Genomic DNA, 243,793 nt, shown 5'->3' with positions numbered 1-243,793 from the left:
CGCAAGCAACAAGTTCCGCCTTCTGCAAAACCCACCAATCAGCATTCATCCTTCAGCATACCTCATCTGCATAACAACTGCCGTCCCCCGGACCTGAGTGAGGACTATGGGCGGAGAACGTTCATCCCTGCCCCTCTCTCTTTCAGACACGCCCCTTTCACGTTCAGTATACCCACCAATCAAAACTTACCTCTCAGTACCCCTCATTTGCATAAGAACCCACCAATCAGCTCCCACCCAAGGAGAGAAATAACCAAGCCGCTGGAAGGTTCTGGAACTCCAGTGTAAGTGCAGGCTTCGTCTCGCCGTTTTTCCGAAGATTGTCACGTCTTTGTGGTTGAGCTGTCTCATTTTTTTCTCTTTGACTCTGACACTTCTACGTCCAGGCTGTGGAAAATGAAGGCGGGATAAAGGGAAAGAGTAAAATCAAGGCGCGTGACCTGCTTCTTAAAGTTCACGACTAACATCACAATAAGCAAGAAGAGATTGCGCCGGCGCACCAGAGATGAAGAAGGGAAAGTGCATTTCTGCAGAGGACGTCGGGAGTGATATTGCCGCTTGCTCCCAACCCCTGTGCCCAGCTCCAAACCGGAGCCCGCACCACCGGTCCCACTCCGGAAGGGCTTGCTGCAAGTTCTGTGCGTAAGCCGCTCTGTGGTTAGCCTGTTGCACACTGGTTTATTCCCAAGGCCTCAGCGCCTCGTCATAAGGTTTTTGTGTTTGCCCCTTACGGTCTTGGCTGGAGAACGCGTCAAGGAATCCAGGGAGGAGACCACCAGTAACAAACTGACACAAAGTGCTTTTAGATAATTTTGCTGAGTTAGGGCGGTGCTAAGAATTCGGCTTTGAAATGCAGTTACGTGGCGGTACACATGCACTGAGAGAGAAACTGCAGTATGATCTGGAACTGAGGTTTAGGTAAGTAGGTTTTCAGGATGTTGATACGAAAATCTTTCCACATGGGATACTCTGCCTTATCCCCTATCACTCTGTCGCAGTTATGTTTATTCCTTTCACATTGCTGATTTCATGCTTTTCAACATTCCTCCAAAAATCTCCTTATAGACTTTTTCTCTGCCTAGTTAAAGAGGTAAACAGTTGGAAAAGGCTGGAGGTTCCCAGCAGGAAGTGCTGGGGCCCCACTTTGCTGATGTGGTTTCCGCTTCTCTTAGGACGGTAGCTCTTTGCTGCCCCCTGTGGGTATAAGTGTGGTTTCCTTCAAGGTCCTTGAGTTCCGGACTCACCAGAGGGTGCCTGGCTCATGGGGTAGGAAAGAGTCAACCAGTTTAAAGTCGTAAAACACATCCCTTGGTTGCTAATTTTCTTAGTTTTCTTGTGTGGTTTTCTTCCAGATTGAGCCCAAGCTGATTGGCTTCAGCTTCCTGTTCCCTGCTTCCCTCGCACTGTATCTCCGGGTTTTACCTTCTTCCTCACTTAATCATCTGTTATGTTGCTAAGTACGAGGCTTCCTGCTAGGACCCCGGAAGAGGAAAGTGAATAAAACGTGGCTCCCTGAACTTCAGCGCACAGTGAGCTGGGGGAGACAGAAATGTAACTCATGGTGAGTGACTCTTGTCTTGTCTTCGTCGTCTTTTTTTTTCCATTTAGTGCGACGGCATCAGTTTCCTGGCTGGGGCATGTTCCTGAACTGGTTTTAGTCGATGTATAGATTATCTAGAAATGTTAGTCATCATCATTATTAGTTAGTATGCCCCGTGTCTGAAGCTTTTGAATGCCTCTAATTCGTAGAGCCCTTGGTTACCAGTGAAATGTGTGTGGGAAACAGTAACCTTAAGGACCATTAGAAAATTATTTTTAGATCATTCTGATTTTGAGTATGTGTAATTTTTGTGTTATTCTTAAAAAACCCTCCCATCTCAGATACTATACATATTTCACATGTGTATATGTATTTATAAATATCTATAAACAAACATGTAAGTATGTCACTATATATTTCTAAAAGATAAGGACTCTTTAAAAAGTAACCATAGTACCATTATCACACCTAAAAATTGACCAGTAATTCCTTAATATTATCACATATCCAGTCAAGTTTCACTGATTTTTATCATAAGCTTTTAATTTTACAGCTGATGTGTTTGAATTAGGATCTTTTGGTAAGTCCATATGTCAAGGTGCCTCTTAAATCTTCTTTTTAATCGACAGTTTTCACCTCATGTTCTTTATTTTTCCTTGCAATTTATTTGTTGAAGAAACTGAGTAATTTATCCAAGAGGGTTTTTCATAGCCTGGGTTTTGCCGATTGCTTCCCCTTGATATTTGATCTGTTCCTCGGTCTTCTCTGTATTTCCATAAAACTAGTAGAGTAAAGGTCTGGACTTGAGTTTAAGGTAGAAATACCTCCTGAGTGATGGCATGTACACTGTGATCAGGAGACGCAAAATGCTTGCTTCTCTGTTACGTGAGCAGCCCTGGATGGTCATTACCTTGACCCACTGGCTCGTAAGAGGTTGCTAATGGTAATATTTAATTCTATCATAACTTCTTATGGCTTAGATAGAATACTAAAGAGAAACTTTTCTCATTAACGTTTGGTTACCATGAAATGCAGTTTGTCCTGGAAAGGCAAAGTAAAGGCTTGATTCTTTTATTTTATAAATAGTTTTTAAAGGATGTAAACACTGAAGATTTCAGAGGCTGTAGGCCCCCTCACCCATCTAGTTTTCTCTTCCTTCCTTTGGTTCCTCTGAGATCTGGAATTTCACTCATTCATATTCTCTCTCTTTCATCCAACTTTGTGGGCTTTGGAGAAAGAATTGTAAACTCACTCACACTAAAGTGCAAATGACTAATAACAATTTACAGCATGACTTTTCCAGAGAGATTTTCTGTTGAACTTGCATCAACGTCTTAAATTAGAGAAATGAAATGAAGCTTCTTGGAGAAGACTAGCATTTGTATGCACTTACTATTCTGTGTCGGCTGCCATAGTAAATGATTTACATGTGTTGTCTCGTTTAGCGCCCACAGCGGCCCTATGAGTAAGGTATTCGTTTTACCCCCATTTTACAGATGTGAAGAACAGGGCTCAGCTAAAAAGTGACAGAGGTGAACCTAAAGCCTGGGTTGTCTGGCTTCAAAGCCAGAGCTTTGAGCCTGCCTTTAGATGTAATGTCAGGCATCTTGAATAGGAGAAGAGGGGTGGGGGGAGAGGAGGGCTTCCCAAGCTTGAAATCATCAGCCTGACAGATCTGTTACTTTACTGGGTCCGTGTGTAAGGCAGAGCCTGGCAATCACCCACAAAACCAAAGATGTGCCTCCAGGGGTGTTAACTGTGGAACTGTTCCCAGCAGCAGTGATGTGTCTGCCCGTTGGGATCCTGGTTACTTTCCCGGCTTCTCTTCCCTCTCGTTCATGTGGTCCAGCCACACTGGCCTTTTTCCTGCTTCTCAAACATGCCAAGCTCCATTCATCGCCTGTTCTTTCCCTGGGTTTTTATAGCCTGGCTTCTTCTCGACATTTCGGTCTTAGCTTAAATGTCAGCCCCCCAGAGACATTTCCTCGACCATCCTGTCTAAAGTAGCTACTCCCTACCTCCCAGTCACTCTCTTTCCCAGTTCTCAGTGTCTTTTCTCTTATTACCACTTGAAACTATCTTCTCTCTTTCCCTATCAGAACATGGGGAGAACGTGGCCAGTTTTGTCCCTAGCTGGAACCTTCTAGCCTGGCACATGATAGGCACTCAGAAAGCCTTTGTTAAATGAGTGAGTTGGTTCAGGCAGCCTGTGCTCGTGGCATCCTATGTGGCGTCCTGTCTCCCCACCCCAAATCCATCATCATTGGTTCCAGTTAACCACAGGAACTGCCATAGCTGTTACAGTCTGCTCTTCCATCTAGAAAGTCAAAGGTTTCTGCCTTTTGTATTTATAACCAACGCTTAACAAAAATGGCCAGACTTAGTTCCAGTTATAAATTCGGCTGAGGTCCAAGATGATTCATATTTTAACAAAAACCTGTTTGCTTAAGCTTTGTCTGTTTCCCCTGACACAGATTGTGCTGGGAAAAGGAAAGACGTGGGGGAACCTGTTTTTTGGCCACTTTTTTCTTTTTTTCTTTTTTTTTTTTTTAGCAGAGAAAGGTTTATTGCAGGGCCAAGCAAGGAGAGTGTGTTGGCCACTTTTCATAGCAGATCCCCAACTCTTCAGTTTTGAAATGGGGCATCTGTCTTAGCTTGTGCTGCTATAACAAAACACCTAGACTGGTGGCTTACATTATAGACATTGATTGCTCACAGTTCTGGAGGCTGGCAAGTCCAAGATCAAGGTTCTGGCAGATTCAGTTTCCGGTGAGGGCTGTCTTGGCTTGCAGATGGCTGCCATCTTGCTGTGTCCTCACAGGGCAGAGAGACAGGGAAAGAGCTTTGGATGCCCTTTCTCTTCTCAGAAGGTAAGTAATTCTATCACGGGGGTCCTGCTTTCTTGATCTCATCTAAACCTAGTTACTTCTCAAAGACCTCACCTGCAAAGACTATCATGTTGAGGGGTTAGGACTTCAATGTTTGAATTTGGGGGTATACAAACATTCAGTTCATAATAGCATCTCTCACATTCTTCTTTCTTGATGTGAACATTGAATACCTCTAGGTGAAGATTACAACAGAAGTGGAAGCAGCTCAGGCATTATTTTTTGTTCGTTTTTTGCATTCTTTTTTTAATTGGAGTACAGTTTACAATGTTGTGTCCATTTCTGCAGTACAGCATAATGTTTCAGTCGTACAGATACATACACTCCTTTTCATAGTCTTTTTCATTACAGGTTATTACAAGATATTGAATATAGTCCCCTGTGCTCTACAGTATAAACTTGTTTATCTATTTTATATATAGTAGTTAGTATTGTATATAGTAGTTAGTATCTGCAAATTTTGAACTTCCGATTTATCCCTTCCCACCCCCTTTACCTAATAAGTTTTGTTCTCTATGTCTGTGAGTGTTTTTGTTTTGTAAATAAGCTCATTTGTGTCAGACATTGTTCCAAAGCTGGATGCCAGAAGCGCCCGCTGTCCTACCGAACTAAACCCGAAACTTGTGGATTTGCATCGGAGTTCACTGACGGTTTGGGAGGCAGTTTACAGGGTGCTACAGCGGGTGGTCCTAGCATCCCCTGCATCAGAACCACCTGCCTGGGGGTGGTGGTGTTTAAAATGCAGATTGTTAACCCCACCCCATCCCCTAGTCAGGTCGCCTGAATCAGCGTCTTGAGGGGTGGGGGTGGGGCCTGCGACCGCATTTTGGAGAGTACTCAGGTATACCTTATATTCCCTAAAGTTTGAGAACCACTACCACTAAGAAGTGAGATTATCCTGTACCACAGCCTGCTTATCTCAGGGAGCCCGAGGTGAGTCGCCTGTCACTTCACCAGTTCTCCCTGGGGTTTTTGCCTCTGGCTTGCTTACTTTCTGTTTCACAGGAGTGTGAAAAGTGAGACTTCCTGACAAAAAGTGAGACTTCCTAACAAAAGATATCTCCAAACATTGCTAGAAGCCTCCCCTGTCACAAGAACTTCCTTTGCTCTTTAAAAACAAAAAATTTTTTTTAAATGTAGGTACTGGGGATTGAACCCAGGACCTTGTCTTTTGCTCTGTTAGATGTTGCTTTTAATTTTTTTTTTTTTTAAACCTGAGGAAAGGCATAGTTTATCTTCACCTTGATGTAAACATGGTTTAATATTCAAAGTTTGGGCCTCAAACATCTCTCTCCTGTGTTTTTGTTTTTGTCTCTATGGGTCTTTCTCTGAAAGATTTCCCCCACACCACTCATTTCTCTTTTTTCCTTTTCCTTTTCCTCATCTGAATCCTCTCCATCCTTCAAGAACAAATTCAAGTCTGTTTTCATCCGCTAAACTCCATCTACCCCAGGCTTTTTTCCCTTGAATTCTCAAAGTAGTTGTACCACATTGTTGATTATGTAATTGTGTTCTCTCTGTATTATAAATTTAAGGACAGAGTCTGAAAGGCACTTTTTTTTTAAGTTGAAGTATAGTTGATTTACAATATTGTGTTAGTTTCAGGCCTGAATTGTACTTTTGTTGAATATCTGGTAAGCACCTAATAAGGCCAGGTTGATTGATTGGATCTGTAAGTGAGCATTGCAGAAGCATTGGAAGGGATACAGCTAGATTGAATATAATCACTACAGCTCATGAAGGAGGGAAATTTAAAAGGAAACATCACAAAGTTTCTGGTGTATATTTATACTATTGATGGGAGGATGGATTTTTGGTAGGTATAGACTTGCTAGTCTACCCAATATATTTAAAAACAGGTCTTGTCCTAGAAACACAAATCTTTATGCCTTTGTTTATTAAAGTTTTTTTGGAGTGAGAAATGCCAATTTGTATTGATCAAATTGTTTTTCAGATGGAAATGAGGCAAGACTTTTTAGAAAACTTGAGGAAGGAGACAAAAATGAATCCCTGTGTTGTAGAAAAGGTTACGTACATTTTCTTGTTCCATACTAAAAAGTTTTAAACAGTTTTCTGCGGAATTCTTTTCAGATAAATTCCTTTGGATCTAATAAAGATGAAATCTAATTTTCACCTTATGTTTGATGTGGCTAGGGGCTGGTTAAAGAATTTACTAGTAACTGCTTTGAAGGTAAAAGCCTTTTTTATCTGGCTACTTCTCATGACTGCCTTCACTCAGGGAGGGAGGAGAGGAGAAAACTGAGGCAAAGTATCTTAAAAGTGCCTCTTTTTTCTCTTCAACGATTGCAAACTGCAGCCTTCTAGTCAGTACTTAAGGGATCCAAAGAGATGATGCCGTGGTACCATTCTAGCCCCCTCTAAAAATGTGAGCTGCTCTGTTCCTTTTTTATGTTTCTACTGGGATCACTAGGTAAGTACTCTGTTCAGAGGTCTGAGAGTGTTTCCTCCCCATGTCTTAACCACCTCCCCCACTCCCAGGAATCTGGCTTGTTGTGTGTGCATCCGTCATTCTGGAAAAACCCCGCTAGGTTTTGCCAGCTCTGAGCACACAGACGTTTCCTTCGGGAGCCAGCAGGGGTCAGCTGGAACGCCGGCTGCCCGGCCACGTCTCTTGCCAGGACCAGGACGGCACGAGGAGCCATTTGTTGGCTTCTTGAGCTGAGACAAAGTCTTCGGAGGCATCTTACATGCCTTCCCTATGATTACGTACCCGCTCCTGCTTCGCACCAGGTACCCGTAAGCATCTGCTCTTTCCTGGGCTCGGTACCCTTTCTCCCCTCCCATCAGCCTCTAAGCTGACACCACAAACAATCTCCTTTCCCCCCTGGAGTGGAGCTCTTCTGTTTGTTTTAAATATAAGCTCTGCAGGAGTTGCTTTTATGATTTTATCTGTGTGAACACGCTCTGGCCTCTCTTGCCAGTTGCTGACACTGACCCCGGTGGTGGGGAATTCCAGCTTGTGGCCTGGTGGGAGAGGGATCTGGGGGTGAGGAAGGTGCTGAGGAGAGAACTGCTGGGAACAGTCCCATGACTCACCGAAGGGTTTAGTTGTCCTTGTCTGAAGAGAGCGAAGATCCCGTATGTCTCAGGGACCAAGCTGATGGAAGAGCTGGTGGCCATTACCTGCCGGAAGGGTCCTGCATTGTGAGAACTGTCCACCTTTCAGTGGCTGGTCTACGTGTGCTATTTTCCTGAGACATCTCTTACCCCAGATCCTCAAAACAGGGCTGGCTACATAGTTTTGTGAGGTCCAGTGCAAGAAGAAAATGTAGGTCTCCTTGTTCAATAACTATTAGGAACTTCACGTTGGCAACCACAGAGCGTTAAACCAAGCACAGGGCCCTCTGAGCGCAGAGCCCAGCGTGAAGCCTGGCAGGACTGCGCGAGTTCTATGCACATGACCCCAGCCCTAACCCCCAGACATACGGAGGGAAAGCTCTTCCTTGTCCCGGTCCTGAGGGTCAGTGTGAGGGCATCCCAGGCATCCCACATTTGGCGCGTTCCCCATCCTCAGGAACCGGGGTCCTGGAGAGAGAGACCCAGGAGAAGAGGGCTTTTATTCAGCAAATGTAGGACATACGCTGTTTCAGGCGCTGGAGACTCTGCAGTAAACAAAGCAAGGGCCCTGCCCTCTTGGAGCTCAGAGTCTAGTTGAGGGAGACAACAGCAAACGGGCAAATACTTGCATGTAGGGAGGGTGTCAGACGGTGACAGGTACTTCAGAGGAAGGTAAAACGGGGCAGGGAGGATGAGGGCTGCCAACCAGGAAGGGTGGGGTCTTGTAGTTTCATGAGACATGGTCGAGAGGGGCTATTTGAGTTAAGGCATTGAGGGAGTGAGTCATGTAAGTGCCTGAGGGAAGAGCATTCAGGCAGTGGGACTAGCAAGTGCAGAGGCCCTGAGGCCTCAAGTTTGAGAATGAACAGAGAGGATGGTGTGGCTGGTGTGGCTGACGGGTTTGGAGAGGTTAGAGATGGAGAGAGGCGATGCTGGATCTCATGCAGTAATGACTCTGGATTTTACACTGGATGAGATGGAAGCTTTGGGCGTTAAGACCAAAGCAGGCTCCTCATCTGACTCAGGTTCAGGGCTCCCTCTATACTCTGTTGTGAAGAGACGTGGGGGCAGAAGAGAGAAGGTAGGGTGACCAGGGAGGAGGCTTTTGGAATAATCCAGGTGGTTTTGACCAAGCTGCTTATGGTGGAGGTAATGAGAAACGGTCAGGTTCTAAAAATATTATAATCTTAAGAGGACAAGGAACCAGGTCGGTCTTGTTTATCACGTAATGGTAACACATGTCGGTGCCCAATAAACAGGTATTTAATGAACCAGTGAGTGAATGTAAATATTTCACAAAATTTCTTACAGTAGAGGTGATAAGAAAGAACATTACAAGAATGAAATGAGGCAAAATACCTTGCCAGTGTTTTATAATTTTTTATCCCCCTTTTTGCTTCAGTAAAATCTGGAAAAATGTTAAAGGTCAATTCGTATGAAATAAATTATAACGCCTTAATGCCATACAGCTTGTCAGCCTGAATACGCTAAAATGGACAGTAAGACTGTATTTTTAGTGTGTGGTCAGTAGGTGGCGCTGTATCTTGTTAGGGCTTCCTCCGCTACGTCACGTGTGCTGAGGCCACTGGAGTGTTAAACGCAGTTTTAACTGGAGTTCATACTTGGTTTATTGAAAAGTAGATTTGACTTCTCCAATAATTTGGTAGGACCCTCTTGGAATTACAGGTACAAAACTAACATTTGAAAATGTCATTCTTCCTTAAGGTATAACATTTAGGTGTTACTCAAATGATAGAAAATTTCGTCTCAATGTTGGAAACATAGCAGGGCCCACTTGCTGCAGAGGCCTTCACTGCTTGATGGCAATTTAATTTTATTTTCTTCTCCATGTGATTCTATTATATGTGTGTATTTCATATATATGTGTGTATATATATATGTATATGTATGGGGGGGTTGCTACTCTTTGTAAAAAGACCATATACAGTCATTAGATTTATTTTCCTTCTTGAATTTGTGCAGGGAGGAGCCATGCAGGGATGGGTGGTGGAGGGAGGGAGGATCCAGGGGGAAAAAAAGCTGCAGTAAAATTAGGAGGCTGTGAGGTTTTGTGCGAAATTCTATGGACACGTTTCAGGTGGCAAGTTTCTTCCAGCCGTGGGCCTTCTCCAGCTGCTGGGCCGTCTTTCTCCACCCAGAAAGCTCGCTGAAGCAGCCCCACCTCACACGATGGCTTCCCCTGGAAGTGTGAAGCTGGCTCGTCCTTTCTTGTCCGATGCCCACTTTCCTGCCTTTGGAGTTGGTCATCACAGACAAAACCGACCCCTAGTCAGGTATTCTGAGACTCCTGTCTTGTCAGGCTTGAAAGATCAGATGATCAAAGATCCTGATGGGTCCATGGCTTTCCTCTGAGTCAGGCTGAGTAGACATCCCCTTGCAAGATGACTTTTGTCCCCTAAAGAGTCCTGGGTGGTTTTAGAGCTGTGGGTCTCTGAAAGCGAGACTGTCCTTCACAGCGTTAGGGGTGTAGAGCTCCTGAGTCGGAAGGCCTTCAGAGCTGCTCCTGCCAGCGGACCTGGAAAAAGTGCTCAGGCCAATAGAGTGGCTCCGATTGTTTTCTCTCCAAGCAATAGATTCAGCAAATGTGTGGTGTGTGCCCACTGTGTACCAGGCGTTGTGCTGGGGAAACAGCAGGGAACCATTTCTATCCTCAACCTTTCCTTAGAATGCATGTCCCTCTTCTTGGCCTCATCTGTAGCCTCGTTCCCATCTCATGATACTGCTTGTTCTTGGTTCTTGCCTAAAAGTTTTCTAAGAGTCCAGGGCTGGACAGTGTTCTGTCTTTTCACCTCCCCATCATTCATGTATTGGCTTTTTGTCATCCCATGGGTGACAGGCTGGCTCCAAGAACCTCTAGGCATCACGTCCTTGCTCAAGGCAGACAAGGGGATGCACCAAGCACTTCTGTTTCTTTGATCAGAGGAGCGGGTTTTCCCAGAGGCTCCCAGCAGAGTGCCCGTATTGCTGCACTGCTACCTCCAAAAGAGACACTGGGAAAATGAAGACCTGACTTTAGGAAGAAGAAGATTGGGAGTGGCGCCTGTGTTAGCCAACTGCAGATGCCTGCATCTGAGATCCACACTATCCAGTAGGATTAAGCTCTTCCATACAAGTAGCTGTAATATATCAACATCCAGATCATTCTGTCACATCCATTTGCTTTGGGGCCACTGTCTCTCTCTTGTCTCTATCACGTGTTTTCAGACTGGCTGACCTTAACCAGAATCACTGACACCTGGCCTTAGCGTTGCCTGACCCCCACCACCTGTTCAGCCCTGCCTCCTCCCCGACCCACCATGCTTAGGCAGCCCGCTGAACAGCCAGTGCTGAGCAGACATCCTCCCCAAAACGTGCTCCTCCTCCTGCTTTCCCACTGTTGGGTCATCTGTTGATGTCTGTCTCATCTGTCACTGTCATTGGGATCACTGGATTCATCCGTGCTCCCTTCCCTCCTTCATCTCTGACACCCAGAGGTCCCTGAGTCCTGCCCGTCTTATCTCGGGAATACCTCTTGCCTCCTCTCTCTTTGCACGTCCCCAGGTCCACTTCAGGTCCTGATTTCCTCACCCCATTTCAATGCATCCTCCAAACTACCATGATTATCTTTAGGTAACTTGATTGATTGTTCTTTCTTGACCCAAGAGCATTCATGGTTCCTTGTTGTTTCTGTATAAAATAGAAGCAAGGCATTAAGACCCTGTCCTGCCCAGCCTGTCATTCCAGCCCCATCTCCTCCAGGCTCTCTCCCTTGTTCTAGGTCATTGCTTCCCCAAAGAGGTCTCAGGGCTTTGCTGTGTCGGGAACACTCACTCTGCCCTCCTTCGTCAGCCACCACCTCCTCATCCTTATGAACCCAGCTCAGATATCATCTCTCCAGTGTGGTTTCTCTCCAACCGGATCGTGCCACCTTCTTTTTCTCCTGTTGCACTGTTGGTATCACACTCGTGACATTTTTTCACATTTACATCCACCTCCTTTAAGGGAGAACGGGTCTCTGATTTAGCTTCCCATGGTTAGTAGCTGCCGCAGGGCCTGGGACACAGCAGGTGCTCAAGAGATGTTTGTTGAACAAATGGTTTTGGACTGTTGTGGATAGCAGCGGGGGAAATTTCCTGAATGTTGTGCATTTGGTACACTCTTCACATGTGGTCAGTCTGAGTCCTGAAAGTTTAGTAAAGAAAACTTCAGAGAACAAATGTTTACTGCAGTGTAGAGCTCTTCAGTTTCCAGGATTGGAGGTGGTGAGTGTGTGGTTGGTGTTTTTAGAACCAGGCAATGGCTCAGCCCCGTGGGAGCAGATTGCATGAGACAAGCACCCAGAATTGGGGAAATCATGCCAGCCAATCTGTCAGATTTCATCATCTGCTGGTCTTGGGCTGATGACATTCCTAACACACGCCTCTCAGACTTACATCTTGTGAAGGACTGCCTTCAGTTTTCATCTTTTGCCGCTTGCTTATACAACCCATCTAAAAATAATATTTTAAGAAAGCGTCTTATTTATTTTAAGTTTAGTAGATGAATCTTGATGTATTAAGCACAGAATCTGATCCTTTCTGCTCTGTGATGAAATCTTCAGGCATGGAGAAAAGGCAGATCTCTTTTATAGGTTATTTCTTAGCCAAGAAATAACATTTTTTTTCCTTTTAATTTTACACTCCTAAAATTGCAGTTATATAATTGTGAAAAAGCAGTTTGGGGAGAAGTCCATTTAAGACTCAGGGATAGAGGGAGCTGTTACTGTGGACAAAAAAAAAGTTCGGTTATTTAATTTTATCTGGGAAACCTACTTGCTGGCGGGGTGTGGGCATTGGCAGATAAAATGTGTGGGTTGGTAAGTTGTTTGTATATACTTGCGTGGTTGCAGGGGTGTGTGCGCGCGCGCACACCCGTGTGCTTATGTGCATCAGTAATTATGATAAAACCTTAAGTTGACAGAAACGGTGGGAATGATGTAGTTAACTCATGACCACATATCCATCATATGTAAGTGTATGTACTGCCTTTCTTGTACCAATAGTGTACAGATAGGTCTCCTCTAACAGTTAGATAATATTTGACACACATTATGTCTTAAGCAGGTTAGATATCTTTCCTGAACACTGTTTATGTTATTAATTTTCTTTGCACTGTTCCCTTTTCAAATTGCTACAAAAGTAATCTTCAATCAAGTTTTAATTACTGTTATTTTCAAAGCAGTTGGATCTGAAATAATGAGGTTTCACTGAAATTTTCTTACTTTTTAGTCCTAGAAGTTAATGATAGTTCTTTCCATCAAGTTGAAACTAAGCAGAGGATAATGTTAATGTCTGAGGTACTTTCCTAGAAAAATATTGCATCTTCTGGTTCAACTGGTGAAGTAAGCATTTGGTCATTGCTGATGAGTTGGAATTTTTGAGGCGATCTCCCATTTTTGAATCAACAAGACATTGTTCTGATAGGTTGAAGTATAACGTCGCTTCTCCCTTCCCCATATGGGTTTGTATGAGGAGGAAAAAGACACTTCTGAATGGGTGCCTTGGCAGGAATACAGGGATCGGGGATGATTGTACGGGAGACGGAGTGTGTGATCGTGATGAGCCAGTTTGGCCTTGAACGCAGAACTCTGGCCTCTTTGGACTGAATGTTGAGAAAGAACAGCGTGGGTTTCCCAATATTGTTCCAAAGGTGCGGCAGCAATAGTGAAAGCAAAAATCCATTGTTGGAACAATGACTCTCAAGTGGGAGGAGAATGTGGCAAGCCTCCCTTTCTTGTAATGAATTAAGTCCAGGTTTCATGTGAGCGATGGCTTAATTGCTGGTAGGTGACCTTTGATTTTTTTTCTCTTCCACTTAAAAGATTAAGCTTTATTCAGGACCAAGTTGAAGGGAGAACAAAGAGTCAGTAAGTTAGCAGCATAATCTGTTGAGTCATGAGAAAATAAAGGCTTATGCACACACAGAACAGCTCTACGTTGGCTGACACACGAGTCGGTCCCTTCAATGCCAAAGGTTCTTACTTCTTCCTCTTTCCCTCCCTGAAGGCTTCGTGCCAGGCACTGAGCCCCTTTCCTTTTCTTATCATTGAGGATTTCCTATCCTTTTGGTAGATAAAGAGATTCCTCTCCTCACTCCCCTGAAACTGCTCGCAAAGGTTGCCCGTGGCCTCCACTTTGCTAAATTTAAAGCTCAGCCTCCGCCTGCATCTTACTTGACCTTTCTGCAGCGTTGACCCCCTTCATTCTTCTCTCTTCTAGCAAACACTTTCTTCTCTTGACTTCCAGGATGTCACAGTTGCCTGGTTTTCCTCCTGTGTCCCTGGCCACTTCTTCCCAGACGCTTGCTGCCTCCTCCTTTCTCCGTGGACACATGCAGGCTGGGACCTCAGAACCCCTGTTCTTCTCGACTTGACTCACTCCTCAACTTGACTCACTCCCTTGGAAGCCTCATCTGGGCTCCTGGCTTTCTACACTGACAGCTCCCACCTGGACGTCTCCGGTCCTCATCTGTCCCTGAATTCCAGCCTCACACAGCCAGCCACCTCTTCCGTGTCTCTACGTCTTCACATGTCTGAATCCGTGGATCTTTCCTTCAAGTTCATGTCTCTCAGAGTCTTCTGCGTATCAGTTAAGGACAGCTTCATCCTTCGAAGTGCAGGAAACATCCCTGACTCCTCTCTTCCCCTCCCCTTCTACATCTCACTCTTGGGGAAATCATGAGATCCAGAATTTATTACCACTTCTCACGACCTCACTGTTACCACTTTAGTCTGATCCACCACCAGCCCCTTTGCGTGGGGTAGTGTGGTGGCCTGGTAACTGGTCTCCAGGCTTCTGTCCCCGTTCTCTGCAATCATCCCTCCCGAGAGCAGCCAGCTCAGTTCTTCAGTACATCATCAGATCATGTCACTTCTCTGCTCCAAACCCTCAGTGACTCCCCATTTCCCTCCAAGTCAAGGCAGAAGTTCTTACCAAGGCCTACAGGGCACTGTAAGGCCTGCCCTTTCCCCTACCCATGACCTCTCTGACGTCCTCTCCTACTACTCCTTCACTGCAGTTCCGTGGCCTCTGATTTTCCTCAGACATTCCAGGTGGGATCTGTTTCCACCTGGGTCTTTGTACCTGATGTTTCATCTGCCTGGAACGTTCTTCCCTGGACTTGTGTGTACTTAACGGGCTTCATTTCAAGCCCTTTCTCCAGTATCGCTTCTTCCTGATGACCCTAGTTACTCCTGCAGTCTGCTGCCCCCAGCACTCCCGAGCTCCGTTTTTCCTCTGTAACACTTCTCATCTATTAACATGCTGTATATAATACGCTTATTTATTATGCTTATTTTTTTATTGTCAGCCTCTCCTACTAGAATGTAATCTTGAGGGCAGGGGCTTTTGTGTTTCATGTCCTAACACCTAGTATGGTATGAGGCACAAGTTCTCAGTAGATATGTGTTGAATGACTAAAAGAAAGTTGTGGATGCCAGGAGCCACAGGCTGGCTTCCTCCCACGTACTGTGACTTGTTCTCTCTGAAGCCTCTTTTCCCTCAAGGCCCCACTTTCTCTAGTGCTTCTTGGGGATTCGGGGCAAGAGTGAAGTCTCCCTTGAGATGGTTTTTGGGAGAGGGAAGCAAAAGAGAAGGGAAGACCTTTCCTGCTCTTGCATGAATGAGTTGGCTTGTACTTACTTGAATGATGGGGCCAGGTAATCAGAGGGCCTGGCCTAGGCTGATATATTTTGTATTCTGATATTTTTACTTAATGTTTTATCATGAGCACTTCCATCACTTTTTCTCTCCTAGTTTTTGTGATTATTATTTTAATGGCTACATATTTAAAATACAGTCCTAGGGAACTATATTGAATATCTTGTAATAACCTTTAATGAAATGAATATGAAAATGAATATATGTATATATATGCATGACTAAGACATTATGCTGCACACTAGAAATTGACACATTGTAACTGACTATACTTCAATTAAAAAATAATAAAGTAAAATAAAATACAGTCCTAATGACTCAGCCCTCAAGGTCAACCTGTATAAGCCCGGGGATGATCTTGGGTTGCTTTTGAGAACCTCAGGGTGAGGGAGTAGTTAAGGGCACAGGCTAGAGTTTGGCCCTCTGGGTGCAGATCCTGGCTGTGGCCCTTCCCCACCATCTGACTCAAGGCAAGTCATTTAACTGCGTCTTAGTTTCCTCCTCTGTCGAATCGCAGTGGTAGCAGTACCTGTACGGTACCTGGACCTGTGACAGTAACGGGCTTATTTTGGGAAATGAGAGTTCATGTTTACAGAGCACTTGGAACCTTGCTGCTCTGTGTCATATTCAGACCAGCATGATCAGCAGGGCCTGGGGGGCTGGTCAGTAATGCAGGCCCCAGCCCAGACCTGCCGAATCCGATTCTGCATTCTGACAAGCCCCCCAGGTGCTTCCTGTGCCCCCTCAGTGTGCAACAGTGACTTCAAACAATGGCTGGGACATACCCCACACTATGTGATGTTGGCTAAGTTTTTTTTTTATTATTATTACTTTTTAATTTAAATAATTAATTTGTGTATTTTTTTTTTAAATAGGGTACTGGGAATTGAACCCAGGACCTTGGGCATGCTAAATAAGCATGTGCTCTACCACTGAGCTACACCCCTCTTGCACCCCTCCGGCTAAATTTTAGAGTAGTTTCAATTTTCACAGGTCGGACCTCTGAAACTTGTGTCTTGTCTGTGTCAAGTAGCATCTCAAATAAGTGCCTCTGGGAGCTCAGGCCCCTCACTGCACATCTCAGGGCTTTAGTGTCCTTGTCTGTGATGTGAAAGAGTCAAAAATGAGTGATTTTAGAAGCACCTTGCCAGCTCCGGCCCTATGGAATTCAGTGTTCCTCATCAGTTCATGTTTTACTGAGCAGGGAGTTTAAAAAGACCACGATTTCTTTTGGAAACTAGATAAGAGTAAGGCCTTGGAAAAATGTTCCCAGATATTCTTGTGGTGCAAGCCAACCATACCAGAGTTATTGGTCGTCTTTTTTTATCTCCCAGGTACGTCTTACTCTGTCTTAATGTCTGATTGACATTAAGAACTAGCAGGATCTTGGAGCTCTTGGTGGAAGCTACTCAATCATTAACCTTTTAAGAATAGAAAACAGTGGTCCTTAAAATTATCTATTTTTTGGTGACATAATTGCTTCATAGGCCATATATGAGAGAGAGCAAGACATTCTAAGAGACTAATCTTCTAAAATGCAGTCAGTAATCACGGTCTATTAGTCTGGAAGGGCTCCTAGAAAATAGCTCTTAGTTTATGGACCAGGAAAATGAAAAAGGATGGTGCCTCTCTTGAAAACGTTTTCCATAACCACTTTCAAGATACAGCGTCTTCCTACCATCGTCGGCACAGAGGTCAAACCCCTTGGGCTTGTTAGTAGTCCTGATTCATCTTGATTTGGCCTCAGATCATCTGTTGTGGGCTGAATTGTGTTCCCCTAGATTCATATGTTAAAGCCTTAACCCTCAGTGTATTTGTCTTTGGTTGACAGGGCCTTTAGGGGGATAATTAAGGTTAAGTGAGGTCATACAGATGGGGCCCTAATCCAAGAGAACTCTTGTCCTTATAAGAAGAGGAAGAGACACCAGAGAGCTCTGTGCACACACAGAAGAGAGGCCATGTGAGGATACCTCGAGAGGGTGGCTGTCTGCGAGCCAGGAAGAGCAGTCTCACCAGAAGCCAACCCTGATGGCCCCTTAATCTTGGATGTCTAGATTACAGAACTCTGAGAAAATAAATGTCCCTTGTTGAAGTCACTAGTCTGGCATTTTATTAGGGCAGCCTGAGCAGACCAACACAGCATCCTTCCAACTTCCTTACAGCTCCACTTGGGTGTCTCTCTCCTCTTGGATACCCAGGACTTGCCTTCTTCCATATCTTTGATCCTGAATCCTCTTAGGATATCTTTCCTCTCTGTTGTAGATGTCAAAATCTTAACAGGGGGTCTTTGCATATGTAATTTAGTTAAATAGAGTCTTTGCAGATATATTAGTTAAGGTTTGTTTTTTAAATTGAAGCGTATTCAGCTTACAATGTGTCAATTTCTGGTGTACAACATAATGTTTCAATCATACATGTACATATGTATATTCCTTTTCATATTCTTTTTCATTGTAAGCTATTGCAAGATACTGAATATAGTTTCCTGTATACACTGGAAACTTGTCGTTTATCTATTTTGTATATGGTAGTTAGTATCTGCAAATCTTAAACAGTTAAGGGTCTTGAAATGAAATCATGCAGGAGAAAAGGCCATGTGAAGATAGAGGCGGAGATTGGAGTTGTGCTGCCATGAACCAAGGAGAGCCCGGAGCCACCAGGAGAGGGAACAGGCAAGGAAGTCGTCTTCTCTGGAACCTTCAGAGGGAGCACAGCCCTGCTGACACCAATTTTAGCCTTTGGCCTTCAAAACTGAGCGGGGAAGTTTTTGTTATTTGAAACCCCCGAGTCTGTGGAATTTTGTTCCGGCACCCCCGGGAAGCTAATACGCCTTTTCTGATACTCCCAGGGAGGAGTTCCCAGCGGCCCTGTACTTCTTTTCTAGACCCTCTACCTTCTGGTATCAGCTATTTAAGTGCATCCCTTGGTTTCACAAAGACTGGCTTCTGGAGCCTTTGAGCAAGAAAATGCTCATGACAGAGCCTCGGATATTGCAGCCTTTGTAGTCCACAAAAATGTCAGTACTGGACTGTCAGCTTTCCTAAGGGAAATAATGTTAACTTTCCAGGACACAAATCTCAGAATGATGACACCTGCATGTGATACTATCCAGATTAGTTTATAGAGAAGTGTATAGTAGAGAATGAGAATTTCTTAACAATTAATTTAGTGGCAGTTTATAGAAACTTTATGAGGAACATTACTGTGTAGTAGAAAGGGCACCAGACTGGGACTTTAAAACTAGGGTTTTTTTTTTTTTTTTTTTTTAAATTGAAGTATAGTCAGTTACAGTGTGACAATTTCTGGTGTACAGCACAATGTCCCAGTCATACATATACGTACATATATTCATTTTCACGTTCTTTTCCATTAAAGGTTATTATAAGATATTGAATATAGTTCCCTGTGCTATATAGAAGAATTTTTAAATCCATTTTTATATATAGTGGCTACCGTTTGCAAATATACTCCCAAATTTATTCCTTCCTACCCCATTTCCCCCTCTAGGTTGGTTTTTGAGTCAAGGTCTTGCTTATTCATGGCTGTGATGCCTTGGGCAAGTCACTCTCTGAGGCTCAGGGCCAATATTAGCAAAGTGAGGATAAAATTGCCAGTGCTGCCTGCCTCATGGAGGTGTTATGAAGCTTCTATGAGGTAGGTTGTAAGAGAAGGCTCTGGAAGCTGCGGAGCCTCTAAGATCATGAGCTGGGTTGATGATTATCAAGGTGTCCTTTTGGAGTCATGGTCACAATCACAGAGATGCAGGATTTAGACCCATGAAGGAAGTAAGGGACCGTGTAGTGAACTCCCTCATTTGCCACGAGGAAATTGATGCCTGAGAAACTGACTTTTCTGTCTGGTTTGAATCAAGGGGATACACAGTGGGAACCTGTGCCCCTCCTCACTAAGCTGAGAAGCTGTGTGTACAGAACCAACGGCCACAGTGAGAGGAAACCTGCAAAACTTTTGCCTTTGCAGAAACTAACCCAGCTGAGCTCACCTGACAGAATGGTTAGTGAGAACAAGTACACAGTTCCCAGAAACACAATGAAAACTTTGTAGATAATGTTCAACTTGTTTCACAAAATGATTCTTTGAAAGTCATTTTGAAGAATGTGATAAAAATTTTAGCAGTCACCATCTGGTAAGGGCACGCTTTACAATGGCATTTATTCAGGGCCTAGGTTGTAGGGTAATGTTGTGTACTAGATTATTTGACAGACAAGGGTGTGGATTTCTAAAGCAAGTGGATTAGATGGAGATGCCCAAAGAAGACACTGTCAAGTCAGCAGCTCTCAACAAAAGAGGAAAATGAATGATTGTGTCAAAGATGTGACGTAGAGATTGACAGTCTAATTCTTGGACCTGACACTTAAAATGCTAATTCTGGTAATCCTACATGCTTGCCGAGGAAGGATAGAAACATGCTATAAGGCACTGTAGTTGCAAGTGATCTGTTAACTTTAAAATATCTTTTACTGTGGGAAGGAAATAACAAAGATCAGAGCATAAATAAATGAAACAGAGATGAAAAGATGAATGAAACTAAGAGCTGGTCTTTTGAAAAGGTAAACAAAATTGGCAGACCTTTAGTTAGAATCACCAAGAAAAAAAGGACACAAATAAAACAAATGAAAGAGGAAATAATACAACAGATACTACAGAAATATAAACAATAATAAGAGAATACTGCAGACAGTCATACACCAACAAATTTGACAACCTAGAAGAAATGGATAAATTTCTAGAAACATACAACCTACCAAGACTGAATCATAAAGAAGTAGAAAATCAGAACAGACGGGTTACTAGTAAGAAGATAGTCAGTAGTCAAAATCTCTGAACAAGCAAAAGTCCAGTACCAGGTGGCTTCACTGGTGAATTCTCCCAAACATTCAAAATATATAAAGTAAAAAAGAGGAAGGAACACTTCAAAACCCATTTTATGAGGCCAGTATTACCTTGACACCAAGATCAGTCAAGGATGCCATAAGAAAATAATAATATAGGCCAATATTCTGATGAACATAGCTGCAAAAATCCTCAACACAATATTAGCAAACTGAATTCAACAATACATTTAAAGGTACCATGCACCACCAAGTGGGCTTTATCCCGGGGAGGTAAGGATGGCTCAACATCTGCAAATCGATCAATGTGATACACATTAACAAAGTGAAAGATTAAAATCATACCATTTCAATAGATGCGGAGAAAGCTTTTGACAAAATTCGCTATCCATTTATGATAAAAACCCTCAGCAAAGTGGGTATAGAGGGAACATATCTGAGCACAATGAGGACCATACAGGTTAAGCCACAGCTAACTTCATATTCAATGGTGAGAAACAAACTTTTTCCTCTAAGGAACAAGACAGGGATGTCCACGCTTTTATTCAATATAATATTGGAAGCCCTAGCTGAGCAGTAAGGCAAGAAAAAGAAATAAAAGGCATCCACATTGGAAAGGGAAAAGTAAAACTGTCACTATTTGCAGATGATGTGATATTATATATAGAAAACCCTAAAGATGCCATCAAAAAACTTAGGACTAATAAATAAGTATATTTTCAGGATACAAAACCAACATGCAAAAATCTGTGGGTTTCTATATACTAATAACAGACTATCAGAAATTAAGAACACAATGCCATTTACAGTTGTATCAAAAAGAATAAGATATCCAGGAATAACTTCAACCACTGAAAATTAAAAGACTGATGAAAGAAATTGAAGAAGATATGCATCAATGGAAAAGAAATTCCATGCTCATGGATTGGAAGAATTAATGTTGTTAAAATATCCATACTACCCAAAGCAATCTACAGATTCAATGCAATCCCTATAAAATCTGTATTTTGCAGAAATAGAACAAACAGTTGTAAAATTTGTATGGAAACACAAAAGATCCTAAATAGCCAAAGCAATTTTGAGAAAGAACAAAGCTGGCGACATGCTTCGTGATTTCAAACTATATTGCAAAGCTCTAGTAAAACAACATGGTATTGGCATAAAAAGAGGTACATGGATCAATGGAACAGAATAGAGAACTCAGAAATAAATGCATATATAGTCAATTAATTTGAGACAAAGCAGCCAAGAATACAGAATGAGGAAAGAACAGTTTTTTCAATAAATGGTGTTGGGAGAACTGACAGCCACATGTAAATGCCTGAAATTGGACCACTGTCTTACATCGTACACAAAAATTAACTCAAAATGGGTTAAAGACCTGAACTTAAAACCTTAAACCATAGAACTCCTAGAAGAAAACATAGGTGGTAATCTCCTTGACATTGATTTTTTGTAATGAATTTTTGGATTTCACACCAAAACCAAAGTCAGCAAAAGCAAAAACAAATGGGGCTACATCAAACTAAAAAGCTTTTGCACAGCACAGGAAACCGTCAGTAAAAGAAAAGGCAACCTACAGAGTGGGAGAAAATATTTACAAATCTTATCAGGTAGGGGGCTAATAATCAACATATGTAACTCATACAACTTAATAGCAAAACCAGACAATTTGATTAAAAAATGAGCAGAGGATATAAATATTTTTCCAAAAAAGACATACAGATGACCAACAAGTACATGAAAAGATGTTCTACATTACTGATCATCGGGGAAATGCACATCAAAATCACAATGAGATATCATCTCACATCTGTTAGAATGTTGGTTGTTACCCAAATGACAAATAATGAGTGTGAGAATGTGGAGAAGAGGCAACCTTTATGTCCTCACTGCTGGTAGGAATGCAAATTGATACAGCCATTATGGGAAATATTGGAAGTTCATAAAAAAAAGTGGAACTACTGTATGGCTCAGCAATACTATATCTGGTTATTTCTCTGAAGAAAATGAAAACACTTGAAAAGATAAGTGCATCCCTGTGTTCATTGTAACATTTACAATTGCTAAGATATGGAAATAGCCCTCATCATGAATGAATATATATATCTCTACACACACTTATACATACATAGGCACGTAATAGAATATTCAGTCATTAAAAAAAGTGAAATCCCGCTATTTGCATAGACATGAATGGACCCTGAGGGCATTATGCTGAGTGACAGTGAAGACAGAAAAAGATAATACCTTATGATCTCACGTGTGGAATCTGAAAAAACAATAAAACAAACAAACAAAAGAACAAAAATCAGCTCATGGATATAGAGAACAAGTTGGTGATTGCCTGAGGCAGGGAGTGAGGTGGTGTGCGGGTGGGGGTCAAAAAGGTACAAACTTCCAGTTATAAAATGAATAAGTTGTGGGGATGTGACGTAGAGCATGAGAACTATAGTTAGTACTATATTGCATGTTTGAGAGTAGCTAGGGAGTGAAGCTTGAAAGTTCTCATCACAAGAAAAAATATTTTGTAACTACGTATGATGGTGGATGTTAACTGGATTTATTGTGATCCTTCTATAATCTGTAGGAGTATTGAATCATGTTGTACATTTGAAACTATATAATGTTATGTCAATTATTAAAAAAAAAACAACCCTTTACTGTTGCAGAAGATTCCATGGCTCATGAGGTGAAAGAATGCTTTATTTGTTAAGGAAATAAATATGAAGGTGAAACATGGGTGATGAGAACATACTCAGAGGGGAGCTTATTTTATTTTTTAAAGAAAACATTCTGTGCAGAGGTTCTGTGACTGTGGCAAGGCATAGGTCCCAAATTAAGGTTATGCTTTGCTAGATGTATGAAGAGCTACGTCTTTAAATGACTTAACAGGACATTTTCAAGCAACTCAGCACTTGGCAGATTGAATTTTGACGAGCAGGAGCAGATGGGTGGCTCAGGCTTCTCAACTTTGAAGAGATGACCCCAAATGACTTTGTTTTTTTTCCTGATAGTTGCAAGGGAAAATAAGATTTAATTAAGGAATCAGGGAAAGGTGCCTCCATTGTTAAGGTTAAAGGGAGAGGGAGGTGTGACAAACTGAAGGAAGCAGGTGTAAGGAAGGCACAAAATGACGTAAGACCCGGGGAGCATGCTGGTGGGGAGTCCCTGGGGTTGGTGGTAACTTATGAGAGCAGTTTCTGCTTAGACGAAGAAATGAAACCCAGCCAGCAACAGGGCTCACGCAAGCACGTGTACTTTTATAACTTCTGAGTTTGAAATCCCTTTATTGTTTTTCTGGGGCTGGGTGAGGAGCCTCAAGGCTGGGGGAAAACCCCTCCCTGTAGGCTTGTGCCTTTTCTGAGGTCTGAGGGGCTTTAAATGCTGTGAAAAATATGTTATTTTTCTAAAATGGTTTTAAATCGTAACCATTTTGACTCCATCTTTCATTTTTTCTGATGATTCTATTTTCTTCGTTCGCCCCCCTCCCTCTTCTGCTTCCTCTCATCTCTTTGCCTCTCCATCTGGGTAAAGTTTCTGGCACCTGGCTCGTTTGCCAGGAAAAAAGACAACTGCTTGCGAAGGAGAAAACCCTTTCCTGCGTGCTCCGTGCTTGGAACCGACACCCCTCGCTGGGATGGACAGCTGGGCCATGCAGTGGTTCCGGGCTCTTGCCAAGGGAAATGCCCCAGCTCGTATCCCTCTTTTCCAGAATGTGGGCAAGTCCAGGGGGCTCGTGAAAGTCTTTGAAATTTGTGAAGTCATTAGTCTCCCTGCCTGTCTTTCCAAATAAATGCTTTGGTGGGTTAATCATTAACTTGATGTCTTGTACTTGGGAGCTTGCGATTATGGGGATGGAACATGCTCAGTTTCTTCTCAGAGAAAACTCTGCACTGCAGTTTAGGGACGTACACAGAGCTGCGGTCAGGAACCTGGGAGAATCCCCACGTAGGACTGAACAGGGTTAGAGGGAGGTGTTTGGTTTGGTTTTGTTTATTTGGTATTAAAAAAACCTTTTTCTTATATTCATATCTCCCACTGAATTCATAAAAGTTTTGTAAACCAGGATAAAAGGCATATATTAATATTTGTCCACACTCACATTTGGTTTTAAAAATTATGACTCTTATTCAATTTGTACTGTTCTTTCTTCTTTCACATCACTTTCTGCCATTGAGAAGATACTTCTTCTTAGATATTTCCATGAGTCTGTCTACACCTATGAAATAGAGAATTAACACTAATTACTTGTATAACAGGAATCCCCCAAAGACTTACACATGAAAGATGATTTTTAAATTGTTACTTCAATTCTTACCTTTTATTTCATCTTTATTTTGCTTTCTCCCCTCCTCCTCTTCTTACTGCTCCCCCTCGTTCTTTCTCTTGATATATCTATAAATCTATATCCACACACATATAAATATTATATATAATATTCTTCTAAACCTTGGTCATTGATTTAAGGGGGTGTTTGCTAGGCTTCTCCACTGTAAAGTACTATTTTTCCCTCTTTGCACTGACACAGCTTGTGAGGCGATACTTCATGACTCCATAAAGATCCTGTTTCCTGTGACATTTTCACCCACTCGTGTTAGTGTCCACTGATAATTTCCTGCCTCCATCATGCCAAGTAATACATGTAGAAGAAATGATGGAGATGGAAAATCAAAACTGTTTTTGTAAAAGATAATCTGCAATACTCATTTTACCATTCTGCAATGTGTTTTGTAGATGACAGGACCTATGGACACCTAACTTCCACTGTAATATGCAGGAGAAGTTAAAGGACAATGATTTGTAGTAAAAATTAGTATGTATTTCAGTAGGTGACGGTGTGGGCACTTCTGCAAGAGAGGACATGTTGAAGGAGTCGGATGTGAGAAATTGTGGTGATGGGGCAGCTACACATGCAGAGGTGGCTCACCGATGCTTACGTTCAATCCGTGGCATTTGGTTAGGAACATGGTTTTTGAGAATAGTGAACAACTTTGATGAAATTTGGAAGAAAATAGGGCAAAATGTTCCCTCAATTTATGCCGAAGTAGTAATCCCCCCAAATCCCCAAAACACATTAAAATAGTGCAAAAGTTGAGTTTATATCTAAAACATATGCTGAGGATTTAGACCCAAAGAAATAGGGTTTTCCCCTACATGGGTGCTGGGAAAGAGTTCAGTACACTGGGGCACCAGCCCGCCCACCTCAGGACATCTGCCATCTCCGGCCTGCACCCACTGGCTGTCTCTGGCATCTCTCACCATTGAGACAATCAAATAACCCCCACAGACAATCAAAATGTCCCCTGGAAGTGGTAACATTGCTTGAGAAGGACTGTTTTAAGGTTTCTCATAAGCACAAATTGCTGCCCACCCCCGCTTCAAAAAAAAAAGAAGAATGAAAAGAATCAGCACATAGATTAATTCTTCTCTTAGCATTCTGTAGCACTTTCTCATCCCTCACCTGTTTGCTCTAGACTTCTCCATTGCATCTTCTAGGTCTTGGAAACACAAGACTGTTTCTGCAGATGCATAATGAGTTGATACGAGATTTTGGAGAAGAATATCAAATAGCACCATCTATGCAACTGACCACTTTGGGGGGATGAATACACAGATTAACATCCCCTTCAGTTAAGACCAGAGAGACAAGAGACACTTCGAGAACTCAAACCAAGTCTCCAAACATTCCACACATTTCTCCCTCTCACATTCTGTGGGTATCTTTAACTTCACTAGAGAAGTTATTGCCCCTCAGTGTTCCTGATTGTAGATTAACATCTGGAACAGAACAGTGATTAGATAACAGGAGGGTCTGGTTTTAGAAGACTCTTGCCATGTTGGAACAAGCAGCGTTACAAACAAGTGCTTGAGTGACCAGCAGTCCAATCATGGGGAACCAGCCTGTCCCTAATCTTCTAAGTAATTGAGAATGTTCTGACCAAGGAGAGCCTGAACCACCTGATTAATGACTGTTATAAACAGCAGTAGTGTAAACTAGTGAAAGGAATCTTACAGAGAATTCTGTTTGATCCGAGGGGTTTTTGTTGACCAAGTTTGGACGGACATATTAACAAGAATGTACCATGTCATTATTTGTCATCACTGGAGTAGCACATGAGTCCGTTTGCACTCTCTCTCCATCTTTCTATCTCTTTTGCTTTCTCAGACCTCCCATGATTTGCTTTCTTTAACGCTTTCATGTTTCAGCTTTTCAGGCTTGAGTCTGATGTCTAACTGAGGTGACCAAATGGTTTCATGACCTTCACGCTCTGAAATCACATGGACACGTTTTCATAGGTCAGAGAGAAGCTGGAAGTGCCTACCAAGTGGCGATGGGTTTTTAAACTTTGTGGCTTTCTCTTTGTTCTTGCTGATTGTCTTATGCAACCTTCCCTATTGAGAATCTTCTTCCCTGGGGGTGTTCCGGGTGTGTTGGTCCGGGTGGTTACTTCTTTGGCTTGTGGCAGCATGACAAAGTGACATGACAGGACAAAAGGGAGTCGATTATTTCAGCTGTATTTGCTGGGAGCTTCATTCATGATACAAGAGAGGCAGAATGTGTAGAAAACTGGAACACGTAGCTCCTCATTTATCCCTTTGTTGTACCAGCCATTCAGCAATTGTTTACAGAATTCCCTGTATGCTTCGTCATGGGAGATCACGAGGGAGAGTGGCTGGGTTCCCATAGCTACAATAGGAGGCAGGGAGGTGGTGCAAAGAATTCGGGATGAGGAGTTAGATGGCTTAGCTTCTCCTTCTGGTGCTGCCTCTTACCAGCTAATGTGTCTGAACCTTAGACTCCTTAAAAAATAGCCATATTGCCCACGTCCTGTGTGATTGTGATGGTCAAGTGAAATGAGAAAATTCCAAGTAAGATTTAAAGCATTTAAAAAAATTATTTATTTTTATTTTTTTTAAGTGGAGGTACTGGGGACTGAACCACTGAGCTATATCCCCACCCCTAAACTTTTTTTTTGTACCAAGACCCAAGGCAGCTTTTTTGAGACCACATAGATGGGAATTACATTTTGGGGAGTGTGGGGTCCAAGTCTAACAGGCACCCAGATGGTAGCTCTGCTCTGCACTTCCCAGGGCTGCTGAGAGGACTGCGTGTTACAGAGCGAACCCTTTGAACGAGGGTGGAGGGGCCAGGGAGCAAGCTCGCTGGCCTGTTGTCTCTTCAACCTCAAAATGTCAGCATTGAACTCATCACATCTTTACCTTGGCTTGAGGCCACCCCTTGCCCTTCCCGGTCTTCTCTGGTCCTAATACCCCAGCCTTTTGAAGTTGATGGCACAGAAGACAGCCATGTCCTCCCCCGGTTTGATCCTTGGCTGCACCAGCAGGGACAGACCCAGGGCCAGAGTGGACGCGGCTCTGACAGCTCACGCCTCTCCCCATTGTAGGCTCACAGTTCTGTTTACCGAGCCTGCCAAGGATGGAGACTACTGAGAGTAGGTTCACTAAATAATTCACAGCTTGTTGAGTAAAATCAACTGGCAAGTGATAAACTTAGAGGAAAAGAACCGGGTTTAGGGTGAGGAGATCCAGCTTCTAGTGTGGGCTCTCTACTTAAGTCTTGTAAAGGTTTTGGGAAAGTTCCTTCATCTTTTTGCACCTTAGGTCCCCAACCTGCAGAGAGAGGTGGTCATGTTCCAGAGTCAGGTGGGCGTGTCCTGCCGCCGACTGCGCTGTCTCCTGTGGCAGAAGGAACCCAAAGCAGACTGGGTGGTTTTGCTGTGAAAGCAAGGAAATCAATTGGGAGGAAACTAAACTTTACTGAACATTTATTATGAACATGACAATGTTAGGCATTTTACACATACAATCACATTTAATCTTTGTAACAATCCTGTGACATAGGTATTATTAGCTCCATTTTTGTCAGAGGTTAAGTAACTTGCCCAAGATCACACACTGCCAAGTGGACTTACTGGAATTCAGAGCCAGGTTAGGCTGACTTCAAAGGGATTGTTCTTCGTGTGACACCTGCTACCTCAGTAGCAGAACAAATGTATATTTTGACCCTGGGCAGTACTTGATGGTTTCTGTGCTTGGATATACAGAGGTAAAAAACCAATCAGAAGAATCCAGTGTTTGTATCTTAATCCTACTAGGACTTTTGTATTTGAGAAAGGAAAGGCCAGGCTAACTGCATGTATTAGAGAGATTAAAAGCTGAGGGTTCTTCAAACACCACACCTAAGTGGGCGTTTAATCTGGGCGTATTCGGAGGAGAAGGCCGATTGAAGGGACTGTCATGAGATCCCACAGGGAGAGTGTGTATCCATTGTGATTTCCTGAAGCCAAAACACATGCTGTCTGCAGGTGGTTGAATTGACAAATCCAACTGAATGTGACTGCTGGCAAGCGTTTCCCATCATGCTTGCTGGCCAGAGCTAAAAATCGCCAGATTTAAATGAAAACCACGGACAGGACATGCAGAGATTTTGTGGAGGAATGTGTGAAGAGGAAACTCAAGTGTAAACCTCTGAATGTTTTGTTTCTGGGGATCTCTGAGGAGGTTTACGAAGCTGGGTGTTTTTGATTTGTGGCCTTAACGTTTAAAGTCACATTTTAAAACTGGGCCCCTGGATTGCAGGAAGGCAGGAAAACAATATAGCCATTTGGTATGACTTGTTATAAAATGTAGCTAGTGCTTTTTAAAAATAGTTTCAAACCAAATTAGCTCTGGGCACCTGCTGGAGCTTAGTGTGTTTTCAGATAGACTTGTTTGCTGTCAGCCAGAAAAAAAAAAATCAGCCCAACAAAACCCTCCACCCACATGGTTTGTTATAAAACCTGACACTCCTAATGCTTTTCCAAGCCGCTTCTCTTGGATCAAATCATTCAAATAAGGAAAAAAGACATTTAACATCTTGAAAGAATGGGGCAAACTATGTGTTGTTAGTCTCAGAAGGGGTCAGGGAAAGAAGAAAGGTGGATATTAAGTAATGTGATGTATTAATCACACTGTAAAAGTTTTTCTAATGTGAAAAATTTCAACACTGATAGAATACGGCTGGAATTTTGGGATTTACAGTTCTACTGAATAGGCCCCTTAAACCATGTCTGTTTTCATTCTGTTTATACAAGATATATACATGGTTGGCTGTTTCCAGCGATGTGGACATTTTGTTTGTTTATTAGACAGAGGAGATACAGATGATGTCATGATGTCTAAATGAACAATGGCAACAATTATAGCAATAAAAATGGCAAAAATCACTTTGTGGAGATTTTGCATTTTAGGAGATAGCAAAATCTGTCGATTGCTCAGAGGATGCTGAAATCCCGACTAACACTGACAAAAGAAGAACTCATTTCTGAGTTCTGAGTGCTCTGGGAGGGACTTAGGCTTTGCAGACCTCACCTCAGTTTTCACCTGCACTGGTTCTCTGACTGCAGTTGAAAAAAGATTCTGTTTGATTATACGTATGTTTTCTATAGTAGAAAGGCTGGGAGAAGCCTGTCTTACCATCACTAGGTACATATCATTGACTACAATGCAGCTGACTTCCTACTGACTCACCCTGCTTTCCTGAATGATCTTTTGTATCATTTCTCCCCTGAGCACTGCAGGTTCTTGAAGTCGAATTGGTATCTTAGAAGTCCTGATGGGGTAATTATAATAACAACATGGATAATGATGACTGCTCTGCTGCTCCCATTTATTCAATGCCTGATACTGAAATGGATACTTTTGAAAAATTCTTATTTTTTTACTGAAGAGTAGTCGATTTACAATGTTGATTTCATATGTACAGCAAAGCAGTTCAGTTATACATGCATATATATATATTTTTTTTCAGATTCTTTTCCATTACAACTCATTACAAAAAATTGAATATAGTTCCCTGTGCTCTACAGTAGGTCCTGATTGTTTATCTATTTTATGTATAGTAATGTGTATCTATTAATCCCAAACTCCTGATCTATCCCTCCCCTTTCTTCCTGCCAGTAACCACAGTCTGTTTTCTATGTCTGTGACTTTAAGAAATGGATACTTTTATATGCATTTTTAATATACTTGATAACAACCCTATAAAACAGTTATTAGCACAATTTTAGAAATAGGGAAACTGAGCATCTTAGAGTCCACACAGTATTAAAAAAATGGGTATATTAGAATTTGAATTGAAGTCAGCATGACTTAAAACAATATTATTTCCATTATATGGGGGAAGGAGAAGGTCAAAGGAGATAATTGCTCCAGGAAGTGGCCCACAAAATAGCAAACTTATTTTACTCCTCTTGATAGGGTTCTGAAACCTGAGACATAAACTATCATGATATAGAAACACACTCCCGTTAACTGTAAATGAGATGCAGGTCTAAACTTGCAGAAGTTCTGTAGATGCCCTTCTAAACAGGTGTGGTTTAAATTAACCCAGTGTAGCAGAGTAACAAAAGCTGCCTAATTTGTTTGCTAAAAGGACTGGTCAGATATACCCACTTAAATATGTGAGTTCTCTACTGAGTAATGCACTTTTGCCATGGAAATCTTAAAATAAATTATTTTTTTTTAATGAATGGGAAGGCTCACCAATTCTCCTTTCACTAATCCCCACGCCCCATAATTTTTACTAAGTGCCTAGTCTCACAAATGCTAACACTGGAACATTTTAGTCTTTCACATAGATTTTATGTAAATTATCACCATAAAATCAGATTTGGTATTTCCTACAACTATTTGAAATGAATCTAGATACGCCAAATAAAGAAAAGTATTTTAGTGAAGTTAGTCTCTCATCTGTCTTACTGATAGCAATTGAGTTGAACCTTTGGCATTGTTAATCTGCACTGTTGTTAAAGGTTAAACGATGGTGCCGAAGCATAGCATTGTTACTTACGTATTTCAATTATTTATCTCACAGTATTTAGATACTGGTTTAGCAACCTGAAAAAAAGTGTTTGGTCTTGGACTTTTTTCTTTTCTTTTTACAGAGAGAACTCAAGTTTTGTGTAAATCCTTGTCTGTACACCTGTGGCCAAATCAGAACACGTGAGAGGCGTGGTGGCTCCATTTGCCAGCACTTACTCACAGGGCTGAGTCGTGTGTTAAGTGTTTGGAAGCGTCTCCCACTACTAACTAGCTCTCAACTAATTGGACCAGAGTTAAAAAAAAATCCTATTATGATTTGTCTGAGGTTACGTAGCCTTGGCTAAAAATACTCCGTTTCACCCTTATTAAAACATTGTAAGTATCATATAGGTAAATAACTGAATGGCAATGCATTTATCTCACGGTACATGTAATCATGAGACATCCCCTAGCTGAAGTCTTTCCTTACTGTCCCCTTTCTTTACTGATACAAACTTTTTCTCTTACTGTCCAGATTGCTTAGGTCATAATCTTTTTCTTACTCAAGACTACCTGCTGGGACATAGCATTTCTTCATGCACATTACCAAAAGTTACCACGTTGGTTGGACTAATTCCATAAAGGTATCACTTGCTCTGGATCAGGCTGAGGCAGCTCAGTGCCGACTCTGTGTAGACTAGATCTCAGCCCCACTTGTCTTCCCTTGTGTATGGTGGCCTATTCTTAGGCAATGTAAAGTCTGTCCTGTATTAGATACTTACATTTTATCATTCACTCAATCAACAAATGTTTAATGGGCATCTATTATGAACCAGGCAATTGTTAAGCTCTGGAGAATATGACAGTGAATAAGACTCTGCCCCTAAGGAACTCATATTTTAGTGGGAGAGAAAGATGCTTGTGTCAGTGTGACAGCAGCAAGCAGGTGGCATATCCACTGGATAAACTCAAGAGGATCTAGTAATGAGATATTCACAGGTCAGGGGGGTGTAGGGCACTTATTAGAGACAGTGTAGGATCTAGAATTTCATCATGCAGGGCTTCAGAAGGGTTGATGGGAGGAAGCAGTTCCTGGAACCTAGAGATAGACAGACAAGACAGAGACAGAGAAAGAGCCAGGGTCCCGGCTGGAGCTGAAATCTTGGAGGGACTGGGGGCTCTACAGTGGGAAACAGGTCAAGAGAATAAATACCCCATCTCACTCTACTTCTGTCCTCTGATCTTCTGAGGTTCCTCAACCAGAGGTCCGGAGGCAAGGGAGTTCACTGATACAGTCCTTAAAGATCGGCTTTCTGAGGGCAGAGAATGGAGTGAAGAAGAGGGAAGAATAGACCTGGAGGAACAGAAGATGGTCAGCACGGTCCATTCCTCTCCCCTCCCTCGATCCACTCTTGTCCTTCACTCTGGTGAATGTGTCCCAGCGCAGGGAATGTAATCCCATTGGCACCATCAGTTCGTCATTGATACTAATGTCATCAACCTGGTCATACTCCCAGCTGAAAACTAAAATGTTAGCAATCACCAGAGTTCTTTACATAAAGTCATGAAGATGTGGGGAGGAAGAGGGGAAATAAAGTATAGCTGCTATGTTTTCTGCTTCTACAGCTCATCACAAGACTTAGCTGGTAATCACTGTTGCCTTGTTCAGCAGCCATTCCGTGTTTCCTCTGCTGACATCTCACCTGTATGGCATTAGGATGACCTAGTGAGGTGATCCAAACCTTCATTCCTGTGAGATCTACATCCTTGGATGTCTGCCTTCATTAGTTGCCACAATTTTCCATTGACCAGGGCAACTGGGCAAAGAGTACCAAGAGATCCTCTAGTGGGTCTCTGTGTTTCAAACATAATACTTCTTACCTCCGTTACGAAGCAACAATCCAATTTCTTCCTGGTAGTTGGGATCAGTCACCCTGGCCAGTAGAGCAACCGTCTTCCTCTCTCTGTTGACTCAGAGGCATGCGAATTTTGAAAAGATGAGAGGACAGCCTCAGAATTCCTCAGAAGAGTACATGTGTTTCTTAGTAAAAGCATGCTTTCCTTAGGCTCTGAGACATCTAAATCCACTGAGCTCAAAGTCACGTGAACAGGACACAAAATTTCTTTGAGACTCAGGGACAGGATGAAAAGATTCACTAGATATAGTAGTGAGAGGAAGTACTTTTACCTCCTCCCTCTGGTTCCTGGACCCATGAATTCTCATTCTGGAAGACATAGAACCACCTAGTGGAAACTGGCTTAAGGCATATACTGCCTCCTGTAGGATGGCGCCCTAGCCTCACAGTGTTTCCCAGTGGTCTCCCAGCTGGTGCAGCAGATGACCTTTAAGCAGCCCATTCTACCATCTGTCAAGCCAGTCACCTTTGGATAGAAAGACCAATCAATGATACATATGCAAAATCATTGCTCTTTTTCCTTTGCCTTAAAATATTTCCTCTGGATGGAGCGTGTGTGTGGAACACCAATGGCAGTGATTAAAGCATTCTGATAGTCCATGTATGGAGGTGCTGGAAAAAGCACTTCAAGCAGGGAAGACAAATCAGTACCCAGAATATGAGTCTAACATGTGAGAGCAAATTTTCACTCCTTCCATCGTGGAGGAAGACCAGTGTAACTTCCGGTGATGGCTGGACCCTGGGAAATCAATTTATATCAGGGGTTCAGTGTTGGCTCCTGCTGTTGGTCAGTTGGGCACTCAGCAGATGTGGTAGCTGGATGAACTTTGGTGAGTCCACATGGCCTTTATCCCTGTTACCATGGCTACTTTTTACATGAGCAAGCACTGAGGATGCCAAGGAAGGAGGCTGCCTGTCAGAAACTGAACAGGCCCTTTTATTCATCTGATTGAGAGCCTCCCTCAGAGTGATCCTTTTGGTGAATATCTTCATACTTCATGCCCATCCTGAGAGTCCATTTGCATATCTCTTCCCAGTTCACCCTTGCCACCAATTTCCCAATTTATTTTCTAGTCTCTGACCAGTCAGCCAACACTGTTACCCCTGCCCCTGAGTCATTGTAGAGCTAGACCTCAACGGCTTTTCCCTTCTCATGAAGCAGACAACCAGATGTACTTCCCAAAGTTCTGCCTGCTATCTTTACACTAACCACTATCTTTCAGGGATGGCCTGAAAGACATACAGTGTAGACTCCTCTGTTACCAGGACCAAACATTTTCTTACTCTCTTACCTGATCACAGGAAACTCCCGATGACCCCACAGGTGGGTCGGGGGAGAGATGTCCCTTCCAAACATGCTGAGGCTGATCAATACTGTAGCATTTCTAATGTGTAATGAAACACTGCTGTGCATAATTTTATGATTTGGTGGATCAGATAAATACCCAGTCCATGATAGATAATTCAGATTATCATACCACTTGATGCCCCATGGTCTGGCCTTTCACTCTCTACCAGGGCTTGGGAATAAGCTAGAAGCTGCATTTCAGATGGAAAATCATTGCTGGCAAAAAAAGACATAGCTTGATGAAGGCACATTTGTGGCACCAACTAGAGAACCACCTGCAAATTCTTTTACAGAAGAGGAGGTACCTGAGTCAAGTTGTGAAGGATGACTAATACTGGGTGGGTAGAAAAGCTATTGAACAGCATATACGAAGATATGAAAGAGTGAAATAACAGAATACCAATGCAGCTCGGTATTCCGGGGTCATGGGGTATAAGGAGGCATGCTCAGGGTCCTGGTCATGGAGGCTCATTGAATTCTGCAGAGAAAGTTACTGAACTCTTTTAAGCAGAGGAGTTATCTCTTTAAGAAAATGGACTATCCTTTGTACCTATTCTGGTGCCTTGTACAGTCCCTTACAATCATTGATCATACAGATTGTTTTGAATTTTAATTGGAAATATAGTTAGTTATGTATTATATCAATTATTACAGTTAAGTTCACAACTTTTTTTCTACTAGGCCTCTAAATCGCTACCCCCAAACTAAAATTTTTTCTTAATCCTGGCATCCTCTTAAATCAGTTAATTTCACATGTGACTTAGCACGTGCTCGCTCTCTATCTCCTCCCTCTTGCTCTCCATGTAAATGAGACAGCATGGAGGCACTTAAATGAGAATTGGCTCCTATTCTGCTGTTGGAGTCTCATTACAATTTCTAATTTTTTTAGGTTCTTTACCAAGTAACTTCCTAAGAAAAAAGGTTTCACCTCCTCACTTCTGTGAGTAAGATGCTCATGCAGATATATCCCATCTGTTAACCTTTTTGTATTCCCTTCCTGCATGTAAAAGTATTTTGCCTAAGCTACATGAAATATTCTATGGATAATGAGCCTTGTGTTTTCCTAAGTGCATAGTGTTTAAAACATGAGTGAATCCATTGCTAAAATATTTATAGTTTAGTGAACATACACAAACTTGAAGAATGATCAGTTGTAACAGACATCCAAATCTTGGAAATATTTTGAGAAGTATATTACCTTACATAGAGGAATACCATCAATTGTGAAACATTGCTTCCATATTTGGAAATTAAAACCTTTGTTGTTCTCTGACGGCAGTGGGGCATGGCACCAATGAAAAGTGCCATTTGGACCAGGATCCCAGGAGAGAGGGAAGAGAGAACAAATGGCAGATCCAAAGTTTGGATGAGAAACTCATGCAGCAATTAGAGTCGGTCTGGGCATGATGTGCCTTTGATTTCAAAGGCAATTCCGTGCCTGGATAAGTTTTGTGGACTGTGGAACATGATGATAACTGGCCCTAAGGGAACACACGGAACACTGGGTAATAAAAGAGAAGACAGAGATCAGGTCTGCAAAGGAAGAATAAAGTAAGCATTAACTGGTATACCAGGATTTGAACTCCCTTCAGCAAGCATTCTGAAAACGCACAGATGACATTCAGTCATTGAGCAGGGCTTCTAATTTTGTGGCATTGGAGTTGAGTCTCTGGAGAGCTGGGGGTTGATAATATTGTCTCTAAAGAAGAAGAAGGTGAAAATTGAATTCTTTTCACCTTTATTTTATCCCTTCACCCTTTAGAGAATGGCATGGCTCTAAAATGACTCTCAGCCCCACTGAGGTTGTCCAAATGTTGGTATCATTCCTGAAAATATCAACGTAATGACCGCACTTTTATGTTTAAAACAAGATGTTAATTAAGAAATTTTAGTATCCCACAAGGGACATACATTAGAATTTCTGTTTTGAAAACTAAATGGGGTCGTGATAGTGATCAAACATGCGTCATTTTCTTCAAGTATCATCTAGAAATAATTTAGCAAGCCTAAAATTACAAAGTCTCTTAAATAGGTGGTATGCAAAGAAATCGCCACAGAATAAGCCCCTCCCTTCTAGTATCTTACACCACTAGTTTGCTGTGAATACTTAGTTACAGAATAAAGAGGGAAAGAAAATAATAATCTTGAATTAAAGATATAGCTGTCTTGGTCAAGACCGTCAGGACGGCTATCCCTGATGGAATAACAGAATTCATCATTGTCATTCATCCCGCTACAATACTTTTATTTTTACTGTACCCAATAGAAATGTGGTTTTTGTTACTGTATCAATTTATTATCTAGCTATAGATTTTTAAAGTTTTAAACTGTTTTTCAAGGGTTACATTTGGAGATTACAAAGCTGCATATAGCTATAACTAAATAAAAACTTGATTTTACATTAAGGTGCTTACATGTCTGGACTAAGAGTGCTTTTAGGATGAAAAGAAAGATGAAGTCCCAGAGAAGAAATTGTGAGACCCCTGTGTAGGAATGAGCAAAAGGCATCTTACTGTCATTTATAGCTTCCAGACACTGCACATTATTCGATATATAGTTTTTAACTTCTTGAATGACTCCAGGTGCCTATAACAATTAGTGGAATAAACAGCTAGAATGTTTCTTTTTTTAAATTTTAAAATTTAATTTAATTTTTTTAACTTTTTTTATTGATTTATAATCATTTTACAATGTTCTGTGAAATTCCAGTGTAGAGCACAATTTTTCAGTTATACATGAACATACATATATTCATTGTCACATTTTTTTCTCTGTGAGCTACCATAAGATCTTGTATATATTTCCCTGTGCTTTACAGTATAATCTTGTTTATCTGTTCTACATTTTGAAATTCCAGTCTGTCCCTTCCCACCCCTCCTGCCCCTTAACAGCAGGAATGTTTCTATGTATGGTTTGTAGCAAGATTTGCTCAAGACTGTTTTTCTGTGCTTTTATCCAATAACTACAATGTACACTAGAAAACTCAGGTGTCTGGGAGAGTAAATTTTAGTTTGTCACGTGAATTGAAGAAAATGTGTTGAGCCTACTCCACCTTTCCAACAATTTAGATGCTAAATATTTAATATCTGAGCCATAAGTAATTAAGAAACCAAAATTTAAATCTCTGAAGACTCTATTGACTTTTTCACAGGTAAAGAATAATACATTTATCTTTGAGTCAATTCAGCTAATGAATCTAGCGCTTATAAGTACTTAAAATTAAATCTATAGGTAACAATACAATTTATTTTAGATCATTTACTCCTGGCATTTATGAAATAACGCTATATGCTTGAACTGGGAAAAGATTGTTGAGGCCCATGCGTGTAGACGGGGAGACGGGGCTCTGAACAGGGCATTGCATGATTGGTGCTAAAACTGTTGAAATTTTTTAAATTTTAATTTTTTGATTTGTAATGTGTTAGTTTCTGGTGTAGAGCATAGTGATTCAGTTTTACGTATACATAAACACACTCTTTTTCATATTCTTTTCCATTACAGGTTACTACAAGCCATTGTATATAGTTCCCTGTGCTATACAGTAAGATCTTTTTTTTTTTAAATTTTGTTTTATTGAGTTATAGTCAGTTTACCATGTTATGAGGACCTTCTTTAAAACTGGTGAAATTTTTGTTTCTTAGTTACTTTTTTTTTTTTTTTTACAGCAATAAATGCAACTTGAAAGTTTTTAGTTGAATGCTTTGTGTGCACATCGACAGTAGACCACTGTCAATTAAGTACCACTGGAAGTTACTAGGGGCCCTGAGAAGTGAAAAATGTGAAACAATTCACAACTTAAAAAAAAAAAAATATATATATATATATACACACACACATACTTACTTTTAAAATTTTAATTATTTATTTATATACTTATCTTACAATATCATATTTTTAAAATTATAGTTGATGTACAATATTATGTTATAGGTATATAATATAGTGATGCACAATTTCTTTTACTTTTTTTATTGAGTAATAGTCATTTTACAGTGTTGTGTCAAATTCTAGTGTAGAGCACAATTTTTCAGTTATACATGAAAATATATATATTCATTGTCACATTTTTTATTCTCTATGAGCTACCACAAGATCTTGTATATATTTCCCTGTGCTATACAGTATAATCTTGTTTATCTGTTCTACGTTTTGAAATCCCAGCCTGTCCCTTCCCACCCCCTGCCCCCTTGGCAACCACAAGTTTGTATTCTACGTCTATGAGTCTGTTTCTGTTTTGTATTTATTTATTTACTTATTTTAGATTCTGCATATGAGCAATCTCATATGGTATTTTTCTTTCTCTTTCTGGCTTACTTCACTTAGAATGACATTCTCCAGAGACATCCATGTTGCTGCAAATGGCGTTATGTTGTCGGTTTTTATGGCTGAATAGTATTCCATTGTATAAATACACCACATCTTCTTTATCCAGTCATCTGTTGATGGACATTTAGGCTGTTTCCATGTCTTGGCTATTGTAAATAGTGCTGCTATATGAACATTGGGGTGCAGGTGTCATTTTGAAGTAGGGTTCCTTCTGGATATATGCTCAGGAGTGGGATTCCTGGGTCATGTGGTAAGTCTATTCCTAGTCTTTTGAGGAATCTCCATACTGTTTTCCACAGTGGCTTTCCTTGCTTCCCTCTCCCACTCTTAATGATCTAGATGTCTTCTTTTACGATTTTGTGTTTATTCTTTTTGTAATTCATGGCAGTTATCTCCTTTCCAGTTACGAGTTTCTCATTTTTGTAGCATCCTGCTTCTTTTCTATTTAGAGTAGACCTGTCAATATTTCTTTTAGCATGGGTTTAGTGTTGCTAAACTCTTTTTAGTTTTTGCTTGTCTGTGAAGTTCTTCTCTCTCCTCCTAGTCTAAAGGATAGCCTTGCTGGATAGAGTATCCTAGGCTGCATCTTTTTTTATTCAGGACTTTGAATATATCTTGCCAACTCCCTTCTGGCCTGTAGTGTTTGTGTAGAGAAATCAGCTGAGAGCCTTATGGGGGTTCCCTTGTAACTCACTCTTTGTTGTTCTCTTGCTGCCTTTAGGATCATTTCTTTATCCTTGACTCTGGCCATCTTGATTATGATGTGTCTTGGTATGGGTCTGTTTGGGTTCTTCCTGTCTGAGACCCTCTGAGCCTCTTGTACTTGGATATCTGATTCCTTCTTTAGGTTTGGGAAGTTTTCAGTCATGATTTCTTCAAATACCTTTTCAATCCCCTTTATTCTTTCTTCCCCTTCTGGAACCCCTATTATGTGTAGCTTGGCACACTTTATATTATCCCATAGGTCCCTTATATTGTTTTCATTGATTTTTATTTGTTTTTCTCTCAGCTGTTCTGATTGGGTGCTTTCTGTTGTCCTGTCTTCTAGGTCACTTATTCGTTCCTCTGCATGATCTAGCTGCTTTGTACAGCCTTTAGGTCAGCTCTCATCTCAGCAAATGAGTTTACTAATTCTACTTGGTTCTTCTTTATAGCTTCTATTTCATTTTTGACATATTTTATATCTAAACACTATTTCTTTTAGTTCCTTCAGTACTTTGATCACTCCTTTTTTGAAATCTTGATCTAGTAGGCCATCAGTGTCTATTTCCTTGATCGTGCTTTCAGGGGATTTCTCTTGATCTTTTAATTGCGAGTGGTTCCTCTGCTTCTTCATGTTGCTGATATCTCTCTGGCACTGTGGCTTAAGGAGTATCAGTTACCTAGTTCTCCTGGAGACGGTGTGCTCTTAATGATTTTATTGAGAGGTCTTTGTGTCTTCGCCCTGTTTTGCAAACTCAGCTTGCTGTTTCCAGAGGCCCTCTGTTGGTACCCTTGTCTGTGTTGCTCCCAGTGGCTGTTGGCTAGCAGATCGTGCTCCCTCCCACCACTGGGTCAGGTGCTGAGTTCTTACCTGGTGGGTGGGCCAGCGGGTCACTCCCCCTCCCGATGCCGCAGTTGGATGCTGCAAGCTTGGACGAAGCAGGTGGGCATATCGTGCCCCCTCCCAGCACTGTGGTCAGGTGCTGCATTCCTGCCAGGAAGGCGGGTGGCTGCCTGCCCTCTCCTGGTACCGGCACCGGCCACTCAGCTGCTCTGTGCCTCTGCCCGCTCCGCCTCGGATCGGCGCTCCAATGGCAGGCTCGGAGAAGACCACGGAACTCCCCACCCCTGCTCTGTGCCAAATCTCAGCTCCTTGTTTTTCTTGATGGCACAAGTTCTTTGAGGTGCCAGGGCAGAAAGATCCTATCTGCCTCGGGCTATAAACAAGTCTCAGTCCTGCCTAGGAGGTTGCGGAGCCCGCAGATTCAGGAGGAGATGGCAGCTGTGGCTGCGTCCTGCCCCTCTTCTCATGAGAAGTGCTAGTAATGACGCCGCGTGTCTGTGGAGACAAAAGCTATGGCGCCCCTCTCCCCCAGGGCACACCAGCTGTGTTGCTTTGCTTTTTTCGCAATTTATGGGGGACAGAGGTGGTTCTATTCCATATCCCCTCCCAGCCACGGCCCACAGCACCCTGCAGTCCCCTGGGGCTGCCTCAGTGCAGCCACCCCAGTCCTCTTTCTGGCTTGGCTGGCCTGTCCCGGCCCCCAGCTGCCGGCTCATGTCTTGGGGCTGGGTGTCGTGGGACCCTTTGTGCCTGTTTAACTCAGTTCTGTCGGTCAGGGGGTGCTTGGGGCCAATCTGAGCCTCGGAGGCTCCCCCTCCGTCCTGTTGGCCTCTCCATTGGAGTGGGGAGACCCAGCAAACAAGTGCCAGTCATCCTTTGCCGCTCCCTCCCGGCGGGATCGGTCCTGCACTGTTTTGCTTTTTCTTGTTTCTTTTTTCCTTTTCTCCTACCAGATTTTTGGCGTCTTTGTCTTTCGGAGTTCGGCAGGTGCTCTGGTTGGCTGAGTAGGTCTGTAGACGTGAGTTTTGGTGTATTTGTGGGAGAGGGTGAGCTACCAGTGTCCTTCTACTCTGCCATCTTGCTTCTCTCTATGATTCACAATTTTTAAAGATTATACTCCATTTTAGTTATTATAAAACATTGGCTACATTCCCCATGCTGTACAATACATCTTTATAGCTTGTTTTATATCTGGTAGTTTGTACCTCTTAATCCTCCCCCTACATCTTGCCCCTCCCTCTTCCCTCTCCCCACTGATAACCACTAGCTCCTTCTCTACATCTGCCTGTTTCTTTTCTGTGATATTCATTAGTTTGTTCTTTTTTTTTAGACTCCACATGTGATATCTTACAGTATTTGTCTTTCTCTGTGTGACTTATTTCACTTAGCATAATGCCCTCCAAGTCCATCCATGACGTACACCAAATTCACAGTTTTCTATTAGACTTTCCCTTTTGTATCTGATCATGTATGGGGTAGGCTTCTTGGTCTCAAAATTTACTACAAAATAGTAATGAAATTATTCTGTGCGATTCTGTCTCTAGAGGAATAAGAAACCTCTCTAGGTACGTCATCAAGTCCTGTTTTATTTTTTCACCTAAAAATCTATCTCCATGCTGTAAAGAAATCAGTTTCCTATCACATGAGAGACTCACTCCATTAAGCGTGGCAAGTAAATCATAAGCTGATATTATTTCTGGATTTTCATTGAGTACTCAGCAGTGTCTTATGCATATTGATCGATGAACTGATGCTATTTAAACATTTCTCTAAAACCAATTAATTAATGATTAATCCATAATACTGATTAATGATGGATTAATTAAGAATTTCTGGAATTGCATTTTTTAAATAAATTATCATTCAGCATAAGATGGGATGCAATGCAGCCATTGAAAACTGCATTCTAGAGCATTTTTAAGGATATGGGATTAATAAACATGTTATATTACTAAATGAAAATGCTATATTACTGTATGGTACAAGCTGTCTATTCTCAGTTTTGGAAAAAAAGAAATGAATGCATATGTATCAGACTAAAAGGATATATTACAACTTGTTGACAGTATTTCCTCTCGTTTCCAAATATTATATGATGTATCTTTTTACTCTTTTCTCCCCTACTTTAACTCTTAAAAAGCTTTTTGGTTATAGAAGTTTTATATCAAGAGTAGAGAAAACATAATGAATCACCATGTATCCATTTGTTGGCTTTAACAATTACCAATGTTTTGCCAATTTCTTTCAACTATCCCCTGGGTTTTTTGGGAATGTTTTAAAACAAATTTCTGACACTATGTTTTTTTCATGCAAAAATATCTTCCTTTCTTTTCTTTTTTTTTTTTTTTTAAACAACATTCTTGCTGACTATAGACATCTGGGCCAACAGTTTCACTTTTCGTTTTTTTAAAATGTCACTTTATTTCCTTCTGGCTTGTATCATTTCTGATGAGAAGTCTGTTGTGATTTTGGGGTTTTTTTTTTGTTTGTGTTTGTCTTTTATCTTTGTTTCACTATTAGTGTCATTTCTTTTCTCTGGCTGATTTCAAGTTTTCCCCTTTATCTTAAAAAAATTTTTTTTTTTCTTACGGAGGTACTGGAGACTGAACCCAGGAACCCCTGGCGTGCGCTTTACCGCTGAGTTATACCCACTCCTCCTCTTTATCTTTTGCTGTGAGAAGTTTGCGGCTTGTCTAGCTGTGGGTGCACGTGCATTTGTGGATGAATGGTTGGGTCTTTGTGCTTGACGTCCATGCAGCTGCTGCCGGTCCTCTCACACCTGCAGGGAGACTCATCTCCTGCCCCGCCCCTAATCTTTCTGTGAGCCCTTGGTGGGACCCGTGGAGAAGAACTTGAGAGTTAAGTGCAAACTCCCTTTTAGTGTGGTGGGCCCCAGCTATTGCAAACTGCCACACTAGCCCACATTTGGCCTTTAGGAGTTCATTAAAGTCTACCTGATTTTTCTCACCTATCGGCATGATGGTCACCTCTTCCTCCTACACTTTGCCAGAGGTGAGACAGTTCATGAAACCGTTTTTCCTCGGACGGGATTGTTTCTCTTTCGCGTTTGGTTTACTTGCTTGTCTTGTGTTCTCAGCTTGTGATGAACTCAAGAAACGGGTTTTGTAGGTTTCTTGGCCTTTTCTCCTTGTTAGAGGAGGAGGAGTAATGTCCTTTGCAGCTTTCTACGTCCTAAGCAACACAAAGGAAGCAAAAGAAGGCTGCTTCAGCCAGAGTCACCTTTAAAATATGTAAATTCAACTGTCCTCTGCTTAAAATCTTCTGATTACTTCCTGTCTCGCTGAGAATATAATCCAAACCCCTTACTTCTGCTTACAAAACCCTGGAGGATGCGGCTCATACCGACCTTGTTGACCTCACCCTCCACTCTCCCTTTTCCCTACTGTGCGCCGGCCTATTTTCAGTTCCTGAAACACACCAAGTTACCCCTGCTTTAGGGAGTTTAGCTTAGTATCAGTCTTCTCTTTGGATGTTTTTCTTTCTGATTTAAATGTCCAGCTTTCTTCTTTTTTAAGTCAGGCAGTGGCTTAAATGACTGTCCCTTCCCAGAGAAACCTTTTCTGACTATCTCCTCAAAGAAGCTGCCCAGTCAGTTGTTTTTCTATTGAGTTATTTTCAATCTTTGCTTTGCATTTAACACAGATTTTCACCTTTATTGATTTATTGTTTTTTTTAAACAGCAATAATGCTTTAAACCTGGGTAAGCAATTAAATTAAGATTGTTATCATTTATATATAAGCATATTTTGGAATCGACATCTGTAATTAGTTAATATCTGCATCCTTTCCCTAAACCAGCCCACTTTTACGTCCACCATCCTTTCCCAAACATTCCTGTCACAGTCCCACTTTCCTCCACTTCCCTAGCCACTGTTTTCCACGTCAACATCATCTGGAATTGTCACTTAGCAGTAAAGTTTTTTAGCTTTTCTTCACCATTTTAGATGTATTACTTCTTTCTCTTGGGTTAGATTTGTTTATTTGGTTTTGCTCGGGGCTGATTTTCCTGTATTCTTTCAGATCATAAAATGTGGATGGAAAACTTCCTGAATCCTTGCATGTTTGCAAGTTTGTTGTTTCTTAATGATACTGTGACCAGATGTAGAATTTCAAAATCATGATTATTTTATCACATAAAACTGAAAATACTTCATTAGTTTTGCATTCATTATTGTCTATGAGAAAACTATAATCTGATTTTTTTTGCTCAATAAGAATATTTTAATGTAGTTTTTTCTCCATCTTGATAATTAAAAAACAACTTGAGTATATTCTGCATAATACAGCATTTGAGTATGTGAAATTGCTAAACAGTCCGCTTGTAGTAGTAAATTCGAATTCTATTGACTTTTTTTAAAATCTATTTTTATGACAATCTGATTGTTATTTCTTTGTAGATACTCTCCACCTCCAGGCATTGAACTTGGTGTATTTGTATACTTTCATTCATCCCTGACATTTGTTCTTTATTTTTATTTTATTTTTTAGTGTCTGTTGTTGTTGTTGTTGTTGTTGTTGAAGTATAGTTGCTGTACAAAATAAGTTACAGGTGTACAATATAGTGGTTCACAATTTTTAAAGGTTATACTCCATTTATAGTTATTATAAAGCATTGACTATATTCCCTGTGTTGTACAGTATGTCCTTGTAGCTTATTTTATACTGAATAGTTTATACCTCTTAATCCCCTGGCCCTGTCCTGCCTCACCCCCTCCTCTCTCCCTACTGGTAACCACTGGTTTCTTTGTATCTGTGAGCTGCTGGACATTTGTTGAACCTGTTTACTCTGAAGATATTTTTATCTTTTCTGGGAATCTTTTTATTTCTATGAGTATTTCTTCTCTCTGTTTTCTCTTTTTGGAATTCCTATAGGCAGATGTTGGAACTCTTGAATCTTTTTTTTTTTTTTTCATATTCACCTTTTGTTTGTCCTCTTTGAGCTGTGTTCTGGGAGGATCCTCAGTTGTATCTTCTAGCTAAGTAATCATCCTTCAGTTACATCTTTTCTGCTATTCAGCACATTTATTGAGTTTTTAAAAATTTTTCAGTAATTGCAATCTTCCTTTCCAAGGCCCCTCATCTTTGTTTATAATAATGTGCTTTTGTTAAAAGGAGACATCACCTTCTTGCTCCTCCGAGGATGTTAACTGCAGGTACCCCACATACTTCTTTTACAGTCTCATTTGTTATCTTTGTTTCTTTGGATATTAGTTTATCTGTATGGTGACCATGGTCCTTTTCATTCAGAGGATTATTTTTCCTTAAATATTTGCCAGGTTTTCATGCTCATTGGAATCTGAGCTCCTAGGTTTGTCTGTCTCTGCCTTATCTGATTACCTGGCCTGTTTCCAGGATTCCAGGCAGAGATGTGGCCGTGGCCTCCTTGGTGATGGAGAATTCCCATTCCTTCTGGGTGGCAGTGAATACTGTCCCAAGTCCTGACTATCAGGAGTGACATCTTCCTGGTTGTACATTGCTCCTGTCTTGGGACAGAAGCCTCTCCTGAACCTACCTGGTACAAGCAGATGGACAAAGGGTTCAGAGTACCTCAGCCAGTCACCCTTCTGGTTGACCCTGGATCCTCTCTTGTTCTTTTCATCTATTGTCTCTCAACTTGGAGCCCAAAGATACTCTCATCAGTTCTCATTCCATCAGTTCTCTCTTTTGTCTCTTTTGGCTATTACTTCTTCCTTCAATATAAACTCATCTGCCTTTAATTTTTTAGGAATTTTAATAATTTCTGTTCTGTTGAGGGCACCACATCTTATTTTCCAGTACTGTTTTCAATTAAATATTTTTTTCTTGTCATTTATGGGGATTTGAGATGAGAAAAAGGTTTTAGGGTGCTCTTAGTTTGCAGTCTTGATCTGATCTCCTCCTGGTCTATTGTAAAGCATGTTAACCCAGTTTAAAGGAAATACACCCGTGTATCTGGCAAGTGATGTTCATTTCTGTTACCAAACCAATCTTGGATCCGCTTGCCCGTGGGCACAGTAAAGCTGATGTACTGACACTGGGTTGTGGTGAAGGAAAATGAAGCATTTATCATAAAGGCGCCAATACAAAGAGAAGGGGTGGCCCGTGCTCAAAACCTTGACCTCCTTGAAGGGTTTCAGCAAAGCAATTTTAGAAGCCAGAGGACGGACTGGTGTCTCAGGGTATGTGGATCAGCTTGTGCACAGTTCTCTGATGGGTTGATGGTGAGGTAACAGGGCAGTGTCACAGGAGTTAACATTATCAATCCTTAGGTGCCAGTAGTTTTTGGGGCTCGTGGTCATCAAATAGTTAATTTCTTCCATTTGGTGGGTGTTTTAGCATCTGCAGAACAACTCAGGAAGTGTCCATCAGATATCTAGGTATTTCACAGACTCACAGACATAGAAAATAAACTTGTTGTTACAGGGCGGGGGAAGTGGGTGGGAAGGGATGAATTGGGAGTTCGAGATTTGCAGATACTGACTACTATATATAAAATAAACAAGTTTATACTGTACAGCACAGGGAGTGATATTCAATATCTTGTAGTAACCTATAATGAAAAAGCATATGAAAATGAATATATGTATGACTGAGGCATTGTGCTGTACACCAGAGATTGACACATTGTAAACTGACTATACTTCAATTAAAAAAAAAAAGATATCTAGGTATTTCAGAGAGGAGCAGGGGATATGGTGGAGTGGTCTTTCCTAGGAGGGCCCCATACAGTCCTGCTCAGTTACATTTCTACCTCTGAATACTAGTGGAAATTATGCTGTGAGTTTATGTAAAGTATATTAACATTAATTTCCTGCTTGTTAATACCTTTAGTATGGCCCTCTAAAAAAAATCCTGAGAAATACCAGTTCTAAGATAGGAAAATGGAGGCTCAGAGAGGTGAAATAACTTACCCAGAGTCTGCCAGATAGCAAGAGACAGAGGCAGGATTCATACCTGTGTCTTGTCATGATGACAGCTTCCTTCCATTAAAGACAAAAGGTAAGAATAATGAAGGATGTCCTCACTGGGGGGGATGCCAACGAAACGTAATTAGCACTCATTAGAGTGGGTTCTGTTAGAAATCCTGAAATCAAGAATTATTGATTATCATGGATAACTTGAACAGATCACTGAGCTGACAGCATTTTTCCATTCCATTTTGTTGCCTTGTCAATAAGATTTAATCTTAGAGGAATTTGTGAACTGCTGGCGCTATTTCAGTGGGCAGCGCACATAAACGGGGTGCACATATCGGTAAACATCTCCACAGTGTTGGCAAGTTAGAGGTGCTATTTCGTATTGATATTTCTCGTAGCTTTCAGCTGAGGTTTATTTTCATATAAGCAGTAATTACAAAGAATGAGTGCCTGCGAGGGTAAATGTAGTTATGCTGGTTAAAGAGCATTATATGTATTGTGTGGCAGGCTGTAATTATTTATTTCACAGGAAGCAAGAAGTCTTTCTCAGCAGTTGTGATACACAGGGTTCAGGTCAATAAAGGCAGAGACTGTAGACGATTTAAGCTTTTTTAAGTCTATGTTGTATTGTTCAAGAGGCATTTTTGGAGAATCTACGATAATAAACATTTGGGAAATTAAAAGATAGATACAGAAATAAAAAATACTTAGTATTTTAGATTTTAGTTTTGTGTGGGACAGGGGAAGTAATTAGGTTTTTAAATTAATTAATTAATTAATTATTTTTTTAAAAAATGGAGGCACTAGGCGTTGAACCTTGTGCATGCCAAACATGTCCTCTACCACTGAGCTATACCCTCCCCACAAAACCTTGTATTTTAGCTGAGAAGTTTTAAAGACATAAGTGCCAGAAGACTGAAAAATAAAAATGTTGTCGGAGTGCAGTGAGGTCCATCAGGAGCTGGGTGGACAGTGGTATTGAGACCCAGTGGAACAACTTTCTTTGCTGTTTGGTTTCCTTGATGTGGAGTGTAGTAAAATGTGACCTACCTCCCAAGGCTGTGAGTTAAAGATGCAAATTCTTTAGCATTCACCTTCAACCAATTGTTTGAGACAAGTTTCTTTTTTTGTTTGTTTTGTTTTGTTTGTGGGGGGTGGTGGTGGTGGTGTAATTAGGTTTATTTTTAGAGGAGGTACTGGGGATTGAATCCAGGACCTTGTGCATGCTAAACATGTGCTCTACCACTTGAGCTATACCCTCCCCGCTGAGACAAGTTTCTTAAATCAAACACACACACTCTTCTCACTCCGCTTTCTGGTTTCCTCCCTGCCCCAAGACCAGCCTCTGTGGCCGATGTCAGGGCAGACCAAAGGAGAAGAGCCGGAAGAGCCATCTCTGAGGGACATCAGAGTCAGTTGTTGCCTTCTTCGGGGCTTTGGTCCAGATGGGACAGGACTCATGTAGATGATGCTGTGCCTAAAATTTGAAGTTCCAAAGTAGTGAGCGTGTGTCACCTTCATGACTGTTCATGCTCTTTTGCGTGGCCTTTCTCTGTTTAGGGAAACCTCTCTTATAATGACTTTTTACCTCCCCAAAATAGAAGATGCAAATTTCAAATCTTTTTGCAGGGAGGATGAAAGTACAGGACCCAGACTCTGCAGTCAGATGCATCTGCATGAGTCTGCAGTTCATATGTGAAAAACATGAGAAAACATGCTGGGAGTGGAGCCTTGATTTTTGGTGGCCCTGGTGGTTGTGGCAGCATTTCCTGCCAGTGCTTAGCGCATGCTGATTTCCTCATTTGGCCTGGTCTGTGGTTTGAAGTTGGGCTTTGTTTTTAAAAGGTGAGCCTTGCATCTCATTCTCCAGACCTCCTAGAAATTTATGTGCTACCCAGTAACTCACGAATATTTCAGAGTCGTCATAGAAAGTGAACCCAGGTGGTTGAGGACAAAGGAAAGCTCGTGTTAAACAGGATATCTCTCTACAGAAGGCACAGTATAAGCTGCTCAACAAAACACCACTATTATGTACCATCTGCAGAATGTGGAGATACTTGTCGGGCAGAGTGATTTACTGTAATGATACCTGGCATTGTGAAATTTCACAATGTTACTCTGTTACTCCGCTGCTTCACTTCGGTGTATCTTCTGTAAAGTTTCCTATTTAGAATCCTCCAAGTAAACGTAGATGATCTAAGGGTTTGACTGAAGAGAGGGTAACATTGTATTGGGCACAGACATGAATCCCTATGGGATGAATCTCATAAACACATTTGGATCGAGTGGTTAAACGTTTCTATCCTGACATTCTTCCCTCCAAAATCATGTGACAGTCTCTTGTCCTCTCTTGTGCTAAGACTTCATTCTTCTTCCTGATTTTTAGGACCCCTAGCAATCCACTCCTCCCTTACTTATTGGTCATCATGCCCCTGCTCTTTATCTCAGCTTCTAAGTTTCCACATGGTCATTTTACTCTTTAACCCAGAGTGAGTCCTGTTGGGATTGATTTGAGAGGAAGCCAATGGGCAGTTAGGAATGCAAAGCAAATTTAAGTGCTGATCTAATCTGTCAGAATTCTGAGTAGCCCAAGAATTTCTTCAGTCACCTCCCAGCTCTTATTTGGTTAAGGTTTTTTCTTGATACCAAATGCCAACAGCCTTCACACTACTGCTCAGCTGGCCTAGAGGCCCACCCCCAGGCGTCCCCTACTTTTCTCTTTCTGACCTCAGTCCCATCCAGAATATCCCCAGTGCATCACTGACTTGATCACTTTGCTCCTGCTTCGGGGTTGCCCAGCTCCGGGGGCACTGCTCACACTGGAGTCCCTGGGAGTGGTGCTGGTCTGTGCACCCGGGGGGGGGGGTGCCGGGGCCCCTGGGCCCTAGGGGTTGCTTTCCTCTCTTACTTGCACGTTCACTTAGGCCTTTTCCACGGAATTGGTCCCACAGAAGGGGTTTTAGGTTTCCTGGCTGATTGTGAAGGAAGTATTTTTTGAACAGGGCCAGTCTTCTCAGAAGCAGCAGGATTCTGCAGTTCGGAAGTATATGGGCTTAGGAGCAAACCTGTGAGTTTAAATCCTGACCACCACTTAAAACTGTGTAACAGGGACAAACGGCCTGCTCTTTGTGTCTCTGTTTCCTTTTCTGGAAAGTGGGGATAGTAATAGTACTTAGCTCACTGGGTTGCTGTGAGGATTAAGTGGTTTAATGTGACAAAGCTTTGAAAACAGTGTCTGTTTATATAGTAAGCACTCAGAAACCTTAGCTGGTATTATTTACTTGGTCCTTTTTATACCACGTGCAGCCTCCTTTCTACACCACGTGTAATTTCCTGCTTTCCAGGAGTTGCTGGCTGTTTCTTGTCCAGGTATTACTATTAATTTGGCTACAAAGAGGAGAATAACTTAGTAGCAACCTTTGGTTTAATTGTGTTCCTGAATTACACACAACTTTGGTAGTAATTCTTTGCTTTGCTCTGTTCTGTTTGGCAGACCCTGAGGAGGTTCACAGGAGGATGAAAATTAATTTCATGGAATCTGTTCCCTTTTGTTATCAGCGTTCTTTGGAACATATTCACTTAGAGGTTATAAAATGATGTTCCTAAAGTCAGTCTAGAATATTGGTGGAAAGACAAGCATCAAACCTTCCCTCTGCCCTGAAACTGGGACCCTAGACTCTAGATTGACATTGTGGGTGACCTTTTATTTTACGGTAAATGCTTTCGTTTAGGCTTGTCCTGATTGATACCTTGCCCGAGCTTAACAGTGCTTCCTTATGCGCTGATGTAAGCAGCATGGATTTGAAGAAGAAATCAGGAGCTTCCTGCACCAGATTAAACCTTAAAACCAATCAGAAGCAGACCTAGTCAGGTCTCTGCAGACTGCATCTTATTGACAGTTTGTTGCCAAGAGATCTGGCTCTGATTTTTAAGCTTATGTTAATTATGGAATGCTGTCTGATGTCAGAGGGCGCAGACCGAATATTTAACCCATTTTTAAAAAGCAGGTCAAATTCAGTATCTGGAGGATAACTTGCAATTTGGTTGAACTTAATTGAACAAGTTTAATGTGAAATTCAATAAAAGGGGTCAGGAATATTCTAAGTTCAAAATTCTGAGATAAATGGCCCAGGGCTCTTGTCAGTTGTCTATTAATGCCACGTCTGAGAAGGTTCCTGGGTTTCCTTTTTTTTTTCCCCCAGAGTGTATCTCTCTTGTTAAAAGAAGATTGTGCCGAATCACTCTTCTTGGTACTTCTTTAGAAAAACATTAAAAAAACAAAAAAACAACCCAGTGGTCTCTCCACTATAAGAAATGAAATTTGCTGAACTGCAGTAGAAAGAATGTAGATTATAGAAGGGGTTCGAATTCACCCCTTCCAGGAAAAGAAAGAAGAGAGGCAGAGGGAGAGTGACTTAAGTCATGTACCCAGAAGCGGACCTGGAGAGAAAGTTAACGTGCAAGTGATGTAGTGAAGTTAGCAGCCAGGGAGACGGGCGAGGAGGTGGGGCATCAGTACATGGAGGGAGCCCGGAGAATAGCCTCCCCCCACCCCCTGACCTAGAGGGAGCTCTAGGGTACAGGTTGCGTTCCAGAGTTCTCCCAACCCAGAGCAAGGCTGCTGAGGCTTTCATGCTCCAGCCCTATTAGCTATTGATAAGGACCACGAGGGGGAGGGGGCTGGGCGTGGGGGACAGAAATTCTCGGACACTTCCACTTTCCAGGTATGCGAGCAAAGCGGGCTCTGGTAGCACTTTCAGAAAAGACCCTTCGTTGCTGGCTGTTGAAAGGAAAAGCCAGGGACCTGGCTTACGCACAAAATGATAGAAAGGGACCCAAGGGGACCTGGGCACAAGCGCTGACCTTGTCCCCTCTGGAGAAGGAAAGGAAAGGTACTGGGGCGCCTGTACTTTCTCCCTGCTTCCTCCCTCCCTGGGCCACGCTTCAGTGGGAGGCGGGGGCTCTAGTAACATCTGGAGATGAGAGAGACCTGCAGGGCAGAGTCAGTGCTAGGGTTCAGTCCTGAGCCTTCTTTGTCTTCTATAGAGCGGGAGAGATGTCTGCACATCCCCACGTGCAGGTGGACTGCAGTGGGTCAGGGCCGACTGGGGGGGCAGCAGACCCCATGGTGCAGCATGGTTCCTGGGGGAGCCATGCTGAAGCAAAGGAGCCAGCCAGGTCATCAGGCCAGGGGCGTGAGATGCCGGTGAAGTTGGTCTTGGGTGGAAGGCATCAGCGGAGTATAGACAAGGCCAGCTGGAGGGGTCCCTTTCCTGTTCTCCTGCTGTTCTTGTTTGGGCTGCTGTTTGAAAGACTCCTCTCTTCCCTGGGCGGTGACAAGCTCCAGGGCAGGGCCTGGAGGAGGTGAGACAGGGAATCAAGTGCTAGTTCTAGACTTGAAATTCAAGGTGAGAGGTGAATGGGGCTTCAGAAATCGTCAGAGGAGGAGGGGCAGGCAGATGCCCAGCTGCGCACAAAGGGTGAAAGAGCTGTAGGCTGCGTCTCCTGCACGCCTTGGGGGCTGGCGGCCAGGGCGGTGAGGAATGAGGTTAGTGCATTGCCTCTCGTGTCCATTTTTGCAAAGCCTTCCTCCTCCTGTTGACCTTGGATGCCTTGATTGTAAAACTCTGGCTCCTTGACCATGGCCCGCTTCACCTGATTTTAGAACCCTTCCCACATCTCCTTTCCATGGGGCTCCGAGGTCTGCTGGCTGGCTTTCTAGCTAATTAACAATAGAGTATTAATCCCTTCGTCTCGCGCCCATAGCTTAGTGGGCTCCCTTTCCTGAGGTTATTTGTGGAGGAGATGGGTACAGGTCCTTTATCTCTGAAAAATCATTTAAACATTTTCTTGCTTGTTATAAAAACACCTCAGGCTTATTTTAGAAAATACGTACGTAGGAAAAGAAAGAAAAGAAACACCAACAATTCTACAACCCAGAGAAAACCACTGTTCACATTTTGGTGTGAGTTCTCATCTTTTTAATCAATAGGTAAATATTGAAGATATATATATCCCAAGATGTATACCAGTTTACTTGCATTTTAACAGAGGATGCTGAGGGAGCAGGCAAAGTTCTCAGCCAAAGGACTGAATGAGTGCCAGTGAGATCTGTGTTAACCCCTCTGCTTCCATCGACTCTGTCACTGAGTGGAGCCGGAGTGAGCCGGGCAACAGTGACTGTACCCCCTAGGCCTCAGCCTTAGACAGGTTAGGTTTTTGGCTCCGAGCCTCAGAAAGCAGGCATTGCAAAATAAAGATGTAGGGAAGGCAGGTGGGAGCTAAGGTTGGAGCAACTCCAGCCTGGGCTCCCAGTAGGTTTTCTTGCCTGGAAAGGAACCCGAGTTAACTTCTGTTCAGCTGGCAACTGAGGCCCTCCGAATTTGCTTTTGTTTGTATACTAAGGTGTCTAAGTCTTAAAGATCCAGAAACCCTTAAGACAATGCTTGAGCCTTTTGTAGACGTCACAATTCACTGTGTTCAAGGAACAGGCAGGTTATGTAGCACAGGCTGGGTCCTCCAGGAAGCAGACTCGGGGTTGGAGTTTAGTGAGCAAAACATTGATTGGGAAGCCCTCCAGACAGTCACACCCGTGGAAGGGAGGGAAGGAAGCAGGATTGGGAAGAAGGTGGTGAGTTGTGATGCGTGCTGACTGCCTCATTGATGCTCACTAGGGCTCTGAGGTTGGGATGGCCCCTTAGTTATCCTGTGTTGGGCCAAGATGGCCTGTCCCCTTCTTACTCCCTGAGTCACTGAATGTGAGCAGCCCCGGAAGAGGTGTGATCTTGGGGGAGGCAGCTCTCTGCAGCTGAGGCAAACCCTGAAGGAGCTGTCCTTTGGGAGCTGGACAGTTCATCTCAGTGTCCATCACCTTATGTAGGTGGAATTAAGACAAAATGGTGTGCCAGGGGAGGGTGGTGAACTTGTGGAGTGGGGTCTGGATTATGGCCAAAGCCATTCAAATTTAATTTATGAAAGTATCATGCTGGTTAAGCAAAACACATTTTTCGGGTAGATTGTAGACTTGTCCTCTTGTTTAGAACCTCTCTGCTCCAGAGACAGGCAGTGTCCCAGCTCCAGCACTTGCTGGTTGCAGGACCTAGGACAAGACAATCTCCATATTGTGCCAGTTGACTCATCTGAAAAAATGAGGATAAAAATTACACCTACTTCAAAGATTTGTTATGAGAATTACATGGAATCCATATAAAACACTATGCAGTGCCAGGCATATTGCTAGCAATAACAAGACATGTTATTTGCTTTTATAGTAGTTATGATACTGGTTGTTACTTTCAGATTATCCCAAAGTTCCTGGTGTTGATGACTCTGTGACCCTCAAGTTTTAATCTTATCGGCCACCCCTCCTGGCCTCACAACTTGTTCTCTTTGCCTAGTGGGTTTTCCCATCTGATTCCAGCTAGTCTGAAAGTCAGTGTCCCCAAACAGAACTCATGACCTGTGTCTCTTTCCTAACCCCTGGCTTTCCACACTCACCGTCTCTCAAATCAGACTCTCCATGTCTTTCCGAGTCACTCAGCTTGGAATCTCTAGAGCTATCCTTCGTGTCTTCCTTCCTCTCCCTTTCTTCCCAGATTCCATTAGTCACCAAGGCCTCCCTGCCAATTCCATCTTTTCTCCAAGAGTTTCTGAAACCCTCCTCTTTTCCGTGCCTGATTTTGGGTCTCATCCTTGTAGCCATTCTTGATGGACTCAGTTCCTTTTTCCAGATGGAGCTAAGGAGATGATTTCAATGTACGACTACAACGACCCCCTCATGGCTTCTAGCAGAAGTGCTAACCTCAGGCTGCTTCTCGGGATCTGGATTTGACCTACACTCCAAGCCTTGTCTTTTGCCACCTCCCATTGCGAGTCCCAGCTGCAGTGCTGATCTGTCTGCAGTTCCATGACTGTGCCTTTGCCTCCATCCTTGTCCATCCTCCTGGGGAATTTTAATGTATCCATGAGTTCTTAGTTCATATATCACCTCCTCTGTGATGTCTCCCCTGACCCAGTTCGGACTTAGGCATTCTCTTTTTTACAACTCTTTATCATTCATCTATTTAAATTTTACTTAAAAAAAATACTGAGTTTCCATCAAATGCCAAGCAAACTGATCAGTTCAGCTTTTATATTGAGTTATTTGTTTCATGTGTAGCTAGTAAACCTTTGAGGGCTGGGCACTGGCTTTCTTGATGTGGTTTTCCTAGGATCTAGGTTAGCCCCCTGCATGTAGTACGTGCTCAATAAATGCTGACTGTATAAATCAGGATAAAATGGTAGTATTTCCTAAACAGAAAATCAGGACAGATGGTCTGGCAAAGCATTCTTTTCTTATGAGTGGATGTATTTATATAGATTCTTATTTAAAAATTACTTTTTCCCCCTTTTGGTTATGTTGAAAACAACGAAAGGACATAGAAGAGGACAATTCCCCCAAAGAGGTGTACTCTCATCATGGAGTCGCTTTCTTTAGGCGGAACTGGGGCTCCCCTGGGACCTTGGGTTTCCACAGTTCATGAGAATTAGGCTTCTTCCTCACTAGCGCCCTGTTCCTTTAAGGTCTGAAGTTCTGTCCTGGTCTGGAAGGAGTAGAGATGCTTTCTCCTGTGGCTTTCCGAGAATCCGCCTTTATGTTACAGCATTTTATCGCAAGCCAGTTCTGTAACAAGAAAGCATGTCTCTATCCTACTTCACCCTTTAATCCTTCTGTCCTTGAACTTGTTTTTTGACATGAAGGCTATTTCCAGATATGCTTTCATCCAAGGTTTGGGTTTGCTGTGGCACACGTACACTGGGCAGCCCTTTGAGGCAGAATGGCTGGAAATGAGCAGTGATGAGCTCTATTTATATTCTGAACCTCTCCGGCCCCAGCCTCAGGACACAGAGCTAGAGCTAAATGGATCCTACCTGTGATCACTTTCAAGACACTATCTCATTCTTCCCTGTGGTCAAAGTCCCAGACTGAGGCCTGGGGGTGGTTTATTTCAACTGTGAGCTCTTGTGTTTCTGGAATGGAGGTGTGGCTGAAGCCGTCCCGCGGGGTAGAGAGTGGTATGCAAGGACCCAGAACTTTTTTTTTTCCCCAACAGAACTATCAGTATGGAAAGATACAGAACTTGGAAGTTGCTATTAATGTGGCATAACTAATTAGTGATTTAAAGAACTTTGAAAGCACAGGGAGTTCCATAACAAGATGATGTTTATAGTAAAAATGATCTTGGGCTGCGGAAATGTACTAGACATGCAGTTTATATAAGGAAAGAACGTCCTTCCCTCCCTGATACAGGCCTCTGCTGCTTTTAGAAAGTAGTTGGGCTTTCTTTGATGGGCAGGTGACCAGTTCATACACTATCCGTGATGCTGTAATCAAGACCCAAAGTCTCTCCTTAACTGATTGCATCGAATCATAGTGTGCACTCATCAGGGAGCTCACACCTCACAGACTAATGCGTTGACAGCTCAGTTGTTCCGGCTGAAAATGAGTAGCTGCGTCACGTGGTGACCTCATCTTTTCCATAGACAGTCACCACCGTCAGTTCATTTCAGACCAAGGTCTACTGACTTTGTCTCTGAGTTTAAAAGTGTCCCCATTTGGAAATTTTATTTCTATGCCATGATTACTATATCTTTATAAATTAAAAAATGTAAGTCATATGTAAATATATACAAATATATAAATATATACATACAATTTTTAAAAGTCTCTTCTGGGCTCACACATTCCTTCTGGGAAACTTACATCCTTTTATTCACGGGGTGGCAAACTCAGATAAATGTCTTATATTGCCCTTTATTTATGGGAGCTGGAAAACTGCCCCGTGTGCCCTGCTGGTGGGGGTCTCTGTTGTGACACTGAGATCCTCCAACTCTTTTGAGAGGGTTGGGAGTCAGAGGTGGAGTTTTGCCAAGTTCTTTCAGCCGCCTCCGACCTGAAATTTGAAGTGTTCTCTCTGAGCTACCACCTTGGGGCCAAGAGAGACGTTTCTACCGTGCAGCATGGATTCCCAGCAGAGAGACCTCTGGGCAGGAGCTGCTGGGTCAATCAAAACTTGCAACTGCTTCTTAGCCTTACAACCGCAAAGTCCACGTTACATGCACACATTTCCTAGCATTTTCAAATGCCTTTCAGCTTTCCACTAAACCTCGAGTTGAAAGCAGCTGCTTAGTTTAATATGCAGATGCATTTATTAAAAAGTTAATTCTATTTGGTCTCTATTAAGTGTGAGATTTGTGATTCACTGCAGAGTCCTGTTCTGCAGGACTACACGAACTGGAAGGCATATTCTTCCTCCAGCGGTGGCATGGCGTCTTCAGTCACAGCATGAGAGGAAGCAAAAATAAGCCCCTACTGTGAGAGCAAGAATGCTGCCTGTAGTACAGCTGAACCACCCTGCCCGGGGAAATGCAGCTACAACTTAATTGAACAGTTGTTTCAGCAACTGGTGTTTTACATTTTCGGAACAAGACCATCAATTACCATAAAAACAGAACATCCTGTGTTTCTCACATTTGAAGCAATATATAGCAATTAGGGGATGGGCTCCATTGTGTGCAGAGCTCAAAGAAAGTGTGAAACCTGAATTCTGATGGACTCTATGGGAACTCAGCTCATTTCCTTGCAAGGATCCTCTTTGAGGAAATTGATCACTGCTTACAGGGCTGCTTTTCTGTGCCTTCAGAGAATTTGAGGAGATGCCTTTGAATTTATGCCCTCTTACCCAGTCCCCTTTATTCTACTTGCCGCTTTTATTTCTGGCTAGCCTCTGTGCTGTCCCACACGGAGACTGCTACCCAAAGCTACGGGCTCGAGATGTTGCGTGCAGAGCCGGTGTGATGTGGATGTGAATGAGTAGATTATGGAGCAGGCGATTCTCTGAGACCAACAGCGATGGAAATCTCAATGGCTTCTAAGTTATCTGGGAATGTCAGTGCTGTCACACTTGTAGCTGGCAGCTCAAATAACATTTAGCTCGCAATTCACCAGTTAATTAAAGTATAAGTTACATGTACATAATTATTTAAGATGAAAGGCGCTGAGTGCATAACTAACCTCAAAAAGAGCTCTGTTGAACTGTCATGATGGATGGAGTTACGTTGGGCTGTTATAAGACAGCCAGATGTTTTGCTCTGTTACCATCATGGATGCCAAAATTGAATCTCACGCAATGTTTCTGTTTCCATGTGTACCATCACCTTCATGCTCAAATGATAGCCAACATGTACTGACTGTTTACTATACACTTGGCACTGGCTAAGTGTTTTACAAGTGTTCGTTTAGTCCTATACCAAATCTGAGAGAGAGATACTGTTACTAACCTCATTTCACAGAAGCTGGGGCAGAGTGCTAAATAACATTCCTGAAGCCAGGCAACCGATCAGTAAGCAGGGAAGCTGGGATCTGAACGCAAGCTGCCAGCTCCAAGGGTTTCCATACTCCTCCACCACGAGAGCACAGCCACCCTCTAGCTGACAAGCATCCCTTTTGCTGACTTTGCCTGAAACTCTTTGCTCATGTTGTTCTGGCACTGAGCTAAAGATGCCGAGGTCATGGGGATAATCCTCCTGTGTGTCTGTCCTGCTTTTCCATAGCCGTTGAGTGCATTGTTAATGCTGGATGTCTTCTCACCCCGAGAGCCCGAGTGAGAGGGTGCGGATGGTTTGAATGACTCCATCTCCATTACTGGAAAAGCAGCTCACATGATTTGCTCAATGAGAGGAGGGAGGGTTGACTTTATCTTTGTGTGGATCTCCTAATTCCCAAATTGAGCAGTCAAGTGAGACCCCCTTAAGCTCAATTCCTTCTGCGTCACAGGAAGAGGATGAACTCACAAAGGTACAATGTGAGATGAGACAGGCATGTGAGACAAATGGGTTTGGATGGAGAACACAGTGAGAGTGGATGCGGGGGCTAATAAAATTCCAGGAATTCGAGTTTTAAGACATTACAATTTAAGACTCTTTTTCACCCCCTGTGCCAGTTCCAAATTGAGTGAAGGATGGAACTAAGAGAAAGGCAGATCCCAAGAGCCACCCTTGAATTAGACAGGCACCTTCACCAGCCACTGGACCAGCAGGACAGGGCTGGCCTCACCTGCTACTTAGGCTCCTTGCCATGCCCCCAAGAGAGCAGCTTCAAGCACACCTGTCTGCGGCCAGGCTGGCTCCGAATGAGAACCCAAAGTGGGTTGAGTGGAGCATGCCCAGTTCATTTCTCCAAACTCACCAGACACACTTCACTTCTTCTCCAGGGTATGGGCTGGGTGGGGTGGGTGAAGAGAACTGTTAGTGCAGTTGACGTCCTTCTCAGGGGGGGCTAAAAGGAGGTGAGCTGTGGGAAACAAGGTCTTTGCTAACCCCAAGCCAAGTTTTATATAAATGTGGACATGTACAATCAAATAGGGATGTGATTACAGATACAATAAAATGCACATGAATGAATGACTGAGGAACAAACACTGGGAGGCTCAGGGCAGCAAGGCTTTTTGATGTCTTCCCCGAGGAGGTCCAGAAGTGACCCTCAGTGTTACATAAAAAGTTATGACAATAGATAGGAAGGTGCAATGGCCCAAAACTATTGCTTTGCTAGAGAAAAGTCGTATCACTTTTTTTCCCTCCTTTCCAATTATTGAAAACTGTGGAGGTACAAGCGAAAGTTTTAAAAGTAAGACCACGTACCAAATGTCCAGTGGAGGACAGGCCGTTAACAAAAAGATCCTGTGGTCCTAGATGGCCTGGCCTGGAGATGATGATCCAACTTAGATCCCGAGGAAGATGCCCCAAGAAGATGTTTGAATTCTTCTGCCTTGCGCGTGAGGTAGAGGACAGATACAGATTCGTTACCTGGGGAATTTGGGGTTCCCTTTGAAAATACTGAGTTTTTAACTGTAATTTCTAAATTCTTATTGCATTTATTTCCCAAAACTATGTAGTAAGGTTGTAGATATTTTAGCTATTCCCAGGGACACTGCAGAAGAGTGAGTGTTGAGAACTGACACATCCCCCAAAGCCAACCGTCTGGAGAATGCAGGTAAACTGAAATCGACACAGCTCTTTACAGCTATGCTGTTCACATGCCATTTTGTTGATCACACCGAGACGGTATAATCTTGTTTATCTATTCTGCATTTTAAAGTCCCAGCCTGTCCCTTCCCACCCCCTGCCCCCTTGGCAACCACAAGTTTGTATTCTACGTCTATGAGTCTGTTTCTGTTTTGTATTTATTTATTTACTTATTTTAGATTCTGCATATGAGCAATCTCATATGGTATTTTTCTTTCTCTTTCTGGCTTACTTCACTTAGAATGACATTCTCCAGAGACATCCATGTTGCTGCAAATGGCGTTATGTTGTCGGTTTTTATGGCTGAATAGTATTCCATTGTATAAATATACCACATCTTCTTTATCCAGTCATCTGTTGATGGACATTTAGGCTGTTTCCATGTCTTGGCTATTGTAAATAGTGCTGCTATATGAACATTGGGGTGCAGGTGTCATTTTGAAGTAGGGTTCCTTCTGGATATATGCTCAGGAGTGGGATTCCTGGGTCATGTGGTAAGTCTATTCCTAGTCTTTTGAGGAATCTCCATACTGTTTTCCACAGTGGCTTTCCTTGCTTCCCTCTCCCACTCTTAATGATCTAGATGTCTTCTTTTACGATTTTGTGTTTATTCTTTTTGTAATTCATGGCAGTTATCTCCTTTCCAGTTACGAGTTTCTCATTTTTGTAGCATCCTGCTTCTTTTCTATTTAGAGTAGACCTGTCAATATTTCTTTTAGCATGGGTTTAGTGTTGCTAAACTCTTTTTAGTTTTTGCTTGTCTGTGAAGTTCTTCTCTCTCCTCCTAGTCTAAAGGATAGCCTTGCTGGATAGAGTATCCTAGGCTGCATCTTTTTTTATTCAGGACTTTGAATATATCTTGCCAACTCCCTTCTGGCCTGTAGTGTTTGTGTAGAGAAATCAGCTGAGAGCCTTATGGGGGTTCCCTTGTAACTCACTCTTTGTTGTTCTCTTGCTGCCTTTAGGATCATTTCTTTATCCTTGACTCTGGCCATCTTGATTATGATGTGTCTTGGTATGGGTCTGTTTGGGTTCTTCCTGTCTGAGACCCTCTGAGCCTCTTGTACTTGGATATCTGATTCCTTCTTTAGGTTTGGGAAGTTTTCAGTCATGATTTCTTCAAATACCTTTTCAATCCCCTTTATTCTTTCTTCCCCTTCTGGAACCCCTATTATGTGTAGCTTGGCACACTTTATATTATCCCATAGGTCCCTTATATTGTTTTCATTGATTTTTATTTGTTTTTCTCTCAGCTGTTCTGATTGGGTGCTTTCTGTTGTCCTGTCTTCTAGGTCACTTATTCGTTCCTCTGCATGATCTAGCTGCTTTGTACAGCCTTTAGGTCAGCTCTCATCTCAGCAAATGAGTTTACTAATTCTACTTGGTTCTTCTTTATAGCTTCTATTTCATTTTTGACATATTTTATATCTAAACACTATTTCTTTTAGTTCCTTCAGTACTTTGATCACTCCTTTTTTGAAATCTTGATCTAGTAGGCCATCAGTGTCTATTTCCTTGATCGTGCTTTCAGGGGATTTCTCTTGATCTTTTAATTGCGAGTGGTTCCTCTGCTTCTTCATGTTGCTGATATCTCTCTGGCACTGTGGCTTAAGGAGTATCAGTTACCTAGTTCTCCTGGAGACGGTGTGCTCTTAATGATTTTATTGAGAGGTCTTTGTGTCTTCGCCCTGTTTTGCAAACTCAGCTTGCTGTTTCCAGAGGCCCTCTGTTGGTACCCTTGTCTGTGTTGCTCCCAGTGGCTGTTGGCTAGCAGATCGTGCTCCCTCCCACCACTGGGTCAGATGCTGAGCTCTTACCCAGTGGGCAGGCAGGTCACTCCCCCTCCCGATGCTGCAGTCAGATGTTGCACTCGGGTGAGGCAGGTGGGCATATCGTGCTCCCTCCCAGCACTGTGGTCAGGTGCTGCATTCCTGCCAGGAAGGTGGGTGGCCACCGCCCTCTCTTGGCACAGGTCGCTCCGCTGCTCTGGGCTGCTGCCTGCTCCTCCTTGGGTCGGTGCTCCAAAGGCGGGCTCGGGGAAAACCGTGGAATGGCCCCGCCCCTGCTCTGTGCCAAATCTCAGCTCCTTGTTTGTGTTGGTGGCAGTTCTCTGAGGTGCCAGGGCAGAAAGATCCTATCTGCCTCGGGCTGTAAACAAGTCTCAGTCCTGCCTAGGAGGTTGTGGAACCCTCAGTGCGGATTCAGGTCTTGGCCCCACCCCCACCTGGGCGCTGCACACGGAAGGAGATGGCAGCTGTGGCTTCGCCCTGCCTCTCTTCTCACGAGAAGCGCCAGTAATGGCGGCTTTGCGTCTGAGGAGCAGAGGCTACGGTGCCCCTCCCCCTAGGGCAACACCAGCCATGTTGCTTTGTTTTTTTTGCAATTTATGGGGGACCGAGGTGGTTCTACTCCGTATCCCCTTCCAGCCACAGCATGCAGCCCCCTGCAGTCCCCAGGGCTGCCTCAGTGCAGCTGCCCCAGTCCTCCTCCCGGCTTGGGCAGCCCATCCCGGCCCCCAGCTGCTGGCTCGCGTCTCAGGCTGGGTGTCGTGGGCACCCTTTGTGCCCATTTAACTCAGTTCTGTTGGTCAAGGGGTGCTCAGGGAAGATCTGAGCCTCGGAGGCTCCCTCTCCATCCCACTGGCCTCTCTGTTGGAGGGGGGAGACCCAGCGAATGAGTGCCAGTCCTCCTTTGCTGCTCCCTCCCGGCGAGACCAGTCCCACACTGTTTTGCTTTTTCTTGTTTCTTTTTTCCTTTACTCCTACCAGATTTTTGGTGTTTTTGTCTTTTGAAGAGGGCGATGTTCTGTCAGAGTTCAGCAGGTGCTCTGGTTGGCTGAGTAGGTCCGTAGATGTGAATTTTGGTGTATTTGTGGGAGAGGGTGAGCTACAAGTGTCTTTCTACTCTGCCATCTTGCTTGTCTCTCCTCTTAGTCTCATTTTGATGATTAATAATAATAGTAATAAAAATATTTGTTGGGTTTATGAACCTTTTTTCTTACGTTATTTCATCAGATCCTCTCAATGACTCTAGGAGATATTTATAATTTTGGGGGTGCGTTGGAGAAAATAATTGAGATTTAAAGAAATTAAACATCCTAAACCATATAAGCTGGTGAGTAAAGAAACCAGGACTGGAATTCAGGTTTTCTGATTCCAAATCCTTCCTTCTTTCTATGAAAATCACCCTCTCCCTTGCCAGGATAATTTGAAGTAATCGAAAGTTTTAGGTCATGTTCAGTTTCTGGGAATGGATAATGGATATGTTTTGAGCACATACCATGTGCCTGGCAGTGTGTGCTTGACCTGGATTATTTTGTGGAGTCCCCACACCCACTCTGTGAGTTATGCACCATCACCATCCCCGTCTTTCAGATGAGGAGGTAAATAACTTGGCCATAGTCACAAGGCTTATAAATGCAGAGTGGGGATTTGGACCTGGGTCTTGAGCGCCAAAGACAAGCTCTTAACTCCAGCATTATGTTGCCTCCCTGAGATCTGGTTTAATCTTGATGACATTGAGAGTGGCCTCTGAAGCCAGTAAGTGAGAAATTGGAGGGCCGAGTCCCATAGGTGCCTGGAAAACACAGTAATGGATCCTTGAAGGACGGGCAGGGCTCTCTCGCACCACGTGTAACCTGATCTGCTGATGCAGGAAAGTGTGCGATGTGCTGTCCTGGGGTGAAGCCCAGGGGTTTGGAAAGACTTGGCTTTTACTGTTGGTCCCTTTAAAGGCAATTAGAAGACAGAAGGACTGCTTAGGAAATTATAAACTCATGCACTGAGTTTAAAATGTCCAAGGTCGAACTGCTATGTCTGAAAGGAGACATAATGTAATTTAGCCTCTCTGGTCAGCTCCTTCTTCTCATGCAGTTGTCATGCTAGAAAAAAATGACACAGTATTTTTTCTTTTTTCTAGGATTCAAAAACTTACAGTATTATCATGGGTTATGTCTTGTGTATGTGTGATTTTTCAAAAGTGAAGTGGCTTCTTCTCCAAATTTAGTCTCATTATGATAGCAACCAAGAGCTCTAGCAGTAAGATATTTTCTTTCTGTCTCTTCCCAGGGACATTGCTTTGGGAAAATTCCTAGGGAGCCCTGATTACAGTGCACCTGGGGAAAGATGATTTGCTGTTTTGTTCACCAACTTGAAAATACTGAGAAAGTGCAAATTCCACTGGTAGTCTGGCCTCTGCCCTTGTGAGTTCCTGACATTAGTGTATCGTGATGCACCTGTTTGATCAAAATTGCTGCTGCAGTGAGGTGTTGGGGTGTCATAGAATGTGGGAGAAGCACTTGGTTTAGAATATTATGTGTACAAATTTCTGTATGGAGGGTAACTATATGATTTATTGTGCAAGCCAGGATGCATTTGAGAGTAAAAGAGGGCACCATGCCTAGTTGTACCAGGACAACAGCCTAGATTACGACTGTCCCAGAGAAATGGGACATATGTTCACCCAGCTTTTCTGAGTCATGCTTTGCAAGGAAGAGGTTTCTATAAGCCGCATGCCATGTGTTGTCAGTGATTCTCCTCCCACCCGCTTTCTTTTTCCCCAGATGAGCCACACAGTTACCCAGGGACCATCTAGACACAGAAATACCACTCACTGTTTTACTAACTTGACATCCTCGCAAAGCTGTCCTGGCTTTTACTTCTTTGACACACAATACGGTGCTACCTTCGGAGTCAGAGCCCCTGGGCAGCAGGCAGCGCTGGCTCTGGGAAGTCAGAAGTCACAGGCTCACCCCTGACACTGTGCCTTTCCAGATGTGCTAGGTTAGAGAATTTACTTTTCTTCTCTGAACCTCAGTGTTCCATTCTGTGGTATGGGAATAATAATACCTATTCCAGTTTATCTTTTGGGTTTGTTACAAGGGTCAAGGAGCAGAAGGGCAAGATAAACAGTTTCACGTTATACAAATGTTGGTTATTCATTAAGTATTGCTTTGACTATTAACTAGCTGGGGAATTGGGCAAGTTATTTCACCTCTCTGAACCTGTCCCCCCCTTTAATCTGTAGAAAGAGAAAGAGGGAAATTGTATCTGCTCCTCCAAGGATGAGTGCAATATATAGAACACCTAAATAAGCATGAATTAGTATCTCTTTAAATTGGGCTGTTCCTGGAACTTTGTAACTAGGTGATAAATGAATTCTTTTCTCAGCATGGTTGTCAAGGCGCTGAGCTCTTGCTGTCTTAAATATCCCCACATCAGGCAAAGGAACCCCAGTAAGCCGTGAGGACCCCTTCATCGGTTCCAAGGCAGGGGTGCAGATGATGACTGGTGCAGGAGATGGAGTGACAGGAGGATTCAGGGGACAGGCTCGGGAGTGGCAGACTGTGAGCCTGCCAAGAAGCAGCACAGGGAGCGCCTTCCCTCACACTGCTAAAAATACTGCCGGGAAAGTAATTTCTCTGGTCCTATTTTAGAAATCAGAGACAGATCTACCATATTCATGTTTGGATCCTGGTCAGACTTCTGGTTTGAGTTTTAAATTTCAAGATTTTTTTTTCTGGGGAGAATTAAAACTGTAGTCTGAGAATTAAAATTTGAAAATCCTGTTAAAGAAGGTACATGTTGGGCATTATTTATGTAATTACTAGCGATTTTTAAGAGGGGCTTTGTTGCAAATAATCAAGATGTCTTAGTGACAAAACCCTTTCAGGTGTGACTTGCCCACGTACTGTCAGTGAGTATATAGATATATAATTTCTTTTACTTAAGATAGATTTATGAAAGGATATTTTCCTCTTTCTCTTCCTTTGCTTCTTAATTTTCCCTTCTTGTTTTCTTTCCTTCCTCTTCTGAAAGCTTCCTTCCACCTCCTTCCTTCCTTCCTCCCTTCCTTCCTTTCTCAGTGACTGTATCACCAGGAGAGAGAAACCCTGACTGTCTCTGTATAACAGTATATTCCTGATGGATTCAGTCTGTCTTTGCTTCAGTGTTTCATTGTATCTTTTTTTTTCATTCCACTTTCTTTCACAAACATTTACTGAGTAGCTGTTTGTGCAAAACACTGTGTTGGGCCCTGGCAGAGGGCTGGGGAAAACGCAAAGATGAGAAAGAAGCATGTGATTCTTCCCGGTAGATGATCCTACACTGTAGTGGGACAGACATTCAATTCAAACCAAAACAGCAAGGAAATGCGCATGGGAGGGGGAGTACTGAGGGTGGAAGATCACTTTACCAAAAACCAACTTGCCAAAATTATTGTAGCAAATGACCAATATGCTGAAAGGCCGATTGATTGAAAATCAATTTGCCATTGGCCGCAAGCTGTGGAGTATTGCTTCGCAGAAATAATTCACCCTAAGGTTCTGCAAGTACAACCTCGGTATTAGGAGAGGGGCCCCTTTTATGTTCAGGCCTAGGGATAGAGTCACGGCGGAGATGGTGGGGAGCACCTGTCCGTGGGAGCGTGTTCTGTGTACAGCGTTGCAGTGAGCGAAAGCTTGGTTTGCTTAAATAACAGAGACTTTGTTTTAGTCTTACTCCTGTTCTATCAGTCATGGTTCCAGCAGGAAACAGATGGCAGCTGTGAACTTGGAAATGTGAAGATAGTCTAGAAAAGGGGCATTTTTCAAGGCCTGGGCAGGATTAGGGAGACCACCAAAGACTAGTGCAGTGCCCTGGGGGTAGCAAGAGCAGCTAGAAGCTGGGAAGGGGCCAGGGAGGGCCCAGCCAGCTGGAGAAGGGGTCTGTGGAGGTCAACACTTGCCTCTCACCTCTCTCAGGTGTGTCTCATTGGCCAAATCCCACTGTGAACTGAGAAAGAGGATTTCCAAGCACAAAACAAAGGGGGAGAGTGGGTCTAGGTGGCATTCGGCAGATCAGGTGACAACCCAACAATATGGCACCAAATTACCATTTTGTTCGGTTCAGGAAGAATGTGATTGTCATTGCAGACTTAAAGCTCAGCGCCCTTCCAGAAGGTCCTTAGCGGTACCAAATTTATTAATCTTAAGAGTTGAAATGCAAAACAGGGTGTTTGATACAATTATTTTTAGCAAGAGAAATCCTCAGTAATTCACTCTGTAGGTGGATGTGGCAAACAACCGTGGAATAGATCTTTGTTCAGAAAAGAGTCATTTGAGTGAAACTGTCTAGTATGCTTAATGCAAGTTCTTTTTGAAGGGTGGAACAGAACCTTTTGTTTGGCTTAACAAGGCAGCCTTGTCAGGGAAGCTCACGGAGTCTGGTGGGCCAGTTTGCATTAGGCACTCTGGACTCATCACAGAGGCTCACAGGGAGAAGTTGGAGCACAATGCGTGGCTGAGGCTGGACGCCCACTGGCTTGATTCTGGCTCTGGAGAACTGTGCCTTAATGTGTGAGTCTGAAGCAAGGGGGCTGGTTATAAAGCAGGGTTATAGGGGACCAGTTGAGTCAGAGCAACTCTGCAGTGGCAAACTGTTGTGTGCACCGCACTGCGTGGAGCCAGCATTCAGCAGAGACACCGTGTGGCGGGCGGGGACCACACTTCTCACTTTCCGCCTGGACTCACTCCCTTGGGATGACGTAAATCCTTGGATTCTTGGGAATCTCAGTGAAGAGGGAAATCTTAGAGTTCCCGGGGGGTGGGAAGGGGGAGATAAATGGGGCTTTGAGGAGTTAGAGTAATAAACAAGTGTGATTACATTTGTATCTTAAGTTGATCAAGCAGATCGTACTTGCTGCAGGAGAATATTTCAATGAACAGAGAGAGGTCTGTTCACTGCTGACTAGATGTTCCAAGTGTCTTTTTTAGGCAGAGGCAGGAGCAGTGGTTCAAGTGGGAGGAGGAAGGAATAATTTGGACTATTTATATTTTCTCCATATTCATGGTTTTTATCCCAGCACAGTCACAGCTTCAACTTAGAAGGTACAGAGATGAAGACAAAGGCAAAGTACCACTTCGGGGGTAATTTGTGGATATAAAAGGTGGCCAAATCAATTTGGGACTTTTAAAGAAATTTCTTATTAAAGTGTTACTGTATTTCCTTCTAATCTTAGCCTTGTACAGCAACTTGAAGCCCTGGAAAGGAGTTCTGAAGAAAGGGGTTAAGTCTGAGGTGTGTTTAAGGGAGAGTATCGCAAATGTAGCTTACTTCTTCATCACTGTGAACTGGGTGGGGAGCAGTTTTCTTCCCCTCCAGTCACTGCCCCACCGTGCAGTCTCTGCTTCTGCCTGGTCCGGAACCCATAGAAACATCTTGGGCAGATTAGATGTCTTCCCAGTCATTTTCGGTTATTTAAACTCAGGGCAGCCTAATCTAATTTAAAGCTACATCTTACAGTCAATTTAAATCTCTGCCTGCCCCATCCAGGGTTTGGTTCAGGACTTGGAGAGGGTGAGGGGTGGGTCATTTTCCATTCTTCCTCTGAATCCTGTACTTTGGAGGGGTGTGTGTGTGTGTGTGTGTGTGTGTGTGTGTGTGTGTGTGTATGAGCCATGGGTCTGGTTCTAGTGCCTCCCCCTCTCCCTGCTCTGTTCTAGGGTCTGCCTACTCCCTTGTATTGGGGAGGAGGAATGGAGTGATGGCTGGGCTCAGCTTCCACAGCAGGAGCCCATGTGAGGAGGGAGGCTGCCCTGATCTTGTCTGCTCAGTTGCCTTCCTGTGCTGCTGGTGGCTTCAGTCAACTAGGGTGGTGTGTGCCACGGTCAGTTGCATCCCACTCCCCTCCAATGCTAGGGGGCCAGCTGTGTCTCTCTTTGGTCCCTGACAGTGGTCCACACTCGTAAGCATATTTCCAGGTGGGACATCCCTTCATCCACGTCCTTGGGCACATTCTGTGGCTTGTGCTCTCTCTTCCTCTTTATTTGAAGGCTGCAGGGATCTGGGATGGGGTGTAGGGCCCCTCTTCTTTTTTGCAGGCTCACTAACTCACTACAATTCCACGTCATCCTCTTGTAGGTAACACCTCCAAACCTCTCATCTCCAGAAGTCTCTGGATGAAAGCAGACTTTGTGAAGTTTGGGTGTGTTTTGAAATGCTAAAGACCTCATGTGATGCTCTTCTCCAAATTTATGGTGCTCTGTTTCCCTTTGATGGAAGCAGTAAGTGGTCCTGCTGATTGTTCAGGTCAGCTGATGCTCACCCAGAGAATGAAAAACCACTTTCCCCTTCTTGCAGGCACCCACGACTTTATGGGTGATTTCCCTGGATCCCCTTCCCTTGTCTCGGGGGTGAAGGGGCTTGGGAGGCACAGAGAGCAGCTTGAGATGAGGAGGACCTTTCCTCAGAATTCAGAAATGTCGGGGCACATTGGAAGGTGTCTGTCAGACTGAGGAGCTGAGCCCCTTTGGAAATACATCATCTGAGGGAGGAGAGAATCGTTCAGGCCCAGGCTGTGGTCTGCTGACTGTGCCTCAGGTGCCGAAAAGAAGGGGAGGCTTCAAGCTGGGTTTCTACCCCTCAGAGTCTCCTCATTCAGCCCCCAAAGGACTTGTGCCTTAATTCCAGGGTGGGGGTGGGGGTGGGGGTGGGGGTGGGGAGATCGATTTAAATAACAAAAGAAGAGCTGTTTCTGCACAAACTCTCTTTGAAACATTGGGAGTACAAGGCAGCATTGTTTTGAGAGCCAGGCAACAGAGTAACAAAGTGGGAGAGGCATCCGCACCTGGGCACCACGAGCACCTGCAGAGTGACCTGGGGGTCGGAGCTGTGGTACTTTGGGGGATCCGGCACACCAGCAGGGCCTCCAGCTCTGAGGGTGGCCCCCAGTGCCACTGACTTCTTCCACAGTAGCAGGAGGAGTAGGGAGAGGAGGGGAAAACCTCACCAGTGTCGAGGAAGGGCATCGAAAGCTTTGGAAGCAATGGGAGATGGTACCCTTGGCCCAGGCACCAGCGACTTTGCCCTCAGGTAGGGGCAGAAGTAGCATCCAACGTCAGCTATGTTGGTGACCTGACCCAGTTCCATGGCTTTGGTCCATAGAGGAGGAAAGCTCATTTCTCCTGTATCCTTCGGAGTGCTTAGCTGATACCCCTGTAATAAAAGAGAGATTAACCAGAGAAAACCAAACGGAAGTTTATTGGCATGGATACCTCCTGTATACATGGCAGATACTCAGGGGAAGATGAGTAACTTGTGAGGTGGATTAGAATTCAGGATTCAACGCCATCTTTAAATTTTTTTTTTATTTTATGTTTTAGTTGTGATTTCTTCTTCCAAAGGATTTCTTGAGAGGTAATTGACATACAACCCTGTCTCAGTTGAAGGGGGCAGCATGATGGTTGGATGTGCACATACTGTGAAATGATGACCACAGAATCAGCACCATGTTAACAGGGGAAGGCGGCAGGGGTGTAGGCCTCTTCCGGGAGAGACAGTGATTTTTAGGAAAGATGAAAGGGCCCTGAAAAGAATAGGTGGCAGGCATGACAGTTTGTGATAGAGTTTGCCTGGGTGTGGTGTCAATTTCTGGTCTCCTCCCCCGTGATAGAGATCAGTCTCCCCTGGTTGATGAAACTCCTGTGGAGGGGCTTTATGACACCTGAGTTTCTCTTAGAGGCTCTGTCTTTGGGCAGATAAAGGGAATTCAGAGAAAGCCTTTCTCTGCATCTGCTGGTTTTCAAGTGTCTATAGTCCAAAATAATCAGTATACGAGAGCACTGTATTTTGGGGTGGTGTGTCCTGATCTCCTCTGCTCATGCTTTTGGTGGCATATTCTGCTGTCCTTCGGGTCCATCCCATCAGCACTGATGCCTGGCCAGCTGGTGTCCACTCTCTTGGCTAAGTGGGACACACACCTCAAAAGCGGAGGGGTCATGTTGCCTGAGCAGGGAAAGGGGAAATGGCTGTGAGTTGTTCTTGAAAACTCCAAGACACAGAAATAACTACAGGGAAGAAGAGCTTTGCAGGAAACTGGAGTTCCCAGTTTTTCTTGACTGGGGTTAAGGGGGTCTCATCTACAGAGAACGATGATTAACAGTGGAGTTACCTGTGCACGTGAAGAGAGTAGGTATTTATCTACACATCCGTATGTCTGTGCTTGTGATTTATCAGGAGAAGAGGAGAGAAGAGAAGATAGATAAGGATTTTTTGAAAGGAGAAGTCCTGGAGATTTATCACCAATAAATATCCCAATGGGCAATAAAGGAATGGGGTGACAACTCTTGGTAGAAATTTGACGTCTAAGACACTTTCTAAGGTTATGACGCAGATGAAACCATGAGCAATGTGCCAGTGAGGCTTGTTCCCTTAAGGCAGGAACTCCGTAAGCAAACCATTTTCACCTGCCTTTGTGCGTTGGCTTGGCAAACGTTAACAACCAAAACAAAGCAACAAATCCAGAATTCACAGCTTCTCTCTCTTTTTTCAATTGAAGTATAGTTGATCTATAATGTTGTGTTAGTTTCTGGTGTACAGCACAGTGATTCAGTTACACATATATTTATCTATTCTTTTTTGTAATAGGTTATTATAAGCTATTGAATATAGTTCCCTGTGCTGTACAGTGGGACCTTGTTGTTTTTCTGTTTTTCTTATAGTAGTGTATATCTGCAAATCCCAAACTCCCAATTTATCCCTCCCCCTCCCTTTTTCCCTTTGGACACCGTAAGTTTGTTTTATATGTCTCTGAGTCTTTTTCTGTTTTGTAAATAAATTCATTTGTGTTATTTTTTAGATGCCCACATACAAGTGATATCATATGATATTTGTCTTTCTCTGACTTACTTCGTATGATAATCTCTAGGTCTGTCTGTGTTGCTGCAAATGGCATTATTTCATTCTTTTTTATTGCTGAGTAGTCAGAGTTCATAGCTTTTCTTAATTGCTATAGAAATACTGGCTACTGGAGTTCTTAGCCTGGAGTTTCTTTGGGCCCACAGTGATCCAAATCAGTGGGAAAAAATAGGATTGATCTGCAAGAAAAAAAGAAAAAGAGGTTTTGTAGATGCTTGTAAATACTGTTGTACAGTATCTGAGGAGTTTGGGAGAAATACTGTGAGGCCAGTGAGGAGGAAGAAGGCACTAACCCGGGGAATGAAAAACATGCATATTTCAAGTAGCTTAGAAGGCTGTGGGAGGAGCAATAGACACTTAGAGATGATGGAGACTCCCCTCCCACTTACATTTTCTCTAGAAATATGGGAAAACATGGTGGATATTTTTAAAATAAAGATTAAACAGGAATAAGTGAAATAAGAAAGAAACACTCGTTTCCTGCTGTTGATTGAAAAAGATAAAAAGAAAAAAAAAGACCTAAAAGTTGAGAATTACGTTTTATTCAGTGGACATACTGAGGACTTAAGCCTGGAAGACAGCCTCTCAGAGAGCCCTGAGGGACTGTCCCTAAGGGGTAAGGGAGGAGCCAGGATACATAGGAGTTTCTGCAACATAAACCAGGTAGTTGGAACGTTGAAATGTTACTGTTAGTTAAAGAAAGCCAGACATCTCAGGTTAAGGAATTCAGTGCTTTTCTCTGTATGGGAAGATGCCAGCGTCTAGGCTCATTGAAACCATTCCTTTGATGTGCACCTTAGCTGTCTAGGGCCAGTATCTTGTTCTTTCCCATCCGGATTCCCTCAGGATGCACAGTCAGGGAGGCTGCAGTGGCTGATGGCTTGATGACCACAACATCCTTTGTTTACTGACATGGCAGGTGACTTTCTTCATCCACAGCATTGTGCTGAAAACACATGGGAGTTGTCCATTAGTCTGGGCTGAGAGAATGATAGGGAAAAAGCAGGTTTGAGGACTAATTTCAAATTTGAAGTCCCTCTAAGTCAACAAAAATAATCAGAAAGGATGCTCAAAAACAAACTAGAAGCATACTTAGGAGATCAGATTTGGATTAAGGAAAAAATATTTGATTAAAAAATGTTTTATTTATCTTTCCCTGGTTGTGAGGGTCTTAGAAATATTTTAGAAAAATGCAGCACTAACACTGTTCACTGTACTCCCTTGAAGTCATTTTTCTGCTTGTCTCAATACAGTATCTGCTCTTCTGCAGGTCAAAATATCTTTGATGTTAACTCATACTCTGATATCTCTAGCCATCTGGCTTTTCTAGACTCAATAAAATTGTAATGAAACATAAAGGATGAGAAGTAGTGGTCTCTGGAGATAGTCAAAATTGTCTTATTTGGGTGAAAGTTTGAGACATAAAATGCTGAAAATATTTAAGTTTCCAAACGAACAGGCACCCATCTCTGCATATTGCAAGTTAAACCTGGAACATTTGCTTTCTTCTGGCCAGAAAAAGATCCACGAATGACTATTTATAGATGTAATAGTCTGGTGTGACGGCCATCCACCACGAGATACTCATTCTCCAGCAAGAATGTTCAAGGCGTCCAGTTGCTTCCCAAAATTAGAAAGGTTCTTTGAATTTAGAATGACTGCTACTTACGAAGGAGTCATAAAATCTATAAAAAGCTATCATTCATGTATCTTAATCAACAAACCAGGAAGCCACAGCCGCAGCCTGAGTTCTAAACTTGGAAGCCCTGAGGGTTTGCAGTGTGACTGGCCAGGCTGCCTTCTCAGCATCCCACCATTTCTCTCTGAAATAACTATACTCAGAGGATCATCCAGCTCCGAGGAACATCCAGAACCCAGAGGTGATGAGACAAAGAAGTGTTCTAATTATCAGTGAGCCTAATTCTGACATACCGAAAAGGGACCATGAATGTTTAACCACACGAAAGAATTTGCAGACGCCTGTCCTTTAGGAGCTAAGCATCCCAGCAGCGGATTGTCTGTCCTACAGTTTCACTGTGCTGCCTGTTTTTTTTTTGTCTGTTTCCCTCAGTGCAGTTTAGAACATGGCCTTCACCTGAGGCACATTTCTTTCTCCTGGCGATGGCTTTCAGGCACCTTTCCCCCTAGTCCGTCTCTGACTGTGACCCCCCACTGATTTCACTCTCTTGCCTCTCCCTGGCTCTTCTTCCTCCTCCCCACAGCCCCCAGGTGAGTGATCCCAAGGGGAAAAGGATCCTCTAGTTACTTGTGCCGGGCTCCCTCCCCATCAGCCCTCACTGACTGCCCCATCATTCTGGCTCAGCTGGTCCTTCCTGGGGTCTCCCTGGAGCCATGCAGCTTTGCTGATCTCTCAGGGAGCCTCATGTTGGTAGCGACACTGGTCTAGACCCCTTTTGGTGCAGTTGAAAAAGTGCAGTAATTCAGAGGGCGTTTTTACTTTAAAAATGATAAAGAGGAAAAGGTTTTAAGAAATCACTGAGTTTCTACATTCTAGATTTTCATCCCGACTTAACCACAGAATTGCTTGGTTGGCAGAATTTCTGGGCACTTCTTCCTGGATCCTTTTCCTTTGTCCATCCCGGCCTGGGGTGGATGCTAGTCTTTGATACCTGACTTTTTAGCCCTTATGGATTCCAGGTGACCCTGCGGCTGGGTCCAGAGATTTAACTATTCTTGATTTTGTTTTTTTGTTTGTTTCATCCCTCAGCTTGATTTTGGTCTGTGTTTCTCAAGAGCTCTATGAGTTTTCTTATTCAAAACAAAACAAACACAACAACTCAACACTTTTCTTGATTACCTACTTTAACCCAGGCGCTGTGCTGCATGGCGTAGGGCATACAAAGAAAAGCAAGATAATTGCTAGAGTAGCTCACAGCTTAGTGAGAAAGAGGGACAAAACCCCACATAGTTGCAAAGGAGTGGGGCAAAAGTTTTGGCAGACATTTGACTCTTTTTTTTTTTTTTTGATACCCAACATCCAGACCTCCTCCCTATTCTTGAGAATCTGCCAAAGATGCATCTTCATGCCCATATGAATTCTTTCATGTCCCCTAGAATAAAGATGCACGCATGTGACTGTAGACTGAAAAAAAAAGGTACAACCTACAAGTTGAGAGGTGTGTTTTATTCAGTAGACTTTCCGAGGACTCGAGCCCGGGAGGCGGCCTCTCAGATCGCTTTAAGAGGCTGCTCGAAAGAGGCAAGGGAGGAGCCGGGATATATAGGAGTTTTTGCAACAAAGACCAGGCAGTTGGAACATCAGAGATTACTGTTAATTAAAGAAAATCAGATATCTCAAGTTAAGGAATTTAGTGCTTTTCTGTTTGGGGAGGTGCAAAAGTCTGGGCTCATTGAAATCATTCCTTTGATATGTACCTTAGCTGTCTAGGGCCAGTATCTTGTTCTTTCCCATCCTGAGTTCCTTCTGGGTGCACCGTTGGGGGTGGCTGCAGAGCCCGGGCTGCCTGCTTGTCTCCATCCTGAGTTCCCTCTCTCCTTTCGGGGCGGCAGTAAGGGCTGATGACCTGATGGCTGCAGCGTCCTTTGTTTACTGATACAGCTGGCAATATTTTTCATTCACATGACTGTGCTCAGCCAATCCAATGCTCCTGCCTAGGATTTTGAATTCTAATGAAAAGAGATAAAGACACAGAGACTATTGAGAAATGTTTTTCAAGTGGTAACCTTGGCGTGGAATCCAGAAACTGCATTTGGTTTCAGCCTATTTACCAATGTCCTCTAGCGTGGCAGGCACCAAGTATTTTCTAATATTTATTTATTTTTGTGTTAAGTCATCCAGAGTTTTGTTTCTTCGTGGGTTTTTTTTTTTGCGTTTTTTTTGTTTTGTTTTATTTTCATTTTTCCTTGAAATCAATTGATAGAGAAACTAGTAGTGAGGAGTGCGATGCAGACATCAGATGGTCAGAGAGATGGGAAGAACTCATGTTGCGGAGCTAGGATGATGTCCCAGGGCAGTTTGGCTCCAGACTCCCTGCTATAGTCCATCGCTTGGAGGCCAGCTATGCCCAGAGGTGGATTTGCCCTGAAGCTATTGAAGCTTAACCCTCAAGGACCCTCTTCTGCATGCCCCCCTCCGCCCCCAGGCCCTGGGAGGGCCGGAGGGATGTGCTCACATGGTCGTATGTTGTAAAATTTGCAAGAGTAACTGCAGTTTGTTACGGCTGCTGTCTTTTTACTCTGACTTCTGGATCTCGCATCCCCAGCTGTCAGGTGACTTTGGAGGGGCTGTGTGCATTTTTGAGATCCAGCTAAGGGAAAGTAGAGTTGGGGATTCATGCAGGTAAGTTTACTGGGACATGTTTCTGTGGTTTACAGATGCTTTGCTGACTACCTGGTATAGTGAAACTGACACCACTGTCCTGGTTGTAAGCCTTAGGGCCAGATGCTCTGAACCTATGAATGTGCACTGCAGACCCCAAAACAGGAAGCATATGCGCTGTAGAGGTATGCGGTCAGGCCACTCTGGGTGGCTGTTCTCCCGCTCTCTGTACATCCCCTGCTGGACCAGTGCCTGCTTCCCCTATACTCTCCTCACAGGCTCTTCCTATGTACTTGCCCCCGGCCCCAGCTAGTGACTGCTGTCAAAAGGGCAGTGAGGGGCGTGCCCCCTCTGCTGGTTTTCCTGGTAACTGTGAGCCAGCCTGAAGTAATTCCCCCCTTAAGTGGCAACGTTCTCTTCCCCCAGGGAGCGAAGACTGCTGCTATCCTGCCTGCCTTCCACCGCCCATGGTAGGGAGTCGCCCAGGACCTTACTTCAGACATGGAAGCCCCTCCATTTGTTAAACCACTGAGGTCTCTGTCACTGACTCTGGGGCTCTTTCTTCGGTCCTGAAGGTGAGTGGGGACAGGCCTCCTGGGCCTGTGGGGTGCAGCCCAGCAAGAGGGAAACAAAGTTTAAGGTGGGGCCAGAGCTCCACAGGGAGTCAAGAGCTAGTCTATGGAAAATTCTTCAATCACCAGATGCATATAATTAGAAGTGGGGACTTCAGTTTTCATAGATGTTTGGTCAAAAATGAAAGTTCACTTTTGTTCAGGCATGTATTTGATGATACAACAGATAGAATTATAAACACACCACTTACCTTTTTCTTTTTGAAGAAAAGAAACAACAAATAGATTATCAGAATTCCCATGCCATTAGGGCACAACTTGAGAAGTGTGTGTGAAGACATTATGTTTAACGCAGGATCCTCTGCCTGAGACAAGCAAGTGGAGAGGATTGATTTACCAGCCTTCGTCCCGCATCCTCATTTGGTCGAGGGTTGCCGCACAGGCGGTCCCTTCCTCAAAGTTTTAGGGTTTGGTGTGAGGCAGAGAAGTCCAGGCAGAGAGCCCACCCGGTATTCCACATACTGGCCCACAAACTTCAAAGATTATACAAGATTAATCTGTGTGATACAGGAAAAATGGGTGAGAGGATGGCTGTGTCCCACATCTCGGTCAAGTCCCTGTCATGCACCCCACCAAGTGAGGGTCCTTGGCTTCAGGCAGGAAAGAATTCAAGAGTGAGTCATAGTAGAGGGCTCTGGCTGAACTAGTTATGTTTAACTGGAAGATTTGTCAGACAAATAACCACACTCACCTATGAAGCACCTCCTTTCTTATATTTTATGGGGATTAAAATTTCATCTTTTGAAATTAGTAGAGTATGTCATTTGTAAAGGGCCCATTTCTACAGTGTAAGGGAAGTATCTTTTGGCTGCAGTGTGAAAAGAATTAAATATATGTGGTTCAGTTAACAAGTGTGTTTTTAGATGTTTAATAATATGTTTCATTTTTTCAAGGCATTTCTTAAATAGAGATGTAACTGATGTGCATTTGTCATCACTGGAAACCTCTTACAGTCCAGCTCCTTTCTGAATTGCTCCTGTCAGCAATGAGAGGAGCCCTGTGGGTTCAGATGCCCTTTTGGGAGGGTTAGTGTGATGAACTCTGTGTAGATTTAACTTTTTCTATAATAGGATAGTCTGTATGATGTAGATCTGGAATTGGCACAGTTTTTCTATGAAGGGCTAGATCGTAAATATTTTAGGCTTTTCGGGCCTCCTATGGTCTCTTTTTCTCCCCTTTCCCCCCACTTCCACATACACCCCACCTTTTTCCAATTAAAAATGTACAAATCTTTCTTAGCAACAAGATCATACAAAAATAGTCTGCAGAGTGAATTCGACCAATGGGTCATTGTTTACAACCCCTGGTATAGATTATTACATTTAGTGAGGGTGGGTTGGGCTGTGCTACAGTAACAACTCAAACTCAAAAATCTCAGTGGCTTAACACATTTAATATTTATTTCACCCTTACCTAGGGCAGCTGACCCTCCTCCATTTTATATCATCAGCCATCCTCAGAGTTCCCTCAGAACAGGGCTGGCACTGGGATGAGGCAGGTAAGGTCCCTGGGGGACAGATGTTAAGAGGCCGTCACTCTCAGGTTCGTATGGGTCTGTCTTGGAAGGAAAAAGGAGAGCTGGGGGAATCATGAAAAAAATTTTAAAAAGATGTTATTTTTTGGAACAGTTTTAGATTTGCAGAAAAATTGAGATGCTACATAGTTCCCATAAACCCTGCACCCAGTTTTCCCTGTTACCGGTATCTTACATGAGTATGGTACGTTTATTACAATTAATGAATGAATAGTGATAGTTCGTCAACTGAAGTCTATAGTCAGATTTCCTTAGTTTTTAACCTAATATCCTTTTACCAAAGAATTTCAGGATCCCACGTTATATTTAGTTTTCATGTCTCTTTAGGCTCCTCTGGGGTTGTAACAATTTCTCAGGCTTTTCCTTTTTCTGATGACCTTGATAGTTTTGAGGAGTACTGGTCACGTATTTTGTACAGTGCCCGTATATTGGATTTGTCTGGTGTTTTTCTTACGGTTAGACTGGGCTTATGTGTGTTGGGGAGGAAAAACCACAGTGGTCAAGGGTCATTGTCATCACATCATATCACACTCCACATGACTTACCACTGTTGATGTGACTTTGATCACTTAGCTGAGGTGTGTTTGTCAGGTGTCTCGACTATGAAGTTACTCTCCCCCCCCCCCCTTTTTTCATGCTGCACTTTGGAGTCACAACGTACAGCTCACACCTAAGGGTGGGGTCTGCTCCTCCTCCCTGGGGGCGGAGCATCTACATAAATGATTTGGAGTTCTGCAGGGGAGGCATCTCTTCTCTCCTGTTTGTTAATTTATTCACTAATTCATTTATGTAAGTATGGACTCTCACATGTTTATTTTATATGATCAATTCTGCCTTACTTATTTTGTGGCTCGAATTGATCCAGCTTTGGCCATTGGGACTCTCTCAGTTGGCTCTTGTGTCCCTGTGACATATGTAAGAACTTCCTTCATTTCTGGTACAACAGTGCCCTTCAGGCTCATATTTTCTGCCCCAGTCTTAGAATCAGCCATTTCCCCAAGGAGCCAGGGTTCCTTTTATTGAAGAAACCAAGATTTGGGTGTTAGGTTTGCTCATGGCTACTGGGGTGTCATTGCTTTTACATGCACAGGTTTTAAAGGGTTGATACTGAAGAGACTTCATAGGTGGGTCCAGAGACTAGAAGCATTATCCTCATTTGAGAGCTTGTTAGAAATACACAATTGCAGGCCCTAGACCTACTGAATTCACATCTGCAGCTTAACAAGAATGCCAGGTGATTTGAAGGGACATTCAAGTTTGAGAAGCACTGGCTAGAGCTCAGTCCAACACCCGCAACTGCAAGAGAAGCTGGAAATGTGAGCTCGGGGAGAGGACATAACGTTGTCAACATATTGCACTCATCTAGGACAACCACGCACTCATCTATTTACTCAGAATTGGTGATTTGTTTGGATAATTTATGCTTAAAGCACCTATTTTATTTTCGTTTTTGCTCTTCCATTGTATTTTTTATGTAAAACATTTGTTTGTTTATTCAAATACTTATTTGTCAAGTACCTACTACTTTTCTGGCACTGTTCTGAGTACTAGGGTTGCAATGTGAACAAAAAGGTAAATATTCCTACCTTCATGCAGCTTACAATTCATGTGAAGGTGAAGGGCACAGAAAAAATATGTGTATGTTAGATGTGGTAACTGTTATAAAGGGAAATAAGGCAAATTAAGGGGTGGGGAGTAATGGAGGGGATGGGGAAGGTTGCTGGTTTAGATAGGATGGCCAGGTCTTCTAAGTGGAGATTGGAGTGATGTGAAAAAGTGAGACTGGCTGTTGGGACTAGGCAGTGGTTCTCTTAAAAGCCAAAGGACACATTTAGATTAAAATGTTAAATCTCAGCTCCAGAGTCAGGTATCTAAATATTCAGATGTTGAAAATTATTGGACCATAGACTGATTTTTATTTATTTGTTTATTTTTCCATCAATATTTTTGACAACACACAGATCCTGCTATGTCGTCATCACCTCTTCTGTCATCAGTGTACGTGATGATTTTTTTTAAATGTATGTGATCTGTGGATGCTTATTTTATATGACGTGAAAGATGGTGCTTCAGTTGCTCTTAAGCTTTTTGATCTGAGGACTCTTATACATTCTTACAAATTGTTGGGGACCCCATAGTGCTTTTGTATATATGGGCTACAGCTAGAGGTATTTACTACATTACAAATTAAATTCAAGAAGATATAAACATATTTATTAATTCATTTAAAAATAAGAATAATAAACCCATTAAATATTAACATAAACAATGTAATTTTTTTTGTGAAAATAATTCTGTTTTTCAAAACAAACCCAAAAGTTAGTGAGAAGAGTGGTGCTGCTGCATTTTTGCATACCTCTTGAATGTCTGGCTTGGTAGAAGCTGGCATGTCCACATGTCCGGATGCAGTCTGTTGCAATATCATGCATCATGTAGCATCTGGAAGACTCTGCTGTATGCCTCTGAGAGGGTGAGAGAGAAAAAGGCAAATAGTAGTTTAGCTTTATTACAAAAGAGTTTTTACCTCTTGGACCTCTGCAAAGGGTCACAATTACCTCCAAGGGTCCCCAAATCACAGTTTGAGAACTTTCCCCTTATATTTCCAACCTCCTCACTTCACCTTGGACGAGTCCTTTAACTTTTTTTGCCTGAATTTCTTCATCTTGAAAATGGAATAACAGTGCATATCTCCCTGGGGATCCAGTGACAATTCCTGTGACGCACTCAGAGTCCATGCCTGTGCCGAGAAAGCTCAGTAGTCAGTAGTATGATTGTTAAATACAGTTAATTATGACTGTTTCTGATCTGTGATGTTGTTCATATATAGGATTGCATTTTATGCTACTTCCTTGGTCAGAAACCCACCCCCTACTTAAAATCTTCTTGTTATGGAAAAATAAGGCACAGGGGTGAGATGTATTAAAAACTCACACATGGCTGTTTTCTTTTTTGAAAAGGATTTCTCTCTCCCTACATTCTAAGTTCCATTAAATAGTTTTTCATATTAATAATCCCTTTGTGAGCATGTCCCCCACTCCCCAAGATGAAATATGTCCCTATATGACAATTCCACAGATCTAGATCTCATTTGCTATTTACTAGCATCATTGAATTGAATTCCTGAAAAATCCAAGAAGACTGCTTTCAACCACTGTAATCATTCCTTAGGGACCATCAACCTTCAGCACTTCTTACATTTGTAACCATTTTGCATGTTGATCTACTTGTCATAGTAGTGTGAATTAAAACAGCCAATCAAGAACTTGGAATGTTGACTTTGCCCCCCATGTTCAAATTGCATGATTCTCTCTTAATTCAGGATGCATGGCATTCATATTCTGTTGCATTTCACCCCATGAGTTAAAGTAACTTCCCATCACTTAAGCAACAGATGTACTCTGAGTGCAAAGTCGGGCAGTCTGGCAGTAACTCTCTTAAATGTAAAAGAACTTCAAACGACAATAATGCTAGGTTAATCCAAGAAGCATTAGCAGTCTCCTCCTCACCCACCCTTGAAAAGGGAAGCATTTATGCAGCTAATTAGTTTACCATAGTAAATAATCCCCTGACATTTAAAAGAAGCATTCCTATTGGAGCCTGGAGTAAATATTATGTTGCACGTTAAGCTATAAATAGGGTGAATAATGGTGCCAGGCCCAGTTTTTAAATGCTATGGAAAATAAGTGAGCTCCATCTGGGTAGAAAGGGTGTTACCCTGCCCTCTATACACAAGTGTCCAGTTGCCTGGCTCGGGTTCCCTATAGCTGCCCTGGAAACTTGATGAATCATCTCACTTTCCAGCATGACTCTAGCAGGTAGCTAAAAAAGTGAGCCAATGTTTCTCTTGGAAAAGCAAACGTAGAAGGGAAAGGAAACAAAATTTGTAACTGCTTTAGGGAGGTGCCATCTCGCTTTAAGGAGGCTTTCTACATAATGGAATTTTGCAGTTCCTTGTGGCTTAGATGATTTGAGGAGTTTAGAGGAGAAAATCTTCGGATGCTCCAGATCATTGTATTATGGACGATCTTTGCCTCCAGGTCAGTGTGTTGAGTGTTGCCTCCAAACTGCACATCAGGGCTAGCAAGCGTGAAGTCCAGAATAGAATGGTGAATGGTGAAACAGAATCGTGACATGTACAAAACATCTCAAGCGCACGGATTTGGAGGGAACAGAAACCAGGGGCTCAGTTTAAGGCCTCATTAAGGTGGGTACGAGGGGAGAACCATGATTTTTAGGGCTCATCCAGGCAAAGCCAAAGAAGCAGCTGCCTTTCCAGAATATAAAAGGAGCCCCGAGATTCTCACTTGCCCCATTCCTGAAATTCCACCAACAAGAGCCACACAGTCAAATTAAGTCTCTCTCTGGGGAAGGACCCCATCCTGGGTGTGACAACAGATTCATCCATTCAGTGCATGGATTCAATATTTCCTATGACTGATGGATTGTTCTAGAAATGTGAAGGTGCTGAAACATAAAGAAAAAAGTTACATTTCCTGTCTTGAGAAGTTTATAGTCCGGTGGAGTAGAGAGAGAGAGAACAACAAATGAAGACTGTCATAGTTTGGGCTGCTGTCATAAAATGCCACAGACTGGGTGACTCCAATAGCAGACATTTATTTCTCACAGTTCTGGAGGCTGGAAGACCCGGATCAGCGTGCCAGCCGGTTCAGTTCCCGGCGAGGCTTCTCCTCCTGGCTGGCAAATGGTCTCCTTCATTCTATGTTCTCACCTGGCAGAGAGAGAGCGAGCTTTGATGTCTCCTCCTCTTCTCATAAGGACGCTGATCCCATCCTGAGGGTGCTCAGGAATTAAGGGAAAAAAATCAGATGTTCAATTCAGGACATAATTAAAGGGGGAAAGAGGGCCATGTCAGTGGATGCTAATAGCCAGGGTGCTATGGTCTGCTTGTGTCTCCCCCAGAGTCATGATATCCAAACCTCCAAAGATGATGGTATTAGGAGGTGAGGCCTTTGGGAGTTGCTTAGGTCATGAGGGTGGAGACTTCATGAAAGGGGTTTGTGCCGTTATCACAGAGGCTCCTGAGAGTTCCCTCACCCCTCCCTCATGTCAGGACACGTGGGAAGGCTATGAACCAGGAAGAGGACCCTCACCAGAATGTGACTATGCCTTGATTGTGGACTTCCAGCCCCCAGAACTGTGAGAGATACATTTCAGTGTTTATAAGCCATCCAGTCTGTTGCATTTTGTGACAGCAGACTGAGACACAGGGACACAACAGTTATGAGGCCCTCAGTGGGTGCCAAAGCCCTTCTCCTAAAGCTGGTCAGTGAAATCCCCTGGAGTGAGCAGCTTCCTTTGCCATCTGGCCTCTGTTATCCCTAAAGAGATGGCAGGGAGACTACACCCAATACTGTTGGCCTCAGTTGACATTCCTATCCTATCAAATGGGCTTAGAAGAAGATAAAGAGTGATAAATGCTCTCCTGCTGGAAGACTAGCTCCAAAACTCTTCCCTAGGGCTAACATGCCTCCTGGGCTAAGGCCGCCCCCTGTCTGTTTCTTCCCTCACATGAACCCTCCTGGGGTGTGGAGCCGGCTGAGTGTGGTCAGCGTCGGGACCCCGTTGCGGGATGCCCTTGGCAAGCCCTGCACTGGGCCGTGTGTGTCATCTGCACAGCTGTGATTCACTCCCTGCATTAGGAGCTGATGGGGCGGGGCTGGGCTGGAACTCACTGACCAGAGCATCAGCTTTAATTCTCTGAAGGTGCTTTTGGATGTCACATCTCTCTGAGGTTGTTCAAGGTGGTGGATGTTTAAAAGTTCCATTTCTGTTTTGGTTTCTGTGTTAGGAGGAGTTCTGGGTGGTGGGGGTGGGCGGAGATACAGACTTCCATCAGGAATACACAGGGTACCCAGGGTTATTCTACATCTGGCGGTTTTGATGAATGTCACACACTACCAATGCCAGGGCCCTTGATGACTGAAGCTGGGGCTGGGAAGCCCTCTTAGTGTCCTGCTCCGGGCCTGCCTCTGGTCCTCCAGCCGTTCTGCTCATCACTGCTGGGCCACCACACCAGCCAGGAAGGCGGTGAGGATAGGAGCCCCATTTTCCAGGGAGCCCTGACCCAGTAACCTATGCCTTTGGGATGGATGTTGCAGGACAGCACCTCTTCCCTCCAGAGGTTCCCATCTGGGAATAAAACCCAGATTTCTTGCCGTGGCCTCCGGGGTCCTATGCGCTGCAGCCCCTGTGGGTCTCCCTTCTGTCACTCCCTCCGCTGCTTAAATCATGGCAGCCCAGCTGGCTTCTTTGTCAGTTGTGGATCCTGGATGGAGGCAGGAGTAATCCCACCTCTAGGCATGTGCTTTTGTTCTTCCTCTCCCTTGGATTGTTGGCCAGTCTCCCTCGTTCAAGTGCTTTATTCAAGTGTCTGCTCAAAGTCTTCTCTGAGACCACCTTGCTCGCCAGACGACCTTCCCTCCTCCTGCTTTGCCTCTTACTCGCTGCCACCTCCCAGCTTCATCTCTTTTCCTTGCACTTTCTGCTGTCTGACATATGCTGTGTGTTTGATGTGATGTGCTAAGTAACTTTCTCCCATTGCCTGAACACAAGCTCCCTGAGAACAGTTGCTCGTGACCCCCAGCGCCTAGAACAGTGTGTGGCACATTATAGGGACAGTCAAAAATATTTTGGAGTGTTTGTTGAATGGCAGAGGGCAGTTTTCTCAAAAAAGCTACTGTCCCTTCCCTGTGTCTGCGTTCTCACCCCACCTTCTATTCACGGCACCTCACCACAGGGAAGCCGCACCCTTAGCTGAGTGATGACTGACATTCATTCAGCCCTTTTCAGCCCTATTTGACTTTCTGAAGCAATTTATGCTATAAAAAGAGTCTTACGGACTTTGGAGCCAGATAGGTTTGGCTTTAACCCTGTTTCCCTACTTGGTAGCAGTGTAATCCTGGGCAAGTTACTGCACTTCTCTGGGCCACAATTTCCATTTTAGTTAAATTAGGATACTAATACCTCACTCGTGGGCTGTTTCCAGGAGCGGTAAGTGAGAGAACATGTGTGAGACTCCTGGGCTAGGGCTGGGGGCATCATCAGAGCTCAAGCAGTGTGAGCTCCATTGCTGTCTTCCCTCCCCTTCACACTTCTGTGACTCCACTTTCTTCCTTATTCTCATCTCTAGTCACTTCTCTGTGTCCCTTACACACGTGTCTTCATCCTTCTCTCCATCCCTGGAACTACTGTTGCTCCCCAAGGCTGTCCTGAGCCTCGTTCTGTTTTTCTGATACTGTGTGTCCCCTGGGTAATCACAGCCACATCCATGACCCCAGCTGCCATCGGTATATTGATGATTTCAAAGACTTCAGACCCGTTCCAGTCCTTGTTCCTGGGCCCAAACTCATATTTCCCACTGCCTGCTGACCTCTCCCCTCACCTGGCCTGCTGGCATCTCTAACTCAACATTTATCAGCTCAACCAATGAACTTCTCTGCTCCCCCAGCCTCTCCTCCTCTGTCTTAGACAATGGTACCTTCTTCCCAGCTGCTCACGGGAAATTTGTGAGTCAGTTTTTACTTTTCTCTCTCCTATGTCCTGAATCATTAAGCTCTATCATTTCTAATTCTGAAATATCCTTTACACATTTTTGTGCCCCCTGCGGCCTCTGAAATTCCAACTCTCATCATCTCTCACCTGCTTTGGACTGTCATGTTTTCGACTGTCCCCTCCCCGCCCCCTTCAGAGTCCTCTATTTTCTAAATAATCTTCCAGTGGGAACTTTCCTAAAATAGGAATGTGATCGCATTATGTCCAATGAAAAACAAAATCCTTGGTCGGTTACCTGTTACCTTCAGGTTCAAGTTCAAAGTCTTTGGCACGAGAGCAGAGACTTGTCATGCACTGGCCCATTCTCAGCTACACTTGCAGTGTCCCCACAATGCTGTGTTACTACAAGCCCCCCCGCCTTTGCTCAAGCTCTTCCCTTTGCTAGGAACACCCTCATCTTCCCCTTGTCCATCGGGTAAACCCTGCTTAGCTTTGCAGTATTCAGTTGAACACCACCTCCCCTTTGAAGCTTTGTTGACCTTTCTGAGTTGGGAGAAGTACCAGCCTCTGGAGTCCCTTACGCTGCACAGATACCGTTCTTGTAAGATGTACCACTCTTCACGGTAACTCATTGATTTTCCTGTTTCTCGTGCCATCCTACAGACTGGAATGTGGTGGAGGCTTTCATGTCTGATTCCCTGGCATTTAGTACAGTGCCCCGTCCTCAGTAAATAATAGTTGGGTTAGTACAGTACACTGGTTCATCCTTTATCTATTTAAACTTATTATATATTTATTTATTTTAAACATTGAAATATGGTTGATGTGCACTGTTACGTTAGTTTCAGGCGTGCTACGTAATGACCTGACGTTTGTGGGCGCTGGCTCACCCTGTACAGTATTAAAGCTGCTGATGAGTTTGGCTTTGCCTTATTTCATCATTGTCTCCCTACTTCCTGCTGCATGTGAACCGTTTCTACTTACTTTAGGCTTCAGTTTTTGTTTCTGGTTTAAAAAAAAATCTTTTTTTAGAACTAGCTCGATTTTTCTCCTGAATCAAATTTGAAGGAGTACACTGGACTAGTTCATCTGTAAGTTTCTCTCCAATCCTGATGTCACAGTCACCTCCAGTGCAAATAGAAGCTAGGAGTCCCCGAGCCGTGTCCCAGCTCGTCACTAAGAAGCTTGTCCAAGTCACTGAGCTTCCTTCAGCCCCCGTCTGCTCTCCTGTAAAATGGAAGGAGAGTCTTCTAAATATTTGTGACAGTGAAAGGTACCGCAGTCATCCAGCTCAAGGCACTTGCTTTAGGGGGCTGTGCTGCACATTTCTACATTTTATACCAGCTTGAAATAAAGGGGGACACGTGCTATGTGGATGCCTGGTCTTGCTATTTTGAATCAGGAGAGGCTGAATCAAAAATTGTGGGTGAAGTCGTGAGGAAATAATGTGGAGTCCTTAAATAACCCAGAGAGAGCATTCAGAACATACCAGAAGACTCTCTCAGAGAAGTGGTCTAAGAATCCCGCTTTTGAAACCTGGACAAGCTGAGATGGAATTCCTGGGGCGGGGTGTGTCCGCCTTGCTGGGTCTCTGAGAGTCCTGTGCTGGCTGAGTTCAGGGCATCGCCCTGGAACATTCTGCTGATGTCCTCTTCTGAGACCACTGACAGTCACAGATGAAGGTGTCTCTGCTGTGATTTAGAAATCCTGGAAGCCCCCAAAGAATTTTCCAAACATAGGGCCCCAGAAGCTGTCTGGTGTAACAGCTCCAGAAGTGGACAGGTGGGCAGGGGACCAGAGTAGGGATGGAGCCTGTCTGTGGATAAACCAGTCTGTTTGAAAAGACTTAGTGAGCACCTGGTATGTGTCAGGCTCTGGGAATACAAAGAGGAATAGGAAATGGCTTGTGCCTGTAGTGGAGGAGGCGGGTGAAGGGGTTTGGCAGGGTCTGTAGGAGAGGAACGCCCCAAGGAGGTATGGTCCTTTCCTTAGTAGCTGAACAGCACTGAGCTCTGCAGAGATCAGGGATGAAGTCTGCCCTGGGTTAGGATGTGTGAGGAAGCCAGGCTTGACACCTGCTCCAGCAGCCCCTTCCCAATAACTGTGAGGGTGACAGGACATCATTCTCCCATCTCTACACCAGAGTGGTCTGGCTGCTGCCTAGAGGCTCGAAGGCAGAGCCACGAGTGTGGTTGGAGCTTCAGGCAGCCCAAGAGAATTACTGCCCACACAGATGGTTCAATCTGATAGACGCCGAAGGCCCTCCCACTTACAGATAACTTCCCCCGAAGCCCGTATCATTGGACTTTTCACCATTACAGATTCATTCCTTCAGACAATTGAGGAGCATTTGAAAAGTGAATAATTCTGCAAATACTATTGATAGCTCACACCTACTGACATTTCCTCCATGAGACTCTGGTTTAAGTGCTTTACAACTATTAATGTAGGTAATTCTCACCACAACCTAATGAGGTAGGTATTTTTATTTTCCCTGTTTTACATCTGAGGGAATGGACGCACAGAGCTATTAGGTAACTTGTCCAAAGCAGGTCCCATAACTAGAAAGTGGTAGAGGTGAGTTTTGAATCCAGATAGACTGGCTCCAAATTCATGCTATGAATCACTATGTTACTCTAGAAAGAGCAGCACTGAACCTTATTAGCAGTTAATTCTTTAATTTAATGACATTGGCTTATATTCAGTAAGTATTTATGGTGTTCCGGGCACCAAGCTAAGTGATTTTTGTTTATTATTCTTTTATTGTTAAGAAAACCCAATAGGGTAGGTACCATTATTATGACCATTTACTGGTAAGGAAAATAAAGACTCAACTTGAGGTCACGTAAACAGTATGGAACCAGGAAATACGGAGCCCGGACTTAAAATCAGTCAGTTGAAATCCAAAACCCATGTGTCCAACAGCACACCAGACTATGAAGTACAGCTGTGTGGGAGCAGACACCTAGCAAGAAGAAGGCCCAGTAGGAACGTTTTCTAGGAAAGAGAGCTGGCCCTGTGCAGAAGGCCAGTTTGAGGAGCCTGCAGCGTTGCTGGGGAGAGCGGGATGTGGGGCTGGGTGGAACCCACCTCTCTCCGTCCTCAGTTGCACCTGGGGCTGACCTGCCCTCTGCCCAGCTGAGAATTTGGAGGAATAATTTTATTTACTAAAACTGTGCTTAATGGGCCAAACTTTCTATCATTAAACTTTAAAATAATTAATTTAAAAAATTGAAGTATAGCTGATTTAGTGTTGTGTTAGTTTTTGGTATATGGCATAGTGATTCAGTTATACACACACATATATATATATTCTTTTTCATGTTCTTTCTCATTATAGGTTATTACAAGATATTGAGTGTAGTTCCCTGTGCTCTACAGTAGGTCCTTGTGGTTTACCTATTTTATATGTAGTAGTTTGTATCCGGTAATCCCAAACTCCCAATTTATCCCTCCTGCTCCCCTTTGGTAGCCCTAAGTTTGTTTTTTATGTCTTTGAGTTTGTTTCTGTTTTATAAATAAGTTCATTTGTATCATTTTTTAGATTCCACATATAAGTGATACCATGTGGTATTTATCTTTTTCTGTCTGACTTCACTTAGTATGATTATCTCTAGGTCCATCCATGTTGCTGCAAATGATACTATTTCATTACTTTTTTACAGTTGAGTAGTATTCCATTGTATAAATATACATCTTCTTTATCCATTCATCTGTTGATGGACATTTAGGTTGCTTCCATATCTTGGATATTGTAAATAGTGCTGCTATGAATATTGGGGTGCGTGTATCTTTTCAAATTAGAGTGCCCTGTGGATGTATGCCGAGGAGTGGGATTGCTTATTTTTTTAAGAAACCTCCATATTGTTTTCCATAGTGGTTGCACCAACCTGCATTCCCACCAGCAGCGTAGGAGGGTTCCTTTTTCTCTACACCCTCTCCAGCATTTATTGTTTGTGGACTTTTTAATGATGGTAATACCTCATTGTAGTTTTTTATTTGCACTTCTCTGATAATTAGCGATGTTGAACATCTTTACACGTGCCTATTGGCTACCTGTATCTATCATTAAACTTTAAAATCAGAACAGTTAAGGATCTTCCATCCCAACATCTCACCTCGTGCCATACATACATTTTCTGATCAATACCAACTCTCTTTCTGCTTGTATATTCTCATTCACAGGAGCTCATTGCTCCTCAAGACAACCAATCCTTTGTGAATGTCATGAGGAAAAATGCAGTCCTTAAATAACCCTAGAAAGACCCTCTCGGAGAAGCGGTCCAAGAATCCCTCTTTTGAAACCTATCTGTTGCCAAATTAATGAACTGGAGTCTGCAGCTCTGTAACTTCTGTCTGTACCCCCTTGGAGCCAGACAGTTTGGGCTCCTCTGTTCCTGAGCCCGACTCTGTGTCTCATCTCACACCCGGCTCCCCTCAACGTGTGGGCTCTTGACAACCAGCTTTCTCTCAGGCAGTTGAGAAAGCCTTCCTTGCTCTCTGCTGCTACAGGTCCTTTGCTCGTGCTGTGTCCTCTGCCGGGGGGCTTTCACCTCTCTTCCAGTTCGTCTTGTTAATTTAGACTCTTCCTTTCTCTTTAGCGCAATCATTCCTGTAGGAAAGCCCCTCTGACTTGGTCAAGTCTCCCAGTTATATACTATTAGAGTATCATTGTCTTAGATGAGGCTCCCCAAAAGCAGAGCCTGAGGCAGGGATGTGTGTACCCATGATTTATCGAGGGCGGGAAGGAGGGGAGTGAGGGAAGCAAGACAGGGAAGGAGAAGTTGCTGCCCAGGAATGTGTTCCTGCTTTGGCCTGATCTGGAGGGGAGCTCTGGAGGGTAAACTGAACTGCAGAGTCTGTCCTGCCTTTAGGAAGATGTCGGGAGCTCCGGTACTCCCCCCCACTGCTGTACTGACTGGCAGGGACTGGTTGTGGGCTGCAGGGGTGGGTTAACTCCCAACCACTTCCTGCAGGAGATGCCCATGGGCAATCCTCAGGAGAAGGTTCCACGTCGAGGCTTTAGGTGAAGACGGTGGGGGTGGACTCACCAACCAAACAGGTAAAAGGCATCTCAGAAGTCTGGGTGGGTTGCCAGCCGTGGGTACTACAGAACCTCCTCTTCGCTGAACTTGCCCAAATAGAACTTTTATGTTTACACGCGTGATTATTTGACTGAAATCCTTCTCTTCCATTGGAGCATCATCTCTTTTTACGAAGGACCTGCGTCTTTGTTTTCTCACAAGGTTTCCATGTTCCAAGCACAGGGCTTGTAGGTGGTCAGGATTCAGTCCACACTAGTTGAGTAAACAAATCCATCAACAAAGGAATGAGTGAAGCTGTAGATGATAACCGTTTCTTTTACTTCCTTTTCTATTTATCAGCTTTGGGACACTTCCAATTCCATTCTGTCCTATGGAATCTCTTTCTTTCTCACCTCCTTGAGTTACTTTTTCCATCCTAAGAATCGTACTTCCTGGCAGTTAACCAGCCAGAGTTTACAGAGATGTTCTTCAAGCCCTTGTTCTCAAGCCTGGGGCTCTGCCTGCATCTGTAACAACGCATAATTGTCAAGAGCCTCAAGGAAAGAGAACACAGCAGGTCTCATTTAGATCCAGGTTCCCTTAAGTTGTCTTAATTAGTGTTCCTTTCTGGGTCTCAGGGGAAACAGTGGTGAAATATTTTTTTTATTCTCTTGGGAAGGTCCATGGTCAGCTTCCCACTGACTTTTTGCTGTATCTCACACTATTTAGATTAATGAAGATTTTTATTAATTCTTCTAATCTGTCCATTGGCTTATTTAATTGGCCAGACCCCGCTTGTTGCCATATAAATTGTTGAGGGGTCAGGGCCCAGAAGCAATGCTGAGAGAGAAGACTAAGCTTTTGTCGTAGTGAAACTGGAGCCTAAAAGCTTTCAGAATCTTGAAGGTACTGGGCACTGGACAGAGAGGCTTCTAACAGCTGAGGCGAAGTTCTAAGGCACAACTAGTCTGGCTTAAATCTAGAACTGACTCTGTCTACTGGACTAGGTGGTAGAGTTCTAATGAGTGCTCTGCTTTGCAGAAGTGTGTGTGTGTGTGTGTGTTTCAGTCAGTCAAAAACATTGGCTAGTCAAAAATACTATCTTGGAAGCAGTATTCTAGGCCCTGGGAATGCAGCAGTGAGAGAGATGAGAAAGCCCCTGCCCTCAAGAAGAATTCTGATGTGTGTGGGTGTGAGCATGCCTCTCTGCGTATATCCAGCCCTGAGATTTGCAGCTCTCTAATCTGCTCCCGAAGCATACTTTCTCCTCTGGACATCCACATCCACTCCTTCCACACATCAGAGCAGCGTTGTGTATGGAACAGCATGAGGCCATGCGTGGAAAGAGCTGGTATGCTTTCTTGGCTCTGTAGGGCCCAGCTGGGTCACCTAGGGAACTATACTTCACCTTTCTGAGTCTCAGTTTCTTCATTTATGAAACGGGTTGGGACAGATGGCCTTCAGGTGTAGAATTCTTTGGATACATTTACTGGGGGTCTGCTATGTGCCAGGCACCTCTGTGATATCTCATTAGAGTTTCTCGTTTAATTCTCTGTGGCACTGGTGACGTCCTTGGTTTATTGATGAGGAAACGGAAGCCAGAGCAGTTGAACTACTTGTCCAAAGTCACTTAGCAAATTAGTGTCAGAGCCAGGATTAGACCCGTTAGACCTGAGTCCACGTTCAGTGCTGTCTGCAGTCACCACAGCTCACCCCGCACCGTTCTTCAGCCCTTGACCCGTCAAATCATTATGTAAGTATGAGCAGTATTAGGATTTAAAGGTTAAGCTACGCACTGGTAGATTTAGAAAAAGAAGACTTGGCCACAAAAGGAAATTCTCTACATTCAACTTTTCCCCCTAAAGTTACTCTCATCTCTTTCCTAATCGTGTGTTCTTGGGCAGGGGTTCATTTAGCTCACTGACCTGTATTTTAATACCTATAAAATGGGCAGAATAATACTATCTCCTGGGTTTCAGAAAAAATTAGGTAATATCTATGGAAACACTTTGTAAATGGCAAAGTGCCAAACGTTAGTTACTGTGGTGGACGTTGTGTTATCCTGGTTGCTAGGACTATAAGGATAAAGAGGATGTAGTCTTGGTCTGTAAGATGCTTTTTCTTGAAGCTCTGGTGGGGGCGGCCAGGCTGCCTTTGACACACGCGTTCTAGTTGCCGCAGGTCACACAGGTTCCCGTTTCTCCCACCTCCCTGGGTTAATGTTACTCAAAGAGCAGACCGAGTTTCCTTAAGGGAGTATCTTCTTTCCTCTCGTGCAGAACTCCAGTCTCCTAGTGTAGATTTTCCTGACAGCAGCGTTGATTTGTCAGTGACTGAAGCACAAGCAGAGAGGATGCTGGCGTGGGCTGCTGAGGGGAGGAGATGTCCCCTCCAAGGGGCCTGGCCCAGCGGAGACGAGAAGCCAGGGACCGTGACTAGCTTTGCCCAGATGTAAGGTGCGTGTAGTGGAGACTTGCCCCTTGTGCATTCATAACAACTGCCCTCCTTCTGTTGTCCAGAGAGCCTTCAGTCTGAATGGAGCAGGTGACCGTCAAGCTCTGTTGCACCTGGGTGTGGCTGTGCCGCTAAGTTCTGTGATGTGAGCAGAAGTGACGCGTGCAACTTCCGGGTTGTGGCCTTAAAGGGACAAGGGCTTTCCTCAGTCCTCTCCCCTGGACTGTTGGCATCATGGCTGCAGCTGTAACAGTGAACTTGGACTATGAGATGGAAGCTGCCTGCTGAGAATGGCAGGACACCAAGATCGACAGAGCCAGTGTTCCCAACACCACAGGGACACCATGATCAGTAATGGAGTAATGCTTGCACTTCGTGTGACACAAGGGAGAAACATGTGCCATCTTGTTTAAGCCTCTGTTACTTTGGCATTTGTTATAGCAGTGGTCTCTTTGTGTGTGGGGGGGGGTGGTGGTGGTGATTAAGTTCATTTATTTAATTTTAAGGGAGGTACTGGGAATTGAACCCAGGACCTTGTGCATGCTAAGCAAGCACTCTACCGCTGAGCTACACCCTCCCCCCAGCAGCGGTCTCTTAAGCAATCCCATGAGAAAGGATGGACACCTGCATACACTGTGGGAACTGTTTGATGAGGTAGCTTTTATTTAGTGGAATGGGCTCAGATGTTGATATTGAAAGACTGTTTTGGCATTGCCACATAGTAATTGTTGGGTTATTAACCTCTATGAGTCTGTTTCCTCATCTGTAAAATCATAATAATGACAGACACAATGGTTTTATTGAGCACATCACTTGGTTCCAGCGCCACACATTGTTTGGGTTAAGTGAAACAGGAGAGTCTTAAGTAAACATAATACAAACATTAGTTATTTGTTACATGAGCATTTGCTATATGTATATAAGCATTATTATTATTTGATTTTTTTTCCCATACTGATTACTTATTTACTTCAACTGCTATTTGGCAGTGACCATTTCTGCGGCTTCAAATCCCCCAAAGGACCCAGTTTAAAACTGAGCACTTAATAGATGCTTAATGCATACGTGTTGAAGGCATGGCTTATTTCTAAGTGGGATACTTCTAGTCACAAGAATGACATTTTCTCTTGATCTAAAACATTTTAATTGTTAAATAAGTAACAAAATGTACCATTGTAATAACTTACAAGGGTGCAATTCAATGGTGTTAAGTACATTCACACTGTGTAATGGCTGTTACCTATTTCCAGCATTCTAAATAGAAACCCACACCCACTAAACAATGACTCCTCACTTTCTCCCTCCTTCAAGCCCCTAGTAAACTGTTTCACTTTCTGTCTCCATGATACTGCCTATTCTTGGCACCCCAATAAGTGGAATTACATAGCATTTGTCCTTTTGTGTCTGGCTTATTTCACTCAGCATAGTATTTTCAAAGTTCATCCATGTTATAGCATGTGTCAGGATTTCATTCCTTTTTAAAGCTGAATAGTGCTCTTTTGCATGTATATAGCACAGTTTGTTTATCCGTTCATACACCGATGGACACTTGGGTGGCTTCCATCACTTGGCTGTTGTCAGTAATGCTGCTGCGAACCTGAGTGTACACGTCTTAATCTGATGTTAAAGCAACAGCTTTGACCTCACATCTGGAGTGGACACCTGTGTTTCTCTGTGCAGCACTGGGACCTGGCTCCTGTGTTTCTGTCGCAGGCATGCTTGGAATATTGGAAATGTCTCGTGGATGCCTAGACACAACGTCCAGTCCCTGGCATAGCTGTAAGAATGTGCTGCCATCTTCTCACTTTGCACGGAAAGACACTAAGGGACAGAGAGAACACAGGGAGGGTGACATTGGCGTGTATGGGCCCAACGTGGGTTTGCGCAAGTGAATTTCTCCTTGTCCATTCCTGGATATGACATGTCTAAGCTGATCTTGGCCAGCTGGATGAAGGGGGTACCTCAGTTTGCTGAAGGGTCTGAGGTTGGCGACTTGGAGCTAGAGGTCAAGCTTCTATACCCTGGTCCCGTACGTGCTGTGTGTTTGGCTGATAATCCTTTGGTTGTTGGCTCCCTGCTGCAGAAGCAGAAGCCTATGGCTCTGAAGCTGTGCTGTGGCAGAGGAGTGCCTAGGCAATGTGGCCATTCCTCCGACTTCTGAGAAATGCAAACAGGAGGACTCTAGGTCATCCAGCTCCAAAGACACAGCTCCCCAGACCTGCAGGTTTTATACGGGCTGCCAGTGACTTTTAGAATCCGTGTCAACAGAAAAAGCGCTGCGCGGCCCTGGAGTCGCTCTGTTGATCCTGTGGTCTGCGTGAGATCACATTCCAGGGTGTTGGGATTTTGAATGTCTCTAAGTCTCAGACAGAGTCAGATGAGGACAGTACAGGCAGGTGTTCTCATATGTCCTTGGTTTTGGGATCTGTCCCTTTGGGTTTCAATCATTCAGTAAAAATGCAGCTCCTTTTATGTGTTGTGGTTTTAAACTTACGGTGTTTACTGCTTGCTAGACTGTGTAAAAATCCTAATAAGATACACTAAGAAAAATAAGGATGTTGGGCTGTTAGAAAAAAAGGGACTTAAATTTCATTTTTTGGTTGACTGTAGAAATACAAGAGTTTATGGACTAATATGCCTCCAAACCCAGCGCCTGGGCTCTGGTCCCCTTACTTGTTTCGCTTGCTGGGTTTCTAAAAAATTAACTAGTTCACTCTCTTCTTTTTTATTCAATTATAATTGATGTACAATATTATATAAGTTACAGATGTACAATATAGTGATTCACAATTTTTAAAGGTTATGCTCCATTTATAGTTATTATAAAGTATCTTCTATATTCCCCATGTTGTGCAATATATACCTGTAGCTTATTTTATCCCTAATAGTTTGCACCTCTTAATCCCCTACCCCTGTATTGCCCCTCCCCACTTGCCTCTCTCATGTTTCTCTTACTCTTTTAATTGAAAAAGAAATATATGCCTATTGCCTGAGCCTTGGAAACAGAGCTTGGAGAAAAGCTTAAGTGCTACTGGATAATTGGGAGGTTCAGTGACGAGGCGACTACTGTGAGGGAAGCGGAATCACGGAGGTTGAGAGGAACAGGAAGCAGATAATAAGGTGATGTGTTAAGTGATGTGAAGGTGGCTGCTGCTTCACCACTGGATCTGGCCAGTTTCTCACCCCCGAGTGGTAGCTCTGGACAAGATGTGCAGAAACACCATGCCCTGGGGCAGTCCCTTGGGGGCTGAATGAGGAATAAATATACGTGTTGGCTCTCTCCCATCTCCTGTCCTCCCATCCGGTGAAGTTCACCCCACAGAACATTATTTCCCCTGCACTGCCAGGTTGCATTACCTGACCTCTTAGCAGCTGCTGAAAAGTCAGACCCCAGGGTGTGGTCCTTCATCTGAAGCAGTGGGAGGAGTCAGAGATGCTGGCCATTAACTTCACCTGGTGGAACCAGTGTGTCACAGAGGCAGCAAATGAGAGGAGCAAGCATCAGAGGGTAAGGACAGCTGAAGCTGGAGAGTTGAAGGCAGCCCCTAAGATGTGTCGATACAGACATGGTAAACATTGAAGCAATAGCAGAGAATACGCAATAAATAAGTTTCCTTTCCATTGCAGGCCTTTAAGTCGCTGTCTGTAGTTTGCCACAACTTCCCTCACGTATCAAATTTTCATCTATGTTTATATGATTGTATCAGTTAGGATAAGCTTTGCTGCTTGTAGCAAAACCCCCAAATATATGCCTTAAACAAGTTAAGAGATTTATTGTTCTCTATCGTACAGAAGTCAGAGGAAGGCAGAGGAAAGGTAGCTTCCTGGTTATCATTCTGTTCCATCACAGTAGCATGACTTCTATCCTCAAAGTAGCTCTATGTTTTCAAAATAGATACTGGAGCTCTAGCCAGTACCAGGCCAAGAGAAAACAGAAAGGCCAAAAGGGTGTGCTCTCCTAGCTGAGTTACCCTCATTTAGGCAGTTTTCTCAGAGTCTCTGCCTGACAATTTCCACTTATGTCTCATTGGCCATCCCTAGCTGCAAAGGAGGCTGGGAAGTAAGGCCTTATTGGCAGGTACTCTGCAGCCCGGAATAAAATCGGGGTTCACTGAGTAAGGATGAGGGAAAGAATGAATACTGGGTAGGCAACTAGCAGCTTCATTTTACATAGATTCAACACCATGCTTGTAAAAGTTTCATGCATCTTGGATATTGCTCCAAAGTAAGGCATGGAAACTTACTTTATTAATTTGACTACCTGCATTGCATTCGATTGTGTGGAAATACTAACATTTACCTAACATGTCCTCTGTGGGTAGATATTTAAATTACTTTCAGTATTTTGGCTGTTATAAACAGTGCTACCGTTAACATTCTTATACATATGTATTCGCTCATTATTTGAGTATCTGTCTCCAGAATACATTTACAAATAAGGAATGCCTGGGTTAAAAGGGTAACTGTATTTTATATTTTACCATATATTGTCAAATAGCTTTCCAAAGTGTTAGCATTAATTTCTATTCTACCCAACAGTGTATGAGTCCTTATTGCCATCCAGATAAGTACTGTGAAAAAAATACAGGTAACACTGTGTACTATTAACCTTTATGACTTCCCCCAGCTTGATGGGTAAAAATGGTACCCTGTCAATTTGAATTTTATTAATCGTGTCATTAACTTTTTGAGCAGTCATAGAAGTTGTCAGTTCTACTTATTTCCTGGCCCTAAACAAGTTTAGATCAATGGGTATTTATATTACTCTTCAAGATTCAGAAACAAAGATTTAAACTTTTAATTTGTAGTCCATTCTAGTGGATGAAAATTTTTTAAACATTAAAAAAAACATATTTATTGATACATAATTCACATACCATAAAATGCACCCTTTTAAAGTGCACAATTCAATGGGTTTTAGTATAGTCACAGAATTGTGCGACCATCACTATTATATCAGAATATTTTCTTCACCCTGAAAAGAAACTCGGGACCCATTAGCAGTCACTCCTCATTCTCTCCTCCCCACAGTCACTAATCTACTTTCTGTTTCTGTGGCTCTGCCTGTTTGTCTATTCTGGACATTTCATATTCATGGAATCATGCAATACTTGGGGTTTTGTGACTGGATACTTTCACTCAGCATAATATTCTCAAAGCGTATCCATGATGTAGTATGTATCAGTACTTCATTCTTTATTCTATTTTTGGTAAAATATATATAACATAATATTTATCATTTTGATCATTTGTAAGTGTACAGTTAAGTGGCATTAAATACATTTATAATGTTGGTTACTCATCACCACTGTCTATATATACCCAGGGCTTTTTCATCATCCCCAATGTCAATTCTATGCCCATTAAACAGTAACTCCCCTTTCTGCCTCCTCCAACCCCCAGTAACCTCTATGCTACTTTCTGTGTCTGTGAATTGCTCATTTTCGGTGCCCCATATGAGTGGAATCATGCAGTAGTTGTCCCTTTGTGTCTAGCTTATTTCCCTAAGCATGATTTTTCAAGGCTCATCCGTTTCATAGCATATGTTAAAATTTGACTCATTTCTATGGCTGAATAGTGTCCCATGTATGTACAGAACATATTTTCTTTATCCATGAATCTGTTGACAGGCACTTAGATTATTTCCGCTTTTCGGCTCTTGTGAATAATGCTGTCATGAACATGGTAAACAGATGTCTGTTGGAGTTCCTGCCTTCAGTTCTTTTGGGTATATACCCAGGAGTGGAACTGCTAGGTTATAAAGTAGTTCTGTGTTTGACTTTCTCAGAAACTGCAGACTGTTTCCCACAGGGGCCACATCGTTTTCCATTCCCTTCAGCAATGCATGAAGGTTCTGACTTCACATTCTCACCAACACTTGTCCGCTTTCTAAAAAAACCTTTAGCCATCCTAGTGGGTACAGGTGAGGTGTGCATTTGCCTAATAACTAATGACGGTGAGCATCTTTTCATGTGCTTATTGGTCACTTGTATGTCTTCTTTGGAGACGTGAGTTTTCAAATCTGTTGCACATTTTAAAAATTGGTTTGTCCTTTTCTTGTTGGGTTGTAAGCATTCTTTATCTTTCTAGGTAGAAGTCACTTGCAAGATGTATGACTTGCAAATATTTTCTTCCGTCCTGTGGTTGTTTTTCCACTTTCTAGATGGTGTCCTTGAAGCACAAAGTTTTTAATTTTGATGACGTGCAAGTTTGTTGCTTGTGTTTTTGGTGTCATGTGTAAGAAACCATTGCTTAGTCCAAGATTATTAAAACTTATTTCCATGTTTTATTCTAAAAATTGTCTAGTCTTAGCTTTTATTTTTAGGCCTTTAATTCATTTTGAGTTAATTTTTATATATATGATGTGAAGTTGGGGTGAAATGTCTTTAAAACCATTTTTATAAAACAAGTTTTTCATTACACTTACGTGGTATACAACCTCCCTCAGTTTTAGCTCATTTTCCTTCAGTAGAGATTTCTTCATTCACTCACCTATTCAACAAGTATTTATTGAGCAATTGCTTTGTGCCAGGCTCCAGCATAGAAGAATGCACAGGGGACAAAGGGATAGTCTATTTCCAATGAGCCAGCAGTGGAGAAGGAACACAAACAAGGCAATCAACAATTAGTGGATGCTACAGTGATAGAAGGGGCACTTAATCTATCCCGAGGAGGTCCAGGGAATGCTTCTCTGGAAAAATAATGACTGACTTGAGCATCAAATGATGAAGTCAAGTTTGTTGGATGAAGAAGTGCAGTGGGAGAGAGATGACATTCCAGGTAGGGTGAAAGCAAATGTAAAGAAAGTCATGGCGCCCACGAGGAACTGTGGTGCACGTGCAGACGTAACCGTGAGGTTATTGTGTGAAGTACCATACTGGAGGTCTCTATTATAGTTCTGGCAGCAAAGAACAAATGTGAGTAGACCTTGCTCCTGGAGGCCTTTGCTATCACATAGATAAGAAATTATTAGAGGCTCAACTAAATTAGAGGTGATGGAAGTGAAGCGAGAAGTAGATTCAAAGAATATTTCAGGAGGTTGAATTGATGGGAGTCGATGGATTAGATTTGGCCAGTGAAAAGAACGAGGTGCCTAGGATTATAGCTTTGGGGACCTTTGGGGACAGGGGTGCAGTTATTAGTTCACTGAAATGATGAATTCATTTAGGGACCTAAATATGGTCTGTAAATAACTACTACATTTTAAGTAAACTTGGACCAGGTTCAAAGCTTCCAGAAAGCGTCAAAGAAGCTGGTTGAAGTGTTCTACTCTTTCTGCAAAGCCTGATTCAGTTTCTTCCATTTGAGTTCTTAAATGAGGAGTTTCTTGTATTAGTGCTGACACATTACTGGATTAAGCCCGTGTTCCTTTCCCTCCCTCCTTCTCTCCATCCATTGTCTCTTTCCTTTTCCAATACTCTTGCAAATTTGTGTTAAACTAGCCCACTGCAGGCTGGGGTGAGTAGGGGTGGGGTGGGGGTGGGCAAAAACCCAGGACTTCCCAGCACTGCTCTTTTGCTTTCTGTGTCATGGTCCCTCTGTATGTTGGAGGGCTCACCAGATCCCAGTGGATGTAAAGGAATTTGCTTTCCTGCTGGTTCCCTTGGTAAGAGCACTGTTTGAAACAAGCAGATGTTTCATAAGGAGGAAAAGCTGTTGTTAGAATAGGAAATGTGGATAATTGGCGTGCCTCCTTCATCTGCCAACGCTGCCCTGAAAACAAGCCTCCACGGAGCTCAGCTTTGCCTCCGTGCAGCTGTGGCTCCCAGCATGCAGAGTCTGTTCTTTGGGAATTAGAAACATGTTGATCTGAGCTGTAAGAGCTGATGGCTAAAAACAGCCCAGTTGCCTCTGTCGTCCGACAGTTCAATCGGCGGGGCTGTCAGGGTGCCAGCCTTTTGCTTTGCTGTGACCCCGCTTTTCCAACAGCCAGATAGTGGGCACGTGTACCTCCTCAAGCTCAGGCAATCCAGGGGAGCGGAGAGTCAGCGCATGTCTGTCTGAGGCCAGGGGAGTGGAATTTAATTTTGTATTTCCCATGGCCCCTAGCAGCGTTCTTCCAGGAGCAAAGGTAGTTCAAATCATTCACTCTCAGGTGAGCTCACGGGGCTTGGAGCAGACCTGTGGGCCACTGCTGTCCCAGGATCTCTAGAGAGAGCCGACACAGGACTGCCTTCCCCTTGGTCTCTGGGGAGGGCAGGGGTGCAGCTGAAGACAGAGAGCCTGCCTCTCCCTGGGTCCTGGGACAGACACTGACATTGTATAGCTGCCCGCGAGGCTGAAGTTCCAGAACTCTTGCCTACAGGACTCTCACCTGGAATTCCTGAGGACATCAGAGGGAACACCCCTTCCCCGAGCCACAGGCAGGTGGTACTGATTTGCTGGTTTGCTCATCAGAGGCTCACCTTCAACCCAGTATTGGTTTGCTCGGGTGCCGGAGCCCACCGCAGCCTGACCAGTCGGCTTGCAGAGCTGGGGTGGGGGCACGGGACCCGAAATCCCCAACAGGAGAGTAAGAACCACAGCCACTGGACACAAAAAGCCAATGTGACTGGCCCAGGTGACTCCAAAGCAAAGCTCTTTCTGCAGACAAGGTAAGAAAGAACTTTAAACAAAAAAAACATGAAAATTCTTAAGGAGATGAAATGAGAGCTTTTAAAGTCTTTCTGGAACTAAAGAATTATGGTTTTTTTTTTTTTTTAAAGAAATTCAATCAATAGGTACATTTGGAGCACTTATTACTGTTAAAATGACCTTATGCTGAGTGCTGCGAGGAATACAGTGATGGCTGAGAGTGTCCCTTTGCCCAAGGCCTTTACGCTCTATTAAAGAAAAGACAGCTATACTTAAATGAGATGGTGCAAAGCAGGGTGATGTAAGAGCTCATATGAGAGAGGAATCTGGTGTTTTTGCACATAGAAGGAGCCGTTCATTCTCACCAGCAGATGAGTTTCACAAGGGAGCGCGCTTCCAGCCGGGCTGCGGGGAGGGTCTCCGCTGGGGAGGCCGCTGGACCGATGGGGCGCGGGGTGTTGAGGCCGGAGCGATGTTGTGGAGATGAGGTTGGAAGGTGGTGAGCAGTCAAGTCAGGGCCTTGGCTGCCATGGTATGAAATTTGAGGGCCATGACGGTGGATGAACAAAGCAAAATTTAGCTACCCTGAGGGGTTCTGGAGCAGGAGAAGCCGTGGAAAGGACCCGGACTTCAGCCTCAGGCCCTCTCAGGTTTAAAGGCATGTGCCCCAGGAGGCATCTCACTGGTGGCCCTCCTGTGCTGGTGTTGCTTATGTAAGAAGAGAAATGTCCTAAGGAACAGGAGTAAGATACACATGTGTTCGGCGTGTCAGCGCCTCTCGGTGTAGATCTGCTGCCTGAGTCAACAACTGAGAGGAAAGGCTTGGCTACGCTAGAGTCAGTTTATAGTCGAGGTACTTGGCTGCTGAAAGTGGCTTCTCTAAGCTGCCTGAGCCAGCAGGAATTTTAGTCCTGATTTGAGCCCAGAGCCCACATTCTTCCCCTTGAAATTCACTGCTCCATGGAGAGAGAAGCCAACACAGAGAGGGTTGTGTAACCGGTGCCTTCAAGGAGTTTACCATCTGGCTTCTTTAACACAGGAAGTTGGCCTTCGAAAAGCCAAAGCTGCTGCAGGGCTGTGGTGCTAGTAAAATCAGAGGAAGAGCAGTTCCTGAGAGAGGCTGTGGTCATGGGGGGCTTCCTGGAGGAAGCAGACTTCCCCATGGACTTGGCTGGAGAGAGGGAATTCCAGGCTGGTGGATGCTGGGAGGTGCTGCCCAGAACGCTGTTCAGGAATGAGGGACTTCCTACCCCCCACTGTAGGAAGATGGCCCTCAGTTGTCACGACCCTTTGGGGATTGCCTCAGCTGAAGAGAACTATCTCATTCAAGGTCCCAGAAACTGCTAGAGGAAGTCCACGCCCGGTGACTGACCAAGGTCGGGTGATAGACGTGGTTCTCCTCCCCAGCTTGGGACAACTCGGAAGGTTATGTCAACCCTTGGTCTCTCCCCAAGGTCAGCTGAGGTCCTTCTCAGGGCTGCATCACAGCTGAGCCTCCCCTCTCCTGCTCCTCCTCCTCCTCTCGCCCTTCCCTGGGTCCTGACCCAGGAGCTCTCCCTAACAGACGTCTGCATGCTAATCCTCGTCTCTATTGGCTTCTTGGAGAACCCCACCTGTCACCGCTGGGTTCACACAATGACTTGTTGCTTTGGGCTGCAGCTGAGTCTATCTGATTCAGACCATTCCTGGGGTGCTGTATGGTGGTGGGGGGCAAGAGAGCAACACAGAAGGTTGCTGGGTACCCAAGAGCCCTCCCCCCAGTGTGTTCTCTTATAGGACCTGTGGCCTGTCCCTGTCCCCTGCCTTCTACCTACTCCCTTAACATTCTTGTCTGGAAGGGACGCATTCTCTAATGCCTGGTGGGACGGAGCTGAGTGTGTGTACATGTCTGTGTGTGGGTGGCGGTGGTGGTCAGGGTGGGAGGAGTTTTGGGAGAGGGGGCACCATCTTCTAAATGCCTTTGCAGCTGCTCTGTTGTGTGGAGAGAGGAGCAGAGCACGGAATGGGAAGTTAGGAGGGACTGGCTGGGAATGAGGTTTAGCACTGAGTGGGAAGGAGAATCCCAGCCTAGGAAGGATGCTTAAGTGGTCTCAATCTTTCTCACCTGTGCCCACTTTCGATGGCTATAAAAATAAATACTTGGCTCTAAAGGATCACTGATACGGAGAACAGAGAGCCCAGTGTCTGCACACCACCAGGGGAGTTCCATGGGGATTTATTTTCTGTAGTTTAGATGATGCAAGCAGCTTTATGCATATAAAATTATAAATTGTAATACTGAGATGCCCTGTCTTTGTGTAAGGCTGTGTCCAAGGGAACCTGGAAAATCTGGTCCGCCAGGGCTCTGGGTGCCCCTTTCATGCTGAGCAGCTCCTGGAACTCGGGGGCCCCAGGAACCCTCTTGCCCACCAATTAACAGGAGGGTGCACGCCTGACAAAATCTCTCCGGGCTGCCTGGCTGGCCTGTGGCTATTCAAACACAGCGCTTAAGTTTCCAGTGAGTTTTCTGATTGGCTCTCTGCCCCTTCCCTGGCTGAGTTCTCATGGCCAAGTGCTAGCCAGTTGGCAAGCCAAGACCCAGCCAGGGGGCTGGCTCCCACTGAGGGGTATACCCACCTTCAGACACTGAGAATCTTGTATTGGAAAGGGTCCTGTGAATGTGTGGGGGCCTGTTTCTTGTAGTTTTTAGAGCTGTGAAGAAGCTGGTATACATTCTTTTAATAAGGAGGTCATAGGCTCAGAGCAAAGTTTTAGACTTGGCTTTGTATCTCTGGCAAGTCCTAGCAGCGCGCTGGAAAAGGCGGACGGGGGGCAGGGAGACCGGTTTGGATCCTCCTGTGATGCATCTGACCAAGCAGTGGTCATGAGGAGGCGAGCTGGGAGGGCGGCAGGGGGACTGGGAAGGAGGGAATCACTTGAGACACCCTGGAGGCAGCTGTGTGGGAGGTAACAATGGCTCCAGCGGTGAGAAGGCCGGTTTCAGCCCTGGGGGAATGGTGGCTGATAATGCCGTGAAAAGACACTAGGAAGTCGGTTCTCATCAACCCTTTGGGACAGTCTTCAAAAATAGATCTGGTTTCAGATTCTCGCTCTGTTACTACTTGCTGTGTGGGTGCCATTTCATAGACATGTCACCTGAAGGAGTCAGATTTTTGCTGCTGTTCTTTAAATGTTTGGTAGAATTTTCCTGTAAAGCCACCTGGTTCTGGACTTTTGTTGGGAGTTTTAAAATTACTGATTGAATTTCGGTACTGGTGATTGGTCTATTGTGGTATTATCTATTTCTTTCTCATTCAATCTTGGGAGAGTGTACTTTTTTAAAGAATTTGTCCATTTCTTATACGTTGTCCATTTTATTGGTGTATAGTTGCCCATAGTAGCCTCTTAGGACCCTGTGTGTTTCTGTGGTGTCAGTTGTAACCTTTTTCATTTCTGATTTTATTGATGTGGGCCCACTGCCTTTTTTTCTTGAGTCTGACTAAAGGTTTATCAATTTTTTTCTTTTCAAATAACCAGCTTTTAGTTTCATTGATCTTTTCTATTGTTTTTTCAGTCTCTGTTTCACTTATTTGTGCTCTGATGTTTATGATTTCTTTCCTTCTACTAACTTTGCCTACTCACTTTGGGTTTTGTTTTTTTCTTTCTCTCATTGCTTTAGGTATAATGTTAGGCTGTTTATTTGAGATTTTTTTCTGTTGCCTTTGCTTTTGGTGCCAAATCAAAAGACTATTGCCAAGACTGATGTCAGGGAGCTTACCACTTATATTTTCTCCCGGGAGTTTCATGGTTTCAGGTCTTACATTCAAGTCTTTAATCCATTTTAAGTTAATTTTTGTGTATGGTGTAAGATAGTGGTCGTTTCATGCATTTGCATGTGGCTGTCCGGTTTTTCCAATACCATTTATTGAAGAAACTGTTCTTTGCTCATTGTGTGTTCTTGACTGCTTTGTCTCAAATTAATTGACCATATATGCATGGGTTTATTTCTGGGCTCTCTGTTCTGTTACATTGATCTATGTATCTGTTTTTATGCCATAAAATTATACTTTAATTGCTATGGCTTTGTAATATAGTTGAAAATTGGGGAGCATGATGCCTACAGCTTTGTTTTTCTTAAGATTGCTTTGGCTATTTGGGGTATTGTTCCATGCAAATTTTAGGATTGCTTGTTCTATTTCTGTAAAAAAAAAAAAATGCCATTGTAATTTTGATAGAGATTGCATTGAATCTGTAGATTGCTTTGATTAGTGTGGCCATTTTAACATTAATTCTCCCGATTCATAAACACAGAATGTCTTTCCATGTATTTGCATCTTCAGTTTCTTTCATCAGTGTTTTATAGTTTTCAGTGTACAGTTCTTTCACCCCCTTGGTTAAATTTATTCTTTTTCATGTAATTGTAAATGAGATTATTTTCTTAATTTCTTTTTCTGAGAGTTCATTATTAGTGTATAAAAATGCAATAGGTTTTTGTATATTGATTTTTGTATCCTGCACCTTTACTGAATTTATTCTAACAGTTTTTTGGTAGAGTCTTTGGGATTTTCTGTGTATAATACTATGTCATCTGCAAACAGTGACAAGTTTTACTTCTTCCTTTCCAATTTGGATACCTTTTATTTCTTTTTCTTGCCTGATTGATTGCTCTGGCTAGAACTTGCAATACTATGTTGAATAAAAGTGGCAAAAGTGGGCATTCTTGTCCCTTGATCTTAGAGGAAAGAGTTTCATCTTTCCACCATTGAGTATGATGTTAGCTGTGGGCTTGTCACGTATGGCCTTTCATTACTGTGACATACATTCCCTCCATACCCACTTGGTTGAGAGTTTTATCATAGGTGGGTGTTGAATTTTGTCATAAGCCTTTTCTGCATCTATTGAGATGAAACATAGTTTTTATTCTGCACTTGGTTAATGTGGTGTATCACATTGATTGATTTATGGATGTTGAATCATCCTTGCATCCCTGGAATAAATCTCACTTGATCATGGTGTATTATCTTTTCAATGTGTCACTGAATTCTGTTTGCTAATATTTTGAATACTTTTGTGTCTATGTTCAGAGATACTGGCCTATAATTTTTTTTTCTTCTGGTATCCTTGTCTGGTTTTGGTATCAGGGTAATTCTGGCCTCCTAAAATGAATTTGGAAGGGTTCCTCTTCTCTACTTTTATTTTTTTGAGAAGGCTTGGTATTAATTCTTCTTTGGATGTTTGATAGAATTCCCCTGTGAAGCTGCCTGATCCTGGACTTTGGTTTCTTGGAAAGTTTTTTGGTTGCTGATTCAGTACTAGTAACCAGTCTATTCAGATTTTCTCATTCTACATGATTCAGTCTTGGTAGGTTGTATGTTTAAGGAATTTATCCATTTCTTCTATGATGCCAAATTTGTTCGTATAAAATTTTCATAGTTGGCACATAAATTGCATCTCTTACAATAATTTCTATGTTTGTGGTATTGGTTGGTCTCTTTTCATTTCTGATTTTGAGTCCTCTTTCTTGATGAGTCTTTGCTTAAAGGTTTGTCAAGCTTGTTTATCTTTTCATATACATACAGTTGAAATTATTTTTGTTACCATTTTAGTAGTAGCCGAGATTTTTAAATGGGTATTTTTTAAATGGGCATTAAATGATAATAACACTTACTGTTCACTCAACAAGAAAAGTTCAACAATGTTAAGGATCCAAGCTCTTTCCAACTTTCTGCTCCCCTAATCTTGTTGGTTTTTTCTCTTATACTTGTTGCCTCATGGTTGCAAAATGGTTGCCATAGCATAAAGCATCACATCTACACTCAAGACAGAACAAAGGGGCATGTTGTAGCACCACTGAGTTCTTTGCTAGGGATCTTTATCAGGAAAGCAAAAAGTTTTCCAGAAGACTCAGCAAAGTTTCACTGACCAGAATAGGATCACATAGTCGCCTCCAGGGATTTAAAAAAGGCCAAGAAAGCAAAAATTCAGCAAAGAGGAGCAAGATCTCCTGATAATCATTCTCTACCCTAGTGGGAACTTTTTAAGCAGCTGAGATTTTGGAATTTTTGGCAACTGAGAATTCTAGTTTATCCAGTGACTTATCATTTAACTGTAGATCAGTAGGTAGTCTCTGTTTTCTCAGGGGTAAGAGAACGGAAAGACCATTTGAGAAGAAGAGATGTTTTGGCCATTTTGGTATCCTAGGGCCTACAGAAGCCTTAATTCCTTTTCTTTTCATTCCTTTTTTCGCTCTCTTTTAAAATTTCAATAAATAGTAGACCTCTCCAATTAGATAATGATGAAAAATGACTGGTGGACTTCAAGATTAAAGTTTTTTGTTACTTTTTAAATTTATCTGTGAGTGCAGCAGTGGGCTTAATTGCTCAGGAAGCTGAAACAACAGGAAGGAGGACAAAGAAGCCAGGGCCACCTCGTGCAGGAAAGGGCTTGTGCAATAGTGATTAGCAGCTGCCCCTTCGCTGCCCTCGGGCCTGATGGCAGGGCCCACGCTCCTCCTTGTGAAGAAAAACTTTTCTTGACTCTTCATGGGAGATACCTTGAGCATTCACAGACATTCGCAGTAGTTTAGTCATCTAATTCCTTGTTATAAAATGAATTTAAAAATTGTACATTTGATGATATTCAGGGACCTCAGACTCAGTGATAAAACAAGTTATTATACTAACTTCAAACACCTCTGTATAAAAAACCTGAAATTAGTAAAATTAATTACAAAATAGCTATTTGGGGGGGTAATTGGGTTTATTTATTTATCATTTATTTTTAATGGAAGTACTGGGGATTGAACCCAGGACCTTGTGCATGCTAAGCATGTACTCTACCACTGAGCTATACCTTCCACCTAAAGTATTGTTTTTTGAAGAGGTGCTAATTTTAAATATCTCAATTTAAAAAAATCTGAAGATGGATAGTGGTGATGGATTTACAACAATGTGAATGTTCTGAATACCAGTAAATTCCATGCTTTAAAATGGTTAAAATGGTGAAGTTATATTATGTATCCTTTACCACAATAAAAAAAAAATCTGAATGTTGTCTTGTTGAGGGACCTGCTCTAGTGAATAGGTAGAATAATTTGTAAAGAGAAGAGCCAATCATTTCATATCAGTGAGTGTTTTCTTTACGCTAAGTACATATCTTTTTAAATTGAAGTATAGTCAGTTTACAATGTTGTGTTAATTTCTGGTGTACTGCATGCTGAGTCAGTTACACACATACATATATAAATTTCCTTTTGTATTTTTCCTTATAGGCTATTATATGGTATTGAATATAGTTCCCTGTGCATATTTTTTTTTAATTTAAGTATAGTCAGTTATAATGTGTCAATTTCTGGTGCACAGCATAAGGTCTCAGTCATATATATACATATATTCATTTTCATATTTTTTCATTAAAGGTTATTACAAGATATTGAATATAGTTTCCTGTGCTATAGAGAATAAATGTTTTTTAATCTATTTTGTATATATAGTGTTTAACATTTCTAAATCTCAAACTCCCAAATCTCAAACTCCCAAATTTATACCCTCCCACCCCCTTTCCCCTGGTGACCATGAGCTCCTGTGTGTATCTTGATCACGAAGTGCTCTCTTGAACTTTGGGCCTGTATACCTGATGGCATTCTCTCCATTTGGCCCGTGTCTCTAGCACCTCAGGTCTCAAACAGAATTCTGTGTCTTCACCTGTGCATACCTGCTCCTCCTACCACCTTCCCTGGTCTTAGTTAAGGGCCCTAAAAAGCACCCAGTTAATTGCTCAAGCCTGAACCCCAAGTGTCATTCTTGAATCTTACTTTTCCCTTACCCTCCACCCCAAATCAAACACCACTTCAAGTTAATTCTGTCTTCTCAGTGTTACCCTAATCTGCCCACTTCTCTTCACCTCCACACTTAAGGTAATAAGGAGTCAGGAACTCTTATCTACAAATGAGTTCCTCGCATCCATTCTTCACCCACTCATCCTAAATGCCTGAAAAATACTCAGTGTTAAAACAAATGTTTTAAAAAATTATTTCTTATGGGAAGACCATTTAACATAAGATCTGCCCCTTAATAGATTTTGAGTGTACAGTATTGTTATCTACAGTACAGTGTTGTACAGCAGAGCTCTGAAACTTGTTCATCTTGCTTTACTGAAACTTTATACCTGTTAATTAGAAATCATTTTCTTAACCAAGATGGACGATCTGTTGGCTATCTTGAATACATTATCAAATTGCTTAGTAAATTTTACAAAGGCACTCAGCCATAATTTTTGCCAAATGGAAACAAGTGCTGTCAGAACAGGATTTCTACATATGCCTAACACTTCTTACTCTTCCACAGAATAGCCACCAACACCCCCCCCCACCTCCCCTGCCATTAGCCTAGTAATATTAACACTGTAAGACAATTAATTGGGTTGGGGGTCATGTCCGCAGGGCAAGTTGCGGAAGCCAGCTGCCTTACATCAGTGTGTGAGCTGCCCAAGTGGACAAGGTTGTTTCAGTTTTATTAACGGGCTCATCAGTCTTACTGGACGTATGTGTGTACCAGGCATTGTTAGGGAAGAGATGTGGGACAAATTCCCTGCCTATGAGGAGTGCACAGCCTAGCAGGAGACACAGATTTGAAAAACAGATGATTTTTACAGTGAGGTGTTAAGAATCAAGCAAGGTGGTCTGGAGTCACTGAGGAGGGACATTCCATGGAGCCCGGGAGAGCTTCCCAGAGCTGGAAAGGAGCTTTGGATCTGAGATCCAGTGCTGACTCCAAATCAAGCCATTTTTCCATTTCAGCTGAGAATGTCATTGGTGTGACAGGCACTGGATTAAAAAAAAAAATCTCCTTATATAATTTGCATTTCCCTGGCTACCAGTCAGGTTGAGCATCTTGTTATGTTTATTGACTGTATTTTCTGTGTATTGTCTGTTTTTGCCACTTGTAGAAAATCTTAATGTTGACAGTAAACGCTGAGACATGTTGGGGACTTGCCTGATGCTGTTTGTAGGACTGGTTTCCTAAGTCCTACACACATCTCCTGATGAAAATAAGGATCAGGATGTTTTCCTAACCACCCCTCTCCCCTCCCAACTTCCTATCAGTATGTGCCTTCGGTCTGGTAATTGGCTTCCTCTTCTAGCCTGGTAGTCACTGAGGAAGGTCAGCTGGATGGGATGGAATCTGTATGTGCAGACACTGATGTCATCTATAACTGCAGTTTTGTTCTGTCAAAACTAGAGGAAAAAGTCTACACAGATGGACAGAGGGAGTTATGTGTAGGCTTGCAAATGTGGGCACTGTCTGATGAAACAGAAGTAATTGAGCGTGCAGATCTTAACAAGGTCCAATTTCATATCTGGTTTGAGAGCAATATCTATACATAAACTACTACATGGATTTGAGAATGACTCCCAGTCATGTAATGGAAAATGCATTGCCCGCAACCTCAGATATCAGTTAACCCTGAGGACTGAGCCTTCATGTTTTACCTGCTGGCAGCCAGGACCCCCCAGCTGTGCCTGTGCTCTAACCTCTTGGGGCCAGAGGACAGAGCTGCTGAGAGGTACGGGAAGGAGTATCTGGGACTTGGAGCCAGAGGCACCTGGGTGGGAGTCTTGGCTCTGCTCTTCATCAGCTGTGTTTTAACAATTCTCTCCACCCCTCTTGGCCTTGGTTTTCTCATATGCAAAATGGGGAAAGTGCTTCCTAGTTCACTGTTATTTTAAGGATCAAAAAACATGCTTGTGATACACGTGTTAGGTATGTGTGTATTCTTTTTCACTCTTCTTTCTTCTCTTTACCACATTGCACACACAGCGAAGTGAAAGGCCTTGACTGTGGTTGGTGCTTGCCCCTTGTGTACTGCTTGACTGCAGACAGCAGTGGTTCTCAAAGTATGGTCCCCGGCATGAGTGTTGCTTGGGAACATGTGAGAAACAGAAAAACTCGGACCTACTCAATCAGAAACTGCTCTGGGGCTCAGCAGTGTTTTACTTCCAGGTGGTTCTAAATGCTCCTTAAAGTTTAAGAACCGCTGGAAGAGTCTCCTTCCTGTTGTGGTCAATACAGAAAGAGATTTGGTGAGATGGGAAAAAAAGAATGTGTTTGTTTTAATGATATAGAAAGCTATTTAAAGTCCCAGAAGGTGACTTTCATCTAATGTCAGGTTTCCCTTAAAATAGTGAATGAGATGATTCAAACCAGGAGAATTGTTTCCTGTTACCCTCTGAAGACAAGCCACCCAAGTTGAGCTTAATGCAGGACTTGAGATAAGCTCTCTGGACGTGGAGATCCACTGAATTGGAGCAGATAACTTCTTACCTTCTTTTCCGGTGTTTTTTTCCCCCTGTAATGACAGAACTTATAAATAAATGGCTGCTGCATTAACTGTGCAGCTCTGGCAGGTCTGATGTGATGATATTTTGCCATGCTATTATTTCTGATTAAATGTATTTTAATTTAAAGCCAGAGCCATCTGCCTGTGTTCATGACCACAGTGACTAAACATAATAGCCAGGCCCATCAGCACACCTCTGCACATCAGTGGGAGTCCTGAGGCTCTACAAGCATCAGGAAGTTCGCTCCTATCACCAAGAGTGTGATCATCGTGGCAAGCCTCTGTCAGGCTCGTTTCTCATACACTTAATTCTCTCTCTTTATTATATAGTTTTTTTTGGTGAGTAATAGACATTAATTAATAGTTGTACCTAGTGTATATAATGAGTGTTCTGTATTATTAAATATTCTCAACCTGCTTATGAGAAATGCATCAGTACTCACCAGTGTACCTTCTGATGATCATTCTGATCTTTGGTTTTTAATTGCCCTTTGCTTTTGAGAAGCGATTCATTTAATTGTTTAAAGTAGAACTGATTCTGTATGCAAAATACATTCCTTAGGGCAGGACCTGATGCGTACTAATACTTAATTAAAAGAAATTTCATTTCAGTGAATTCATTAAGAATAATGAGAGGAGACAATTGAGGTGATACAAACTTTCGTTTACACTTTATGAAGTAGACAGTATCCTTTTGGAGATTTGCAAAACAAGCAGAAGGCAGGAAGCTTTTATAGGATAAAGAATAAAGAACAAGGACAAGATAAATAGAAAAGGTCTACTAGGCTGGGGCTACCATCAGCCTTGTTCGGGGCAAGAGGGTGTACATCGCATTTCTGGCCAAGCAGAGCCAGGAGTCCTTTGCAGATACCAGAAAGTTATCTATGGTTTGGTTTTGCTAAACTGGCACCCCTGGCAGCAGAGGCTCCATCTTGGGCCTCAAAATTTACTGATGAAGGGATAACCAAAATTGCTAATAAAAGTGAGACTATTAAGTGTAGTAGTACTTACCATACGTTCAGACTCTCCCAGGTGCCAGATAGTTCACTGAAGTTGCCTACTTTGATTCTTACAAGAATACTATGAGGCAGATATCAGTCTTCCCATTTTATAGACACCAGAACTATCCTTAGAGGGTACGGAAATGGACAGGTGATGTTTGGTGCTGGCTGAGCCAATGCATATGGGGATGACTCAAAAGGAAGTGGGTGGCGAGTTTCATAAAACAGCTTCCGAGAAAGGGTCATGCCTGTATGAAGGCTGCCTTATGCTCCTCTACTTGAATTACTATCCTCAGTGAAGCTGATACATTAGTCAAACTGCACTGGTGCACTCTGTGTGTCTAAGTCTGCTCCTGGTGTGCGGAGACAGACAAGGCACCAAGCTCTGGTTGGGTGTGATGGAGAGCTTGGGGTTCTCCAGGGCGCTGGGCATTCAGGAGTGTACTGAACACAAAGGCAATGGTACAGTTCCTGAAAGCTTGGACAGGGTGGCAAATAGATGCCTCCTTTTGAGTGCCTCCTTTATAACTTAGTCAGGTCGTCTTTAGGATATCAACACAAATATAGGTAAATCGTAAAGTTTGAGTGAACCTATGAAAACTAAAAAATACAGTCTGCTAGGATCTTTTCTGCAAATAATACTTTTTTGTAAAAGGGAAAAAGATGGACGTGATTATTAGAAAAAAATGGAAAGATTTCTATGCACTAGATTTCATTTCTATGCACAAGAATTCTAATAGAAGAAACCAAATTGTAAAGGAAATATTGGGAAATATTCTGAGAAATCAAAAAAAATTATGAATTCCTCCCATTACTTACTGTCTCATGACAAACCAACTGGATGTAGATAACACCAAACCTTTTAAGCACAAATACATTTCATTCCTGGGTGCTTTCTTGGGTTGAGATTATTTCCCAAATTCTTGCTTGGGTTTAGTGGACTAATAGGTAACAAGAAACTTAAGTAATCCTTGTTTATCCTTTTGACTGTTGTATGGATTTGGAGGTTTCTGACCTTTCCTAACTTGTACTTGGCCCAATTATCTGATGTAAAACTGCTCTGAAAATGCCAGGTCTAGTTCTCAGGTGGTGGGAACCTGTTAGTTTCACAACAGTGCTATATTTGAGCATCTTCTTGGCCTTTATCAGCTTCAGAAGCAGTTACCTGACCTCTAGGTACTTGCTCTGGTGGTCAGAAGTGATTGAACATGAAAAAATTAGATGGCTTTTGGCTTCTTCTCACCTTTGCTTCTGCTTTTACTGCTAGGGACATGATACTTAACTATCAGATTTTTTTCCAAATATGTGCCACAGGTGGCAGGAATGTGATATGGTCTTGAAACTAAAGCCCTCCCCTCCACTGCTTTCCCTTAAGCAAATGTCACCATGAAATTCCACTAGAATGTTCAATGTTGGTCTTGATATTCACAGATGAGTTTGCTTGGGGAGAGGATGGGGATAAGGAAAGACTTGTATGTCAACATTATAATCATCTTCCACTGAATTTATCTCTGCCTTCAAACCTTTTCTTCAAAATTCTTTTCAATCACTAGCTGACCAAATCTCAGGCCCTCACTTTTTGTGTTAGTTCTACTAATAGTTTACCTAAATCAGACTTGGGATTCAAGAGAATAGTAAGGAAGCTTTATGGAACACTGAGATAAAGTATCAAAAGAACATCACGATGTAGACCTAAAAGATTTAGGCTTTCTAGGCACTATGTAATTTCTGGGTTAATCCTAGTGGTCAGGTTCAAAGACACACATACACACACACCTCCAAGTTCCTTCACAAAGTGCCTCTTACTCCAGTACCAATCAAGACAGCACTTAAAAGCTAAACTTTTGTTAGTAATATTTAGCATTTTTTAAGGTTCAAAAATAAATGCCATACATAAAAACACCTTACCAAAAGCCATGAGACTTTTAAATACATTTAAAATTTGGGATTTTAAGTACATGATTAGACGTTCTGGATAGATTCTGCTACAGTTACATCAACTGAGGAGCCTAATGACAATTGAGTTCAATCCACACTGTTACCTTGAATTTCATCTTATTTTCTGCCTTTTCATGGCTGATGAGTGTGACAGTGTGGAATAATGCTAGCCACAATCTGAACTGAAAAAGTATAACATTTAGCCAGCTCTGGGGCTCTGATACAAATATTTATAACTTTTTGGCTACATGGCCGTGGGCAAGTCATTTAAAGGCAGGGAATCTTTCATAGGGATCTTGTAAGACTAATAAGATGAGAAAGTTCTTTGTAAACCAAATGTCTCAAATTCTACACTACAAAATCGTATTTTAGTGCAGGGAAGGAGGTCTGTGAGCGTGGCCTTTGACTTTCTCAGCGAGAGAGGCTGATTACCACTGCAGAAGGAACATCGCATGACCTATGGTGTAATTAACCTTTATTAAAGAGGCTTTTAGTGGGATCTTATTACTATACTTGTTAATGTTTGAGAACACTTATAGGAATTACAATTTTTCCCCTAGTTCCTCCAATTAGTGAAGACTAACACATACTAGGCAGTCCCAGTGCACCAGGTACTGTACTGAGCACTTTGTATAAATAAGCTCATTTCGCCCTCAGAACTGCCCTGTGAGATCAGCGCTCTGGGCACGCCCATTTTACAGATGAGGAGACCAGGAGGCACAGATTAGAGAAGACTCCACAGTCAGTCAGGACCATGGCCAGAATCTCATCTGTATTCACTGCATTCTATCCATTCTGCTCTTTACTTTGGCTCCCATGAATCAGACCCCTAAAGCAACTACAACAAAGTAAAGTGCTTTCCAGTGCTCTGGGATGAGGAAATGTTGGACACAGATAATTCATAAACCTGGGCAATGAAACACAGCCGGATGAGTCGTCACACTGCACTGGCAGAATGTACCACATCCACAGCTGCCTAGTCAGTTGGAAAGAGGCGGCTACACCGCCTTCCGCAGCTGGGGCGAGGGCTGCAAGCGCACGGGGGGGCAGGGGGAGTACTCCTGGGGAGCTTTTTACCACAACTCTTGAAACAGTTTTTGCATTAAAAGGGCACGTAGAATATTTTCCAGATTTCTCAGCCACACGGTCTTCACCCTAGCTCTGGCTTCAGCCATTAAAACGTGTGGTTTGGACACGAATCTGGAGTCAATAATCTTTCTAGCACCCTGTGCTTTTCCCGCCGGCTCCAAAATAGCCTGTTCTGGGTTCTGTTCCATTAGGATTTGCTGGGGGGTTCATCATTCAAGTCGATAAATCTGTTAATACCTAGTGGCCATCACTTTGTGCGTTATTTACGTGGGGGTCTCCAGTACCTTAGCTCCAACAGGACTGAATACTTCGGAAATTTAAAAGCACCGTGGCAGCTCCCTGGGAAGCTGTTTTGGAGAAGGTCCTTTTATTACACCTCGTGGGCTGCTTGCTAGCTGAGGCCAGCGCTGAGGATGGCTCCAAAGGCTGGAAGTTCCAGTGGAAGCAGGTTTATTCAGCTGCACGTTGAGCCTAAGCCGCAGAGGCCACGGCAGCATATGCATTTCTGTGGAACACTAGGGTCAAAAATGTACCCGGGCAGGAGAGAGACCTACTCCAACTTTAAGTTTTCCTTAAAAACAGGAGCAAGACTTAAAACCCTGGATACAGCACTAATACAGTTAAGGAAGCAACTAAGCAGAGCAATGCATCCTATTTTGCAAAATGATTCGAAAGGCCCAGGATGAAAGAAATGTAGAAAAAAATAATGGTGTGATATTAATATGACCTTCTGCCATGCAGATTCTTTGAGTACATCCCCCCAATTTCTACTGTTAATTTTTCAGCAGAGCTTTCAACACCATCACCACCAAAAAAAAATTCCACAGAACTCAAGACAGTAATTTACTCTAAAAAAAAAAACAAAAAACAAAACACACCAGCTTTATTAATAACCAACTTTTTTATTAGAGCAGATACAGTTGTGAAAACTGTACATTATACATTTTGGTTTCAAGGATTATAAATAAAGGAACTCACAGGTAGGAGTTCTTTTTCACAGCAAGAAACTTTAAATAAACAAAGTCATGTTTTATTAAGTACATTGGCAGACTTCATGTGCTGTCCAAAATGTAGAGTACAGTATAACAACCCATTAGAAAGAGCCTTTCATGTAAAATACAGCTGTGCACATTTTAGAAAAATACCAACAATTTGAGCTTTGTTTTAAAAAAGCTTATAAATCATACATATATTTATAAATGGAACCAACATGCTCACTTTATAAACATATCCTTTTATTATCTGTTACCCATTATTTCCAAAGCGTTACACATTTGAAATAAACACTTGAGATTAAATATTTTATTTTATTTTTTTTTTTAAAAAATCAGCTTTCCCAGCATAAAGAGCTACGGGGTTAGGAAGGAGCAGTGGGAGTACTGGGGCTGACACAGGAACTTAAACATTTCTTGGGTAAAAACGTACTTCCTAAATTTAAAAGTCAAAGCAAAATGTAAAAAATAAATAAATATACAAGTTGTAATTTTCATTTGCTCTCTTTCTTCATTCCATATTGGTCACACCCAGGATTCTCAACATATTGTACTTCTGCAAAAAACACCACTGGGTTACTCCCCTGCAGGTGAGAAAACAGAGTCCACACCTGTGCTAACATGTGAGGTGTCTCTTCCGCATTGAAAGGGTAGCAAATAAGATAAAAAGAACCTGATTAAACCATGCAGATAGTGGAAATATTTAGGAATAGCTCCCTCTCCTCAATGTAATGTTTTACAGAGATTTAACAGATACCGTTCCTCCCCTGATTTCCTTTTTAAATAATTATTTTCATAAAGACTATGTAGTTTCTCTAAATTAGCATGCTTCTGCATAATAATAAGTTACAAAACAGCAAAAAAATCAGATTGTGTCAGAAAAACAAAGGACTGCAAAAGACGGGTACTTAAAACAAAAATGTCTAAGCCTTTAAAATGTGAAATAAAATTACAAAAGGACTTTGAAAAACATGAAAGGCATTAAATCGAGAAGCACTGATTTAACAAAGCTTTATGCTCTACCTGAATGTATTCAACAAAAATTTAAGTTGGAAAAAAAAAAAGAGAAGAGCAGTTATTAATAGCATCTTGCTTAACTTTCATGGGAATTAACATAGCCACTGACAAGATTTTATTTGGTTGGTGAAGTACGTCAGCAATGAAACTGAATCCTTTAAACACCGATTACTGCAATCCATGCAACGTTTTGACTACACTTCTTAGAATTCTGTTGTCTTTCAGCTTTTAAAATTTAGCACCTCCTAAGTGCATAAATAATTCATCTCAGTAGTGTTAAAAATGTTCAAAATCAAACGATTTCTTAGGAAGGTATAATGCCTTCGCACTGCTAAATTGTAAAGATAAATAGCCTTTTACAGGTTTAGGAAGACTAAACAACATGAAGAATGATGTATTGCTATCAAAATAAACACATTTTCCTCTAGAATTTTGTTACTTCTTTTCCTCGAGATGCAACGTGTGTGCTTCATCCAGCCAGGACGGCACGCCATAGACGACTATACGTCGTATTTAAATAAACAGCAAAAATGAACAGTCGTGCACAAGCAAACGAAACTGTTCTCTCCTGGGACATCCCAGGAGATGTGAGAGCAGCAGGTCGTGGCATAAGACTGGTGAGTGATGCTGCTACCTGTTTCTTCTAACGAGACAGGAGTGACTGTTGGAACCACGGCCACAGCAACACAATCCTCCGACCGCATTCCTTGGGCAGTCGTTTGTTTCCCCAGCTCCCTACTAAAAACGTCAGATGGTAAAATAGTAAGGCAGCTGTTGACTTCCATCAAGAAAAAAAAAAAAATGCAGCTCCATACATTTCCAGTTTAGTCACACTCTGCTAGGACAGATGGAGTAGCCAATGCCAAGAGCTTCGCCGGATGGGGCTGCTTCAGCAGATTTTAAAAAAGAATGATTATTAAGTTTTGCTCTCCAACACGGCCTCGTGCTTCAGCTCCCAGAGGACCCCAAAGCCACAAAGCATCCCCAGGGGGGACCGCACAGGTCCTCTGGCTGGGTTTTCCAAGTTTCATCTCTCTCAACGATCCCATCCTAATTCCAAGCCTCCTTCCCCGTGTCTGAGTCTGCCTGGGGCGCACCATTTAAAGGGCTGACGACACCACTGCAGAGAACTGTGGGCCAACACCACTAGCGGTCATGACTGCACCGAAGGGTCAAAACAGTTATCTCATTAAGTAACTATGTTGAATCACATTCAGGCACAGCCAAAGTGAAAGTGAAGGACAATACGGAGTTGTTAGGAGAAAAAAAAAAAAAAAACGTAAATTTGGACATGGGAAAAGAACGTTATAGATGGTGATTCTATAGAGGAATTAAGGCTGTTCTTACCTTTCTTAATTCCGATCAAGTTAGAAAGTGAACAAAAAGAATGGCCAACCCGATATTCAACAGCATGACAAGGACAATCATGACTGAATTAGGGCCCTGGAAAGGAGACGGAACGGAACGAGTGTCACTTTTCCATGTTAATATCAACAGATACATTAGCTCACAAAACCAATTACCAAAAATATTAAAAAAAAAAAAAAAAAACCCAACACAGTCGCAGTAAATAAGGCATGAATGACGACAGCAGTTCCAAAAGGTATGAACTAAAAATAGCTGTGCTGTATTTAGATGGCGCTGCCTCTGAACTTTCACTTAAAAATGAACCCGGTCTTGATCAAACCTAAAAGATGACTTAAAAAATAACTTCCTTCCTTCACCTCAGAACACTGGGCAACAGTCCGGGTGAGACACATCTCGCCGTAATGGGTGTAAAAGCAAATGGGAATTTGATAGGCATTTTTTGTTAAGGTGTAGTTTGGATGAGCAAGAATCGCTTCTTCATAAAGGCTGTTAGAACAGTGTCTTTAGGATAATGAGGCTGCTCAGGAAAAGTTTAGGAAAAACTCAAAGCGAGGTTCTCTGACTTGCTTTTCCTGGTCTTCTTTATGGATACCACTCCTCCCCTAAAATAAGGACCACAAGTAGGAAACTGAACCTTTTAAGAAATTATCGTGCGGGTCTACTCTTTAATTTCCCTGCTCACAGCTGTGACATTTCAGATATCAAGTTACATTTTAACAAATCACAGAATCCTATTTTGATGAATACCGCTACAGTAAATACCATGTAGTCCAACGTACCCAAACTTTCTTGTTTAAAAAAAACCCAGAGAAAAAGAACCTTATATGACCCATCTTTTCAGACCTGCCCATACTTGGCCATCTTTATTACTACAAAGATGCGACCTTGGTATTTACTATTAAAATAGTGTCTAATTCTTTTCTTGTTTTTTTGAGTAAAAGTAGATTTATTTAGATGTACATGGGGTTGGGAGGGAGATGGTGGTGGTTAAAGTAAAGGTACACACTCCGTAGACAGAGTGCAGGCTGTTTAAGAAGGCAAGAGAGAGTGACCAACAGTATCTAATTCTTAAGTGGCATTAAAAGTGTTCTAAACCTTGCCTTATGAGGGAGGGAGGGTAGGTCTCATTTTACAGATGAGGAAACAGCTGGATGATACCTGACTGTCCAGTGAGACTACAGTGACAATGTGTCACCGAGTACTCAAATGCTGTACTGGTGTGATTTTGGTGGTGAGTGGTAAGTGAACAGGGAGATTGGAGCCACTGTTGGTCCAGTTCTCATCTCGCAGGGTCTAGGGCTTGGGTCCCACATTCTTCAAGGAGGTCTCCTTTCTGGATGAGGCCAGCACCCCCTGGTAGAGGTCAGTGTCCTGTTCTTTCTCTAGGCTAATACTTCACACTTGGTTGTCATTTCTTGTTAACTGTCATCTCATCCTTCCTCCCCGCCCCACCCCGGGGCCCTGCCTTGCTCACCACTGTGTACCCACATATAAGGGTTGCCCAATTCATTCAGGCAACCAAGAGTTAATGAAAACCTATCTCCTGGCACTTTTCCCGGTGCTATGGGAGGTCGTGGTTGAACGGATATATTTACTGTGTTAGACAAAGAACAGGGTGATTAATCAAATCAGGGTGCAGGAGAGGAGGAATAAAAATGGGTGCCCTTGACATAGTGACCATTAGGAAGAAGAAAACCCCAAGTAAACGGGAGGAAAACACATACATAATTCTTCACAGTGATGACTGGTTCCGTTCTCCAGAGCCCTGAGAGGGTAAGTGTCTCGCCCAAGGTTACTCAGCTAGTTTGAACAAATCAGAACTGGGATTAAACCTCAGTCTGTTCACTTCAGAGCCCCATATTCTTGCTTCTGTTTCTCTGTTAAAGCCACAGGCCTTAGTTTAATCATTTCCCAACAACTTCTTTAAAATGGTGTTTTTCATCTGTATCCTATGCTTCTATAGTAACAAGACAACATCAAATCATGATAACGACCAATGGTTCTTTTACAACAGTTCTGTTCTAAATTACCAAGTAGTAACCTATGTAACTCCAACCATGGTTAACTTAGAACATACAAATAATGTAGGAAACTCTTATAACTCAGAAGAGAATTGAGATGATCTTCCAACATTATTATTATTCAGCACAGAAATTAAGGAAGTGCTATTAATATACAAACTTTGATTAGATTTTGCGCATAAATGTGTTAAGAATTTTGGGGGTCATGAACTCTTTCAGGTCAGTGAATTTCATTCATAAGTCCCAAAGCCAGCAATATGAAAGATGAGAAAAGGTAACAACAGGGTCAGAACCACATGGTGTAGCTTTCAGTGACTTGCATTGGACCCTGGGAATGCAGACTGATAAAGTTCCTTCAGTAAAGTTTCCTTCAAAAACACGGTGTGGCTGGACCTTTAACTCCCATTTCATAAGTCCTTGTAAGGTTCCATGAATTTATCCAACCTTTTTGAATTGGTTAGTATTTGAGGTTTGTGTGTTGATGAGTGTGTATGTGTTTTATATATAAATACATATACTTTCTATTGAATGCACATTTAGCCTATATATATACACTAATATACACACTTATGTATATTTATCCTACCAGTACAGCTCCATTTATAAAGCTGTTTTTGAGACTAACCCAGTGAAGATGAGGGTAAACCAGCAAAAAAAAAAAAAAAAAAAAAAAAAAAAGGCTCAAACAGCAACCAGGTAAAAAATAAATTCTGGGACACTATGTTTAATAAGGCAGAGAGCAAGACGTGACCTCTGTGTTCTTCAGATACCTAGGCTGGGTACAGGGTGGAGAGCTTTAAGATGAAGTCTCATAAATATGACTGTGGTGGCCAGTTGTAGCTTAAAATAGCAAAATGAAAAAAATTCAGTCTTGCTTTTCAAGACTGACTGGGACAGGTGTCATAAAAGAAGCTGTGCATGGCGAAGTGCAGGTCTTGATGGGAAGAAGCTTCCCGGCAGTGAGAAAATAAAGGTGCAGGAAGTACACATACAGAACAAGTTGTAGATTTTTTTTTTCTTCAAGAAAAAGATCTAGCACTCATTTAAACCTGTGAAGAATTTGCTGAAAAGTTAGTACAGTTTCTTTATGTTAAACCTAAAACTTCTCCAAAGACATGAAAAGAGCAAAGTATAATTATGGGTACTTATTGTATGTGTGCATGGGGTTCAAACCTGATCTAGCAGGGCTGCCTTAGGTCTTACAGTGATTCAGAAGAAAGGTAGGGTACGTCTCCAAGTAAACTTGGCAGGTGATCACAATAATGGCTAAGAAAAAAGCGCAGGTGGTTTTCAGGAGTTGTGATGCTGAAACAGAAGACCGCTCGCTGGTCTATTTGTTGCTATTTGTTGATAAGGTTCTAGGATACCTCTACTGCCACCACCCAAGCTGCCCTATCGCAAAATCCTGCAGAAATGTTGGTATCTCACAGAATGCGCGTCTCCTGGAACATGAGCCCACGTGCAACCACTGCCCGCAGGAGCCCGAGATTTGAGGAAGGCTGCAGGATAATCCTTGCTGTCGCTTCCCTTCCCCCACCTCTTGAATACAGGTAATTAACTTGCTGTAGTGTCCACTTATGTCCCAGAAGACTCTCTGTGTTTCTAGGAGATCAGTATCCAGGGTGATCCTGAGGATAGGTCAGAACCTCCTGGAATATTCAGTGTTGAACTTAAACTTAGTAACAGCCAATGTTTCTGGAAGACTTACTCTGGGCCAGGCACTGTGCTAAGAACTTTCTAAGTATCAACTCCCAACAATCTTACCCTACAGGTACAGATGAAGAAACCAAGGCCCAGAGCAGTCAGGAAACCTGCCCAAGGTCACACAGCTGGTGAACACCACAGCTGGGATTTGAACCTAAATCTGGTGTCAGAGGTCATTAGCCTCTACTGTCCCAATGAGCTGGCCGACTAAAACTGCAGATGACTGGGCCAGCCACCCTACAAGTGGTGATTCTGACTCAAAAGTAGATCTCTCACAGCTGCCCACCGAGAGCACTCACAGATTCAGTCTGGTGTTCCCTCTAATACCTGCTTTGGTGGGAATGTTTCTGTGACCTTCCAGGTTGCTGTTGGTACACCTCTAACTTACAGTGTCTTTTTATTTCAAAATTGTATGTAGTGCGCTTTTGTTTGTTTGAAAGGTCATTCGCTGCCTTTATAATGATTCTGTCACGTCCTAACTCTAAAGAAAACAGTTACCAGGGGTGTGAAAGGCAGCTTTCTGTTACTCTTAGGAAGAGGAGGTTAATTGTTAAACTAACTCAGCCTCGACTTAGTTTAACTTAGTTGTTAAACTAACTGAGGTGCCCACTCAGCCTCGACTCCCAGTTCCTGACAGAGGTACAGAGCTGCCTGGCCTCCCTTCTCCCTCGGGGTGTGTAAGGGAACCCGAGAGACCAACCTACCGAGCTGGAGGATGCTGGGCTAATTCTAAGAAGCCAGCGGTTGTGCACATCAGTGAGACAGATGCTGTTGCTAAACACGAAGGCTGTGAACTTACCAAGAATACCTATTACAGAAAAGAGCTCGGTAACACCTAATATGTGGGACATGGGGCATGCACTTTCCCCTGGGGAGTACTGGAAGTCAACTGAACCCCACTACTGGGTACCCAAAGGTATACACAACATGGCCTTGCATTGTTTGAAGGTCCCCCTTGTAAGTCAGGCAAACTAATACTAATATTTATGTGAAGTTTCATTAACCTATGGATATAAATGCTGAAAGCCAAATGAGAAGTGAGTTACTACATTTAACAAATTCAATAGTGATATTATCATCATATATATTACAGTTATAATATCAGGATGCTGATAGATCAATGTTAATTTTTTTTAAAAGAATGCTTACTGAACAGCCTCATGTTCTGCTTTGAAAACCATTAACTGTCAAACAGTTAATCATGCTAATCTGATTAATTTATATTTAGATAATTAAAAAGATGAGAATTTTTAAAAAAGGTGGGAACCAGTGTTAGATTTATCTAAATTTCAAACATAATTTAATCCACAAAATGAATTTCAATGCTTAGCCTACGTGTAGTTTGAACAGACAGAAGAAACTGATGCCAAGTCACTAATCTGTGCACCAGAAATTAACACATCTTAAACTGACGATAATGTCAGTTAAAAAATAAAAGAAACTGGTTGTATTATATTCTTGTTGGCTAGAAATACTAGTCCACACCTTTATGCAAATATGTCTCTGAAATTACTAGTAAATATTTGGGCTGGCTCTGGCTTCCTTACAGTCTGTTCCAGGTCAAGAGACAAGTCATTTTTTTTTAAATAAAAAACTAGGTAGCTTCAGATTTTATAAATTATACGGAATTAGTACTTTATCAAATTCTGTAGATCACTAACAAGTATCACTGAATGAGGACGTAGACATTTACCAATAACTGAAAACTTTCTGGTTGACTACTAAAAACCTTAAATGCTCAAGACTGATAATAAAAACCAGCATCTACCAGAAAACTGAAATTTTAGGAGCATTTATACCCTGAGGAGTTAGAAGACCAAGGGAATTTTCTTAAGCAGTTGAAAAATTTCAGTTCTCTTTTGGGAAAGAAAAATGTTCTGGCTGTAAAATCTGGCTATCAAGTAAAATCCAAACTAAATATTTATGAGAGTAATTCACAATAGCTAGAAAAGATGTTCTTTGGTCTAAAGATGCTGGCTGTTGTTGGGGTGGAGTCAAAGGACAGGTTAAGAACTGAGCAAGCAGCAGCCGCGCTGTCTCCCCAGCAAGACCTCAGAGAGTGGCTGGCCCTCCACAGGGGCCGAGATTCCTTTCTAGCCATCAGTCAGCTACTTCTGTGGGCTGCGTGTGTGTGTCCCCTGCTCCCACCTTCACACACTGAAGCCCCGACACCAGATGCCATGGTATTTGGAGGAGGGGCCTCTGGGAGGTAATGAGGTCATGAGGATGGAGCCCCCATGATGGCATTACCGCCCTTGGGAGGAGACAGCCTGCTGCTTTCCTCTATCCGCCCTGTGTGGCCACAGTGGGAAGGGGGCCTGCATTCTAGGAACCATGGAGTGGGTTCTCATCAGACACCAAATCTGCTGGTGCCCTGATCTTGGGAATCTTCAGTCTCTAAAACTGTGAGAAATACACGTTTGCTGTTTAAGCCACCCAGTCTATGGAATTTTTGTTACAGCCATCAGAGCTAAGACAGCCACGATGAAGCTCAGCCCCAGGTGCTGGTAAAGCCATGCTCAGTGTGATGCTGTAACCTACAGGTCAGGTCAGCCTGCCTGCATGAAGCCAGTAGGGAGGAACTTCTGCCCCGAGGGCCCTGTGCTGGCCAAGCTGCAAGGGCTAAGCGCTGCTCTAGCCCGTGCTCAGCAGGACTCTGCTAGCCTGGGTGCCACCCCGGTGCAGGTCACCTGAGCAGCCACCCCAAAGCCCAACCCCAGGAAGGGGAGGGCGGGCGCATCGTGCACAACTTACTGAATTGGCTTCTTTTTCCAAAGGAGGACACGGGTCGTTGCTCGCTGGGTTCTTTGGTATGGCAAGTTCAGACGTCTTAGATTTGGGCTCAGCTTTGCTTTCTTTGGCAACTGGTTTTGTCACAGATTTCGGGGGGCTCCACTTGTTGGGCGATGGCTTGTGCGCCAGCACGGCAGGAGGGTGGCCGGGCCCCTCGTCGTCCTCCACGGGCGGGTGCTGTGGGGCGTTCAGTTTCACGTAGTAGCCGTGGTACTGAGAGTGCAGCTCCCCGTTACTGGGGTTGGGGACGTGGTGGCGGCCAGAGTACTTGGAGTGGGGCACGACTGCCCCCACCTCCCTGGAGGGAGCCTTGGATGCCAAGGGCTGGTTGACGACGGCCGTCACCTGCTCATTGACCGTGCTCCTGCCGTCCAGGTTGAGTCTGGCCCCCGAGCTGGGGTTCTGCTTCCTTGCTGGCTTGGGGGAGGGAGGGCGGCCTTGTCTGGGGCTCGGCTCTGGGGACCCTGGCGGTGTTGTGCCTTTGCGATAAAAGTGAGGCGACTCCTTTGGCGTGGGTGGCTTTTCCGGTACCTTTTCTTCAGGCTTCTCTTTAGCATCCACACCTTCCTGTGATCTCTGTTTGATATAATCTGGGCCTGGGGAGAAGATGGACACAGAAGGGGAGGTGACAAAACAAAAATAAGGCACAAAGGCTTGTTCCTCGTGGTCGCTACTGACATATTTTTGCTCAATCAGCTTAGCCTTTCCTCTTTCTCTCTTAAATGTATTTACGAGGCTTTGACTAAGCACCAGGGCGTTTCCTTCCCCGGGAGAAAAGATTATTTATTGCTGAAAAAGTTGTACGTTAATATATGCCATTACTTATACTATTTTGGTAGCTGTAAAAGTTACAGTTCTGACTTCCCTGATAATTACACTGTTTCTTCCTGCCAGCAGAATTCACATGGATGGAGTGCTGGTGACAACACTGTAATTAATCTGCACGTTTAAATTGCATGGTATAACATAAACACATAATGTATACACTCATATACAAAAAAACTGACTCGTATATTTGATGTTTAATATATTAGAACATTTAAGTGTATTAAATCAATGTTTAGTAAAGTATCTACACTGTAAGAGGATGTGCAGATAACTTTTTTGGTGGGACAGATAACATTTTTAATGACAATGCATCAAAGGATCATTTAAACTTCCTAGTTAGGAATAACCTCTGACACTTAGGTTACACTTTACAGAGTAATTTACTCGGACTCCCTTCACCGCCTGGATTTGCATCAGCAGTGTTTCTGAGGGCCTCAAAGTCAAGCCAAGGCAGTTGTCTTTGGCTCTGTAGTCTCAGGATTTTCCCCCCTTTTCTGAATACTTTAGAATTGTATAACAATCATATGTTATTTTTATAAACGGAAAAAAATTCATTTAAAAACCAGGACCTTGGTGCAGTTATTTTATGGGCAGATTTTGGGAGGAATGAGGTGTAAAGAGAATGTGCACCACAAGCTGGTATTGGCAGTGACAGCTTAAGGAGGGCCTCTCCAGGGCTCTGACACATGCTCCCCGGCAGTGCCCTCCCCGCTTGGCACTGCCTCCCAGCCCCTCCCCAGGAACCAGGTCCTGCACCAGCTTCAGCTACCACTCCACCCATCAGCCACTTTTCATCTCAGGAAGGTGAAGTCAAAGTTACACAGTCCAGTTGGCGCTCTTCTCTGCAAATGGGCAGCAGCTGAAACGTCATCTCTGGAGCAGAAATCACCCACTAACTGCCTTACAGGAGGCTGCACCTTTGGTCAACTCCATGGCATCGCTGACTTCCCTTCCTGCCCCGCCTCCAAGCCCTAGCTCAGAGGGGCTGGAGAGCAATTATCCTTAACTGTTTAAAATGTAAACTGCCTGCTTGTAATTGCTCTTCCTGGGGTGGTCTGAGCGATGGAGCAGTCACTGCTGTGAGCCTGCTATTTATCACAAAACATATTTTCCAAAATTTAAAGCCTCACCAAAATCTTAGGACGCAGGCATTTTCTAGTTTGCGTTGATGTGGGAATAGCTGTAGCAGCTGAAAAAAACCAAAAGTCACATAGCTCCTGTGTATCCTTAAGATAAAACAGAACGTGACATGTAATATAGTAAGCCTAGAAATAAGAATTCCCGAGAACCCACATTTGTAGGTTGTACTCGGGGCCAGAAGCGTAATAGCCAAAGCATAGCAGCATTATCTCCCATGCCATCCTCCAAAAGCCACATCCACCCCTCGGGGTTCCGACTTCCCCAACAGGTCAAGATTGCATGCTAACAAGTGAGATTTCCTTTCCGGTCTTGGTGAAGTGCTGCCTTTTAAATGGTTGGCAATTTTCTTTTAAATGCTCCATCAAAAATGGCAGTATGAATTCTTGGAACAGAAGGATCTCACTTGAGTAGCGAAAAAGAGGAAATGGCAATTATTCAAAAGCTGCTTTCTGCTTCTGAATTCTTTCTTGGTGCGCTGACGGGACCACACCGCCCAAAGACGCATCAGCAGGAGCGCAGGAGAGCGGTGCTCCTCATCGGCAGGCGTGCCCCTGCCTGTAAAAACCCATTTATGGACATTTACACTGGTCTTGCATGGAGAAGCCCCTCATCTACTGCAAGTATGTTTTTATACAACCCCAACTCTGCCGTGCCTTGTTTACATATTTTTCTCTCTCCCCTCTACCCCAAATTTCCTCAGCCTTGGTTTTATTTGTGCTTTACTGTATCCAGTGTTCCATCATCACTGAAACACCTGTCTAGGCATGGGAGTAAATGTTCTGTGCAAAGGTAACAGTCAAGAGCCAATGGATTTTTTAACCTAAGCAACATAGCTCTGAAACACAAGTTACAAGAACTTTTAATGTCTTCAATCTATGGGGTAAGTGCAAAAGGTATTTTGCGAATCTTTCTATTTTAGGATTAAGGCATATTAAAAACTAACGTTTAACTTAAGCACATGCACAGAAACGAATGGGAGAACAGACTCTGGCAAACAGGACCAGTTCTACATTCTTAAAGTTAGAAGGAAATGACAGTCACTGAACCATGAGAAATAAAGCTGTCACACAGCCCAAGCGCTTCATTTTGAAAAAGTGAGACCCTAACAGTGACGCTTACAAGTTTAGGATTTATCCGGGTGACTGCTGGTCTCACCTGCATTTCCTGCAGAAAGCAGATTAGAAGCTGAAACGGGAGCTGCTCTGACAGATCCCAGAAGTGACAGCGGCCAGCAAAGGCTGACACTGCATAGCTACGAAAGAGCGTTGATTTGGGAGGAGACTCCAGGCAATTCAGTAATAGTGGGGCCAAGAAAAAGAATTTTTAAAAAAGTGATAGGCTTTAGTTATCACTGGAAACCCCTATAGTACTTGGACACAAAGCACAGTTTCAAACACTTTTTGTAAAGGACAAAGTTCTTCCTACCTCTTCATTTATACGGTCGTGATCAGGCTAAGCAGAGAACGATGTAGCCACTGGAGGAATTTTTATTAATGGACTTTCATGAAGCTACTTTGTATTCCAATGAATGTATTCATTATGTTTATTAACTCTCAAATACTCCTCTAATCACTCCTTTTAGATCTTTAGAAACCTCACGTATTGCTCTTCTGGACAGTTTTCCTGTCCTAAGTGTCCTAGGAAAGGCATTTCTTACATGAGTACTTGTGCCCGCCTCCGAAGACCAGATTTTCAGGCATAATGGTTCAGATTTATCTACAGAGCTTCTGATGATATTTGAAATCTGTTGAGGTCAAAGCATTTACCAGAACAGTGGAAGCATATTCCAGCACCACCTTTCAGATTACAAAAAGAAAATTCCTAGCTTTATTATAAAGACTGGCTGGATAAGGGAATAAACGTACTTCCAAAGCAGTGGCTCTGTATTTGCTGCCTAGCAGAGGCACCTGGGGTGCAAGTCCCAGAGACTTCAGTAAGTAGGCATGGAAGTCTAGAAATACTGATGGGTAACAGTTGCTCCAGGTGTAACGCTGGTGTACCCAGTACAGACACTGAACAGCACGCCAGAAAGCATGCTGCCTAGAGGCAGACCGAACTCCGGCCCTGCCCAGCTGCGTCCAGTGGGAAATGGTTCCACCATGGCGGAGTTGGCTGAGGACTGGCCAGTTAAACGAAGACAGATTTTCCAGGGGAAGATAAAGTGCTTTTTAAACAAGATATTTAATATAATGCAGAGGACAGAAGTTTTTCCTGGACAACATTCCTGGAAGGCACACGTTGTGCCTGCTACTTGTTCTGTGTAGTAACGCGTGTCAGCACCGCAATGCCAGCAGCAGAGGCTTGATGCGACGCAGCAGTTCATTAAAAAGGCAAGTCAGGATGTTGCCAGGGAGGGAAATTATGACAAGTGTTGATAGTTGTTGCAGTCAGCATTTTTCACTGTTTTGTAGACAGTATTTATGAATCCTAAGGGATTTTTCTTCCCCTCTGGGGATTCATATTGGGAAGAAGTCAGATACAGGTCACCTGCTCACTGACATGCCACACAACACGGAACAACAACATTCAGCACATGTCATCCACCCACACGGAAAGGTTACTCGTTCCAGTTGGCACGAAGGCTCTGAACAGAGACAGCAGATGGTAACAGCCGGGTATCCAGCTAGTTCTTCATAGGTGAGCCTCAGTGACATGGCTGGACCCAGAAGGAACACCAGGGGGACACCCCAGGACAAATGTCTACAAGGGCAGTGCTGCTAGCAAATGCCTTGTAGCAATACCAGAAGTCATTACATAGAAATTAGATATTTTTGAGGGAGCCTGCCAATCAGTAAAAGAGGACCAGACTGAAAGTTTTTGTGTATAGTTGCAGGATCACTTTCATATGCTATGTGGAAAGAATGCCACTTTCCTGTAGGACTTTAGAGTCCTGTCTGTAATAATACTGCAACTTCTGTGAACACAGCCATAGCACTCTCGTCTGCAAGCCATGGGGACGGCCACCCAGAGCACTACCCACGGCAGACGTTCAATCCACATGTGTGCGGAACTGAATCCACCGGAATGAGTAAGTGGCAGGGATAACCAGCAAACCTATGAATTACTGATTTCATGTCAACTGGTGGATTATTCCATTTCCCTTTTTCTATGAAAAAAATTTACTCAGAATTTTGGGTTTGGAAAGTGAGTTTAGAAAATCATCTATTGACAGGATGCTTGTCTTTTCTTAACCAAAAATATTACATAGTAATGGTTAGCACAATTATATAATGAAAATGAAAATATAAATTCTTAAGATGTCTAGTTCATACCAGAAGTGTGAGCTTAGTCATCTACCAACTCAAAATAACCTATACTAAGACTTCAAGTAATCGACATACTGTGTGTATGGACATACATGCTGTTACACACTGAGTGTCTGGTGCTGGCAGGGTGGGATCACATTCATGTGCTGAAGCCCCAACCCCAAGGTGATGTTATTTGCAGGTGAGGCCTTTGGGAGATAATTTACATTAGTTCATGATGGGCTTAATGCTCTTACAAAAAGAGGAAGAGACACGAGAATTCTCACTCTTCGGGTACATGTACTGGGGAGATACCACGTGAGAACATGGTGAGACAGCCATCTGTGAGCCAGAAAGATGGACATGACCAGAACCCTACCATGCTGGCACCCTGATCTTGGACCTCCAGCCTTCAGAACTGGGAGAAATAAACAGCTACTGTGTAAGCCAACCAGTTTAAAGTACTTTGTTATAGCAGCCAGTGCTGACTAATACACACATACTGCAACACAGGAAGACAAGCTTGTTGGGGGGGTGGTGGTTGTCTCCCCAGAGGGCTCCAAATGATACACTTACCACATTCTCAGTCTTTTTAAACCCATGGACCAGTCATCCCCACAACTGATAAGTAGCACTTGGAATTAAAAACAAAAGCATCTCAATGGAAAGGAAACTCAAAACAGTGGAGCAGCACTTGGAATTAAAAACAAAAGCGTCTCGATGGAAAGGAAACTCAAAACAGTGGAGCAAAGAGCCATACATATGGTTTCCCAATCCTCTTCCCCCCACGTCCCACTCCCCCTACCTCCTTAGTGATCATCCAGTCTCACCTCATCCTCCCTGGCTCAGACACCCAATTGCATCAGCACTTTGAAGCACAGCCATCCCTCGGGGCAGACGCACATCACCCACACTCACAAGACTGATGTATGACACCAGAAGGCCAAGTCATTGGCTTACAATGGGCAATGTAAATGTCACCGAGGCCAGAGACTTGCCCTGATACCACCACTGCATGCTTTCCCAGCTGGCAGACCTCCACGAGGAGCTCAACCAAAATTAGAAGGTTACTGGCCAATGTGGAATCGGGACAGGAGCACGAGATGAATCAAGTATCTGATGGCATCGGGCTGAGCAAGCCTGATGAGTCCATTGCCTCAGTCGGGTGATCCTGCCAATAAAGCCATACACGGCTGGCTACGGCTCCCTGCACCCTTCTCCATAACAGAAATGCCCTTGCCAGTGCTACTGCACCACTCCAAGGTTTTGGCCATAGCTTCACCCTCCTCTGCAGAGTGGGTGGATGGGCACTGCCAAGTTGTTCGTCTGTGACTTTTTTCTATACTGCTTTGGGTGACCAAGTCTTTTAGAAGTTTTAATACACGCAATCAGGTCACAAGGAGATCTTGCTGTACTACAGCTCTGCTGTCACTTATGATCACTTGCTACACCTTGGTGCAGTCTCATGGGCTCTTTTTAAAGTTTAACTCTCATTTTAAAGTTTAACTCAGAATATTTCCTGGGGGACGACGCACTGTGTCACTCATACTCTTGGCAATTCAGGTTTCGGTGTACGTATACAGTTACCTACGTGCATTCACATACATCCATTTGTCTGCTTTTTATTATATTAGAACTCGGCCCTTTGACTGATAAAGCCATCACACGTATTTTTCCCCTTAGTTTTTAATTGAACTGTAGAATAATACAGTTTTAAACCAAAAGTGTAAGACTGAACTAAGATGGTAAATATCTGAAAATTCTGCCAGCTCCGGAACAGAGATAACTTATACTTTGAGCACTTTCATGGTAAACTGTGACAGACATCCCTTTTCCCAGGATTAACAACTTCTATGCACGGCACATCCATTACAAACAAAGGCAACATTGATATCTGAGATACGTAAATTAAACAAGCAGCCTGACTCGGAAAAAGTACTTGAAAGCCCTTTTAGAAATGTCTCTCTGATTTGATCACCCTGTAAATGCAGAGTGGAAAGCATGAGTTATGCTCCCTTGAGAAGATCAATAATACTCTGTACAGAAAGGGCTTTCTATACTGTTGCTGAAGGAAGTGTTGGCTGTGGGTCAAAGGGGACTGCAGCCGTCCCTCTTAGCTCTTGTCTCAAATAGATCCCTTGTCATCTCCTGCAACTGTGATGTATTCATTACAGATGGACAACTTGCTTATGTGAAACTGTCTTAGCTAGGAAAGGGTGGAATTACATTTTCCCACAATACTTTCCCCCCCTCAAATGCTTTCGCACCATAAAAGGCTTTTAAAACCATTTAGTCTGGAAAATTGAGATGACCTCCCGTATCATTTACCTCTCGTTAACACCTAATGGAAATCTCCCGGGGGACCCTATATCCCAACAGAATTAACAACAGAATCAAGGAAATACCATCTGCAGACAATAGTAAATTTGTCTGCTTCCAAATCAGCTCTGGCCCAGGGCTGCTCGGTGAAGCTGCACACTGTCTCCTGACCACTGAGCTGCCCCCAGCGGCAGTGCTACTGGGGAGACATCCCTCCCCGCTGGCTGAACCCTCTCCCCAGCTCTCACCCCCTAGAACACGTAGTTGCCCTAGACTTACGTCCAGGGAAGCATGGGTTTCCAGGAGACCGTTTATTTCTACTGCAAAAACTGGAAATTTCCCCTTTCCTGAGAAAATACACGTATGTAGTCAATGATTTAATCCTTCCTAGAGGTTTAAAAGAGAGATGTGCGCGCCCGCGCACACACACACACAACCCACCGTTCATCACGCTGGTTACCTCCCTTGAACTATTAGAGCAGTCACTCTGTGACAACTCAGCAACTAGACTGGGCCCCTCCCCAGACTCTCATAAAACTGAGTCTTGTTAACATGACCTTTTACTGTCTTCATTCTCTGCAGGAAAGACAACAACAAAACCGAACAACCCGTATCATTTCCTTCTCATTCTCCCATCCTTTATCTCACCAAGTTTCTAGCTTTACACGGATTCTTGCTCTTCTGTTCACCTTGACTTACCCTGTTCATGTAGTCACACTAATGCCCAAATATACCTCCACCACTGGGACCCAACAGGTATTGGATACATACATTATGCAGGGAGCTGGTTATCCAGCTTGATTTAATAGAAACCAATGTGGGAAAACTCTTTACCAAGAAAATGTAAATTTCTATATTTATAAATTTAGAACATTTCTTTTGGCCTCTGCCTAAAAATCTGTTGATCCCTCAATCAATGGGAAGATGTTGTTTCTAAAACAACAGAGAAACATACATAAAAAGGTAGGGACTGCCATTTCATTAACACCAGTATATTATAGAGAGGGATGGAAACAGTCTACTAGGAAATCACTAAGAAGTGAGTTAAATATTTAAACTTACTGTAAATATTTGTTTGTCGCTGTTTTATAACATTAGAGAGGCAGATGATCTGGACTGATTTTGTGTGTATTGGTTGTTACTTTCATTTCTTTTATCATGACATACATTTTCGATCTGTGCAGGCTCACCTGTTGTTTAAGTGGTATATACTTCCTTACATCCTAACCGAGACAGGAGGGAAGGGGCAGGGCATAGCCACTGAAGGAATAACAGGGCAACTGAAGACTGGACAAACTAGTTAAAACCAACTTCCAGTAGACCTTGAGCCTCATGGCACACCCACAGGCACCAGGACAGCTCCTGGGCTGACCATAAAAGGTCCAAAAGTGGGTGAGGAGGCCCAGTTCCTGGAAATCCCTGCCCCTTCCCCAACATAGCTGGAGTAATCCTCTTACTCATTAGCGTATGAACTTACCCAGCCCCTAAAAACAAACAGCCCTGCACCTGTGGTCACTTGTTCTCTTGCCTCCTGAGACCCCCGCACTCTATGGAGTGTGTTATTTCTCTAAACTTGCTTCCACTTTGCTGTGCCTCACTCCTGAATTCTCTCCTTTTCAAGCCAAGAACCTACTCTCGGGCAACACAACCACATCCCTTTGAGATATATTTAAAGGAAGGTCAGAGCACTAATTGGCTCTTCTTTTACTGCTAATGGGGTTGTTTACAGGTGCCTCTGATTTTGAGGTATTTGTTTTAGCATCTGCAGTGGTTCCCCGACACTCCAATACGATTTCTGAGATACTTTTAGATTCTCGTCTCCTTTACTGCTATCACAGTTGCTGCTGTGGTGACTGGTTGAGGGGTGGGAGGTTTGAGGACGGTTGGGAGAGTGGGGGAGGTGGGGGTTGGAGAGGGTTGGGGGGAGTGGAGGAGGCGGGGGCTGGGGAGTTGGGAAGGGTTGGGGGTTGGGGGGAGTAGGGGGAGGTGGGAAGGGAAAAGAAGGTCACTGGGGAACCAGCCAAATATCACTTAAGATGTGATGACTCTATGCTCCCACTTGTTTTGTAGTGTTCCTGAAATTCACCAGGCACAGGCCTTGGGGTTAAACAAAGGAGAGCGGGAACCGGAGGCAACGATCCCACCTCCCCCATCACAGGACAACGGCCCTACCTGGCTGGTAGAAGTCAGGCGACAGCTCCCGGGCCACGGCTCTCGCGATGTCGCACTCCTGGCGGGCCGCCAGCGCAGCCTGGTCGGCGGCGTCGGCCTTGGCTCTGGCGTGCGCGGTCCTGCAGGGGCACAAAGGGTGGTCAGCACGCGGGGCTCCTTGCTAATTACGCAGGCCCAGCGAACAGTCTCCCCGGCGGGCGGGGGGCGGGGAGAGAAATGCTAATTGTGATCCTGGCCCCACACCTGCAGCAGGAAGTGTTAACAGCCTCACAGCTGTGAGACATCAGTGATAATCACACAGATGAAACCACCTGTGAATTGACTCAACCGTTCTCTCCAGGTTCATGAAAGTAAAAGTAAGTTCGGTGCGGCTTACTGCAAAGCTTGGTGTTCAAAACTTCGGATCAAATTCCCTGTTTACTTTGGTTGGCATTCCCCCTTGCCTACCACAACCATGGAGAGTAGAATTAGAGCCTGTGAATTAATACAGAGTTCATGGGTTTAATTCCTATGGTGGAGTCAGTACAAGAATTTGAATAAGAAAGCTCTGCCCTGGTGTGCTGGTAAAGTAGCTGTCTGGGGGAAACAGTAAAACTGATCTGTAGCACTGACTGGTTTCCATGGTGTATATACAGTCCCGTCAAGGCCAATTCAAACTACCAGCGTGACACTGCAGAATGTGTCGCTGGGACGAGATGCCCGCGGTGGGCTCTCCCCAGCCTGCAGGGGCAGACCACTGGGTCTGCTTGGAGAATGTGCAGAAGAGGGTTCCAAGGAATCTACGGAGTTGCTCTGTAAGCACGTTTCTGTTGGGAAACAAAAAGGGGGCAAGGCTGGAGAGGAGGAAGTGGTTCTCTTCTCCCTGACCCCTCCTCACTCACTGAAACCACCTACCTTTCTAGGGGACCAAGGCCAGGGAGAAAGCGGCAGGGTTAAGAATGGGGCTTCTCATGGCAAGACAGGGGAACCGATGTCTGTCTGCCCAAGGAGAGGGGATTGGAGAGTAAGACCCTGGGTCATCCACTTCCAAAGATCTTGTCCAGTTAGTATTTAGATGATCTTGGGCACGTATTTCTTGTAATTCTGTGAACTTTTTATTTTCTTTTTGTACCACTAGGCAGGGCTACAGATAACTAGTAGTAAAAGCTTAAGAAAAGTCTTAAGAGGTGCTGGCATAAATTTCAGAGTCAGCAGGAGACGAAAAGGTGCAAAATGGCATTACACCGCAGCTGGACTCAGGAGAGAAAACCCAGGTGGCACCTACAGGCGGCCAGCAGATGGGATTCCTGGGACCAGACTGCACGAAGGAAAAATAGGGAGGATAGGGTCTGGCCTGAGACCACAGCTAACTGGTAGGAGGCTCCATTCTCAAATTACATTCTCCAGCTACCTCCTCTCATCCTGTGCTCTCTGGGGCCCACTTCACTCCTACTGAGGACCCAGCTGAGCCTGGCGGCTTAATGTACTGGAATGTGAATGTCATGGAGTTTTTTTTTTTTTTTTTATTCTTGGGATTTTTAACTTCTTATCCTCTACTGTATTCCCAAGGCAAAGGACACTGCCTGGCACATAATATTTGTTGAGGACCTACTTTATAAATAAAGGAATGAGTGATAACTTCCTTAGTCAACAGCTGTGTAGTTACTTAAAAATGAACAGATTGACAAAACTAGAGAGAGACGACCAGTGATTGCCGAGGGTTTGGGGTGAAAGTGGTGAGGGACGAACAGGCAGGTCACCGGGAATGCTTAGGGAAGCGAAACTATTCTGTACAGTCGTTCAATGGGGGGATACGTGGCATCATACATTTGTCAAAACCCACTGAACTTTACAATGCAAAGAGTGAACCCTAATGTAAAGTATGGACTTCAGTTAACACCACTGTATCCACGCTGGTTCACCAGTTGTACCAAATGTACCAAATGTACCAAATGTACCCACTGATGCAGATGTTAGTAACGGGGGAAACTGCGCGTGGGGGCGGGGGAAGAGGTGTACTGAGACTCTGTACTTTCTGCTCAATTTACCATAAACTTAAAACTGCACTAAAAAGTCTATTAATTAACAATAAATGAATCAAATTCCAATAATCAAATTTGTTGTTTCTGAATCATGGAGGATGTTTTAGATGATCTCTGTCTATAGGGTATGGAGACAAAATCAAGAGGGTAAGAACATATTCCTAAAGACTCAGCTGTAGCAAGCCCCCCCAACCCCCCGCAGGGGGCCATCACTGATGGTGCTCTAGTCCCACGTGTTGTACCTGCAACTCAATGGATGCCCTCCGATATGTTCTTTCAGTTTCTCAGAATCTCAACTCTTTTTTTCCCAGAACTGTTTTCCATTTTACCTGCTATTCTTAGCTAGAGCCTAATTATGTAGGGGTACCATAATTAATGAAGCCACAAGAGAACAGTTATCTTGCCTTCTAATAAGATCTGCTAGCCCTTCAATGATAAATTTACAAAACTCAAAATACCATTTATTCTGACACCATCAGAACCCACCACCCCAGAGTCAAATAAAACGGTAGTAGGATTTCCACCACTTTTACAGCATGCTCAACTGGAGACCAAAGACAGCTTGACCTTTCTGCAAATGTATTTTGGAAGCACAGCATCAGTGAAGCCTTAACTCTTTGCTTTTTCACTTGCTCCTTCCTGTAAGACCATATAAGGGGGGCAGCTTTCTGTCTAGATCCCTTCCCTGTGTTGATGCTCCTGCACGGCGGGCAAGATGAGTCCAAACCACATTCAAACCTGAAGCCAGGTGTCTGCTCAGGAGCCCTGGTCCTGACAACAGGGAGTAGAAGAGGACCCATCTGAGTTTGCTGTCACAAGCTCTGTGCAGCCCAGCCACTGACACATCTCGATTTTGCCCAGGGAAAAATCTGGGCTTGACCCAGATTTTGTTATTTGTGTGTTCAAATCCCAGGCTCGGTTCTAGAGCAACACACGACCCCTTTCATCAGCCAACTGGTAAGACATGACACTGTTCATGGGTTGGGCGGATGGGGGCTCGGGCTAGGCGTTCTCGGGAGATTGGCGGAAACAACTAAGAGTGGATGCCCCGCTGCGGTGGCTGGTCACATGGAGGACCTAAATCCGTGCAAGGAGCATGCGCGCCTGAGAAGCCTTTCATTTATTCAGAAGACTGCTGACTTCCATAATCTTCAGACCCTCATGAATCTCCAAATGCCATTATTATCACCTATACTTTCTCCCACAAAATGTAGAAAAAAACTAATGAAAAACATCTTTCAGTTAGGCACCAGCTGTTCACTTTCTTTTAGGGTCTTTTTTTTTTTTTTTTTTACAAATAAACCCAAGTTTTGACTCGAAAGAGTTACTACACGTGGGTGAAGAGACGCAGGGAGACCCGGGCAGCTGGCAGAGCTCACCCAGCAGCCAGCGACGCCCTCTGGCAAAGAAGCCCTGCAAAGATCACTCATGAGGAGTCGAAACAATGTGGAATTTCTGAATGTAAAGCATCACCTGTACTTAAGAACTTAATTACGACATCTTTTTCCAATCAGTAGTTTGATGAGAATCTGAGATTTTTGTTTTCCTTAGCGACTAAAAATAGTGTTTCATGAACTCTCAAATCACCTTACTCAGAATGTAACAATCTGGCTTTCTCAATTTTTCTTAAACATAATAATGCTTTTACCAAAAAAGCATATGAACAGTCCACACTGAACATGCCCAGCATATACTACTAAGGTACATGCTGGCCCCTTAGATATCTGTCCCAACTTCTAACTTCTTTTATACACTTACTCACTCACATAGCTGATAAAGATTTTAGTCTAGAGTGGACAGAAACTTTGCTAAAGGTAAGACTGTTTACAATATTTATAATTTTCTATTTCTACTTTTTAGAGATTTTCTTCCCAACGATAAACTGCTTCAAGAAACATGCTAATTCTGATGTCTCAAAATTTGTTATATATCAAGTCAAAGTCAGTTTACTGATGTGACTCTGAAAATTGGATGGTAGAGGCTATCACCTAATTGGTTCAGGAGTTGGACATGTGATTTACTTTGACATCCAAGTATGCAAAAAAAAAAAAAAAAGCAACATTTAAAAGTAAGAGCAATTGTCCATAAGAATCCAAATCTCTGTCAATGGCAACCCCCTGCTTCCAGCTGCTGAAGCCGAAACACTTTAAGTCATCCTTAATCCCTCCCCTCTCTTTCACACGCCACATCCACGGGCAGCAAAGGCAGCTGACACCATCCTTCAAAATACACCTGCAACCCAAACACGTCCCGTTCTCATCACCGCGCCTGCCCTGGTCACACCTCGTCACCTCTCACGGGGTTACTGCAACAGAACTGACCTCCCTGCTTTTATCCTCACAAAATGACCATTCTATTTCCCTTTCGGTTCTCTTGAAATTGCCTGACAATAACCAAAACTTCCCTGCGTTATGGCAACGTGTAAGAAAATGCAAAAAAGACCTGTTAGCCTCCCTTTTGGACGATGACACTATTCACTTATGAGAGACCTAGCTATGCAAAACCCACTTATCTCGTGCATACAGTTGTAGCCCTTTTGGAGAAGAAATCAGTCTGTTAAGTGAACACTATTCTTGGCAGGAACAAGAACCAGGTAGCTCCCCAGGTCTCAGCCAAGAAGCAAAGGCATGATTTCCAAGTCACTGTACCTGTAAGAAACCGGGTCTTTCAATACTGATTTGGTTCTCTGGTAAGACCAACTCGACAAGGCTCAGCATATATACCCCTCCTGCTTAGGTACGTGTGGGCCCCTGAGATGTCTCTCCCAGCTTCTAACTTTCCATCTTTTATACGTCTGTTCACTGCCATAGCTGACAAAGATTTTAATCTGCAACGGGCAGTGATTTGGTTTGGGAAGACTGCTTCTTATGGGTCCAAGCTTTACATTGATTAGTTCTTGAATGTTAATTTCCTTCCTAAGTTGCTGCTTTTGTTGTTTAAAAGACAGAACTTGGAATAGTAACTTTGAGACTGCATTCTTAGGTCCTGGCTAAAACAAGTTACATCATCAGCAAACAGTTGTCTTTTTTTGCCAGAGCAGTTCTTTGCTTCCTTTCCGAAAAGCATGAGCAAGTTGTCCAGATATAAAGTGTAAACTAAGGGGTATGGTATCCCCATGAAACTTCGGTATGTGCTCGTTCAAGGGCCCAGGCTTTGCCGAGGTAGGATGATACACAGTCTGAAAGTACAGGTGGCCAGAGACCAGGCTGAGGCCAGTCTAGTCACAGGTGACCCCGTCCCTGAGATCAGAAGGCTAACCCTGTCACTTTAGCTGTCTTAGAGATGCCTTCTTGGACTCATAATTCCTACCATACCCTTGGCTTTTTATCAGAGGGGAGGTAGGAGGAACCAGGACTCGTACAAAGAATGTTTCCTTCCCTTTTATGAAGTGCTGTCCATTGAAGATCTAGGTGATATGTTCCTCTGAAAAGTTTAGTGCCAGGAAAAATTTGGCCTCGGATGACACACTGGTGTGCTTCCTTGCATCATACAATGAGACCTGCATTGTCTGCTGTCTCTATGTCACAGCTACCCGGAAAACAAGTAAATTACCCTCCATCTATGTGTGTGCTGATCCTCTAACGACATGGCTTTAACGTTCCCTGGTGTCAGGAATGCTATTATGTATGTGACTTATGATGCCCTGTAAAGCCTGTTTGGAAACTGGCAGGATATTGGGGGGAAAAAAAAGGCCGCAACAATAAGCTCTTGTTACACTGAGTTTTCTGAACGTTAGCCCCTTGACAGTGTGTGATGCTTAGGGACGTATGTGACATCCTGGGGACAGCAGAGATGACGACTGAGCATCTTTTATAGAATTTTTTTTTCCCTACATCCAGAACATTTTCAAGCTTGGAAAATAAGTCCTTGTTCTCAAGTACTTTACAGGCTTTATTCCCTAATATTTGGTCAAACTTAATAAGCTTAAAGGCTGTGTTCTCTGGACAGGCCAGGTCAAAAGCACACTTCTAATCCTTGGCAGGAGTACACTAAATCATTGGCTACCTTCTACTTTATTCTGAATTTTATAAAATTTATCTAAAATTTACCTTCTTATGTAATTTATACATTGAGAACAATCTGACATAAAAAACAAATTTAAGGGATTTCTTATTCTTGAAATAATTTTTAGAGAAAAGGCCTTTTTAATGAGGGCTCTTCTACAGTTCAAAAACATGACCACTAAGTACGATCAAAACTTTACTTTGAAATATCACCTGCAACTCACTGAATGGGAGAAATTATTTGCTGATCATGTATCTGATAATGGTATCCAGAATATATAAAGAACTCTTACAACTCAATAAGAACAAAAATAAGAACTGAAAAAATGGGAAAAGGACTTGAATAGACAGTTCTGCAAAGAAGATATACAAATGGCCAATAAGCACATGAAAAAGTGTTCAACATCACTCATCGTAAGGGAAATACAAATCAAAATCACAATGAGATCAGCCGCCTCTTTCTCTCCCTCTTCGGAGACGGACGGCCTGCACTCTGTCTATGGAGTGTGTACCTAGTTTTAATCTGAGCACCCAACCCCCACACTTAGTGGCCTTTCTCTTGCTTTTCAATGTATCTCTCTGAATAAATCTACCTTCACTCAAAAAAAAAAAAAAATCACAATGAGATGCTACCTCACACTCATTAGGATGGCTACTATTAAACAAAACAAAACAAAACCCAGAAAAGCACAAGCGTTGACAAGGATGTGGAAAAATTACAAACCTTGTGCACTGTTGGTGGGAATGCAAAATGGTGCAGCTGCTGTAGAAAACAGTATGGTTGTTCCCTCCAAAATTAAAAACAGAATTACCACATGATCCACCAATTCAACTCTAGGGTATGTAACCAAAAAATTGAAACAGAATCTCAAGAGATACCTGTACACCCATGTTCACAGCAGCATCATTCGCAATAGCCAGAAGGTAGAAACCACCCAAGTGTCCATCAGTGAATGAATGGAAAAAGAAAATGTGGCACATACATACATGGAATATTACTTCAACCCTAACAAGGGAGGAAATTCTGACACATGCTACATCATGGATGAACTTTGAGGACCTTATGCCAAGTGAAACAAGCCTGTCACAGAAGGACAAGTTTCCTATAACTCCATTCATAGGCGGGTCCTATAGAACAGTCATATTCATAGAGTCAGAAAGCAGAGGGGTGGTTACCAGCGGCTGGGAGGAGGGAGAATGGGGAGCTGTTATTCGATGGGTATAGAGTTTTAGTTCTGCAAGATAAGAAAATTCTGGAGACTGGCTGCAGAGCAATGTGAAATCACTTAACACTACTGGACTGTATGCTAAAGATGGTTAGGATGGTAAATTAATTAAACTTAATTAATTAATTAAACTCAATTAAACTTCTAAAAAAAAATCACCCATGAACAAGTAATTCTAGAACATCTCGTGTCCAGAGGAAGTGAGGAGAAAACCACAGGTTGGGCTCTGAGAGGAGAAGCTGCTTCACTAACCCCAGCCAGGGCAAGCCAAGTCTGAGGAGGGGAAAGGCGGTAAGAAAAGGACCGCCTGAGGGACATTTTAAGGGAGAAGTGTCAGGACTTTGAAACCTGAGGGCAGCTTCCAAATCTGTTCTGCCAGCCCTTAACCTGCAGCCTAGCACAGAGACTGTCCTTGACAGATACTAGTGGTGGGATAAGTACATAGGAAAGAAGGAGAGAAACATAAAAGATAACCGCAAGGTTTCCAACATGGTATCCAGATGAATGACTTTTCTACAGAGGGAGACTGTGCAGGTGGGAAGGGAGACGGTTTGAAAGTGATGACAAGTTCAGTCTTAGGAAAGCAGGATTTTACATGACACGGGCATTTCTAGTTGGACTTATAGGGCTGCAGTGCAGGTCAGGGTCAAGGTCCACATCAGGAACAGGGGCAACTTGATCACAGATGATGAGTTCACAGAAGGTGGATGAACCCATCAAGTACGTGAGTTGAAAAAGCAAAGAACTAAGGATGGAGACAAAAACGTCCCAGGGACCTGCAGAAGGAAGGCAGTAAAGCGAGAGGCAGGCGCGTGCAGGTGGAAGGTGAACTTGCAACAGAACTGCTCAAAGTTCTTGTTCTTGGATGACTTCCACGCGCCTCTTAGGAGTCAGGTGGGTCGGAGCTGAATGTATCGCTTCTCTGGGGCAGCTGTACTGATTGGCTGAGTTTTGGTCAGTGAGAAGGAACAAGCTCAGTTAGCATCTGAGAAAGGGACGAGGGTGAGGGTTGAGGGGAGGCGGCTGAATTTGATAAGAATCAACAAGAAGGCCACTGTGGAAGCCAGACCGAAAGGGGTCGGTGAGGAAGGAGCACAGGAAGTAGAGGAAGCAGGTGTGGGCCACATGCTGGTGACTTGTGACCCAGAAAGGAAGGAGGAAATTTGGACAGTAACCAGAGGGATCAGCTGCGCCAAGGGAAAAGATGTTTTACTTGTATCAGTGAGAGCTGATCCTTTTGGAAGGTGGGAAGAAAGATGCTCAGAGAAAAGAAGAGAAGGAAGAAGCTTTGAGAAGGTGCCATATTCTAGATAAAGCAAAATAAAGGAAATGGGAAAAAACCTGAGAACCAGTGCCGGGCTGCTCCAATGTTTTCAATTTGAAGGCTCCTCAGCTTGAAAGAGACAGGCAGTTCTGTGAGCTCTGGAACCAGACAGACCTGGGTTTAAACATCCTGGCTGTCACTTTAGCTTCAGTTTCTTTACATGTAAAATGGGGGTGACATTACCTTGTGGAGATGTTCTGGATCAGAACTGAATACGAAGTACTTAGTACTAATGTAAAGAGGGTATTTAGTTGATAAATGGCCAATATTAGTCTTCTGCTGAGATTTAGGGCTGGCAGGGAAAATCTAGGGGCTTAAAGAGGTGAAGATTTGGAATCAGCACTGTACAAAAGCTCTAAGGAATGGAAGAAAGGAAAACTGGAATTGCTGAACAGGACTGGACCGGGAGAACCTGATTTTAGGTCAGCATGATTCTGCATCTTCATCTGGCAGGGATCTCTTTTCTGGGAGAAGTAGAGAAGAAAGAAGGGGGCCTTGAAGCAGGATAGAGACTCAGCCAAGAAGGATGGAGATGTACCCATCACAGAGCTTTGGGGAGGGAGGGAGGGCACACAGCCAGTGGTGGGCATTGGACCGGATGAAATACAAAAAGGTCAGGACCCAGGGAACAATGTGGAGGCAATCTGATAACTGTAAAGTCATATAAATGCAGACTATTATGAGTTTCATGTGCTTTTTAACTGGAATAAGGCGTTTGTCTTTCCTACAGCAAATTTCATAGAAACTGCCTTATTCTGATTAAACGTGGCTTACTACTAAAGGGTGTACTAAAAGATGTATCTTTAGTTCTGGTTCCCAGACAGATTATTTTAAAATGGATGCATATTCTATAAAATGAAACCACATCTAATCATGACTACATTTCTTTCTCGTGCTGTAATAGAACCATCTGGGTGTATCCTAAAAACACTTTGCAACCTTCAGGATCTGGGAAGACCCTCTGGGTAGTCATGAGATCTGTCATGTCAATGCTGTTTTTATTTCCACACTAATGTGGTTATGCTTCTTGTCCTTTGCCAGTGGCCACTGTGGGTATAGATTCAAGTATGAGTAAGAGTTAGAGCAACTGAAGACAATCTAATGGTCGAGACACAAGTGGCAGCTAGCAGGGTCCAGCTGAGTGACAAAGTGGCCCAGGGCCTGGGACACAGGCAGGCCTGCCTTCCGCTGACGGCGGCAAGTGCCCACTGGATGTGCGCTTGGTGGTGCTGAAGCGATTCCATTTCATAAACGCTCGGACATTAAAAAACGAAGCAAACGTTATTCATGCCCTTAAAGTGGTGTAAACTATTCAGAACTCCTTCTTGAACTCACAGTTGAAACACAGTCTCTTGGGTAGTAAAAGATCCACTTTGTGAATTTTTGTGTATTACCTAAAGAGGCTCTCTACAAATCCCAAATCTAGTGATCCAGACCTGCCACGACAGTGAACAATGAAGGCGTCCATTCCTCTACTGGGCGTTTGATACTGAACAGTACGAACGAGATCTTGCTGGGGACTGGCCCTGCAAAACCATTCTGTGTCTTAAGCTCTGTTACAGTCAGCGGAGCTTGTGGAGTGGGGGAGTTTTCAACAGGACTGCTTCGCAAGAAATGCCAGAACAGGAGGGAAACAGTCATTCTCCCAGCAGACCAGCTTCACTCACTCGCTTCACGTTTCCTGTAACTCCGTTTTCCCAACTGCTTCACACCTGGTCCATGACAAGGAGTCATTCAAGAGTTCAATTAAGAAGTCCCTGACTATTTTTACTTTAAATCTTTAGTCTTTTGCTACAACAGCACAAAGGATTTTCTCTGATTTACGTTAACCTTCTGGTTCTGAGGAAGTAGCTCCTGAAAAGTTCTGCTTTACCAGACAGATTCAAAGCCACAATTAGAACTGGAAGGGCCTCTGAGAGACCACAGGGTCTGTCCTCTGTGGTCAAATATGTAGTCTCCCTTCTGTAGGGATTTAAGACTCAGAGAGACCAATGAACATATTCCAAGTCACACAGCAATTCAGTGGCACAAACAGGCAAAGCCCAGGTCTCCTAAGCTTTAGGGCAAAGCTAGATGGCTGTGCTGTGGAAAGAGATTTCTGTACCACTGTCTTCTAGATTTTGTTTTAGCAAACATGCTGTTATTTATTTCATCTTCTAGTTATTTTTCTTTATTATTTTTCTAGTTAAATTTTTCTTTCTGCTATAAATATTCTTTCATACCCACAGTCCTATCCTCCTATATTCATGCTTTCTCTTTGAGACTGTTGCCTTCCTTATTTTTCTATTCAATTATCTTTAATATTAATAGACTTTCAATTTCCACTGAAAAAATGCAAATTTTGAGCTCTTTCCCTATGTATTTTTTAAACCAGTTTTGGCTGACTTTCAAATGAAATCCAGCTTAGAAAACATCTCACTAAAGACTATGGGAAAGATGTGATTTTTATCAAGGTTATTCTTTACTAGGAACATTTTAGGTGGTGTTAAAAATACTGCAGATTCATCTAGCTCATAGTTGCCGTCCCCAAATCACCAAATTAGTAATTAACGCCTCCAAGTTTAAAAGGAAATATCAGAAGATTATCCAGTTCTTCCTGAATTCTTAAAAAGTTTTCTTTTTTCCTCATGAGGATCTTAAAAAATTTGTTGTGATTTTACCTGTTTTAAGCATTTGCTATGTTAAGCTTGAGAACAGAAATTTTTCATTCCAGTCCTCAATGGATACAACAATAGCTTGCCCAAGGACACTGAGAAAAACAGAGGCAGAAACAGATGACTGGCTTTCTGTTTAGTACCTTTGAATAAAAGTAACACTTGGTACAGTCTGGGGTGGGGAGTGAGCAAAGGCAGTTTCAAGATGAATACACGTAGGCTGAGATGAAAATGTGTGCCCCTCTTTCATGAGAGATGAAATAAGTCAAAGACTCATGTTAAATTCTGGCTTAAATAATAATACGTTTGTCTCCTCTCAGTCCTGATAGGTGGGCAACGATCTGCTTCAATACTGCATCCTTGTGGGACTTACAATACTCAGGATATTCTTGACCGGGAGGCTGCTGCCAGCCTGGGTGACTACTCTAGACACACTTTGATGAGCTTTTAAGCTTTTTCTTCTTGGTGGGATTAACTGACTCGGGGCCTGGGATGCCACTGCTGTTGTGTGATGGATGGACTCCTGCACCAGCCCCTGGGGAACGCGGGGTAGGCCTTCCCGGACTCCATTCCTCAGTGACAGATGCACTGACCCGGACGGAACTACCCTCACCCATCTGAGATTCAGACTGAGTCCAAGGAATGTCAAGGAGCATTCCAGCCACAGAGGGCGTGCCGCACATCCCAGGAACAAGGTGGAAATTTTTAGGTTGTGATGGGCACTCAGGGAGGGATTGCCTTTGAGATCCAAGAATTCAAAGTCTGCTGACCGTCACTGTGTCACCGGGCATCAGACTCAACTCTGGAGAAGTGGGAAGAGTTACCTGCCAAACCCCAAAGCCCACTGCCCCCTGGCTGAGAGCTGTCCGCTGTCGGCATAAAGGCCCAGGGCCTCACCTGGTGCTGGCTGGCCCCTCACAGCTGCTCTGCAGGCCTCCGGGTTGACCTCGCAGCCTGGGCTGTACTTTCCGAGTTAGCCTGCCTGAACATGCTAAGTTTTTAGACAGTGGGAGGAGTACTGGAAATAGTTCTTTTTTCCCTTTCAATAGAATCATAATATCCACTGGAATGACAATAGGCTTGGTGACCAAAAGGACGTGCCCTCACCGTAAGGCTACTTGGAAAGAAGAATGTGAAAAATCCACTTGCGCTTAGGGTAGAGAATCCCGGAGCCATGAGAGGCTCTGGCAGGTTCTGGTGGACACCTGGGAAATGTATGCATAATTCTGGACCCAAATAACGCTGCGGCGGACACACTGGAGTATGAAACTTCACACTCTTCCCCTGCTCTGCATGCATGAGGTGGGGCACAGACAGCCCTCTCATAAGCTTCATGGGGAGTCCCTGTGGGTGGACCAGCCACCCTGAAGTCGGCAGGGGCATCCAGGAAAGGAGAGGCCTGTGACAGCCAGTCATCGCATCCAGAACGAGCCTAGCCTGAAGAGGCCACCATTCCTCTGGGAGGACGTGGGGACTCCTGCAGATCAGGCTCCTCCCAAGGAGGAACTGGAATGCCCTGGAAGATGACATCTGTTCCTCAGCGTTAAGGAGGAGACTTAAGCCTCTTTCCAAGCAAGACAAGGCACAACTCTGCTGCAAGGAGCGTTTACTAACATTACTCACATCCTGCTATCTGTCCCTTGTCTTTCTACTGACACGTCTCCAGGTTTCAGACCACTTGAGTTTGTTCTAAAATAACCTCCCCTGGCCCATCCCCTTTCATTGCTGTCCAAATCCTCATTTCATGATCAACTAATGTCTGCTGCCTCCAACCAAACCTCAACGTGCGGAGTGATTCACAAATATCTAGAAATGCTTTCAAATTGTTTACTACTTTGGGCAGGACACATAATCCTCCTTAATTCTAAATGCCATGCTCATTTTTCTTCCCCTACTGACTATTATTTGTCTTGCCCACATCACCATTCTGCTCTGACCCCTCTGCAATTCTGGTGGTGAAATTAAAGCTTCTTTCCCCTTGAATTTCTCTCTGGCAGAGGATCACTGTTGGCAAGAGTTAACTGTAAATACGGAACTTCTCTGCAACGTGCTTCTGAGACGTTGCAGGGACAGCAGCTCAGAAGCGTGAGCCTGCACGGCGAAGTGAAATGAAAAAGGTTCCCATGCTGGTCTAAGAGAGGCCTCTGTCATACCCTGAGCTCTGAAACACTGCAATTAAAGTCACCAGAAGTGACATATTTTAATATGATAAATAACGTCTTGCAATTTAATTGTTAAAATATCTTTTTCGTGGTGCCGGCATAATTCTACAAAACAGCTGATCGACTCTGGGTCTCAGAGTCTGAAATTTAAATGCTATAAGATGATGAATCCCTCACATTGTATTAAAATTTTCTAAAGTAATATTAAATGTTTGTTTGTAGGTCTAATATAACAGTGAATTTGGAGGGAATACATAAATATATAATATCCACACATTTTAGTATGTGTATATTATATGTGACTGAAATATTTATCTGCACCAACAAACATTAACCACTGTTATGAGTGTCCAAAGGTTTTTTTTTGTTGGTGTTCTAGTTTGGGGCAAATACATAACTATACTTACTAGCCTAGAATAAAATGTTTTTTAGTTTTGTTGAATCCAAGGGAACATGACAGAATTACGAAAAACCAAAAATCAATCAAATAAAAAGATTTCAGGAATGAATAATTTAACTGAAATATTAGCTGAAACTCTTGCACTGATATTGATCACTGCACTGGCAATTAGGTAAGTCAGGGCCGCTCGTATTTTAAATTATAATTTCATTAGGTGTGGCACCAGGCTCAAATATGGCTTTACTACAGGGATATTATGTAATTCAATTCACGGGTTAAAAATGTCTCCTGTGCCTGGAAAACCTAATGGCAATGCTATTGTCCTTCCGATGAGAAGTCACAGAAGTGTAACTCAGTGACTGGACTTTAATTTTAAAATATTAATCGAGCGCATCTGAAGTCACCTTCTAAGCGGCTGTGCGTTTTAAACCAGTCTTCTCTTTTGCACTCTGGGCATTCACGTTGGCCTGAAATCTAAGTTATGAAGCAGGATCCCAGGGTGTCCTACCTGCCGCTGCTATCTGAGCCGGGACAATCCATCTCAAAAGCCCATTTTCCCATCCCTTAGCCATCTGTTGGCAGTGAGCCCTGCTCCCTGCCATTTGCCACTTGTTCTGGGCTATTTTAATTCTGGACAAGCTGTGGTAGTAGGCTATATTTAAATTGGCCTGCCCTGTGAAGAAACACGGCAAATTCATGTGGCACCTTTTCCCTTTTCGACATAATCCAACTATGCTTTGGCTCTGAACAAGCTGCCTGGGTTTCTACATCACACACACTGGCTTAGCTCCCACTCCCGGCTCCCCAGGTGTTTGCCACCCAGAAGGTGGGTGGGGGTGGGCTTCTGGGAGGGATGAGCCAGGGCAGGGACCCAAGGAGCAGTCACCGAAAATTCTAATGGAGACACAGGAACAATAATGAAAGGAAAAGGAAAGCCGCCTCTAGCTCCAGGCTGTGTGCGACTGGGATATTCACAGAATCTTTTCTCAAGGGCTGATCTGCAGATAGGAATTTTCAGTAAAGCAGGATGCATCTCCTAAGAGAGCCTTACGAGAAACTGCATGCCCATAAAGGGCCAGCTCTGTCCAGTTTCTGAGCTTTGAGAAGAGGACATTCGCAGAAACACCCAGATCTAATCTGTCCTTCCCGACTGGCTCCACCCCTGTGCACCACCATCCGTTTACACACTCCTGTGCCAGACAGAACTACACGTGCTTGCTGGGGTCACGCTACTGCTTCAGAGAGTAAGAACAGGCCGGAAATGCCCCCTAAAATCACTCAGAGCTAAATGGAATGTAAAGACCACCTTTCTGGAGAACTGCTGCTGAGGTCTTGTGAACGCTAACAGTTCAAAGCTAGCCGAAAGCCAGAATCTACTATGAAGACTCTGAAGACAGTTGACTTTTAAGAAAATAATTGTACAAGTCCAGGACTTTTGCCTTGAGACCCTAATACACAAATGCTGGTAAGGACGCGCTCGTTTTGCTGGCAGTGGAATTAAAACCCAGACCAGTTACATGATCCTCTTCGTCTAGCCGGTCTAGGGAGCTGAAGCACAGACACCAGGATTTCTGCCTATTTACTTTTGAGATATTTACTTTGACTACTTGGGCCATTAGACTTTACCTGTGGTCGGCCAGGATTCTACTTGATTTTCTGGTGAATAAACCTGACCACCCAAGCAGGGAGCAAATAACAGACTGGGCTTTTGTTTTCTGCAATGAGCAAGAAAACCATCTTAGAAAAGGTGTTCACCCGCACGGACTCGTGAATTAATATGAAACCATTTTAAAACGTCCCTAACAAAGGAGGGGCTGTAGCAGACTATTTGGTTACGTGTAGTCAAGGCCTACAAGCTTTCAAGATTATCTACACAGTAGTGAAACGGAGACGAACAAAATGGATCAAAACAGAGATGCCTGTTGTTACTAGAAGGCACACAAGTGTTACTGAATATCATTATTATGCTCTGACTATCTTGAAAACACAACTCAAAATAAATCCCATTTTATCCTTAGTGCTCTAAACTTTTGGAGAGCTAATTCCAAATTTCAACAGATAAAATGCCATTTTCTTTCCCAAATACAATTCCCCCAGGCTCCCTGGTATTCTTTTAGGCAGGAAAATCACCTATGATCTTCTCAGTTTTTCTTTTCCTAAAATACTGTCCACGCTCATTCTTAAAGACAACATGGCGATGAAAAAAATGTGAGGGACTTTTCCACCAAAACTACGCACAACCATTTGGACTAAATCATGCATTTACAAGTCAAGAACCTGCCGTGGAAATGCTGCCAATGGAGTATAATTTTGGCTACATCACAACAGATAACCAGAGCACAGCGTCCCTAAAGGAACTTCAAATCCTTTAATGCGACTGCTCTCACAGTCCTCAGGACTGTCCTCACATAGCAAGGAGATGAAGGGGCTCTTCTGCACCCCCTGCTCTGAGAACAGAGGGACAGAAGGGTCCTTATGAGATGCATCTTCTTAGGTCAGAATCAAGGCAGGAGAGACCAATTCTGGCCTTAAAAAAATTTGATTATCAGCTGTTTTGAAGACCTATTTTTAATAACTTGCTGATTATTAGTTCAACATTATATCATGTGCTTCTGTGTGATTATTACCAACTAAAACACACATATAAATCACCCACACTCCGAGATTACAAAAAACCCAAGGGCTTAAGTGTCATTATTTCTAGGAATGACAGAGTAAAGAAGTGAAGGAAAACTATATCACATTTCTTAAGGAGCCTGGGAGAGGAACTAACATTAAACAGACAAGTAAAACCACAGGTGGTACAAGCTGGAGGTAAAGGGGCAGAGGCCCAACATCTGGGTTTTGGGGGATAAAGAGGGGTGACTGCATGGGACAGTCCGTCCCAGAGCTGACAGGCCCTGGGCATGCTTCACACAGCCTGAGCAACAAGCTGAAACACTGAGGCTGGGAAGGGGTGAGCAGGGAGGTGACCTGTGAACTCTGCCCTCTGTGGCCTAGAGGTCAGCCCCTGCCTCTGGTCATTCCATGGCTTGACAGGACAACATACAAAGGAGGGGTGCAGGCTCCTCCTAGTCGATTCAATGACTCAGTCTACAGAGCATCACCACTGGGCAATATAAACATCTGGGATATACTTACTTCCTCAGTTAAGCTAGCAAGTACTGATGATAATGATGATGATAATTGCTCTTAACATTTACTAAGTGATTTTTTACATGTCAGGTTCAACCTGCATGATCTGTTCCAAGAACATGACATGCAGCACCTCCATCATCCAGACTGAGTCACCAGCTAGTGAGTGGTGGGAGCTGATGTGAACTGACGGCAAGAACTGTGCACGCACACCCGCCCCCAGGTCCTCGCCAGGCTGTGGGCTGCTCCTCTGGCGGGCTTTCAGTTCATTCTCTCCGGGAATTCCTGGTGTTCCTCGTCATCTGCATTACCGAAAAATGAACGTTCTCTTCCAGATATGACTTATGTTAACACATACGTTTCTCTTTTGCATGAGTTGATTCTTGTATACAGTAACGTTTTAGGGATAAACAATTCTTGGTTTAAATAAAAGTATAATCGACACTATCAAGTCATGTGATTTTCAGCTGCCCTAGCTTTCCCCATGATTTTACTCCAAGATAATGGATTTTTTTTTTTAATCGGGTTGCAACATCTCCCTTAGACCTTGGTAAGACATGGAGGTGTTGCTGTCTTTCACTGGGGTTTCAGTGACACACACCAAACCCTGTAAAGTGGGCGCTTCATGCCTGTGGTGGTGGCACGGGAAGCCCTCTGCCGGGCGGGCCCCCCTGAGGCCACCTTGCCACCCATCTTGGTCTCTGCTGTCTCCAGCCATCTGGGGGCTCAGACTGTTCCCTCCCTACCACTGCCCTCGACATGTCCTTAGGTGTCCCAGCATTTGTGACATTTGTTGGCTCTGAAAACCTGATACTTCAATCTACAACGTATTGTTACAACCACAGCATAAATGTAATCCTTGGATTAGGCTGGCATAATGGAAACTGCCTGGTCTCCCTGGACGTGCTCTATAAACGTAGACACATTATTCAGGATTCACAGACTTCGAAAGTGCCAAACTAAAAATATCTCTGACATCACACTGGAACACACTCAAAGTTGAGCTTCTTGCTGTTTGTCTAATCCCTTCCTATAGCGGTTACCAGCATGAGTTCTAGAATCAGAGCGCCTGGACATGAACTAGCTCTCGCTGCGCACCAGCCTGTAACCCAGGGCAAGTTACCGAGCCTCGTGACACCTCGGTTTCTTCACATGTAAATCCAGACCAGCGGTGGAACCTGCCTTGCAGAGTTATTATGAGGGTTACAGGTGATACATGGAAAGCCCTAAGAGCAGATAATGCAGACAAAGCTGCGCACAGAATACCCAGCATCACTACAGATAATATCTATCCATTTAATTAACTGAATAATTTAAAAATATATTGTTTCTAAATAAGCAATCTATTCAAATGGTTCAATAAAATATAAAAAAAAAAGCAAGGAACGTCTCCCTCTTCCCTTGTCTCTCACTCACCCTGGTACTAACCCAGCACAGCTAACCAGTGTTGCTGGTTTTTAAAAAGATTTTTTTCCAGAATTTCTTTAAGGATATAACAGGAATGTAAGTTCCTGGTTTTCTCCTCTTCTACACAAAAGGCAGCCATACGGACACGATTTCTGTACCTTCAAGAAAGGCAACCAGGTAACAGTGACCAGACAAAGCACTGGGCATCATATTGCGCCAAACTCTTGCACCTCCTGACCTTTGTGGGAGATGACAGTTGAGTGTCGCTACCCAGGTGATGCAGGGGCAGCAGAGAGTTGCTGGGGGTTCCACTCAGAAGACCTATATTTGTGTCCTGGTCCCAGCACTTGTAGGCTGTGCAACCCTGAGCAGCTTACTTCAAAGTCTTGGAGGCATGGAATTGGTGGTCAGCATGTTTGTTGGGGGAGCTGAAATGGGATGTGAAGGTTTGGAGACACACACATGGTGTGACGACCAATTAGAAGCTACCACAGCCCACAAAGGCCTCTCCTTCTACTCCGGAAAGACCAGCAGGTAGACACTGGAGAATATGGCATCTCTATTTCTGACCTGGTACCTGGCCAGCCAGAGGACGTTCCTTGTCTCGGGTCACAAAGGCCAACTTTCCTGGAGGAACACAGAGCTGGTATGGGATGTGCTCTGGGCCGTAGATCTACCTGGTCCAACTTGCCCCACCTGGATCTGGCTTCTTTGAGAGCTGTTCTAAAATTATGTCAACAATATGTTTTTACCTGACACTAGGCCTAAGGTCTGCAAATCGTTGAGAGGTAAACCAGGAAGGACAATGGAAGGTGATACTGAAGACTCCAGTGGTTCCCACATCCTCAGTAGCAGCCAAACGCGCTCAGTCCTCTAGAAGCACGGTGACAGGCCTGTCCCTCTGTGCTCCCAACACGGGCTGCAGCCGGTCCCGTCCCTCCCCAGGGGTCTGGGCCCCGGTCGAGGAGAAGCCCTGCCCAGGGTTTCAGGGCTGTGGCTTCTACTGCTGATTCCTCACTGCTGGTACCCGGAGGCCTCCCACCTCCCAGGGGCAGTCTGGCTTCCTCATCCTTACAATGGATTAGGAGGAGAATTCTGATCCACTCTTCTAACAAAACTGAGCATACCTACCCCCACTCCTATCAAATCAGACCTCTCTCCACCTCCTCTGCTTTCTCCTGCCTCTTGTCTGTCCTAAAACCTGAGACCTCCAGGTCTGAAACGCTAACCTGAAGACCCCGGGAAAGTAACGGGTCCTAAAGTTCCCTTCAACTCGAACATTCAGTAACTGTGGTAGCGGCACTTCCACTGCAAGGGAAATCTGCTTATTATGTGTAAGTAAAACCCAGGCCTCTCTTGATTAATTTTTAATTATTTTAGAGTGATAATAGTCTTCCTATTGAACCTGATGAATTTTTTCCTTTGGTAAATAAAGTTAGAGGTATCAGGTTCAAGCAAGAGAGGTGAAAACACCTTCTAACAAACTTTCCTATAACTTGAATGATAACCCTGAGTAGTGGTCTGCACACAGCAATCCCTTCATCTGTGGGCAGTAAAAAATGAAGTTGTATGTCTTTTGCAACAAATAGATCAAAAAGTCTAGCAACAAACGTTCACACATGAGCTTATATAAAGCCCGAACACCCTCAAGGATTCACGGCTGATTATTTTTATAAGTGAACCTCTAACACAAGCCGCAGTCTTCAAATGCCCTGTAATCTCCTAATTAGCCCTGGAGTTATTAATCATTATATCAACATACTTCACAAAATCTGGAAACTAAGAAAGACCTCAGAGATCATTTATTTCTAACTAATTTATGCAGATCAGGAAGCTCAGGCCCAGAGCTGTTAAGGTTACACCACGCCCACACCTGCATGCACACCCACGCTCCTGTGCACACCCTCATGTGCACACCCACACTCCTGTGCACACCCACGCTCCTGTGCACACACTCCTGTGCACACCCACACTCCTGTGCACACCCATGCTCCTGTGCACACACTTATGTGCACATCTATGCTCAAGTGCACACACACTCATGTCCACAGTGGTGGTGTCTGCATTATATGACCCCAGCCTCCCCACTGCCAGCACTCATGGTGACAGCATGGTGGGAGGCACAAGAACAGAGCCATACAGGATGCAAAGTTCTAACAGTCCTAACGACTTGGGCAAAAGGGATCACGTCACCAGCCATAAGGCGGTGAAACTCGGGGGGCGTGCCGTCCTCCTGGGACCGGCAGAGCGCGGCCTGTTGGATGGCTGCTTTAAATCTGATTGCAGAGAACTGGGCTACTCTTCAGCAAAGCAGAATGTCAGATGATGTTCTCGATATAGATATATTTTTTTCATGAATCATACTACTATGGCACTCACTTCCCTATTAATGATGAAATGTATGGGAGGAAGGAGAGGGAGGGAAGCAACAGCCCTGACAGAGGCGGGTGGACAGGGAAGCGAGGGGGGAGAAATACAGCGATGCCTGGACTACTCCGTGGGTGCAACACACAAAGGGCGACAAAGCAGTAAACATTCCAGGGTTACATTTAACATGGACGAACTGCCTTAAGTCCCTAAGAGGAACATGAAAGTTAAAATCTTAATATTTATATACTACTGTAGTGTGAGTATAGACACACACAAATACATTCTAATAAAAATAAAAAACGTACAGCACCACCCTGCAACTACTGAACATCTATATTCCAGGAGCTCGGTGAAACACTCTACAAACAAAATTATTGTGCTGTATTGTGCTCCCTACAACCCTTCAAGGTTATTATTCTGTTACGTACAAGGACTCATACTCCGATAGGTGGTGGCCAGTCCAAAGTATGCAGCAGAATCAGAAGTGGCCCTGAGTATGTTTTATGAAAAAGCCTGTGCTCTTTCCTCCACATTATGCTGCAAATAATTAAAATGTTGTGGGGGGAAATCTGCCAACTTGTGGTAACTATTTGCTTGTTACACTGGTTTTTGTATTTAAGTCACACATAATCCTGATAAAATGAACTTTCACTAAGTTGATCATTCACATGAAGATTCTTACCAAATCTGTGGGCTACAGATAAAACTAAAACTGCAAACGAAGTAGCAACCCTAAACCCACTCTGCCTACCGCCGTCCTCCCCAGAGCAGAATGTTACCAGTGGCCACGTGGGCAGTTAAGTCTTGCCTTAATATAGTAGGAGCAAAACCCTACTGATCCCTCAGTGAGCCAATCTGGTTAAGAGAGTCGAAAATACTAAGTGGACAGATGTGTTTACCCAATTATTTCAGGCCAACAGACCCAGCCTTAGTCTCCAACACACTGAAATAACCCCATTCTTCTTTGGATACAATTGTCTATGGACAAGTTTCTAACTGAAGTTTAATAAGAACATTCTATTTTCAAGAGACTTTGCATAGGATGCTCAGCGTTCTTCTGGTCGCCAGAATCCAAGTGTCCAGCCAAGATCCGCTTTCTTCTGTCCCGTGTGGTCAGCGGGAGCCACCCCAACCCTGACTTAACACAGCCCACAATTATCCCCTCACATTCATACTTCGATGATCTTCGGTCATGGGATAAATCTTAAACACAGTCAGATTTCTCCCTCCTACACCCTGCCCTTTTCTTACAACCCCTGATGCTGCCCCTGGCGGCCTCAGCCTACCAGGAGTGTCCAGGGGCAGTAGCCATCTCTGACACCACAACGGCCTGGAAGACAGAAGAGGCTACACAGAAATGACCAGGCTCTCAGGAACCCTCAGAAACATGTCTGCGAAGCTGTCTAACCCAAGCAGAGGTGAGGACACTTTCCTGGTGTCCCCAGTTCTCCCTCACAGAAGGCTCACTCTGTCAGGCATCACACAAGCTCCTTCTCATACATCAGATCACTTAATTCTTGTGCGTTCCTGCTGGGGAGGTCTCCATAATTAACCCCGTTTTTCCTGATGAAGAAACCAAGGCTAAGAGAGGGTAAATAACTTGCTCAAGGTGGAGTAGAGACTTTGCCTGACTCCAAAGCACGTGCTCTTCCCACATGGCACGACCTCAGATTACAGAGTAAATAAGATCGGGCCCCTCTTACTAGTCTAGAACCTTCCTCCAAGTTTCGTCAGTCAAAGACCCAAGCTATTATTGGGGAAGATGTGTGAATATCTGATTCTAAAACAGAAGACCCAGAGGCCACCTGCCCAGCCAGCCACAGACTGTACTTCACTCTCTATCAGAAAGTCTCACTTTTTTTGTGCCAAGAGGATGCAGACACCAAGAGTATTCATGCTGTGGTGGGTACCGACAGTATTCTAAACTGCAGGAAACCATCTGGAATGAAAAACTTTAGAACGTATACAACATTGGAATTTAAACAGATACCACAAGCATTTACTAAGGGCACTTAACTGAACTGCATCTTGGTTTTTAAAAGACAGTTGAACACAATGTTGATTACAGTGCCACGGGTGATGTGGGGTGTTATAGGCAACCTAAGTGTCCATCACTAAGAGAATGGTAAGTAAAATGGGGGGCATGCACCCCTTGGAATACTGTGCACCCCTGAAAGCCAACAGACCAGGGGCACATACAGTAGCCTGGATAAGTCTTCACACGCTGCCCTGAGGGGCAAACAATGTACACACAACTAAAAAAATTACATAGAACTGTTACCAATCTATTAAGTATAATTCTAAATAAAAGAAAATGAGCTGTGGGGGGAGGGTGTAGCTCAGTGGTAGAGCGCATGCTTAGCATGCACGAGGTCCTGGGTTTAATCCCCAGTACCTCCAGTAAATAAATAAACTTAATTACCTCCTGCTCCCCTCCCCCAAAAAAATTTAAAAAAAAATGAGCTGTGCAACTTGGTGCCATGCATATAAACTAAAAAGAGAAAGAAAATGACACTTCATTTATACAGAATCAGTGACATATAATAAACATCTATTACTGAGTGCTTCTAGCGGGAAGGGGCTAGGCCTGGGAAAACAGAAAGGGGAAGAGGCAAAGAGGAGAGCGGGCCTTGCACATACAGGCCAGGCCCTGAGGAATGCAGCTACTTCAACCTTCCACACTAAGTGGTTAGAAAAGGTGAGAGGGGGAGAGGGAGGGAGGGCAGGTGGGGGAAGGAGGGAGGGCAGAGAAGAAGTCAGAGGATGGGCAAGAGTCATGAACCCAGCTCAGGGCTTTGTCTCCATGCTCATTTAACCTTGCAGTCCTATTTCATAGTGGTATAAACTCCACCACCAGTTTTGGGGGCCTCTAATGTGCACATGTGCAGTCATCCACCCTGCCCCCTGTACAACCAAGCCTGGATCAGACTGTAGGCTTGACTACGAACGTAAACTGAAAATGGCATTTGTTGGCATCAGACCTGAACCCTTGGATTGATTCATATAAAAACTGCTCCACTTTCTTTTTATAAATACACAGACTGGCAGAGTCTAAACACCACAGAACACAGAGACCAAGGAAATGAAAAGAGATGTGAGCTCGTGACTGGACATGATGAAAAGCTCCCTTCTCTCCCCTCCACCTGTGCCCATTGAATCCAAGGTTGGCAGTGACCGCACCTCTTCTTCCCTGGGGCCCCAGCCCCGGGGAGTCCACCTGTCTCCTAGCCTCAGGCCGGCTGGGGAGGCGCAGGGGTGGTGGGGGAAAAAGCCTTCGGGAGCCAAGAGTGGTGAATGAACTCCTAAACAAACTCTCCACTGACACATCACTAAAAATAAGTATGCTTACATGCATAACACATTTCTGGAACAGCACACTGAACTCTCTTTTCTCCTCTCTAGAGACTTAACGTCTTCCACTCAGCTTTATAGGAAATAAAATGCAGGTGCAGCAAGTCTGAGAGCAGTCGGGAGGAACTTCTGATGTCTGTGATCCGTGCACATCTGCCAAGACGGGAAGGAATCGCGGAGAGCGGACGGGCAGCGTGTATCAGCCGCTCGTCCGTCCGCATTCCGGGCGGACGCTGATAAGGTTCACTTGGGCATTGCCTTATTTAGTCAGACTTCTCTGCCCGAGCACCGGTGCACGGTGACAACTGCGCATGCTGCCACCAGCCTCTCCCCTCAGGCATTGGTGCTGACACACCAAATACAAAAAGTGTCTCCATTATTTAAAACAGCCTCTTGCCTTTCCCAGTAGCCACCTTCTACAAAGAAAAATGGTAATGATGTTACAAATACACCTGACCATGTTTACTTGGCAAAGAACTCCCATAAAGAGCACTGAAAGTTAAATTCTAATTCTTAAGGCTCCCCACACCTCCCCCAACACTGAACAAGTTACACTGCTGTACATTAATACTCTATTGGCTAAACTGCTTAGTTTTTTCTAGTGCCATCTGTTACTCTGCTTGGCCAAACTGCGTGTTTTTTCATAAACCAGTATTATTTCTATTTTTAACTATATTAGATTTTAAATTTTACAGGCATAGTATTGTAAAAAGCCTTAGATTAGATGTCAATTTGATCTAGACCCGATTCTGCTCTTACCATATCAATATATATGAATCTTGTATATCTATATACACACACCCTTATGTATATGTACAGAAACCACTGTTAAGTATTTAAATTATTTTCTGCAAGAAGTCTAGCTTATGAGTACTTTTCATTGCTTATAGGATGAGGGAGCTCTTTCTGTACTAATATGGAATGAATTTCAATACATACTGTTAATTTTTAAAAAGCACAGGGAACTGACAGAATAGCGTGGATCCCACTTACAATTATTGTCAATTTCCAAGACCTAAAAACCTTTAAAACTCATAATTTTCCTTTTGTTAAGTTTAGTACCAAAACTTATCTGATAGTAACACCTGAATGCAACTGACAGGAAGCTATTTATGGTTCTTATTTATCCTACTTGGTGTGAACATTCAGTTTCCCTGGAGAATTAATTTCTTTTCTTACTCAGTGTTGCTCAGACCCCCTGGAGGTATTATGTAGTTTATGCTATATGCACCAGATTGCTTTTCTAAAATCCAATCAATGCTAATTTCTAAAACAAATCTGGACCCAAAAGGTCTGGGAAAGCAGTTATGAACTTGTGGTATGTAGCCATCTGCATCAAAGAGAATTAAACGCATATCTACATGTATAAGTATCAGAGAAAATTTATAATGTACGAATCACACTGGCTGTCTCCAGGCAGAGGAGCTGATTAGCTGGAGCCAGGAGTGAGAGGGAGACATCACTCAGTCAATACAATTTTCTAACTTTAAGAGTTTGAACCATGAACATGTATCATGTATTCAAAAAATAAAGAAAATTTAAAAAATTTACAATCACCAATTATAAGCATACAGCAAGACCCTGATCTATTTAAAACACATCCTGTTAACAAGTCCTTGGAAAGCAATGTTTTACACCCACGGTCAGTGGGTCCCTTTGACCAAACTTCCTCTGTCACCGTGAATGCTGGCTTCTTTTGACTCTCATCTTAAGCATGCCCAGGCCTTCCCAATGCTCTCCTCTCTTCCTTCAAAATACCGTTTGCAATCTATTTCTTAACTGGTGCTTTTGTCTCCCCAACCCACCTGTGGTTACTTAAGTTACATCGGTAACTCTCTCAAACTCATGTAGTTGGCCCGATGCCTACTTATTTGTCCTAACTTTTCTATGGCACTGGAATCTCACGAAAGGAGGGATAAAACATCTAGCTTTAAGAATTTTACTTGGCACAGTTTTTCTTACATGGATGGTTAATTACATTGTGTGTGTATCGGGTCTTCCTAACGAGCCTTCCGGGCCCTGGCCAAATAGTAAGCGATAAATATTAGCTAAACTGAATTAAGCCAAGAAAACAAAAATTGTTTTCCAGGAAAGCTTTGTAATGAAAATGAAATGGGAAAAGCAATCAAGGAAGGCTTCTGAAGACTCAAATACCACCTGCACTGACAATCAGAGGCAGAGCCCCGGGCTGACAGGGAGCTATTCTGAATTTACAGTTTCTAAGCGCTGATAACACATGCTGATGGAGGAGAAACTCAGTTACGTTTTGGTGGCTCTTGCAGACGTAAGAAATGGTCTAATAAGAATATTTCAACGTGAGTTAAAAATTGTGTTTGTTTCCTGTAACATCAAAGAAAAAAAGTTTCTTTGACCAGGATGAGTCCTGAGGACCCAAGAGTCAAAATCTTTAAAAACAACGGGCTACCAAATTTAGAAACAAACCAAATCCTTATCTTTCTCAGACTCCTTGATATCACTTCAAAATGATTTTCGAAAAGGTCAATACACTGCATTAGTACACATATACAATTCAACAATTTGTCCAGTTTCTCTTTTTTTAAATGAAAAGCATAGACTTTTGAAGAAGGACAAAATTCCACCCAGCGGAGTAAGATTTCCCTCTAATACATTTCATCCAAGTCCACTGTTTGGCATCAGTAACAAACCTTTGCATTCAAAACCATTAAAAAATAAACCCATCCAAAATAAAACCTATACTTTCTTTTATTTTTCATCCTCAGAAATTAATCCTACTGAAGAAATTCACATTTTAAAATTTTTAATAAATTCACTTCTAAACCATGTCTGTGTAATCAGAAAATAAAGTCAGAATGTCCATCCAAATATGTACTTAACTGACAATCACCAATTTCTTTTAAGCCAGAAAACCATGGTAAGAATTCTAAGTCACTGTTCTCAGATTACACATGAAAAAAATCAAGTCCAGAGAAGTCACAGTTCATTGGATGTGTTCTAACTGCTATGCACTGTGAGGTGTGCAATTATTAAGAAGAACTGGCTGGACTTACTTAAAGAAACAAGTACATCCTTACAGCCTATTAAGTTCTGAAACAGAGGTCTGGACCCAAGGCCAAGGGAGGAGAGAGGCAGACAGAAGGAGCTGGAGAAGGCAGCTTGGGCTGGGGGGGGAGCTTCGCTAAGAACAGGTTTCATTACCCCCTGCCCCCCGCCTCCTTTGTGGGTCGCTAAGCCTCCTGCGACCTTCTGGGCAGAATTTCAGCTGCACCCGCACTTCTGCCCTGTAATCAGCTGTTTACTTGTTTGTCTCACCCAGAGGGTGAGGGCTGCTTTGGAAGACCCATTTCTCAGTTGTGCATAAGGCTGGCATGGAACAGGCGCTCAGTTAGCATCCACCAGATGAACTAGATCGACAAAGGACTTTAGGGTAAAAACGGGCTAATCCAGAAAGGCAGTGGATGGTAAGTCTTTTAGTGGGAAAGCAGAAAAAGCGGGGGAGAGGGGAAGGCAGATCTGAGCAGATGGCAAGAAAAAAGCAAGAGGCAGAAGGCAAGAGAGGTAAGGGGCCCATGAGCACCCAAGGAGATGCTTTCTGGGGAAGGTGAAGCAGAAGGAAAGTTAAGCTCGTGGACAATTTCTCAACACAGGTGAATGTGTGCCATTTGCAGCCAATACTAAATAATCAGGTCATGAAAGGAAAGACGTCTTGGTTATTTCAATAGTCTTTTGTTCCCACATTTCTGATGAAGAGCTAGTAAATATTTTAACTGTGTACAGCTGGCTCGGCCTTAAAACTGACTTTCAAACTATGCACTTCTTTTGTACATGGAATGAGGATGTTACCTAAAAGTCTGCTGCTTGGCAAACACTGACTCACTCATATGTGGCGGGAGTGGATGAGCTCCCGGAAAGGAGGCTGCTGAAACTCTGAAAGATACCAACAAACCAACCCAAAGAAATCCACCTACACTAAGACCACAGGGCCCACTAAATGAAGACACCAGCAATAAAGGGGACATACATTTTCTATAGAAACCGTATTTGAGAAGATGGTGCAACAGTTCAGTTAAATCTGATTTTCATTTCTTTCCAGGATTGAAAGGAAATAAGTGACCATCAGGGACTAACATCACTGCAGTCATGGCAATGGGTGTCTGACTCCAGCACAAACATGGCGCCAGGCACAGCACGGTCCTCTTTAGAGAAAGATGCTCACACACCTCTGCTTACAAGAACAATCAGACAACCTAGCAGATTTATAAGGTAATTAAAGCTTTGATTTTTTTTTTTAAAAGGATATAACCTCAAAGGTATTTAACTGAAAAATGCACAACAATCACAAACCTTCAGTAGCACACCAGGCACTGGGTATGTTCCAGGATGTTCATCATCGTGCCACGTCTGCTTCTGTGCCCTTTTCTCTTGCTCTGTGCTCTGCTTAGGACACCTTGCCCACTCCCATTTCTACTGCCCAAATCCTTCTCAAGGTTCAAGACCCAACTCTAACCCCCTCCCCATCAGGCCCTTCCTGATGATCCCAGAAGGGTAAATCCCTCCGCTCTTTCAAACTTTATACAGAGCTGAAAAGATTCTGAAAGCAACAGACTCTAACAGGGCCCTCCCCCTCCACCCTGCAGCGCAGGGATCTGTTCTGCTCCACCTCCTGCAGCATCAGCGGCCTCAGCGCCGGGATTATCTCATGTTCACTTCTGAGCCCCTTACTCGTGGAAGCATCAGCAGTCTTCTCTGAGACAAAGAGGTCTTCCACCAATTGTCACAGTACGAGTGGCACATGGGTCTGTACTGACTTCTCCCTACTTTTCTTCTGATGTCATTTTGCAAATGGCAAATCTACCCAACTTTATACAGGGAGAAAGCTGGTTTTGGTCGTTTCCCTAAAGACTAAGCAGACACACTTAGGAAAGGATTTGATGAAGATGTCTTAATAATCTTAGGATAGACGTTTTCATATTCTTTTTTCCCCCTGATTAAACAGGTAAGTCATATAGGGAGAATTTTCTATCTAACTGTAATGTTACTTTCTCATCCTTTCAAGCCTCGCTGTTTCTTCTGAAGCAGGTGACTGGGACAGCACGAGGCAGGAATGCAGAAATGCAGGCACGTAGGTGGGCAACTGCATTGAACAGAGAAGTCCAATCGAATCCTGCTTAGCAAGGCAAGCCCAGGACAAAGACACAGGTGTTCAGCTCAAAGCTGTTTAAACTTCCACAGCAGACAAAACACAATGGGGAATCAGGCTGGTCTGAGTCTCAAAAAAGAAACCTGCCTCACAAAAATCTGTTTTTACAGCCACAGTTTGCACACACCCTGGGGCGGCCTCCAGGCGCCTCACGCAGAGGCCTGGCCACATTCCCCACAGGCTGGCGTTTCTCTCCACAGTTCTTTGTACTGATGTATGAGGAGAAAATCACTCATCCTGTGCTAGAATTTGGGTGAACATCTCCACAGTCCTCTTTCTCAGAGACCTAGGACTGCCAATGAGCTTCCATAAACCCAATAACTGAATATGCCTACTACCTGAACTTCACTAAGACCTTGGATAGTGCCTCAAAGGCATCATATCCTCAGATATGCCCCACAGGGCAGCAAGAGAACAACTCTACCAAAAACCTCTCTATGAGCCCATAAAGAGTCGTAGCTCAGTGGTAGAGCACATGCTTAGCATGCACGAGGTCCTGGGTTCAATCCCCAGCACCTCCACTAGAAAAAAAAAAAAAAAAAGAAAAAAGGGTAAGAACTCACTCCTGCACAGGGCCTGCTGGGGCCGGGCACTGTTCCCAGAGCTTAACGCACAGCAGCTCCTGGGAGCACCTGTTCCATTCCTGTGAGGAGGCACTACTGGTCATCACACCCATTTCACAGATGAGGGAACTGAGGCTGAGAGGTAAAGTATTTGCTTGAGGCCACTCAGCTGAAAAGCGAAAAAGCCAAGACCTGCAGTTGCTTTGGCTCTGATGTCTGGGCTCTTACCTACTGTTCCACATGACAGAACAATTTCAGAACAATAAAAACTCAGGATGTCGTGTTAAAGATTTATGGGAAGTGCTTCCCCCTTTCTTGCCTTCTGAAATTCTCTGCGATGTGGCCAGCTCACATTCACCTCTTCTTGGACTTTCCACCAAGGAGAATTGAATTAGTTGACTCACAAGCCTCTCTTTCCAGAACCAGACTGACCAAAAAGAGGAGACAGCACTTTCTCTGAGCTCTAACTGTGGGACAGAGCCAGGCTCACGCCACCAGCCACAAGATATTTCTGCCAGAAATAGAATTTGCTGGAAGACACTGGGGGGCCAGGAGACACCTACCCCCACCGGTGATGGCAGCCCCCGAGAGACACCGGGACTCTTGCAGAGAACAGAGAGGTCCCCCACCACAGGCAGGGCTGCACCTACCCCTCTGCCTTCTCAGATCAGGCTTCCCACAATGTAGGCCTCACTCTGGTCTGACTGGGGGAGCACTGGGGGCGGCAACCTGCAAATCTGACAGATCTCCTTCGAATGTGGGAGTCAGTGGAGCCACCAGAACAAGAACAACAGAACAGGTGCAGCTGAAGGGCTGGGATGAGGATTCCATGAATGGGCGCGAGAGCCCAGGGCCTGGGGCTCACCTGTAACCCGGCTTCTCCCCTTGGAAGATCAAGTCCTCAGCCCTGGCTCTTTCTGTACCCCTTTCAGGCTGATCACAGAAACCTGCCTTATGCAACTCTCCCGCTTCGGTTCTAAGGGGAGCATCTGAACGCCGTCCAGGTGGACGGGAGAGGAGCCAAGGTGAAGTCGGCCACAGGAAAGGAAATCGGACCAAGAGTGGGCCTGGACTGACCTGCCCTGATTCACACACGACTGAGCCCAAGTAAGCCAAAATAAGCAGTGGTCAAAAATTCTACACCAACCTCTCTTCTCCCAAGAATTTGTCTTCTTTGTTGGAACAAACCTCTTTAAAAGGAGACTTTTTAAAAAAATTATTTAATGGAGGTACTGGGGATTGAACCCAGGACCTCGTGCATGCTAAGCATGGACTCTACCACTGAGCTCGACACCCCTCCCTGCCCCTAACCTCCCTGCTGGTGACGCTCCCACACACTGCCTCAGCCTCCACGTAGCTCCTAGTTAATTTCCGGCTGCACTGCTGGTTGTTTACACAGCCATCTCTGTCACTCGGTTACAAATTTCCGGGAGGATGGAGCCATATCGTTCTCACTTTGATTTCTCTGAGGGAACCAACTCTCCTTGCTTTACACAGAGCACGTTTTCGGGAGATGGTCAAAATGATTACAACACTGACTCTAACATGAAACAGTTCTCATTCACTTTCCAATTACCTCGTCAAACCCTCCCAACAACCCAGTGAGGCACTAGGACATTCCCAACATGCAGCTGAAGGAGCCCGAGGCGTGGACAGGTCAAGCCACTCACCCGGGACACAGCACTGGACTGGGGCTGCAGTGTGTGTCCTTAGCCACGAACAGCCTGGACTGCCCCACTGCGCCCTGGAACCACATGATATAAGTGATGACAGTGTTTTTTCAGGGAAGAAACGAGAGCTCTTAATTCTCCACGCCTTCGCCCATGCTGTTCCCTCTGCTTAGAAAGCCTTTCTCCCCCTTTCTATTCCTGGAGACTCCAGCCAGTCTTCTCAAGAGCTGCCCCTTGAAGTCTCTCTGGGTTCCCTCCCAGGGTCCGAGGACCCTCTGTCGGGCTCTTACACGTACTGTCACAGCATGACCACCTGCAGGTTTTCTCAAGCTCCTGCCCCAGCCCATGAGCTCTCTGAGAACAAGATCTTTTCAAAACACCCACCATGGGCACATTCGACAGCTGTTGGCTGTGTCAGTTCATTCAGCTGGGTCCCAGGAAATCAGTGTCACTGACCATGAAGAACTCTTAGTAACAAACGGTCATTTCCATTAAATGGAACTACTTTTATGCAGTAATCTCAGTACAGGGATTTAAAAAAATACATGTAATACACGTAGTCGTTAGCTGATTTAGGAACTGTCAGAAATCTGACTAGCTCTTAGCCTTGTACTGCGGATTCTAAACCTTCAAGGAAGAACACCAACCCAACGATGACAAATCAATCAAAATCAATTATTTCAAGTGCCTACAATGTCTTGGCACCTGTGCTAGGTTCCATGCAAGGTATAAAAATAGAATTTGTTATATAGTATATATTAGTAAGTATGAAGTAGGCCACTGAAGTCCAAAAAGGACTTACACATGATGGTCATTTTCTTTCCAGGTGTGTAGTATAAGTAAACATTTTATTCTGGAACAACACTCAGAATTCTTATTGAAAATGGCTCTAGCTAGCTTTTTTCTTTTTTCAACTGAAGTTTTAGCTAATTTACAATGTTTTGTTAGTTTCTGGTATACAGCATAGCGATTCAGTTACATACATATTCTTTTTCATTATAGGTTATTACAAATTACTGAATATAATTCCCTGTGCTATATGGTAGGACCTTGCTGTTTATCTATTTTATACATAGTAGTTTGTATCTGCTAATCCCAAACTCCCAATTTATTCCTCCCTGCTCCTTTCCTCTTTGGTAACCGTAAGTTTGTTTTCCATGTCTGTCAGTCCCTTTCTGTTCTGTAAATAAGTTTAGCTAGCTTTAGATTGGTGCTTAATTAGTAGAAAAAACTTTCAGTAGTCCTGTGTGGCTTTTGAGCTCATTAGTTCAGTGTTTATTAACTCAGACTTCTAAAGATTATTTAGAATTTAAGTGAGCAAAACTGTATACTCATTAGAGATACAATGGATAGGAGACAGGAGGAACAGAAAAATTCAGAGAAAAAAATCCCAAAAATGTCATGAGAAAATTCAGTTCCGCACAGACTATCTCAAGTTCCTAAAGGTCTTTACACCTACTTAGTGTAGGGATTGTAAATATATCAATTTGCCTAAAAATTTTATTTTTATCCTACAAAGAGATCCCTTCTTAACCTCCATGGCTTGAAAGCTTAAACTTTCACATCTCTGGCTAATTCAGAGTCCTCATAGAGACAAACTGATCATGCGTGATTCAACGTGATCCACGATTTACTTATACCTGAAGAGTTGATGATATAAACAACTTTATATTTTGATTCACCTAAGAAGTACTTATCATTTAGTTAAAAATATTTATTCTTTTCACACTTTCCTGTTTAAGAGCAGTAAGAAAACCTGATGACGGAAGAGAACCAGTAACCAGTTTCTTCTTAATGGAAAAATCAGACTGTTCAAGAGACCCCTGTACCTCAAGCACCCGCACACCTGCTGGTGTTCTATCAGGAAGGGTCACTTCTCAAGTGGTTGGTCAGACCCCGCTGAGCAGAAGGCCCTTTCAAGCAGGGACTTGCCACTGTGAAGGATGTGCAGGAAGCTTGGACGTTGCTCTCGGACACGCTCGCTCTTGGAGAGCAGACGGATTCTCTACTACAAGTCAGAGAGGAGATCAAACAAAACAAACCTGCAACGAGTCAGAGTAGGGACCAGAGAAGGAAAGGATGTAGATGGTATCATGGAACACCATAAACTCAAAGCAGACCCCCAGAATCAAAAACCTTAGGTTCTGATCCTAATGTGAACCCAAGTGCTCCTCCCGGGACAGCTAACTCACTCACTGTTCTGTGTCCTACCTACTCCACGTGGGTAAGATGCCTACTCATGTTCTTCCAGAGGCCCCCCTGGGACGATGAATTTGGGGGCCTGAAAGGAGCCACTGTGACATTTCCACTCTCTTTAACTAGTAAGTGGGACATATCTTCATGACAGTCATGGGCTTATTCTCTTCATTCTGTACACATGATCATGAATAAAAAGTGAAAGATTCCTTTTCTAAGCAACTTAGACAAAGAAAGTCATGGATGCTAATTTCATTCTTTTACATGGACTCAGTCAAAGATGCCAGGCGGCATGAAGAGGTCATGAAAGCTATGACTATGGCTCATCACCCAGATACTGTGATGACTATTCTCTTAGTAGAGTAATAAATAAATAAATAAAAAGGATTTGCTAATTTGATTTTAGACAGTGGAATTGTGCAAATAGAGATGTCAGCTATAACCACAATCAAACCTTGTTCAGCACCTTGTCTTAGTTTATCGTATCTTTGTATAAAATAATTCCCTGCTTCTTCCTACACGTGGCTGTCTCTGACTCAGAAATTTCTCTATCCCAGCCCTCTCTAGTCTTTTTTCTAACAACTCTTTATTATAAATGGCAATGCAAATCTTTGATTTTGATGTTTACATTTCCTCTGGAGGCTCTTAAATGCACAAGGCTTCAAAGTGCCCTTCTTACAGGAATCTCATCGGCTTTGTTTTGTTCCTCCTCTAATGTCCATGATTTGAAAGCTCCTCCCCAAAGTATCTCCATCATCCTTCACGGTCCGCTTGTGCTCTTAGCTAACTATGCTCAGACCCTTAGAGCTTTAACTTCCTTGTGCACAACCACTTGTACACAAGATGAGTTCTCCTCCACAAATTTTGAGGATCTAATTCTTCATGCCTGGAATGATTTATTCACGACCTGATGGTTCTGTCCCAACTTCTGCTGCTTGCAATCCACCTTGTGAATGGCAGCTACAAACATTCTCCTCAGATGTTGTTTTGCTCATGCCAGTAACTCCTCAGAACTCTGAAACGGTTTCCACTTGTGTGCTGTTGCCTCACACCTGATTAGTACTTTTAAGACCCTTTAATAGTCGGCACCCATTATCTAACTGTCCTCTTCCCACACCATGATGCAGCTGTGCTCCAAACCACTGCGAAGCAAAACACTGAGTCTTAGATTCATACATACCAGAGCGGGGTGCAAAATCCAGAAGGGGTGCGAGTATATTTTTGTACACACATTTGTAGGATTTCTCAAAGGGGATGAAGCTCTGGAATCTGAGTCTGACAGCAGGGGGTCTAACCAGCGTCTCTAGCCTCCCTCTTTCCTATTGTTTTATTCTTTCCTACAGACCAACGGCATTAATTTTCAGGAATTTCAGAGCAGCACCATGACTGTCCCCCTCAAATTTACTGTCTTTCTGGATCATGTGTCCTGGCGGTAGGACGAGACTGAAAGGGAGGCGTCTGCCCATGAAAGAGCCTTGTTTTCAGGTTTTGTTGGCAATGGAGTCATTAGGGAACATCCATACAGAACATCCGATGATTAATAAGGATGTGAAACTAAAAGCAAGATCTACTCCAGCAAACCACAAGGACAGCACTGCCCACAGGTAAAGGTCACTAGTGACCCTTACTGCCATTAAGCATTTTTATTTCCTCTTTGGGCTGTGAGTCATCAGATACACTACTCTTCCCCCACCTGGCAAAATCTCCGTTTGCCTCTGGGACAATTCATGCTTTTGCTTCCATTTAAAATGTGGCTCAAGGCTCTAATTCTTTATGAAATCACCCCAGAACCCTTCCACCTGGCACCAGACACGCCAGTTACACCAAGAACCCCTCTTTATTCATGCCATCTAATTTTCTCCTTTTTTTCATTACTGGGCATTTCTTTAGGGCCAGCATTCATATGCATACACGTTTACACAGTCACTGTTTATGAGGGGGGACGCTTCAGACATTTTATTTTCTTTCCTTTGTTGGCTTACGCCTTCTGCTTCTCTTGAAATATCTTTAAGGTCTTATTACTGGGCGCCAAATACAGAGGAGCTCAGTAAAGATTACAAATATGGCAACTGTAATTTGAAGAAAACTTTTAAACGGTGAAGTTTAGTAACTGAACCTCAATACCACAAAATTAACACATTACTGAAGATTCCAAAGCAAGGAAAAAAAGGAAAACTTTCTTCTCTTTTCATTTATGAAAATAAACATCAGTTTCTGCTCATGGTATAATCATATTTTAATCATTCCAACAATGAGTTGAAAGTCATTCTGATCTAATGAGGAGTAAGAGGAACAACAATTTTGAAAAATATTTTCACTGTCAAGCTTATACAGTAACATTAAAAAAAAAAACAAAAAAACCCAACACATTAGTAGGATATGTGTGGCCAAGTAAAAAGTCCTTGTAACTGCTTTTGAAGAATCAATTTACTCCTTTTTAATACCTGTAAGACTGACCATTTAGACATTTTAAACTACTTCAAAGCCTGTATAGAATGAGTGCTAACACTGGGCTGGATGAGTTACTCTGTGCTTTATTTAACTACTTCCTATGAGTACATGTTACCACCCACCAACCCGAAGCTGGAGGAGGGCCAGACTCACGCCTCTTCTCTTCCCTATAGGTCGAGCGCTGTGCTAAGTGCACAAGCATCTCACACTGCGTCTAAGATGATCAAGCATGACCAGTGTGCGACCTGTGCTTCTGGAATGCGCAGGGAGCTTCAAGGCAGCTTCGATCCTGGTGAGACGTTCCTAACAGTGAACACTGGTAGGATGTTCTCCCTCCCGGCCCACCACCTTCTGATTGAGGACAAGTCTGGAGTTGGAAAAACAAAACGTCAGTGACGTTTCTTCACAGGGGTAATTTCCACAAGAAACATCGTTGGTCCACTTATGTGAAGGCAAGACTCAAAAACAGGCAAAGGAAGTGAATTCACATGACAGCAGAGACCCAGATTGGGGCTTTCTGTGACCATCTGTGTCCAGTTTCCCACTTCCTTGCTCCCATTTTATTGATAAGAAAGAGAGACTGACTTTAGTAAGTTTGAAATAAGTCACCCATATTCCGGGAATGAACGAACCTTGCTGCTAACCTTACCGAGGGGCATCAGAACATCAGACACACAAACATCTTAGATTTTTGGTTCCTCACCTACCATGTCCAGCCCATCAATTCCTGCTAGGTTTATCCTCTGTTTCTTTCCTACTCTGGTCCTAGACTGGGTCTTTGTCATCCCCAAAGACCTGGCAGCCAGTCTTGGCCCCATTCAAATCCATCCCAAAGGTAGAAGGTTCCTTGCTCAAATTCCTTCAAAGACCCCCAAGGCCAACAGTAGGAAATCCAGCCCCCAAGCCTTCACAATCTGTGTCCTATTATATCTCAATGTACTAAACTTTAGTGAGCCTGAGAGTAACCTGGGAAGTTTGCAAAGTGCAGACTTCCAGGCCTTTGAATTAACAAAGATGTGTCAGTTCAACATTGGGTGGAGGACCAGGAATTGTTCAGCATCCCTTGCGATCTGCTGTGGGGGCAGATGGGCACACCTGGAGGAGCACTGCTCTTCCATATGACCACCTGTAGGAAACCACCCGGGCACTTTTACCCCACCCTGTCTTCTTCAGGATGTCCCTTTCATCTGGAACCTCCCTGCCACTGTTTGTCTCCTGCCTAATCTCGACTCACTCTCCACAGCTCACCTGCATTTGGTGTTTCTCCTTCTCTTGCGTGTCTACTCAGAATTTATGATATTAAACTGAGATTATCTGTTTATGTTTGTCTCTTGTGCAAGACTTGTGGCTGCTGAATGAATAATGTCTGTTAAATGAATCAGTGGCAAAATGCAGCATATGACTCAGTAATCCTGCTCCCAGACAGATCTTCCTAAAGGAGCCTGTGTATGCAGGTTAAAGGAAAAAAGTCCTACCCCAAACCTCAGAATCTAGTGGAGGTTAAACACTTGAGCCCTGATGGTTGCAATTCACCTTGCACGGCAGATGACAAGTTCACAGCACACGTTCAGGCACCGGTAACCCTTCAAGACGTGTCAGCTCTGTTTGCATTGGATCCAAAGGTAGCGCCCCAATTCTATCCTCAGGATGAAAGAAGGGCGCTTGCACTAATGCATAATCAACATGAGGGAAACCTTTAGCAGGGTCCACCCTGCTTCCATATCTGCAAACAGCGCCAAAAAATTAAACAATAGCCAAACAGCCAACTTTGCTGTCTCTGTTCCCAAATGGTGCTGAGATTCCCGCTACCAACAAAAATCCTATCTTACAGACTCTATGCAGAAATTTTAATTAGAATTAGAAAACAATTTAAATTCAAATTATTTAAGTATTAAAAAAATTTTTTTTAATGAAAGCATAGTCATCTTCCCTTCAGCATTATGAAATTCTTATGCACTTGACATTTTATTGTTAGCATTCCTATTGTCAGGGGTAAAATTACATATTTAACGAGACATTTTATTTAAGTTTTCTTAATTTAGTCTGGGCCTGCTATGGATCTTGGGAGTGATCACAAAAGACTAACCGTATCGGGCAAAGGAAAGGGGCCCGGGAAGGAGGGCCGTTCCAGGCAGAGGGAGCTGCCTGTGCAAAGAGCACAGGAAATCATCGGCAACAGCCCCGCCCCACTCACCGCACTGGTCCTGTTGCACAGGACCTGCAGCCCATCTGATCTTAACGACAGGTTTCGTTTCTTATGCATCTCTGTACTCCCGGGGCCTAGTGCCATGTTTGGACAGAGTTGGCACTAGGTAAATGTTTGCCAAATGACGTTTCTTTAGCACAATAATTTGTGAGAGTGATATTTTGTTCCAGTGTGTTGCCAAGAAAGAAAACGGGCTGACTGAGCCTACTCACCAGGGTAGGTCCCACAAACCTTAGCATATTTTCACAATTTCGAGAGCAGACATTCTGATACATTTTCATAAGGCAACAGATTCCCAGGCACTTAAGGTGAGAATTGCTTTGTTTGTCATTAAAAAACAGCTGCGTCCAGTATCACGTACATATAATTCCTCTTTTGTGGCATGCCTCATCAATGTCTCTGCTCCTCGGAGTCTGTGTCTAACCCCTCTTGACATATGGTACAAATCTTTCTGATTTCCAGGCCTATGGTCCCTTTTGTCTTTTAGGCCAGTATCTCAAAATTCAACAAGTCAGAAGTCCAAACTCACCTTCCTCTCTAAACCTGTATCTTCCTCCCCTGTCCCTGTCTGGATAAACAGGCCCGCATCCATCCGGTTGGCCAAGCCAGAAACTCGAGTCACTCTGACGCTTCCCTTCCCAGGTTCACCGCACCATCAACCATCCATCAGGTCCTACGGAGTCTAGCTGGGGGCTCTCACCCCTACACTTACTGCTTCCCACGTCCCCTGCCGCAGCTCAGCTCAGTCCCATGGGCTCTTACCTAGATTACAGGTTAGCCAATTCCTACTAATCTGTCTCCAGTCCTGTGGCCTGCCCCTTCCACTTGCCATTCTTTATACCACCTGCAAATAGAGTGATCTTTCTAAAATTTAATCATATAAGTATCATGCCTAAAACTCTCAATAGCTCTTCCCTGTCTGCAGGAAAATGTCCAAATTCCCCGTTTTGGTCTGTGAGCCCCTGCCTGCTTCTCCACCTCATCTCTCAACAACCCCTGCCTAGCACTCTCTTTTCCAACCAACCCAAACATTCTGCAGTGCCCCAAATACACATGGGCCATTGTCTTTTGCACCCTTCTCCACCTTCTTCTGGAAAACATCTACACATCCTTTGGATCCCAGCTGGATACCGCCTGCAGAATCTCTCCTCCAGCCCCAGAATATGACTAAACATCTCCTATGCGCTACGTAAGCTCACAGCAAGGTGCCACTCATCCGATAGGTCACTGCTTTTTTATCTGCCCCAACCAGATGCTGATGGAAAGAATTGGGTCCCAATCATAATTTTACATTTTCATAGTATGCAATTAACTAACATTACAAAGAGTGATTAAAATTAACATTTCACAGATGTAAGAATCAAATCTTATTAAATTGGGCTGGTAACCAAGTGTTTTTTTCTGAGAATCCAGGCCAGAGTGTTAACTGATGACGAATAAGGGTTAAAGGTACCACTCTTTGGGGCACTGGCATCTTAGCAAGGAAACCTGTCAGTTCACAGCTCAATGGACTTGCAAATCCCCGGATGAGAGAGAGTGGGTGGGAACAAGTGCCTAGGGCTGGTAGAGGGGGGGTGAAGCCCCATTCCGGGACACCTCGCCATCCTCGCTCTTGAATCGTGAGTTCTAGCTTCTGTGGGGTATCTCCTCAATGTGTTTTGACTAAAGGCTCCCTCATGTGAATTTCAAACTTTTCCCTTAACAGATGGAAGTAAATTATGAAATCTTGAAGTATTAATTCAAAAAAGCTCCTACACCAATATAAAAAAATCAGACAGGGGCATCTGGATTAAGCAATTTAGATGAAAAATTTGACTTGATATTGTAAAAATCAGCAAAAATTTAAAAAATCATTTAGAAGTTTTTAAAAACTAAATACTAAAAGTTATTTGTTAATCGCGGGCATAACTGATTATTGTAAAAAGAAAAAAAAGCTGGAAGGTGAATTAATTGTATTTTACTTGGCTTGAATCAGTTTCTGCTGGTGCTCAGGGAAATCCTAAGACAATCTGACTTCCAAGAGCTGCACCACTTTGGAGGCAATCTTGATTCCTTCCACATTAATTAAATTTCTGATAAAGCAGCTTATTCTGAATCGAGCATATTATACAAATAAATGTGGAACACCCACTGAAACAGAAGGGCAGAATTATTAAACGCTCATTTGGTTTTATTCTTGACAGGCTGTTGTACGCAAGCTGAGTGACTTACATAAATACCTTTGGCATTTGTTGGATCCTGTTCCTAAACACAATGTTCATATTTCATCTATAATAAGAAAAGCATCTCAAAGATTTGCAAGGCACCAGTCTTGCGAGCGTCCAGTTCGGTGTCTTGAGTAAAGTGAGATTGGCAGAGTCAGCTTAATCCATAATGGAAAGTTGCGAGCGGGGTGCCGGGGCAGCCGGGCAGCTGCACTGGGGCGCCTCCCCGCTCCCCAGCAAGCACACAGCGCTCGGCCACCTGCCCAGAAGCAGCTTCCTCGGGGCAGGGCGAAGGTTCACACGTGGCACAGGGGAGGGAACTCCAGTGCAACCACAGCTTTGGTTTCCCGGAAAACATGACAGGGAGGGTGGTTTTCGTTACAATGCAGCTATACTGAAAAATGGGTAACGGCTGCCTTAACTCCGCATATCCACAGAATGAGGAAAAGGCCACAGCTAAATGAGATGGAATCTGCTGAAAGCAGCACTGTCTAAAGCCAACTCAGACTTCTACAGGGAAGAGCAAGGCCAACGTGCGTCCCCAAAACCTAGCTCATCGTCACCCTGGGTTGTTCCTTCCCTCCAGTCTTTGCGGCTAGTGTCCACCACATGGGTCTCTGCAGGATTTAATGAACCCCCTTGTCCCGCACGCACCTTCTCCTCGCCCTCGTTGTTCAAAGCGGAGAGCCAGGCCTCCACGACGCAAGGTTACAGAGGAATGTTCTCAGCGGCCCAAGAGTCTGGGTAACCGTGTGGCCCTTCCATGACTCCGGCCTAAGACTTGGGGTTCATTAAATCTGCATGGCTTGGACCTACCGGTTAATCATTAAAACACAGGCTCACCTCCATGCCTCCTGGTTTCTTGGGAAGGCTGGGGGAAGAATTTTTTTACAGGAAGATCTTTAGAAACGATACAGCCTAAGAACCTTTTACAAGGTTGTCAATATACAACGTGTTCCCATGTTGTGTGTAATGACCTGTTCAACCAGGAGGGGACGGAACAGCAGAGTGTGATGAGGGCTCCCTGGTCTAGCCTCGGGAGCCACCTTCTACCCAAGCCATGCCCCATGCTTGTGGGCAGGACAGAGCTGACACCTAGGTCATCTCTGTGGTGTTAGCTGCTCCCTCCACACACCCACAGGATTCTCAGTGATTGCTCGGCCCATTAAGAAGTCCTGGGCCTCATGATATGAAGAAGTGAGTCTTTCTTTCATCATCCTGGAGAAGAACATGAGGAAACAGGTGTCTCACTTTCCCCCACGGGAAATGGGCATCCTTTGGTAAAGAGGAGGGATGTGCATTTAGAACTGTTGTGTGCAATACAAAAACTGTAGCATACGTAAAGGATAGTGGTGACCTGCACTAATATATCCAAACAATATGAAGTTTTACTATCTTATATTGTCCCCAAGATCACACCCCAGCCAAGCTTAATGTCAACACAGGTGCCACTTCCTTGCTCCGTAACTGCCCGCTGACAGTACAATGACTCCATACAGACTGAGGCTGAGGCCTGGACACACAACCATGTCGGCACACAGGTGGTCAAGCTCGGTGGACTTAACTCCTTTCCCTTTGTTTACCCCATTTCTGCTTCCCAAGCCTGCCTGCCTTCCCTTCCTCCCTCCATCTGTACCTCCATCCCTGTCTGGCATCTTGGGCACAGTACTTGTAAGATGGACATATTTTCTAAAACATTAACTCTACATGGTGATTTACATTTTAAAGTCTCATGACAACCACTCTCTCCAACCCCTAAAACAACCTTCCTATGAAGAAAAAAGCAAATATCAGTCTCCATTCATAGTAAATTTTCTGCACCTCAGGGCCACAGTATTTGCACTGAGCCTCTGGAATCTGTTCATAGAAGGGCCGGTGACAGGCAGCAAAGGCAGATGTGGAGAACACAGAGGGCAAAATGAAAGCGTATAACTAATGCTCTTCTCAGCCGTAAATTCCCACATTTTAGGTGATTTCCCCCAACATTTCTTATATAACAGCCTTTTCATGAAAATGACTTACAAGACATTACAAGGAAGTCACCTTCCTGTGAAAAATCACTTATACCAAACTAATAGTTGAAAATTAACCAGAACCCCAGTAGAACAAAATAAAAATTCATGGAAAAGGTAACCTAAAATTGTTTTTAAAGATATGATACGGCCACTAACATTAAAGAAATACAGATAGAATATAAACTATAATGATATTGACTTTCAAAAGAGAAAGAGAACCCTTTTGTCCAGGAGAATTTAAGAATCTCAAATTCCCTGCCCTCCACAATTCCTTGGCAGAGAATGAGCTTCTTCCTAAAACTGGTGGTAATAGGTTTAGTTGGGATCCACCATGTGCCCTCACTCACGGTTGACTTTGGGCTTTGATCACTAATAAGTGAAGTGTGAATCAAGTCAATCAATCTTGTGAGGAACTGTTCTACTGAATATTATTTGAACCAAAGGAAAATGACCCCCTCCCCCCCCAAAAAAAGGCTGGACAAGAAAAACTTTCAAAAGGAAATATACAGCTGACTGTTGAGCAAACTTAGATTTTTTTTTTTAAAAGATAGTAAGCTCTTATGTTATGCCTTATTACAGATTTTGGTGATGTCAAATATAAAGGAGGAGCCAATGTTATCACAGTCAGTAAAAGTGACTTCCTGGAGATTCCACATCTGGGAGCACTCACAGGTACCACTGGACCAGCTCAGGCCTCTGAAGAACGGAATTAACAGTTCGCCTTAACCAGAAGCTCTTCTTCCCTGGCTGTGCTTTAAGTTCTGACACTTTAATGATGCTGACTTAATCAGGGGAAAGGGTACCTGTAACCCATCCTCTGGCATTTTCTGTACTTCCTTGACTATTGGCCGGATGACAGGATGATGAATTGCGAGAGCTATGTTTCCTGCCTGAGAACTGTGGTTTAAAAAGGTCCGGCCAAACAGAATTAGAAGCACTGGCAGTGTTCATACCCAAAGTAGTGAGGATTTAATTCACTCATTCATCAAATATTTACTAGAGCTCTTAAGAAAGTGCCCTGATCTAAACGAGCTGCTGGGAACACAAAAGCGAGCACAGCTGCCATCAGGGCCTGGTGCTCCGAACAGGTTGAAGATGTTAAACAAATACACTGCAAGACAACGACAACGTACACTAATGGGGGCGTCTGCGCTGAGGGGGTGGCAGTGGGGCGGGAGGCGGTGAGGTCAGGGAAGCCCTCTGTGAAGAAGAGACGTTATGCCTAAACCAGAGGGGGCAGCCGCCTGCGGGGGAGGGAAGAACAAAGACTTTCCCAAAGGAAAGCTGTCCTGGCTGAGTCATGCTGGACACGGAAGAAAGAGGGAGTGTGGTATGAAACTGTAATATATCCTTTTGAAAGAAAAGTCTGGGAAATAGATTTTTCCTGTACGATTTTTAAAAAAATGATGTCACTTTCAATATGTAAGTCCCAAACTGGCAAACATGGCCTCCACTCTCTAGTTGTGCAAACGGACATAGCAAGCTCACCAGATCCCTTGACCCTGAGGTCCTCCCCAGGCTACCAGGCTGCTCCCCCACCCCCCACCCGGTCTGGCTATCCCTGTGACAAGTACAGCAAAGCGGGGCTGGGTCGGGGACAGCATGGGGCTCCCTCCTGACACGCCCTGTCCAGGGGCTGCTGTTACCACCTGAGGCAGCACTGAGGGCTGGGGAGAGCCTGGGAGACAGCAGCCCAACACCACTGGCTGGCCCGTCCCATCCCATCACTGACCCTTCGCAGTGGTACCAGGAGCCCGCCCAGCCAAGCACCCTCCTGGCTGCAGCGAGGCTGGCCACAGAGTCAGGCAGCAGTGATCACCACCCACCTCCATGCCATCTTCCCTTCCCAGCTTGCTTTCTTCTAATCTGTCTGATACAACAAAACCGGCAAAAGCAAATGCCCCAGGTGCTCACAACTGCTTTCAGCCAGAGGTCTCCTGTCCTTTTCCCCAGACCTCTTCCATCCTTTAGCATGACAACCACTTCCTCTGAGGCCCAGATTTGACAAAGCTCTTCCTTTGCCTGCACTCCTACCTGAATTGTCCATTTGTATCTATGGAAGTATGGTTCTCTGAGGGCCACTTATTTGCTGTCTCAACCAAATGCCTCACCTTAAAATTCTTCCCTAAAATAGTTTTCTCAAGGAACAGTTAAACATCTCTCTCAAGGAATTATGGGAGACAAGAGTTAATGAAGTAAAAAGTGACCAAGTGAGAAAAGCCCCTAAAACAACAGGGACAGCGGGGTGACCCTGGGCAGAGCCTAAGCCCCTGCTTCTGAAAATGAGGATCTTGAAATGTTCAGAGCTGCGCCCCTTTTTCTCTTGAACAATTCTTAAAAAACAAGGTTGAGACACTTTCTCAATTCCATGGGATGATTTTCACCCTCAGGACTAAGACAAGAGGGGAACCATATGTTTTGTTAAATCTTATAAACGTGGTACTTCTGGAATTAGGACAGACACCTAAAGAAAAGCTTTATGGGTTGGCAAATTATTAACTTCCCTTAAAGTTTTAACTCATTATGTACTGACTGGCTAGTAAACTGGCAGTATCTACCGAGTCTGCTGTGTTATTTCTACCATCTACCTACTGTTATAACATCCTCATCTTCCTTGATCTGTAAGAATTAAGCAGGGCCCCATAATAAGCTTTCAGAAATAAGCCTCCTGTGTTTACTGGTAAGATACACCACACTCCGTGTTCAAAGAAGCAAAGGAAAAATCCACAGATCTAACATGCTTTCCTGAATCCTTGGGCTGAAGATGGTTGGTTCCCTGTTACCTGATTTTCCTGAGGCGCCATTATTGGAGAATACAATATTTTCCCTCAAAGCTAACTTGAAGCTTTGCTTCAAGATAAAGTAAAAGCAGACCCATTCCCCTGGGACTTTAGAAACAAAAATCTCTGTAGCATCACAAATAGTGATAGAACAATAATGCACATTATCAGGGAAGTGAACTGAAATGGTCAATAACTATTAACTCCCTTTGTTGCTAAGGGTGATTTCAACAGTGGCCACTGCCAGGAGTCTTACTCTTTAGTTCTTATTCTGCCATTACAGGGGCAGGAGGTGGGGAAGAGTGTCATTTTATGTTCTCAAACTTCTGATACTTTTAAAAACCAAAACATTAATAACAACCACTAGAGGGGCCAGGGAGGATGGAGCAGATAGGCATTATAAGAGCCATGCTTTAAGATACTGATAGAGCCAGAAGCTCCCCGCACCCTCAGACACCAATCTCCAAAACCTTACTAGCATCTTTTTTTCTCTTTATTTTTTAAAAGTTTTAAAAAGCATGTTGAACTCTAAACTCAGAGCTGTTGTAAGTCCATCCTTCAGCTACTGTCTACAGAAACTAGTTGCAAAACTATCTGAAGTCACTGAAGCAGGGAAATCTGGAAAGAGACCAATGAAGTGGAAGTAAAATATATAAGGAGAATTGAGAACTGAAACATTTTTTTGCCTACTGTGTCATCTAAACAGTATTTTTTTTTTATTGTGCTATGAACACAATGTGAGATCTACCCTGTTAAGTGCACAGTACAGCCCTGGTAACTACACGCACAATGTCAGTGAGCAGATCTCTACAACTTACTCATCTTGCTTAACAGAAACTTTATACCTGTTGAACAGCAACTTACAATTTCTCGCTCCCTCCAGCCCCTGGCAAACACTATGTTACTTTCTGTTTCTAGGAGTTTGATAGATATAAATATCTCCTATACGTGGAATCCTGCAGTATTTGCCCTATGGCTGGCTTCTTTTATTTAGCATAACGAACCGGACATTTTTCAAATAGCTATGAGAAATCTTTATGAGGTAGCTAACAAGCTAAAAATAACAAGCCTCTAAGTTAAATATTTGTTGATTATAAACTCTTATAACAGAGTAGTGCCAAACTACCTAACACTACCCCAAAAGGATTTTGACAGAGAGGAGGTGGCTAGGACTGGGAGAAGAGCTTTACAATGCTAGTATAATCAGAGATCTTGGCATCACAAGCACTTCCCTTTCATCATGGAGTTCGTCCAATTCAAAGTAATCATAAAAGTCAATAATTAAAGCAAGAGGAAGAAAGTCATTTGCTAGAATGTCCCACACATAGGCTTATTTTCCATCTGCCAAGAATGAATTACCTCTAGTATATCACCAGGTGAAAATAAAGCGGAAGTATTCAAGAGTGCATTTCAAGTTAGAGGCTAGGGGCCTAAGGAAAAGTAGCTCATTAGCTCTAAAAGTTCACTGAGGGCCAGGACGCTGGCAAGACTGGACGTGCCACAGATTCTATCTACAAGTAGAGTGAAAAGCAAGCAGTTGCAACTCTTGGTGATCAGAGAACATCATGACTTAAAATAAAAGGTGCTCAGTAGAGAAGAGAGGGGAGACCCTTCTTGAAAGTTTGTGCCAATTAACAAAAACATTAACTTTAAAACAGGGTTAGTTTGGGATAGGGATGGAAATCCTGAAGACTTCTGTGTCCAAAAATAATGTGAAAACCAAGACTGCTTCCATTTTCCAATTAGTGTTTCAGACACTCAGAAGTAAACAGCAGGCATAAAATAGGGGCAGTTTTTAAAAAAGAAATTTCAGAAACCTGTAAGTATTAAGTTGAACCACATGCAATCGCCATTTTTTTGTACCTCAAAAAAGTTCAAAGAGCAGAAATTTCACATGGTTCCACCAAAGACAAGGAAGGGCTCAGTAATTCAATGCTAAGGATAAAAACCTGAAGACACGCTCATCTTTGTGGTTTGAAAAGTATTTTGAAATATTCAAAAATATTTCAATGGGACATTACTGAAACAGGAAAAGGATTTTTAATATTCTATGCTAAACATATGCCTCAAATCACACAAAACTGGGGCCAGTTAGTACCTGCTTAAATAAAATAAATAATACGTATTTCATATTAAAAAATTGAAAAAAATAAATAAAGCCTAAGAATAAAATCTTCCATGTACAACCATCCCTTTTTCTTTTTTGTCTCTCATATGACAACTACCCCTAGTAAAATTCTATTCCTAGCAGATTTCACTGGTCCCCTGGCTAGATGCTGGAACCCAGCTACAGTGGTAAAACTTCAGGCCTGTAGTCCTCTGGGCCCACATACACCCCACTTCTCAATCTATTATTCACTGCTTTCTCCTACTCACTCCAGCCCTTCTCTTTCAACCTTGGCACCCTGACAGTCCCATCTGTCCGTGGCAGGTTCTCCCCACCACTTTCCTTTTAATACACCAGTCATCTAATCTTTCCTGCACAGAATGTAGTGGGGAGGGTTCTCCTGAGCCTAGGACCCTCTGCCTTTCCCATGTAGATGAGCTCCATTGTTTAAAGAATGCATGGTAGATTCTGCCGTGAACCTTACCACTTCTGCCATATCTAGATCTTGACTTAAAACCAACTTTACCTATAAGGCATCACCAAACAGATTGTGAATTTTATAAATTAGGATAATTTTCTAGCAGGAGTTTGTGAATATCTCTAACTTTAGCATTAGAATAAAGGGTCTCATCCACACTAGGTAGGTTTCCCTGTGGATAGGCTATTTTTTTTCCCCGCACACAAAGCACCATGCTTTCTGGGGCAGTTTTTCAGAGGTACTTTTAAAAAGAAGGTAACTTTCTGGACTCTGCAAAATGTACACAGGGTCTGGGTGAACAACATCACGTTTCGTATTAGGGAAGTAATTTATAAGAGGAATGAGACCTCAGTGTGCCTTCAACATTTTTTGATGATGGACAGTTTCAGAAGGCTACAGGTATGTTTCTGACTCATTCTAGTGGTCTTAATCGTTTTCCACCTTCGATTCCGTAAATTGTAAAACCTATTTGGATGACGTCACCAAAGGACCGATAAACATCCGATATTCCACCGTTCCGACGGACCCGGGCAGAACCGCCACCCAGCCTGTATTTACATACCTTGAATTGGCTATTTCCACTTTGGTTCTGGCCATGGCGGCTGCCCGTTGCGCGCCTTCAATCGCTCTGTCCACCTTCTCCCTAGTTTTTGTATTTCTTATTGGTATAAGCTGCTTCCTTATTCCACGGACCAGAATATTATTTTTGTATTTTCCCTCTTCCTTGGAGCCGTCGGGAAACACGGTGCAGCCGTATCCGTGCCTCTTGTTATTTGCCCACTCGCCTTCGTACTTCATGCCATTGGAGCGCTCGCTGATGCCGAAGCCGGTGCGCTTGTCGTTCTTCCACTCGCCCATGTAGGTCTCCGTGGTGGTGGCGTCCACGTGGTCTTCCACGGGGCAAAAGTCGCAGTCGACGTCGCCGAAGCTGATGGTGGAGTTGGCGTCGCTGGAACTAATTCTGCTCATGGCTGCGTCGCTGCGGACCGAGCTGCGCTTGCTGGAGATGGAAGACTTGGATTCGGACTTGCGCAACTTCATGCTCCCCAGGAGGGAGCCCCGGCGGAAGAGGCCGCCCTTCTTCTTGCCCACCAGCTCGGCGTCGGCGTGGAAGTTGAGCACGAAGCCGCCGCGGGTGCCGGCCGGGCTGTCGGCGGCGGCCGCGGCGTCGTGGAGCACGCTGCCGTTGCTCTGCTCGCTGCGCAGCGAGGCCAGCGACGTGCGCAGCGGCGAGCGGATCACCGTGGCCATGCCGTAGGGCACGCTCTGGCGCACGCCGTAGCCGTGCCGCATGCCGCCGGCCCACTGCCCCTGGTAGGTACCTTCGAGAGACCGCAAGAGAGCACAGCGTGAGTCCGGGAACGCAGGGGGCGCAGGCCGGGCGGCACCCCAGGGTCCAACCCCACACATTTCCTAGCCCACTCTAAGGGATGCTTTCCATCCATTTGTGAATTCCCACCCTGAAATGTCCTGTCTCTGCCTTTTATGGAACTAGATAGGCTTTACCAATAGTCTGGCAATTTTCACTTAAAAACTGATACGACTGACTTTCTAGTACAGAGAGAGTGATCATTAGAAAATGACTTCTTTAATGAAATGCACCTATCAAAAACCCCTCTAGGGGAAGGCAGTGCCACAGGATGAAATGAGTTCTATTTGTGAATTGCATTTTAATTTTACCAATTCGGCTGAAAAACCAAAGACTAAGTCTGGAACTACAACATTCTAAGAAGCTCAAAGACTTAAAATTATTAGCGCTCTGAATACTTGCGACATGGGTTGGCAAACAAATTATCTTCCACTTTCTTTCTACCACGTTCACCATCTTCTTTTAAGGCAGGAAAAACTGTTTAATATTTAAGATTATTATTTAGATTTGGGTGAAACTTTTTGAGCTAAGAGGGATTAAGCTGAATATATATTCTGAATATAGTGAACCATTATGAAAAAAAAATGGGCAATCTGCTTTAACATTTTGTACTTCAAATGAAAAGGTCAAGATCTGCCCCATATCACTTGCTAAATTTCTGCATCCTGGCCATTCTCTTCATGGTTTCCATAGCTTCTGCCACTGCACTGGGAATTATGAACTAAAAGCACCCTGAAGGCAGGCACAACCTCACAAGAGAACACATTTCCAGACTCCTGTCTGTGTGTCCTGTGGTCTGTAGGTGTTTGATGACTTTATAGTAAACAGCTGTGGTGGCTAAGAAGTGTGTCTTATTTACTTTCAGGAAAACTGAGATAGAGCCAAAGGAAAACTTCCACTCTAAACATTATGGAATTCATTTCAGAGCAAAGGTGTGTTTGACAGTATCCGTTAAAACTTTGTTGACACCTGATCACTTTTTCAACGAATATTATGTCTTGTCAGGGATAGGATAATCTCTAATCATCTCTAATCTAAAGCATTTGTTTTCAGTAAGCTTTTCTACTCAATAAATTAGCAAAATGTTTAAGAAAAAAAACCTGGAGCAGCTTTCTAAATAATCTTAGGGGGAACTGAAGGTTAAGATTAGGGAATTTAGATTTTCTTTTTAAATCAAGTCCACTTCCTTTTGATGAAAGGCAAAATTTTAAATTAAAATATTCCCCTAAAGAAGCTATGTGGAAATTTTAAGATGTAATTACTTCTCTATTATTCTTAACTCACAATATCATAGAAAATAAATCATGATTACAATCTGTCTTGACTTCTTTCAGTTTCTGATTATATAGAGCTACCCTGCAGTCACATTTCATTTTATATTACCACGAAAAGATTTCCATTGCATGGCATACATTAATTTTTTAAAATACTGAGCAATTTTGCTCATGGTTTATATCTATCACTGAATTAACGACTGATTATTTCATTCACTTAAAAGTTAAAAACCATAATGGGTCCAAAATCAAAAGTTTAGACTAGTTTCAAGACTACCATCTCTTTCTATTCATCCTGATATATTTACGGTATATAAATAGACAGTAGCAGGGAACCAACAAAATACTAAGTAGGTCTGGTATTGTGAATGTCAGATTCTGGGTAGCTTTTAACATCTTAACCTGACATTTATGAACTTCTGAGGAAGTGGGTGGGTCATGGCTTTCTGAAAAGGATAAACCCAAAAGGATAAGATGGTCAAATAAAACATTTCAGATCAAGAAGCATTCTGCTGAATATTAGCCATCTCCAAAAACCACCATTTTAACAGGGAAGGAAACTGAATTATTAGGAAATTGCAACTGACTTTCCCTTTGCCTGGACAGATAAAAATATGTCTCAAAGTTATACAAACCAATTAATGTGCACTAAAACAAACCACCTTATTTTTAAATATTTTGTTTGTTGATAGAAACAAGGAATGCTGTAATCATATCCTTCTAGCGTTTCTACATAATGACAAATTAATTTTGCTAGAACAATTCCCAAGCATACTGTTTGATATCAGTAAGTATTTACACATTTAAAACACAACCATCCTGTCTTAGGAACTGTTTAACACTGAGGGGAAATCAACAGCTAGTTTCCTTAAACTGCTATCTCCAAAAGTAAGACGAGTATTTAGAACTTCCAAAGATGTATTGCTTGAAAATCTAAGTGGTTTAAGGCAACAGCAATAATTAGAAAGTTTAAGTTGTTGTTTAACTGTTGAGTAACGAAGGCAGAACAATGGCATTGGCTAAATTCCCATTCTATTTTGTTAAGGAACAGTCTATAGAAGAATTCCTCCAGAGAATTGCTAGAAACCAATTTACAAAGTGTTAGTAGTTCATCTGAAATTTAAAATAAGTTTAGTGTAGTCAATGAACCTAGAAAAAAGGGCCTCTATTTCTTTATGAAGCAGGTGGGTTCCACCTTCTCCCTGCTGCTCAAGTAAAGTTCTTATTAGTTCCTCTCAATGCCTGAAATATGGATGCCTAGTTCACAAGTTTAAACACTATGTTTACAGATCTTAAGTTATGTGCCGTGATTTTTCATTTGGGAGCTGATTTTCTAGATACAGCCATTTTCACTACACAATCTTGTAGCGGAAGGCATCCAGTTCAGAAAGAATTCTAGTCAAATTTAGACTTCATTATGTCAAACATATCTACATGCTATGAATGCAGGTCTTCAGATAGTTAACAAAACAATGTGTCTTCCTAGATATTTTCAATAGTTTCATGACAGGTGAAAAAAGGGACTACAGCACCCATCAGAATTTGCACAAAATCTGGGTTTCCTGAGTTCAGTACTAATGTATTCTTAATATTCGGGGGTTTCTATTTCAGCAACACTTCATGTACAAATCCCTAATAAAATAAACCAAGTGATACTTCTCAATGAATATTACGACTTTTTTTCTCCTCTAGTCTCTAATATCACCACAAAATACATCGAATCAGACGTTCCTTAAGTCCGACAGAAGGTGGATAGGGATGGACATGTGGGGGTGCAGAGGCAAAAAGGAAAAATAGGGGAAGTGATATTTCTTATCTTGGCCGAAATCTTTGTACGAAATAAGTTATAGCAATATACTTCCACTGAGATGCCCATTTTATGATTAAGGACTTTCTAATTAACTGATTGACATATGAAGGAAAGCAGAAAATAACAGCAGGAATTCAAAAGTGATTTTTAAGAGGTTTTTTTTTTTTTTTTTCCCTTCCTAGTTGGTAGCATATTAGGGTTTTTTTGTTTGTTTATTTTGGTAGAAAAAGAAAACCACAGTCCTATGGTGATGCCAAATTTTGAGGTTTTTAAAAAAATTCTTTTAAAAGTTACTTTTAAAGCATAAGGCAGAATATCCATAAAGTCATCCTGGACACTTAGTGGAGCTTCTACAACACATAGACGCCCTTTACTGTGCTATATATATTTTTTGATTGCTAGATATAATGAATACTCTAAACCAAGAGACTTTGTTTAATGAGTAGTAAGAAGTGGAAAGAAGACTAATTTATTTTTAGCCTTCCAAATACTGAAGTCAAAGAACTACCCAATGGCCTGCTTAAAAGTTTATAAAATAATGCACACATTTGAAAAATAAATTTTGATTCCACTTTTGAGCATGGAATTAATTATACTGTAGACCTGGGGCCTCCATAAAATCCAATCACAGGCTAACATGTTTATAGGGCTGTCATCCCAGGCACTCTATGCCCGTTCAGAACATTTAAGGGCCCTAATTAACGACTGTGGAACTTGAAACTCCTACAGCCTATATACAAGTATTAAAGTTTTGTTCCCCCCTTTTAATCCATGAGAACCATATCCTTTATTTATACTGTAAGACGAAAAGATGTCTTTTTAGCAAATCCTACCATTCTGCTGTTTTGCATTTGAAACATGGCCCAAGTGTTCTGAGTAAGTGAAGTGTACAGGCTTTTACATAAGCAATGGCCTGACAGGGTTGCAGTGGGCTGCCGAAATTTTTAATTGGATCCCTTTAATATCCTCCAACTCTGAGATGCATTAATTCTGAAATGTGACATTGCTTCCTACAACCCTTTTCAATTAACTATGATTATCTTTCTTATCAGAAAATGTATTTTGCCAAAGCATTAGCCATTCATCCTTCTCAGTTTATTACACACGGAAATTCATCAGGTTTTGACACCTGTTTCAGTAATATATACTTCTCCCGACTGAAAAAGAAGGGGAAATCTGCCCTATCACATACACAGTTTCTTTTGCAAATATTGTTAAATATTAAAATAAGGTGAATTTTGCTCGCAGACAGCACAATGTTTAGGTCATACACCTTAGAGCAAACCAGTGAATCCGTAGCGCCATTCTCAGGAGTAAAGTAGCTGTTAACTTAGCAACTATAAGAATATAGCTTTCAATTGTATTTTTTAAAAAGCAAACTTCATTGTTCACTTCTAAAATGTTTCCTAATAATTAGTCCAAAGACTTCCAGATCAACCATGGCTACCTTCTTTGGATAGAAAACCAATACATTAAGAAATCTAATGAAAAATAGTAAGAAACCCCCACATTCTCTGAACCCCACCTGCATCAGGTGGCCTCTCCACGCCTCTAACTAGGATGTTTCCAAAAAGCACCTCAAGTAAGTAACAATTCTCCAACATCCTAGTTATAGGGTTCTGGCTTCTATCTTTAGGCTACTAGAGGACCAGAGGCGAAATACGACTCCACGTGAAACCAATCCGGGGAGCGGTAGGCAGCGACCGCCAGCCTCACAAGCCCAGGGCGCTCGCTCTAACTCCACGGGAGTGGCGATTGCAAACCCGACCTGGAGAGGGAGGGATCAGGAACGTAATGTGACAGGCTCAAGTGACAGCGCCCTCTCTCCAGCCCAACCCTCCCGGTGGCAGTGCGGCGCTGGCGCCGGCCAGGTATAGTCACGCCTGGTTCCCTCGGGTGTAGACACACCGCCCTCTCCGAGAACCGGGTCAGATCAAACCCTCGCGCCCCAGTCGCGGCCCAGCGCATCGTCCGGGGGAGGGCGGGCGCGGGAGGTGGGTGGGAGGCTTCCCCAGGTGTTTTGGCGGGTTTCCGGACACGTGCGCCTCGCGTCCTCCCCGCTTCCCCGCAATCTGGGCAAAGCCCACAGCACCAGCTCGCGGAGCAGCCGAGCCGCCTGCGACGCCGCTCACCTCCGTCCCCGTAGGTCTCCACGCCGTACCCGTCCTGCAGCCCGTTACTCCAGGTACCCTCGTAGCGAGCAGGGGTGCACAGGCTCTGCCGGACCCCGTAGCGCCCCTTGAAACCATGTGACCACTCCCCCCGGTACATCCACTTGCCCTTCGTCTCCACCCCCAGCCCGTGCCGCTTGCCCTGCGCCCAGTAGCCCTGGTAGGTGTTGCCGCTGGGCCAGGTGTAGCCTCCGACCACCTCGAAGCCGTGCGACCAGGAGCCCGAGTACTCGCCCTGGCCCTTGGGCCCCGTGCAGATGCCATGCCCGTGCGCCTTGCCCTCCTCCCAGCCGCCGCAGTAGGTGCCGCCATCGTCGAAGTCGAACCTTCCGCCCGTCATTCGGGGGGCAGCCCCGGCGCGCTCCCCGCGGGGGCACGGACGCGGGCAAAGCTGGGCACGGCAGGGTGTAGCTCGGGGGTGGGGGCCCGGCGGGCGAGCTCACGACAGCGCCCCGGGCAGCTCGCGCCGCCGCTCGGCTCCAGTCCGACGCCGCCCCCGTCCTCCCCTCTTCTTTCGCCGCCGCCGCTGCCGCCGCCGCCACCGCCGCCGCCGCCGCCGCCTTCCTCCTCCTCCTCCTCCTCCTCCTCCTCCTCCTCCTCCTTCGCCGCCGCCGCCCCGGCCAGCGCCGCGCGCGAGAGGACAGCCCAGGCTCCGGAGCGGACCTTCAGCTGCTCCCGCCCGCCCACGTGAGCTGGGCGCCGCCCCGCGCCCGCCCCTCGTCCCCTCCCCAGGCGCCGAGGCCCGGCCCCGCGGCGCTCCCGCCCCACCGGGCCCTGCCCCCCTCCTCGGGAGCCGCCGCTTCTGCGGCGGGCGGCGGGCGGCGGGCGGCGGGCGGGCGGCAGGCGGGCGCGGGAGCGGCCGGCGCGCGAGTGTTCGCGCAGCGGGAGGCGGGTGGGAGAGCGAGTGCGCCCAGGGACGCGCGCGAGGCCCCGCCTGGACGTGAAGGCGCGGCTGCACGTGTGGGAGCAGCTCGCGGGCGGCGGAGGCTCCGGTGTTTGTGTTTGGGGTTTATCACTGTGGTGAAGCGTCTTGTAAGTGTGGCCACGTGTGTGTGTGGAGGAAAAACTCATTTGCGTGTTTGCGGTTGCATTTTTTTCCCGGCATTCCAACTTGTGTACCGTTGGGTTTGCCATGATCAGCTGTCATCGTGAATTCATGTCCGCCAGATATATGTATGCATGTGATATAAATCTGCGGCAGCCTAGATAGAATTGTGCAGAATGTTCTTTTACACCTACCCATTTCGAAGCACATGTGTTTGCATTTATTTAGTGAAGATACAGGGGAGAGAAATGCAGTTTGAAAAAAAGCACAGGATAAATTGGGTAGTTTTTTGTTTGTGATAATGAAGAGGATGTTTTTAATCTACGTTTGCAGGAATATAGGATATTGCTTTTACATCAGAGCTTGCTCCCTCCAATGCCTCATTTGTTCTAACAACCCTAGAAATTCTTCAGCCCAGAGCTGTGTACCCAACAGGCAGACGGCTCCGTCTGTGTATATTGTGTAAGTGTCTGGAATGTACACCTGGTACCTCTCCACTGGCATCCACAGTTTAAGAAAGTAAATAGACGCTTTCAAGGAGGAACATGGTAAGTAAAACACTGCTCTAAACTTACAGAGTCCGTGACCTACAAAACCGGCGACAGGTGTCAGCTGATCTGCTTTCCAGCTACCACACTGCTTTGCTGAATTCACTTTAGATAACTCTTTTAAATGTTTGAACCTCTTTTTCACCATCTTCCAAATGGGAATAACAAGATTTACCTTTCACTTTCTATATTAAGTAACAACTGAGTACACTGGGAGTGCAGTAGAAAGCCCACCATTAGAGATTTGTTAACAGGCAAGTTGAAAAGTCAGTATTGCCTCTGGTGAAAGCAGGCATCAGTCTCAATTTCGCCCTTAAAATACCCATGGGAGACCCTTCTCTGTGGTTCATAGCCAGGGGTCTTAGGTTGGCCTCTTAAGGACACTGCTTTGCAAGGTACTCACTGCATTCCTTAGGCTAAGAGGCTTTTGGCTGAGAGTGTGCACCAGAGGCTGCCAAAGGGTCTCTCACTGGGTTTGGAAAATCAGAGAAAACATATGTGGACAGGTATCAGGGAAGGCAGCAGGCAAAAAGTAGACTAAACTGCACAGAAAAAGAACTGAAACTGACTTTCATTGGCTCTTGATTGGCCTCTGCTTATCTGGCTGAAATACTGAAAGAAAAATCTCAGTTTACACAGAACCAAATCACCAAAGAGAATTAGAAACCCTCATCCATGGCGCTGCCCGCAGAGTGGCCAGGAATAGTGCTTACCCTAGTGGCCTGAAATAATTACACACCTTGCTCAGCATCTTGTCCTGGACTGGGGATTGATTTAGGCCACTGGGAAAATGAGGGCCCAGGATTTTGCCGCTGAACCATAATTCCATTTTTCTGGTACGAGATACAGCAAGATCAGGAGCTAGTGTAGCTAGACACATTTCCATCTAATTTAGGGTTCTGTTTGATACGAGAAAGTGTGGTTGCTCAGGCTAACATTTTTTTCTCATTTTGAACTAGCTTTCTTTACAGAATAACCTCTGTTTTCTTTGCTGTTTTTTTTTTTTTTTGACCCACCCCTATGGGTTAGGATCCATAGATAAGAACATTTAAGGGCTAAGCTTTTGTTTGCAAGCATAGTGGAAACATTTAAAGCTTTTTACTTTTTCTAATTAGGCAAATGATAGATTTTCTGAAATGCACAGCACAGAGCAAGTTTCCGGTGTCTGTAATGGATGTGTAGTCTGTCTGTGATAGATGGACCAAGGGTGGAGGTGCGCACACATCTGAGTAGAATATGGAGATTTGGGGAGGATAAAAGATAATGGTAGTTTATCTCTTAATCTTTTCCTCTTTCTATCCCTAGTAGCTGTCTTTCTTGGAAGGACCCTTCAGTGAAAGAAATGATCCACCACCACCTACTATGAAATTGCAGCTCACCCATCCTAACCCGACTCTGCCACTGACTTTCTTCAAGGATGGAAGTTAGTATTGAATTTTTGGTAGTTCACTGAGCAAGTTTTGGCAAAGTAACCATACAAGCCATGCTTCCATTTACCTGCTGTCATCACTGTGGAATGTTTCCCCAGTCACTGATGTGTTTATTGACGTAAGCGTTCAGGTTTAACGGTAAGCTTGGAGAAGACAGGGCAGGAGAACTCGGAAGAGTACGAGGTGCTGAGAATGATGGCACAGGAGGTGGGAGGCAGTGGAATAATGCTGCAGTTCACTAGTTGGGGTTAGTAATGTCCTTATTTTCCCTCTTACTCTGAACATTTGCCCTGGATAAGGGGGAGTTGAATTAAGCTTTAAGAAGGGATTAGTAAGAAGAGAATGTGAATGTTGGTTTGACAGGTGGGGTTGAGGAGGCCATTAAAGCCCAGGGGCCAACAGCCATGCAAGCACTTGGTTTTCCTCCACGTTCAAAACCAGGCACTTATAGATTTGCATTCTGAAAAAATCTGTAACAAAAGATAAGCCATTTGAGCATGAATGTCTGGTAACAACATGCTGGAGAGGCTATTTAGCTTAGAATTTTATCTTTTTTTCTTTAATGAAGGTGTGTTTAAAAAATTACTGATGATTTCACTTTTATTTACATGTTAGAATTAGTTATGGAGACAGAAACAGACTCAGACATAGAATACAAACTTGTGGTTGCCAAGGGGGAGGAGGGTAGGAAGGGATAGACTGGGAATTCAAAATTTGTAGAAACTGACAGGCATATGTAGAATAGATAAACAAGATTATACTGTATAGCACAGGGAAATATATACAAGATCTTGTGGTAACTCATAGCGAAAAAAAAATGTGACAATGAATATATGTATGTTCATGTATAACTGAAAAATTGTGCTCTACACTGGAATTTGACACAACATTGTAAAATGACTATAACTCAATAAAGTTAAAAAAAAGAATTAGTTATTGAGGGTTTTTAATAAAAATATCTACAAATGACAAAAATCTAATCTGGGGGTGTTTATTGTCTAAAGTGTGTTTATTGATTCAAAGTGTGTAAGAGAGCAAATAGAGTTAAAATTACTTGATTGACTATTTAAGTCAAAACAAGTTTTACTAGCACATTTGTAATAAAGCATTCATAATTTAAGAAATTTATCCTCATTAAATGCAAAAGTTAAGAAATATGGTCAGAAGCCTTGCAGACAACATAAAGTCAGAAGAGGAAGTGAATTACAGAACTAATGGCCTTCAAAACTTTGAAGGAAATTACGGTATGCCAGGTTGTGTGCTAAGTTCTCTACATGCATTAATTCATTCAGATCTTGTAATAACACATGTGATTAGTACTGGTACTGTATCCAGTTTTACAGAAGGAGAAAATAAGATTTAAGACATTTATGTGCCCAAGATCATTTAAGGTGGAAATGGTTGAACTGGGATTTAAACCAAGGCTGCCTGACTCTCCTCATTACCACTCTTTATGAGAGTGAAGGCGAGACCTTTCAAATGGGGGAAGGAAGCAGGCTGGATGGGGAGCAAGAGGATGACTTTTATTATTTTTTAGAATAGCTGCACACAGATGATGGTGATGCCACTGTCTGGAACTAAAGAAACAGAAGAAGAAGAAGAAGAAATTATAGAGGTTGGGAGGATAGATTCTTATAGGAAAAGGTGATACAGAAATATGTCCCAGAGAAGGTGTTCAGTAGGCAGCTGGTAATGCAGAGCAAGAACTAAAAATAACTCAGTTGACAAATAAATAAATACAGTTGACCTTGTTATCTGTAGAAGATTGGTTCCAGGACCGCCTCTTCCAATACCCAAATCCACGGATGTTCAAGTGCCTTATATAAAATGGCATCGTATTTGCACGTAACCTACGTACCTCCTCCCATACTCTTTAAATCCTATCTAGATTACTCATAATAACTAACACAATGCAAATGCTGTGTAAATAGTTGCCAACATGTGGCAATGTCAAGCTTTGCTTTTTGAAACTTTTTGGAATTGTTTTTTTCCCAACTATTTTCGATCTGCGGTTGGTTGAATCGGTGGATGTTGAATCCGAGCGTGGAGGGGCCCCCTTAATCATTGAGTTTCAACTCTGACAGCCGTTTTTTTGGTAGCCCCTCCTTTTGAGACTTGAATGCTTCAGGCCATCAGTGGCCCACTCTTTAGGAACCCAGAAACTTGCTCTGTGCTGTGTATTTCAGGAAATCCATCTTCTCTAGGTTACTGCCCTTGTTCATCCAGGACTAATGGCTTATCTTCTTTTTCCCCACCCACTGTCATCTGCTGTTGTCCCAGGCAGTTCATCCTGGCCTCACAGGCCATTGCCTTTTCTTAAAGTCCTGGCTCTTACTTTGACCCATATGTAGGCCAACTCTGAAAACTGGAACTTTTCAGTCTCACTTTTTGACAACACTTGCTAGTCTTTCCCATTCACTGGACAAGCCGTCAACTCATCAAAGTCTTCACTCCTTTGATGCCACTCATGTCCTCCTGGCCCTTCCCTGGTCTAATGCATCCTCTGCACCACATGGTCCTTTCCATACTGACCTCCTTGTTCATCTGCTTGCCCAGTCCCCCGTCCTAAGCCACAATTTCTCATCCCCTGCTCCTAAGAAGCTACTTTTGGAGATAATCACATTTACCAGTTGCCATTGCAAATCATGGGTGGAAACCCGCAAGCTAATCCCTCCACACTGCCCAGCAGATCTCTTTCCAGGCAGCTTCCAGAAGCCTATGACTGTCCCCGAGTCCCTCTCAGCCCCAGTTCTTTCCTACTTGTCTTCTCCCTTGTGGAGGAAAGGAGCTACCCCAGGAGAACACCGCTTCTCTCTTCTCTCCAGAACTTCCCATTTGTTCCCACGTTCTTCCTCTCCCTACCACCTCATCCCAAAGGAAAAGATGTCTTTTTTCCTCTCCAAGTTCTGAGCCAGTTCCCTCTCTTGAATATGTTTTGATTTCTTTTCTTCCACCCAACAGATCTGCTCATGTGTCCTCTGTGTGAAAGCAGTCCTCATTTCTGGGTCCTGCTTTCACCTCAAGTCTTCTGTCTGTTCTTGGAGCTGCAGAGCCCCCAGAAAGAGTGTGTTACGTTCACATCTTCCCCCACCACCTCTCATTCTCATACCACTCGGTTTGGGTTCTGTCCTCACCAGTCTAGTGAAGTTGTTTGGCTACTAGGGACCTCCTGGTTGACAGATACAATGGCATCTCTTCAGTTCCTATCCTGCTGGGAGTGGCAGCTGCGAATTTGATACTTGTGAACACTTACACCTCCCTCAGCTTCTGTAAAACCTGCGCCTCTCGCCTCTCCTCTCCCTCTTCCTCTCCCACCGCTCCAGCTGTCTCATTTCTTATGTATTTTCCTTCTTATACCTTTCTAGGCTCCTCGATTTAGGCTATCCTTTTGTTCCCAAAACATTGGCTTCATGGTGTCCACATTTTGTGCTAATTACTGGATACTTGTTGGCTTATTGTATACAACTAGACAATCCTGCCCTAGGGGCTGAGAGTCTGATTGAGAAATAGTCTAATTCTGATGTACGAACACCAGCTGAGCCTTATTTAAGTCTCAGGTGCAGTTTGATTTGTTTGATTTCTTCTCATGACTCGCCCCTTGTGGCTCTCTGCCTCCTCCTCTTAATGGGCAGAGGTCTGCTAGTCTTAGACAGCTTATGTGTCCAATGATGAGGCTCACAAGGGGTTTCAGGAAAGTTCTAACAATGAAAAAGGGAATGCCATATAAAAGGGAGATTTAAAAGAGGTAGTAAGACACAGAGTGAATTGCTTTAGGTACTAGGTCTGTGCGTTGAAGACCTCATACCCAAAGCAAACCATAAAATATATATGTATGTGTGTGTACATGTATATATATGTACTTATATATATATACATGATTACTGGGTTAGGTTTGGAGACAGAAATAAAGCTCAGACCTTGCTTTTAAGGGTATAAAACATATCTAGGAGGTAGGAGATAAAAACTTAAAAATAATAAAAGTGCAAGGAAGATGACTACAAGTAGCAAACAAGCACCGAGTGCGATGAGGGTTCAGAGGGCAGGACGGTTCGTGGGCTGCTGTGGTTGAAGTGATTCCCAGGAATCGTGGGCACACTGTGTAACTTCATCGATAAAGTGGAACAGGCATCTGTCCTTCCAGATCTCTCTAAAGCGATGATCTTCTCACATTGAGATACTGCACAAGAGGGAAGGAGCCAGGGGGAGTCCATGCCTGTGACTGGGAGAGCAGAGGAGACCTTCTGGAAAAGAACAGGTCCCTGGAATTGGAGGAGACAAGAAGGATGAATCCATCTCTCTCATGCTATGATGAAAATCATACACTTTATTCTGAAGACATGGCTGAAAGGCAACTCAGAATTTGAAGGAGCACAAATTGAGGGTGGCAAGGGACTATAAAAACACACCTGAGACTGTTGTTATTAAGATGGTAAAAGTTGTGAAAATTCATGGGATAACCCTTTCCTAAAGAGGCTGAATAAAAAGAGGTGGCCAGTGTTGCTGAAAGCACAATTAAAGAGTGAGTGGTTGCTGAATGGCTGATCGCTGAAGTAGAGAAAAAGAGATCAATGATTAGGCAAGAAAAACATGTAAATTATAATTGGGGAATGAACAGTTCCAAGAGCTCTGGAATGGGACTGAAACAATGACCAGTAACAGAAAAGGTTCCCCTCTGAGTGACACTGGGGAATGTTGTGTCCTTGCCAAGTGCTGCAGTCCCACACCACATGTCACCTCAACATGCACACCTCAGGGGCCTTGTTGGATTCTTCAGATACTGATTGCATTGAAAATAAAGCTTACATTCCTCTTCCTTTCCTTACACATGCTCTAGAATGTTTGTCATCTCTTGCATTTCACTTATTACTTTCACATGCAAGCACTTTTTAAAGCTTACTGAGAAGGAGGAACACTCCATGGCATGGCCGGGGAAGTGCTCTGCTCGGAATTCCCCCAGGGAACCTGCAGTGAGGAGGGTGCTGGGCAGACAGCCTCCAGCTGCCGCTACTTCATATGTGTTGGGGTGTTCACATCAAGGTCATGCCCTGCCCAGGACATCCCCTGCACCACCCCTCCACCCTGGAATAAAAAACAAATCACTGCATCCTGTGGCCTCTGATATCAAAGTGAGAAAAGAAAAAGAAGAAAAAAAAATCAGAGCACCTGGTAGGCATCTTGGGTTTTGGAAGCAACACATACCACACTTGGAAACTGCTCCAGCCTATGTGCTGAGTGACATGGAAGGAAGGCTGCTAGCTTTTAGAAGGTTCAGAGCAAGAAAGAGTTTTGCAGCGGCCCAGGCTGTGGTGCAAGCAGCCCTGCCTCTTGGGCCACATGATCGGACAGATCCTTTGGTGTTGGTATTTGGTGTCATTGGTGAGAAAAGATACATAGAATGAAGGTTACGGCAAGCCCCAGGGGAAGAATCCCAGTGCAGATCTACCAGGAGCTGAAGAAGGCCATAGCGTCTGCAGAAGAGAATTACAGATCTTTTGGGAAACAGTTCCTGGTAAGTTACTTGACCTTGGCAGAAAAGGAATGCTTGACTGTGGGACACCAAATGACCGTTACTTTAGAATTTCCCGTGATGAGCCGGGTCCTGTTGAACCTGCCCAAACCAAGTCAGACAGACCCAGAAGCAGTCTATTCTAAGAAGTAAAGCTGGACCAAGCTGAGCAGAACCAGAGGACAGAAGTCAGCTGGAAGAGCAGGTTCCCCTGGGCCCCATGTCCCCTAGTGATGCACCAGTACCCCTTCCCCAGCTTCCCTATGGGAATCTTCAGGTTCCTGCAGGGACAATTGACCCAGATGAGCAGAAACAGGCTTTTAGACAGCAGGGACAGACAGGAATATGTACAGAACCCAGGTGCTTCCTGGTACTCCACTGAAACCCTGGCAGCAACAAATTCACGTGTGCAGCAACACCGGTCTGAGAACGGCCTGACTGACCAAGGATTCAGACCCTCCACGAAGGAAAGTTTGGGTCACACCACTAGGTGAACCACCAGAAGCTGCTACTATGCTAGCTCAGGGTGAAGGGAACTTAGAATGGACAGAGAGAGAGGTGAGAACCATTGTTAGCCCCCAAACCAACTGCAGAGACAGATCCTATTTGTCCCATGAATTTTCCTTTTCTAAGCTTTCCCTCAAGAAGAGAGACCCCTGGGAGCTGCTCCCCGAGCATGTGTGAAGACGATCTTTGTAATGTAAGGGGAGACTGTGTCGGCCGGGGCTATGCATGGCTCAGCAATTCCTGCAGGAGAGCTTGCTGCAAGCAGGCAGACTGGCCAAGAGCCTCAGGCTTTGGATGCTGGCAGGGTGGTTTGTGTTGAGGTCTCACTCTCCCTAGACTGTCTCCCGCCAATGGCTGAGCACCATGGGGCTGTTAGAGCTGGACCATCCATTCTCAACACAGGCTTCCTGTGACAGGCTCAAATTCTCCCCAGTGACCTGGCTGCAACTTTCTTAGGGTTACACTGCAGTATAAATTTCCCAGTCCTCCTTCCTTCCCTCCTTCCTTTCACAGGTTTCAGACCTTCATTGTGAACCAAAAGCTCTGCCCACCTACTCCTGCTTCCTTTGGCCTTTATCCCTCACATGTGTTCATCCCAGTAAATCTCTTGTATGTCTAATTCTGTCCTGACATCTGCTTGTTGGAGGCCCTGAACTGACACAGCCATGGGGTCCATGGTCAAAGAGAGATAAAAGTCTGCTTTGAGACTTAATAAAATTGAATTGAAAATCAGATTTTGTGGTCCTTAAGAAAGAAGGAAGAAGCTCTCTGTGTACTGATCCCCAAGATCTATTAGGTGGGAAAAAAGCAATGTATAGAATAGTGTATGTAATATGCTGAATGTTTCTGTACTTGTATGTACATTAAAAACCTGTAAAGATACAAAGGAAAGTAAAGAGGGTTGGGGTGGTAATGCTCACTAAAGAACATTTTGATTTGTTTTTATTTTGCACATTGAAATTGTGCTACCTATTAATAATTAAATCTTCAGCATCTTTGCATATCATTACTTAAAAGATCAATCCTTTCTATGTGATGGAATAGAGCTGCCAGTTGGCATATGATATAGTAACATGTGTAAAGCGGTGAGTGGACCTGGTAAACTTAGGGACCCTCAAAACTTAGTCTCCCAAATGGAAAAAGACTGCTTGGGTAATCCAGATGGCATGAGTGATTTCTGACTCAACTGATTGAATAATACATAGACTGTCTGCCTGAGTGTGACGGAGCGGACATTTAGAAGCTTCCAGCTGTGTACTGTTGTGCCAGTCCTGCTGAGTTTGCTGGTCTCAAAGTTTTGCAACTTTTAGAAAGAAGTATGCATCACCACTTCCTCCTTGAATGTTACAGCCTAGGCTAAATTATGCCTCATTTCAACACCTCAGTCCACATTAAATATTCCTTTAGTATAGATACTCCATCCAAGTGCAGGTAGCAATCCCTTGGCGAGCATTTCCAAAAGATGTTGGTCCAGCCTCCACCCTCCCCTGGCAAAATCTCTGACAGAAGCCCCATCGCATACCTTCTGAGAGCTTTCCCAGTGATCCTAATGCATTGCTGATGAAAAATCATCTCTGTAGGGCAATTGCCAAAACTCCCCTGTTGACAATCACCAGGGGACATGTTAAATATACGCATGCCCAGGTCTCTTCCTTGGTGAATTCTGATTCAGTGAGTTTGAGTTGGGGCTCAGAAATCTGTGTTTTTAATAAACGTTCTGGGTCTTCAGGGAAACATTACTGTAGTGTCATCCCCTCGTGTGGGCTCCATTAGATGCCATAAACTGACGAAATAAATCCAAAGGTTCCTGATACTAGTGATCCTAATGTTAGTCCATCTTTCTTGCATAAATTCTCTCTCAAAGTGCTTTGATGATTATAAAAAAAATCCTCCTCATCATTTAAAAGGCAAAATTCAAAAGTACCATGTAAGGGCATGCTACCTTAGGATAAATGCGCAACAGACAGTGAAAACTTCCATAAAAGAATAATATGCATAATAGACATAAGAATAATAAAAAATAAAATGCAATAACAGAAGCCATTCATGAGGTGGACTGGAAACCCAGAACTTAACAAAAGTCTGATAACTCTAGACCAGATCACTTGGCAGACTTGTAAAATCTCCATTCCCTGCCCATTGTCTCTGGAGTGTGGACTCAGGGAGCTGTGCTGTCTTCAGGGAATACTAGCCTTGAGAGGTCTGTCTCCCTCACTCATCTTGGAGAAGTGGCAGAGCATAGGGCCTGGACTAAGCCGGGAAGAGACTGGGGTCACTATGCAGCAAGGTACCCCTAGCCCCAGCTCCTGAGGTTTCCAGTAGTTTTGAATTGTAGCCTTGATCCTGCTGGCAGGTTTTGCATGATCCTGGACTAGTCGAGCACCGTGGTAGCTGGGCACACTGGCCTGCCCCTTGCTCCTGATTAGGGGCACCTGGATCAGCTGGTTTTCCTGTCCATCACTCCTGGGCATTTAGAGCAGTGTTGAGATAAGAGGGGCTTAGAGTTGAACACACAGCGGGAGATTGTGTCCAAGAAATCCTGGGGCTCTCTCTTTCAGATTTTAAAAAATAATGTCAGATAAATGAAAAAAAATACATCTTTCTTTTCTATCTTTATGAGCAAATGGTTCATTGACTGCTGAATCATACATTTGTTAAGAGCTATTCTGTCCAAGAAGTAACTAAATTTTGCTTAAAAATCTGTAGACTTTAGAGTCACTTTCATATTGATAATGACATATTTTGTCTTTGATTAGTGTCTGAGGAAACTATATGCAAGTGCATTTTCATTTCATGATTCTCTTTCATCTCAAAGGCCACATTACTTTTCCTGAAATGTATCATTCCTTTAGAATGTACCAGGTTAATGTAATCCATTAATGAAAAGACTTTAAAATGTTAGGAAAGGTCTTTTCCCTCTTTATAGCTATCTCAGTGACATGAATGTAGTCTTCAGCATTTCCTTTTGTCCTTTTACTGAACATATATACAATGAGTGTCTTCTAACTGGAATGTCCTATAGTGAGTATGAAGTCATGAATGGCCTGCCCTCAAGGAATGTATAGTCTATTGTGGGGGGTAGATATTACATCAATATGTAATTGCAATTTGCTGTGCTATAGAAGAAAAATTAGTGCTATTAATAAAGAATGTCAATGGACATTTTCATTTAGATTGCAAGGTCAGGAAAGACCTCCCCATCCATCCATCCATCCATCCATCCATCACTACAGCAGATATTGCTCAGAAGCTTCTCCAACAATGTGACATTTTAAAAAATTAAACTGTAGTTGATTTTCAATATTATATTAGTTTCAGGTATATAACATAGTGATTCAATATTTTTATAGATTATACATCATTCAACATTATTACAAAACAATGGCTATATTTCCCTGTGCTGTACAATATATCCTTGTTGCTTATCTATTTTATACATAGTAATTTGTATCTCTTAATCTCATTCCCCTATCTTGCCCCTCCCCTATTCCCTCTCCGCACTGGTAACCACTAGTTTGTTCTCTATATCTGTGAGTCTGTTTGTGTTTTGTTATTTTAATTCGTTTTATTTTTTTAGGTTCCACATATAAGTGATAACATATAGTATCTCTGTTTGACTTATTTTATACTAAGCATAATAAGCTCTAGGTCCATCCATATTGTTGCAAATGGCAGAATTCCACTCTTTTTTATGGCTGAGTAAGATTCCAGTGTGTGTGTGTGTGTGTGTGTGTGTGTGTGTGTGTGTGTGTGTGTGTGTAAGACGCTTTATCCTTTCATCTGTTGACGGACACTTAGGTTTCTTGCTTCCATGTCTTTGCTATTCTAAATAATGCTGCTATGAACACTAGGGTGCATATATCTTTTAGAATTAATGTTCTCATTTTCTTTGGATATATACCTAGGAGTAGAATTGCTGGGTCACATGGTAGTTCTACTTTTAGTTTTTTGAGAAACCTCCATACTGTTTTCCATAGTGGCTGCACCAATTTACATTCCCATCAACAGTATAGGAGGGTTCTCTTTGGTCAGCAGAATTTATTTGTGGTCTTTTTGTTAATAGCAATTCTGACAGGTGTGAGGTGGCTTCTTATTGTGGTTTTGATTTGCATTTCTCTAGTGGTTAGCCATGTTGAGCATCTTTTCACGTGCCTCTTAGCCATCTGCATGTCTTCTTTGGAAAAAGTTCTCTTCAAGTCTTCTGCCCACTTTGTTCTCTTCTAGAAGTTTTATGGTTGCAGGTCTTACATTTAGGTATTTAACCCATTTTGAGTTTATTTTTGTAAATGGTGTGAGGAAATGTTCTAATCTCATTCTTCTACATGCAGCTGTCCAGTTTTCACAGTGCCACTTATTTGAGACTGTCTTTTCTCCATTGTATATTCTTGCCTCCTTTGTCATAGAATAATTGACCATAGGTGTGTGGGTTTCTCTCTGGCTCTCTATTCTCGTGCATTGATCTATGTGTCTGTTTTTGTGCCAGTGCCATGCTGTTTTAATTACTGTAGCTTTGGCATATAGTCTGAAGTCAGGGAGAGTGAGACGTCTAGGTTTGCTCTTTTTTCTCAGGATTGCTTTGGCAATTTGGAGTCTTTCACGGTTCCGTACAAATTTTAGAATTATTTCCAGAAAAATTTAAGCTAAGTTCTGAAGGATGAGTAGTAGCTGGTCTGGACTGTAAGTAGGATATCAGCTGGAGAAGAGGGAACAACTCTGAGGTAGAAAGAGCTTGGCACATAGAAGTAACTGTAAACAGGACACTGTGCTTGGATTCATTGAACAAGGAGGAGGATTTTGGTAAGAGCTGATCGGCAGGGAGAGAGGCAGGCACCAGGGCCTGGTTGTGATCTTATTCTAAGAGCTCAGTAAGAAAGGCTGACTGTCCAATCACTTCCCCCATAGCTGGGGGTCGGGCAGAGAAAGGAAAAGAGGAAGAAGGGTAGCACTGGAAAGAAACTATGAAAAAGGTGTTAAAGACCAGCCCGTCCTTCCTGATTCGAATACATACCCTGAAGCAAGATGCAACCCCACCCCCCTACTACAAAACAGTGTTTTTCAAACTAGAGAAATGCACAAATAGTATTTGAAGGAAAACAAAAATTTATTCAGACCTCTTGCCCATGGTGGTTTCAATAATTTCATTTCTCTTTAAGTATACAACTGTTGTATATATATATATGTACCTATATACATAAGCCCTAAGGTAAGGCATACCTCTGCATGCTTGTAGTTTATTTACAATATAAAACCCAAAACTTTAATAATTGGAAACAAGTAATTTTGAAATTAACAAGCTGCATTTAATGTGACAGATGATGAAATAAAAACCACTGCCTGAATTTTTTAAAGTTACAGCACTACACTGTCCACAGAGGCACAGCTTCTCCCAATTCGGCACATGCGTCCTGCTTCATGCTGTTGAGGACGCCTCTGAGGGATTTCATAGGAAGTCTTTCTTTGTGTGGAGTACAAAGAAGTGTGTGAGCGTATCACTGGGCTGTTGCTTGGTGAACGTACATCATTTACATATTCGGTCTGCCTCTCTTCTCATTAGTCAGAAACAATGAAAGTAGAAAGACTCAGTGGCAAAGTCTGCCTAAACAGAAACACAAGATGAGCCACTGAAACCAAGCAACAGTCTGCAGAGATGAAAAATCCAGAGAAAATTACCAGACCTCTTAGAGTACATGGGTGAACTCCCTTAGGTGTGAGGACTTTTGTTTGGGAAACAGTTCTAAATGCGGAGAGTGGATTATTCCCAGAGACTTCCTAGAGGAAAAAAGGGAAATGTTCCTTCTCACACAGAGCCATGGAGACAGGATAAATTGTTCCTTCCAACATTCTAAAAAGGGATTGCTGGAATCCAAGGTTCGGTAGGGTCAAGAGAGAGCAGTAAGATTTGAGTGTAAGGAGAGACCAACTTGGGTGTGGTCACAAGTCCCTGTGGTTCCTACTTGGGGTACTCAGGACAGACAAGATTAGAAAGAGGCGACTGAGATGTCCCTGCTTTCCTGGCCAGTTGGCTGAAAAAGGCTTACAGCACTAGCCTCCCAAGTCAGGTGCGCAAACCTATCCATTGGAGTCTGGGAAGAAAATATTAAGAGCCCTGGGAAATGTGAGCCTCACTCTCAGGCGTATGGAGAGCAGCTCTCAAAGAAATTTGAGTGGTGGCTCTATCAAACTGAGAGCTCTCAACAGTTTGTTTAATTTATTAAATGCAAAGAGTAGCCAGTAAAAGAAACGTGTATTTTCTGATAAGGTAGAAAATGGCGCAGTCTACAATTGTTAAGTTGATCAGGTTGATTTGTATATAAAGTTAAGTTTTACTGTTCCAAGGTGTCACAAGTCTTCCATCCATCAATAAAGTCCATTACTTCAGGGAGAGGGGTGGGCAAGGTACAAACGACTAAACTTGAGACTTTTGGCTCAAAAACAAGTTTTAACTTTAGAAGAAAAGATATATGAGATGCGAAGGCCAATATTTGTAAGATTCAGTTTTTGCTAAGAGAAAGAAATGATTTGTGGGTTTCCCGAAAAGCATCAGCTGGAGACTTGGACACAGGGGTCTTACTGTGGAAGATGGATTCGAGAGGATATAGGAAATTATACTAGCAGTCTGAAGAGGTCTGGGAGAGGATGAGTGGGAACAAAAATTCCCCGACGTATTCCTAGGTATACAGAGAATCTGAGGGCGGAAGGGTTGCACAGTCTACTTCCCTCCTGGGCATCTGGGGAGAGGGGTGGCAGTGCCTCATCCAATAGTTGGAACCAACACAGGACAGCCATGTTAGGACAGAGGGGATGGGGTGGGGACTGAGGCAGACAGCCTGAGATGGCTGGGCAGTGGACCTGAAGCACTGCCTGGATCCCCCTCCTGGACCAGGAACTTGTCCTGGCTGCTGTGAGTGCTGCCAGCTGATGCCTTGCGGCTGAGTCCTTCTCCAAGTACTGCCTTGAGCCAAGGAAGGCCTCCTAGCCCAAGGTTGTGTGAAGTCCTGGGGCAGCACATGTCCAGTGATGGGTCCTTTCTAGGGAATATAAAAGTGCCTCAACTGGAACAACTCTAAAATCACCCCCAAACCCACCCTGCCCAGTCAGCTTCTCTGCAACTGCCTGGCTGTTCTAACTTCTCTCTCCTCAACCCAGCTGCCCTCACTTCTTTACAAGCGTTGTTCAGGAGAGCATTTGCCAATAAACCTTTTATAGGCAAATCTCAAAGTCTGTTTCCTGGGGAACACTAGCTGCAACAGGTCTCCTAGTTCTCAGGCACTTGGGGGGTTGAAATATGGAGGAAACCAGAGATAAGTTCCCCTAAGTTGATATTGATGAGAATCATGAGCAGGTTGGCTGCTTGTGGGTTTCTGTGGTGTGGTGAGAGTTAAGGCTTTGGCTGGATGTCACCAAGACAGGGACTGGATGGAAGATGTGCATGAATTTCAAAGGATAAGTTAGAGCAAAGATTGAGTCAGCATTACTGGGATGGGGGTGGATGGCCACCCCCTGCCTGTGCCTGACAGTGCTGGAGGGACTGGCCAGGCAGGAACCCTTCAGCACATGCAGCAAAGCCAGAGGTCAAGCTTCAAAGATTCAGCTGGACAAGACACTGCAGGGAGGCCAATGAGGACCAGGGGGTTGTTTTCAAACCGGGTGCCCCTCTCTTGAGGTCAGGTGAACTGAAGCCACCAGAAAATCAGATCCATTCCCCACCCTCCCTGCCACCCCCAGAGGGAGGGAGAAGAGTGACTATTTCCCTAAAGAGATTTGTATTCGATTAGTGTAGCTGAGTTATCCTGAGAGGGACAAAATTAAGAGTTTTTCCATCATCAATGGAAATGGGTCTCTAGAGCTGTTAATTGTGGTCCTAGAGAAATAAAACAGTTCCATTTTTATACATCTGAGGTGGAATGTGCAGAAACACGTGAATAAAAAGAGAGAAGAAAGATGAAAACAAAATCAAGGCAAAAAGCCATATATGTGATATGTATTTTTTTATATATCACTGTCTTAACACGAAGAACCAGACCTTGTTGTAAGTGCTTTTACTGAAATACTTCTTTGGTTTACGGACATTTCAGGTGAAAATTAGCCGAGCTGCCAGTGGATAGTGCACTTTAAATACTACCCTGGATATTGGAAAGGTATTTCCCAGGCAGGCAGCCAGAAAGCTCCGAATCTGGAACACAATTGCATATTGTCATTTTGAGAATGAACAGACAGCTTGAAGATGAACTACAGCTGATCCAAAGGAAACAGGCTAATTCCCCTGCTCTAAAATGACAACAAGGCTCCTGTTCTCAGCCTCTTAGTTTGTCTGTCTTTACACATATTTTTTTCCACTGAATTCTCACAACAGGTCTATGAAGAAGTTACCATTATCATCCTAATTTCACAGAAGAAATGGAGGCTGAATGAGGTTCACTGGCTCTCAGTATTCAAACTCAGGCAGCTGGCTCAGGGCCCATGCACGCCACCTCTGTAACCCACCGCCTCCCCTAAAATGTCCTGCTGTCTTGTATGTTACAAAGAGGATCTGCAGCAGGTTCCAGGACATCTGAAGAGTCATTTTAGCAAAGCTAGAAACACAACTATTGCCAAGTGCAGACGATCAGCCAGGTGAGCCCGAACGCGGAGGAGTGATAAGCCAAGGTGGAGGATTTGACCAATTGGTAATGAATAGGGGTCAGTGGTAAAGTCAGAACCACTCTCATTCAGTGCGTTGTGACCTGCATGCGGTAATTAGTTATTTATATGTATCTAAGTTCTTCATTTAGAAAGTCTGTATATAGTTACTTTCTAGGAGCCGGGTCACCTGTGCCCTGCACCATTGTATCCTTAATAGGAGTTTCTGAGCTTGTCAGTTAGTCCCTTTCGCGTCACTGAAGAGGATTGTCTCAGTAAGGAGAGTCTGAGGCAAGTGAAAAGCTTCAAGTGTCCTGGTAACATTTGGACATGCCCAACACTCAACAGTGGAAAACTCAATATTTGCCAAATTTCCAAGCCGTGTTTATCAGCCAGATTGTCCCGCCACCCTTTCCCCATGTTTTCTTTCCTTAGCAAAGTCACCACCAATAGCAGTGGGTGAGAATAGTGGAATGCCACCCAGTACCCAGAAAATGTAGGGCTGCAGAATTTATAGCTTCTCATGCCATACAGCAGATAGATTTGGGAATACTTCAGAACTTCTCATTTTAACTTTCCTTCTGATGGCATCTATTTGTATCATCGGTTTCAGTCTTGCAGACTTGGAGGGAGTGGTGAAAGATGAACGGGCAGTGCTCAGCCACAAGGGGAGAAGAAACGTCATCCAGCCCCCAGAATAGCAACAGCAATAAATATGGTCATGTTGCTCTTCTGCTGAGACCGAAACGACAGAGAGGATCACATTTGCAGCACCCAACAGGCCTCCTGGCTACATGGGGCTGGCTCGGGGGTTTGGAGGAAGCATGCATCAGAGCTGATATGGATGGAGAGGCTGGATTTTGGAGCTGTGACTCAGCACACAGAGAAAGGGGGCAGAGACCCCACCGCAGAGCTAGCGGGGACTCGGCACCCTTCTGGCCACGGGGAGTCCGTTCTAAATCGGCTTTCCGGACAGCTGGCTCGGGGCTCATGAGAGCTGAGCCCAGAACTTCCCTGCATGTCTGCCTGAGAACTTGCTGCTGTCTGCAGCTGCCACGGCCATCAAGGCACATGCGTAATGAGGAAGGTGAAAAAAAGGGCTCTCGTTGGTCACCAGTTATTTAAAGTGGACCCATCGGATTTCAGCTACCTCATTGCACAGAATCAGCACCTTTACTCTGGGAGGTCTTGGAGGAAGAGGCTTCTTCAGAATTCCTGACGTCTCCCTTTGCAGACCATGACTCCTGGTGCTTCATCTAACTGTGCCCCTTTTCACATATATTTCAATTTCCTATAATGTATGGCTGTGTCTCTGGGTGGGGTTGTGATTTCTCCAATCTTTACATTCTTTTGCCATTCAACTGGCAAAGCTGGGCTTTTGCATTTTCATAACTTGCATACAGCAGTAGTTTTTTAGGCTGAAAACATGTTCGGTTAATAGATGTGCCTGATTTTTCCCGTGTGTTTTGAAAACCAAAGCATCACCTGAATTTGACCAGTTTTTCTTTTTCTGTTAAACCTCCCTGCTCTAAAAGGATCATTTCTTACAAAGCCCAGCTCCTTCTCTCTGGATCTTTGTGGTTCACTTGGTCTCTCTGATCAGTCCCCAATGTCACGGAGGGAGTCACTGGAAACAGGTTCACTGTGGCCACATGTCACCTGTCTTCCTCACATGGCTTTAACAGGCACAGATTCAATTCCATGCTTTCATCTGTTTTTCGGTTACGTACTTAGGATTTAAATGAATCTTTCCTCCATGCATTACGATATTGCTTTCATTTGGACAGTACAGCATGTAAGAAATGCTTTAGGCTTTGAGACCTCAGTGTAAAATTCAGCACTGTGTTTCCATGTCATTATTATCTTATGCTTCTTCAGAATAGTACTAAGACCAGCAAGATAAATGAAGTAGTTTTTATAGCCCTAGCTCTTATGTTTGTTCTCTCAATGTCCCTGCTGACGTTGGGTGGTTAAGAAAAAAGACTATGCCAGTGTGTTGAAGTTGGTGCCAAAGGAACATAGATGACTATTTGGTGCTTGGGATCCGCTGCTGCCCAGAACCTTATCTTGTCCTATTTATACATTCACAAAGCAAACTCTTACTTAGAGCAATCCTTGCAACATTAACATTTTCTTTTGTTAAAGCTTATGCCTCTGAGTTTTAATGCCATTTTTCTCATGTGGCCAGGGACAATGCAGGCATAAATTAACTTCTCTGCTTATTATTTAGTGACTAAAAGAATGCAAAAGCAAGGACATTGGAAAAATAAATTCCAATATATTACTAAATATTCTAATTTGAATTACCAGGATAAATGCCAAATGATCTTAAACCCCTGGAAAGAGTCCTTTAAAACTAAAACAAAAGTGATAAAAGATGGTGTCCTGGAAGACTACTTGAGTCATCTACTGGGAAAAAGGAAGAAAAAGGTATCTTCTGCTGAGAGGTTGGCAATTCTGTGGTTACGATAAAGGCTGAATGGTAGGTACATATGTACATTGTAAATTAGTAAGACTATATTAACCTTAGGAAATGTTAACTAATAAAAAGCTTCAATTTCAGACATAAGCAATAAATATCCTGGGTGCTTTTTTCATATATAAATATCCTAGGGGTTTCATAGTTGCAAACATTTATAAGTAGATCTTTTTATTATTGTACCGTTAAGGAAAGAAATGTTAGTGATACTATTCAAATACAAGTAGGGCTGGGAAGTGACTCCTTTTCTTTCTTCTTTGATTTCTCTTACTCTCATATTATAAGTGATATTTGCACATTAATGTAATCACCAAAGTGTTCTTTTAATGAACTACTCCAGTGAGTACAGTGTGAAGTCCCGAAATGAACCTGTGGGGTTAAGTCCTAGTTTCGACAGTTACTAATAGTGTGAGTTTGGGAAATTTCCTGACCTTTCTGTGCTTCAGTATCCTCACCTATAAAACAGAGATGATATTTCTTCCTGACTTAGGGATTTTGCAAGTGTTAAATACAATTCACTTACAAAGTCTTCAAAATAGTTCCTGGTGCACAGTAAACCCTTCAAAAAATATTAGCAACCACGTAGTGCAAATGAATCTTTGTTTTAATTGAATACTGGTCCATATTCATGTATTTATTCTAAAATCTGTACCATTCATCAAAATAGAGACGGGTGAGAGAGGATGGACAGATATGTCAAATCCTTTGCACCAGAAATACGGCTCAAAGTGAATTCTCTACCAAAAAAATAAAGAATTCAGTGTACTGTTAACATTAGTAGTGATCCTTTGAGAAACTAGGAAATTAACCAAATATAATAATTTAATAATTTGATATGTAAGTATACAATAACCTCACAGCAAGAGCCTCCTGAATTAATAAATTGCATTTAGTATTAAACATGACTCTTTGCTCTGGGATGCAAGAAAGACCAGAAGAAAGATTTTAGAATTTCAAAAGCAAATCTGGGCTATTATTCTAAGGTTGTTGAGGCTTTTGCCTAGAAGCCCGCCGTGGGTAATCTACATTTTTTGAGGGGGAAGTGAAGGAGTTTTGGTGTCCTGAGCCTGTAAACTCTGACTGGTGGCTTGGCACCAGGGGGTTTTTACCAGGCTGTTTTGTGGAAGTGGTTCCAAGTTATGTAGCCTTTTCTTCCAGATACCATGAGTTAGCCTTTGACTTTCATGCACTGTTCTGCTCTACAAATTTTACAGATGGGGCGGACTGGGGACTGGGAATTGAGATGGCTCATTAGTTATACACTAAATTGGTTGTTCTCAGACTTAATGTGCTTCGGAAAAACCTGGAGGGTTTTTAAAAACATCATTGCTGGGTTCCACCTTAGAGTTCCTGATTAAGTAAACTGTGCATTTTAAACAAGTTCCCAGGTGATGATGGTCTGTTAGGGGATTACACTTCGAGAACCGTGGTGATAAATATAGGAGTCAAGATGATCAGAGCGCTGGTAAAGCAGTTGGAACCATGGAAATTACTTCATCAAATCAATGTATTTGAGGAGCCATCTTTCATCTCATTAATTAGATAATTAGTTTTGTAGATGTCTGAGAATATTAGAGAACAGGAATTTTTAACATTTGAGATAAAAATTCTCAAAAATGATTTCTAAATAAGGACCTTCCCCCACCCTTTTCTCTTATGTGTATACCAGTTACAAATCTTATGCAATTCACATGGGTCAGATAACTGGCCTGGGTCAGGTAAAGCAGGCAAGACAGCTTCTTGGTGCTTAGTATTAATGTTGCTGTTATTAGCAGATTCTATTTTTTTTTACATATGCATAAAAGATTTTTTCCCCTAATTTTGGAAAATTTGATTTTTTAACCAGATAGCTTAATTAGTTAAATACATTCTCTGGAGCACATTACCATTTCTGTTTTCTAATTTGTCAAAGGAAAAAAAAAATCGCAGGGGATTTCTTATTCTTAAAAAAATAGGGACCTCTTGTGGTCATTTGTAAAAGTACTTAAAAAAACAAAAGCCGAGTATTTCAATTTGTCAAAAGTTTTCAAGATCTCTGGGTTAGCTGACATACATTAAAAAATATTATATATATGTACATATATATATGAATTACCCATTACTCATCAAAATAGGTAATATCAGTAATAGAACTTTAGACAATGATAATTTTTATAAATATATACATCATTCAGCTATAAAAGTTCTATATGATAAATTAAAAGTTGACTGAAGCATAAGACATAAAGAAAAGTGCACAAATTATAATTGTTTAGCTCAAGGTATTTTCCCAAACTGGATATACCTGTGTATCCAGCATATCTGGTAGATTTTTATCATAACTGTAGGTAAACTGATCCAGGCTGATCTATTATTTTAGCATCAATCAGATCCATTTTAACTTCATTCACTCACAAATATTCAAATGAATAAAGAATTTCAAAAAAATTAAGATAAAAATAATCAATTTACTAAGCCATGATACACAGTCCAGATTTGTAAGTATTTAATTTGTCAAATGAAATTGCCTTTACACATTGAATTTCTAGAGCAGTAGATGAAATAGGCTATAATTTGTTATTATTGTTGTTTTTCTGTCACTTTTTGTTGTCGCTGCTGTTGGTGGCGGTTATCTACCCTTTTTTCTCCATTATTAATAAGCAGTTTTGGAGCATCTTTTACGTACCAAGCACTATTTTGGATTCTCGGGGATACTAAAATGAACAGTATTAGGTCTTCGACCTTAAGAGGCTCAGAGTCTAATTCACAAGAAAGACATATAAACAGTAGTTTGTTACGGTAGTTTGTGTTCTGATAGAAGTATACATATCCATGTGGACTGCTTTTCAAGAGGGTGGCTATATTTTTCCTAAAGTGTACCCCAGTCTGTATAAAGCTTGAAAGTCCACAACTTTCTGTTTTTGGTTTAAAACTAGTGTAGTGTTGTAGAAAATAATACTCGACCAAGAGTTAGAAAAGTCGTGTTGGAGTTATAGCTCTTTTGCTGACCAGCTCTGGGACTTTGGACCAATTGCTCAGGTATTATGGATGGTAGCTACCTTACAGGCTATCATGAGGATGAGATGAGAGTGTAAGAAAGTGGTCTGTGATTTTCATACACCAAAATTCCACACTATTCCTTTTGTTTATAAGGTATTATTAATGTTAAACACCAATGCAATGATCAGTTCTTTCAGTGTTTACTGGTTCATGGTTTTGTTGCTGGGGAGATGTGCTAGAGAAAGTGCTCGGTGTTTAACGGTGGGCAGACAAATGTGTGCACATTTATTTTCTTCCTAAAAAGAATGTAGAGGCTGAAAAGGAAATAAGGATAGTGGGGTCTGAGAAATGGAGAAGGAAGCAGAACTAAAGCTGGGTGGGACAAGAAAAGGTGCCCAAAGCAGATGAACATACAAACATACTCATTCACAAATTGACCCACAGTTCTCCTGATCATCATTGTCATCAAAACCATCTATTAAATACTAAATAAAATACATGCATTCGTGGTGTGCTGGTAAATATTTAACAACCAACTCTCCAGGAAAAAAACCCCAAACACATGGCAGATAGCACTTACAGATTTCTGTAGTGTAAATACTCCTACCACGGCCAGTTTTAAGCTACTAATATGATGTGGCTGAACAGGGAGTTAAAAGAGAGGCACACAGCCCACCCCTATTATGATTTCCATCACCCAAACATAATAGACATAAAAAAATAAACTCTAGAGTATATTATAGATAATGATAAACACAGCAAAATAATTTGAAAGGCTGTTTTGAGTATTTGCTAGCTTTATTTTAAAAATAATTTACTTAAATACAATTTAATCTTATTTAATCTTTAATACTGGCTGTGTTGAACATCCAGCTTGCCAAATTCCTGAAAATTAAACAATCAGCTCTGTCGAGGCGGTATGAACAGGTGAAAGCACAGCACTGGGAAGACTGGTAATTGCATTAGTGGTACCAGTTGGAATAAAGAGCATCACCTCTTCTGGAAAACCTGTCTATATTAGGTGCCTTTCTCTATATTCCCATCATAATCTCTCAGATATCAGAGCAATTACGGCACTGTGTTGAAGTTTCATTTTTCTCTCTCCACACTTGAGTCCCAGTGACTGTGACTTTTAACTTCATATCTTCCAAATCTGGCACTGTTCCCAGGACAGGTAGAGCTCAACAAATGCATATTGAAGAAGTACATTAACCTGGATCTGGCTCCTGTTTGCCTGGAGCCCACAATCTAATGTAATGATGTACAAAAACTCATAGCTGCAGAACACACACACACAGTTTAGTAGAAGCTCTGAATAATGATGTGAATAGACAATAAGGTTTTTATATTACCTCAGAGTGGCTTTTATGAGGATGGAAAATAACAGAGATTATGGATCAATGGAAGTAGATGGAACAGTTCTTTTTCTACCCCTATCGTGATTTCGAAACCAAACCAAATCAAACCATCATGCTTCCTTACCTCATCTGTTTAATGACATTCTTGTAATATTCAAGTCTTTAAGAAGTAAAAGTAGCACATATTTAGTATAGAAAAATTACAGTATATCGATGCACAAAGAAATAAAAGCCACTTATATTTCACAAGGTTGATGTAGTAGTGAGGGTAGGTTAAGACAATAGCACCCAGAAAAAGGACCAAATAACAGTGTCTTAAACAAGATGCTTTATCTCTCCCGTTTGGAGGTTTGCAGACAGGTTCACGTGGTCATTCTGCTTCCCAATGCCCTAAGATTCTCAAGGTCAGCTCAGGGCTCACCATCCATAGGGTATGGCCCCATTCTTCATGGTTCCAGCCAGTATTCACTCTCCTGGTAGCAGGAGGGAGGGATGGGATGAAGAAGAGGCACAGGACCAACCATCTCCTTTAGGAGGATTCCCAGAACTGGCCCTTTGGCATGTCTATTATATCCCATTTGTTAGAAACTAGTCACATGCCACGTTTATCTGCAGTGGAGCCTGGGAAATGCAGTTTTTCTTCTCAGCAGTCATGTGCTTAGCTAGAATTTCTACCATCATCAAAGAAGGGGGAAATAGATTTTTAGGACCAGAATTTGCTCCAGTTATTTCCTTGGTTAAATTGCAAATAGAGGAACTGTTGGAAGTTACACCCGCTTTCAAGGTTATTGATGTGGACTGATAAATTTCCTTTCAGAAGCTCTATATACACTTACACTTCCAAGGACATATTCAATACTTAATATTTAACACCAACACGGTAATCAGTCAATCCACTGATTAACATGTGGCTTTGCTGCTGGGAATATGTGACAGAGAAAGTGCTCAGTGTTTGACAGACTGGGGCTTTAATGTCAGGACTCTTTCAGCTGCAAGTGACAAAGGACTTAACAAGAATGTTGTTTATTCAGATATTGAGGGGACTTGGGCACATTAAGGAAGGGGAACCGACAGTATACATTAGAGTCTGAAGTTGGAGAATTAAAAATGAATCTTCTGAAGAGGAATGGGAGAGGAGGATTATACAGCAGTAGTAAACATTTTAAGGCCCAAAGAGAGACAAGCAAGAGTCATATGACGTCCTCTTAACATCACAGAGGGGCTTTTCCACGCATGCTTTCATCAACTGCTATTGCACAGGCACTGTGCTAAGTGCCTTGTGCACAGCCTCTCATTGAATTCCTGTGCAGTCATATATTCTTATACACCCATATTTTGCACACAATGAAGTGAAGGTTCAAGAGAGGTCAGGTTAAGGGTGGAGCTAGAATCTAAACCCCACTCTGTCTGATGTCAAAATTTTGCTTTTTCCTTTATTTCTCTGAAGAGTGAATTGATAAAAAACAAATTTGGTAAGGATCACTTTTGCTGTAGCATTTGAATTCATTGAAGGGTATAAAAAGATATAAAAATCCTGAAAAATTATAAAAGAATCATAGAGAACAACAAACGAAGTGTTATAAAGGGCAGGAAGGACCTCATGAGATTTTGTTTCTTCCGGGGGGCACATTTTGACCTGAGTTGGGTACCTGCCTCTCTTTTCTCTGAGTACCTGTTTTCACCCTAAGATTGACAGTTCTCATCTCCACTTGGTTGCCTACTTATTTTGTTGTCTCTGCCACCAGACATATCTTGGGTGCCAGGTATCAGGTCTTATACATCTTCATATTGGTGGGGCCCAGTACAATGCTTGGAACATGGTAGGTACTCAATAAATATTTGCTGAATGAATTATACAAGCAGTCATTTCATGGTCATATTAATACATATTTCCTGAAAGAGAAATTTTATTTATTTACTATTTATGCTAAGTTTGAGAGGTGTACAATAATAACTAGATTAGCATAAAATTATGATCTTGACTATGGTTATAAAAAGAATGTTTGTAAGGCAACTGAACTTGTACATAATATTTAGTGTCTAGAACATTTTAGGTTGTTTTGAGTGTTTAATACTGTATTTAGTTACTTATTTCTCACAAAAAAACCTTAGGAAGGAAATAGAATTATCTCCACCTCAAAAATTGGGAAAATTGAAAAACCAGGAAATGAACCCAGGTAGTTCTGCTCTAAAAATTCTGTGTTTAACAACTAAGCTATTTTATGGCTATACTGCCCAAGGCAATTTACAGATTTAATTCAATCCCTATCAAATTACTCAGGGCACTTTTCACAGAACTAGAACAAACAATCCTAAAATTTATATGGAATCACTAAAGACCCAGAATTGCCAAAGCAATATTGAAGAAAAAGAATGAAGCTGGAGGCATAACCCTCTCAGATTTCAGACAATACTACAGAGCCACGGTAATCAAAACAGCATGGTATTGGCATAAAAACAGACATATGGTTCAATGGAACAGAATAGAGAGCCCAGAAATATACTCACAGACCTATGGTCAATTAATCTTCAACAAAGGAAGTAAGAATATACAGTGGAGAAAAGAGAATCTCTTCAGCAAATGGTGTTGGGAAAACTGGATAGCAGCATGTAAATCAATTAAGTTAGAACACTCCCTTACACCATACACAAAAATAAAGTCAAAGTGGCTTGAAGACTTAAATATAAGACAAGACATGATATATCTCCTAGAAGAAAACATAGGCAAAACATTCTCTGACACAAATCTTAGCAATGTTCTCCTAGGGCAGTCTACCCAGGCAATAGAAATAAGAGCAAAAAATAAACAAATGAGGCCTAATTAAACTCATAAGCATTTGCACAGCAAAAGAAACCATAAGCAAAATGAAATGACAGCCTATGGAATGGAAGAAAGTATTTGCAAATGATGCGACTGACAAAGGCTTAATTTCCAGAATATATGAACAACTTATACAACTTAATAACAACAACAAAAAAAACAACCCAATCCAAAAATGGGCAGAAGACCTAAATAAGCAATTCTCTAATGAAGACATACGAGTGGCCAGTAGGCACATGAAAAAATGTTCAATATTACTAATTATCAGAGAAGTGCAAATCAAAACTATAATGAGGTATCACCTCACACCAGTCAGAATGGCCATCATTCAAAAGTCCATGGACAATAAATGCTGGAGGGGCTGTGGAGAAAAGGGAACCCTCCTGCACTGCTGGTGGGAATGTAGTTTGGTGCAGTCATTATGGAAAACAGTATGGAGATTCCTCAAAAGATTAAAAATAGACTTATATTATGATCCAGCAATCCCATTTCTGGGTATATATTCAGAGGGAATGCTAATTCAAAAAGATACATGCACCCCAATGTTCATAGCAGCACTATATGCAATAGCCAAGACATGTAAACAACCCAAATATCCATCGACAGACGACTGCATAAAGAAGCTGTGGTATATTTATACAATGGAATACTACTCAGCCATAAAAAAGAATAAAATAATGCTGTTTGCAACAACATGGATGGACCTAGAGATCATCATTCCAAATGAAGTAAGTCAGAAAGAGAAAGAAAAATACCATATGATATCACTCATATGTAGAATCTAAAAAAAAAAGGACACTATGACCTCATCTGCAAAACAGAAACAGACTTGCAGACTTAGTAAACACTCTTATGGTTACTCGGGAAAAGGAGTTTGAGATTTATAAATGTTAGCCACTATAGGTAAAAATAGATTTAAAAAGTTTCTGCTGTATAGCACAGGGAACTATGTTCAGTATCTTGTAATAACCTTTAATGAAAAAAATATGAAAATGAATATATGTATGTATATGCATGACTGGGACGTTGTGCTGTACACCAGAAATTGACAGTACTTCAATAAAAAAAAAAACAAACCTAGGCTATTTTAACTCAGCATTGTTAATGAGATTTATTATTATTAATTATTAATAATAATAATTACTACTACTACTACTACTATTATTATTACATGACGCCATAGTAGCATCTTCTAATGAAAACTCTTAAATCCTTAACCTGTTTGTCTATCAACCGGACTTTCCCTTTCGCCAAAGGCACAGGCTCTAAATATCCTGGGAAAGTGATGCTTTTGTACCTAAGCAACCTCTACCTGCAAAACCGATGAGTAATTTGCAATCAGCATTATTCATTATTCACTTTAATAATCAGGGACTCATATTTTAGATTGTTTTCCCTAACAAACGTCCACTTGCACCTTCCAGGGGACTTGCGTACCCCAGAGGCTTTCTGGAACGCAGACGCCCCCGCGTCTTTGCAGACTCGGCCCCGGCGCTTTCTCCCCCGCGAAACTACATTTCCCAGTGTTCCGTTCGTCCGCGCGAACTTTCCCAGCTCCGGGTGGCATCGCGGGAAAGCTAAGGATACTCTGCAGGGCAGTGTGGGTGGGGGAAGTAAAGGGAGGACAATCGAGGCCCTCCCGCGCTCACGCAGCCCGAAATGGCTCGGAGGCAGGACGAGCAGAAAGGGGGCACGCCTTTGATGGCGGAAGGCAAGTCGGACGCAGAGGTTAAGCTCATTCTGTACCACTGGACGCATTCCTTCAGCTCTCAAAAGGTAAAGGCCTCGGCCCGGCAGGCGGCGCAGATCAGGTTTCAGCACCGGGACAGCTCCCTCTGGGTGTCGCCCGGGTAAGCCAGAGCACCTAGAAACCGGCCTCCACGCCCTAAGCCCGGGGGGCGCTCCCTTGTGGGGCAAGGATGCGCCTTGTGCAGGAGAAAGGAGAACCAGGCTGAGCTGGCAAGGGATGAGTCAGGCACTGCCACTCATGAAATGCGACAAAACTCCCCATCACTTTCGGTATTTGGGCTGGAGGCCTTGTCTCGGGGCCTTGGAAGAGGGAGGCAGGGAGGGAAGCGCCTTCCTGCAGCCGCATAATCTACAGTTCCTTCTTTTGCTCTGGGTCGCATTCGCTCTCTTCCACAGGCCTGGCGTATCTGTTTCAAGGCCTTGTCAGGAGAAGGCACATAAATAAGGCTTAGGACACAAAGAAAGTAGTGGTGATGGAGAGGATGACTGTGGAATGAATATAGCCAGAATCATTTTCATTACTTATTTTATTATCTTTTCTAACATATAAAAGCAAGATCCTAGAATACGTTTCACTTGTCAATACCAGGTATAGGAATAATTAAAAAGAATGTTGAAAATATTAATAACTCAGGGTAGCACCAAAAAAACTGCTTAGTGGTATCCAGGGATGCCATTCAATTAAAAGCCTGCACATGTTGTGGTAACCAGTGTGAACTCTTCCAGGTGCGCTTGGTAATTGCTGAAAAGGCATTGAAGTGCGAGGAACATGATGTAAGTCTGCCCCTGAGTGAGCACAATGAGCCTTGGTTTATGCGTTTGAACTCAACTGGAGAAGTGCCTGTCCTTATCCACGGGGAAAACATTATTTGTGAGGCCACTCAGATCATTGATTATCTTGAACAGACTTTCCTGGATGGTAATGTTAAGGCTATTTGTGATTTCTTGGATTTACTTTCAACACAAATATATGTATTTCCTCCCCCACCTTCCTTCCCTCCTTCCCTTCCTTCCTTTTTCCTCCCTTCCTTCCTTCCTTCTTTTTGGTTTCATGATGATGGTTTAGTGCCAAAAACCTTTTCCATTTCCATAAGCACACAAATATAAAATGGAAAAAATTGCGTAAATTTTGTATAAGCCAGTATAACTCTATTTAAAAGATTTAATGTAAACTACCAATTTTAATGTTGGAAACTCCCTTTTAAATTCACTTGCAATAAACCCTGCAGGTGTATGGCTTGTGGGGGTGATCTATTAGCCTTGAAGTCAAATTCATAATGTTGATTCTAAAGGTATAATGTGAAGATCAGTTTCATCTAGTCTATCAAATGGTTCCACCTTAAAAAACAGTAGGAGGGAAAAAGGAATAAATTCTAGGCAAGGGAGATTAGAATGTTGGTACACTCAGAGATCTTTGCCCTTGGTTACTTCTGTATTGTTTGAATTTTATATCCTTTGTGAGGAATTACAGGGCTTAAATTTGTACAATGCTTTTAAGTAATAACTATTTATTGACAGCCTGTTTTATGTCAGGTATTTTATAATCTGTTTTAGTCCACCTTCAAAAAATCCCACCTGAGATAGCATGGTAGACGAGTTATTCCCATTTTGTACATGAGGAAAGAGAAACAGAGGGGTTGCCTAAGGTAAATGTTGCAGTTTTATGGCAGAATGGGGCTGGAATGCAAGCCTTTCAAATCGAAACCTTCATGTAACATTGACTGTCTCCCACAGTCATTGCTGCTTATACCTTGTCTCACTTCTTCCTAACAACAAGGCTTTGAGATGAGCTGCAGCTTCAATATTTGCCCAAGATTACACAGCTGATCACTGGCAGAATTGAGAGCAGAACAGAGACTCCTAGCTTTCAGCTAAGTGCTGCTCTGAAAAAGAGGCTGTACAAGATCCAGTTACTCTTCATCTGCCACCAGTTATGTTGATGTTAACTGAGCAGGATAAAGCCAGAATGTGACCCCCAGTTATTGGAAGCTGAGAAAGGAAATTATGAGGTTCCCTCCCAGAAAAGTCTGAGACTTAGAAGGAAAATAGGTATAAGACCTAAATAGTGGGATGGGGGTGGTGGTGGTTTACACCAGGGAACTGGATCAGCAGTGGGCTACCCTTGTTCTTAATCCAAGTGTTTAGTTCCCTAGGATTCTTACTGGAGGTGGCCATCAATCTAAACCAAAGAGTTTAATGAACTGCTTTTACATCTGTCATTACTTGCAATTCCTGATAAGTCTAAATTCTGGGGACTGTACAGAAAATGGTGGCTAATTGACTTAAGACAATTTTTCTCAATCTTGAGCTTTTTGGAAATGGACAAATCTGTTAAATAATAATTTGTATTTCTTGGGAGAAGTGATTATAATACTGTGAATAAGACAAAGTAATTGCATAAGAATTCTACTTTAAGTAATCAAAACTTTAAAAAGATACAGTAAGTGGGAAATCATATTTAAATGTTTTGTTAGCATCTCTTGAACTACTACTGCTACCACCATTCTCCTCCTCCTCCTCTTCCTTGCTTTGTTTCTCCTCCAAGTTGTTCAATAACATAAAATGTTACTTTACAATGTAACAATCATAATAATAATGTTAGTGAATATTAGGCTTTATTACATTTTTCTTTAAGCTTCTTTTGCTTTGACTATATACTACACAAGACTGAAATGCATTCTGAGTTGTGTTCAAGGTAAATACTAAGTTCTTATTACTATTTATTGAATCAGAGGAGAAGGCACTGTGGGCTAAACATTAAGATTAAAATAGGGAAACTAAGGACTTTAATTCTAGTTGTACCAATAGAATAAGTAAATAATCAAGAATCTGAGCTCTAAGTCTGAAGCTGTTGCACATCCTTGGTAACGACTTTTTTGTTTGTCTTCTTGGACTAGGTGATAGCATTTTATCAGTTGCAGAGATAAAGCAAGTTCAGTCAACTCTTATTTCACTCTTCCTGTTTCCCAAGGAGAGTAATCATTCAGTCAGAAAGAGTTAAGAGATTAAGAGAACTAAAACCCATAGTAGATATGAAGACAGCAAGAAAACAATTATATAAATGAAGGTTAGTCTAGTCTCCAAAGTTTCCCTCAAATGTGAGCATTATCAAAATTATTATTATGATAATTTATATTTATCATTAAGAACTCATGGAGATTAGGAAAAGAGCCAGACAAGAAATCGACAAATGTTATCCCAATTGTCAGAGAAGGGGAAAGGTGAATTCTACTTTCTTACTTAATCTGTATTCTAGTGATCAGCAGCATTAGGAGCTTGTCAGAACTACAGGCTCCTAAACTCTCCTGCAGATCTCTTGAATCAGAATCTGCATTTTAACAAGATTCCCAAGCAAATCATATATGCACTAAAGTTTGAGAATCACTACTACAAATTACTGTGCATTAAGTATTTGCTTAAACTTTAAGCATTTATAAAATACTGTCTTTCATAAGTGTGGCAGAGTTGTAGAATGGATTGTTAAAAATTAAAAAAAAATATTTTGAGTATCTCAATTAAAAGGAACTGGCCTAAATTTTACATTACTGGAGAATGTCTGTAACACTTAAAAAATGAGCATTATGTGCTGGGCAGGGTTCTAGATATTGTGTATCTTGGTTTAATGAGAGCATTTGAGATTATTTCATATAATACTCCTGTGGAATGAAGGAGCAAATGTGGCTAGATGAGAGTAATGCACATTTTCCAATGAATAAACAACATGTTGAAGAATATTCATGAATTAATTTCTTATGCCAGTTTGCTTGTTTAGCCATGGACTCTCATTTACTTATCCAATGATAATTTTATGACACTTTAATTATTTCAATTGTAGACCACAGTAAGCACAGTGAGGTTAGAGACAGTATCTGTCTCATTACCAACTGTATTCCCAGTGCCTCATGTGTGAATGTTCTCTAACAGGAGTTAATAAATACTTCCGAATGATTAAGATGAATGAGTTATTGAAATAGATGTCTGCCTGGACAGGGATCTCTACTAGCATCCCTTTAGGCTTCTATTTTCTGACTTGAGCCTAACAATTCTATAAATGATTTGAATAAAGACAGTAGAAATACTATTACACTTGTGGATGTCAAGCTGTGATAGATAAAGTGATGACTAGCTTATGAAATGCTTCTCATGGAGCAATAAAATGGAAAAAAAAACACGATTAAATTTAACAAAGCTAAAAGTAGTATATGACTTTTGCATTAATGAAGGATGGGAGACCTGGCTTGTTAGTAAGTTACCAACAAAAGCCAATAATGAAATAAAAAATGAGTGTGATCTCAAGTTGCTTCAAAAGTATAGGTTCTATCTAGAACATGACAAACTGTGACCTGCTACATTTGAAATGTTTGGAACATGCAGCATTTTGTCCAATAATGCATGGAACTTTCAGGAAAGTTGACAAATTAGAATGATAATAAATGAATGGATTTATGAGGTGTATAGTGGCCCATGGTTATAATAAGAGGCTTTAAGTGTATCCATTCATCTAAAGACCAGAGTGCAGTCAACTGGCATCTCCTTTGCTGTTATTTGCTATCCTTTATTAGCCTATTGATTAGGGATTGTACTAAAAATGATGCTTGCTGACCTGTTCTTCTTTCTCAAACTTTCTATTTGATCAGGATTTACATATTTACATCCTTATGCTTTTGGGATATCACAGTCTCTTTTAGTGAACTTTAATTTGGCTGCTAGATAATAAAAAAAATGAGCATGAAATAACTATAAAATACTAGAATACATACTATTTATTACTGCCAAATAACTCAGTGATGACCTAGAATCAAGGATGTCATATGGTGAATGTTGAACTTCGGTAATTTAAAACATTCTGTAACAGTTCTCTGAAGCTCATGTCCCATGTCTTATATCTATATATATCATTTTAAGTATTCTTAGGAAATAGAATGTTGTTTGGAAGTAATCCAGGTTATCTGGTATATTAATGTAACATATGTAAGTCTGATTAGGAAATATAAAGTTATTTTATAGATACAATTTTATCAATATATATATAGAAAATCAACTCAGATTTTAAAAAGAACATTAATTCTAAAATTACTGTTATATTAAAATACATACAGTTATTTATGGAAGGAATTTCTGATTATTGTTAAGGTCGTAGAATAATCAATTTTGTGTCTATTAATAAAAGGCTTTCATATATAGTTGAATAACATTACCTGCTTTTTAGTACATCTACTGAAATTGCAGATTAGCACAAAGATTGTAACTTGAGTGCAGAGAAAATATGGTAAATGGTAAGGAAAAGAAAATGAGTCTTTAAGACTCATGATTGTGCCAATAAAAGTGGTTTTAAAAAGTAACTTTCAAAAAAACTTTCTGTGATTTGTTAAATTTTAGTGGAAGGAGGGGGTGTTAAAATGCAGAAGTCCTGATTATACAGGATGTGTATACAATAATTGAAACAAACTGTCTGATAAAGGAGTTTTTGCCCCCCAATTATAAATGTTTCTGTAAAAGTCTTAAATATAGTACCGATTCAATAAAAAGTAGTTAAACATCTAAGGTATAAAATTTATTGAATATAATGCTATAAATTTGCTGTCTCAGAAAATTCTGGATGCATATGCTAAACATATAATTTGACACCATGTGTTTTTTCTCATCTGCATTTAGATATGTTCTTTCTAGTTCTAAAGTTATGACAACCTTGAATTGTAGTCAGTTTGTAACCATATCTTTTGCTTTAGGTAACTTAATTGCTTATCATTATTATTATATTGTAATAGCCTGGTGTATGACTAGTTGAAAGGTACAATTTTGTTCAGCTTCATGCTACATATTATCTTCTATTCCAACGTCATCACTGAGTGATCTAAGTAAAATAAAAAATTGGCAAAGGGCTAGAGATAGGACTGAAGTCTAATCTGTTATCATTGAGCTAATAAGGGAGACCTGAAAATTACTCAAATAGAACTATGGGGAGTCTTTCTTGAAAACAGGCATAATAATGTCTCCTTTATCTGCCATCACTGGGGAGTGTAAGCAGTTAATTTAGGAAAATTATAAAATTATCATCTTTTCATTTTTTGCTCTTGGGGACATGGAATGTGATTTTTTTTTTTTTTTGATGGCTCAGGGCCACTGTTATTCTACCCAGCAATACAGGGATTTGAGACTATATGGAACTACTTGTCCTCATTAAATGGTTGCAGAATGCTTTTATTGTTTCTTTCTGATTAAAAAAAATTTTTTTCTTTCGTTTTCTCTGGATGTTCTTTATCATATTTTTCTGCTTTATGTCTGTTTCTAATTTGCTGCCTCAGTTTAGGTTCAACACATGACCTGCCTTTGTCTCTACTCAGTTCCTCAATGAAATCAGGTCTTATGCCAATGTATTCATTTATTCTTGTTTATTCTTCCAGCTTAGTCACTAGTCCTGGCTTCCACTCCTGTAACCCTGCTCCCCAGTGCTGGGAACGCCTCTCACTGCCTGCTTCTTAAAAGTCCTCTGATTCCTTGTCCTGCCCCCGTAAGCCTCCTAGTGCTTTCCCACCCCTGACTGAGGTAGAACACCGAGAAAAGGTTTTCCTTCTTCAGTATCATAACAAAAATGCTTTATGGAAGGATTAGAAAATAAGATAAGCATGAGAGGGAAGATTTTCTGTATAATTCAAAGGAAATTCCCAATTGTCTTTTGAAAAGCTCTCTCTCTAGAGGCAGTGGACAGTGTTGTGCGCTGCTGTCAGGAGGATGCTGGCAGCACTTGGATGTGTGACCCTGGACAGGGTGTCCTTGAAGGGGGAGAGTCAGCTTGGAAAAGAACATGGGTTCAGTGGGTACATTAAGCTGTGTCTGACAAAGTGTTTTAGGAGACAGTTATATACTAATGATGCCTTGAGTAGAAGAAGATCCTTTTCATGCATTTAAACATTTGGATTCAGACTTGGCCAGATGCACCTTCCCCAGGAAGCAATTAGACGTTGTTTTTCCCACTCTCATTTACTTTTCCAGGAAGGAAGTGGTGTGGTCTTCTGAAGGCAAGCCCCAGGCCTGGCACCAGAAAGCAGCCTGAGCCAGTAGCCATAAATTTAACCACTTGGGAAGCATTTTAAAATGCTGTATCATTGATGGTTGTTAACCTGTGGTTCTTGGACCTCCAGAGCAGCAGTTCTTAAACTTTTTGGTTTCAGGGCCCCTTTCTCTTAAAAATTAATGAGGACATTTGAGAGCTTTTGTTTATGTGGGCTACCTATCAATATTTATCAAATGAGAAATTAAAACTGAGAAAAGTTGAAAACAGAAGAATAGTCAAGCCCCCATTCCATTAACTGTCAGAGTGATGGAGTGATCATGTGTCGTGTAGCCTCTGGAAAATACCAGCGGACACTCGAGAGAATGAGGGTGAAAAAGCAATTAACATCTTGGGATGAGTATAAAAGTAGCTTTGGCTTGTGGACTCCCTGAGTGTGTCTTTGAGAAGCCCTGGGATTCTCAGACTATACTTTCAGAACTGTTGCCCATCGTGGTCTGTGAATAGAGTTCAGGAGATTTGATATCTTAGAGGGGAAAAATTACATCCTTATTTTCACTCATTTCCAATAGAAATCTATCATTTCCTTTCATTTTGAATGTAGCCATAATCCACCACCATCTCAGCAGTGCCTGTGACTTTGCTCATGTGTTCATGTGATGGTGATGTGTTCACAGCATACCAAGGTATTGCAGATATCTTAAAATATCACTTATGGCCATCACTACTTTGAACTTATGCTCGCTATTACATCTGCTTCTAGATATTGTTAATGTATTAATAAAAGGCACCCATCTTAGTATTTTATAGTTTAAAATTACTTTGATAACATATTTTTAATATAATAAATTTTCCTTTGCAAACTTATGTCTTGTGTTTTACACATTTAAGGACATTATACTGAGAAGAGGCCAGTGTCACACCAAAGGTTAAGAATTCTTTAGAATATCTGGGACCTTAGAATGCCTCCAGTCTGTTATCCTCATGGAAATGCCTAGCATGCATTGGTTAGGAACCTGGTAATATTCTGAGATCCTGGAAGTTCAGCAAGGAGGTGTGCTCTACTTGGGCAGACCCACTGTTGATGAACAGTGTGTAGCTGACATTTCATTCTTGGTTATTCTAATGCAGGTCTCAGAATTGGACTCCCCAGCAGGGAATTAGATATTTGCCCTCTGGTTTGAGGAGTAATCCATCTTTTTAATTAGAGAGTCAAAAATAGCCCATTGGCTTAAAAAGCTTGTTGGTCTGGCATTAGGAGATTTTGCCTGAAATTCTCTGCAACCAGCTTTGAATTGTCAATGCTTATGAGTGAGTGTGGGATGCTTAAAAGGATTCCAAATTAAATAAATAACCCAAGCTGAATGAATAAATTAATAAGCACACATAAATGAATCAAGTTAAGGCTGTTCTTTTCACCTGTTGGATCAGCAAGTTCGTTGGCATTTCTCAGGGGCAGTTTGGGAGTCAGAAGTGGGAACTGATTTTGTAGGAACCTTTGGATCACCTAGTTCATCTTTATTCTTCTTGGATGGTCTCAAAATATGAACCCTTTGAAGATGTTAGGGTGATGTAATGAAACAGAGCACTGCATTAGGACTTAATGACTTTGGTCCTTGTTCTGCCTCTAATTAGCTGTGGGATCTTGGAAGAATGTCTCAATGTCCTCATTCACTACTGCAGAGCTCAAATATTCTCTAATAACTAGCACTTTGAGACTATATTCATTAATTCACTCATTAATTGGAATTTACCAAACACCTACGATGAGCCAAACATTGTATCAGGCACTTAGGATTCACAAAGAACAGTACATGGCCCCTGCCCTTAACAAGTCTATAGTCTAGAGTTTAACCAGCAAATGAGGATTATGCAGAACTCACTTTCCACAGATAGAATGTTAGGAATTCCTGGTGAATTCCATGAAGACGGTCAGTGCACATTCAGGCTCACTCTTGGCATTAATTGGAACCTAGGAAGGAGAGGTCCCTGCTCAACTTCTCATAATGAGTGTTCATTCACTTAACCAACGTTTACCAAGGGCCTAACGTGTATGAGACACTATGCTAGACCCTGGATCATAGTTTCCTTGCCCCGAAGAGGTTCGTGGGGCAAAAAGATACAAATAGCTAATTAAAGTGATAAGGGCTATAATGAAGTATGTACAGAGTATTTTGTATGTACAGAAGAAGAAGGCACCCTTGACCTGGTCAGATGTCAGTAGTTGTAGGAGTTTGGGGAGGGTTCCACAGAGGAGTTGGCATAAGTAACAACCTTGAGGCTGAGTAGTGATTTGCAGAGTGGAAAAGTGTGATCGTGGTTTGGCATCTGGTCTAGTACATCAGTCCACTTCAAACTTTCAGAATCTGGGCTGGGGAGAGAGCATCCTTTACATGCCTTCGTATAATATTGAAAGTGTTAGTGATGAGGTTAGGGTTTTTGTTTTTTCACCTTTGGATATACTATCTCATTGGTAACTTTTTTCTCTAATGTTTGTGTGTGTGTTTTAGAAAAAACACCCAGGTTAATGCCTGATAAAGGAAGCATGTATTACCCACGGGTACAACATTATCGAGAACTACTTGACTCCTTGCCAATGGATGCCTACACACACGGCTGCATCCTACATCCTGAACTAACTGTGGACTCCATGATCCCAGCTTATGCAACAACAAGGATTCGCAGTATGTAAAGATCTTAAAGACCTAGAATGCTGTCTAGAGCTTCTTTTAATTTATTTTTGAGATCTAGCACATCTCATGAAGACTTGGGACAGGGTTGTTGAGTTTGCTTCATGGACAGGCACGTTATACATTGATCCATGCACCAGTCAGACTAATGTGTGTTTCAGCTGTTCACCTGGACATCTGTTGTCTACAGGACCTGATTTTTCCAGCTCTTGGCCTTGAAGGCCAAGCTTAGATAAAGCTCAGAAGAGTGGCCTGTAGAAAAGTAAAGAACGTAACATGTTCTCATGGACAGATGGACTAGGAGTTAGGAAAGCTGGGGTCTTCTGGGAGTCATGGACAACTAGGTTCACATTTCTGGTCCTTAATTTTTATTTCATTGTGTGAGGGAGCGGGACTACAGGCTGTCTCACCGTTACTCCACCTCTAAACTCAGTGACTAGAGATTCACTAAGGTTGAGTTGTGATCTCCAGCTGTCCTGTCCTCCTGTCCCGTGGACAGAGAAGGGTCAGTGCAAGGGATGAGGAGCCGGAGGCAGTGTGCACTGTGGCCCAGGAGGCTGGGAAGGAAGGGAGGTACCTGTGGTCAGACCCTGTGGCTGTTTGACCAGAACACTCACACCCAAGTCTCCTAATCCCACAAAGTGCGTCCTTTCCGTCACACCAAGCCTCACCTGTGTGGTTCTCTGACTTAGGCTGTTTACCTCATTTCTGATACTCCGCTCCCCTCCCCTCGCCTCCTCCTTCCCGTCGCTGCTCCTCTCCTCTCCACTTTCCTCCCTGCTCTTCCAGCTTCTCACCTTCCTCTTGCTCCTCCACCTTCTCCCCATCCATACTCATTATATGACTTGACACAAGTATTGTGACTATACTTCTATCACCTAGAGTAAATATTTCTTTAAATAAGGCTTTTCCCTCCCCTTCACGTAAAAGTTCATTACAGAAAGCATGAAAGGTACTGGAAGGTAGAATGACTGCTCTGCGCTGAGCATTTCCGATGCGCTGGGCTGGGCTTTGCCCTAAATGCTTCCCATTTCATCCTCCGCCTGTGCGGCAGATACTCTGATGGCTGCATTTTAAAACTGAGCTCACAGAGACAAAAATGTGACAGTGAATATATACATGTTCACGTATAACTGAAAAATCGTGCTCTACACTAGAATTTGACACAGCATTTTAAAATGATTATAAATCAATAAAAAAGTTAAAAAAAAAAAAACTGAGGACACTAAGGCACAGAGAGGGCAAGTCTGAGGCAGACCCAGGGTGTGGCCTGCAGGGCTCAGACTCTCACCATCCAGTTTCCCTGCTTCTCCTTGTTTCTTGTGTGGAAGGGAGGAAATAATTTTCTAATTCCAAAATGATTTTATTATCAGGCCAAATCGGTAACACAGAGTCGGAACTGAAAAAACTTGCTGAAGAAAACCCAGATTTACAAGAAGCGTACATTGCAAAGCAGAAGCGACTTAAAGTAAGTAAACTGGGCTATCCTCCACTGACATCTGCTGTTTGTATTAAATGCACTACTTTTTGTAAAGTATCACTGTTTCTTAGAACATCTTCTATTAAATATTGCAAGTCACCAGTACTCATGTGACCTTTGGCTTATGCTCTGCTTTTAGAAAGAATTTTTCTTTATTAGATTTGCTATTCAGGCCAAATGACTGTTGTTTAAAAAGCAGGTATCGCTCAGGCTTGTTGTCAAGGAAAGTTATAAAATGTAAAAGCAAGTTAATAAAATATTCTAGGAACCTGTCATTTCAGGTATTTTGCCCCTTTAAGGCAGCTAGACCTCTGTCTGTGACTTTTGTTTTATACCAGTAAGGTAATTGGTTAGTTTGCTTTTTTAATATATACTCTCTTGGCTCTTCTCAATTTTTTTCCTTTTTACCTTTTGACCATCTTCATCCATTTCTCCACTTCCTCACCTCCTGCCTCTGGTAGCCACCAGTCCATTCTCTGCACCTATGAGCTTTTTTGGGCATTTGTTTTTGGATTCCATGTGTAAGAGAGATTATACAGTATTTGTCTTTCTCTGTCTGACATTTCACTTAGCATAATGCCCTCAAGGTCTATTCATGTTGTCACAAAAGGCAAAATTTCACTCTTTTTTTTTGTAGTTTAATAATATTCCACTCTCTCTATATATACATCACAATTTCTTGATTGATTCATCTGTTAATGGACACAAGCTGTTTCCATGTCTTGGCTGTCATGAATAATGCCCCAGTGAACATGGGAATGCAGGTATCTTTTTGAATTTGTGTTTTTGTTTTCTCTGGATAAACACCCAGAAGTAGAATTGCTGGATTGTATGGCAGTTCTATTTTTAGTTTTCTGAGGACCCTCCATACTGTTTTGCCTAGTGGCTACACCAGTTTACATTCCCACCAACAGAACACAAGGGTGCCCTTTTCTCCACATCCTTGTCAACACTTGTGATTTCTTATCTTTCTGATAAGAGCCATTCTAACAGGGGCAACATACCTTATTGTGGTTTTAATTTTCTTTTTCCTGGTGATTGACAGCACTGAGCATCCTTTCACGTACCTGTTGGCCGTTGTATGTCTTCTTTGGAAAAACGTCTGTTCAGAACTTCTGCTCATATTTTAATTGGATTGTTTGTTTTGCTATTGAGTTGTGTGAATTCTTTATATATTTTAGCTATTAGGCTCTTATCAGGTGTATGATTTGCAAATATTTTCTCCCACTTAGTAGGTTGCCTTTTCATTTTGTTGATGGTTTCCTTTGCTGTAAAGAAGCTTATTAGTTTAATGTCGTCCCTCCTGCGTATTTTTGCTTTTGTTACTTTTGCTTTTGGTTTAAGATTTAAAAAATCATCGCCAAGACTAATGTCAGCGAGCTTCCCACCTATGCTTTCTTTTAGGAGTTTTATGGTTTCAGGTTTTACATTCAAGTCTTGAATCCATATAGAGTTTATCTATTTTGTCTGCCTTCTGAAGAGCAAGGCTTTGCCTTATCAGCTAAAGTCAGCCTTTTCTTTCTGCTGATTCTTTCCTGGTGTTCCAACAACACGTGTAAGTTTCTCCCACATTAAAAATGTAGCAAACGTCAACACTCCACCGCCCCTCTATGCCCCATCTCCCTTTATCTTGCGTTAGCTAAATGAGCTTCTCAAAAGAAACATCTGCACACCCACGGTCCTTACTTTCTTCTTGTCCTTTAACACTGCATTCAGATTTCTGTCTCATTCCTGACCCTTCATTTATTCACTCACTCACTGAAGGCTGCTGAAAGCCCATTCCTGATCTGGGTGTGACAGGAGTCTCTCCGTGCCCCTCACACTCTGCCCTCTCTGGTCATCCGGTCCCACTGAGTTGCCGTGAGCAGTGGGTCTGGCCCCTGGGATGTTTCCACAGCCACAGCATTTCCCCTCTGCTTTGCTTCTGCTTTCGCAAAGTAATTCTGTTTCTTCTCATTGCCTGGAATAAACAGGCTCCAACTCTGTAAGACCTTATATCTGCTTTCCTTTACATCGATTGTTTTTACAGGCATGAGTAACTTACTTAGTTATTTTTGTTGATTAGTCAAAGCTCCTTGACCATGACAATGTCAAGTATTTGAAGAAGATTCTTGATGAATTGGAGAAAGTCTTGGATCAGGTTGAAACTGAGCTGCAGAGGAGAAATGAAGAAACTCCAGGTAGGTTCTCATTTGTATTCTCTTTCTCTTCTCCTGGACACCAGGAGTATTTATGGGAATTCTCTTCAATTTCACCGAAAACATTCTGTAATCTGCTTTTAATTGTTAGTACTCATGGGCAGTTTAAATTATGATAGCCACAATAACCTTGAATTCAGCAAAATCCAGGTGCCTAATTGTAACTCCATCTGCATCTGTGTAAAATGTGACTCGTGAAGGATTTTTCTGCACAATTTAAGTTATGGTTGAGCGATTCCTACCCAGCCTGTTCCACAGGTTTTAATTACAGTAGTTAGTTTGGTTGAATAACCTGAGTAATTTCTTGAACACTCCGTCTAGTTTTTCCCTTAGGCAGGGAGAGAACGTCCAGTCCGCAGTGCAGTGCACAGTGGGAGCCAGCTGGGTCTGCACAGGCTCACTGCTGAGCACCCACCATCGTGCCCGTGAACCTGGCCTCATGGTGAAGCCACTGCCCAGCTGCACACACACGGACCATTCGCACTCTTCTCACTGGCAGCAAAGTTGACCATGTCCCTTGAAACTTGCTTCACCATAGGGACTCTCTTCCGTTTTAAAGAAGTAACTAAAAGCAGCAACCACTGAGTGACACTGCAGGCCCAGCTTTAGGGATTTTCCTACAGCACACCTGCCGTTTTCTGAACCCAGAAGGAAATATCTGTTAACTCCTTTGGCTTGGAGGCTCCCAACTCCTTGAAATGATAGATGCCTTGAGCTCAAGTGGTCAAGTGCCCCAGCTGCACCTAGGGGCTCAGGTACCGACAGATGTCAAGCAAGTCTCCCTTAGCCTGGGATACACTTGCAAGGGTTTTTTTTGTTTGTTTGTTTTTGTTTTTTTGTTTTTTTTAAAGCATAAAACTACTCACTGAGTGTGATTGCCAAGAAAATGTAGCGCGGCCTTTGTCTCTTGCTACACTCACACTTGCCCTCAAGACTGAGACAAAAGATGCCAACTAGGGTGTGTACGGCGCTTGCTCCTAACCCTCCATGTCCCTATCTCTGATTAGAAGAGGGCTGCCAGCCGTGGCTCTGCGGAGATTCCTTCACCTTGGCGGATGTCTCGCTGGCTGTCACGCTGCATCGACTGAAGTTCCTGGGGTTTGCGAGGAGAAACTGGGGAAATGGAAAGCGACCGAACTTGGAAACCTACTACGAGCGTGTCTTGAAGAGAAAAACATTTAACAAGGTTTTAGGACATGTCAACAATATATTAATCTCCGCGGTGCTGCCAACTGCGTTCCGGGTGGCCAAGAAGAGGGCCCCCAAGGTTCTTGGCACCACCCTTGTGGTTGGTTTGCTTGCAGGAATGGGATATTTTGCATTTATGCTTTTCAGAAAGAGACTTGGCAGCATGATGTTAGCACTTAGACCCAGACCAAATTACTTCTAGGCTTGTGGGGAACTAAGGGTGGCAACTCATCCAACCATTCAGCTAGACACTTCTCCACTCTGCCAGGCCCGGTGAAGAATGACCCTGGGCAACTAGTAAAAAGCATAACTTACTTTACTCTTTGGCTACTTTATGTGTGGAGAGGAGGGCATGAAGATGTTTTTGTGGGCTGGTAACTTTGAGATTACTTATTTGCAAGCCTGAACTAACTTTGAGATTACTCATCTGCAAACCTGAACTAATTCATCCTTAACACATGGATGAGGTCAAGATACGTGTGAATGCTGACAGGTAGAGGAGAACAGAACTTTAACTCAAAATGCCAGTTCAAGTTCTGGCTTCTTTTTTGGGAGAAGGTTATTATTATGAGCAGACCATAATAATAACCTGTGATTGCCCAGAACCCTTCATCTGAGACTACCTGGATGTGTTGAGTGTTGAGTAGTTAGCAGTATTGTCTCCTGGCATTCAGAATTCATCTCTGTTACACAACACGGGGTCCTGACAGCAGCAAGGCACCGCGGTGCTTCGTACTTCCACTGTTAGCTCCAGGCAGAAATAAGGTGGGGCAGAGGGACAAAGGCAGGGGACCAAAGGGAGAATTAAGTCTTTATAATGATGGGCAATAGAATGCAGCCTCCAGGTGCCACCAGTACCACTTGTGGCTGCCTGTCCCCTTAGTAAACATCACCTTTGACTGCTAGTGGCCACAGCCCTCGCATTCTCCTGTAACTGAGGACCTTTGGGAAAGAGAACTAGGGAGTTACTATGGGGAGTGGGCTAGAGAAAACCCCGGGCTTTGTACTTAGTATTAATGTTATGGTTATTATTATTAACACTAATGTCAAGGTTATTGACCTTAGTGTTAATATTAGATGCATGGAAATCACAGTCAATAATTTAATAAGATTAACTGCTTATGTACTTGGGCATGAGATGCACACTGGATCATGTCTGACTGTGTATTTACATGAAAGTCTTATGTGATATTAAAGCAGTTCCTTTCTTTTTCTCATGGTGCCCCAGTTTGAAGGTCCTGTGAGATACCACTCCTGTGGACTGTCGTGGACAGTCACGGGGGGTCTTGGCCGCTGCAGCCCTTCTGTGCACATGAGTGGTCTTTAGGTGAATGTCTGAGGTCATCACTAGTGTGGCACATGGCTGGGCAGTGGGTGTTTTGATGACCTGGGAGTATTAAATAGGCTTATTTGCATTTGGGGAGGCTGGTGTGTTAACACAAGACTGTTGTCTAGGCCTCGCATCTGTTTACTGTCATCTGCAAAGCCTTACAGGGTTACAGGGGAAGAGAAAGCCTAGTCTTAGTCCTTGGCAGTGAGTTTAGGGGAGATGAAGGAAGTCGGCAGATAGTGATGTCCACCTATGTTCATTCACCTTTGAGCACTCCGGGGGGCTGCCCCTGTCCATCTGGAGCCGACAGCCAGTGTGTTCCGTGAACAACCATGACACTGCATGATACAGTTTGTGTTCAGGAAGAATCTCTCCTGGTGACAGGAGGGTAGGGTTTCTGTGGAGTTGGCTGGAAAAGTCTTGGGAGCAGTTTTAGGTCTCTGACGGGAAGTAAGTATAGGGAACGATGAGCTAAGGTTCCAGTGAACAGCAAATGCTTGCTTGGAGTGCCTCTGATGGGCTCTGCAAAATGGCCAAAGAATGGCCCAACCTTTTCGTGAATAGGGAACAGTCATACCTGCTAAACGATGATTTTTTTTGATGGTAAAATAATTCTATAATTCACGAATCAGTTGTTTTAGAAAATCTCGATGAACTGGATATTCCTTGTTTATAAAAATTTAATAACATTTCCAGTGTAAACTCAATCCAACAATAATTAGCAGACTGGCAGCTTTTACACTGTCTTCGTTTGGCACCCCAGTGCATTGTTGTATGGTATACAGTGTCTGAATTTGTTGCTGGGACATTCCAATCCATGTATTCATAAAAGAGCCACAAAACTGATTATTCAGAGTGTTTCAGAGTTCCTTCTATCACCCTGTTATAATCAAGAACTCAGACACGAAGAAATCAAAATTGGATTTTTATAAAAATCTACAAAGGATATTTACCTATGTAAGTGTTGTTGATTAAGAATAAAGGTTTGAAGACCAGTGCTGGATATTCCTCAAATTTATATTATTACTGAATTAAGAGAAAATTTACTATAAGTGTTTGTGATTTTCAGATACAGTTTCATTGGAAATAAGCTTCTGTCCATATTAAAGGTGATGCATGCTGGCAATTTCACTTATTTCATGGGTGCCCGTGAGCTTGTACTTTTGAGATGTTTGTTTAGGGGTTTAATGACCACAAGATGTCGCTGTTCATCCAGTAGTCTGAGATGGGGCTTTCTGTAGGTTCAGCAAGCCTTCTGCAATGTTTCAAGTGAAGATAAACATTGATGACCTTAGTTTCTGAAATGAGGGCATCTTCATCAGATCGTTCATCCGTAAAAGAGCTTGAGGCACATGTAGTATTGATTTCTAATGCTTGGAAGGGATAACTGTACCACACAATGTCAAGCTAAAGAGCTGAACATAATACACTGTTAGCAAGAGAGGTACTTCTTTTGTATTTTCTTTTTCACGATCATTGGTGGACTGTCAAGTGTACTCCTCAGTTTCCAAAGTTTGTATAAATATCACAGTTAGAAAAATGCCTGAGGTACTACATTTATGTTGGCTATTTATGTCTTATCACAAATACTATTTTACTGTTATCGCTATTCTATGCCTTTTGGATCCAATTTTCCTAATCGCAGATAGTAACAAATTGCTTGCTCGAGTTTTAGTAATTATTGATTTTGACACCGGAGTTATAGCTATTTTGGTGTTGTTGAATGTCATAGAGAGATAAAGATACTATTCTGCCTGTAAGATCAATAAAATTAATTGGAAAATAAATATGTGCCCTGAAAGTACTAATTTTGTAATCTTGTTTGAGAAATCAGATGTATTTTTTTCATTTAACATCACAGCATAATGTCGTAATTGGAGTAAAATAAGAAGTTATGTATTCAAAATACTTAGCTCTAGGGTATCATATTTTCCTTATAATGTAAAAATTACTGACTTATGATTTACTGAAATACATATAATTTTATGGTTAAAATGAATTGTAGCTTAAAGAAGAGCATACTGATTCTGATCGTTAAAGGAGTTCTTTCTCAGGCTGCCACCTAACAGGGTATACAGCATGAAAATGATAAACACTTTTTTTTTGTAAATATTTTTGTTCCATGTTTATTGGGCTTCAAATATTATTCTTTTTATGATACTTATGTATATTTTTGATAGAGCTGATTCTCTTCCCTTTATTGAGTCATGGATTATGAATATTCAAATTCCCAACCATATTTCTAGCCTTGGTGAACTTAGCCATGATTCTAATCATCAAATAGAAATTGAATACTACTTTTGTTTTACATTGAACAAAGCCAGTTAAGTAAGAACCAAATTGACCTCATTTCCCCTGAGTTTGCAAACAAAAGGCAACAAGTTTGAATACCATGGAAAGTCAGGTGCACATACAAGAGAAAAGCACCATGGTAAGGACAGAAAAGTCAAATCAATACAATGAATAAAGTAGTATTTAGACATCACCTTCATATTTTTTATGCCAAATATTTGGCCCACTTATATTGTTATTCTCTACTTAGTCATGCCAGAATATCTTGATTTTCTAATTTTCCAGAACTCCCATGTTTTACTAGGTAGAGTAGTAGATTCCAAACTGAGTCAAGAGGTGTAATTTCTAGAGTAGGCAAAATAGTTTTATTTTAATTATGTACTTACATTATGAAAATGAAGAGAGGGAGAGAGAAGGAGAACTCACTTTCTGGGTTAGAAACGCAGTGCATCGATGAAAACAATACTCTGTATTACTTGTGCCTGAGTTGAGCCTAAGATTTTGTCCAAGGAGGAACACTGACATGTGGGTCAGGAGGCAGCTGGGTGGGGCAGGCTGTGAGGTACAGGCCAACACCACCACTTGGAGTTTGAGACAACTCATGCTTATGATGGGCCTTAATATACGCTTTCTTTTCTTTCTTTTTTTTGGTGGTGGTGGGGGATATAATTCAGTTTGTTTGCTTGTTTGTTCGTTTATTTATAGAGGACGTACTGGGGATTGAACCCAGGACCTTGTGCTAATAAGCAAGTGCTCTACCACTTAGCTATACCTTACACCCCACCCCACCCCACCCTAATATACTCTCTGATTCAAGTCAGGTGGCGTATCTCATCCACAGTACCTTGTCATAAAACTCCTTTGAGAAGGTTAGAATTTTTTTTATCTTAAGCCTTTACTCTCTATTTATATATTGGCTACTTAATTACAATGTGCTGTCATTAAGCTCCCTTACTAGGAGAAACCAAGATTATGTGTGAAAATGTAAAGATGTTAATGAAATGTAATTCAAAGGGTCAGGTAATTTTTCAGGCATATGGCCAGTACGTATAACTTTTTGTATCATCAGATTAAGCTATCTTTTGAATTTAAGAATCTGATATTCAACAAAGTCACACATACACATCATCAGATACATATCATACTAAAAATGTAATATGATATACTTTCAGAGGTTCTATATTTATTAAGTTTAATACTCAAAAGAAAGGAAAGGTTTGCATTAAGAAAATTACATGAACTAGAAATTACTAGCACTAAAAGCAAGGGTGGCTATGTTGTAAAAATGGCCATAAATTCTTCTCATTTCTCCACTCATTTCCTTGAGATGTGATGTTACAAATCTTCCCTTCAAGAGAGAGCTTCTTAGAGCATGACCGTAGTAAGCTCACCATAGAGGAACTTGCCAGAAATGTTTGACATTAAGTAGTGATGAATGTCATTGGAGGTCCATTCCAGGCAGAGTGGAGGGCCTCCTGAGCACCTACTTCGCCAAACCCACCCCTCCCCTGGCAGAACCAGGCCCTGGTGCAAGTCCTAAGTTAGACCAGGGGCTTTCAATCTTGGCATTATTGATACTGTGGGTCAGATCATTCTTGCTATGTAGCGCTGTTTCTTGTGCTGTAGGATGTTATTGGCATCCCTGACCTCTACCCACTAAATGCCAGTAACTCCCCTTTGCTCCCCTGTTGTGACAACCAAAAGTGTCTTCAGATATTGCCAAATGTCACCTGGGGAGAAAAGCATCTCCAGTCAAAGATCATTGCTCTATACTCACCCCAACATAGCCTAAAACTAAGCCTGGACAAGATCTGCAGGGGACACAGATTTTGGAGGTTGGGTCCTGCCAAGTTAGAGGTGCCTAGGAGAGATCTTTGGTTTCCACATGTCCTCTATAACAAAGCATAAAACCAAACCTACCCAGTATAAAGGATATAGCCAGTAAATGAACTGCCTTCTAGAATAAGAATGTCCTTTAGAGGAAAGGTAACAGAATCCAGACACTATAATGCATCACTAACAATGTCCAGTGCACAGTAAAATAATTATATCAAACATGCAAAAAGCAGGGAAATAGGGCCTATAGTCAGACAAAAAAGTAATAGTAAACAGAAATAGAATGTGATAGGACTCAAATGTTGGATTTACCAAGGATTTTAAAGCAAGTAAAGGACAATGTATGTTAAGAGAATTAAAAGAAAAGGTAGTCTGATTGAGTCAACAGATAAGGAATCACAGCAGAGAAATCAAAACCAAAAAAAAAGAACCAAATGGAAAATCTAAAATAGAAAAGTATTGTAACCGAGGTGAAAAATTCATTGGATAGGCTTCACAGCAGATGGGAGATGATAAAGGAAAGATAAAGGAACAGAACTTCAGGAACCCATGGATAATATCAACTGGTCTAATATATGTGTTATAGGAGTCCCAGAAAGAGAAGAAAGTGAGGATGAGGCAGGAAAAATATATAATTAAATAATACCAAATTTCCATCTCTTTGGAAATGTAATCATCAAGAAAGACAGGGCTTGGAAAACAGTATGGAGATTCCTCAAAAAACTGAAAATAAACTTACCATATGATCCAGGAATCCCACTCCTGGGCATACATCCAGAGGGAACTCTAATTTGAAAAGATACATTCACCCAGTGTTCAAAGCAGCACTATATATAATAGCCAAGACATGGAAGCAACCTCAATGTCCATTGACAGATGACTGCATAAAGAAGTTGTGGTATATTTATACAATGGAATACTACTCAGCCATTAAAATGATAAAATAATGCCATTTGCAGCAACATGGATGTACCTGGAGATCATTATTCTAAGTGAAGTAAGCCAGCTAGAGAAACAAAAATACCATATTATATCATTTAAATGTGGAATCTAAAAAAAAGAAAAAAGAAGACACTAATGAACTTATCTACAAAACAGAAACAGCCTCACAGACATAGTAAACAATCTTGTGGTTCCTGGAGGAAAGTGGGTGGGAAGGGATAAATTTGGGAGTTTGAGGTTTGCAAAGATTAACTACTATATATAAAAATAGATAAAACCCAAATTTCTTCTGTATAGCACAGTGAAGTATATACAATATCTTGTTATATAAAGAATATGAAAGCAAATATGTGTATGTATATGTATGACTGGGACATTATGCTGTACACCAGAAATTGACACTGTAACTGACTATACTTTAGTTAAAAAAAAAGTTGAAAAAGAAAGAAAGACAGAGCTTTTATCTCCCAGCCAGTCTTTATAGGAGGGTAGGAGCCTAACTTCGATAAGCACCAATTAACCAACACAGATGACCTAATCCCATTAACCAGACTTCCTCCATCTTCCTCTAGTACTTTTCCACTCACTCACTCCAGGGCTTTAAAACTCTCCTGGCTTCTGTTTCAGCGAAGTTGAGTTCTTCCCTATCGAGATAGTCTTTACCTCTATTGCAATAGTCTTGAATAAAGTCTTTCTAGCTTGTTTAACTCAGTCCAGTGCAATTTTCTTTGACAAATGACAGAAAGGAGATAGCGATTGCTTGGGGATTGGGGAAGGTATGAGAGAGAAAGATTAGAAGGGGCTTGAGAAAACATCACATGGGGGTGATGGCTATTTTTTCATGTGTGTGTGGGTGGTGATGACTTCATAAGTGGATTCATATGTCAAAAATTTTCAATTGTTCATTTATATTAATTACACCCCAATAAAGCTGTAAAAGTTGCATATAACATCTGACCCAATAATTTGACTTTCAAGACTTCATTTTATTAAAACAATTGCATATGAATACAGAGACATGTGAATAAGAATGTGTATGGTAGCAGAGTCTGGAACAAAAAAACTGGAGGCTATTTTGTTTATCAATAAGAAAACTAATAAATAAATTATGGTACATCCATAATACTATGTAGCTACTAAGAGAGTAAGCGAAACAATCATATCAAGAGCAAACTGGAGATTAATTTGTGTCTATTACCATGTGTGATTCCATACATGTACAGTAATACGTAAGCACACATGGAAAGATTTAATACTAAAGCTCTTAATGGTGGTTGAATCTGGAGAGGCAATTTGGAATTGTGAAGGGGTACGTGAAGGAGAGGACTTGAAATTTTTACTTTATTTTCTATATGTTACATCAATAGCTTGCTTATTTTTGAGAGCTCCATCCTGTGCTTTCTCCTTCATGTCCTCTAATATTGGCTACCATGCTGGGGTGTACATTAAGGACTAAAAGCTTGGTCCTTTTCTACATTTTTCAAAATGGTGGATTCGTTGCCTAGTATTCTCCAAGAGTGACCAGTGAGGGATTTGGGGGTAATATTCTGCAGGTATTTAAACATATTACATATGTTTCAACCCATTGCCCATATTATCTTACTGTTGCTCATATTATTCTGTCTTTGGCCACTATAAGCCCATTCAAGTTGGCTTCTGAGTTCTTGTGTTCATGACATAATTTGACAGCTTCCTTGATTTCTGGTGTGATAAAGTGCTTCAAGTACATGTTTTACATTTCCTGCCCCAGATTTGGAATCAGCTTTTTTTTTTTTTTCAAAGAACCTTGACTCCAGTTAATGGGAAATTGATGTGAGGGTTGGTTATTGCTATTGGGATAATATATATTTTTTCTAGATCATTTCAGTGGATAGAACTTAGTATGTTCTAAAAGCATGAAACCCTAATAGGACCTACTCTCTAGCTAACACCTTGAGTACTTTAAAAAGAGTATAGAAAATACTGTCACTGGACTTCGGTGAGTTTACAGTTTATCTGGAGTTTCCTGATTATGCCTAAGAATAAAAAAAAGTTGAGTAATATGCTTTGAATTAGTCCTGAGTCTGTCATCCTTTTTTCTATAGTTGAATACTACTTTCTGAGTTCTCTTTATCAGTGCTGGTTCAGATGATTGTACTAAGTAAATGATTGGGACCTTAAAATAGTTCATTGAGAAGAATAATTAATGAGGAGAAAACGGCAGATTGGAGTTTTTGTGTCATCAATAATCTAGATAAAATTGTAACAAATATTTGCTGTTTAGAATTTCTTTTTCCTTCTGTGTATGTGTCTGCTTGGGAGTTTGAATGAACCAAGTGGAGGATTTTTGGATTATTAATTCTGTTTACCTTTTATTTCAATTACTCTCTGGAATCTCTTCTTTCCAGCAGTTCTAAGCTGTTCACCCCCAATATTGAATTAAAATCTGAATTCATGGAATCTGAATTACATTTAAACTAAAAAACAAAACCAAAAAACCAAAAAATAAGCTTCTTCCTCAGTTTGCTTACAAATCAATCAGCTTACAAAATGTAACATTTTCCAGTGCTATTTATAAACCTGGGTTAACTCTGGGTCTTTTGAAAGCAGGATATAGCTTTCAAATTAAGCAAAGTTTCACAAAACATGACACTTTGTTTCCTTAGGTGTTTGCATACAGACTTATTTAAACAAATTCAAATCCAGAACAACAATTCAACACTTATGTTGGTCCCTCCAAAATTGGTTCAGGGGAAATCTTAAAAATCAATTCAAATTAGCTTGCTTTGATAAATTTCACCTGTTCGCAGGTTTCTGATGGCTTTTATCCCAACCTTCAACCAGTCTAGGTTTATTTGAAGACCAGATTGCATTGGCTTTAAAATTGACTGGGCTTGTTCCAAATGTATCCCACTCAAATTGCAGCCCTGGTTAGTCCAAAACTTATCTCTAGCAATCTCATTTTTTCCCTTGGGAGGGAAGAATCTGGCTGTCTTTTGAGGAGTAGAACTGATTTCAAAAATTTTAGATTTAATAGTCTGTTTTTGAATTTTTACAACTATTTCCATCCGTAATTTAAAAATGTGTTTTTCTTGCAAAAGAGAATCCAAAACTGTGTATAAACCTTGACAGAAGTCTTTGCTTTTTTAAGTCTCTCTCTTCATCTTCCCCAGGTCTGGGGCTTAATGACCCCTTTAACTACATCCTCAGACATTCATGATTCCTACCTCTTTTCCACACTCTCTCCACATAATTGGAAGAAGTTATTTTTTCTCTTAGTTTTCCAATTTACCATATATTTTTTAAAGCTATATCTCTGGCAGATTCACTGCTTCCATGAAGTTTCCCAATAAAAATCTATAAAAGTCCAAAATGAAAAGCATAAGCTCACAAATATAACAAGTTTTCTTCAACCTTGAGAATCAACCCTGGTCTTGGTTGTAGGTGGTGTCTGAGCAGTAAGGTTCTAAGACTCATATTATCATCACATAGCACACATGAATCCAATGCTTAACACCAAATTGCAGATTTCCTGCCTCTGAAATGATGAGAATAATGATTTCATTTATTAACCTCCCAGGAACTTCTTATTTGGGCCACAATTCGCTGAATTCAGAAAATGCACTGATAATAGTAGTTTGCTTTTTAAAAACATTCT

General features: G+C 42.7%; 2 protein-coding genes and 2 long non-coding RNA genes across 12 annotated transcripts; 3 read left to right on the top strand and 1 right to left on the bottom strand.

The window, feature by feature from the left end:
• The first annotated feature begins 277 nt into the window (after positions 1-277).
• Positions 278-135,640, top strand: LOC116660521. Of its 2 annotated transcripts, XR_004316100.1 has the most exons (5): positions 278-918; positions 1,353-1,561; positions 76,373-76,521; positions 77,996-78,076; positions 135,519-135,640. It is a non-coding gene; the product is annotated as an uncharacterized LOC116660521 (long non-coding RNA). The 2 variants fall into 2 exon arrangements; XR_004316101.1 differs by lacking the exon at positions 77,996-78,076.
• On the top strand, positions 55,906-73,501 carry LOC116660524. The gene is made up of 3 exons (XR_004316102.1): positions 55,906-55,915; positions 61,746-61,751; positions 73,418-73,501. It is a non-coding gene; the product is annotated as an uncharacterized LOC116660524 (long non-coding RNA).
• JPH1 (junctophilin 1) lies at positions 116,904-190,679 on the bottom strand. Of its 6 annotated transcripts, none has more exons than XM_032470242.1 (6): positions 190,109-190,678; positions 184,086-184,845; positions 135,621-135,739; positions 125,878-126,512; positions 119,378-119,473; positions 116,904-118,917 (listed from the first exon to the last, which is right to left on the bottom strand). In XM_032470242.1, exons 1-5 carry the CDS (start codon positions 190,485-190,487, stop codon positions 119,393-119,395), a joined length of 1,974 nt encoding a protein of 657 aa, XP_032326133.1. In that variant the 5' UTR covers positions 190,488-190,678; the 3' UTR covers positions 116,904-118,917; positions 119,378-119,392. The 6 variants fall into 6 exon arrangements, with proteins under 6 accessions (XP_032326133.1, XP_032326132.1, XP_032326135.1 ...); XM_032470241.1 differs by having other exon boundaries at positions 116,904-118,914; XM_032470244.1 differs by having other exon boundaries at positions 116,904-118,768.
• A 19,598-nt stretch (positions 190,680-210,277) lies between these two features.
• On the top strand, positions 210,278-236,873 carry GDAP1 (ganglioside induced differentiation associated protein 1). 3 transcript variants are annotated; one of them, XM_006185860.3, is made up of 6 exons: positions 219,029-219,215; positions 219,915-220,107; positions 228,711-228,884; positions 230,264-230,358; positions 232,436-232,550; positions 233,576-236,873. In XM_006185860.3, the coding sequence occupies exons 1-6, from the start codon at positions 219,099-219,101 to the stop codon at positions 233,956-233,958; spliced, it is 1,077 nt and encodes a 358-aa protein (XP_006185922.1). In that variant the 5' UTR covers positions 219,029-219,098; the 3' UTR covers positions 233,959-236,873. The 3 variants fall into 3 exon arrangements, with proteins under 3 accessions (XP_032325858.1, XP_006185922.1, XP_032325857.1); XM_032469966.1 differs by having other exon boundaries at positions 219,147-219,215; positions 219,915-219,962; XM_032469967.1 differs by lacking the exons at positions 219,029-219,215; positions 219,915-220,107 and adding an exon at positions 210,278-210,284.
• The last annotated feature ends 6,920 nt before the right edge of the window (positions 236,874-243,793 follow it).

The sequence above is a fragment of the Camelus ferus genome, chromosome 29, assembly GCF_009834535.1.
Source record: "Camelus ferus isolate YT-003-E chromosome 29, BCGSAC_Cfer_1.0, whole genome shotgun sequence".
NCBI classification, from domain to species: Eukaryota; Metazoa; Chordata; class Mammalia; order Artiodactyla; family Camelidae; genus Camelus; species Camelus ferus.
The sequence above is the reverse complement of the archived record's forward strand: the minus strand, read 5'-3'. Positions and strand labels throughout refer to the sequence as shown.

Bases quoted from the DNA above. Each gene is read 5' to 3' on its own strand.
- JPH1 (XM_032470242.1), bottom strand. From the start codon at position 190,487: ATGACGGGCGGAAGGTTCGACTTCGACGATGGCGGCACCTACTGCGGC. The intron at 184,846-190,108 runs GTGAGCGGCGTC...GGTCTCTCGAAG, and splicing joins GGAGACCTACGGGGACGGAG to GTACCTACCAGGGGCAGTGG. The intron at 126,513-135,620 runs GTAGGGCCGTTG...TCTTCTCCCCAG, and splicing joins GCCTGACTTCTACCAGCCAG to GCCCAGATTATATCAAACAG.
- GDAP1 (XM_006185860.3), top strand. From the start codon at position 219,099: ATGGCTCGGAGGCAGGACGAGCAGAAAGGGGGCACGCCTTTGATGGCG. The intron at 219,216-219,914 runs GTAAAGGCCTCG...GAACTCTTCCAG, and splicing joins ATTCCTTCAGCTCTCAAAAG to GTGCGCTTGGTAATTGCTGA. The intron at 228,885-230,263 runs GTATGTAAAGAT...TTTTATTATCAG, and splicing joins TGCAACAACAAGGATTCGCA to GCCAAATCGGTAACACAGAG.